Source organism: Lissotriton helveticus, chromosome 12 (assembly GCF_964261635.1).
Source record: "Lissotriton helveticus chromosome 12, aLisHel1.1, whole genome shotgun sequence".
Classification (NCBI taxonomy): Eukaryota; Metazoa; Chordata; class Amphibia; order Caudata; family Salamandridae; genus Lissotriton; species Lissotriton helveticus.
Window position 1 is genome coordinate 88,069,129 of NC_136073.1, and position 227,747 is coordinate 88,296,875.

The following is a 227,747-nucleotide window of genomic DNA, read 5'->3' on the forward strand; positions in this document are numbered from 1 at the left end:
TTTGTCGGATTGTTTACATTAATGGTGACTACTTTAAATCAATCGTGTGCAGGGGAAAGGGAAGGAAGCATGACTATCGCTGGCCATGTTTGTAGCCCCCCCCCACTAGACCTGGTTTGGACCCAGCCAGGCCCCAGATGTGAGGAAGCCAAGAGGTATATGAGTGTATATGGAGGTATATGGAGAAACTGAATGTACTGGCCATGGCTAGGGATGTCACAAAGAAATCCTGGGTGTAGGAACATGCTAGTGTCTCTCAACCTCTCTCGGAGAGGCCTCGCAGGCCGCCACCTTGCCTCAGCTGCCCCCAGCGTCCTAGTGCTAAAGTGGAAAAGATGAAGGCCTCAATATTGTTCAGGCCTTGCCTGGATGGTCGGGGTCTCCAGCTAGGGTGTCCTTAGGCCTGGCTGTGGTGCCAAGGGAGATGCTTATGGACTTCGTATCCCTGGGGGCTGGTCTGCGGCCTCACCTCTGGGGATTCCTCAATGTTCAACACTTGATAGGCCTCTGATAAGGATCAGAGCTGGTACAGTTCCCCTCCCACTGACAAATCAAGCAGCATTGGTGGCCCTAGGAGAAGACTATGCCTTTGTCTCTAAGGAAGGTGGTCACTTGTCAAAAGTCTCTCCTTTTCTGCAGAGTGAGAGCTGAGAGATCCTGATATAGTGCTAAAATATGTCCCTGGGATTGCAAAGGGTGGTTGTTTCTGGCTTTACAGAGATTTGTTTCTTTAAGTTGGAAATCATGGGTACATGCCAGTATGTGCAATGGGTGGGCATTCTCCTGCCTCGGGGGCCTACCCTTTGGACTCTGTCAAGCTGGATTTCCTTGTCAAGGGGTGCTTTCAGGATCTGCAGGAATAGATCCCTACCATAGGCCTCCACATCTTAGCCCTGTGCTTTGGTTCTCTAGATCTTCCGTGTGAATATGATAGTCAAACTGTTTTACCCGAGGCAAATTGCATCCTGCTGGAGCTGCTTGGTCTCTTCCTTGTGGCTGTATTCATGGTCTTCAAGGGTTGAGATCCTATCTCCCACTCATGTTAGATCTCAACAAACATCTTTTAAGTCCTGGGAGAGGTTTTGTTTGACAGTTTGGAGATCATCCCTGAGGGTTGCAAACCAGGCCTCTAGGAAAGAGTGGGTTACAGACCCTTGTTATTGTCCCCATTGGCCAATTGCTCTGGTTGCGGGACTGGCGGTCACTTACTGGATTTGGTAAGCATCTCCTGCAGGGCTCTCTCATATATCACAAGTGCCGCAGCCATGTCAGCGAAGAGTCGGATCTTTTCGCCCCACTCATTTCAGGGCCACTAGAGAGCTTTCAAATGACCCTCAGGGAGGGGGCCACCATGATATCAAATGTTGGGTGTGTCGCAATGGCAGGGCCCAAGGAGTGCCTGTCATGGCTCCTGTCCCTGCCCAACTTTGCGGCCCAGGCCAGACTGGGTGTCTTTTCAACTCCTGTGCATGTAGCTGCAAGCCTCCCCGCCCACGAGAAGCAAGGACCCAGAGTCGTTGAGCTGGCTCCCTGCTCCCAAGGGTACGCTGATGGGGTAATCTGCCTGCCCCCTGCCTCTCTTTTACTGTCCTTTCCCAGGGTACCAGGGTAACACCATCTTGGTGGCTAAGTTCACACCGCATAGCCCCTGGAGCCTGAATTCCTCTGTTTGGTCCAGTTAGCTCTCGTCCACTTGGCACTAGTCCAAGCAAGAAGGACCCACCAGTGGGCACTGTGGGCACCCATTGGGTGTTGGTTGACTCTCTGCAGCAATTTCAAACTGCTGGCTTTGGCTCCGCCCGGAGACCACAGCGTCTGCTTCCTGCTTGAGGCTACAGGTGATGCAGTGGGCCTCAGCAATGGCTGCAGGTACGCTACGGGCCCTCTCTACTGGTTTATTTTTTGGGGTCACAGATGTGGAGACACGCAGCCAACTCCAAATCTGTCTTGGTACTTTGGGCAGAGAGCACTGGCGTCTCTGTAAAATAACTGGTGGGCCGAGGACTGCTGCAGTGCTAGTGTGTCTCAGCAACCATCATCTTCTGTGTCCCCTCTCGTGTGGTGCAGCCCAGAGTTGATGCTTTGGGGTCACACTACCGCCAGATTAATTTGCAGGTTTTGCTGCTAAATTGTTACCCAGGCACCTCAGAGTAGAGTGTAGGGGCTGGTGCAGTCTGTACACTTTGGTGTTTCACAGCGCTGTGGCCACCGCCATTTTGCATCTCCCTGAGCGTTGCGGCTGGGCTGTGTGGAATGAGTCAGGGGCAAGGTTCTTCTCACCCTTCAGTGTACCATAATGCTAGGACTTCTCCGTATTAAGGGGGGGCACCGTAGGGCCTGTGCTGGACTGTAGGGAAGTCGGGAGACAGATTAATGGTTGTGGCAGCAGTAGAGGGATGAGGAGTTACATCATATCTACCTAGAATCAAGGCCACACACCCAAGTTATATAGTTGCGATATAATAGAAAATCAATGCTAAATGATAGAGGGACTATTTAACATTGTAGTCAATGAGCAAAAAACCACTAATGACAATCTACCACTTGCAAGTTGAGTTGTACTGAACCCTTGCTGGGTAAAGGTGATGTGGATCCCAGGTCCAAGAACACAACAGTCAGTTCAGTTTTACCTGGCCTGTGAACCTTGGGTGCAAATTTGTCCTAGCTGTCTTTGGAGCTGAACTGGAGCTCCAAAAGAGCTTCTTTTACCATCGAAATGATGCTGGGGGTGTGAAATGCTATAAGACAACACTGGAAGTGTTTCTAATGTTGATCGAAGGTAGGGTGGAATTCCGTTTTTTATGTAGTGTTGAGTGAAAAGGTCAGTTGCAGGACTGGTGACCAGCAAGCCTTGGCAGTGGTAAGTAGTGCAAAAAGGAACTTTGACGTCCGATGGTTCTGGGGAATGCATTAGCTGCCTGTAACTTTGTGAATGGCAGGACTACAGTTCCCATAATGCACTAGTCTATCTGGATTTGGGCGATCCTTCAGCAAGTCTGATAGCCAGCTAATCTTTGGATCTGGCGAGTTGTTTTACCTGCAGTTTGCAGGGACCTAGTGTCACTATTTTAGGGGAATGTGAGGGTACTTCAGGCTTCCACAGGAGTCTCTCTGACAGGGAATGTCGAGCCTTAGCCAAGGACAAGGGTCGATCATGCAGGGACAATGCATCAACCTGTTGATTTGGTGCTGTGGGCAAAGTCCTGCTGTCGCTGGCACAGGTCTCTTCTGGGTCCTTCCTTGATTTACATTGTTCAGATATATAAGGTTCTGGTGTTGGGGGTCCCTTAAATCTTAGATTAAGGGGAGTTAAGCATATGGAACTAGTAGCCAGTAGGCAGCTAGCCCCTGCAGCTCATCTGCCCCAGAAGTGACCACATCCAGGGGTGTGGGTCACCTTTACTACCGATAAACCTCTATTTGGGCACTTCTGAAGATGGCAGAAATCTAATTTTTGTGTACAGACCAGACTGCTCATCCTGGAGGTGTCGCAAGCCTTCTTGTGGTGTACACCTCCTTGACTAACTAATTTCCCTTCTGTCCTGATGCAATTGTGCCTGGGGCAGGTGTAAGGCTGTTTCCTCGACTGGGAGTCAGCATTGATGCATATTAGAGGTGGTACACCCTTTGAAGCTCACCACCCTGATGTGCCGCTTCACTAGCCTGCGTGGGTGGAGGGAGGTGTGACCTCCTTCCTGCCAAAGACTTTGTTCCATACTTCTGGTGATCATACTGACTGGAAGGAGGTCAGAATCCTGTCTTGACTGCAGTAGGCATGGGAAAAGTGACTAGCCAACCAGACCACAGAGAAGCTGTGGCAACCAGGTGGACAACCTCTAACATACCCACCTAGGTGCATGCCACACCACCCAGGACATAAGATTTGTGTCAGGGGTGAGAAGGTATGTTGTTTGATACTAAACATGACGTATTTTGGTGGTACTATTAAGGAGTTGCCCACCTCGAGAATACCCGGATGGCAGCGCATGTTATACCATGGCCCACTAACACTTATAGTAGTTCCCAATGGGGAACAACACTACAGGCATGCATAGGCTTGCACATGTTTCCTCACTTTAAATATAATGCACCCTGCTGATGGGCTGAGAAGGCCTTTGTTAGGTATCCCTGACATTTTTTGAAGATAGTCAAACTACTGTGCCACACATGGTGAGTGCAGAGTTGAGTTGGAGCAGTTTGCACTGGTGCAGCAGTTTGAAATGGCAATCCTGCTGTCAGTAGTTTACTTTGGACACTGTGCTACATCCCGGGGGAACTATTTACCATCTATGCCCTAGATACCCTGGTGCCATATACTAGGTACTTGAAAGGGGGTAGTCTTTGCCAATTTTGGATTACCACGTTGAACAACACAGTTTTGGGAGAGAAGGCAGGCACTGGAATCTGTAGAGCACACTGCTGTGCCCTATCAGTTACAACTATTAGCATTTGGAACAAAAAGTTATAAGTGACTGGTGACTGTTAGAAACTGGGCTTCTTTGCAGATAGCCCCCCCACTTTGTGCCCAATTTCAGACTGCTAAATACTGTTTTTTGACTCTGGTAGTGCACTGAGACCTGCTAACCAGGCCCCAGTGCTCCTGCTCTTTTTCATAGAAGCAATGATAAATTGGTACACCAAATTGGAAAGGTAATTGTTCCCCTTATTGGTCCCTAGTAGATAGGACTGGGTACCCAGGGCAAGTGTGGTAAAGGGGTCCCCAGGACTGCAGCACTATAGTGTGCCACCCTGTGTGACCCAAGTAAAGGGATTTTTGCAGGACTGCCACTGCAGCCCTGCATGACTAGCCTGCCTGCTCGATAGTGACTGCACACACCATGTGTTACAGAGCCATACTAATGCCTTAATATAAGCAAGCCACTCTTAAGGTTGCCATCCTGAGCCCAGGAAATAGAGCGCATTATATTAAAGATGTGGATATATACATTTATACATATATATCCATACAGTATCACTGTAATGCAAGTTTTCACTGTAAGTGACCGGTAGTTCATAGAGTAATATGGGCTGTCCACCGAGAAAACTTGAGATCGCCAGCTCCATTAGGAAATGACCGAATGTTGTTGGGTTTGGTGTCAAACACTGTTCTTTTTCACCCCAACAAGATTTGAATGTCGGGGTGAGCTGGCATGACAGAAATGTCCCCTTGAATTGGTGCCCCGCTAGGATACTGTGCCAGGGGGCCTCTGCTGGCTCCCCCGAGTCATTTGCCACAAAGACAAGAGTCTGCTTTCCTGCTGGTCATGCTAGCATGTCCACAGGATGGTAGAACAATACCTGGGCAGGAAGGAGGCCCCACCTCTTCCCTCCCAGGAAGGCAAGTGTTTACAGCTATCAAGGTGGTGAGCCTTGAAGGCTTTCATCGCCCTTGAGATGCAAGAGTACTTGTCCTTCACTCGAGTACAAAGCCCTTCCCACTCTGTCCAGCCTGACAGGCTGGATAACTAGCTAGTCAGGAGAGGTACACCTCCAAAGGCTAACCACACCGTTAGGGTGGGTTTGGAGGTCTTTACAGTCAAGGAAGAGTTCTGTCATATTGGAAGATCCTAGATTAGAGGACTGGGTAGGAATGTGTTGTACAAACACAGGATGTTGTCACCACAGAAGAGGGATAGCGGCAGTGACCAGTAGCCCATTGGCCACTCTCTCTCATGCCCACAGCCCCTAAACTAGGATTTAAGGTACTCCTCAGTTCTGACTTAACATCCAAGAAGAGGTGCAAAGAAGATGCCGTCACGGACAACAGGACTTTGAACTCTGCCACAGTGCAAAGAAAGTACACTTAAGTGCCCTGAAAGGACCATATACTGGAACTGTGTGTTTGTCGTATGCAAAAGCTCATTGCTCCCAGCAAGAGGTTCTCCAGTGGATGCCTGATACCAATACCGAAGCAGACTCCCAAAGATTGGTGGGTCCAGTCCAAAGCAAGCTGCAGGACAATTGACATGCTGTGTGACAAGAATTGCAACTCGCTGGGCCTGGTGAGAGTGAGCCAGAAGAGAACTGGTGTCCTGCAAGTCTGGAGTGGGAGCCAAGCTTTCACTGCGTTTCAAGTTGTTGAACCCGGGTACTAGGACCCCAAAGGCCTCTACTCTGCGTGGTTTAATTGGAACTAAATCTGCATGTGTGGTTTTGCAGAGATCTGCATCTCTGATTGACAGCACTTGCAGTTTACGGTCAATTCTATGGACAGCAAGTCTACCTCTGCACCTTGACTCCCTGGGAAGGGTAACAAGGTACTGTCTGTAGAAGCATGGTCTAGAGATCCTTAAGACCATAACCACAAAAGGTTTCTTCGGAACTCACCCTGCAAGTGACTTAATGTCATAAGTGATTTTTCTCCATTGACGGCAATGGAAAATGTTTGATGGGGTTATCCGCTAGCCAAGTTTTTTCCTCCATTGACCGCTGTGGTAAATGTTTTTAATGGCACTTTCCGCTAACGTGTATTTCTCCATTGCTTAATGTTGAATGTTGGACGGTCGTAGTTTTTCTCTATTCACCGTCATGGGAAATGTATAAAAAATGATTATTGCTTTTTTTCATTAATGATTTTTAAGTCTATAGCTCTGGTTATATGTAAGATTCAAATTAGATACAAATCTGCTCTATTTTTATAAATTGGCGTTGGATTTCTTTCAAGTTGCTTCAATTACTTAAGAGCCTTAGTGGTACTCTAAAATACTTAACACATGGTTCTTGAGTAACTCCTGACTGCTCTTTGTCATACTACCAGGACTGAGCTAAGGATTATTGTTGTTGAATCCAAGGATCATCCCTGTATATTTTGAGAATATTGCATGGTAAGGCTCCCACACATACCACATAACATTCCACCTTGCAACACTTTCCTACACCCTCATTTGGTTTATTTCTAAGGGAAATTGTAAGAAATTGGGTTGCAAGTTGGAGGGGGTAGTAAAACCCTACTTAAACAGAAACCACAATCTCTGTTGGTGTGAAGTCAAAAGCAAAGTCTAAATGAACCTTTGCTCAACCCCTGGGTTTCTTGGCACAGATGAGTGAGGCTTAACTTAGAGTCAATGTGTAAACTATTTATGCAGCACTTCAAACAGTAATTAAATGAAACGCAGCGCAAGAAAAATCACACCCCAATATAAGAAATAGAGAAAATGTTAATACATGATTTAATACCAAAATGACAAATACTCATTCAGTAGAAATGGATATATGCAATTTTAAAGTTTTAAGTGAAGATAGCACCAAAATAAACAAAGCACCAAATTGTTATAGAAGGTTGCGCTGTACCGGAAAAAAAGTCACAAGTTCACACTGACGCAGATGGAGTGCATGCTGGCTACAGGGACCCAGTTAGGCCTTCTGAATCCTGGTTGCGAAGAGTTACCGAGTCATGCGTTGAGGGTGCATCGCACAGTTGAAGAGATGGGAAGTCCTGGTCAGGAATTCATCACCACCGATGCTGCGGTCACTGAGAAGCTTGTGATATGAAGGATTGTGATAGCAGTGCATTGCGCAGCTGTGGTTTCAATGAGACTGAAGGCTATGAAATCATTGGCATTGGAAACTCCATGCAGCAATTCATCTAACTAGTCCTAATGTTCAATGTCTTAAAATTAAGCATCAAGATAAAAATCTTTGTGTTCAGCCAATCTTCTCTTTAATGTTTATGTTCCCCCTGGGTTTGAACATGATACAACACTTTTAAATTATTTTGATCAAATAGATATCTCCATAGGTTCAAATGAAAATATGCAATTACTCCTAACGGGAGATTTTAATGCAAAAATCTCTACTTCCTTACTCTATGCATTTCGAATTCAGAACTTGAAGAATCTTGCTCTATTCCAGCGGCAGTATTTCCAGATCATATTAGAGCAAATAAAAGGGCTAATATATATTGGAACGAATTAATGAATTCAACAGATTAATTTTAAATGGGAGAACGAGAGGAGATGTTATATATATTGGACTATCCCATCAGCAGCTATGATTTGTTTAATAACTTTTGCAGCCTCTCTATAGAATTTGTTCAAAGCAGTGATCATGCAATACTTGGTCTTGAAATAGACCTCCACATTCAATCAACTTCCACAAGGTCCCTATCATCTGGTACGGGGGAAGTAATAATTAAACAAAAGCCAGCTCGAATACTGTGGAGCAGCAAGAACCATAAGCAAATTTGTAATGAAATCAATAAGATTATGGACTACCATATGTTTGAACAAACCAACAAAAGAGTTAACCCAATCTCCAGTTTTGAAAACTTAAAAACATCAATATCTATGATTTTGGAAAATAAACCTCTTCCCTGCAAAGTCAGCCACTAAGGACAAATGACCCGACAATACATCTTCTGTCTAAGAAACTAAACCAGTTGATTAGGTTACAATTTATGAACATCTCTAGGGCCAGAAGGCCAAAATTTCACCTTGAAGAAAAGGCAAAAAAAGGCTGAGCAGGAAAGATTATAGAATAAAAATGTATAGATGTTGGGTAGACCTGCAAGAAGTGGTCCGTTCGAAAAATTCTAAAGCCTTTTGGGATATAGTTGCAGAAGCCAATGGAAATAGAATACTACCAAGATCTATTCCTGTCCCTCAAAAAGAATGGTCCATTTATATATCCAAACTATATGAATGGTTCTGTTCATGCCCTCTCTGGGTTGGACCCCAACTGCAACATGTGTGCATGGTTCAAGTCACTGTACATTAGTGCCAGGATGCCCGTGGGATGACCGTGCGCTCTATAAGTATGCTTAACGTTTAATATTTAATATTTAACATTTAAAACATGAGGAAAATATACCTTCTACTGACATTGGGAAATCTCTATGTGATCAGCAAATTGTTGTGTACATTAGGAAAGCAAGAGACACAGCAGCAATGGGGCCTGTTGAAAGTAAATACCTCAAAGGAGTCCAGGTAGTTGTTCCAAGAGAGAATCTTTATTCAAATTGAAGTAAAGAGATGGTAAGTAGGTAGGTAAGGGTAGTAGGTAGGCCAAGATGTAATATGGTATGAAGGCCCCACCAGGAGCTGTTCCCTTGAGCTCTGCCAGGAGTCAACTGACTCACATGAGTCCCATCATATTCTATGACATCATTGAACATTCTAAATGTCCCCAGACTGAACAAGGAAGGAAGACAGGGTGGAAAGGAGGAAGAGAAGGAAAGACCTTACAACAGGACCATACAGGATTTCGGTAAAAGTCATAAAAGAAATATCGAATGCTGGAGCAAACTATTGTCCCCCCTATTTATGTACTGCTACCAGACTGGAAAAATCCCGAACTCATGGAAAGGCAGTATAGTAGTTCCCTGAGCAATTATCGCGATATTGCTCTCCCTGATGCCACAGGAAAAATATTTGCGGCCTGAACGATTGGGCCAAATGTAGGTGGTAATACCTATGGTACAAGCAGGTTTTCGTCAAAAACAATCTGCAATTGACAATACAGCCGTCCTTCAAACTATTATTCATAAATATGTGATTAATAGAGCTCAGGTAGTCTATAGCTTATTTGACGATTTTTCAACAGCTTTTGACAAAGTAAATAGGCCTTCCCTGTGGAGGAAATTACTGAAGTTAGGTGTGCCTATAACTTTGCTAAGAATAATAGTTGCACTTCATACATCCACATAATGTAAGGTATAAATGGGAGGAGATAAGGGCTTAACCCAAAAGATATCCACGCAAACGGTCTTAAACAAGGATGTTTACTTGCCTCCCTTCATTTCTCACAATATGTATGTGATTTACCAGACTGGTAAATAATTTTCCACCACAATTATCATCACAAAAAATTCACCTTTTAAGGTCTGCAGATGATGTGGTTTTATTCATCTAACCCCAATTGGACTGCAGCGCAACATGGAGTGTCTTTTTAACTATATTTATACAAAAAAAGGAGCGTAATCAATCTTCAATAGTAATCAATCAATTATTTTATATTCAAAAATGAAATTCAGTCCTTAGGCCAGAAGTTTCCAAAGCAATTCCAATGGTGAAGCTTTATTCATGATAAATGCATCAATCATCATTTCCATAACATTCTCCACATTAATTTCAATTTCTTCACAAATTTAGAGATAATTTCATAATTTCTTAAAAGCCATTAATCCTATACAGCCATCAATTGTTTACAGCCTACGCATTTCGTCCTTCTTCAGGACTACATCAGGGCTGCAATAAAGCAAAACCAAATATAAATACTAATAAATATGCTGTCCATACTCAAAACACAAGGGCATCATTAACAACTCCATTATATGCAATCCTCTGGCCTGCCTATCTCCATTCTAGATTTACATCACACAGGATGGCAGTCATTTAACAAACCAATGCAATGCTGCTGTTTGATCATCAACATTAGTAATAATTAAACGATTGCTGGTATTTATCATTCAAACATTAATATATACATAATTAAACATCACCTTGATGTACCAGATTTGTCTGGAAACAATCTTTTTTGAATATTTCCATTTCGTTCGAATCTTAACCCCAATTTTATCATCATATATATTTCCCATAATATTCAACTGAATCTCATTAAATAAGTTAACAGAACTACTTCATCTATATATAACAATTCTCATTATCTCACTATTAATGGTCAATTGCCTTGCAACTTTTTCCAAGCTTTATTTATCTAGATCCAATGTTCAAAGAGTTTATTTATCTTCTTGTGTTCCAATCATAAAACCTAATTAATCAAAGATAATTCCTTGTTAGATGTCATCTATTATATTCAAGTTTCGCAAATTATAGATGTACTTGTACAAAGACCTAACTATTTTTTTGTTTTAATTCCAATGTAACTGAGGTAACCAAATCCATTAAACTCCTATAATAGTATTACTCTCTCTTTATTCAATTCTGAAATTTAAAAAAACCAGTGATGTCTTATTGAGTTTTGACAAAATGTTATTTATTTTATAACTCAGGGAATCAAATTACACTAACCCAATTCACCTTGTCCATTACTACATCACATTCCCCAATTTGCTAGTTAGCATGTAATATACTACATGCACCCCACGGTACATTAGGAGCAATTTTATGTCAGGAGTATATACTTTTAAGGAAAATTTAGAGTTCGCTCTAGAACACTTTCAATGTTTAGAAATCCTTATACAAAGCTGGGCCCCAGAAATCCTAGAGTTCTTTTAGAAAAAATCTACCCTGAGGTTGAGCTTCGAAATGGATAAACTTTACTGTCATCAGCTATCGCACAATAAGTTGGCATTAGCTAGTGTGTAGTGTAAAGAGTGCCTAAAATATTTGAATTTCACACTGGACTATAAGGTCAGGTGGTCCATTCGGATGTTAAGGTTGAGGATACTTCAGTTGAAAGAAGTAACAAAAAATTGCGGTGACAACCTTTAATAAAACAGGCAAATTTGACTTATGTAATTGAGGAATCCAAGACTTGGCACATGTTTTATTTGTCTGTCCGTATAGTAGTCTGGTTGAGGCACGTTCACGATTTTTAAAACATATCTGTACAAAACATAATATTCTTAGAAATTTGGATTTAATTGAGATCATAAGAAAACCTCCTGATGACACATGACACCATTAAACCAATGTTCTGCCTAGAAGCTTTGGAAACTACAACTCTTTAGACAGGTCATACTGTTTCTCCTGACAAAGCACACTCCCATGTAAAGAGAACAAAAAAATATGATGGAAATCCTTGAGATACCGCTGTGCTAAGGGTCTACAGGAAGTCTGTATGATTAAACAAGTCATGTGTCAAATGACCACGTATACAGAACCTACTTGAAAACGAAATTATATTCTGTATGATATATAATTAAAACTTGTTAAGAACTAGTAGAGCACAGGTAAAACTTGAGGCCTCTGACTAACGTACAATATGAAAACTAAAGATTTGGGGGACTGTGCTTTGCTTTCAAGAACAAGTTGGCGAGATTAACATTTACATTAAATAGGAAACTGGACGGATTAAAAGACGAATACAACATGCATGAATAAGCATATTCCATTAAATGAAAACAGACATTAAGTTGTTACCCAAGAAACAATTTCATAAATTAACACCCACACTACAAGTTAATGCCATCTCACATGGCTCTTAACTTTGCCAATACAAGACTATAGAGATCACTGGAAAAACTGGTTGTTAAGTGGGACTGGATGTTGTTTGTGCAAATACCACACAGAATCCGCGGAACATGTCATTTGCTGTTGCCCAGTTTTGCTGTCCCCAAGGCGTTTGCACTTAAGAACCATGTTCATTCAATACGACGTAGGAACATGCAAGGAGGCCTTAAGGCACATTTACACCACTATTGTGCCGATGGCGTTGGCACAAAGTGGGAAGTTTTATGCGGCTGCTTGATTGTCTTTAGGATTGGCCAGAGAATTGACAGTTAAATAAATTATGTTTCACGGATCACCAGCACTCGCAATTGCTCAGCATTGCACTTTTAATACTGCTACAGTCTACACTAACTTTTACTAGTAACAGAATATTTAATAGACTGTGCCCTCCGTGGTGACATAGTCTAGTGTACCCCCTGCATGTCAAATTCTTCAAGTGTTTTAATTCTAAACGGACCTTTTCTTGCACAAAGTTACTTATGTACAGGTACATTACAGCATCTCTGCATTTTAACCCCCCTATTTAGATTGTATCTATTTTATCTGTACCTTTTCTAATTTGTATTTACTTGCTCCGCTTTTGTAAAGGATTTTAAGTAATTATAGAATAAAGTTAAATTGTAATTGAGTTGAATTGTAATTGATATGGCTCGTATTTCTGTCACTGATGGTAAATGCTTTGAATCTCCCTTCTCAGTTACATCAACACAACAAAATAAATACCTTAACCCGTTTAGGACGGCGCAAAATCCGCCGAGGTAGTGCTTGCGACGGCCGTTGGCCGACGGCAGCAGCTAATGGGTTAAAATGGATTAAACTGAGCCACGTACAGCAGAAATTATGCATTCCTTATTTCACCCCACAGGTGCTAGTGAAAACCTGTGCCTCTTACTGTATGACATCAGACCTAAATGAATGCATGTGCAGGAGAAATTTCTGCTAACCAGGAAACGCCCACCTTTTAGATGTATTGCCCCTATGAGAGAGCTCGGAACATCTTCACAACCTCATAGGAGAGCAAGCTCACACGAAAAGATAAACTTCTCTCGAAGATAGCCAATAATTACAGACACTTTGTCTAGTTTTAAAGTTTTTATTTTTTATTCTATTCAATGGCAAAGTATGCAAGTTACACCTGTCAGCCGAAGACAGACAAAGACGTATGATTGTATTCTATTAGATTACAGCGCGTTCTGGTGTCTTGTAATATTGTATATGTTTTTGTTTTAAAATATACTTTTTCGACCTAAAAATGGTGCAAATATCGTTCTGCTCTATTGCAAAGTTCAGTAACACAGTCATAGGACCTTAAACAGAATAAAATGAGCCAGGTACAACAGAAATTATTCATGTCATATTTCACCCCACACAGCCTCCTACATAGCAAAAACAGAAAACTGCTTTACAAGTTACTATGACCGGCCCAAAATAAAGAATTTTGAGCAAGGTACAAAAAAAGGATGGCGATATGAAGGGATATTAGCATTGTGTTCAGACATGCTGGAGAAGTTTTTGGGGGAATCCCACCTGCGGATGCAACATTAAAACGAAATTACCCATTATTCACCGGAGAATGGAGTTAACACATTCAAGAGCAATATGAAGTACATAGATAGGATTTATTGCCTTAGTCAGAATCTAGGCACCCTGGGTTTATACTCATGAGAGAGCTCGAGTTTGAAAAAATGTATAAGTACACCATATTTACAAGCACGTAGTTAGTTTAAACATGTTTTACACACGAGTATTTTATATTCAGGAGTGAAATATACAGAGTGGTTTATATTCAGTAGTGAAACGTATAGAATGTTAAGTAGAGTAACTATAAATTATAACGGTGTGAGATTAATGTAGAAATGTTGGAATATATGTGAAAACCTCATGTTCTCATGTTAAAAAGAGTCATGTCCAAATTAAATGTAACTTTGAAAATCCAGTATTATGTGTAGGCCTTAGGGCAATTCACAGCAAACCTGAACGTGCTGCTAAATTTACGTGAGATAAGGTTGACATGGTTCTTCCAAATGTACTATTGAACTTAGGGTTAAAAGTATATGCTTTATAGATGTGTTATTTTAGAAACGTATGCTAGTTAAGAATGTTTGCTGTTTAAATCAAGTTCACGTTTTAAGAGTGCAGGGACCTGCTGCATGTAAATCAAGTAGGCCAGAGCAGATAATGTCATGTAGTTTAAATTACAAAAAATAATTGTGTAACCTGCACACCACTTCGATTCAAAAAATGCTAATCTACCTTTTGTTTATTGTTAGTAATCGGTGCAGACCCGCTTCCTGACTCACCCCTGTCAGGTTGTAATAGTACTGCAAAAGCAGACACAACTGTGTCCTTTGCCGGAATGCACTGTTCGAATTGGCTCAAATGCCAGGATGCTATATCCTAATTCTTAAACAAAATTCAACATCCGTATCCACATATATATACACATTCAGTAAGCCATCATTGTCTACGTAAAACATTTATTACTCAAATGAAAACTTATGTGGTGTTTCCAACGTGACTTTACTTGATTTATTCAAAATTCTTCATATTTGAGTTTTACTTATTATCAAATCATACCATAGTCACAATTCATTTTCATTGTCAACAAAATGCAAATTAATTTGATAACTCAAAACTCATTATACATATCATTTTCAGTTAACATGATGGATTTATCAAAACTTGCGACGACTCCCTCCCAATGCATTTCGATGCCGAAGCATCTTCGTCAGGGGAATTATTCTACAAAAAAAATGTATACATTTCATGTAAAATAACATTAAATTGACATCCCTTGTCCCATCACTTTCCTTATTCATGCTTCACATGCTTTATTCATGCCATACAAATCAACATCATGCAATTAATAGTGTTCCAAAACAACCAAACCTACTAGCAGCATAAGCAACATGGTGCAGTTCTCGTGATGTTCCCTATACATGCTATTCAATTTTATGACAAGTGCAACCTCTGTTTACTGACCCCTGAACCGTGATCCCATTGTCACCGACTCCAAACCATTACGTGTAAAACTTAACACAAATCACCTGCCCGTAACGAAATGTAAATACCTGAAAAGCGTTCTGAAAAAACGATTCTCTCTGTAATAACAAATGCACATGACTAGTCAATCATTGCGTTGTGTGTTTGACCCATGACCCCTCCTGTCACCATTGCACCCCCGTGCTTACTTGGAAATAACGTTGCGCTCCACGCAACAGATAGTCTCCAGCTCCAGCTGTCCTGTCTGTAAAACGAAAACAATACTTGTAACTTTCCCGTCTTAAACCACCGTCTTCCACGAGCCCTCTTTACTCTAACTCTTACCTCGCTACTTAGCTCGTTCTTCCTCTTCTCCTCTACCCGCTGCAAGTTTACTAGGTGACTGCTGCGCATGACCGGACGTATTTTAAACGTCTGTCCTCAACGCGGGACCCACGCCCCGCCCACCATTTTCAAACCGGGTCCGTGTATGATACAGCAATATAATCTTACGGCAACCTCTCCTCTCTGTCAACAGGTGTATTGATTACAACCAAAAATGAATTATAAATTATCCCAGTCATGCGCAGCAGTCACCTAGTAAACTTGCAGCGGGTAGAGGAGAAGAGGAAGAACGAGCTAAGTAGCGAGGTAAGAGTTAGAGTAAAGAGGGCTCGTGGAAGACGGTGGTTTAAGACGGGAAAGTTACAAGTATTGTTTTCGTTTTACAGACAGGACAGCTGGAGCTGGAGACTATCTGTTGCGTGGAGCGCAACGTTATTTCCAAGTAAGCACGGGGGTGCAATGGTGACAGGAGGGGTCATGGGTCAAACACACAACGCAATGATTGACTAGTCATGTGCATTTGTTATTACAGAGAGAATCGTTTTTTCAGAACGCTTTTCAGGTATTTACATTTCGTTACGGGCAGGTGATTTGTGTTAAGTTTTACACGTAATGGTTTGGAGTCGGTGACAATGGGATCACGGTTCAGGGGTCAGTAAACAGAGGTTGCACTTGTCATAAAATTGAATAGCATGTATAGGGAACATCACGAGAACTGCACCATGTTGCTTATGCTGCTAGTAGGTTTGGTTGTTTTGGAACACTATTAATTGCATGATGTTGATTTGTATGGCATGAATAAAGCATGTGAAGCATGAATAAGGAAAGTGATGGGACAAGGGATGTCAATTTAATGTTATTTTACATGAAATGTATACATTTTTTTTGTAGAATAATTCCCCTGACGAAGATGCTTCGGCATCGAAATGCATTGGGAGGGAGTCGTCGCAAGTTTTGATAAATCCATCATGTTAACTGAAAATGATATGTATAATGAGTTTTGAGTTATCAAATTAATTTGCATTTTGTTGACAATGAAAATGAATTGTGACTATGGTATGATTTGATAATAAGTAAAACTCAAATATGAAGAATTTTGAATAAATCAAGTAAAGTCACGTTGGAAACACCACATAAGTTTTCATTTGAGTAATAAATGTTTTACGTAGACAATGATGGCTTACTGAATGTGTATATATATGTGGATACGGATGTTGAATTTTGTTTAAGAATTAGGATATAGCATCCTGGCATTTGAGCCAATTCGAACAGTGCATTCCGGCAAAGGACACAGTTGTGTCTGCTTTTGCAGTACTATTACAACCTGACAGGGGTGAGTCAGGAAGCGGGTCTGCACCGATTACTAACAATAAACAAAAGGTAGATTAGCATTTTTTGAATCGAAGTGGTGTGCAGGTTACACAATTATTTTTTGTATATTACTTCACTACCCCACTAGTGACCAGCACCCGACAATACTGTAAAGCATAGACTATTATCATGAATTTTGAAGAAATATCACACTTGACAGAAAACCAAGCTGAGGTAAAAGGTTACACAGATGATGAAGCTACTAACATTTATTCACTGATCAAGGAAGCCAGGGCATTCCAAGCAGCTCCAGGCTCAACTAGCAAAGCACTCAAGCAACTACAATACACTTTACGTAAAGAGGTCAACCAGAGGCTACACGCCTCAACGTTGATCCAGTATCACCGGGTGAAACGGATCCCGCGGGGATTAAGGATTGCATTAAAACCAATGCTTTTCAAATTTAATAAACCATTCATGGTCAAATGGTACTCGATTTTAAACAAGTGTTCGCTTGACTTGATACTTTTAATAATAGAAGAACTAGCGGACATACTAAAAGATCTGGCGACAGAAATTCAAGATTTGAAGACTGATTTGGAGGCACGTATGACAAAAGAAGACCTAGATCAGGCAATGAAAGACATCACTGAAACTATAGAGGCACATGAGAAAGAAGTACATGAGAGAAAATTGAGGAAATTTCGTAGGGATACCATCGACTACAAGTTGGATGAGGTGTACACCTGGGCTGAGGTGTACGCCCAGAGACGCCCATTCAGAAAAACACAAGCGTCATCAGAAGAGAGTGTGGCGACTGAACAGGATACCCGACCAAATAGACCTCCGGCACCACCAATAAGCCCCACCTCAAGGGCAGAACAAGGAGCTTCCACCAGTGGCACTGATAGAGAGTCTTTTTTAGAGGCAGGCCAGAGGAGCGATCATCCACCTCAAGGGAGCAGCGCAAAAGGGTCAGAAGGGGACAAGCCTCAAAAAGAACAACAGAAGCCCAAAACAAGAGGGAAAAATCGGTAGGAGATTTGGTGGTCAATATCTCCAACACTAATCTCACTGACAGTCAATTGAATGTTCTCAATAAAGGTATGTCTTTTGTACCTACGTACAAAACTAACTCATTAGAGACTGAAGTAGCTCTATACAAGTTCATGAGGAAACTTCGACTCAGATGGTTCTTTCACAATTTACCTCAGTTACCAGAAAAGGAAACATCGACTAAAGTATTTAAACCAAAAAGTACTTTCATTCCACCTACCTCACACAAGACTTTGGATCTATTTGAATTACTTGTAAAAAAGGATCTGGTTGACATACACAAGAAGAAATCGGTGAGCACCAACTTGACTAGAAAAGAATGGACAACACTCAAAACATTGAGGGAGAATCAGGATCTTACATTTCAGGCAGCAGATAAGGGAGGCGCCTTGGTGGTGATGGACACCACATATTACAATCAAAAAGTCACAGCACATGTGGAGGACGCCGATACATATATAGCTCTGGATACAGATCCAACAGGGTTGTTTCAAACTGTTTTGGAAGACATTTTGAAGAAGGCAAAGAGTCTGGGTTGGATTAATGAAAAGACTTATAGATACTTAACAACTGAATATCCTAACAGACCTCATATCTACATGTTGCCCAAATTGCACAAGGACGCGAACGATCCACCTTTTCGCCCGATTGTGGCAGGATGTGGCTCTATACATGAGCCAATAGGAAAGTTTTTGGACTACTACCTGCAGCCATTGGTACAACAGTGGGTCTCTTATATTCAGGACACCACAGACTGTCTAAATAAGTTGGCAACTCTACAAATGTCAGGTGAAAGTGAAGTATGGTTAGCTACTATTGATGTAACAGCTCTCTATACATCTATCCCTCACGAGGAAGGTATAGAAGCGGTGGAATGGATGTTGCTGAGGAGTGAATACGAGGAATCGCTGAACATCTTTTTATTGGAGATTTTACAATTTTGTCTCTATCATGGTTACTTCTCTTGGCAATCAAGGTTCTACCTCCAGAAGACGGGCACATCAATGGGCTTTACGGGGGCGCCCACTTACGCAAACATCTTTATGGCCAAGTTTGAACAAGCGCACATACTTGAGAATTCAGAGTGGACGACACATTTGAAAATGTACTCACGTTACATAGACGACATCCTCATTGTGTGGCAGGGTCCTAAAACACAGTTAGAGAAGTCCATAGAGAATCTGAATGCATGCCATTCCAGAATTAAGTTCACCCACACCATCGATCAGAACACCATTAACTTTTTAGACATAACGATATCAAAGCAGGATGATCGCCTTAACACAAAGGTATTCAAGAAACCCACTGACAGAAACAACGCATTGCACTATTCCAGTTTTTACTCACAGAGTTTAAAAAATCACTTACCATTCTCACAGTTTATCAGAATCAAAAGGATTAGCAGTGATGATGTACAAGCAAAAACAGACATAGAGGATGTGGCACAACAATATAGTTGTAGAGGCTACCCGGAGCAAGTCCTAACAGAAGCTAAGAGAAAGGTATCATTAAAAACACGAGAAACCTTACTTCAAAAGGCAGAGAAATCGACATCAAAAAGAGAGGTGTGTGTTTTGAAACATTCGACAATCACATCGAAGATTAAGAAATGTATATTGAAGAGATGGGAACTTATTGAGCAAGAGGAAGACTTTAAAACTGTCTTCATTGAAACTCCAATTTTCGCTTTATCCAGATCTAAGAACCTCAAAGAGTTGCTAAAGAGTAAACAATTGAAACCGGTTGTAGTAACAGCCAAAGGGATGCAGAAATGTTATAACTGTGGTCATTGTGGCAACGTACTATTAGGTAACATATTTGCGCATCCACACACAGGCAAACAAATTACATTGAGACACACGTCAGACTGTGACACCAGCTCAGTAATATATGCTATCAAATGTCCATGCGGCCTAGTATACGTAGGCCGCACTATGAGGAAAATTAAGATCAGGATCACTGAGCATAAGTCGAACATCAGGACAGGCAATGAAAAATCTAGTCTTGCACAACATTGGAAAGAGAGGCAACACACGATTCCTCAACTCAGATACACTGTACTAGAGCAGGTATTGGTTGAACCCCATGTGGATCCTAATGTAAGAATTGCCCAAAGAGAAACATTCTGGATGAGGTATCTCCAGACCGTTAAACCCGGTGGGCTAAATGACAAGATTGAATTTTCATGTTATTTATGAGAGAACTTATTTATATATCTGTATTCGTGGTGATGAATTAGTTGTTAATACAGGATTTAATTTTTTGAGGAGTGCAATTAATGTTTATGGACTGCAATTTTTGCCTAGCACATTACTCTAAATAGCACTTATTTTTGTACAGCACCACATTTTTTACGGTGATAGGAGCATACAAGGGTTTGTGACAGTTGAGTGTTTGTATAATTTATATTTTATATTTTATATTTTGTGTGTTCAGGCACGCATTTAATATGAATGGTTAGGGGAATTTAATCATGGTTGAATTGAGGGTTTATAGTAGCGCTGTAGGTCTAATAGTCTTTTTTCCATTTTTATTTGTATTGGTTGTATGGAGTATTGTGTAGGTGCACTTGTCGAATCTGGGATAATTTATAATTAATTTTTGGTTGTAATCAATACACCTGTTGACAGAGAGGAGAGGTTGCCGTAAGATTATATTGCTGTATCATACACGGACCCGGTTTGAAAATGGTGGGCGGGGCGTGGGTCCCGCGTTGAGGACAGACGTTTAAAATACGTCCGGTCATGCGCAGCAGTCACCTAGTAAACTTGCAGCGGGTAGAGGAGAAGAGGAAGAACGAGCTAAGTAGCGAGGTAAGAGTTAGAGTAAAGAGGGCTCGTGGAAGACGGTGGTTTAAGTAAAACTCAAATATGAAGAATTTTGAATAAATCAAGTAAAGTCACGTTGGAAACACCACATAAGTTTTCATTTGAGTAATAAATGTTTTACGTAGACAATGATGGCTTACTGAATGTGTATATATATGTGGATACGGATGTTGAATTTTGTTTAAGAATTAGGATATAGCATCCTGGCATTTGAGCCAATTCGAACAGTGCATTCCGGCAAAGGACACAGTTGTGTCTGCTTTTGCAGTACTATTACAACCTGACAGGGGTGAGTCAGGAAGCGGGTCTGCACCGATTACTAACAATAAACAAAAGGTAGATTAGCATTTTTTGAATCGAAGTGGTGTGCAGGTTACACAATTATTTTTTGTATATTACTTCACTACCCCACTAGTGACCAGCACCCGACAATACTGTAAAGCATAGACTATTATCATGAATTTTGAAGAAATATCACACTTGACAGAAAACCAAGCTGAGGTAAAAGGTTACACAGATGATGAAGCTACTAACATTTATTCACTGATCAAGGAAGCCAGGGCATTCCAAGCAGCTCCAGGCTCAACTAGCAAAGCACTCAAGCAACTACAATACACTTTACGTAAAGAGGTCAACCAGAGGCTACACGCCTCAACGTTGATCCAGTATCACCGGGTGAAACGGATCCCGCGGGGATTAAGGATTGCATTAAAACCAATGCTTTTCAAATTTAATAAACCATTCATGGTCAAATGGTACTCGATTTTAAACAAGTGTTCGCTTGACTTGATACTTTTAATAATAGAAGAACTAGCGGACATACTAAAAGATCTGGCGACAGAAATTCAAGATTTGAAGACTGATTTGGAGGCACGTATGACAAAAGAAGACCTAGATCAGGCAATGAAAGACATCACTGAAACTATAGAGGCACATGAGAAAGAAGTACATGAGAGAAAATTGAGGAAATTTCGTAGGGATACCATCGACTACAAGTTGGATGAGGTGTACACCTGGGCTGAGGTGTACGCCCAGAGACGCCCATTCAGAAAAACACAAGCGTCATCAGAAGAGAGTGTGGCGACTGAACAGGATACCCGACCAAATAGACCTCCGGCACCACCAATAAGCCCCACCTCAAGGGCAGAACAAGGAGCTTCCACCAGTGGCACTGATAGAGAGTCTTTTTTAGAGGCAGGCCAGAGGAGCGATCATCCACCTCAAGGGAGCAGCGCAAAAGGGTCAGAAGGGGACAAGCCTCAAAAAGAACAACAGAAGCCCAAAACAAGAGGGAAAAATCGGTAGGAGATTTGGTGGTCAATATCTCCAACACTAATCTCACTGACAGTCAATTGAATGTTCTCAATAAAGGTATGTCTTTTGTACCTACGTACAAAACTAACTCATTAGAGACTGAAGTAGCTCTATACAAGTTCATGAGGAAACTTCGACTCAGATGGTTCTTTCACAATTTACCTCAGTTACCAGAAAAGGAAACATCGACTAAAGTATTTAAACCAAAAAGTACTTTCATTCCACCTACCTCACACAAGACTTTGGATCTATTTGAATTACTTGTAAAAAAGGATCTGGTTGACATACACAAGAAGGAATCGGTGAGCACCAACTTGACTAGAAAAGAATGGACAACACTCAAAACATTGAGGGAGAATCAGGATCTTACATTTCAGGCAGCAGATAAGGGAGGCGCCTTGGTGGTGATGGACACCACATATTACAATCAAAAAGTCACAGCACATGTGGAGGACGCCGATACATATATAGCTCTGGATACAGATCCAACAGGGTTGTTTCAAACTGTTTTGGAAGACATTTTGAAGAAGGCAAAGAGTCTGGGTTGGATTAATGAAAAGACTTATAGATACTTAACAACTGAATATCCTAACAGACCTCATATCTACATGTTGCCCAAATTGCACAAGGACGCGAACGATCCACCTTTTCGCCCGATTGTGGCAGGATGTGGCTCTATACATGAGCCAATAGGAAAGTTTTTGGACTACTACCTGCAGCCATTGGTACAACAGTGGGTCTCTTATATTCAGGACACCACAGACTGTCTAAATAAGTTGGCAACTCTACAAATGTCAGGTGAAAGTGAAGTATGGTTAGCTACTATTGATGTAACAGCTCTCTATACATCTATCCCTCACGAAAAAGGTATAGAAGCGGTGGAATGGATGTTGCTGAGGAGTGAATACGAGGAATCGCTGAACATCTTTTTATTGGAGATTTTACAATTTTGTCTCTATCATGGTTACTTCTCTTGGCAATCAAGGTTCTACCTCCAGAAGACGGGCACATCAATGGGCTTTACGGGGGCGCCCACTTACGCAAACATCTTTATGGCCAAGTTTGAACAAGCGCACATACTTGAGAATTCAGAGTGGACGACACATTTGAAAATGTACTCACGTTACATAGACGACATCCTCATTGTGTGGCAGGGTCCTAAAACACAGTTAGAGAAGTCCATAGAGAATCTGAATGCATGCCATTCCAGAATTAAGTTCACCCACACCATCGATCAGAACACCATTAACTTTTTAGACATAACGATATCAAAGCAGGATGATCGCCTTAACACAAAGGTATTCAAGAAACCCACTGACAGAAACAACGCATTGCACTATTCCAGTTTTCACTCACAGAGTTTAAAAAATCACTTACCATTCTCACAGTTTATCAGAATCAAAAGGATTAGCAGTGATGATGTACAAGCAAAAACAGACATAGAGGATGTGGCACAACAATATAGTTGTAGAGGCTACCCGGAGCAAGTCCTAACAGAAGCTAAGAGAAAGGTATCATTAAAAACACGAGAAACCTTACTTCAAAAGGCAGAGAAATCGACATCAAAAAGAGAGGTGTGTGTTTTGAAACATTCGACAATCACATCGAAGATTAAGAAATGTATATTGAAGAGATGGGAACTTATTGAGCAAGAGGAAGACTTTAAAACTGTCTTCATTGAAACTCCAATTTTCGCTTTATCCAGATCTAAGAACCTCAAAGAGTTGCTAAAGAGTAAACAATTGAAACCGGTTGTAGTAACAGCCAAAGGGATGCAGAAATGTTATAACTGTGGTCATTGTGGCAACGTACTATTAGGTAACATATTTGCGCATCCACACACAGGCAAACAAATTACATTGAGACACACGTCAGACTGTAACACCAGCTCAGTAATATATGCTATCAAATGTCCATGCGGCCTAGTATACGTAGGCCGCACTATGAGGAAAATTAAGATCAGGATCACTGAGCATAAGTCGAACATCAGGACAGGCAATGAAAAATCTAGTCTTGCACAACATTGGAAAGAGAGGCAACACACGATTCCTCAACTCAGATACACTGTACTAGAGCAGGTATTGGTTGAACCCCATGTGGATCCTAATGTAAGAATTGCCCAAAGAGAAACATTCTGGATGAGGTATCTCCAGACCGTTAAACCCGGTGGGCTAAATGACAAGATTGAATTTTCATGTTATTTATGAGAGAACTTATTTATATATCTGTATTCGTGGTGATGAATTAGTTGTTAATACAGGATTTAATTTTTTGAGGAGTGCAATTAATGTTTATGGACTGCAATTTTTGCCTAGCACATTACTCTAAATAGCACTTATTTTTGTACAGCACCACATTTTTTACGGTGATAGGAGCATACAAGGGTTTGTGACAGTTGAGTGTTTGTATAATTTATATTTTATATTTTATATTTTGTGTGTTCAGGCACGCATTTAATATGAATGGTTAGGGGAATTTAATCATGGTTGAATTGAGGGTTTATAGTAGCGCTGTAGGTCTAATAGTCTTTTTTCCATTTTTATTTGTATTGGTTGTATGGAGTATTGTGTAGGTGCACTTGTCGAATCTGGGATAATTTATAATTCATTTTTGGTTGTAATCAATACACCTGTTGACAGAGAGGAGAGGTTGCCGTAAGATTATATTGCTGTATCATACACGGACCCGGTTTGAAAATGGTGGGCGGGGCGTGGGTCCCGCGTTGAGGACAGACGTTTAAAATACGTCCGGTCATGCGCAGCAGTCACCTAGTAAACTTGCAGCGGGTAGAGGAGAAGAGGAAGAACGAGCTAAGTAGCGAGGTAAGAGTTAGAGTAAAGAGGGCTCGTGGAAGACGGTGGTTTAAGACGGGAAAGTTACAAGTATTGTTTTCGTTTTACAGACAGGACAGCTGGAGCTGGAGACTATCTGTTGCGTGGAGCGCAACGTTATTTCCAAGTAAGCACGGGGGTGCAATGGTGACAGGAGGGGTCATGGGTCAAACACACAACGCAATGATTGACTAGTCATGTGCATTTGTTATTACAGAGAGAATCGTTTTTTCAGAACGCTTTTCAGGTATTTACATTTCGTTACGGGCAGGTGATTTGTGTTAAGTTTTACACGTAATGGTTTGGAGTCGGTGACAATGGGATCACGGTTCAGGGGTCAGTAAACAGAGGTTGCACTTGTCATAAAATTGAATAGCATGTATAGGGAACATCACGAGAACTGCACCATGTTGCTTATGCTGCTAGTAGGTTTGGTTGTTTTGGAACACTATTAATTGCATGATGTTGATTTGTATGGCATGAATAAAGCATGTGAAGCATGAATAAGGAAAGTGATGGGACAAGGGATGTCAATTTAATGTTATTTTACATGAAATGTATACATTTTTTTTGTAGAATAATTCCCCTGACGAAGATGCTTCGGCATCGAAATGCATTGGGAGGGAGTCGTCGCAAGTTTTGATAAATCCATCATGTTAACTGAAAATGATATGTATAATGAGTTTTGAGTTATCAAATTAATTTGCATTTTGTTGACAATGAAAATGAATTGTGACTATGGTATGATTTGATAATAAGCAAAACTAAAATATGAAGAATTTTGAATAAATCAAGTAAAGTCACGTTGGAAACACCACATAAGTTTTCATTTGAGTAATAAATGTTTTACGTAGACAATGATGGCTTACTGAATGTGTATATATATGTGGATACGGATGTTGAATTTTGTTTAAGAATTAGGATATAGCATCCTGGCATTTGAGCCAATTCGAACAGTGCATTCCGGCAAAGGACACAGTTATGTAGTTTAAATTGCCATATGCTCGTTAGAGGAGAGGTCGTGAGGTGTCCAGCATGGAGCTTTGAGAGTGTTTTATGACCAAAGATATGGTGGAGTCTGGAATTTGAGGCCCACTGCAGGATGAGCTGTATGCAGGTGCGAGGGTCCTAATCAGCTCGAATGAAAGGGACTTTGTTCAGTGGCGCCTTGCGCAGGCCTGTAGGAGTTTCCAGGAATTTCAGGGGGTATCAGCGCACGGAAGAAGGAGCCTGGGAACCAAGGTCAACTATAACGAGGGTCTTCAAGAGTACCATCATGGAGTTTACCGCGCAAAGATGTACCACGTGAGGGGCGTCCCAAGGGGCGTTTCTATTGGAAATGTGATTTGGTATTAGGGAAAGCGACCCGGGAGGAGAGCAGAACAGATGATTTTGGGAGCCTAAGGAAGCGGATGGGTAGGCAGATAGGCTGATCAGGAGAGACCCATCATCAGAGAAGAGACAAAGAGAAGTGCGTGATCTTCTTAGGAAGTCACCACGGCTGACACCTAGAGGGTTAAGATCTTGCTAAGTAGGGATGTCACTTAATATAGTGTAGGGACAGACTAACCTTAATTTTCTTTTCTGTAATGACTTTGAGGTTGCAACTTGTATTCATTTTGGCAACGCTCATGTTATTGGAAGTTGTACTTATTATTTTGTTCTTCAGACTCAGACTATTCAAAAAGTTCATGTTCATAGTGATACCGATTTATCTTCTTAATCTCATTTTGAGAAGTTTGTATCTTCAGTTATCTTTGACTTTATATTAAATCTTTAAAACTTAATTTTGGTCAGTGGTCATTTAGAGTGGTGTAAGTTCTTAAATTGATTGCTTTATTGCGAGATTACCTTTTACTCAAGACAGGTACCAACGATTCAGTCGACAGGAAATGGGATTTGGTAAGATAATTAGTAACCAGTAATCCCGCGTTAGCAGTTGGTAGCAGAGTGAGGATGGTTATCTTCTTGAGGAAGGTAATCTAGAGAGGTTAGTTTACCCCAAGGCCCGAGACGCCGAGAGACGAGCAGCGGAAGAATCGTGTGCCGAAAGGTGCAGACGGTGCGAGAAAAGCAGCAGTATCGGAGAGTGAGTATAAAAAGGGTCATGCGTGAACAGATTGCGGTGTTTTGTGTTGTATTTGTATTGTAATGTCTTGCGGAGTTGAATGCCTGTAGTGTGAATGAGAGAAGGTTGTGAGCGCGCGCAACCTGGTAAACTGGTAACCTGGTAAACGGGTGAACTGGTGAAATCTTAAGTTCAGGCCAGAGCTTAAGTGGTTTTGGGTGTATCGAACATCCAGGGTAGTTGTCGACCATAGTACGGAGGTCACGAGGTACCATTGACCGCCGTGGATCCAAGATAGGGGGAGTGTAAGAGTGAGTGTATGAGTAACGGACGCTGGTCGAAAGTTACTGCGTGTGAGTAACCTATCGGAGAAGGCGATTGTCTGGAAGTAAACGGAAAGACATTTTGCCAAGTTAAGGTGACAACTACAGAAAGACTGTGGGCGTACAGTCAAAGAAAGGTGATCGCTTGGACGGAAGTAATCATTTTTCAGAGTATGAATGGGATGCGTGCATGACCGAGGAGACGAGCTGAGAAAGGAGGGGAACTGCTGCGAAGGGGGACGGGTGACGTCGGCTAGAGCCGCGCTGTGATTGAGCGGTTGGTGTGACGTTAGCTAGAGCCGCGCTCTGGTTGGGCGGCTAGAGTGACGTCGGAGGAAAGTCGCGTACGGATAGGCCAGTTAGTGAGAACGGCGCCGAGATTGGTGGAATATCATCAGGAAGTAAACAAACGCGGAGAAAAGAGAAATCATGAAGTGTTTTAAGTGTTTGAAAGGGATTTTTAAACGTAAACGAAGTGAACATTATTACGGGGAAGAGGCTCCCCCAGAGGGTACGCCAGCTCATTATATGGCAACGAATGTTGGGCTGCATACGATATTGTGGATTGGGGCTTGGAATAAGCTTACGGAAGGGAATGAGGAAATGCAGTTCCCGAAGTACGGGACGTTTAAATTAGAGGTGTTACATCGGCTGAAAGCAACCATGTCCTCATTGAAACCCTCGCCCAGACCAACACAGTTTGAGGCTCTTAATGCATGGATTAAGGCTGCACACGACCGAAATTTGAACAGGCGTCAACAAAGGCTGACGCGATCGGTAAGGGCAGTGCGAGATTCCAAATGGGATGAGGAGGAAAAGCGTTGGAGAGTACAGACTATTGAGGTGGAGAAAATGTATCCGATGAGGGAGGTGTCAGGAGGAGGAAACCTCATGGAAGAAGACGAGGAAAGCGAGTCGGAGGACAATCTGATAAACAGATTGTTAATGGATAGACCACCTCCGAGAGTGGAGTTGATAGAAGATAGAGGGCTCGCAAGGGAGGATGGGAATGAGATAGAGGGATATACACCACTCCCTATATCGGAATGGACACCTAGCAAAGGCGGAGAAACATCTCCAAACAACACTGTACAGAGTGTAGTGGGAAGGTTTGTGGTGCAGAAAACGCCAACCACAGAAAGGGTTGAGTCTGTGGGATTGCCAGACGCTCTTCAAGTGCCTGTTACCATAGGACCCATAGTTTCGATCTATAATTCTGAGAGAGATAGAGGGGAACAACAAAGGCAATTGGATAGGGAAAGGATTGAGATGGAAAGGAGGAATAATGTGACGAATGCATGGAAACAATTACCAGGTTCGGTAACGTGGAACACCCCATTAGACACAACTGTCGGTCCCAATTCAGAACAGGGAGGTCCGAGAGGACCAATGGATCTAAGGGGACCGCGGCCAAGATCTTTTTCAGAGTTAAGAGCTGATTTGAGGGAATGGGACGGGTCCATAGTATCTCCGAGTAACAGGACAAGAACGGAACCAGAGTGGGAAAGCAGGGGTAACGGGACTGTATCTCATTGTGGGGCCAGCGAAAGCAGTCAGGGCCGGGAAGGCCAAAGTCAAGAGAATAGAGGGGATGCATGTCCTACAAATCAGAGAGAACAGCCGGAACAAAATACTAGGATTGTAGAATGTGAGGAAATGTCCCGTCTCTGGGGGAAGGGAGGAGATGAGGCGGTACGGGCTTTTCAGAATAGGTTTAGGTGCCTTCATCATACACTCGGGGAAGACGTTCAACATTGGAGAAAGGAGAACAGCGATAGGTCCCGCCACGCCTCGAATAATCAGGAATCACAGGGAAGTAGGGAAGAAAGAGGGAGTAATGGAACATCTTACCCTGCATCCCGTGAAACTAGCCCGGAGGGGTAGAGAGGGGCTATGAGGCATGAAGGAGTGTTTCACCACCCACCCCGAGAAGACGGAAAGGCATGGGATCTAGAGAGATGGGAACAGGGGAGGACTCCCTATAACTCACCAATACCTAAACGTAGATCTCGGAGCTGGGATGGGAGAGATGCGGATGGAGGAGCTAAATTGAGTGTCTTGAAAGCTGAAATTAAGGCAAAAAGGCTTGATGTTACTAGTTTAAAATCAGATATTGACGAGATAATAGATGGAACATTACCTTTGGAAAGGATAGAATTGTATGAACAGGATGAGTTATTGTTCATGGCAAAGGATATTACTAGGAAAGCTAGAGCGTTTCATGAGAAATTGACTGATTTGGCAGACAGGTATGCCGTGGATTTATCTAGGACAAGGGCATTACAGAGTAACCACAGGTTACAGTACGCAGACCAGGATCTAGATGAGAAGAGAACTACTGGATTAAAAACACACATAAGAGAGCTGGTAACAGGGATAAGAGTGTGGAGAGAACTGGATAAATGGGAAGAAAGGTGGTCGAAAAAGGGCACAGTTAGGCGAAGTACAAATGTGATGACCCCTGAGGGAAGGGTAATGCAGATGGAGGCATTCCCTTTGCGAGAAATATCAAACGGAAATTATGTACATGTGCCCTGGAGTAGAGGAGATTTAGCTGCATTTACCAACTCATTTCCGAAGTTGCGGGACAATCCAGTAGAGTGGTATAAGCAGGTAGAAAGGTTTGTTAAAATTTCGAAGGTATTGTGGATTGATTTGAACACGTTGTTTGACATCGTGGTCCCATCTGATTTGTGGACCCCTTGTAAGACTAGTGTTGAATGGCCAAATACTGAACCAGTGAGGGATGCTCGGACTAATGGACCGTCCCAGATTGTCATGCAAAAGTATGAAAGGGTAATAGCATGGCTGAAAGATAAGGTACCACCACAGGATATAGATTGGGTAAAAATAGACCGAACAAGGCAGGAACCCAAGGAGACAGTTCACGAGTTTTATGAAAGATTGTTGAAAACATTCAAGCAATACAGTGGACTAGATGTAATGGATCCCAAAGACATAGGGCAGTTCGTGTCAAAGTTTGTCTTGGGGTTGAGACCTGATATTTGTTTGATGATACAGCAACATTTAATCTGTTGGCAGAACAAACCACTAGATGAGATTTTACGATATGCGAGGTACTGCAGTGACGAGATAGATTCTAAAGCCAAGAATCTAAAGGAGAAATTGATGGTGGTGCAAATGCAGTCCGCTGGGAAGGGTGGCCAGCAGAAGCAGGGGATGGGACGAAAACCAAATGGTCAGAACAAAGATAATGAAGAAGGGCAGAGACCTAGGATAGACTTTGCCACTTTAAAGAAAACAACAAAGTGTCATCTGTGTCACCAGGTGGGGCATTGGCGACGCGAGTGTCCCTTTAACCCTGAAAATGGGGAGCTAGAAGTAGAAGAACAGGTCCAAGAAGACCCAGTGCAAAAGGTGACAGTCCCAAGTAATAAGGTGGCCAAAGGGGGGACTTCGGCTCCACGGGCCCAATTCCCACAGCCACCGAAGATAACAGCTGGAGGAAAGGTCTTTAAACAAATGCCTCTGTTTATTGAGGAAGAAAAATGTTATTACATTGATCCATTGACAGGACAACGGGTGAGCAGTGAAGAGGATTGTACCCTCGGGGCAGTCCTAGAAGTGGATCAAAGAGGGCCATTTGTTGAGGCAGAAGTGGCAGGGTGTCCCACTACGTTCTTAGTGGATACTGGGGCTACTCGTTCGACTCTGAGATCAGCGGTGGTTCCAGACTTGCCGATGTCAGGGGAAACAATTCAGGTGGTAGGAGTCGCAAATAAGAGAATGACTAGTCCTTTGACAGAACCAGTATCTGTGAAAATAGGAAATCATATGAACGAACATCAGTTTGTGGTTTGTGACTCGAGTCCGGTATGTCTGTTAGGTAGGGATTTGTTATGCAAATTGAATTGCACCATATACTGCACCCCACAAGGAGTGGAGGTACAGACTACCGACGATGATGCTACCTTTAAGGTGGCCAATTCAAAATTCTGTGTAGAACTATATCCTACTCTGACGGTAGAAGATCTTCCACAAGACTTAAGAGATGCAGTGGCGTCAGAGGTGTGGGATTTCACAGGAGAAGATATAGGATTGATTAAAGGGGTAGAACCGGTAAAAATTCTGGTAAAACCAAATGTTGAGTTTCCAAGAACGCCTCAATACAAATTGTCACAGGAAACGATTGCAGGAATAAAGCCTGTGATCGAGTCAATGATACAGCAAGGAATACTGAAAGAAATCGTGGGCAGTCCTTGTAACTCCCCGATTATGGGTTTGCAGAAACCTAGTGGGAAGTTTAGGATAGTTCAGGATTTACGAAAGATTAACAACATAGTCGTTTCATGTTGTCCCGTGGTACCGAATCCATCAGTGATATTGTTTCAAATACCATGTCAAGCAGAATGGTTCACAGTGATAGATCTTTGTCAGGCTTTCTTTTCAATCCCATTGGATGAAGAGAGCCGGTACCTTTTCGCTTTTAAAATGGAAGATCGCGTTTTAACATGGTGTCGAATCCCACAAGGATTCACAGACAGCCCATCCATCTTTAATCAGTTGCTGAAGAAGAATCTTGAGAATCTAGTACTGCCACAGAATTCGGTTCTGGTACAGTACATAGATGACCTACTTGTTGCGTCAGAAACAGAGGAAGCTTGTAAAGTAGATTCAATTGCCTTACTGAATCATTTAGCTGAAAATGGACATAAGGTATCTCCGAGCAAGTTACAGTATTGTTTGACAGAAGTACAGTATCTAGGGCACAGGTTAGAAAAAGGGAAACGTAAGGTGTCCCCAGAGAGGATTGAGGCGATAATGAAAATGAATGCACCTACAACACAGAGAGAAGTTAGAATGTTCTTAGGAATGGTGGGTTACTGCCGACAGTGGATAGTTAACTTTTCACTGAAAGCAAAGCCCTTACAGAAACTGACGCACAAGGAGGTGAGTGATCCGGTACCATGGGATGAAGAATGTCTGGTGGCGTTTTTACAGCTGAGAGACGATTTATGTCGTGCTCCGGCTCTGGGAATGCCAGATTATGAAAAGTCGTTTTCACTCTATTGCTGTGAGAGAGAGGGATGTGCTTTGTCAGTCTTGGCACAGACCCACGGTAATGCCCGTAGACCAGTTGCATACTTTTCGGCTACATTAGATCCAGTAGCCGCAGCGTTGCCCGGATGTCTCAAATCCGTTGCTGCAACGGGTGTCAGCATTGAAAGGAGCGAGAGTATTGTGATGGGACATCCAGTAGTGGTGTATGTACCACATTCAGTTGAATTGTTAATGACCAGGACGAAGACGCAGCATCTGACCAATAGCAGGCTCACGCGCTACGAGCAAGTTATACTTGCCGCAGAGAACGTGACTCTCAGGAGATGCTCTGTCTTGAATCCTGCTACTTTGATGCCATTACCTACGGTAATAGAAGGCGAAGGATGTGAAGACCACGATTGCCTTGATGTGACTGAACTATGCACGAAACCCAGACCAGATATTGTGGATGAGCCATTGTCTGACCCCGATGAAATTTACTTTGTTGATGGCTCATGTTTAAGAGACGATACTGGTCGGTTGAGAGCAGCTTATGCTGTTTGTACCATTACTGGAGTTGTGGAAGCCGCTTGCCTGGAAGGAGTACATTCCGCACAGGTAGCAGAGATTATTGCCCTAACTCGTGCCTGCATAGCAGGAAATGGAAAGAGAGTCACCATCTACACGGACAGCCAATATGGTTTCGGTGTGGTTCATGATTTCGGGCAGTTGTGGTCTCAGAGGGGTTACATGACCTCCTCTGGTTCGCCCATTCGAAATGGAGAATTTGTGCGATTGCTGATAGAAGCATTACAAGGTCCTGTTGACATCGCAGTAGTGAAGTGTGTAGCTCATACTAAGAATACAGATTTTGTGTCACAAGGTAATAGATATGCTGATGAAGTCGCACGCTATTGTGCGGAACAAAGTTATTCTTTCTCAAAGGTGGAAATAGAAGGTGCAGAAGAAAAGACTGAATTAAGTATGATGTTAGAAACTGTAGACACTTGGGAGGATTTAAGAATAATGCAGGAGAACGCACCTGAAACAGAGAAAAAGGCATGGGAAATAGCAGGTTGTGTGCGAAGTGAAATGGATTTTTGGGTTTCAGCAGATGGGAGAGCTGTGTTACCTGAAGAATTAGCTAATCCCATGGCGAGAGAAATACATGGTCCAGTACATCTAGGAAGGGATGCTATGATGAGAGTGTTTAGGCAAACTTGGTATTGCCCTAAATTTAGAATAGCAGCAGAATCAGTATGTAAACGATGTGTTACTTGCCAACAGCTGAACGTAGGCAAACGAACACCAGTCACACTGAGTCACATTGGGAGGTCGGGGGGGGCCTTTCAATAGAATGCAACTAGATTTCATCGAAATGCCAAGAGTCAATCGCCTTCGGTATGTGTTGGTGATTGTATGCGTATTTTCCAGATGGGTTGAAGCGTACCCTACACGCAGGTGCGATACACTCACAGTGGCTAAATTGTTGCTCAGGGAGTTGATACCGCGCTTCGGGGTGCCTGCCTCTTTGGAATCGGACAGAGGAAAACATTTTAACAGCGAAATAGTGAAGATGTTGTGCTCCACACTGAATATCGACCAAAAGCTGCATTGTAGTTATCGACCAGAAGCTTCAGGAATTGTGGAACAAGTGAACGGCACGTTGAAGAATAGATTGGCTAAAGTAGTGGCATCCACATCTTTGAGTTGGCCAGATGCTCTTCCTTTAGTGCTCATGAGCATGCGCAGCACCCCTGACAGGAGGACAGGTCTTTCTCCCCACGAGATCCTGATGGGGAGGGCCATGAGACTTCCTACAGTTCCAACTACTGCTCTATTGAATATTACAGATGATCTGATCTTGGATTATTGTAAAGGACTGTCTGACGCCATCCATTCTGTGTCCCTTCAGGTGCATGCGGCTGAAGTTCCAGCAGCGAGGAACCTGTGTCATGACCTGAACCCAGGGGACTGGGTCTTGGTTAAAAAGCACGTCCGGAAGAACTGCCTAGATGTTCGCTGGCGTGGGCCCTTTCAGGTAATCCTGATAACGAACACCGCGGTGAAGTGCGGGGGGCTGCCAAATTGGATCCATGCATCCCATACTGGAAGAGTTCCAGCACCTCTAGAAGGAACAGCTCCCATCCCAGACGAAAGCCCGGAAGTGGAAGAAGAGTCGCAAGAAGGGATTGAGGCAGCTGAGGAGGTGTCGGAAGAAGTTGGGAACGCATCGGATTCAGAAGAAGAGCGAAGGCAGGACGGCAGTGAGACAGAAGACGCAACTGAAGGAGAGAGCAGAAGTGAATACGACTCAGACTCAGATCCGTATCGGAGCGACCAAGAACCAAGTGGGAGGACAAGAAATAGGAGAATAAGGCTTGGAGCTGCCACTTGGCCAACAAGGAGAAGAAGGCTAAGTTTGAGGTCGGCCCAGGAAGAAACGCTTACTCCTATATCCGAAGACTCAGATCCAGAAGAAGATATCCAGGATCAAGCCGAGGAGGGTCTTAGAAGATCAAGTAGGGTGCGAGTGCCTAGTATACAAAACATCACTGCCATACACTACGAAATTGAGGACCTGGCAAAGGTAAATGTGTGGGAAAAAGTAGGCCATGGAATGGGTAAAGTTGGAAGTTGGTTTGCCAACTTAGGAAAGGGTATCGTTTGGTACATATTGAAGCCCATCATCATAGTAGTGATTTGTGTAATCACTTTGTGGGGATTGGTGCGTTTGTATCAATGTTATAGAGCAAATAGGTTGCAGAGAACTATGAAGAAACAGGAAGAAGAGTTGACAGCGATGCAGGACACTCAATATAAAAGTCTGAAAGCATTAGAGAGTATGAAAAGAAGTGGTACTGTCCTGACTTCACTTTAAAAGGTTCTACATTTTTAGTGTCTTGGTGATGATGACCCCTGAAGGTCATCAAAGGGGGGACTGAGAGAGCTCGAGTTTGAAAAAATGTATAAGTACACCATATTTACAAGCACGTAGTTAGTTTAAACATGTTTTACACACGAGTATTTTATATTCAGGAGTGAAATATACAGAGTGGTTTATATTCAGTAGTGAAACGTATAGAATGTTAAGTAGAGTAACTATAAATTATAACGGTGTGAGATTAATGTAGAAATGTTGGAATATATGTGAAAACCTCATGTTCTCATGTTAAAAAGAGTCATGTCCAAATTAAATGTAACTTTGAAAATCCAGTATTATGTGTAGGCCTTAGGGCAATTCACAGCAAACCTGAACGTGCTGCTAAATTTACGTGAGATAAGGTTGACATGGTTCTTCCAAATGTACTATTGAACTTAGGGTTAAAAGTATATGCTTTATAGATGTGTTATTTTAGAAACGTATGCTAGTTAAGAATGTTTGCTGTTTAAATCAAGTTCACGTTTTAAGAGTGCAGGGACCTGCTGCATGTAAATCAATTAGGCCAGAGCAGATAATGTCATGTAGTTTAAATTGCCATATGCTCGTTAGAGGAGAGGTCGTGAGGTGTCCAGCATGGAGCTTTGAGAGTGTTTTATGACCAAAGATATGGTGGAGTCTGGAATTTGAGGCCCACTGCAGGATGAGCTGTATGCAGGTGCGAGGGTCCTAATCAGCTCGAATGAAAGGGACTTTGTTCAGTGGCGCCTTGCGCAGGCCTGTAGGAGTTTCCAGGAATTTCAGGGGGTATCAGCGCACGGAAGAAGGAGCCTGGGAACCAAGGTCAACTATAACGAGGGTCTTCAAGAGTACCATCATGGAGTTTACAGCGCAAAGATGTACCACGTGAGGGGCGTCCCAAGGGGCGTTTCTATTGGAAATGTGATTTGGTATTAGGGAAAGCGACCCGGGAGGAGAGCAGAACAGATGATTTTGGGAGCCTAAGGAAGCGGATGGGTAGGCAGATAGGCTGATCAGGAGAGACCCATCATCAGAGAAGAGACAAAGAGAAGTGCGTGATCTTCTTAGGAAGTCACCACGGCTGACACCTAGAGGGTTAAGATCTTGCTAAGTAGGGATGTCACTTAATATAGTGTAGGGACAGACTAACCTTAATTTTCTTTTCTGTAATGACTTTGAGGTTGCAACTTGTATTCATTTTGGCAACGCTCATGTTATTGGAAGTTGTACTTATTATTTTGTTCTTCAGACTCAGACTATTCAAAAAGTTCATGTTCATAGTGATACCGATTTATCTTCTTAATCTCATTTTGAGAAGTTTGTATCTTCAGTCATCTTTGACTTTATATTAAATCTTTAAAACTTAATTTTGGTCAGTGGTCATTTAGAGTGGTGTAAGTTCTTAAATTGATTGCTTTATTGCGAGATTACCTTTTACTCAAGACAGGTACCAACGATTCAGTCGACAGGAAATGGGATTTGGTAAGATAATTAGTAACCAGTAATCCCGCGTTAGCACTCACAATGGTATTGTAGTGAAGCACCCGATTTGAAAGATCTGCAAAATAATCTAGACAAAAACTGGGGGGGGTGGACTTTCAAAGGGCGGGGTTAATGTAATTAAGGGTGTGGCTTAAAAACACATAAGCTAAAAATCAGTGCTTAGCATAATGTGCCACCCAGCTGGTATTTTGCTGCTTCTGTCATTGCATCCAGATATGTAATACAACAAGCAACACTACACCTACAACAAGCCAGGACGATTGGCTTTGTCAGTGGTTTTTAGTTGCATTTGATAAATAAGCACCAACTACGACTTCATTGTATGGAATATTGAAAACACTTCAGTTCTGAAATGATAAGACGGTAAATGAACTATAACGATTCTCTTTGAAGTTACCTCAAAGGCAGTGAAGAGTGACACTATTGCAGAGTTAAGATTTCTTTTTCCACCGTGAGGGTGAGGGCAAAAATGGAGCGCTCGATAGAGACCCGTCTCTGCACCTGCTTTTTAGAACTGCCAGGGCTGGGCCCAGGCAGGACACAGCTCACTTACAGCCCTGAATCTAGGAGGTAATCCTATACACATCGCATGCTGCTCATGTCAAGTTATCAACATGTAAACTACATTGAGTTATTAGGGGCATCAGGGGCTGAAATTTGGCTATACGAACTCCAGTATTCACCAATCGAGCCGCAAGTACATACCACTGACTCATAGCCACAATACAAATATTCACAAATGTATTCTAACTCCGCCATTTGTACTTCATTAACACAGTGATAAATTACAATAAAAAAATACAAACACGCTGCATTTTACCACTCTACCATATTCCCAATTGACAAACTTTTTACTCTGTCAATGATTTTCTTTCCTCATTTGCCACCAACCTCACTTCAATTCACGCCGAAGATGTCTATACCCACACTCACCAAGCTGGGAGGCGTACACTTTTTGGAAGTAGAGCCCCGCCAAGAGGTACAGGACTTACTTAGGTGCTAATGAAGAAACGGCTGAGGTAACTCTTCCGCCAAGCTCCAAGAGGTCTGTCAATGATTCATCTTTCCACCAATTTGTTTTTACTGTGACAAAAATAAATAAAGGATATCTTTGTAAAGTGAACAGATACAGTGAGAGTATCATGACTTTATCCATGCAGCTGAACAGACCATTAGGCTGCATGTACTCAGCATACAAAATGGCCATCAGTCTACTAATAGGCAAAGAAGCTGGGGGCGAACACTAAGAGGACAGTATGCAAACAAAACCACCCGCCTAGGTGAATATGCACCTAAATCAATGAATCAATCAATATAAACTTTATTCAGATAAAAGTGCATATCCATAAAAGTACAGAAACAGAGACACAATAAAGGCATTCACTAAGATTAAGATTAAAATTGGACCGCCAGTAATACAATGCACAAACTGATAATGGAACAAATCATTAAGAACATATGGCATACAGGTTAAAAACAATGAAGTAAAGCGCTATAATTCAGCAGGGGCGCATAGAGTTATGAGTGCGCACCACCACCTTCAGGAAAGATTCAAACCGAATGGTTAGTTCATCGTCTTTTAGAGCAATGACCTTCCCATAAGCTGTCTTATAATCAATCTCGGATGAGGCTTTAAAGTAAGGAATCCGAAAACTTTTAGTAAATATTAAATAATAAGAACCAAAAAGTAAAAAAGTGCAGCATCGATGTTTATGTTGATTATTGCATGGACATGGAAAGAGGTCAAGATTAGGAGTGAAACCCAAGGGAAATTAGAGCATGAATTTCATGGTTTCAGTCCTCAGCCGGAAGAGTAAACCCCTTTCCCAAAGGCCGATCGGTTTTAACAGGTAACTGGAAACCGCACATGAGACATTCTCAATGTGCACATATCTAATGTCTGACCTTTTTTTACGCTTTATGGCAAGTCTAGCATTCTTGTACAATGCATAGAGGGCCCTTTGAAGGGATTTACTGCTAATGGTACCGAGGTCTGAGGGATTTAAAAAATACAGATTTGTGATTCACACTAACTAAACTTTTGTGAACGCCAGCCATGGTATATCCACCCCCCTATCACATTTCAGGCAGTCTGATATTATCTCTCTGGTGAGTTGAGCTGCAGGATTTTTCCAGATTCTCAACCAAAATAGGGCTGGGCGAGCCTTAATGTAACCTTCAATATATAGATGGGTGCACCCAGGATTTTGCGACAAAATCTATTCTATTCACCCTGGATGCTGCCACTGTTAGCATGACCCCAAACTTCGGCACCATAAGTTGCGATAGGTATGCATTGGAGTCTAAAAATCTTGACAGTGGCGGATACCACCTCTGTGTTCCTCGGCTTTGGGAGCCAAGTATCATATTAGTAGAGTTTGTGAACTTCCTCCTACAATGGGCCACATGATCAGTCCACAATCCATTCGATGCAAATACCAAACCAGGATATGGGAAAGTGCAAGTGCTCTGTAAACAGTTGGAATTTAAAACTATTGATGAATTAAAATACTACTTAGACCCACACGCCATTAAAACAGATTTTTTGAAATTGGTGCATACATCCAGGGCTGCCATCAACTCTACAAAACCACGCACCAAGATACAGAGAGCTTTTGGGGTACGCCCCATCAGCACCGCATCGCGGCATATAACAGTGCAGGAAGTTTATTACCATTGATGTATGGAACATCCTGAGTTAATGTTATCAGAGACTTGTTTAAATCATTGATATATAAGATAAATAGGAGGTGGGCCAGGACACAGCCCTGCCTGACCCACCTACCTTACTCAATGTCTTTGGAAACCTCACCATAACTGCTAAAGCGTACTCGGGTGTGTAGATCTTTATGCAAATAAGCTAAAAAAGATACGAGGGACTCTTCCAGCCCATAATTTAAAAGAGTGGTCCACAGCCGAGACCTATTGACAAAGTCAAAGGCTGACGTAAGGTCCATGAAAGCCAGATAAAGTGGTGTTTTCTTAGCTATGTTGTATTTGCCAATAATCAAGTTGAGGTTAAGGCATTGTTCCACAGTGCCGATGCTGCTCCTGAACCCCAACTGACACGAATGTAAAATCTGACATTCCTCGTCCCATGACCTAATCTTATTGTACAAGACCCTCCCTAAAATTTTCAGAGTATTATCGATCAGGGAGATCAGCCTGTAACAACTCGGGTTTGAGTGGTCCCCCTTCTTAAAAATCAGCACTATAATACTGGAGGACCATGTATGAGGTATGGGACAATTATTTAAATTATTAAAAACATTTAGCAATAGAGGCGCCCAAAAATCTGAGTAGCTTTTAATAAGGTCAATAGGCAAACTGTCGGGCCCGGGAGCTTTGCATCCCAGGCTCTGATCAATAGCCTCCTCTACCTCCGATAAATCAATTGGTACCCTAGTAGTTAGTGTGTACTCTTTGATAGCCGAAGATGGAGCCGGGGCAGCATAAATCTTGCTGAAATGAGCTTCCCAAGACTCACTAGAGATATTGCAACTGATTGACGACATAGGGTTTCCCAGAGACCTCATGCCTTTAACAGCCAAACAGAAATCCTTGCCACTTTTTTAAAGTGGTGGCCCGAGTAAGGCTTTCCCAGTGCTCTTTTGTAATCTCCTACTTTCTAATTGCTATAGCTCTTTTGTAAGTTGACCTAAATGATTTGATGAGAGAGCTATCTCTGGGTTTATTAGCAAGCGCCCTTCGAAGGGCTATATTAGCTAAGGAGCAGTCAGCATTAAACCAACCTGGGTCTGAGTGAATTTTCTTGTTGGGCCTAGACAACAATGATTAAATACCTATACAAAGCTCTGAAAAAGCACCAACTACCTCCGGGTTGCATTCTTTAAACATCAAACAAGTGTTAATCAGATCAGGATAAGATCTTACCATCCTATCAAATACCACTTTATTATCTATACCACGCCAATCCAGTCTAAGGTTGGCAGTAGTGGGGGTGAAATCCCAAGCACCCTGCTTGTTATCAAAAATTGGCCTGGACGCAAAACTCAGAGTTAAATTAATCGGGTTGTGATCACCCTGAAGTCTGGTAATCACCTCAGCTTTTAATACACAGTTTTCTAGGCAAGTAGTAATAAAAATATAATCAATAGTAGAGGTCGGGCTCCTGCCTTTATAGGTAGGTTCTATATGGCCATCCCTCATTGGCACAGCTGCAAGCTCCATAACATCTAGAAAGTTATTAGAACATAGGAGATCTAGGAACTGGTCCCCACTATGGCATAACGGTGCCATATCAGTGGGGTAGATGGCTGAATAAATACCCTTTGAGATTTTTACATTATAATGTCTCCTAAGCAAATGCCCTTAGGTTGAACACCACGATTGGCTGTCTGTAAATTAGAAATAAAGGTAAACAACTTGATAAAGTTCATATTGGGGACGTTCCTAAAATCGCTATTATAAAAATTAATTAAATAAAACAAAATCCCTGTGTATAAATTATGTCCTGAAATTTGTCATTATTAGTATGGAGGACCCTGGCACGGCCCCCTGCCCTAATATTAATCCAGGTTGAAAGGCCTCCAGCCGGCCATCCCGAATCTGGGCTAGGAGCTATGATGCTAAAACATCCAAACCCCTCGAAGAATAACTCCCGGGTTGCCCTGGTCTCTTGAAACATTACAATATCTTGGTTGTGAACTAACTCCAACCAGTCTGGTCAATTTCATTTAGATGCAAGACCTGCGACATTTCAACTCAGTATTTTAAGGGTAGAATCTACATTAAATACGGTTGGGGTGTCTGGTTCACAGGGCGGGGTAACAATTCGGCAGGGTGCTGACTCTACTACCTCAGGGTTATGGGGGGAATAGACAGTCAATCCCCGCTATCTAAACCTGAGAAAGGCATACATCTATTAAGTAGGGGGAGAGGATGAGGGGTGAAGGGCATATGAGACGGTGGTGCCACTGGTGACTGTAGAAATACCCCAATGGCAGGGCCCAGAGGCTGGTGGTTGAATTAGCCTGCTCCTCCTGCAACGATAGTATTGATTTAGCCACAGATGGTCTGCAAAAATTAATAACTATACAGTCCCCCTTGATACGTTTTGAGGACGGACCCACCCATCCTACTCTCCGTACCATAATAATATTATCTATTAGTGATGCCCTGAACCTTTTATGTTTGGAAAGCCAGTCTAAACTCTTGTGGCCTAATTGCTCTCATGATTCTGTTTCGTTAGGCCTTAAAGGGGGCACAACTGCTAAAACCACAACATAGGGGCATGCCTCCGGGGGTTGATTTAACACCTCCCTATTACCCATGAGGTCTGGCAAACAGGTAATGTCCGTGACACCGTCTCGCAGTGTGCTGCCAGCAGCATAAGTATGAATTCGAACCGCAGAGGGGATACTGGTAACAGGCGTAATATGTGTCACATTTCCATCAAGAGTGTGGTTTATACCGCCATTCACAACGTTCCTGTTTACCCCACCATTGCCCCCAGGTGCAAAACACAATCAAATTTTATTGCACATATCACAGGGAAAAGACACTGGATTCAAATTAGGTGCATCAATCGGAGTTTTTTGGTGAGTTGGGAAGGTATTTGGTGGTATAGTTGACATTCCCAAAGCAGTAGGCTAATGGTACTAACTTGCGCGGGGGAAACAGTATTAGAAAACACAGACGGAGGCACAGAGAGCACAGGCTGAGGCATGGGCAGACGATCCCTCAAAGTAACAAGAAAACTGTCAAGTGCGCCCTTAACACATTCAGTAATGGTGTCCACAATATGGCTTATGACCGCTTCACTACTGCTACTGCTATCAATAGAGAACAAGTCAGTTTCAGTCTGAGTTCTGATAGAACATGAAGAGGAATCGAAGACTGGAGTGTTTACTTGGGCTACGACCATGGTAGAATTAGTAGATGGACGTATCTAAGAGCTCAGCGATGTGCTAGATGAGCAAGGTCGAGTCCGTTGCTTCCTCTTGGCACTTACTGCTTTAGCTGGCTTCCTTTTACAAGTGGCCCCAGTGGTTGCGTCAGTGCTCATCGGAATATCTGATATGTTAGTATCTGATGAGGGGGCATGGGGTATAGTGCCGCCTCTGGGGGCCACACAATTAATGACAGGATTGTCTGATACACTAGTGTCCAAATTGGTGCCCTCCATTGTTGGAAGTAGGAGAGGAGGGGGTACCCCCAAACCGAGAGAGAGGCACCTCTCAGTCAGTTAAATTTCATTACTAACAATACTGACCGCTCTTTCTAACATACTGTCGATACTTGTCGTGGCAGGCCTTAATGCCCGGTTGCCCACACGCTTTCCCACAGTCGCGTTAGCAGATATGTGTGGAAGATAAAGCAAAATATACTTGGCTCACCTTCGGGAGTAAGGTCAGCAAAATTCCAATGAAAGGGAGGTGGCCCAGCCCAGTCTCCTTCAGTCTCAGACGGGCGCGGATGGGCCACACTGGGCCCAGGCTTAGTCTGGGCAGCGCCCAGGCCCGCCCGTGTGCGTCCCGCGCTGAGTGAGGACCGCTCTGAATAAGAGGGCCTCCTGTGCCCTCTAGTGACATCCTCACCCCCGCGCCATGCAAGGCCCTCTGGATGTTAGAGTCCACTGCCCAGCCGTTCCCCTCACGGCCATGCAGTGCGGCGCGGAAATGCGGGTGGCCCCCTGGGAGGGCAGGTAGATGCTAAGCTAAGGTTAAAGCATGCTGTTGTCCTTACGGAAGGCAATGCGAAGTTCAACACATCCCTAAAGCACAATTGCCTTACAAAGAAAATGTATATACTTAAAAATATTAGCACATTTCTGTTCTTGGTCTCGGTGCTTTTATAGGAATAAAACAAACATACATAATACAAAGTAAACAGAAACGATCTGTGATGGTTATATTTCATACAGGCTTTTGGCTATGGCAAAAGGAATTATGCAAAATCTTCAATGTACAGAATGATGTTGAGGGCTTGGGCCAAGGAAATGGCACTAACAGGCCTCGATATTAGAAGAGAAAAAGGCAAAATAACACTTTACTTAAGGAAGCAAAAATTAACCTCAGGCCCTTGTGACAACTTTGTCAGCCAATGGGAGATTAATTGAGTGTTGTGCTACATTCCGGTTTGAGACTCTTGTGACCCAAGCTGGAGTTGTCTTACGTGCACAGATGACCGCCAAACATCCAGTGGGAAACATTAAATGTTGGTTGATATATATGTATATCAGCTCAGAAAAACAGTAAGGGTTGGAGCGCATTCCAGGCATGTGACACGTGTCACTTTGTCCAAAAAAGGCGACTCCTTCAAACTGTACCTGTGCACACATCGCTCAGCCAGTCCATTTGCCAGGGCTTTTAAGCTCTTTCCCTGTAGTTTAATTATATCTGTGGTGGGTGAGATGAGTGGTATTAGCAAACACCACAAACTTTCAAGACAATTCTTTGAACAACCTCTGCTGCCACTCCAGTAAGAAGAATCATCAACGTTTCCTTAACTACTGGAATATTTCCAGAAGAACTCAAAAAGTCATACATACGCCCTTTACTGAAGAAAACAAACATGGACCCGCTGAACCCTGACAACTACAGACCCATTACAAATGGACCTTTCCTGGGCAAACTGATAGAAAGAGCAGCGTTCACCCAGATGTCACAATTCATTGAAGAGAATGACATACTTTCAGACTTCCAAACAGGATTCCGTCCTGGAAGAGGAACTGAATCTGCCCTCCTTGCCATCTGGGATGACCTAAAGAATATAGTTGACCGCACCGGGGTTGCTGCTCTACTCCTCTTTGACCTCTCAGCTGCTTTTGACACGGTTGACCATGACACTCTGAAATTAAGACACTATGAAGCAGGCATAGAGGGAACTGCTCTTGACTGGATCGCGTCCTACCTTCGAAACAGAACTAATGTCATCCATACCCCACCTTTCCCGTCCAAACCGTACTCCACAAACGCAGGGGTACCTCAAGGTTCTATCATCTCGCCCATGCTTTTCAACATCTACATGAAGTCATTACCAGTACTGATCAATAAATTTCACCTCACGTGCTATAACTATGCAGATGACACGCAAATACTCCTTCAACTGGAATGCCCCAAAGACATTGGAAAATCACCAATTTTCAGCCGTGGATCAGTGGATGACCTGGAGCCATCTCAAATTTTATGCTTAAAAAACTGAAATACTCACGTGTGGCAATTGGAAACATTACAACCCGCTTGCCGCATGGCCTGATGAACTGGGATCACTGCCTAAAGTATCGAAGGAGGTAAGAAACCTCGGAATGACCATGAACTCCAAGCTGTTGTTGAATGCCCAAGTGGATAAAATAACAAGATTAAGCTTTGCTACTATAAAAACGCTGCGATGTACTTTCCCTCATTTGGGATTTCCACACAAGGTCCAAGCTGCCATCTCCCTTGTTCTGTCCAAACTCGATTACGCCAATAGCCACTACCACGGATTACATTTAACGACCATGAAAACACTACAACGGATTCAGAACTCGGCTGCCAGACTACTCTTGCATATCAAACAGCAAGACCACATCTCCCCTGCCTTGAAAGCCCTGCATTGGGTACCGGTTGCCAGAAGATACACGTTCAAGCTGCTTTGTATCACCCAGAAAGCAATACATGGAATTGGACCGCTCTTCATCAGGAATAAAATCACCAAATACATTCAACAAAGGAACCTCAGCTCTAAAGGAGCATCTCGCCTCAAAATCCCACCATACAACAAAAAACGATGGCACATCCTTCTCTGTTCAAGCAGCCAAACTATGGAACTCTTTAGCCCCCAACATGAGGTCCACCGACAACTCCCTTATCTTCAGAAAACGACTCAAGATGTGGCTCTTACCCACATAAGCACCATACGCAAACAGAAATTTACAGCATATCCCTCTGTATACAAGCTTTTTTTTCACTATAGATATGTACCTATCTTTGTGTATTACTTTGTATAAACATGTAAAATAGTTATGTTTTGAGAGGAAAAATAATAATAATAAATAAATAAAAATCATCTTTGGTCGACATGTACATACTTTCATTGTGCATCCATGTACCTTCCATGTACTTGGATCTGTGTATCTGTTACCTTTCTCCTGAAAAAGCATATCCAATGCACTACCCTATTTCTCATCATGTGCCTCTATCAATATCTTTAATCTACATATAATTACCTCCTTTATGTGTCTATATACTTTCAATGTAATTATGGATCTATATGTTTATCACTTTCTTCTAATTTAGCATTTCCAATGCACTACCCTATTTCTCAGCCTATACTTCGCTCAATATATTTTCTAGTTCAACCTTCTGACTCATCTCAAACTTCTTCTACTACTCCTTCCAATGCACTACCCTATCTCTCATCCTATACATCTATCAATATATCCTCTACATCTACTCTCTTATTTGTCCCAAACCCCATACCACTACTATGATTGCCAAAATAACCCTTTCTAGACTCTATCCTATTCTACCCCTCCTTGCATCATCTGACACCTCTTTTCCAATACCGATCCCCTAAAACAAACCTTTCTAAACTCTTTCCTCTGAGTCCTCCCCTCCAAAACTCCTTATTTACTTATCCAAAAGCCTCCTCCTATTGCAAAGACCTTAAAAAAAATATTTCACTCTTTTTTCTCTCCACTATTCTTTTTAATCGAAATTAACAGACTAACATGTTCACTTCTTAAATTCCATATTAAACTATACTAATATACTACCCAAATAACTGAATAACATATCCACTACTCAAATTACTTAATATTTTTTTACTATACTAATTTTCAACAGTAATCCTTTATGGGTTCCGGAGTGTCGTGCTACTCGTCAGAAAAGCGCTTCAACACCCATCAGGGGTAACAAGTGCTATATGAATGAAAATCTTTCTTCCCCTTTTATCCCTCCGCTATCCTTCTCACTCCAAGAAACTGACTAAAATCCACCACTGAAATTACTCCATATTCCACCATATTAATTCACCACTAATCCTTTGTAGGCTTCCTGAATAGTGTGCTTCAACAAGCACTATATAAATACAAACCTTTATCCTCCTCTATCCTTCTGCTATCATTCCAAATCCAAATAACTGACTAACCTATCCACCACTTAAAATGTACTTGCATGTTTCACTATACTAATTCAACACTAATCCTCTATGGGTCCCGTAGTAGCGTGCTACTTGCCGAAAAAGCGCTTTGACGCCTCGTCAGGGGTAGTAAGCGCTATATAAATGCAACTACAATACAATACAATTCGTTTATTGGATATGGGAAACAGATTAAAAGCCCCACCAAGAACACCCAGTCCTCTCCCTCGCCCCAATGTGCTGAGAGGAGCGTGACAGAGGCCAGCCAGTATCCCGGAACTGAACCAATAGTGAGCGAGAAAGGACCAGACCGAGGACTGATTGGTAGGTCCAGTGAGAGCCACCTGCCCTGTTAGTGTTGTCCAAGCGTACGAGACTGCACACTATCAGCAACAAGTGAAATCCCAGGGGAGGGAGGGGCACAGGTGCAGCACCTATGTGGTAGGGGTGGGCAAAGTGCAAGGAGGGTAAACCTCCCACCTCCCGACCCCCACCCACAAAAAGCGACAGTAACAGAAACTGAAACAGGCATCGGCATAGCCAATAGGTCTCGCCCTTGGAATTTATGTGTTTAGCCAGAACTTTTGGCTAGGTTGTAGAGCATTGTGGCTGTGGTGCATCATGTTGAAAAGTTATGAAATGAAAATGAAAAGTGTTAAGCATTTTCGTTACCTTTATACAAACCAAGCCAACATTATATACAACTGAACAACCTGATTAAAAAAAGATTTTAACATAAAAAAGTTCTTCTAGTTTTTTTGTACTTGCACTGCTGGCAACTTCTTCCTGCCTGTTTTCATGCTTGTTTGATATAATTTTGTTTGTTATGGGGGAGCGGGACATAAATAACGGGGGAGTGGACATTTTAAAACAGTAATTTATTTAGAACACGAGCAGTGGACGGACACTAGGGGAGAATCAGCAGATGCCAGATTCTGAGGGTAGACTGACATGTTGCTTAGGTGATGATTAGGTGATGCTTAGGTGGTGCACTGATCGAAAACGGTGCTGGTGATGAGTGATATTTGGCGCTCAGGTTGTGTTACTATATGGTGTGTATTGGAGATACGTTGTCGATTGTGGAGTTGTGGACTTGAAATATGTTGTTTGGTGTTTAATTATGTGGCACAGTGATATTATGTGTAGTGTATTTAAGTTGCATTAGATAGAGTGTAATTATCTGATGTGTAATTATGTGGTACTGATTGGTAGTGTGTGGAGTGTATTTATGTTGCATAGAGTAGAGTGTAATTATGTGGTGTATAATTATGTGGCACTGAGTGGTATGTGGTGTGTATTTTGTTGCATTGAATAGAGTGTAATTATGTGACGTGTATTTATGTGGTACTGAGTGGTATTATGTGGAGTGTATTTTTGTTGCATTGAGTACAGTGTAATTATGTGGTGTGTAATTATGTGGCACTGGGTGGTATTCTGTGGAGTGTATGTATGTTGCATTGAATAGAGTGTAATTGTGACATGTGATTATGTGGTACTGAGTGGTATTATCTGGAGTGTATTTATGTAGCATTTAGTAAAGTGTAATTATGTGCAGTGTAATTATGTGGCACAGTGTTATTATGTGGAGTGTATTTATGTTGCATTGAATAGAGTTTAATTATGTGACGTGCATTTATGTTATACTGAGTGGTATTATGTGGAGTGTATTTATGTTGCATTTAGTAGAGTGCAATTATGTGCTGTGTAATTATGAGGCACAGTGTTATTATGTGGAGTGTATTTATGTTGCATTGAATAGAGTGTAATTATGTACCGTGTAATTATGTGGCACAGTGTTATTATGTGGAGTGTATTTATGTTGAATTGATTAGAGTGTAATTACGTGACGTGCATTTATGTAGTACTGAGTGGTATTATGTGGAGTGTATTTATATTGCATGTAGTAGAGTGTAATTATGTGCCGTGTAATTATGTGGCACAGTGTTATTATGTGGAGTGTATTTATGTTGCACTGATAAGAGTGTAATTATGTAATGTGCATTTATGTGGTACTGAGTGGTATTATGTGGAGTGTATTTATGTTGCATTGAGTACAGTGTAATTATGTGGTGTGTAATTATGTGGCACTGAGTGGTACTATGTGGAGTGTATTTATATTGCATTGAATAGAGTGTAAATATGTGACATGTATTTATGTGGTACTGAGTGGTATTATGTGGAGTGTATTTATGTTGCTTTGAGTACAGTGTAGTTATGTGGTGTGTAATTATATGGCACTGAGTGGTATTATGTGGAGTGTATGTATGTTGCATTGAATATTGTGTAATTGTGACATGTGATTATGTGGTACTGAGTGGTATTATGTGGAGTGTATTTATGTTGCATTTAGTAGAGTGTAATTATGTGCCGTGTAATTATGTGGCACAGAGTTATTATGTGGAGTGTATTTATGCTGCATTGAATAGATTGTAATTATGTGACGTGTACTTATGTGGGACTGAGTGGTATTATGTGGACTGTATTTATATTGCACTTGGTAGAGTGTAAATATGTGCTGTGCAATTATGTGGTGCAGTCTTATTATATGGAGTGTATTTATGTTGCATTGAATAGAGTGTAATATTGTGACTTGTATTTTTGTGGTACTGAGTGGTATTATGTGGAGTGTATTTATGTTGCATTGAGTACAGTGTAATTATGTGGTGTGTAATTATGTGGCACTGAGTGGTATTATGTGGAGTGTATGTATGTTGCATTGAATAGAGTGTAAATGTAATGGGTGATTAAGTGGTACTGAGTGGTATTATATGGCATGTATTTATGTTGCATTGAGTAGAGTGTAATTATGTTGTGTGAAATTATGTGGTACTGTGTGGTATTATGTGGAGTGTAATTATGTTGAATTGAGTAGAGTGTAATTATGTGGCATGTAATTATGTGGCACAGAGTGTTATTAAGTTGAGTGTATGCTGCATTCAGTACAGTGTAGTTATGTGGCACTGAGTGTTATTATTTGGAGTGTATGTTTCATTGAATGCAGTGTAATTATGTACCTTAAATTTATGGTGCTCTGAGTGGTATTATGTGGTGTGTATTTATGTTGCATACGGGTGGGGCATCACAGGCAATCAATCAATCAATCAATCAATCAGAATATTTGTAAAGCGCACTACTCACCCTTGAGGGTCTCAAGGCGCTGGAGGGGGGGGGATGCTGCTACTGCTCAAATATATATTGGCAAACAACAACCTAGGCAGACAAAATGATAATTAAGTAAATATAACAAGGGCAAGAAACCATATTAAACTGAGGTTAAAAAACAAAATTTATTTATAAATAAAGCAATAATTTATTAAAAAAGGTTACAGTGATTTCAATGCAACATCAATAATCAACAAATAATTAAAAAAATACAGAGGCAAATCTAAATGAGTACAATATAAAAAACAAGAGTACATAAAAATAATTGTGGCACAATAGTAATGAGTCTCGACGCGCGTTTCGGCGACCAGCGCCTTCTTCAGGACAAGCCACACAGTCACCTAAATAATAATAAACATTGTGTATTAGAAACAAAAAATCATATAAAATGATAAACAAATAACCTAACCCATTATATGTACAGACATACAAAAGGTAGTTATTGTTATATATAAACCAACAATTGTTAAATAACCTCAGAGAATTAACATATTAAAAAAGGTTTCAAACCCTTTCATAAAAATGTACATAACATTAATACATTCAACAACTCATAAACTGATTCTGTGCTCATTAAACTAAACTGGTAAAATACACCGTTGGACCAAGGCGGAGACCAAACAAAATTAATAGATGTGGCTCCTCAACTCAGGAATATATCTATGAATATCCTCATTATAATCTGAATTCTTCTTTCCCCTATCTCCCTCACATCTAAAGATAGAAGTAAGTAATTAATGTATTCCTTTAGGAATTATCATTCCTTTAAGAATCATGCAGTCTTGCCCATGACGATCAGTTCCTCCTTATGTTGGATGTATATTTTGAATATATACATATGCCCTCCCCAGGAGCCACATCTATTAATTTTGCTTGGTCTCCGCCTTGGTCCAACTGTGTATTTTACCAGTTTAGTCAAATGAGCACAGAATCAGTTTATGAGTTGTTGAATGTATTAATGTTATGTAAATTTTTATGAAAAGGTTTGAAACCTTTTTTAATATATTAATTCTCTGAGGTTATTTAACAATTGTTGGTTTATATATAACAATAACTACCTTTTGTATGTCTGTACATATAATGGGTTAGGATATTTGTTTATCATTTTATATGATTTTTTGTTTCTAATACACAATGTTTATTATTATTTAGGTGACTGTGTGGCTAGTCCTGAAGAAGGCGCTGGTCGCCGAAACGCCCGTAGAGACTCATTACTATTGTGCCACAATTATTTTTATGTACTCTTGTTTTTTACATGGTACTCATTTAGATTTGCCTCTGTATTTTTTAATTATTTGTTGATTATTGTTGTTGCATTGAAATCACTGTAACCTTTTTTAATAAATTATTGCTTTATTTATAAATACATTTTGTTTTTTAACCTCAGTTTAATATGGTTTCTTGCCCTTGTTATATTTACTTATTATCATTTTGTCTGCCTAAGTTGTTGTTTGCCAATATGATTTATCCCTGACCTAGGAGCATAGATTATTTTGCTTTCAGGGGGTCCTTGTTATATACACTATTGCTACTGCTCGAATAGCCAGGTCTTGAGGAGTCTTCTGAAGGTTAGCAGGTCCTGGGTCTGCTGTAAGAGGATGGGGAGGGTGTTTCAATATATGGCGGTGAGGTGAGAGAACGATCTGCCGCCGGAGTCGCTCTTCGGATGCGGGGGACTGTGGCGAGGGCAAGGTCGGCGGAGCGGAGCTGGCGGTTGGGGGTGTAGAAGCTGAGTCGTCTTTTTGAGGTATGCTTGTCCGGTGTTGTGGAGTGCTTGATGAGAAGCTTCAAGGTGATCCTCTTGTTGACAGAGAGCCAGTGCAGGTCTCTCAGGTGGGGTGTGATGTGGCTGCGGTGAGGGATGTCGATGATCAGACGTGCAGAGGCGTTTTGAATCTATTGAAGTCGTTTCAGGAGTTTGGCCGAGGCTCCAGCGTGGAGGGCGTTTCCGAAGTTCAGCCTGCTGCTGACGAGGGCCTGGGTGATTGTTCTTCTTGTTTTGGTGGGGATCCACCGGTAGATCCTGCAGAGCATGTGGAGGGTGTTGAAACAGGAGGACGAGATGGCGTTGACCTGCTTAGTCAAGTAGAGTCGAGGATGAATCCCAGGATGCGTGTGTGGTCGGTGGGTGTTGGAGCTGTGCCCAATGCGGTCGGCCACCAGGAGTCGTCCCAGGCCGAGGGGGTGGATCCGAGGATGAGGACTTCCATCTTGTTGGAGTTTAGCTTCAGTCGGCTGTTCTTCATCTACTCAGCGATGGCTTTCATCCCTTCTTGGAGGTTGGTTTTGGCAGTGAGGGGGTCCTTGGTGAGGGAGAGGATCAGCTGAGTGTCGTCGGCGTTGGAGATGATGTTGAGGTTGGGCGGCGTGGGCGAGCGGTGCCATATAGATGTTGAACAATGTCGGGCTGAGGGATGAGCCCTGGGGTATGCCGCAGATGATAGCGGTTGCTTCGGAGTGGAAAGGAGGGAGGTGGACACCCTGGGTTCTGCCGGAGAGAAAGGAAGTGGTCCAGTCCAGAGCTTTGTCTCGAATCCCAGTGTCATGGAGGCGTGCGCGTAGGGTGCAGTGGCAGACAGTGTTAAAGGCGGCTGACAGGTCCAGGAGGATGAGGGCCGTGGTTTCTCTGTTGTACAGCAGGGCCTTGATGTCATCGGTGTTGGCGATGAGGGCAGTTTCGGTGCTGTGGCTGCTGTGGAACATGGACTAGGATGGGTTCAGTATGTTGTTCTCCATGAGGTAGTGGGTCAATTGTCTGTTGACGGTCTTCTTGATGACCTTCGCAAGGAACGTGAGCAGGGAGATGGGCCGGAATTTCTTGAGGTCCTTGTTTTTTTTTTAGTAAGGCGTTGATCTCAACGTGCTTCCAGCTCTCCGGGAAGGTCGCTGTCTCGAAGGAAATGTTGATGGCTTTCCTGAGATGGGGTGCGATGGTGCTACTGGCTTTGTTGAAGATGTGGTGTGGGCTTGGGTCTGACGGTGACCCAAAGGGGGTGGTGTTCATGATTTTGATAGTGTCGTTGTTGGTTATGTTGGTCCAGGAGAGCAGAAGATCAGTGCGGATTGTGGCCGTGTTGACGGCTGTCTGAGTGGTTGTCGGGGTGGTCGTGACGTTGAAGCTGACGCGGATGTCTGCGATCTTGCGGTGGAATAAGGTGGCAAGGGAGTCGCACAGGTGTCACATCCCAGCACAGAAATCTGGTAACGTTGAATGTTTGGGCTATGTATGAAGAACTACATGTCCCAGAAATCTAGGGACTGAGTCTCCGCCTCCTTTCTTCTTTCCTTCTGCCTACTTATTCACTTCCTTTTCCTGACTCAGGTGCTTGTCACCTGATATCGTCGTTTGGTTTCTCACTCGAGCACTTCGTTTTCTTGGAGCCTGAGTATTCTGTTGCCCTGTAGCGGTAGCGCTAGAAGCACTGAATTCGAGGGAGAACGCTACAAACTTTGATTGATTCAGCGGATGAACGCACTGAATCACAAACATTTCAAGACGGGCTATGGTTGAAAGCTGCACCATTGTTTGTTTACTTAGCGTTTGCCACGCTGATTTATGAGCCCGTGAGTAGAAAATAGATGAGCGCATGCCGCGCTGGATTAGGGAAAGCCTTTTGCCATTATTATAGGGAATCGCCAGGCAGAGAAGCTATCTGCTAACTTCCCTGGAAGCGCGGAATCGTGTTCATCACTGTCGAGACTTTGGAATTTAATTTCTTCTGCGGAAACGAGGAAAGCCTTGGCTACAATCAAAAGTGAAAACAGCTGTTGTGTGCATTTCACTTACTACGGATATAGCAAGGTTCAGAAGAGTTGTTTGGACATTGAAAGCAAGCATCTGAATACCAGAAGAAAATGGTTACAGATAAGTACACTATTTGGGTGTGAGTCAATGTCCAACCAAGTACTGTTGATTGCTATTGACATTCACAGATTTTATTGATTCAACGCTTGTGAATCTTTCTGTTATTTTTCTTGCTTTATTTTTATCTTTTGTGCCTTTTTATTGGAGGAAACTTGCGGCAGTTTAAATAGTACGTTTATAAAAACACATATTCACTTGATCTACTCCGCAGTAGTATGTATGGAATGTATGATGTATCCTCTCTCCCCTGCAGGATTCCTGGCTTGAGAGGAGTGAGATTCCCAACAACTCCATACCAGTGCAGAATTGATGATTTCAAACTGCTGCAACTTTACTGTTTATTTATCCATTTTCCCCCTTCCCCTGGTGGGGAGCCATCTGTTTGAGTTTGACACGTTACTCACAGGAGGTTCCACATAGGGGAGGAGGAGAATAAGCATCAGGTATCGCTCCCGCTGTATCCGGCTTTGGAGGTTAGTCAACCTATGTTCACTTCTTGACAGAGTGACAAGCCCACGGATTACTACAGCCTGAGCGATGGACACTAACACGGTTCTTACGTCAGTATTAGAAACATTAACTGCTCTACGTATGGAATTAGATGCATTTCACGGGGAAAGCATAGAGTTGCGTAATGAGATGGTTACTATGAGGAGGGAGGTAGCAGGTCTTTCGCGAGGTAGTCCTACAGGAGCTCGAGGGGCTTCGTACATAAGAAATTGGACGCTTCCTCCTCCCTCATCACAAAACCCTACGCAGAGTCAAAGTGGCGGAGCTAGTTCTTCTACCATCCAGGTTATACAGCCACTCCATCTTCCCCTTTACCCCCCAGAAAGATTCTGTGGGGACCCCAAAAAATTTGGTATCTTTATGGGGCAATGTAAGTTGCATTTCATGTGCAAGCCCACAGTCTTTCCAGATGATCAGTCTAAAACTGCTTTTGTCCTGTCATATTTGGGGGGGAATGCTGCTAATTGGTCTTTCCCATTGATAGAAAGAAATGACCCTGTCCTGTCCAACTTCCCTATTTTTTGCGAGGAGATGAGGAAACTCTTTCACAGGAAGGCACATTTGTTATCCTTAGATAGAGAACTCATCACTCTCAGGCAGGGAACACAAGACCTTCTGTCTTACATTACTAATTTCAATAGACTAGTCATCGAAACCGAGTGGCCTACAGAAAAGCGAACATCCTTGTTCTATCAAGGTTTGAGAAGCGAGTTGAAGGATGTGTTAGCACAGGTTATTTACATGCCTACTACCTGTGAAGAGTTAATTGAACTGACAGTTCAGTTGGATCACCGTCTGCAAGAAAGGAAGGGAGACAAACAACGTGGCGATACTAGAATTATTTTTACTAGACCTAGAACAATGACTGAAGACCATACTCCCTCCTCAGATGGAACAGAGCCAATGCAAGTAGGTGGAATAAGAGGTCCTCTGAGTACCGAAGAAAGAAACAGAAGGAGGCAGCTGAAGCTGTGTATGTATTGCGGAAAGGCTGTGCACTTCATAAAAAACTGTACTTCCAAAGCCAAACTTCCATACAAAGAGAACAAAGAAGGGAAGAAGGTGCCTGTCGTAGACTGGAGAGACGAGCCGGCGTAAAACTAAATTCCTCAAAAATGACAGAGACCCCTTCTTTGAGGCCAGAGGATATCGAGGTCTATCCCGCTTTGGTCAACACCATATAAAACACTGTTGCACATATGAATGTGTGTGTCACTCTGGAGATATCAGGAGGAAAACCCACCTTGGTTCATGCGCTCTTGGATTGTGGGGCTACTGGAAATTTCATCGACCAGAAGTATGCTTATGAATTGGGCATACCTTGCATAAGGAAGCTGAAACCGGAACCTGTGAAGGCCGTAGATGGCACTGCTTTGACCTCTGGACCAGTATGTTACCACACCCAGCCGATTCCTATGCAGATGGGAGCAACTCACTTTGAAGTCATACAATTCGATCTTATTGATGCCCCAAATTTTAAACTGATCTTAGGCATGACATGGTTGACTATGCATGACCCTCATGTGCAGTGGGCTGCCCGTACCATAAATATGAATACTTCATTTTGTGCGGAGCATTGTACAAAGTAAAGAAATCTACAGCCACCATCTAGAGAGGAAAATCCCGCTGTGCTATTAGCATCGGTATGCAGTACGCCGAGTGTGTGCCTGGTATCATCATTACCTGAAGTCTATTCAGAATACAAGGATGTATTCAATGAACAGGAAGCAAGCAGGCTACCGCCCCATAGAGAGTATGACTGTGTGATTGAATTAGAGCCAGGATCAAGCGTACCTTGCAGCCGGATATATGCACTCACTGAGGTGGAGAATACATATATACGATCCTATCTGACGAAGCTCTTGGCATCTGGGTTCATTCGCCCTTCCACGTCTACTGCATCATCGCCACTTTTTTTTATACCAAAGCGCGAAGGGGGATTGAGGGCATGCATCGACTATAGAGCGATCAATAGAGTGACGAAGAAGAACAGGTATCCTCTATCCCTGATTCCTGTATTAATGGATCAGTTAAAAGGAGCCACTGTGTTTACTAAATTGGACCTTTGGGGAGCGTACCACTTGGTACGCGTTAGGCAAGGCGACGAATGGAAGACGGCTTTTCGTACTAAATATGGGTTGTACGAATATCAAGTTATGCCCTTCGGCCTGTGCAACGCCCCCGCCGCCTCCCAGTACTTCATGGATGAAGTGCTGAGAGGATTGTTGGTTGTTTCCTGTATTGTCTATATTGACGATATATTAATCTACTCCGAGTCGGAAATAGAACACTTAAAACATGTGGCTGCGGTATTAAAACGTTTACAGCAACATACTCTCTTTGCCAAGCTAGAAAAATGCTTGTTCCATGCATCTGTAGTCGAATTCTTGGGATATGTAATCGGCCCTGGAGGCATATGTATGGATAAAAAGAAAACGGAGGCCATTATACACTGGGAATCCCCCACTAGTGTAAAGAGTTTACAAAGCTTCCTTGGGTTCTCCAACTTTTATAGGAGATTTAATAAAGGTTTTTCCAGCATCATACAACCCATGACATTGCTGTTACGTAAAGGAACCCCGTTTCATTGGAATGATGCAGCGGAAGAAGCCTTCCAGACCTTGAAAAGGTGTTTTACTAGTGCTCCTATTCTATGACATCCAGATCCCGAACAACCCTTTGTGTTGGAAACAGACGCTTCTTACTACGCTTTAGGCGGAGTCCTTTCCCAGAGACATCCGGAGACAGGACGGATCCACCCAGTCGCATTTTTCTCCAAAAAACTGTCTCCCTGTGAAATTAACTACAGCATCACAGACAAAGAATTGTTGGCGAATAAAAGAGCATGCGATGAGTGGAGACATCACCTGATGGGGGCTAAACATACAGTGGAGATATATACTGATAATCGCAACCTCTTGTTTTTGAAAAGTGCCAGGGCATTGACACCAAGACAACTTCGTCGGTCCTTATTCTTTGCTGATTTTGATTTCATCATCAAATAACGACCTGGTCCCCAAAATGGGAAGGCTGATGCCCTATCTAGACCACTGCCTAGTGCCGGACCTATGGTGATGGAAATCGAGGAGCCTCCCGTTATTCTATACAAGGCTTCTTTCCAAAACGACATTTCGGCGGTGACAACAACTGAGAGCTTCCTGGAAGAGGTAAAAAAGCAATGCGACATTCCAGACAAGCAATCGTGGGTGGATGAAAACCCTGTACATCGATGCAAGAAGGATGATTTGTTGTTTCATGAAAAACAACTATATATACCTACTGGTCTCTTACGACAACAAGTACTACAGTGGACTCATGATTCTCCTTTGGGGGGCCATATGGGGCAACAAAAAACCTTGCAAAATCTGGCTCGCTCTTTCTGGTGGGAATCAATGAGGAAGGATACTACGGAGTATGTCACGAAATGCTCTGTATGTGCACAAGGAAAGGCTAGTCACCAATCATCTAGTGGGTTGTTGAGGCCCATACCCGTGCCTCCGTCACCATGGCACACGGTTTCTATGGATTTTATAGTCGAAATGCCTTCTAGTGTAGGACATACCACCATTTTGGTCGTCATAGACCATCTGATGAAAATGGGGCATTTCATAGCTTTGACTAAACTACCCACATCAGGGGAGTTAGCTAAGACATTTTTACAACATGTGGTACGATTGCATGGAATCCCTTCTGTTTTAATTACTATTAGGGGCACACAATTCACGTCCAAGTACTGGAAGGCACTCTGTAACTGCATGAAGATCGATGCTCGTCCATCAACAAGCTATCACCCTCAGACGGATGGCAAAATAGAGAGGCTAAAACAAACCCTGGAACAATACCTCCGATGCTTCACCTTACAGTATAGTGATGAATGGAGTACTCTCTTATGGACTGCTGAATTCGCCTATAACAATGCCACTCATTCTTCCTTAGGATGCTCACCCTTTTTCTGCCTCAATGGTTATCACCACAATATGTTGCCATTTGAACAACCTGTTACTTCCTCTCATCCTACTATAGAGGGACACCATGCACATCTTAGAACAGTGTTAAAGGGGGCTAAGCAACATCTAGAGGAATCGCGAGATAGGGATAAGCTCTATGCAGACAAAAAGAGAATATCTGAGCCTTCCTATAAAGTAGGGGACAATGTGTGGCTCAGTACGAAACACTTGAAGTTTAAAGGGAACACTCGGCTACAACCTAGATTTGTATGGCCATATGCCATCCACAGCATTATCAACTCTGTTGCCATGAAACTCACTCTTCCTTCCACATGGCATATACATCCTGTGTTTCATGTTTCCCTTCTAAAACCGTGCCTCCCTCACACTAGATTGTCTTCGAAACCCTGTCCCCTGGAAATTGAAGGAGGAATGGAGTACGAGGTTCGGGTCATTCTCGATTCCAAAAGAGTGAGGGGGAGAGTGTTGTACCTCGTGGATGGGAAGGGGTATGGGCCTGAGGATCGTTCATGGGAACCCCGGTCCAATTTGCGTTGCCCTTTGCTTCTTCGGCGTTTCCACACACGGTTTTCTGGGTAGCCTGGTGGACCGCCGGGACGTCGGTCATAGTGAGGGGGTTCTGTCACATCCCAGCACAGAAATCTGGTAACGTTGAATGTTTGGGCTATGTATGAAGAACTACATGTCCCAGAAATCTAGGGACTAAGTCTCCGCCTCCTTTCTCCTTTCCTTCTGCCTACTTATTCACTTCCTTTTCCTGACTCAGGTGCTTGTCACCTGATATCGTTGTTTGGTTCCTCACTCGAGCACTTCGTTTTCTTGGAGCCTTAGTATTCTGTTGTCCTGTAGCGGTAGCGCTAGAAGCACTGGATTTGAGGGAGACCGCTTCAACCTTTGATTGATTTAGCGCATGAACGCGCTGAATCACAAACATTTCAAGACGTGCTATGGTTGAAAGCCGCACCATTGTTTGTTTACTTAGCGTTTGCCACGCTGATTTATGAGCCCGTGAGTAGAAAATAGATGAGCACATGCCGCGCTGGATTAGGGAAAGCCTTTTGCCATTATTATAGGGAATCGCCAGGCAGAGAAGCCATCTGCTAACTTCCCTGGAAGCGCAGAATCGTGTTAATCACTGTCGAGACTTTGGAATTGAATTTCTTCTGCGGAAATGAGAAAAGCTACAATCAAAAGTGAAAACAGCTGTTGTGTGCATTTCACTTACTACGGATATAGCAAGGTTCAGAAGAGTCGTTTGGACATTGAAAGCAAGCATCTGAATACCAGAAGAAAATGGTTACAGATAAGTACACTATTTGGGTGTGAGTCAACGTCCAACCAAGTACTGTTGATTGCTATTGACATTCACAGATTTTATTGATTCAACGCTTGTGAATCTTTCTGTTATTTTTCTTGTTTTATTTTTTATCTTTTGTGCCTTTTTTCGGAGGAAACTTGCGGCAGTTTAAATTGTAAGTTTATAAAAACACATATTCACTTGATCTACTCCGCAGTAGTATGTATGGAATGTATGATGTATCCTCTCTCCCCTGCAGGATTCCTGGCTAGAGAGGAGTGAGATTCCCAACAACTCCATACCAGTGCAGAATTGATGATTTCAAACTGCTGCAACTTTATTGTTTATTTATCAATTTTTCCCCTTCCCCTGGTGGGGATCCATCTGTTTGAGTTTGACACGTTACTCACAGGAGGTTCCACCCAGGGGAGGAGGAGAATAAGCATCAGGTATCGCTCCCGCTGTATCCGGCTTTGGAGGTTAGTCAACCTATGTTCACTTCTTGACAACAGGTCTGTCTTGTTAAGGTGGGATGTTGTTGCTGTTGGAGCTGAGGTTGGAGAGTTCCTTCACGATGTTGAAGAGCTCTTTGATGTTGTGTGCGTTGCTGTCTAGGCGGTCTTGGAAGGAGGCCCTTTCGGCGGATCTGATGAAGTGATGGTGTCTGCGGGTGGTGTTCTTGTGGGCTGCATAGCTGTCCGGTGTCTTCTCACGGTGCCATTTATTCTCCAGCTTTCTGCAGGTTTGCTTGGAGGCCTGGAGTTCTTCAGTGAACCAGCTGGCTTTCTTGCTGGTGTGCCTGTTGGAGGGTTTCTTGATCAAGGTGAGGGTGTTATCGCAGTCATTGGTCCATTGTCTGAGGTTGTGGGCGGTGATGTGGGAGTCGGTGGGGTTGAATGGTGGGCTCTGGGCGAGGGTGGTGGTTAGCTGGTCTTCGGTGACTTTGCTACAGCAGCGGCGGGGGATCTGTTGGGTGTGATGGTTCGTGGCGGGTTTCTGGAAGGTGAAGTGGATGCAGCGATGGTCGGTCCAGTGGAGTTTGGTGGTGTAGTTGAAGGAGACGTGGGAGCTTGCGGAGAAGATGGGGTCAAGCGTGTGACCGGCAGAGAGAGTGGGTGTTGTGACAAGTTGTCTGAGTCTGAGGTTGGCGAGGTTGTCGATCGGTGTGGTGGAGTTGGTGTTGTTGTTGTTCTCGAGGTGGAAGTTCAGGTCCCCGGCAAGATTTCCGCAAGGACCCCCATTGGCTGGGGTGACATGGTTGCGTCCACTGTCCACTACACTCCATTCAGCAGAGGCATATGTCGCCGTGGATATGGGTGTGTTCTGCATATTGCGATTTGTTCATCACTTCGCCACCACTCCTGGCATTGTGTACTTTCCCAATCATGGTTTTACTGCATCCTTCACATATGCCTGGTTGTCTCCTCTCCCAACATTCGTGCATTTGGAGGCAACATTGGTGAAGGTCCCGCGGTGTTCGGATGTTGCCAACACATTGATGTGTGACATGTGCTTCCTGTTGCGCTGATTGTGTGCTGTGTCACCAGGGGGCACATGTGGGACATGTGTCCAGTGGATAGCCCCCTACACGTGCGTGCATCCGACTATGGTTAATGGTCCTTGCTTGGTCTCCAGCGGTTCCTGTGCATTGTGTTGACCGTACAGGGTCTGGGGTGCCAGGATGATGGTGATGTCCAGGACAGGTGTGGGGGTCTTGGATGTGGCAGTCTGTGAGACTCCGCTGCCTCTGGCAGGTGTTTTCTAGGGTGTGCCAGGGGCCACTAGGTGGTGCACAGCCATCAGCTTGGTTTGGGGTGGGATGTTGTTTGTCCGCAGTGTTGGTGCAGTTGGCCTGTTGGGCGATGACGGCACCGATGCGTAGGATGGTTGTTCCTTTCAGCCTGTAGTGGACAGTGACATTGTCAGATGTTGGACCTGTGAGGCAGGTGTGTTTCATGGGGGGCCGCTGTCTTTGTCGGCGCTGCCTCTATGGTGGTCGGGGGGTGCTGGGTGGGTGTTGTGGCCCTCTTGGGTGTCCCTGCTGCATGATGAGTGCCTCCATGGAATCTGTTGCCCTTCAGATGAGGCACTGGGCAGGGCTCCCTATTGTGGTGCAGGCTGCCGTCTGACTTTTCACCAGGTCAGAGCAGGTGTAAAATCCATGCTGCTAACGGGCCTTATCGCATGTTTTGTGTTCTTATCACTGATGTGTCTGGGTGTTGTGAATGTTGAGGTGTGGTATTGTCGCGGATTTTTCCACGGGAGCGCCTACTCTGCATCTCATTAGCGATAGTTGCGGGGGTCCTCTGTGGCGATGTTTTTTGCGCATCCTATTGTGGGAAAACTGGTGTTGTGTGCAGTTAGCACCTACTTGTGAATCGTGGGGTGAATTTATCATGACTTTGGCTGCGATAAAGTGCGCTAATTTGGCAATAGCTCCTTGTGAATATGCCCCTGTGTTTTATGACTTTAATTTAGGCCCACACTTAGTAGAAGTAAGGGCGACAATCTTTCACAGCAGGTACCAGCTAAGTGCTTGGCAGGCAACTGATAAATCTGCCACCTACCACCTGATCTTCGTACAAATGTACTAGAATTATATTGTAGTTATTCCCTTGAACTTGACCACACATGGGTCAATGTGTAGTGAGCAATAAATCGCACTTTAAAGCCACTCAGAATCACACAATAGACAATTATAGGAAGGTTAGAAATACGTGAAGCTTTCTGGCTTCGGGGATTGACAAAAACAGAAAGATTGCAATTAAAATATGTGAACTTGAATTATTACGGTATCCTCCTTTATGCAAATAATCATAAATATTATGTTCTTACCTTGAAAAGACAGCACACGGTTCACTGTGGATTCTGCTAGGTAGTTTTGAGGAAGAGGCGACCATAACAAAGTGTATCAATCCAAAGCAGTATTCCACCCAACCTGTAAATAAAACACAAGTCTATCAGACAAGAACTATGTACCTTTTAAGAAGCAGATGTAGGCATGTTGTGTCCATGGTCAGAATGATGGCACCTCTTTTTGCGAGTCAAAGAGGTGTACAAGAAAATGCAAGCTTTTGTTTAAGCGCAGATAAGTCAGAGCCTTTTTCTACTTCCATTTCCTCTGTCAGAGGAAGACAGGCAAGCTGTGATTGGGTGCAGACATGAACATGAACTTCGCACTCACCAACAAAGGATTTCCTAGTCTTTTCTCAGACAAACCTTTATAAGTACACAAAGCACGACACATGTCATCAATAATTGCAACCCCAGTCTCATGTGCTGATCACTAGGTTCCCATGTTTGAACTGCCGATAATTAACACTACTGAGAGAGCGCAAACTGACCTAAATGTATGAGTGCATCACACTTACCTGTAGTAAGCACAAATCATGAGGAGAAATGCCATGAGTGCTAATAGTATCTATAATTATATTCTGAATGTATAGCTAATGTAGAGATTTAAGTAGAAGTGGAACTAATACAGAAATGTGTGACACTATATGATTTTAGTAGATGTGATTATTTCTGAATCCATGTCGTGTAGCTGTTAAAATGTAAGATGGTATGTGGTTAAACGCAGAATGTGGTAGGCCTCAGGGCCAGAGCTAAAAGGGAAGGTGTTTCTTTTCACGACATAGATTGTATTAATGTTTTGGTCATTGCATTAAATGGGCCATGAATTATAGAGATGTTTACTGAATAATAGAATAAGAGTATTAACATGCTTTAATTAATGAAGAAGTTGAATGCTATAATCATGATGAGAAATATTGTAGGCCTGAAATGTTTTAACATTGATTTACACATACATGTCTGGGCCAAGAAATGTTGCAAGCCTTTTTGGAGGTCTATGAGAGTTGGGTTCTTGGCAGCAGATGTCTGTCTGCAAGGAAAGGGGGGATCCAATTATAAATGAATGAATAGAGGTCTGTTCAGTAGACGGCCCAGACATGGAGGAGGGTTCCGGAATGTTTAAGGGGTATCAGCGGGCCGGAGAAGAGTCTGAGAAGCAAGGTCAACTCTAACGTATGAGGCCCAACACAAAGCAGCATGGAAAAAGCCAGAAGCTACACCACGTGAGAGGCGTCTTGCGAGGGGCGTCTCAAATGTTGTTGACTGTTTTGTATTAGGGACAGCACCCCTGGGTGGAGTTAGAGCAGATGCCTGAGGACCCTTTAGAGAGCAGATGGGTAGGCAGAGAGGGGTCATGACTGGAGAACTATAGGTTTTCACCAAGAGACTTAGAGTGAGTGACTTCCCTTGGGGGTCATTCACTGCTGACACCTTTGTTAGGTTGGGTTTTGGATAAGTAGGGATACCATCTAGAGCAGGGTAGGGACAGCCTAACCTGTGCGTTTTCCTCCAACTTAAATGAAGGAGAGATATGCGTCAATGCTGATAGCTTTATTATTCTTAGAACTTGTGTTAGTGATTTCCGTTGCTCGTCTGAGGGCTTTCCGAGAGCACATGTATGTAATTGGACCTGTGTATCTCGTGAATCTCATTCTGAGATGCCTGTATTTGCAGCTTATCATATCTTTACAATAAACTTTTGAAAGCTAGAAGTTGTTTGTGATCTTTGGGAGCAGAGTCCTTTATTGGGTGAACTGGTTTGGTACAGGGGCACTTTCATCCTCCAAGACAGGCAACAAAGGTTCAGTCGACCAGATCGAGGTTTGGATCAATAGTGATGAGGTATCGATCAAAATCTCGCCCTTTCAGTTGGTAGCTATAGAGGATGGTTGCCTTCTTGAGGACGGTGACCTAGGCCAGGTTAGCTTACCCCAAGGCCCCTAGAGATCGATGATCGGAAGAACCGCCCGCCGAAGAAGATCCGGATGACGTGAGACAGAAAAAGCAGCAGCATCGGTCGAGAGTGAGTATAAAGGGTTATGCGTGTTAGATTGCGGTGTTTTTGTATTGTATCTATGTTGTAATGTCTGGCGGAGTTGAATGTCTGTAGAGTGACTGTGGAACAGGTTGTGAGCGCGCGCAACCGGTGGAAATCTTAAGTTCAAGGAGAGCTTAAGTGGTTCGGGTGTATCGGACACCCAGAGTAATTGTCAACTAGTGTGAAGGGGGTCATGAGGTACCATTGATCACCCGAAAGACCGAGATAGGGGGAACGTAAGAGTGAGTGCGTGAGTAACGGACGCTGGTCGGAAGTTACGGTGTGTGTAAGCAACCTATCAGAGAGACGATAGACATTTCGTCAGTTGTGTTGACAATTACATATAGACTGTGGACGTACAGTCGAGAGAAGTGACCGCTTGGTCGGAAGTAGTCATTTTTCGGTGTATGAATGGGACGCATGCATAACCGGGAGACGAGTTGAGAAAGGAGGGGTGCTGCTGCGAAGCGGAGAAAAGTGACGTCAGAAAGTGTCGCGACGTGATTGGCCGACCGGAGAAAGACCGCGCTGCGATAGGCCAAGTTAGCAAAGCCGCGACAGGATTGGTGGATTGTCATCAGGAAGTAAACAGAGTAGCGAGGCTGGATATTGTGCGCATAATTATGAAGTGTTTTAAATGGCTGAGAGCGGTGTTTAAAAAAGAGAAGCGGGGATCGTATGAAGGGGAAGAAGCCCCGCCGGAGGGTACGCCAGCTCGTTACATGGCAGTGAATGTTGGGTTGCATACGATCCTTTGGATATCAGAGTGGAGTAAGATTACTGAAGGAAATGAGGAACTGACGTTCCCGAAGTACGGGACGTTCAGATTAGAGGTGTTACATCGATTAAAATCAGTCATGACCTCAATGAGACCCTTGCCTAGACCGACCCAGTTTGAAGCTCTTGAAGCATGGGTTAGGGCAGCGCATGAAAAGAATATGAACAGACGACAAGAAAGGGTGAAACGATCGGTAAGGGCAGTGCAGGATGCCAGGTGGGATGCGGATGCTAAAAGATGGAGAGTGCATAACCTGGAAGTAAATAAACTGTACCCAGTGTTAGAGGTGCCCGTAAATAAAAGCCCCCTAGAAGAAGATGATGAGAGCGAAACAGAGGACAGCCTGATAAACAGATTACTGACAGACAGGCCACCCCCGTATAATAGAGCAGGGGGAGAGGTCGAGCATACAGAAGGAGAAAAGGGGGGCAATGCAGGAGAGCATAGACCGCTTCCCAGTTCAGAGTGGGATCCTGAGGCAAAGAAAGAGCTGTCCCAGCCTAGTCAGGTGCAACAGGTAGTCGGGAGGTTTGTGGTACAAAGAGCGCCGGAAACGGAAAGCGCCACATCCTACGCATTACCAGATGCACTACAGGTACCTGTTACCATAGGTCCTATAATATCGATATATGACCAAGAGAGAGCAAGAGGGGAAGAACGGGTACGGAAGGACAGAGAAAGAGCAGAGAAGGCAAGAAGGAACGATACGATCAATTCCCCAAGTCAGATGCCGATACCGAGAGAGTGGAGCACCCCGATGCACACAGCAGGGGACCCAGGAGGAGATCCTGGGGGCCCTAGATGGCCAGTGGATCTGAGGGGATCTGGACGAAAATCCTTTCAAGAGCTAAATGAGTACATGAAGCAGTGGGATGAGGCAGTGAAGGCTCAAAAGAGCATCATAGCTGCGGAAGCTGAAAGGGAAAGTCAGGACAGCCGAGCTCGGACTCACTGCGGGGCTGGGGAGAGCAGCCCGGAGTGGGACTGTAGAGAGAGAGATAGTAGGGGAGTCACCCATTGGGCCCGGAGAGGAGATAGAACAGACCTGGAAAACGGGGGCCCCGGGAGTGGAGGGGTGGCGCGCCCAATACTCAGTGAAGGGGAGAGGAGAGCGCAAGAGTACAGAAACAGCTTTAAGTGTCCACACTGTGTGCCCGGCACCAGAGAACTGAATGGGAGTTGTGAGAGGTCGCACCATAGTCCCTGTGATGACGGAAATGAGCGCAGCCCAGGGAATATGGGGAACCAGGAAGGATCGTATCGGATACTGAGCGATACTAGGCAAAGGGAGAGTAGCGACCAGAGGGAAAATAACAGAGAGGTGTGCGGTGAGAGGAGAGAAGAAGAAGAGAGTGGGCAGAGCAAGAGTAGGGGTAACAGGCCCGTGTTCCATCACCTTCCAAGATCGGATGGCCGAGCATGGGACCTGGAGAGATGGGAGCAAGGGAGGGCACCCATTAACTCTCCCGAGCCCAAACGTAGAGCTCGAAGTTGGGATGGTAGGGAGACCAGTGAGCCCCCTTCGAAAGACATATTGCGAGCTGAGATAAAAGCCAAGAGACTCGATGTCGCCAGTTTAAGGTCAGACCTGGATGACATGATAGATGGTACCCTGCCTTTAGAAAGAATGGAAATGTATGAACAGGATGAAATACTGTATATGGCAAAGGACATTACTCGAAAAGCGAGAGCAGTCCATGAGAAGTTAGTCGAACTAGCAGGCAAATATATGGTGGACTTGTCAAGAACCAAAGCATTACAGGGTAACCACAGGCTACATTATACAGATCGAGACCTAGATGAGAGGAGAACGATTGGGCTGAAAACGCACATAAGGGAACTGATCGCTGGAATAAGGACATGGAGGGCACTAGATAAGTGGGAAGAGAGGTGGTCCAAGAAAGGGACCGGCAGGAGAAGCACGCTTGGTATGACACCAGGAGGACAGCAGGGAATAGAAGCTTACCCTTTGCGTGAAGTCGCAAATGGGAACTATGTACATGTCCCTTGGAGTAGGGGAGATTTAGCTGCTTTTACCACCTCCTTCCCCAAATTACGGGAAAACCCAGTGGAGTGGTACAAGCAAGTGGAGAGATTTGTAAAAATCTCAAAGGTCCTATGGATAGATCTGAACACGCTGTTTGACATTGTAGTACCAGGAGATCTGTGGACAGCATGCAAGGTTAGCGCTGAGTGGCCCACAACGGAGCCAGAGAGAGATGCTAAGACTAATGGGCCGTCCGAGACTGTGATGGCAAAATTCGAGAGAGTGATGACTTGGCTGAAAGAGAAAGTGCCAATGCAAGACATAGATTGGGTCAGAATAGACCGAACAAGACAGGAACCCAAAGAGACCGTCCACGAATATTACGAGAGATTGCTGAAGGCGTTTAAACAGTATAGCGGCTTGGATGTAATGGATCCAAAAGACATAGGGCAATTTGTGTCCAAGTTCGTCCTGGGACTGAGACCGGATATTAGTTTAATGATTCAGCAACACTCGATTTGTTGGCAAAGTAAACCCCTAGACGAAATATTGAGATATGCCAGGTACTGCTGTGATGAGATAGACTCCAAGGCTAAGAAACTAAAAGAAAAGTTGATGGTGGTACAGATGCAGGCAGCAGGGAAGGGGGGACAACAGCAACAGCAGCAAGGAACAGGTACAGGAGGAAAGAAGCAGTACAGTCAGAACAAGGGCAATGAGGAGAGTTCCACCTTTAGACCCAGATTAGACATAGCTGCCTTGAAGAAGACGACTAGGTGCCACCAGTGTAACGAGGTGGGGCATTGGAAACGCGAGTGTCCCTACAATGTAGAGATAGGAGAACAAGAGATAGAGGAGGAAGAGGTCCAGAGCGCGCCTACAAGAGGGGTGACGCCATACCAAGGAAAGGTGCTCAAAGGGGGGGGGGCTCCTCCCCGAGCCCAGTTCCCGCAACCTCCTCGAGTAGGGACTATGGGTAAGACCTATAGACAAATGCCCCTGTTTGTAGAAGGGGAAGAGTGCTATTATGTGGACCCATTAACCGGACAGAGAGTGGAAAGAGAAGACTGCACCCTCGGGGCAGCCTTGGAGGTGGACCAGAGGGGACCCTATGTGGAAGCAGAAGTAGCAGGGTGCCCTACGACATTTCTGGTGGACACAGGAGCCACTAGATCCACGATCAGATCAGCTGCAGTTCCAGACCTGCCCATGTCTGGAGAGACCATACAGGTGGTGGGGGTCGCAAACAGGAGAATAACCAGCCAATTGACAGAACCAGTACAGGTGAAAATAGGGAAGTACAGCGATGAGCACCAGTTTGTGGTTTGCGATTCAAGTCCTGTGTGTCTGTTAGGAAGAGACCTGTTGTGTAAATTGAATTGTACTATATACTGTACACCTCAGGGAGTGGAGGTATTGACCAATGATGATGACGCAGATTTCAAGGTTGCAAACTCAAGAATATGCGTGGAGCTGTACCCTACTTTGACAGTAGACGAGCTCCCCTGGGACTTGAGAGAGACAGTGGCACCAGAAGTATGGGATTTCACTGGGGAGGAGATTGGATTGGTCAAAGGGGTGGACCCAGTGAAAATTGTAGTGAAACCGCATGCTGAGTTCCCAAGAACACCCCAATATAAATTGACTCCAGAAACGATTGCAGGCATAAAACCCGTGATTGAGTCCATGATTAAACAGGGAATACTGAAAGAAATCGTGGGTAGTCCATGCAACTCCCCGATTATGGGTCTGCAGAAACCAAATGGGAAATTTCGGATAGTACAGGACCTTCGAAAGATTAATAACATAGTCGTTTCGTGTTGTCCAGTGGTACCGAATCCATCAGTGATACTGTTTCAGATTCCATTCCAAGCTGAGTGGTTCACTGTGATCGATCTTTGTCAGGCTTTCTTTTCGATCCCTCTGGACGAAGAAAGCCATTTTCTTTTCGCATTTAAGCTGGAAAATCGCGTCCTAACATGGTGTCGTATCCCTCAGGGGTATACAGAGAGCCCATCGATCTTTAACCAGCTTTTGAAGAAAAATCTTGAAAGTCTAGTGCTGCCCCAGAAGTCAGTTCTGGTCCAGTACATAGACGACCTCCTCGTGGCGTCAGAAACAGAAGAAGCTTGCAGGGAGGACTCCATTGCTTTGTTAAATCACCTAGCTGCCAATGGGCACAAGGTGTCCCCGGGGAAATTGCAGTACTGCCTGACAGAAGTGCAGTACTTGGGACACAGAATAGAAAAAGGCAAACGAAAGGTGTCACCAGACAGGATAGAGGCGATCATGAAAATGAATGCGCCTAAGACACAGAGAGAGGTCAGGATGTTCCTAGGGATGGTGGGTTATTGCCGACAGTGGATCGTGAACTTTTCACTGAAAGCAAAGCCCTTGCAAAAACTGACACACAAGGAGGTGAGCGATCCGGTACCATGGGACAAAGACTGTTTGATGGCATTCCTACAGCTGCGAGAGGACCTGTGTCGTGCTCCGGCATTGGGAATGCCTGATTACAATAAACCATTTTTTCTTTACTGTTGTGAGAGAGAAGGTTGCGCGTTGTCTGTGTTAGTCCAAATCCATGGGAATGCCCGTAGACCAGTTGCTTATTTCTCGGCTACTTTAGACCCAGTAGCCGCAGCGTTGCCCGGATGTCTCAAATCCGTTGCTGCAACGGGTGTCAGCATTGAGAGATGTGAAAATATCGTCATGGGGCACCCGTTAGAGGTGTGCGTGCCCCATTCTGTTGAACTGTTGATGACCAGGACCAAAACACAGCATCTGACCAACAGCAGGCTCACGCGATATGAGCAAGTTATTCTTGCTGCAGAGAATGTGACCCTCAAGAGATGCTCTGTTTTGAACCCTGCTACCTTGATGCCACTCCCAAATGATATCGAGGATGATGAGGAATGTACAGACCATGACTGCCTTGATGTGACTGAACTATGCACCAAACCCAGACCCGACATCGTAGATGAGCCACTGACCGACCCAGACGAAATTTTCTTTGTCGATGGCTCATGTGTAAGAGACGAAGTTGGGCAGTTGAGAGCAGCTTATGCTGTTTGTACAATTACTGGAGTTGTGGAAGCTGGGTGCCTGGAAGGAGTACACTCCGCTCAGGTAGCCGAAATTATTGCCTTGACACGTGCTTGTTTGGCAAGCAATCAAATTCGAGTCACCATATACACCGACAGCCAATATGGTTATGGGGTAGTTCATGATTACGGGCAGTTATGGTCTCAAAGAGGCTTCATGACCTCTTCAGGCTCTCCCATTCGCAATGGAGAGTTTGTGCGCCTGTTGTTAGAGGCGTTGCAATGCCCAGCAGGTATCGCAGTTGTAAAGTGCACCGCACATACCAGAAATGAGGACTTCGTTTCAAAAGGCAATAGATATGCTGATGAAGTTGCGCGGTATTGCGCGGAACAAGGGTACTCTTTCACAGAGGTGGAAGTGGGTGGAATAAATGTAAGGACTGAATTAGCCATGATACTGGAAACTGTTGATACTTGGGATGAACTGTCAAACATGCAAGAAAATGCTCCTGATTCTGAAAAAGAAACATGGGAAAAGGCAGGATGTGTAATGGGTGAGTCCCATTTTTGGGTCTCAGCAGACGGCAGAGCAGTGTTGCCCAATGAGATGGTGAGTCCAATGGCTAGACTCATACATGGTCCCGTACACTTAGGGAGAGATGCTATGCTGAGAGTGTTTAGACAGACTTGGTACAATCCTAAGTTTAGAATAGCAGCAGAAGCAGTGTGCCAGCGTTGTGTGACCTGTCAGCAGCTGAATGTAGGAAAAAGAACACCAGTTGCACTGAGCCACATAGGAAGGTCTGGAGGTCCATTCAATAGAATGCAGATAGATTTCATTGAAATGCCAAGGTGCAACCGCCTCCGCTATGTCCTGGTGGTTGTTTGTGTGTTCTCCAGATGGGTTGAGGCATACCCTACACGTAGGTGCGACACCCTCACAGTGGCCAAGTTACTGCTTAGGGAACTCATTCCGCGCTTCGGGGTGCCGGCCTTTTTGGAATCAGATAGGGGAACACATTTTAACAGCGAGCTTGTGAAAATGATTTGTGCAGCTCTGAATATAGATCAGAAGTTGCATTGCAGTTACCGACCAGAAGCCTCAGGAATTGTGGAGCAGATCAATGGCACGATCAAGGCCAGAATAGCCAAAGTTTGTTCCTCAACGACCCTGAGTTGGCCTGACGCCCTGCCATTGGTTCTCATGAGCCTTCGTAGTACCCCAGACAGAAGAACGGGGTTATCACCACATGAGGTGTTAATGGGGAGAGCAATGAGGCTGCCATCTGTCCCAACTACTGCACTGTTAAATATCACAGATGATATGATCCTGGACTATTGTAAGGGGCTGTCTGACGCCATTCGTTCTGTGTCCCTTCAGGTGCAGGCTGCCGAGGTTCCATCGTGCCAGGGCCCGTGCCATGACCTGTACCCTGGGGACTGGGTCCTGGTGAAAAAACATGTGAGAAGAAGCTGTTTGGATATTCGTTGGCGTGGGCCCTTCCAGATCATCCTGATCACGAACACAGCTGTGAAGGTGGGAGGCTTGCCCAATTGGATCCACGCGTCACATACGCGAAGGGTTCCAGCACCTCGGGAAGAAACAGCTCCTCTCTCGGATAGACGTCCAGAAGAGGACCGAGAAGCCATAGAGGGGGCTAGCCAAGCTGTAGAGGTGCCAGCGGAAGCAGGGAACGAGTCTGACCAAGCTGAGGACGGTCAGTACAACAGCGAAACAGACGACGCTACAGAAGGAGAAAGTAGCTGGGAGTACGGGTCAGACACTGACAGGTCTGACCGGGAGCGAGAACAGACAAGAAGACGAAGGAGTAGAAGGGCACGTGGAGAAGCTAATTGGCCGCAAAGAAGGAGCTCTAGCCTGAGGTCAACTCCAGAGGTAACCCTTCCTCCGATATCAGAAGACTCAGACCCGGAAGAAGGTGCTCAGGGCGCTGAAGCACCGGACCGGAGAAGGTCAAGAAGAGTGCGTGTGCCTAACAGAAGATACTCCACACCTGAGTGGACATATCTGGCGACAAATGTCTTTGAAGCAGGAGACAGGGAGGATTCGAGCGGTGGTGGTGTCCAGTTCTGAGCCCATCGTCACCGTGGAAATACGACTGTTGGTACCCGGAGTCGAACAAGAAGGGTCACTAACATTCATGCTCCCCAGACCTCCCCGCCTCAGCAAGTTAAAACACATGTTTCTCTCAGAATTGCAATTCCCCGACTTTGGTACCACGATAACAGCACATGAAGAGCACAATCTTCGTTTGGAAATACTGAACTTTGCTATCGAAGCTGCAGGCACAGGCTTGATAGTAGACTGTTAAAGGACTTTTGTAAATAAAGTAAACAGGAAAAAGAAGATTACCTAGCGCCCAGGAAGCAGAGAATTTTAGGGAACTTCCCTTGAGTTGATGGAGAAGGGCTAGGGTTGTCTTTATTGAACTGTTAAAGGACTTTCGCGAAGAAGGTTGTCAGCTTCCAGTTGTGTGGACTCTAAAGACAAAAGGATTAAAAAGAGACTGTAAAGGAAAAGGAGGAAAAGAACTTTTTGCTAAGATAAGAGAGAGCCACATTGTCTGACGAAATGGAGGCCGGCACCCAGAACCGCAGAGCTAAATGTATAATAGGTACACTAATAGTAGGAGTGATAATATTAATAGCTTTAGTGGTAACAATTTCTTATGTAAAGGGACATGAGGAAGAGGCAAAGGTAACTGATGTGAATTCTGTAGAAACGCTTACACCTACTGTTGCTGGTGAGAAAAGGGAAAACACTCAAGAGAAAGCGTTATTAGCTGCAGAAGCCCGCAGGTTACACGTAGATGAGTCCCAAGGAGACTTTAGGTCAAATGCTTATGCTAAACTCTTATATGAATACGTGGATGCCATGGAGGTTAAGGATTGTTACGTCTGCATGCAGTTGCCGGCGTCTGTAGATGAAGGCATTCGATATCATCACCTCCCGCTGACATATGGCATTACATGTAGCTTATTGCTTAGTATATTTTATGAAAGAGATAGTTTTGAATACTATTTCTCCAATTATGATTCAGTGTTGCCAGAAGTCCCAAATTATAAGCAGATGAACAAATGGGACTACTGGAAGAGTGAAGACAGATTGGCCAAGTTCTTCATTCCTTGGATTACCTTGGATACTTCACATGCCCGTAGGAATAACCTGACATGCAAGGTGTCAGAAGTCGAGAAGAAGTTCATAGGGCAGGTGGATGATCGTTACAGGAGACAAAAGATTTTGAAAAAATCAGGACAATGGAAAACAGATTGGACCGAGGAAGAGAAGGCACACAAGAGAAAGGGTAGTAGTGGTCCAATAGCTTTAGATAAGACGCAGAGAGGAAAGCTATGTCTTCACCGAGCCAAAACGTATTATGAAAATGTATACGTGGGAGAAGTTGACTGTGAACATGCTTTCAATATAGAGTACTATACTAAGGATTTCCTGAAAGGAATGCAAGTGATTCCAAATGTGTATTTTGTATGTGGAAGAAATGCCTATGTGAGACTACCTGACAACTGGTATGGATCATGTTACTTAGCAATTGTCTTCCCCAAAATATATCATGCACAAGATTTAGTGATCATTGAGGGCAAGACATCTTCGAGGGGAAGGAGAGATGTAGGAGATGCAGAAATGGTTGGAGATGTCTATGGAGCTATGTTCCCTCTTTTGGGAGTAATCCTTAATGATGTTAAAATTAGACGGCTGGCAACAGTCGTCGACAGGTTGTCTGCCAGCACTGCTCAGTCCTTAATGCTGGTAGAAGGAGAGATGCAATCGATAAGGGCTATGGTTCTTCAGAACCGTCTTGCGTTAGATGTCCTACTAGCAAAAGAGGGCGGAGTCTGTAAGGCTTTGAAGGTCCAGGAATGCTGCACTTACATTCCAGACAATTCAAAACCCCTTGAAAAAGTTATTAGGAACATAACGGACATTCACAAAGAGATCGAAGATTTGAGTAGAGAAAATGTCTGGGAAAAGGTGGGCCACGGAATGAGTGCAGTTGGAGGGTGGATTTCCACCTTAGGCAAAAGCTTTGTGTGGTATATACTAAAACCTGTCATCATAATATTGATCTGTGGGATCATATTGTGGGGATTGGTGAGGGTATTCAAATGGTACAGAGCAAGAAGGTCAGAAAGGGCCCAAAGAGAACAGCTGCAGAGATTGGCTGTCATACAAGATAATCAGTACAGGAGTCTGAGGGCTCTGGAAGCGCAGAGACAAGTTATGCTACCAATAACTGCAGTTTAAATGTTAGTGATGACCCCGAGAGGTCATCAAAGGGGGGAACTGAGAGAGCGCAAACTGACCTAAATGTATGAGTGCATCACACTTACCTGTAGTAAGCACAAATCATGAGGAGAAATGCCATGAGTGCTAATAGTATCTATAATTATATTCTGAATGTATAGCTAATGTAGAGATTTAAGTAGAAGTGGAACTAATACAGAAATGTGTGACACTATATGATTTTAGTAGATGTGATTATTTCTGAATCCATGTCGTGTAGCTGTTAAAATGTAAGATGGTATGTGGTTAAACGCAGAATGTGGTAGGCCTCAGGGCCAGAGCTAAAAGGGAAGGTGTTTCTTTTCACGACATAGATTGTATTAATGTTTTGGTCATTGCATTAAATGGGCCATGAATTATAGAGATGTTTACTGAATAATAGAATAAGAGTATTAACATGCTTTAATTAATGAAGAAGTTGAATGCTATAATCATGATGAGAAATATTGTAGGCCTGAAATGTTTTAACATTGATTTACACATACATGTCTGGGCCAAGAAATGTTGCAAGCCTTTTTGGAGGTCTATGAGAGTTGGGTTCTTGGCAGCAGATGTCTGTCTGCAAGGAAAGGGGGGATCCAATTATAAATGAATGAATAGAGGTCTGTTCAGTAGACGGCCCAGACATGGAGGAGGGTTCCGGAATGTTTAAGGGGTATCAGCGGGCCGGAGAAGAGTCTGAGAAGCAAGGTCAACTCTAACGTATGAGGCCCAACACAAAGCAGCATGGAAAAAGCCAGAAGCTACACCACGTGAGAGGCGTCTTGCGAGGGGCGTCTCAAATGTTGTTGACTGTTTTGTATTAGGGACAGCACCCCTGGGTGGAGTTAGAGCAGATGCCTGAGGACCCTTTAGAGAGCAGATGGGTAGGCAGAGAGGGGTCATGACTGGAGAACTATAGGTTTTCACCAAGAGACTTAGAGTGAGTGACTTCCCTTGGGGGTCATTCACTGCTGACACCTTTGTTAGGTTGGGTTTTGGATAAGTAGGGATACCATCTAGAGCAGGGTAGGGACAGCCTAACCTGTGCGTTTTCCTCCAACTTAAATGAAGGAGAGATATGCGTCAATGCTGATAGCTTTATTATTCTTAGAACTTGTGTTAGTGATTTCCGTTGCTCGTCTGAGGGCTTTCCGAGAGCACATGTATGTAATTGGACCTGTGTATCTCGTGAATCTCATTCTGAGATGCCTGTATTTGCAGCTTATCATATCTTTACAATAAACTTTTGAAAGCTAGAAGTTGTTTGTGATCTTTGGGAGCAGAGTCCTTTATTGGGTGAACTGGTTTGGTACAGGGGCACTTTCATCCTCCAAGACAGGCAACAAAGGTTCAGTCGACCAGATCGAGGTTTGGATCAATAGTGATGAGGTATCGATCAAAATCTCGCCCTTTCACTACTCAGCCGAAGACTTCTACGCACACTGGCAACATACTTCCTTCAACAAGCACTGACAAGCTGCGGCTACGTCAGAAAGAATACATTAAAAAAAATATTTGCAATGCTTAGGCCTTGCATTAGAAACCAATGGCAGCAATTGTCCTGGCTGCTGGGAAAGTGATAGCGGGCATGGCCCGATGAATGTAAGCAAAGCACATCCCCGTGCTTCAGGTAGGAAAAACTCAACAAAGAAAATAGTACACCTACCGTGTAACAACCAAGTAAAGGGGCCAGTAGCCATGGGAGGTTACAAATGACGACATGGCCCTACTAAGAAGGGACTATTAAGTCTATTAAGGAATCAGATGCCAGCATTTACAAAGGACAAAGACACAATCCAATGAAAAAATAGGGCAGGGGAGTGGGCGAGGCTTCTCTCCTGTACTGAACTACAACAGATCTTCACTAGAGCAGCTCTTGCATGCTGGCTCAGGCTCGACCTAATGAGTGTTAAAGGTTTTTCGGACTTTTACTATCAGAGCCAGCTTAGCCGTGATGCCCCTCCCCCCATGCACAGGACCTCCTCCTCTACAGGTTCCAGCACTGCCAAGCTCCAGCAGCGCCCCTCGTCTCTCCATAGCCCCTCTCCCACACACATTTAATTTGCTTTATAGGGCTACTCATACTGATGTAGGGAGTCAGAGTACTTTTCATCACTCACAAATTATACAGAGACTATGAATGTAATATGTGTGTAAATCAGTCTATAGGAAATGTTACATAAGACAATGAGGGTTACTAGAAGTAGGAATCACAAGTCATGTGTTTAGGGTAGAGGAGCACAAACTCAGGATTTAAATCTACCATAGTAATTGGTATTAGCTTAGCTAATAAGAATCTTTTTCTACCCAAACAAACATTTTTAGTCACATCAGGATAATGAAAGACTAAGAATTGTTTTTTTTCCAACCTATACCACGCTGTTTGCATGTACCTCTTTGAATACCGTTCAATGCTCACGGTGCTATATTCAGTTTGTTAGTTATGACCTGCAAACAACAAAAGAATATATACGACAACAGCAGGATTCCACTGAGCTATCTACATAAAATACAGTTATGTGATCTGCATTGTAAACATTCTTTGCAGCAGTCATATTAACCCTTTGAACTACTTTAGGATTGATAAGTCAAAACAGCGCTAGACAAAACTCATCTCACTCCAGCACGAACATTAATCAACAGAGCTATCTTGACATTTTTATTGTTGCCTTGCAAGACACACAAGGAGCTCTGTGGCAGTGTTTAAAACCCATAAGATACGTTTCAACACACCGCTCCCCAAGTTCAGCGCCAGGTGTAGCTGCACAGGTTGCACTGCCCTAATTCTGGCCCTGCTATTGTGTCACCATGACATTTTTCAGGATGTAATTCATTACAAAAAGGTTTTCAAAATTCAAATGAACTAGCAAAAACTAGGTCCCGATTCCGGTTGCAAATGCTATTTAAGCTTGCAGTCGGGTACAAGAAGAAACAGCTGCGAGTGGTCATCGAAAAGGGGACCACTCATTTGACAAACTCATAAGTAGGGCTCCCGGTTGTATGGTATTTATTTTGAAACATTTCTGTCTGTATTTATCCATATTTCTTTTTTTTGCCATCTTATTGGTATTTACCCAAATTTATTTTGTGTTTTGAGAATACATTTAGTTGCAAAATGATATATTTCCTCATTTAATTAATTGATAACTATGTTATTTAACTGATAAGCATGCACCCATAATTTGATGCCTGTTGCATTTTAGCAAATTAGGCAGCCATGTACCACAAACCACTGCACCCACAAGTAAATATTACCTTTAAATACAGATATATGCTAATATATACAGGTATTTAATAAATATAGACAGTACAGTCTGCTGGTTATGAATGCATGGGTGATGGTCTTTCTTGACTCAGGGGTGTTCATCTGAAGGTCTTTCGGAGGATGCCAAGGGTGTTGAAGCAGCTGGAGGCGACGGTGTTGACATGTCGGTTCATAGAGAGGGAGGATTCAAGTATAATGCCGAGTTTTTGTGCATGGTCTGTGGGGGTCGGAGGGCTGCTGATGACGGTGGGCCACCAGGTGTTGTCCCATGCAGAGGGGGAGGGTCCGAGGACAAGGATCTCTGTCTTCTCCGAGTTGAGCTTCAGGCAGCTGTTGCTCATCCAGGATGCGACATCCTTCATTCCTTCCTGGAAGTTGGGTATAATGGGGTGGGGTCCTTGGTGAGTTAGAGGATGAGCAGGGTGTCGTCGGTGTAGGATACTATGCTGAATCTGGGCTGTCTGACAATGGCGGCAAAGGGGGGCCTTGTAGATTTTGAAGAGCGTGGGGCTGAGCGATGATCCTTGGGGTACTGTGCAGTTGATTTCTGTGGGTTCAGAGAGGAAGGGTGGCAGCCTGATTCTTTGGGTTCTGCTGGTGAGGAACGAGCGGATCCAGTCAAGGGCAGTTCCTTGTACACCGGCATTGTGGAGTCTGACGCTGAGCGTGCGGTGAGGGACGGTGTTGAATGCTGCTGAGAGGTCAAGCAGGATTGGGGCCATGGTGTGTCCTTGGTCGATGAGGGTGTGGATGTTGTTTGTGGCGGTGAATAGTGATGGGTCAGATGTGCCCCCTCCCTGAACACCTTCAGTAAGACCCTCAAGACCCTGCTCTTCGATTAAACAGAGTTGCAGGTCCTGACTCCCCTCAGCGCCTTGAGACCCTCACAGGTGAGTAGTGTGCTTACAATTCCCCTGATTGATTGATTGAGTATGGCGGTCTCAGTGCCATGGTTGCTGCGGGATCTGGATTGGGAGGGGTCGAGGATTGAGTTTTCTTTGGTGAATCTTGTTAGTTGTGTGACAACGATCTCCTCAGTGACTTTTGCTGTGAAGAGGAGGAGGGAGATTGGTGGGTAGTTCTTAAGGTCCGTGGGATCGGCTGAGGGCTTCTTGAGCAGGGGTCTGACTTCTGCGCATTTCCTGTCGTAGGGAAAAATGCTGGTCTTGAAGGTGGCGTTGATGGTGCGTCGTAGTTCTGGAGCGATGGCAGTGGCTGCTCTGTGGTAGATGTGCGGTGGGCAGGGGTCCGTGGGGGCCCCTGAGTGGATGCCTTTCATGGTCAAAGTCGTGTCTGGGGTCCAGGAGAAGATGGTGGGCTGACTGGCGTTGCTGGAGACGGGAGTGGTTTGAGAGTCAGGTGTCTGGTTGTTGAAATTGTCGTAGAGGCTCTTGATTTTCAGATGGAAGCAAGATCCTAGCTTGTTGCAGAGGTCCTGGGAAGGGGTGATGTCCATGGTTTCGCTGGGTGGCTTGGTGAATTTCTGGATGATGCTGAAGAGTTCCCTGGAGTTGCTGGAGTTGGTGAGGATTTTGATATGAATGAAGGTGGTTTTGGTGGTTCTGATTCGTTGGTGGTATTCCTTTATGGCGTTCTTGTAGGTGCTGCGGTCTTCTAACGTTTTGCTGTTTCTCCAGTTCTTCTCAAGATGTCTGCAGGAGCATCTGGTTTCTTGGAAGTCGGTGGTAAACCAGGTGGCCTTCCTGGGGCACTGTCTGTTGTAGTTGTGTAGGGGTGCCAGTGTGTCTGCGCAGTTGGAGATCCATATGTGTAGTTCCCTGGCTCCGAGATTGGTGTCAGTCATGGTGGTGGGAGTGTCACGGTTGAGGGTGAAGTTAAGCTGCTTCTCAGTAACTTTACTCCAGTTCCTTCGCGGAGGTTATGGCGCAGGTTTGGGCAGCTTGGGCTTGACGATGTGGACGTGCTCGCAGTTGTGGTCAGTCCATGGGGTTGTGTGGTGTGGCTGAAGTGGATGTTGTATCCTACTGCAAAGATGGGGTTGAGGGTGTGTCTTGGCTTGTGGGTAGACGTGGTGACAAGCTGTTTCAGTCCGATGTTGGCAAGGTTGTCCAGGAGGGTGGTGGTGTTGGGGTCGCTGGGGTTGTTGAGGTGGAAGTTGAGGTCTCCGATGAGTATGTAGTCCATGGAGGCAGTGGCATGGGGTGCAATGAGGTCTGTGATGGTAGTGGCAAATGGAGCTCGGGCCGGGGGTTCTGTAGGCAAGGGTGCCACAAAGTGTGGGTCTAGGGCTGGTCAGGACCTGGGAATGAAGGTGTTCGGTGGTGGAGAAGGAGTCGCTCATGGTGGAGGTGGAGATTCAGAGAGAGCTCTTGTGTGCGATGACGAGTCCTCCTCCTGGGTGGTTGGGGCGTTCCTTCCTCTGGATCTTTCATCCATCAGGGTTGGCGATGGTGATGTCAAAGGTGGAGGAGGCGTTGGTCCAGGTTTCTGTAAAGAAGGTGACGTCTAGTTAGAGGGTGTCGAGGAGGTCCCAGATCTCTACGGTGTGTCTGTGCAGGGAGTGCACATTGAGGAGGATGCACCTCAGGGCATCGGCGGTTTTGGCGTTTGGTGAGGAGGCAGTGGTCTTGCGGACGGTGGTGAAGGTCTGGCGGCAGTGGCGGTAGGAGAACTCTCCGATGGTGTTGCTTGGTGGGGACCGCTGGCAGTTGTGGCTCCGTCCGGGGTTGAGTGCGAGGAGGGTAGCTGAGTCATAGCGGTGGATGGTCGTTAAGCCAGGGTCCCCGGCGCTGGTTGCGGTCGGGTCTCGGACGGGCGCAGACGGGCTTGCCTTTGGTGCACCCACTGCACACGTCAGCCACGCGGTCCACTGCGCGGCCATGCACTGGTTGTCATTAAATAGGGGACGGGGAGGGAGGCATAGCTGGGAGGCGGGAGCTGGAATCAGTAGGGAGAAGGGGCTGCGGGGAAAGCAGCGGCGCGAGAGGGAGGCAGGAAAAAACAGGCAGAGAGCGCCAAAAAACAACATGAAGGCACAAAAGGCAAAAAACAGAGAGGCACAATAACAACCAGAATGGCACAATAAGGTATAAAACAGAGAGGCAACAGTCGAAATTGAGGGCACAGTAAGGCAAGAGAATTAACTAAAAATGGGCATACTACACTCAGGACTGAGGCTCGAGCCCCTACCTGCACTATGCCCTGCACAGGGCACCGGCACAGCACAGCAGCGGAGCTGCAGCGGGAGAGAGCAAGTCCCTTGCCGTGAGGTCAGAGGTCGTGCTCTTGCGCAGCGGCCACCATTTAATAGGGGAGGGTGTATAGAGGCACAGATGGGAGGCGGGAGCGGAATTCAGCAGGGGGGAGAGGCTGCGGGGTTAGCAGCAGCAGGAGAGGGAGGCAGGAAAAAATGAGCGGAGAGCATGAAAAAATAACAAGAAGGCACAATAGACAAAAAACAGAGAGGCACAATAGAATGGAACAATAAGGTAAAAAACAGAGAGGCAACAGTCGAAATTGAGGGCGCAGTAAGGAAAGAGAATGAACTAAAAATGGTCACAAATCACTCTGGACTGAGGATTGAACCCCTACCTGCGCTAAGCCCTGCACAGGGCAGCGGCACAGCACAGCAGCGGAGCTGCAGCAGAAGAGAGCAGGTCCCTGGCCGTGAGGGATCTGTTTTCCAGAAACCGCAAGGTAGTAAGGAAGAAGGAGACATCGACCCTGGCGTGCCATTAGATGATCCACAGCCTCCTGCACGACTACGCAGCACTGGACCGATCAGATGAAGACAACGACTGAGGACCCGAAGGGGTCCCCCTGTACCCTTGCACGGAGAGGAACCGTGGCGGGTCCACTAACTGTTTTTGACCTTTTTTCTTAAACCCAGGAACAGGTTGGCGACAGGGGAGAGGAGAAGGCGAATTAAAACAGGTGAAGTAAATGTAGTTATTTACTGTATGTATTTGACTAACTTGCCCGTTTCCCATCACGGGTAAAAGGTCAATGGGATAGCTTGCATACTTGATGCCAAAACATTGTTTTCTTGTCTGTAAAAATCAGTTAAAACTGAAAAATGGGAGCCTTCCTCATAAATCACTGAACCAGAACAATTGCCATTTTTTCAGATGTTCATGAGGCAGTTGACAATCAGAGCTAAAGGCAGAGGTAAACACTGAGGCGTGGGCTAGGATTAGACACTGATGTGCATGTCAGGAGTCCATAGCAAAGGTGGTCTCTTCTAGATACACATTTGCCAATTTAAGTTTCCCAAGCTATCTCCTCCCTCTAATCCAGGTTGATAAAATGGTTTGGTTTTAAATGCATGTTTTGAAGATTCATCATACTGTTAATTGTACATTCTAGCTCATGTTGTTTGTACTGAGCTGCGCTTGTATTTTTCTCTGATAAGGCACGACTCTGTTGTTAATGTTCACTACTATAGAAGCCAGTTGCTGCAAACAATTGGTGAAATATGTTCCTACCAAATCTGAGATCGTTTTCAAATCTCTGGACTGGGGCTGATTTATGGCAGCTCCAGGATATGGCATTCTCTGGGGAAAAATCATTCAAACGCAGGTTTTTCCCAAAAAAACCCTCACAAAATAAACTGTAAATATGCAAATTAAATTATCTGACAGAAATACTTTGGCATAACATTCTTTCAAAGTGCCTTTTCTGTTAATGTTCATCTGCAGACGAAGTTTTGTGAAGTTGAACAAACACTGTAGTTTTCACAAAGTGCAAAGTTTATAGGCTTCACAAAACTTCATGTTGGAAATGTTTAATTCAGCGAGTCTTACATTACACCTACAGAAAGTGCTCGAAGTCCATCTGCACTAACAAATCCAGTGACAATATACATGTCTAATCCTTAATAAGATGTGAGGCGGCATGGCTGCTGCTTTAAAAACACAGGGGCATATTATCAAGGGGCTTTAGCTCCGCTTTTTTGGCTTTAAAAGCCAAGAAAGCGGAGATAAAATTATCTCCCAATTACCAAGCTGTCGCTAACACCAGTTAGCGACAGCTAATAGGAGATAGTGACCATCTTGGGCCCCGCTTTGCATGTCAGTGATATTTATCACTAATGACATGCAAAGTGGGCGTGCCAAGATGTTAGCAACTGAAAACAGTCGCTAACATCGCTATCTCCTATTACCAACTTTTGGAGATATTCGCGCTAAGCGCGAATATCTCCAAAAGCTAACACCTGCCCTGAGCAGTTCTTAGCCATGTTAACCAATGGGAGGTGGATAACATGGCTAAGAGCATTTGCTCGATAATGCATGAATATCGCTGACTTTTCAGCGATATTCATGCATTGCGGCCGTTTTTTATCGCATTTGCGATAAACCTTGCTAATAGCAAGGTTTATCTGCGATACAAATCGCCGATTTGCGGCGATAATTTTTGTCTCTAAACAAGTTAGAGACAAAAATTATCTCTATTGGTTGGTAATATGCCCCACAGTTCTCCTTTTCCAGTTCTGCATTTCTACCAATCGCCAACAATGGGCGTTCTAGAATGTTGTTTTGTTTGATGACGGCTGTTTGGGGTTTGAGACCCACTGTGAATCCTTTCAAAAGGCCATCCAAAAAATGATGTCACAGTGTGTCTCAAAGCCCAAACAGACGTCATCAGACAAAGCAAAATTCCAAAACGCTTATTGTTGGTGATTGTTAGAAATGCTGAACAGGGTAAAGGGACAGTTTCTCCCACTCAGGATGGCCCACTTAAGAATGTGTTTGCTTCCCCACAGCATCGGTGTCTTTGTCCTAATTCAAACATCATCTCTTAAACAAGTTCCTGCTCAGCATCCTTGTCACCCAGAAGCCTGATCTAAGAGCTTCCTGAAGCCAACCTATGCCTTCCAATTTCTACATTCCATCAGATAACAAATAAATCATTCAATAATTGGTATTTGATTAACAAAGTTGCTATTTTTGTTATATGGACAAAAATGCGTGTTACACAGAGAGCAGCCTCGGGAGGCGTCGACTGAAGCCACGACTCTCTGATAGCAGGTGTAATTACTGCTAGTAAGGATCGCAGTGGGTAATGAACATCCCTTACTGGGGACCTGGAGCAATTACTCAGCCCTGGCAGCAGGTACTCCGGGGCTTATAAAAGATGCCAACCCAGAGCTGCTGGTGCAGTCACAGGCGGCGCCCAGCTCACCCACGCACGCCGTGAGCAGAGGGGCACAACATTCAGAGCTTCACCCCGGAAGCCCCTGGGAGAGGCTGCCAGAGTGCCCTGAATCCAGCTGAGCCACCCGAGGGTGGACTGGATGCACCGGACAACGGATACAAAGGATACATGGTACGATGCTTACTTCTCGTGGATAACATAAGGAGGGGTTGTCAAAGGGTGTTAGAGCCAAAGGAGGTATGGAGGGTTGGGATATGATGAGATAGTACAGAGAAGCAAATGCATGTCAGATCCCCAGGGGCACCTGAGCAGACACTGAAGGGCCGTCGATCCACTAAGGAAGCAGAAGTTAGAGCTCACTAGATCCACTTGGATATTCTAGAGAAGTTGATATTCTTTTTTTTAAGTTTGATTTTTATTGAAGATTAAATAAGAAAAGGAGGAGGGTAGAAAATAAGAAAAGGAGGAGGGTAGAAAGAGAAGTTGATATTCTAAAGTGCTGGGGCCACTAAAATAATCTAGAGAAGGGGGCGTTCAGTGTGTGCCGGATCCACTGAAATAATCCAGAGAAACAAGTGAAGCATGGAGGCTCCTCAAGGGCTCTTATGATATATTAACACATTTTATAAAGCGTATAGCTACCTCAGTGAGGTGTCCTAGCGCTAGGTACAGGAATCCACAGACGCAGTTACAACACTTAAACTCCCCTAGCTCCCACCCTGAAAGGAGCACAGTAGACACTGGTCTGAGGAACTAAAAGCTAGAGTCGGCTAGATCCACTGATATATTCTAGAGAGGATGAATTTCTGGTGTGCTAGAACTACTGATATATTCTGGGGAGACATGCATTACATTGTCCTGGTTCTGCAGGGGCGCTCATGTATGGCAAACACCGGAGTGTCCTGGATCAACTGAGACATTCTTGGGAAACAGCCATTAGCATGTGCTGTACCCACATGGGTACCGGTATAGAGCAGGCATGGGAAAGACCTGGAGCCATTGTGTCACATCATAGAGGTGAAATTGGAAATTCCAGAATCAATTGACACATGCAGAAGGAAGAGCCGTAGTGGAGGTCCCAGAAGCAGAAGACATTGGGGCATATTTACAAGGGCAGTGCACCACTAGAGTGCCACTTTTTCCGATGCTCCAGTGGTGCAATGCCCTGCTTCATATTTGCAAGGCGGCGCTAAGCCACTTTGCGTGGCTTAACCCCGCCTTGTAAATATGGCCAAACTCGCCGCAGTTTTCTGGGGCAAGGGGGCGTACAATGGTGGTTGTTGCTCTCGGCGTTCCCATGCAACACCCATTGCTTTTTGACGCTGCCCCAAAATTACAAGGATCTGTAAATCTGAGGCAGCTCCAACAACTACCACCTTTGAAAAGGAGGTGTTAGAGTGGCGCAACAAGGTGAAATACTAGTATTTCTCCTCGTTTTTTGCTCTTTCTGTGTGAAGGACGAAAACGCCATTAATGCTTGTTTTTGTGCAGGAAGGTGTCTCCTCCTGCACAAACACAATCATCACAGCAATGCAGGCACCCTTGCAGCATGACGCAAGGGTGCCTGTGCTGGTGCTAGGCAGCTTTTTTTTGTGCTGGCGTGCAGGAAAACAGAGGGGTGTTCCGTATTTTTTGTAAATACTTTGCATCCCTGCATTTTTGAAACTACGCAGCACGGCGCAGCTAAATTCTTTGTAGAGCCGTGCTGCTTCCCCATTTCATTGTAAATAGGCCGCATTGTATGGTTGTGGATTCAAAGATCTTCAGACTCAGACAGGATGAAAGGGCTCTAGGTCTAGTAAAAGCAGTGAGGTCCTCCCCTGCTGGTACAGCCCACATCCCTTGAAGAGGTGAACCAGCCCTTCCTGGGAGGGAGGTGGCGGCTCTGAAGATGTAAGATAAAGTTGTGATTTTCCTTTCCCACTCACTTTGACTCACCATTCAGGCTGCTGTGATCCACCCACAGTAAAGGACCATGGCAAGTGGTCTATTCTTCAAGCCCCAGACTGTGGTGTGAGCTGTTGCATGAGCGACACACCCCAAGCGTTGACCTGGAGCACCGCAGTAACACCGAGGAACACCAGGGAGTATCCAGGGACATCGGGGCAGCATCTGACCCATCCTAGGTGAGGACAAAAAGAGTGTTTCCATTGCACGTGCAACTGGTGTCCAAAAAGAGATGAACACGTGTATGTGATGGTCCTGATAACATATGCTACGATGTTTTGAGTATATGTGTCTTTAAGTAGCAGTACTAATAAGTAAAGCCCCCCTCCTCCGCCGTAGAGACATTGTTGCCACAGTACTCATAAACTGAAGGGCATTGATCAAATCCCTGTGCGATGTTTCAATAAACATTTCAATTCTTTCCAAAGGAGGTTATCAATATTATCTTATTTTGCCTCCTACAGCTTTTCAAAAGAGCCTCCTGGGGTTGTCCTTTGCCCCTGCTCACTATTGCACACTTTTTGGAACGTGTCTCTCATTATAAGGTTATCAAGTACTTGTGCAGGAAAGCACCCAGAAACCTTTGGCGAAGCGCTCGCATCCATCCCGAGGCAGACCTTGATGCTGGTTGGTTGTTGCCAGAGGACAGCAATGACTCGTCTCTGTTTTCGAGCTGCAGTGCCAGTGGCTAGCTAAACAGTTGCTTTGTTAGCTGCCTTAACTTGGGGAATCAAGCTGTCTGGATATTCAGCAGTGAGGTCAAAGCAGGGTCAGTCTGGTACAAAAACATAGGCCTGGAAAGCAACATTAAAGCGGCCCCCATTGGCGACCCAGGTTTCTAAAAAGCGGCCCCCATTTTCCAATCTGACCAGTTTGAGCGTGCAAAGAATAGATGCACTCTATGGGTTTTTTGCAGGCTTATGAACAGTGCTGGAAGGTAGGGGTTACCTGCTGGGAACCAGGTTCCAGCAGCTGTTTTTGGGCTAGATCCCCTGTGAAAGAGGCTGAATTTGTCTTGGTGCCATTTTCGGACACCGGTACATACTTCAGCAGCACCTGCACATTGCCTGCATTCTGTTCAGAGCAGAAACCTGCAGGCATTGATGGGGGTTTCTTATTTTTACTTCCAATCAAAGCTAAAACAAAGGCCTGATTTCAGAGGCCATCAGCTATTCTTTTGTTAACTGTCCTCTTGTCCTCTTGGCTACGAGCGAACTGGAGCCAATGCTAATGCCTAGCTGCCAAGGAAACAAAGGCACACATCTTATCAGTTCACAAGTACTTTAGAGAAACTATGCACTAGAAGCAGCTTTTTGCCTGTTCCACTCCTTATGTAAGAGATGTGCAGACACTGTAAGAATGCAAGATTAATCTGTGTGTATGAGCAATTAAATAGTAACATCTATTTTTAAATTAATTATTTTATAGTGCTACTTATCCCAGTGTATGGCTCAAGAGTGCTTTACCATTGAGAAGTGTGGCTCAATGGTTAGAGCGGCAGAGCCTGATGCAGAGGTCTGGCCCGGACCAGGGTTCAATTCCTGCCTCGGCGGTTCTTGGGCTCAATTTTCTCGGACCTGATAATTCTCGCCTCGGTGCCTATTCTAATCATGGGTCCCACTCTGCAACTCTGGGCAATAGCTTGCTTAATCTCCACAACGGCCCCAACAGCGCTAGGATGCCTGGCTTCACCCTGGGAGTGTCCAGGAGTGGACACTTCACAGGGAAAGACCAGGAAGGGTTCCACAGTGGCATGTGCACAGCGCCTGAGAGATCCCTTCGGGGGTGATTCGGGGCGCTGTATAAATGCACTACATTTACATCTCACACAGACGCACAATTAATCATACACGTGAGTAAATAAATGTCCAGGAAATGTATCCTATGACAAAGAGGGTTCTAAGGTGTAGGAATCACATATTGTCTATGCTTGTAGACATTATATGTTCAACCAATCAATCAGTCAGGATTTATAAAGTGTGGCTAATCACCCGATAGGGTATCCCGGTGCTTGCAGGTCCCATTGCTGTGAGTAAACGGTTGAAAGAAACACAGAGTCAGGATATAAAATATAGCACCGAATGGTGGTTGTCTATACTAAAACATAATCTATGACTTCCCATAAGAACCCTTAATTCCAATCTTAGAGTAAAAACAGACTGAAAAAAAGTATTAAGTATCTAAACCCATGACTTACAGTTTGCATTCAGCTCCTTCATGCCTGTAAACAAATCAGTGTGCTATGTTACAAGGATTGCAACTCAAGAAACTGAAGTAAGAAAAAGATCTCAGTGCCAAATACCTATCACTATAACATACAAATCTGAGCTCTGCATGTTACACGATGTGCCTTTCAGCAGTCGCATTAACCCTCTTTGCTACTTTATGAGTCAAAACTGTGACTGGGTAAAACTCTGAACTCTCCAAGAACTGCATTGACCATCAGAGTTATGTTACTGCCATTTTAATCTACTCAGACTTGCTGGGTATACAAAGATCTCTGCAACAGGCGTCATAACCCAGTAGGATATTTTAAAATACATCCTTTTGTGACCAATTAAGTAAACTAGAATAGATGTACTGTCACCTATGTCCTTATTGTAATTTTGTTGCAGCAGATGGTTTCATAAATAAATGTATAAATTGACTGACTGCTTTTCACCCTCCATTCATTTTGACTCCACCCCTTTAATCTCCCACACCTTGACCCCCAATTCATAGGTTCCCAGAGCAATTTTTGTTTAATTCCAAAACTGCTTCTGAGAGACTGCGTCCAGATGTGTTTGCTGCAGGCATTGCATGAGGCAATGAAGGGGAAATCAACAGAAAAACCAGCCCATCTTGCCATAAAACAGGAACACAAACTGATAAAAAATGGCCCACACACTGACCTGACAGACCAGCCTTTCGGGCACTGCCGGATGGCCCTATAGGCCAGTCCGACCCTGGGTCAAAGTGATGCAAGCAATCATGTGGAGAAGTGTGGCTCAGGGGTTAGAGGCAGCAGACCCGGAAGCAGAGATCGGTCCTGGACCAGGGTTCAATTCCCCGCCTCGGCGGGTCTTAGGCTAAAAATTCCACGGACTCGATAATTCTCGCCCCGGTGCCTCTACGACTCTCGGGTTCACACTCTGCGACTCTGGGCAATAGCTTGCTTAATCTCCACAACGGCCCCTCGCGGCGGGATGCCTGACTTTCACCTTGTGGATACCCTGATATCTCACAGGGGAATACCAGGACGGGTTCCCTAAGCAAGTGCCGGGAAACCCACTGCGGGTAGCTGTGCGCTATATAAGCTCGACTACATTTACATGATATGACATCACCACTGCACTCAACAACCTTTTCTATTTTTATATGCCTTGCATTAATTGAACTCTTTGGGTGTGTTAGCAAGAGTGTTTTACCCAAAAGTGGAAGATACGCTCAATACTTTCAACAGCTGTTTCAGAATTATGTCTGTTATTTAAAATGTCCTCCTGATAATGGAAGATGACCTGTTTCAGTTTGATTTGGTGTTAATGGCACCGCCAGCTCGGCCGATCAGCTCTACCGCAGCCAATTTATGTAGACAGAACATCTGGCAGGATCAGAATGGATCTAATGTCTCCTCTAGAGAGCCTATAAGCAGGTCTATGTTTTGCCGTCACCTTAATTAGAAATAGCCAAGTTTAATGGGACGTTAAACGCCGCGATGTACTGGTTTCTAAGGGCTCCCGGGTTGATCTGTGAAGGCAAATTTTAGCCAGACACAGGAAAATGATTGGCAGATGATTTCGCGTTTTATTACTAAATTATTCCCATTTAATGACAAACTTATAATTAAATTTACATGGAACCCTTAGGGGCATATTATCAAGGACGGCGCTAAAATTATAGCCGGTTTAGCGGCAGAAAACTGCCGCTAAAGCGGCGACAATGGGCTTGATAATATGCCCTTGAGAATTCACACAAGAACATTGTATTGTATTGTATTGTATTGTATTGATGATTTGTAAAGTGCGTTGGCTAACCATGGACCTCTATTGTAATTCTCAAGGGCATATTATCAAGCCCATTATCGCTGCTTTAGCTGCAGTTTTCTGCCGCTAAACCGGAGATAATTTTTAACGCTGTTCTTGATAATATGCCCCTTAGTGATTTTCCTTCAAATCCCACCGCATGCTAATGGTAACGCCCCACCAAATCCATGCAACTCGGAATCCTGGCCATAGGCGGTTATTTAGAGATTGGTGGAGTGGAAAGCTACCACATACCCTTCTGTTGTCCGTTTTGCTTTTCCTCCCTCACCCGCCATCAAAAAGCTTCTAAAAATGTTTTAACCAACTCTTTGCCAGTTCCCTTCCACCTTCCCTCCCGTTGTTCATCTTGCCCCTTCCCTCCCAACCCTCTCTCGTTGTCCTTCTTGTCCACCCCCACTCACCTAAAGGAAAAAAAAAAAACGCTATGCTACCGTCACGGCCAGTGATGATCGTGTCACAGCACTTTTTAAAAACTTTTAACAATGCTGCACAGCAGCCACACTGCTGTATAATATGACAAAAAGGCATTGGCAAAGCCAATAGCTCCTGCATAGACGAGACCTAATGGCTTTGCCAATGCTTATTTGGAAGATGTTTCTGAAAAGCGAAATGATTGAGCCGCTATGCCTTGATTTATGTCAGCGGAATCACTTCAATCTGCCATTGGCAGGCAAAGGGGCTTCTGCGGCAACCTAAACTGATTACAGAGATTTAAATGACCGCCTACCTTTGTTAAAAAAAATATCTTTATTTATGTTGTGTGTTTGCTTCTTTCTAGTGCTCTGAAGTGGCCAACAAGACGATGTGGCGTTATATAAAACACAAAACAAATAACTACATTTAAGAGTCGGCTGAATTACCTCTGAAGCTCCTGCCCAAGCATAGGATGTGAAGTCATCAGGTGAGAGTAAGGGAAAGAGGGATTAGTTGAGATCAGAGTCTTAGTTTTTAGCATTGATAATTAAGGGACTGATTTGCAAAGAATGTCGTACATTTAAGAGTGCAATAATATATTTGATTGTGTGTTAGATTTAGGAAATGTTTGTGTTCTCAAACAAACAGTATGTTAAAAAAACTAAAATCTACGGTTTCTTCGTTTATTGCCATACATTGTATATAGGCGTATTGTTCCCCTACAGACAATTTTACAAGGTTAGAGTTAGTGAAAAGGTACACTTTGCTATTCTTTCATATTTGAAAATATTTTTGGGGTCCCCCTCATATGTACCCACTAATTTTAGATCCCTTCCCCTTTAAGACTTTTCGACTAGAATCAGTGCACCTCTGCACAAAGTCCGCATTCTATGACTCAGTAGTTTACGTTTGCATGTGGAGATGTCCACTTGAATGCCAGCAGGAGGTCACACAATTGTGACTCAGACCCTGATTGTTTGTTATGGTATTCAAAGGCAGCATTATTTACTTTGTCTCTTCTTGTTCTTCACTTCAGCTGTGCACCCATCGCCTTACCAGTGGTGAGGGGTCACACCAAACATGAACCCAGAGACATGGTTAAAGAGAAGTGAGCCCGGCGTGTCCTGTGCATAGGTGACATGGACCGGACCGTCTTCGTGACTACTGGGAGGATCCTCCTGAGGTGCTTCCTCAAATGTATACTTTACCAGAGAGCACTTGTGTACCTGGTGTGCTGCCTGTTACCCAGTTTGGTCGCCCAGAGACCAGAGACCAGATGCCAGCTACAGAGGGATGGAGCGAGTGGCTTTTCGCAAGATGGCACTGTTCTGATTGGTGGGATCTTTCCTGTCCATGACGCCAGAGTGTATCAGAGCATCACATTCACTTCCAAGCCTGCACCAATCACATGCCAGACGTAAGAAACCATGGCATCCTACAATGACAACCTTTTATACTTGGGCACCAATGTCATTGCAGTCAAGACGTGGGAGAGCAGTCTCTGGGAGACATAGTTGAATTAGCAGTGGTGAAGACAGAGGGACACTGGAATCTATGGGGCAGATTTACTAACATTTGACACAGCGCAACGCAGCAACGCAACTTGCTGTATGGAACTTCACTTCATTAAATGGAGAGGGCCGGAAAGTGTCATATTTACTAAGTTATGGAGCATTCCTGCTCTTTCTCTGTGGTGGTGCACTGGTGGCTGCCAAGCGCTAAAGCAGGCACCCTTGTACCTTAGTGAAAAAGTGCCTGCGTTGCAGGCAGAATTGTTTTTGTGCAGGAAGGGATACCTTCCTGCACAAATAAATCTCCTACGGCTTTTTCCTCTTTCTAAGTATTCTGCAGAATTTAGCACATGTTGGAAGAAGATATTTCGCCTTGTTATGCCTCCACTGAGAAGGTGTGGAATGTTGATGCATTCCCAGGTTTACTGTTGTTAGCAAATATGGGAATGTACCAAAAGCCATAGGTGTATGCATGGAAAGACCCACACTTCACCCATGGAACGCCATCCCAGAGCAGAGTAACACAAGGCAGCAACTTGCACGACCGTGATGAGCGGGTAATGCAAGACCTTAGTAAATCTGGGTCTGAGTGTGCTTGTCTCTGTATTGGATCAGCAGTGGCTGATATAGGGCAGCAATAAGGTAGTAGACCTATTTGTGCCTCCAGCAATAGAATAGTACAGGGTCCTAAAAGGCAGAATTGACATACACTGATGGTGCATGCAGACATGTTTCATATGAGGTGATGTCTAATGATCCTGATTAGTTTGTTTTGGGGATTACAGCTTTCACCTGCAGCGAATGCTGCACACCTTTATTTGGATGCAAATGCAGAACTATGTGTAATCAGGAGCAGGGGTGGAGACAGTGATTTAAATTAGGTAGAATAGCACATGAATGTAAGTGTATTAGTCAAGTTCTCTTTGTGTCTTTTCCTTGGGGGCAGGTCTTTGTAACAAAGGTGTGTGTATGTGTGCTTTAGTATGAGTTGTAAAGGTAAAGGTGTGTGTCTGTTGGGTTGTGTATGGTTAAGTATGTGTGGAGTTTGTGGGTTTTGTGCTGTGTGATTAAATTGTGTGGGGCGATTCAGCTTTAAGTGTGTATGTGGTATAATAGGTGTGCATTTGTGGGCAAGAGTGTATTGATTATGTGTGCATGTAGGAGTGAATGAGTGTATATACTTGTGAAGTGTGTGGGCTGTGCAGTTCTGACAGCATGTGTGCAGATGGTGATATGTGGTCCCTTTGTGTATGTGTGAAGGATGTGCTGCTGTGTAGTGGTGGATGGCTAAGCATGGTGTGTGACTGTGAATGTAGCTGTGTTTGTGGTGTGGATGTTTGACTGTGTGTAACTATGTCATGTGTGCATCTGAATCATGAAGCAAGTGTGTGTGGTTGCATATGAGTCATTGTAGCTCTGTCTGTTAACTAAGACATGCAATAGCAGCAAGTGATTTAGGGGTGGACCAGGGCATTGTTGTTATATTTTGTGTGGGGTTGCAGGACCTTTCATCCCTGCACTCTGTCTGTTATTAACAATGACAGTCACAACCATTCCATATTAGAGCTGACAAATATGACTGGAAATTACATTTTTGGGAACAGATATAACAAAGAATGTCCAATTTGTGTTGCAGGTTTGTGTTTGATAACTACCAATGGCTGCAGGCCATGGTGTTCGCTATTGAAGAGGTCAACAGAAACCCAAACCTCTTACCCAACGTCACTCTGGGTTTCCAGATCTATGATTCTTGCAGGATGCTTCAGAGAGCTCTGGAGGGCATGCTCTGGATACTCTCAGGACAACAAAGGCCCTTACTGAACTATGAGTGCTGGGGAAACCACTCACCTGCTGCCATCATAGGCGACTCTACATCAACACGTTCAATCCTCTTGGCACGAATCCTCGGACTCTATAGATTCCCTCAGGTGAGACATGGTGATCCGACTTTACTGTCAATCCAGGATATGTAAAGAGAGATCTGGCTCATTCAAAATGCCATGGTAACCCCAATATAAGTACAAAAAAGGTGCTTCAATTAGAGTTCTAACTTTGCACAGGCCCTGATATTTCCCCTGCACAAATGTTTTAAAGTGCGTAATTTGATGTGATACAACACTGGGGAAAACTGATTAATGGCCAATCAGTCATTCCCTTTGCAGTACTAATGCATCACTTTAACTGGGCATTCATAATGGCATAACAATAGCCCTAGAGAAGGTACTTATTGAGTAAACAAGTCCCAACTGCTATGAAAAAGGGGATTGTGTGATTCAAGAATCTTGATCCGTAAGCTTGTACCATCAATTATATCATCTACTCACCCTCTCTATAGGCATTTGCAGTGTTCTGAAAGACTTCTTGTCTGAATGAGGTCACCTCACCTCTTTGCACAAAGTGTAGGCATTCAAAGTCTTTGCCAATTAGCCTCTAGGAGGAGTGGGAGTGTCCTACTGGATTGCTGAAGCCGTTACAGAAATTATCTTTTTTATATTTCATTAGTCATCAACAACATCATCATAAAGTCAATTCAATTAAAAAATCTTAAGTTCGGTATATTTAGTACCATTAAAGATACATCAAAAACACATACATGTACATTAAAACTTAAGACATTAAGCATATTAGCATGATTGGAAATAGCAAGTGAGGTAAGTTACAGTGAACAGAGGTTCCGGAAGACAGTTTTGTGAGCGATTATCATTTCATATAACATTTCTTATACAATTTCTTTAAATAGTATATGAAAAGGCATATGTACAGATAAAAGTATATACATTTACCAATAAAACCACAACAATTCAACATTAAATAATGATTGGAGTCAGTTTTACAAGCATGCTAACAATTCATTAAAACCATATAACATGGAGCAGCTTATGATTTCTAAGACAAGGACATTTTACTAGAGTTTTAAACCCATTTTAGCTCTTATAAATGTTGGGGCTAACAAAAATCTGCTGATGCCAAAAACAATCACCTGACTGGTATCAGTTTTTAAAATCCTTCCTGCCTCTTTATGTGATCTTACGCCTATGTTTAGGCAGAGAGGTCTGATCCATCTTTTTCTAGGTGCCACATAGGCCGGGCAAAAGAACAAGATATGGAGTTCGTCTTCCTTGGTTTCACCTTGGCATAGAGTACATTGATTGTTACAATTATTATTATTCCACCCTGCTACACTTACATTTGTCCACAAGATACCATATCTATATTTCATGTAAAGTGTCTTAGCTAATGGTGGATGTACCTCATCTAAGAAACATTCATAATATGCCGTATCTTTAAACGTAAGGAAATAATTCGTTAACAATCCATACACTCTTCCATTCAACACATTTTGATTTAAGTGTGCCCAGAATGATAATTTTAAAATTTTCTTCGAGATTAAGGATAATGAAGAAGGATCATCCCAGAAATGTACTATACCGATTTTAGCCAAGATCTAACATTTTTAAACCATGAAACTTTATTACAACAGTCCAGGTCCATTATTTCTTTCAGACCATCCTTGTAATTTCACAGCTCGTGGGTCGACCAAAGTCTAACCCAGAACATCAAGGGTTGCAAAGTTGCGTGGTGGTCAGTACGTTTCAAATTAAGACCTAAAATAAGTGGTACTAATAGTGTGCTGGCCGGTAATCTTAACAAAGCTCTAAAAAATTTGTTTTCATCAGGTTCAAAGGAGTTTTTGCACATGGGTCCTCATAATTCAGCTCCATATAATGCAGCTGATTGCGGTTTAAACTTAAAAATCTCCAAAGCTGGCGTAACTGCTTTGTTTAGACTATTTTCATGTCTTTTCCTCATAGGTAACATGTTTTGTGTGAATATTACTTTGCTTTTTTCTATCTGCGTTTTCCATAGTAAGTTAGAATCCAAGGAAACACCCAGATAGCTATAATTCTGTACATGTTCAATTTTGTGGCCATTTAGAGTCAGATTTTCCTTGAAGCTTTTGTGGGGGTTTATAGCCATATATTTTGTCTTCTTAGCCTTTATCTCAAGGCCCTTTTTGCTGCAATATGTCTCAAATGTGTTAAGTAGATTCTGTAGACCCCTGGGTGTTTGGGATATAAGTATAGTGTCGTCGGCGAAAAGGAGGGCTGGGACCCTTTCGCCCCCCAGTTTTGGAGAATCATTAATACAATCCTCCATAAAGGATGGAATATCGTTGACGAACAAGGAGAACAATGTGTGGGCCAGCACACATCCTTGTCGTACCCCCCTCTTTATCGGTATTTGTCTTATCAGCTCCCCTCCTGGACCCCACCTAACCTTTGCATAGTTGTTTTCATGTAGCTTTATAATCTGCTCTAAAGGTTGTCTGGTAGCCCTAAGTGTCTAAGTGTCTCCCATAACAGTTTACGTGGAATTAAATCAAACGCAGCCCAGAGATCTACAAAGGCTACATACAAGTGTCCCTTTCTTTAAAGTGACGTATTTCCAGCACAGGCAAGGAAAACCTTAGGACCTGATCAATAGTGCTTATTTTGCTTCTAAACCCTGCTTGAAACTTTGTAAGCACCATTTTTTCCTCCATCCAAATGTTTATACAATTTGAAATATGCCTTGCGTGAATTTTCTCTAAAATATCAATTAAACTAATGGGGCGATAGTTTGCAGGATCATTCCTATCGCCCTTTTTAAAAATTGTAATGGTTTCTGCTCCCCTCCATGCCTTCGGAAGATCTGCACCCGAAGCTACAGCATTGCATAAGCAGTTAATATAGGGGCTCCAGATACTAGTCTCATATTTATATAAATCTCCTGGAATTTTGTCTAGACCGGGGGGCTTCCCTTTTTTGACCGAATTAATAGCTAGTTCGGTTTCCTGTAGTTCAAAATCTAATTTATCCTCACTTGGAATCAACAATTTGGTAGCCTCAGGCAGAGCCTGATCCTCCGCAGGAGCATCATATAGCTTAGTAAAATGATCGATCCAGGTGGTCTCATCAAGGAAGACTTCCCTGGATCCTTTTTCTTTTTCATTTCCTTTGGCCACTATTTTCCAAAACAACATTTGATCATTGTTTTTGGCTGCAGTTAACATGCTGGACGAGATCTCCTCATCCCAAGATGCTTTCGCCTTCTTTTGGATAATTCTATATTTTGTCTTGGCCTCTTTGACTAGCAACATATTGTTGTTTTTATTGTATAGACTAGGTTGGCCTTTGCACTATGACATTCCTTATTGTACCAGGATTTCCCTACCATCTGAGAGTTACTAACTCCACCAGGTTTTTTTTTTTTTGTTACCAGTGGGATAAGTTGTTTAGAAAACCCTATGTGTAAATATAGGAATGATTTTCCCCCATCTTGGGAGGCGTCATATGGGCCAAATGTTTTAGCAAAAATATTGTAAATTTTTGGCAACAAATCGTCGTGCTTCAACATGAGCGCCCATTTAACTGTGCGGCGGTTATTACTGACTATTGTAAAAACAGATTCATTCGGGTCGGGGACAATCGATATTTGCCCGGCGGTATTGCCTCTGTGACCCTCTAGTTATTTAAATCAATGAAGAGGCAGGCGCTGGAGACTGGAAAGCAGGAAACAAGGTTTTTTTATTCTCTCCGGAGGAGAACACAACGAAACGGACAGAAGGTATCGTTCTGAGGTGCTCTAACGGTATTTCTGAGGCCTGGCCTCTTATATCCACATTTATGACTTTATTGCAGATTACACATACATGTTTAAAGCTTTGATGTGCGGAAAAGACATTCTCGGAACTCCCCTTTGGGCCCGTTCCCACACACATTTACAGTTAAAGTCCCCACCCTAGTCACAACAGGTGATGAACATCGCGCAGCTGGATAATCCGCCGATTCACGGAATGTGGGGAGTCTGATCGGATCTCATGGTGGGGGGGGGGGGGCTTTGATCAACCCGGGGATTCTTTGATGGGGGAAGCTTTCTATTGTACGGGGAGGGGCAATGATGGTATCGGCAGAGCTGGGTGTCGGCTTGGGAACGGGGAGGACAAAGCGGGCACACGGGGGAAAAGGGGGTTTGCATCTAAGGGCCGGAGATCATGAAAGGAAGGCGGGGAGGTGTCGCGCTGGGAACAGGATGAGGGCCGGGGGCAGAGCAGCGCCGAAGAGGGGTTTATGACTCAAGGCAGGTGCAAGCAGGGGGTGGTCAGCGTGCAGGCGTAGTGAAGGCAAAGGGCTATGTCAGGGGCCAGCGGCATGCAAAAGGGTTTGTTCTGACCGGGGCATCTTAAAATGGCGAGCGCACGACAAAAGTGTGGCATCAGGGGAAGAGGCAAGATGGCGCAGATAATGTTCACCAAAACGCACTAATTTTCCACAGTCCCTCCTTTAACATATTCAAGACATCTTGCTGGTTCATTTTCTACTCTGGTCTATTGTGGTGGGCATGAGAAAGAAACCGGTAGGAACCCTAGAAAAAGAGTTTGTAAACAATACATTTTGAGGTTTCTAGTTTTAGGAGGTGCACCTATTTGATAAACTTTGATAAATTTGTTCAGCAGGAAAGTCATAGGAATGAAATACAAAAAACGGCGAGCAGCAAGTACATATCATAACGTGAACTGGCAGGTTAATACATATTTCAGATTCGGTTTGGAGCAGGATCAATACAATGGCGGCTGGGAGAGAAATGAGGCAAAAAACGGTGATTGAGGATGTCAAATGTTCGAAGTTTTACGAGTTCTCATTGTTCTTTGTGGTCTTTCGTTGGCGCTGTTGAGCACCGGCGGTGGAGCTACAAGTCCAGCTCTGTTCTAAGTTCTGCGTTGCAGGGCACGACCCTTTCCTCGCGTTTCTGGTCGGAAAGGTCCTTTTCGCCCTGTGTCCTTTGAGGTGATTGTCAGAAAGTTCCGATGGAAGAAGAGCGTTCAAAACAGTCCATAGGGTAGGTCAGAGGAAAAAGGGGGATGGAGCAAGGCCAAATTAGGAACAAACTAGGGGAACGAGAGACTTCAAATAGGCGGGCGTGTGACGGAATTCAGAGAGCGGGGACTTGTCGACAGGCACTGGACGTCGAGCAGGGGCATCAGGTCGACCCTTTCTTTTCACGCTGTCGAAAACAGTGCCTCGTCCTGCAGCTCTTTTCAGTCGTGGTCTCGCCTTGACTAATGTCGCAGGTGTCCCTTAGTCTGCAGTCGGGCCTCGTGCTCCCACATCCGGTCCTTCTCTCCTCCAACAGCAGTACCCTTAAACAAGTTTGAAAAGACAGTTTTTTTAGGAAATTTGCGGATGAAGATAATCAAAAAGTCTATTTCTCTCCCAGCTCCAGGTAAAGAATGAAAAAGTCCGTTACATTTAATGTTCACAACCGGCATATGAATGACCGGTGGCGGACCTGTTGGATTTACTAAGACTTTCCTTCATAATCATTTATTACAGGCATGACAGTTCATCTGATGGTAACCCACCTCCGGGAGACAAATCTGGCAAAGATATGCCGTTCTCTAGAGTTTCACATTTACAAAAGGGTACAGTGAGTCGTCAACATGGTACTACACAGGTATTTTGCTGAGAGACGAACATGGCTAAACATTTCCTTTCTATCGGTGCATCCTGTTTTTCACCTACTGCGGGGTTCATTTTGATGATTTCTTTACCTTGGTCTAGTCTGTTAACCTTGTAAAACATCATTCTGGGTCCTACGTAACCTTTTACAGCCCGGTTACTTTAACTAGGAAGGACAGGGGTTTTATGGGAAACAACCAGGGACATAGACAGGGGAGGTAACGGGGGTGATCGTTCTTCTGGGTTGGGTATTGCGACGATTCGGGGAGGGGAGGGTCGCGTATTCTGAGGTCCTTGTTTTATACTATAGGAGCCGTTGACATGTAGTTCCCTTATTTCGGGCCAGATTAGGGAACCTCTGTCGTCTTACCTGTCCTTTCCCTTACGGCCCAACCTGGGTTCATTGACTTCTAGCGGAAAAGGAGAGGTAATGACGTGGCCTCAGGGTGATTGTATTTAAAGACAAACGTTTGTGCAAATACTGACGGTATTTGAAGCCAATTAGGTGGTGTGCTAGGGGTGGCAATCTGCCAATTTCGGGGCTAACCACTCGGGGGAGTGGTAGTGCAAAAATAGAGAGAGAGAGCGAGAGAGAGAGAGAGAGAGAGAGAGAGAGAGAGAGAGAGAGAGAGAGAGAGAGAGAGAGAGGAGAGAGGGAGAGAGAGAGAGAGAGAGAGAGAGAGAGAGAGAGAGAGAGAGAGAAGAGAGAGAGAGAGAGAGAGAGAGAGAGGGAGAGAGGGAGAGAGAGAGAGAGAGAGAGAGAGAGAGAGAGAGAGAGAGAAAGAGTGCAACGGCAGGCTAAATAGTACACGTGCAACAGAGAGGGCGGCAGTGCATTCAAGAAAGGCTATTTAGTGCATTACACAGTAAAGGGTATTCACGAGTCCGCGTTAGAATCTTGTAATCATGCAGTTTGGGCATTAGACAGGGTAGAGGGGACGTGCTTTGAGAAAAGGAAAGAAGAAAAAGGAGGTACCATTTTGTCGCACTTTCTCGCATTCTCGGTCCTTTGATCAGTTGGGTCAACGCCTCAGTCACACACACACACACATTCCCTCACAGTTTCGCATCATACGTGACATGGGTTCATTCTTCCGGTCTGGTTTAAGGGTGGTCACTTTTTATCAGGTTGTGCTAATTTTTCGGGCTTGTTCGATACGTGAGTAGTTTGCAGGCGTGCTTGGGCACCACCCTGCGGCGCTAGTCCGTTTCGTGTATTTAGACATGGCAAGGTCTCAGATCTTCGCCACACCTCGGCTGTAATTTCTGACGTAACCTGCAGAGGGAGGAAAAGAGGGGGGGTGGGGGAGACAGCATTCGCGCGCATTCAAATACATGGATTCATAAGTCCTTTACTTACCTCTTACTCGTCTTTTCCTCCTTGGGGCAGGGTCCCCGGGGATATGGTTTTCGGAGTCGGGGGGGGTAGTGTGTTCATGTAGGGCGTGTGCGGGGAAACATAAAAAGGAAACCAGAGGGGCCTAGTGCGAGGTATCTAGTCAAAGGATATATCTCACTATCGGGATCCTTAAACCTCTTTCAACGCCGTGGCGTTCTAAAGTTCTTCGGTTCTTGGGTCCCTGCTACTTTGGAACGTTGTGCTTTACAATATTTACATTATTTCATTTTACCCTCCTTTTACATTCCCTCGTTTACACCATTCGTTTTACCCATCCTTGGAAGTCACGGTCTTCCTCTACGCGAAAGTTCATGAGTCAGTCGCGTACTTTTAAGACGGAGTGTCGTGTTGTCGATCCGATCCGTCCTCCAGGGCTGGGCAACCATCTTCCTTTAACCTTAAAGAGAGAGCAGAGTAGGGTGCACAGAAAAAGAACTTTCCTACCCATCCCATATTGTTTTAAAATAAAGCATGCAATACCCGTCCATAGTTTCAAAGACTTTATTTTGCAAATTCATTTCAGCATATGGTTTAGGAGGGTGTGGTCGTACTTGGTCGGTCGTGGCAATGGCTAAAGTGCGTACAGTGGGGGGGGTGTCGTTGGCAACAGTAAAAACATCGGAAAGTTTTACTCATTCATTTGTGAGAGACTAAAACGTCTATTAATTGGCTGGGGGGTTCGGGGGCATATATTTTCATAATTTAGAAACATAATCATAACAGTCGTAATCAGATTTCTTATATGCATACCGTACGTATGCATCGTAAATGAGGTTTACATCAGTTATAAAAATATAATACACTGTATATTCGTAATCAACATTTGTAACGGGGATCTTTTCATACTGTTCGTCGAGTGAGCTCTCCTCGTCTTTTCTAGCCAAGTGTACAAAGGATCACAAAAATCTCAGAACATCAAGTTTATATTAGTGCGAAGGAACACCACGAGGTGTTCGTAAGTTCCGATTGATACCAGCGCCATTTTGGGCGGGGCCGGCACAGTCCGGAAGCAGCATCAGGGGGAAATGTTTCCATTACTGGCAGTTTGGACCAGAGTCCTTTTCGGCAGTTCTAGAAGTCACGCTAACAGAAGGTGTGGCAATGTCATGTTTGTTTCGTTGGCGATCGAAGCAGCCGTCCCTTACCGGAAACCTGCAAAGGCCGAAGGCTCCGCCGGGGACCTTTGTATGATCTTCAAGGCTGCGAAGATGCTGTCGGAGATGGGGGCTCGTGCTCCATGGGACAAATGTTCGAGTTGTATGGCTGGCCAGAGTTACTCTAGTGGCCGGGGCCCGCCTTCCAGCGGATCCAGACGCCATTTTGAGGCCCTACAGGGGCCACTCTCGTCGAGTTTGCAAGAATGGAAGAGACCCTTCGGAGTGAAAGGAAGAGGTCCCTGTTTTGTGAGAGCGGGACGTTCAGCTGGGGTGCAGCTGTGATGCCCTCACCTGGGGGGGGGCAAGGGAGACTCGTTCACATCGTCTCCTTCTCCCGGTGCACTCCATGCCGCTCCTTTTCATCGCCCCGCATGAAGGCCTCTCCACATCCGGTGTTCCCCGAGTGCCACCATTGTACGTTCGGTGCTGCGCAAATACTGGGGTGCCACCATTGTGTGTTCGGTGCTGCGCAAGTACTGGGGTGCCACCATGGTGTGTCCGGTGCTGTGGAAGTATGGGCACCATCGCCTGACTGGGGGTGTTCGGCGCCGGCTGGGGGCTGGGAAACCTCCTACCGGTGGAGGTGGGAGAGGCTCGTCCGTGTCGCCTCTCCCTCCCAGCCCAACTTGGACAGATTGTTGTGGAGGTACGTGCAGGACATCCCGCCGTCCAGGACTGCTACGGCTGTGACGGAAGAGAAAAGGAAGAGGTGCCTCGTTCTCCTTTTGACATGTGGCGGGACTACCTTAGTCTTTCCAGGCCCGTTGCGGCCGGCCAAGGAGACATGTGGCGGGACTACCTGCAAATGCCCAGGCTGCGGGCTCCTGCCTCTCCTCCGGCTCCCCCATACGTTAAGATTTCCTGACCAAGAGTTGGCGGCGGGGCTCGCCTTATATGGGTTGCCGTTGGTTGGGCGTAGCCGTAACCCTGCCCTACTTTGGAAGGTTCCAGAATGGGGGGGGGCGAATGTTCTGTTTGACTTTCATTTTCTACAGTTTATCGTTATTATTCCTTGTTTGTTGTGTTAAATTAAAAGTTCAAGTTTATTAATGGTCTACGGATTTTGTTTTATCATTTCTTCCTTTCCAGGTTGCTTTTATGCTAAGTTTCTGCTAACAGGGGTCGAGTAACACGGAAACACGTGTAGAGGGATGACGCAGATTTGTACATTACGTACACACGAACTCAGACGGGGGACAGTACAAGTACGACATACAAAGACCCAAGACAAATATAAAAACAGTTATTGGTCATAATTATCTCTTTCCGTCTGTGAATTTTAAACGAGGCTGGGTTCCCGTCTTGACATTGCCCGACCTAGGAGAACTTGATCATGCCGCTGAGATTTTCCTGGCGAAATCTGTGCCATCGGGCATAATCAAACGTGGTGGTTCTGTCTGGTCTGTCTATGTAAGTCGAGTTCTCCTCTGTCTCGCGCCTTTTCTCGTACTGTCGGTCTGTCGTTCTTGTCGGCCCTTTGCCTTTACTCACGCTCAGTAGAGTCGGGCATTGGGCTTTCCAGTGTCCGACATACCTACAAAAAGCGCATTGGTCTGACCCTAAGTCTGGTCGTCCTTTGTATAGTGTCGGGGGATAAGTTGTGGGTAGCGGTGTCCTGGGGTTGTCCTGTCGGTATATTTCCCTACTTGGTTTATCCTCGTCTTTTCTCTGTCGTTTCGTAGCCTCTCTGCGCCACATACCGAGACTGTCGAGCATAATTGGCGTCGTCTTATTATTTCGAAGGGCTATTTCTAACGTTTCTATTTTATCAAGGTCAAAGGATCCTGCCAGTGGCCACTGTTTGTCTTGGCTATCTTCGGTATACCTGTGCCATAATTTATTATAAGCTATGGTGACTAACCCATAGTTTATGAACATGTCCTTATTAGGGGTGCCTTCTAGTGGAGCCATATGGTCCACCTCTAACACCCGGTCCGGGCTAAACAGGCTATTTATCAATGGGGAGAAGACAGACATGACGGCTCGTAACGAGGGACTAAAAAGTCAGCACTGCCTATCTTATCACTAGGTGCAAAGACTAGACAGAATATTTCTATTCTACGTTGTTTGCAGGCAGTGAATACCTCATGGAACCAAAAAAAAACAAAAGACCAACAAAATAACAATGGGGAGAATGAGTAGGACCGCAAAGATCTGCGTTACCTACCCTTTTCACTATCTGCAAAAAGGATGGTCTCTTCCCTGCTTGCAGACAGAGAATCTCCAGGAAACAATAGTTTGTGAACAACAGTTCAGTTTCAAGCAATTATTGAGTGGGGGAGAAAAAGAACAAGCACGGCTGCTACCCTACTTATCCTCCACTGCTTGCAAAGGGAGAGAGAGCCTGTTGCTTCTCCGTTTGTAGACAGTGAATCTCTAAATAAAAATAAACAAGGCAATACTAGTATTTTTGACAATCAAGCAATCAAAACAAATTCTTTCGCAATTTGTCGTGGCAACACGACCTTACCCGGACCATGTGGACAGTTTCTTGTCAACACGACCTTACCCGGACCATGTGGACAGTTTCTTGTCTTCCGAATCCAGCGCCCGATCGTCCTCTTTTTCTCGTATTTCTCACGGCACTCCTGATGGTTCCCAGTCAGGACCGTAGATCACTCGAGAGAGGTCTGTTCGGAACTAGTGAAGTTCGGATGATCGGCTGCCAGACGAGGGTCTATTGGGCAAGAGCTCTCCCGATCGTTGCAGTCGTTCACTCTGTCGTCGGGACCTCTCCCACTGGATCCACGAGTCGCTGATGGGCCCCACGCTTGGGACGCCAATTGTAAAAACAGATTCATTCGGGTCGGGGACAATCGATATTTGCCCGGCGGTATTGCCTCTGTGACCCTCTAGTTATTTAAATCAATGAAGAGGCAGGCGCTGGAGACTGGAAAGCAGGAAACAAGGTTTTTTTATTCTCTCCGGAGGAGAACACAACGAAACGGACAGAAGGTATCGTTCTGAGGTGCTCTAACGGTATTTCTGAGGCCTGGCCTCTTATATCCACATTTATGACTTTATTGCAGATTACACATACATGTTTAAAGCTTTGATGTGCGGAAAAGACATTCTCGGAACTCCCCTTTGGGCCCGTTCCCACACACATTTACAGTTAAAGTCCCCACCCTAGTCACAACAGGTGATGAACATCGCGCAGCTGGATAATCCGCCGATTCACGGAATGTGGGGAGTCTGATCGGATCTCATGGTGGGGGGGGGGGGGGGCTTTGATCAACCCGGGGATTCTTTGATGGGGGAAGCTTTCTATTGTACGGGGAGGGGCAATGATGGTATCGGCAGAGCTGGGTGTCGGCTTGGGAACGGGGAGGACAAAGCGGGCACACGGGGGAAAAGGGGGTTTGCATCTAAGGGCCGGAGATCATGAAAGGAAGGCGGGGAGGTGTCGCGCTGGGAACAGGATGAGGGCCGGGGGCAGAGCAGCGCCGAAGAGGGGTTTATGACTCAAGGCAGGTGCAAGCAGGGGGTGGTCAGCGTGCAGGCGTAGTGAAGGCAAAGGGCTATGTCAGGGGCCAGCGGCATGCAAAAGGGTTTGTTCTGACCGGGGCATCTTAAAATGGCGAGCGCACGACAAAAGTGTGGCATCAGGGGAAGAGGCAAGATGGCGCAGATAATGTTCACCAAAACGCACTAATTTTCCACACTATAATATCATCTGGACTAATGTGTATTATTCTCTCAGCTACGCTATGTGCTAAGCTGCTACAAAAGAGAAGCTCAAGCGGACGATGGTCGCTTTCTGTCCTAGATCTGATATCCATATCTACAGCAAACAGCCAAATATCCAATGATAAAATAAAATAATCAATTTTGCTCTGACACTTACTTCTAAAAAAAGTTGGACCCTTTGGACTATCCGATGGTAAACGTCCATTACATGCCCTCAGGCCGTGACCAGCCATTACTCTCATAGTTTGGAGGGCTAGGTTAGTACCTGGGACTGTCCCACTACTGTTCATTAACGGTATCTCGTTGGCCCTATCTTCATCCTCTAGTAAGTTCCCCAACCCTGTGATAGGTTCATAATTGCAATTAAAATCGCCGCCTAATATTATGCTTGATCCAGGATCTAGCGTATTTAGGAGTGAATCCAATTTTTCTATTATGGGCGACTTCCTGTATAAAGGGCATGGTCTGTTATAGATATTATATAAATGTAAAACCCTTTTATCTTTGGTAACAATTTTAATCCCAAGGACATCCTGTGAGTCGGTACATAGTTGAGTGACTCTGATGTTTAAAGTCACTTTCACCCAAATTATAAGACCACCAGAAGGCCTTCCTCTCACTGATGGAACTGCAGCTATTTGAAAAGTTTTGTACCCCACCCTATGAATAATCTTAGTGGTCCAGGTCTCCTGGAGAATACAGATCACACTCGTATTAATATAATTGTTCCACTCGAGGTCACTAACATTTCTACCCAACCCCGCTATGTTTCAGGATATCAATTTCAAGTCAGCATTGTGCTTGCGACCCGAGGTACTAGATGGCACATCTCTTAGTATATTTTCTGTGCAGTTAACTGCCCTAGCCAATAAGTTTTCACCTGCTGTTCTTGCTCTTGCTATAGGAATAAAAGGTACAAATTTGCAGACATGTTGTTCTATTCCTACCACAGGTTCTTCGCAGTAAGTGACATTCCCCTCTGAGATGCAATCTACGGGAACCTCCTGCGTTTCTGGAGCTTTCTTGTTCATTGTTTGTGGTCAATCAACCGCCTCCAAGTAAGCCAGTTCTTGGAAGCTATTCAAAGCTTCAGGAAATGTAAAATTACCGAGATTATGGATTGGTCTTTGTACAACTGGTTTATAGAAATATCCTAACGGTAGAGCATAAATACTAGTGTTTTGGATTGTCATCTCCTTGTGTGCTCTTAATAGCTTACGGACAGTATGGGGGTGCCTAAAATTTACGACAATACAGTCACCTTGTATGTATTTTGATGAAACACCCACCACCCTACCCTTCTCACCATCAAAATTTCACTTGTCTCATAAAAGTTAAACTTTTTTTATTTAGTGAGCCAATCAACTACTTTATTCCTGAGATTGACCCAAGTTTCTCTCTGGTCTCTTCTTAGGATTGGCACACCTGTTAATACTAATATATAGGGACATGCGGCTGGGGGTAGACTTAGGATGTCAGGATTGAATATCAGGTCAGTTCCTTTTGGGCTATGGATTACCGCCCTCGCCCTCGCACTATCATTCCCCACGTGGCTTGTTCTATTCTCAAATCAAAAGTGGATATTACTCTCGGGCATACTATCTCTTGACCCCTCTGGTCTTGTTCCTGTCCTGGGATGATTTACTGAAACAAGACTTGATTGTTTAGGGCTTTGCGCAACATCTTTAGCTTTCTCAATTTCCTTGTTTTCTGTCTTCAACTCTGATAGTAAGCAGTTTATGAAAAATGGAAGGTGCACTCGTTGTAATTAAACACAGGAGCGTTGAGTCCATGGAAAAAAGTTTTCTTTATTTTGGTAATTTTTTACCAAGATCGAAAAACAACCAACGCGTTTTGTTTCATGTTGGAACTTCATTAGGGCTTGAGAATAGTCAGTGCCTAAGTTGGCGCAAAAGAATCTTCGGACCGTCAAGTAAGAAATTATACAGCTACGATCAACGCAATGATGATACGCACAACAGCTTCACATTTAGAAGAGGCGTGATACAGGCACAAGGGCTTTTAATCAAAAAGTACCCGCTGACCGCCACGGTCAAAAGTAATTCGGTCACACGTAACAGTACACGATAAGCTGCTGTGAGATCAGTTCTCGGTGGAGATACATAATCACTAACCCGTAAGGGCGAGGCAGGCAGAAAGCCATTAACTCCTTCAGTAGGAGTCCAAGAAGCTGGCAATTGTAGAAATATCACCTGTATGCACTCTGTCCCGGCATGATAACCGGAACAAACGAACCGTATCATCGTTGCGTTGATCGTAGCTATATAGTTTTTTACTTGATGGTCCGAAGTTTCTGCTGATGACCCAGACTTCCCTTTCTTTTCTCCAGTTTTTTCTCCTATGTTTTCCCCTTCAAGACTTCTACTTGTTTTTGGGGTTGTAATCTTGAGAATATCCCAGCTATCCCTGGTTAATCTGTACTTAGTTGTCCTTCGTTGGTTTGCAATATTTCTGTCACAGGATTACTCGGGATAATTAAAGGGGCTTGGGAACATCTACCCTCGTTCTGATGTGGAACAGTAGCCGGCGACTGTACCATACATTGACTATATGTTGAAATATTGGGAGGATCAAGGGATAACCTTCTCTGTGTCATTTCAATCTCGTGGCACAGCACTGTTTCAGCTCTAGTTAAAAAATCATCAAGCGTCCCGGCAGCACCTTTACGTTTACTCATGGTAAGTGAGATACAACACCAAAAAGGGAAAATAAAAGCAGCACCAGTCACTTTTGGCAATAGTCAATACCTCCGGCAATTGAACATCAAAGTGTAACATCACCAGTACCTTATCTCCTCCGGCCTTGGACGGCCTAAGACGGCCCCGCCCTTGTCCCGGGCTTCTCCCGGCGCGTCCCGCGGGACGAGGATCCAATCAGCCTTTTATGCGCCGCCTGGCGCGTAGTTACTGCGTCAGCAGCATCCTCGCTGCGAGCGGGATGCCGGGAAACGTAGTCCGGCGTCAGAGCTGGAGCGCTGGTCCCACAGGTCCCGGTAGATCCGGTGATAGTTAATAGCAGCATCCCCGGGGCAGTTTGGCAGTGTCCCAGAGCAAAAAACAGGATCATCATGAAGTCTTTATTTGGCTGACAATAACAAACATACAAGACCCGGTAATAGTTAATAGCAGCATCTCCGGGGCAGTTTGGCAGCGTCCCAGAGCAAAAATCAGGCTCACAAGGGCCTCGGCCCAATCAGCCTTTTATGCGCCGCCTGGCGCGTAGTTACCGCGTCAGCGGCGTCCTCGCCGCGAATGGGATCCCGGGAAACGTGGTCCGGCATAGGAGCTGGAGTGCTGGTCCCGCAGGTCCCGGTAGATCCGGTAATAGTTAATAGCAGCATCCCCGGGGCAGTTTGGCAGCGTCCCAGAGCAAAAAACAGGATCATCGTGAAGTCTTTATTTGGCTGACAATAACAAACATACAAGAATATAATACGTATAAATATAAGATCATCTCAAAAGTACATTTACACATGAAAATACCAATCATTAAAAAAAAGTAGAGAGCCCAGGACAACAGGGTCAGAGCAACTAATGGGGTTTCCATCGCCTAGACATCAATGTAGCTCATAGGAAGCTTAAAACAACATATATGACAAATTCTTCAGCATCTGTAGGTAAACCAGGAAAATTCAGGGACTTCAGCATGAGGACTGAAAATTGCTTCCTTGGTCTACTAAAATCGCAGCAAAACATATGGAAATGTAGGGTGTCCTGCAGAGACCTATTGTTGCAGCCACAGGACAGCCTATAATCTGGAAAATCCCAACCACTTGAAGAGGCCAGGAGACAGTTAAGTAAGTTGCACCTGAACCTGGCTATAAGAAAACTATCTTGCTGGTGCTGAACTTGGGCTATAACAATCTTTAGGAGGATATACCCACGATCAAGGGTTTCTGCACCTCCAGCTGTTCTATTTCCAGCAGAACTTGAGCTAAAACAGTGTTGTGGAGCATGTTTCCTCAGACTGAGGGTTTCTGTAGCTCCCACTGTTCTCTTTCCAGCAGGGCTTGATCCAAGAACAACCTCTTAACACATTTTACTTCATTAGAGGACAGCAAATTGGGATCTGTAAAAATATCTGTTAGAACTGGGGGTCTCTAGTTGGCAGAGGCAGGTACCACTGTCCAAATAGGGACCCTTGCTTCTAGTCAGGGTAAGGAGGAAACACTCTTCAGATAACCCCTGCTCACCCCCTTCGTAGCTGGCACGAGCAGTCAGGCTTATCAAAGACAATGTGTAAAGTATTTGTACCAACACTCACAGTAGCACAGTGAAAACACCACAAACTGACTCCACAACAGTTTAGAAAAATAAAGGTATTTAATCTAAACTACACAAGACCAAAACAACAAAAGTCCAACATACACAGTTCAAGAATATGGTTTCAAAAGAGTTCTTAAGGTTGCGTTAAAATAATCCACAGTTGCGTCACGTTTTAGCCAACAGTACCTTTAGATGCGACAAAAGTTCCAAGTGAAAGCTGCAGCGTTGAAAAGCAAGCAATGCATCACTCTGAGACCCTGGGGAGGCGATGCGACAAACCCGCTGGACTCAGCGGACCTGTTGTGATGACTCCAGTCTGCAGCGGGCGTGTTGGGATGACTCCAGTCTGTATGGGGAGGAATTCGATGCCTTGCGTGGATTCAGGTGCACAGGTTTTGGTGGAAGCGGCTCGCAAAAGGAACGATGCGACGTTCTTCGGGGCGGCGACGATCTCCGGTGCGATGACGATGCACGGCTCAGCGTCGATCTTCTCCTCTCACGGCCTCCTAATGCGATGGCTCTGCGATGACTCTCGCAGGGACGTGATGCAAGCAAGCGGTGCGACGATCTCACCCAGTGGCGACAGGCTCTGCGACGATACTCGCAGCGATGGTAATCTTCCCGCACCGGACTGATTCGTCCCGCAAACGAAGGATGCGACGACTCTGGCAGCGGCAACAGGCGCTGCGACGATCTTGGCCTTCGCGGCGGCAGGAATTTCCTCGCACTGACGGGGATGCGCTCCGCAAACAAGCGATGCGTTAAAACTTGCAGAAAGTCTTTAAAATCTTTGTTTCCAGCTTCCCAACACAAGTACAACTTCCAGAGGCACCACAACTGGCTCAAGCACTCTAGGAAGGACAGAACTCTCTCAGCAGAGTTCAGGGAAGCTGGGGGTGAAGTCCTTTTGTTCCTGGGACTACTTAACTGGGAGCTAGCTCTTCTTCAGGCCCTTGGAGATTCCTTCAAGCAAAGGGACACTGCACAAAGCAAAGTCCTCCTCCTCTCCTTGGCAGCAAAGCAACTGCAGGTCAGTCCAGCAAAGCAACAGCAGGACAGTCTTCCTTCTTAAGTCTTCTAGCTTTCTCCTTGGCAGAGGTTCCTTCTTGATTCCAGGATGATCTAATCTTCTGGGGTCCTGTACTCATACCCCTAAAAGTCTTTGTTCCCTTGGAGCAGGAGGGCTCCGAGCCCGGTCCCAACCAGTTCTGGGTGTTCCGTGAGCACTTTGTTTTCCTGGCCTCTCCCTTCCTTTCAGAGAGAGGGGCAGGGTCGTCAGCCACCCAGCAGGAGGTGGAGCCAGCATTGTGGAAAGCAGGAATAGCTCCATCTGTAGATGCAGATGGAGTTATTCAGCCCAGGGATGGCCCACTCAGCCTCTGGGAGCCATCAAGCCCCTGTCACTCACAAACCAGACAGTCAATTCACAAACAGGCCTGGGCACACAGAAAGGTCAGACAAGAGAACAACAACTTTCTAAAAGTGCTGTTCTCAAACACAGGATTTAAAAAACAAATTTCCTAAAAGATGTGTTATTACATTCTGAGTTCAGGGATACCATACCTTGCTCCTATGGAAAGATATGCTGATAGCCACTGTAGCCAGCATTCCCCATGATTGCCTATGGGCAAGGTAGCCTTACATTAGTGAAAAAAGAAAATGGCTGTCATTCACTACCAGAGCATGTCACCTGCACTAGTACATGCTCTACCTTTCACATACACTGCACCCTGCCCAAGGGGGTGCCTTGGGCCTTACATAGGGGTGACCAATGTGCATAGAAATGGAAGGGTTAGGCCGGGTCAGTGGGGACACTGACCATGAGGACATGGCAGTTCACAGACTGCACACAGGCACTGCGGTGGCAGGCCTGAGACACCATTTTAGGGCTACTCATTAGGGTGGCACAATCAGTGCTGCAGGCCCACTAGCAGCATTTGTATTACTAGCCCTGGCACACTCAGTGCACTTTACTACGGACTTCTTGGGGATACAAATATGCCAATCATGGATAACCAATTACAATAACAATTTACACAGAGAGCATATGCACTTTAGAACTGATCTGCAGCGGTAAAGTACCAAGAGTCCTATTGCCAACAGCCACAGGTCAGGAAAAATAAGGGAGGAAGAAGCAAAAAGTTTGGGGATAACCCAGCAAAAAGGGCCATTTCCAACACAACCCCCTTCCAGCCTAAAGGTGTGTCCCAACAGAGAGACAGCAAGCCACAGTGGCCACCGACAGTGGCCAGGGATGAGACCCAGGCCTTATGCCTCTCAAGGCTCTAATACCCCTGTGGCGTCAGAGGGTGGGGGACAGTAGCCCCAGGTGCTGGGCACCCTTTGTCCACTCTCCCTCCTGTCAGGTCAGGTCTGACATCCTGGCACTGACCCACCAGTCCCAGACCTGTATCCGGCGGCTGGACAGGAGGGTGGGGTAGGCTTCTCCACACCCGGTCCTCGACTTCCTTGAGGCTCTGGACCCTCCCACCTGGAGCGGTACCCCCTTCTAGAATAGTCAGGGCACCTGTGGCACGTGTCCTGCACCATACACCCACCTGTTCAGGGGTTCTATCCTGCAACTGCAATTCCAGTTCAGGGGGACACCCCGGACCAGGCCCTCCAACCTAGGGTCTAAACCCTCCAGGTCAACCGGGGTCAGAGGCGAGGACTCCCTCCCTCTGCACCCCCTTCCAGAGTGCTGTACCCTCCCACTTGGAGTGGTACTACTAGGAAACCAACTGGTAGGGACACTGTTTACAGATGTCCTTCCCTCCAGGTCATGCAACACCTGAACCTGGTTTCCCAACCCAGGGGCCAACCCCTGCGGTTGAACACTTGCCCGGCGCACCAGGACTTCACTCACAGATGTGCCCACACTGGTAGACAGTACCAACCTGGTCAACACAATGGTGTGGCCCAGTCCACCCCCAGGGTTTGACTCCTGCCCTCCTTCCAGGTGCAACCCTGTCCACCAGGACAACCATCCACAGGGGCCACTGACAGCTGTCAGTGATGAGAGCCAGGCCGCTTGCCTGTCAGGCCTCTCTAACCTCTGTGGCATCAGAGAATGGGGGGCAGTAGCCCCAGGTGCCTGGTACCTTTCTTCCAATCTCCCTCTTGCCAAGTCAGGTAGGACATCCAGACACTGGCCTGCCAGCCCAGGGCCTGTACCCTCAGACTGACCAGAGGTCACAGGCGAGGCTCTCCTCCCCCTTCCTCTCCTTCTGGGGTCCTGCCCTCTCCTCACAGGAGAGTCACCCTCAGAACACAACTCTCCCACCAGTTCAAGACCTCTCTCCAGCAACTGATCTCTCAACCTAGGGTCTAAACCCTCGGGCTGCACCGGGGTCAGAGGTGAGGACTCCCTCCCTCTGCACCCTCTTCCAGAGCGCTACACCCTGCCTACTGGAGGGGTACCCCTGGAAGCCAAACTGGTCAGGACATCGGTTACAGATGTCCTTCCTTCCACATCAGGCAGATCCTGAACCTGGTCTCCCAACCCAGGGACCAATACCTGCAGTTGTGAACTTGCCTGGCATGCCAGGACTTCTGGGGACTCACACAGTACCCCCCTGAGGGTGACACATGACACATGTGTCCTGTGACAGTCTGCGTGGCACAGATATTCTGACCCCTGTCCACCTGACAGTGCGCCAACATTCCCAGGACAGAAGTGATGTCCCCATGGTCACTCCTGGGAGACTCAGCTCTTCTGGCTGGCCCCTGACCCACTGGTTCTCCCACTGGGGACTCCTTCCCCCTCTCACGCCTCAGTCTGGACTTCTGCACCCTCCCAACTGGAGCAGTGCTGCCAGACACCAGAACTGATGGAGGCCTGGTTACAGGCACTCCCCGTTCATCAGGCACTAAGATCTCCTCCTCAAATGGCCTACTAGCACCTTCTAGGCCCCCAACCTGGTGTTCCCTTAAGAAACCCTCCAGGCCCTGAGACTGGGTTTCGAGCCCCGTGAGACACACTGTCCCATACTCACTCCTTCTCCACTGAGACCGGACATGAGCCCCTAAACCCCTCCCACTACACTGGGACCTAACTGGGCTACACTGAACCTCTTCCATCTCACAGGTCTGAAAGATATTTGTGCCACTCCTTTTGGGATCACTCCCCAATACCTCCTCAGACTCTCTGGAATCCACCAAGAGGTCTGCCTCCAACTCAAGCTCTCTGGGATCAGAGAACTCAGACTCCACCGGGTGTTGGCATAGCTCTGGAAAACAGGGACTCAAAATATGCTCTCCAACAAATGAATCACACAGCCCACCACAGTTGTTAACCAAGCTACCCTCCAATGCCTCACACAAGTACCCCACACCACTCTCCTGAGCTTGACAAGACAGTTTACTACTGTCTCTGTCACACAACCCACACTCTTCCGGCTGGTCTTCCTACTCACACACCAAGGTTTCTACCACGGGGGAACCCCTCTCCCTGTACCTCTCATCTAGAGTCAGTAGAGTGTCCCTCCCATCACTAGGAATATGATCCCCTGTGTCAGTCCCCCCATATACTTCAGGGACACCGCACACCACTGGAACTACATCATAAACCTGAACCCCCTGATGTATGTCAACCCCCTTCCTCAAGTCAGGCGCCACATCTCTGGGTGTTTGTACCTTTCTCTCAGCACTGGAAACTATAATCTTGCTGCCACCATCTGAGCTGGACTCCACCTCCAACTCAGCAAAGCTCACCTCTTGAGCTACCCATGTTTCTTCTTCAGCTGAGACACTCATGGCCTCAAGCCTCTTGAGCTCCAAATCCAGCTCCCTCATTCTCTATTCATGGGCCAAGGTCAATTTTAATTCCTCCAGGACAAGGGCATTTTTGCTCTCCTCCGCCGCCCTTTCTCTCTCCATCTCCATTTGCTTCAGCTTTAATTCAAGCCTCAATATTTCTAACTTATGATCTCTAGCCCTTTGGTTTTCCTCCAACTCCTCTGGGGAAAAACTTTCAGCTGAATGGTTGATGCCCGCCCTTGAGGCTGCTCTGGACACAGGCAGATCCTGTGACCTGAAATCACCCCTTTCCATATCGTCTTCCACTTCTGCACCATCTGTCTCCCCAGCCTCTTTTGACTTCCCCCAGGCCCTTAAGGCCTTTTGTAGCTCCTCCTTCTCGGAGCAGCGCTTCATGGGGCATCCAAAGCTCCTGCAGAACTGCTTGAGTTGGCCTACTTTGTAATCACTTAACATTTCAATATCAGACTCAAGTTCTGCAACCTCACTTGCTGGTTTACCATTCAGAGACATGATGCTTGGATTCTTTCAGGGTTATGATCAAAAATAGAAACCAAAACAAAAAAACTCAACCGTAGTATGCGGTGGCATAGTGGTCCGCACTCACTAGTGATGTACACCAGTCACTGTGGGTCTAGTACAAATACAAGTTCAAATCCCACCACTGACCACCAATGTTAGAACTGGGGGTCTCTAGTTGGCAGAGGTAGGTACCACTGTCCAAATAGGGACCCTTGCTTCTAGTCAGGGTAAGGAGGAAACACTCTTCAGATAACACCTGCTCACCCCCTTGGTAGCTTGGCACGAGTAGTCAGGCTTATCGAAGGCAATGTGTAAAGTATTTGTACCAACACTCACAGTAACACAGTGAAAACACCACAAACTGATTCCACAACAGTTTAGAAAAATAAAGGTATTTAATCTAAACTACACCAGACCAAAACGACAAAAAACCAACATACACAGCTCAAGAATATGGTTTCAAAAGAGTTCTCAAGGTTGCGTTAGAGTAATCCACAGTTGTGTCACGCTTTAGCCAACAGTACCTTTAGATGCGACAAAAGTTCCAAGTGAAAGCTGCAGCGTAGAAAAGCAAGCGATGCGTCACTCTTGAGACCCTAGGGAGGCGATGCGACAACCCCGCTGGACTCAGCGGACCTGTTGTGATGACTCCGGTCTGTATGGGGAGGGATGCGATACCTTGCTTGAATTCCGGTGCACAGGTTTCAGTGGAAGCGGCTCGCAAAAGGAACTCTGCGACGATCTTCGGGGCTGCGACAATCTCCTGTGCGACAACGATGTGCGGCTCAGCGTCGATCTTCTCCTTCTCGCGGCCTCTTGATGCGATGGCTCTGCGACGACTCTCGCAGCGACCTGATGCGGTCCGCAAGCAAGCGGTGCGACAATCTCACCCTGTGGCGACAGGCTCTGTGATGATACTCGCAGTGATGGTAATCTTCCCGCACCGGACTGGTGCGTCCCGCAAACGAAAGATGCGACAACTCTGGCAGCGGCAAGAGGCGCTGTGACGATCTTGGCCTTCGCGGCAGCAGGAATTTCCTCGCACTGACGGGGATGCGCTCCGCAACCAAGCGATGCGTTAAAACTTGCAGAAAGTCTTTAAAATCTTGGTTTCCAGCTTCCCAACACAAGTACAACTTCCAGAGGCACCACAACTGGCTCAATCACTCTAGGAAGGACAGAACTCTCTCAGCGGAGTTCAGGGAAGCTGGGGGTGAAGTCCTTTTGTTCCCGGGACTTCTTAACAGGGAGCCAGCCCTTCTCCGGGCCCTTGGAGATTCCTTCAAGCAAAGGGACACAGCACAACGCAAAGTCCTTCCCCTCTCCATGGCAGCAAAGCAACTGCAGGTCAGTCCAGCAAAGCAACAGCATGACAGGCTTCCTTCTTCAGTCTTCCAGCTTTCTCCTTGGCAGAGGTTCCTTCTTGATTCCAGGATGATCTAATTTTCAGTAGTCTGGGGTCCTGTACTTATATCCCTAAAATGCCGTTGTTCCCTTTGGTCAGGAGGGCTCTGAGCCCGGTCTGAACTAGTTCTGGGTGTTCCTTGAGCACTTTGTTTTCCTGGCCTCTCCTTTCCTTTCAAAGAGAGGGGCAGGGTCGTCAGCTGCCCAGCAGGAGGTGGAGCCAGTATTGTGGAAGGCAGGCACAGCCCTATTCAGGCCCAGGTGCTACCCCCTCCCCCCACTCTAGATGCAGATGGAGCTGTTCAGCCCAGGGATGGCCCACTCAGTCTCTGGGAGCCGTCCAGCCCCTGTCACTCACAAACCAGACAGTCAATTCACAAACAGGCCAGGGCACATGGAAAGGTCAGACAAGAGAGCAGCAACTTTCTAAAAGTGCTGTTCTCAAACACAGGATTTAAAAAACACCTTTCCTAAAAGATGTGTTATTAAATTCTGAGTTCAGGGATACCAGACTTTTATTTCCTACCTTGCTCCTATGGGAAGATATGCTGGTAGCCACTGTAGTCAGCACTCCCCATGATAGCCTATGGGCAAGGTAGCCTTGCAATAGTGAAAAATGAAAATGGCTGTCATTCACTACCAGGGCATGTCACCTGCACTAGTACATGCTATACCTTTCAGATACACTGCACCCTGCCCAAGGGGGTACCTTGGGCCTTCCATAGGGGTGACTAATGTGCACAGAAATGGAAGGGTTAGGCCTGGTCAGTGGGGACACTGACCAGGAGGACATGGCAGTTCACAGACTGCACACAGGCACTGTGGTGGCCGGCCTGAGACACCATTTTAGGGCTACTCATGTGGGTGGCACAATCAGTGCTGCAGGCCCACTAGCAGCATTTGTATTACCAGCCCTGGCACACTCAGTGCACTTTACTAGGGACTTCATGGGGATACAAATATGCTAATCATGGATAACCAATTACAATAACAATTTACACAGAGAGCATATGCACTTTAGCACTGATCAGCAGTGGTAAAGTGCCCAGAGTCCTATTGCCAACAGCCACAGGTCAGGAAAAATAAGGGAGGAAGAAGCAAAAAGTTTGGGGATAACCCTGCAAAAGAGGGCCATTTCCAACAATATCCAATTGTAAATATGATTTTCCCACACAAGGCCAGTGCTTATTTGCACGTGCAGGAGAGGAAACAGGACAAGACATATGTAGCCTTTTTTAGTTGCAAAAGGTCCGGTAGGACCATTTGTGACTGAAAAAGGCTTTTCTGTATGTAAAAAAACATAAATTATGATATACCTACATGTTACCGCATCGCAATTTGTGTTTCCGACCAAAGTTTGAATTGGTATTTAGATGGGGCATGTTTAGGGACTCTCTTCCAAATACTAATTTGTATTAGTATGAATCAATGAGTAGGCAGTGCTTCCAGGGATCACTGCCTACTTTTTAAAATGAAACTTACAATTTTCATTCAAAAAGAACAAATCCTTATTTTCATTCTAAGGAAAGTGAGTTGCATTAAAAAAAATGCTTTATTTAAAAGCAATCAAAGACATGGTTGTCTGCTGACCCAAGAAGGTCACCATCGCTGTGGTGGCTGGGATTAAAAGTGGGTCGCAGTTTGTGACCTACCTCATTAGTAATCATGAGGTAGGTCAAATTGCAACCCATTCGGAATTGGTAATTTATTAACTGAATTATTAATACATAGGTCAGTTTGCTAAAATATTGGGTCCAAATTGCAATGAGTATTTTGCAAACAGTGCTATGTAGATTTGGCCTATACTAAGTTGTCCTCAAAAGGTGCAGCTGTTTCTTTGTAATTTAATCTTTCCATCTCTTCATCCTCAAATCTGAGATGGTGAGACACATGAAAACAAACAGATTCAGTGGACTTCTGGCGAGTCACTCTTGTAAGAAGTACTTTTTCCAAACCCTAAATATTTATTCAAAGACTGTGTGTATGTTCGAACTGTGTGTACATTTTGAAAAGTAAATAAGCTAAATACTAGAGCCGAGACTTGCTAATCCAAAAGTGACACAAACCGGTGCCATATGTAAGACTGGGATTTATTTTCCAGCACAAAAGTGTGTGCTAATTTGCACTTCTTTGCACTACTTTGCATCAAGGAGGCATACTATGTGCGGTACATGAGCATTCCCATGCACAGACCCATGGGTTTCAAAGCAAAGCCCAGAACTGTAGACAGGATTGTCTGCCTCCTCGAGGCAGGCGTAACGTTGGAATTTCCTCCAAACATTTTCTTTGCGTATATGCTGTAATGTACAATACAAACACAGACTTGGTAAAAAAAAGTCATCTATGTCTAGAAATAGTATTTTGCACTGGACGGCACCCCTCCAGTACAATAACTTGTGGTATACATCACACACAAACTCGTGCATTCTGGTGCAGAGGTTTGAGCTTGACACACATCTACCCAAAGTGCACCTGAGAGGGAGAGAAAAACAGTAGTATATCTTAGTAGATACTGTGCTGTCCTGCTCTCTCCCTTTGATGCAATGCAGTACAGCAACTGTTGTTTCACTGTAAATAAATCTGGCCCTAAGTATTCATTAAGCTGTGATAAATAACACATGACACTATTAGCATTTTTCACTTCCTTGTTTTTTCCCTGTTCCAAGGAGGGACACATGTTGGATTTCTACTTAGTGCCTATGAAGGTTTTTGGTTTTGCATTAATGTCCTTGCCATTTGTGCATACTATGACGTTGAATTCTGTGAAGACAAACTTGAATAAACAAGGAAATCTTTCATCGACAGGTGCCACGACCACTTACTGGTTGACAACCCAGAAATATACTAGACACTACTGTAAGTTTTCTGCAGGGACACAACAGAACCTTCCTGTCTGGCACTTATAGGATTATTAGAGGCAAACTCAAAGGGCCAGTGTTTTACAGCCTCCAGGATATCTTCTTCAAGAAAAATGGGGGCTTCCACCCTCCCTCCCCCCGACAAACATGAGCCATGCTGGATTAGTTTGCAAAGCGTAGTTCAGAATCGGTCAAAGGAAATGCTATGGTAGAGTATAGACTACACGAAAGAATCCTTGGGAAAGGACCTTCCTCTCTTGGTTCTATACCCACATAGATGAATTGTAGATGTTACTTTGTCCCTGTGCTTGTAAGGCTGTCAAGAAAGAAGAGGCACACATGTGCAAGAGATATTGTGCAGGAACCATACCATCACCTGTCTCCAAGCGTTAGACCAAAAGAGCCATACTTACCACTTGAATGAGTCCACCTGGCTATGTGCCCTCATTCAATTCACAGGAACTGTACACGTCAATACAGCCAAAGCCTGAAGGCTACTTCCACAAACGCTGCAGATAGAAGATCCTGCCTGAAAGAAGAATGCTGACCAAGGGCATAGCTTCAGCTGATGTTTTCAGTGACAGACATATTATGACACAGTTGCGCCGTAATGGTCAAGGATGGGCATAGAACTAAACATTGTTAAAGGAAATTGTTAAAAGGAAAGAGAGTGCCACAGAAAAAATGGAAAGAAAAATAGAAAAGAGAAAGGATAACAGAGCAAAAAATAGATTTGGGGCAACAGTTTCATTCGACAACCCTTAAAAGGGCTAGAATTGCATGTTTAGCTCATTCATGCTGTGTAATATGATTCAGATTAGGGGTTATGTTATGTTTCTGGCTACTACTTTCAAGCTGACTGGAGACAGAGGACAAAGTGTCCCTGCACCTAGGGTCGTGCACAACAGAATATTTGTGCATTCAACAAAGTGCTGCTATAAAGCAGTTCATTGGAGGAGGGGCTGCCACCTGACACTATGCAGACTTCATTGCATTGTTGTTGCCTGTGCTGTACATATAGTTACTGTTTGTACAAAAAGTTGTTTTGTAGATGCTCCATGAGCAGCGGTCAAAGTGTATAAAGAAAAGTATGGGAACTGTGGTCAAGAGTACAGTATTGGCAGGGTCAAAGAGTGTGTGGCGTGGTCAGAGGTGTGGCTAAAAGAACAATATATTTTTTTGAAATGTGGTTATCCTTTGACCTACAGTTAACTGCATATAATACGTAATGCATACACCTCAAATAAAAAATAAGTGCAACTTAAATTCAACTGTAGAATATATATTTTTCTGGTAGGACAGTTCAGCTTGGTAATGCAATCATTTCAGAGATCTGTGGGTATACCCAGATATTCCCTGATCTGAATGCTGGTCGGAGACCTGGGGAGATAGGAACATGTATTTATAGTCCTAAAGAGGTCCGCGCCTGCAGACAGAAAACAAAGAGAACTAAGTAATTCCTTAGTTCAAAACATGCATTGCACACAGTATATGATAGGTTGCACAGAGGCTGTCCCAAAATGGTCAAAAATATTTTCTTTAAGTGTTTACAGTGCTTTCAAAAGTTATGTTTTTAGCAATGCACTGATTGTACCAAGTGCAAATCATTTTAAGAGTTTCCTATAAAAGAACAAATTTAAGACTATACATTAATTAAAACCCATATTTGCTCCCAAGCAGCCTTCAGATTTCCCAGTTAACCAATTGTGTATATTTATATTTATTTCAGGCACCCTAAAGAGAAGGCTTGTTTCTTTTTTAACTGCCTCTCCTTTGAATCAATTGACTCTAAAGGAGACCCTCCTTCTCCCCTTTGAACCTGCAGCAACGGAACTGTTCTGGAATGGTTATTTTTAAATAAAATGTATGGAAACTGTTTTGATCAAATAGGAAAAGTTGGGTAATGTCATTCCATATTACCCTGCCCACTTCTACTACTGTCTTTGAGCATATATGTATGTGAGCTGTAGGAAGGTGAAGTATTATGTGGTGATGCTGGTTATGCTTCACTATGTAATACTCTTCCAATACCCCAAAGAAAGTCCTTGAATTCACAATAATAAATCCTTAGATCAGTGGTCAGGCTTTACTAGAGGAACATGTGTTAAGCATTTAAGTGTGCCGACATGGACGATAAGTAGTTGACACGACTCAAAAGAAATCCTACACCAACTTATAAAAATAAAGCAGATTTGTATTTAAATATAGATACTAAAATTAAGTCAATCAGTACAACAGGAGTTATGGATTTTAGAAGTAATATTAAAACACTGCAAATCAATACTGCAAAACGTTAGCATTGCCGTCAATGGTAAAATGCACTTGTGACAATCAGTAACTTGCAAGTCGAGTTGAGTGGAATCCAATAGGGGTAAAGTTGTTGCGGGTCCCTTTATCAAGCCACAACAGTCAGTTTAATTATAGGTGACTCGAGAAGCCCTGATTAGGAGTTGTCCTAGCTGTCCGTGGTGCAGAATCAGGAGAGGCTGGGGAGCTTATTTTACCACTTACATGGTACTGGAGGAGAACTAGGGGCAAGTAGTCAAAAAGGAAGCTGCAGCTACAGTCAGATGAAGGTTTTGCACAGTTCCTTCGAGGTGCAGCATTGAGAAAAGTGGTGGTTGCCAAACTGGTGACCAACAAGCCTTGGCAACGATAAGCTCAGCAGAAAATTATTTCAATGTCCAGAGGTCCGGGGGAAAACAGTAGCCGCCTGAGACTTGCTGGAGGTCAGTATTATTTTTCCCACAATGAACTGGACCATCTACATTTGTAAACTAGAATGCTTGGGCGTGGCGCACGCTGCCACCGGGAGACGACCCAGCTCGGAAGGAGCGCGGAAGAAACTCGTTCATCAGCCCTGGTTTCCGCAGTGCTCCTTGAGAAAGGACACTTTTGTCCGAAATGCATCGGAGCCACCATATAATGGATTAAATTCGATGGTTCATTTCATATGAATGTAATATGAAACATAAAGCATGAAAGACTTTGATTAAAAAATTTTGAAATTTTCCTCAAGAAAACTTTATTTTGAACTGGGAAACTTCCTGTGTTGTTCATCCACAACACATAGTTCCGCATATGTGTGCCCACCGCAGGGATGCGCCTACACCCCTGTAGCGCACTCAACCCCTCAACCATCTACATTTGGTCATTTCTTCAGAGGGCCCATTGGCCAGCAATTCTATGGTACCAGTATGTTGTTTTTACCTGCAAAGTGCAGGGAACTAATGCTACTAGTCCAGGGGAGTCTGCAGTTCCCTTTGGCTCTCAAAGGGGTCCCCCTGTTCGGGGAACCAAGCTTTGGCCCAGGATGAGTCGCAGTCAAGCAGTTCCAGGTAGGTTTCCACAGGTGCAAACAGAATCATAATAGTCAGGAAAAAGGAATTAAGGGAAAAAGATTGGTCAAATTTGCTCCAGGCTGCTGAAAACAAAAACAGTTCACAGTACTCCTTTCCCGAGGGATGAGGCTAGTCTGGTGCTTACTTTTGTAAATGAAGTAGGGTTCTTGTAGGTAATTTGTCCCATAGCCAGTGGAGTAGATTATGTAGTTTATTCCGTTACAAGTAAGATGGTAAAGGCCCCACTGGGAGCAGCATCCTGCTGCTCAGCCACACTCATTCTAACTGACCACTCAACCAAACCATGCACTCATGAACATTCAAGTACATCACACTCACAAATGTTGAGCAGCGAGGAACTAGGAGACACAGGATATAATACTTACCTTCCTGATGCCTTAACAGGTTTGGGTGGACCATTTTAAATCAACTTTTGATCCTGCTCCAAATGATGACTTATGACTTGGATAATCGGTCCCAAAAAATGTGATTAACAGACCAACCTATAGTAACAACCCTCCTCTAATCTCGGATGCACTGCATAGTTGTGCATAGGGTAAGGCCCCTGGGCCCATTGGGGTTCCTGTTAATGGCTTTCTAGGGAAAGTAGAATTGTGGGCACCAATACAGAGGTATCTGTAATTCAGCTGTACATGAGACCTTCCCTCCGTATTGGGCCAAGCCGGTCATAGTTCCAATATATAAGAAAGGCGATAAGGCAGATCCTAAATGCTACCGTACCATTTCTCTCCTGGATTCCTCTGCCAAACTCTAGGGAAGGGTAGTCCTAAAGATACTGGAAGAATAGGCAATGAACAATTCTATTCTGTCAGATATCCAGTATGATTCAGGGAGAGACTTGGAATGGTAGAGCAATGCCTAAACTTGGAACTTTTGATGGCGAAGTAAACTAAAGCAAAAACGGGCTCACTACATATTTGCTCTGCTGACCTTACCAGAACATTTGATTTAGTTGAGCACGGGATACTGTGGACCACTCTGCTTCTATACGGGGCTCCTATGGAAATTGTTTGTCTCTATATGAATATCTGTCAGACAAAGTTAGGTTTGGACCCAATGGTGAACTGTTGCCCTCATTTAGAATTAGGTGGGGTGTCCACCAGGGCTGCGTATTGGCACCCTTCATATTCTCCTTGATCATAAATGGAGTTGATGTTATGTTTAGATCCCTGCAGGCTGATATTCCAGTTGCTGCTGGCCGCTTAGAGCCTGTCCTTCTGTGCAGTCAGCTTGCTGTTGCTCAGTAAGCAAATCTTATAAAACAACACTCTTTTTTTGAAGTAGGTAAGGGAGGAGCTCACTTTCCTCCTCCTGGCCCCCATCAGTGACAATGAGCATTGCCATGTCAGCTATGACCTTGTGTGTCTTTAGGTGATTGACATGGAGAACTCAGTGAGGACTCCTGGGGTGCCTAAGTCTACCCACTAGGTGCCTTAGTCTTTCTTCTCCAAAATGGGGTAGGGCCTAATCCACTTGTCCTGGTGGGTAATGGGAGCCATAGGCCCCAAAACCCACACCAACTGACCTGGTTGGTACTCAAACATTGCTGACATTTGGTCATACCAGTGCTTGATATTCTCCTGGCTGGCCTCCAAATGTTTGTTCCCTCTCTTCATGTACTCATACATGCGTGAACCCAGGCCCAGTACATAGTCCACCATGTCTTTATTGTGTTCTTTCAGAGGTTTCTCTCACCCTTCCCTCGCCAAACTTAGAGGCCCCCTTACGGGATGGCCAAACAAAAGTTCAAAAGGTATAAATCCTACCCACTTTTTTGACACCTCACTGTAGGCAAACAGTAGGCAAGGTAACAGGGCATCCCATATCTTATGAGATTTTCATGGATCCCCATTATCATGCCTTTCATGGTTTTGTTGAATCCTTCAACTAAAATATTTGTCTGAGGGTGCTAGGGGGTGATAAACTTGTAGCACACTCCCCATTCATCCCACATAGCTTTTAGGTATGCAGACATGAAGCATGTCTCGCTATCAGAGACCACCTCTTTAGGAAATCCTACCCTGATGAAGATACCAAGGAGGACCTTTGCTAATGCAGGGGCAGGAACAGTCCTGAGGGAATTAGCTTTGGGTGCCTAGTGGCATGAATTAAGGGAGACTTGGGTTGTTTCCCCTGTTTTGACACTGGCTTGGCAGGTGCTGCAGGAGCAACAAAACACCTTCACCTTTTCAGACATCTGGGGCAAAAATAAATGGGCAACCAACCTGTCCCAGGTTTTCTTTTATTCCAAATGTCCTACTATGGGGGTGCCATGTGCTGTGGTCAGAATAAACTCTCTTTACACTTAGGGGATCACTACTCTGCTGGCTGTCCATGTTTTGGGGTCCCTGGCCGCAGTGTACAGAAGCCCATCTTCCCAGGAGACCCTATGAGTGTCACTTACATCTCCCTTTTCTTGCCTTGCAGCTTGTTGTCCAAGGCCTTCAAGGGTGGGCATGTCTTTTGCCCTTGGTATAGGTCCTCTGTGGAGGAGCCCCCTGCACCGAGGACCTCTGCCAGATCATGCCAGACTCCTTCAGCTGCAGCTTTCCTCCTCAGACACCAGGCCATCTCCCTCAAGCGAACTCGGGGGACCTCTTTGACTCTGCCTTAGCAGACTTCTTGTCCTTTTCCTTGCTTTGGTTGGTGCTTTGGTCCACTGTGCCAAGATCAAAGATCATGAGTTTCCTGACTTGCTGCTTATGTGGTAACACACACACTCTAAGGGAGACTCAGCATTTCCATGTGAGCCTTTCTTGCAACTTCTGTCCAAGCAGAATCTCTAGATCTATTCCCAACAGACACTCCACTGCTGCATTCTGCTGTCTTTAATGCTCTGTGCATGTTTTCTTTGGAGGCCTAAAATGCTACTGATACTGCAGCACCTGATTTACATCTTTGCTTAAAGCATGCCCTGGCTGGGTGAAGGATGTAGGCTCTTCAGCTGCCTGCCCTTTACTTGTGACAGGTGTTTCCCTAAAATCAGCAGAACTCTTTGGAGGTACAATCAAAGGAAGAGAAAAATAAAGAGGACATTCATCGTCCATCCCCTTTACTAATCAGTTTGTGTCACCATGGGGAGAGATGGACAGACCAAATGATACTAGCACCCTTGTCATCAATAGTCCTTCCTGGAAAGAACACAGTGATGGGCGTTTTCTGCAGATGTAGGTAATATCTGGTGACTACTGGTCTTATGTTATTGTACTATTATTATTATTATTATTATTATTTTAAATTATATTTAAATTTTCCATAAATCAATGACATCTCAGCATTTATCAGTAACGAAAAAGCAAACAGAGTGATACTAAAGTAATACTGATTATTGGGCTTGGTCATCTCAGCATGGTCACCCCCAAATATTTTGCTTCACCCCTCCTGTGTTGCTGAATGACTTTTATTGTCATTAGGACTATTGCTCTCTCCCTTAAATATGGAACAATTGGCTAACACCTGCTTGGCATTGTTGGACCTGGCCCTTTTTGGCAGGTTCAGCCCGAAACTTTTTGCTTTTTCCTAGCCTGTTTCTGGAACCTGGTGTTGGTGATTTTAGGCCTCTGCACACTTTTTCACTGTGGTACAGTGTAAAGTGCGTGAGCTCTCTGTGTATGTGTGGTGAGTGACCTGCCCTCCCATAGGAATGCATTGGGAATATGTGCGACCATGGTAGTTCTTGATGCGTGGGGAGTGCATCGTCAAGTTTGGTATGTGCGAACTCATGAGATTACGCAGCATTCAATGATGTATGTGGCATGAATGTGTCTAGTGTGGAAGTGCCACTTCTAGACATGGGTGTGCGTGTGTAGTGAGTCTGCTGGCACGTGATTGGCTGGCGCCTGGCTCCAGGAGTGTGCCTGGGCCTGCTTGTGGATTGACTGTCTGGTTTGAGGGTGACAGGGGCTGGGGAGCCCCCAGGAGGTTGTCTGAGTCAGCCCATGGTTGAATGACTGCATCTGCAACTAGAGTGGTGGGAGGAGATAGCACCTGGGAGTGAATAGGGCTGTGCCTGCCTGCTACAATGCTGGCTCCACCTCCTGCTGGGCGGCTGTCGCCTCTGCCCCTCACACTGAAAGGAGTTCCCTATAACCAGTTGTAGCTGGTTCTCACACTGCCTGCACCCTGCTAGACAAAGGATGTTATGGTATAAAAAGGGGCTGTGTCCCCTTACAAAATGTTCTTGTTTCCAACTTCAATCCTGCCAGGGGCGTGCTGCTGCTTGGGCCCGGGGGAAGGCTTGCCTCCCTGGGCCCTGCCCAGCCCCTGGATACCTGATGGACTGCTGATGTCCTGGACTCTGGAGACCTTATACTGGGTCCCCTTTGCCTCACTTTGCTGAAGAACTTTGCTGGAACTTTATTGGGCTTATAGTGCCTGGGAGCACTTTATTTGCTTCCTAGCGCTGAGAGCGGTGTACTTTTAGCCCCTAGCGCTTGGGAGCGCTTTGCCTTTTGCTTATAGCGCCTGGAAGCGCTTTTATTTGATTTATATCGCTGGGAGCGCTTTACTGTCCCTTTCGCGGCTGCCCACGCCGCTTCTGTCTTTTATTTGGATTTAGAGGGTGCCCACCCCTCATGTTGCCCCCTTTGTTTCACCGCCGCGGCCCGAGCCGTTTTTGATTATGGCCGCAGGAGAGAAGCTTTCCCGAGGCGCCGCGCTGTGATTGGCGGGCCGCGGGAGGCTCGTCCTGAAAAGCTGCGCAGTGATTGGCCCGCGACAGTGGGCACGACTGAAGGGCCGCGCTGCGATTGGCCAGCGCTCGGGGAGACTGGAGAAGAGGATGGCGCCTGCCGCTGTGGGGCTCCCGTGACCGAGGGGGAGCCCCGCACCCAGAGAAGAGACGCCACCGCGAGAGTCCCGAGGAGTGGGAGCTCTCCGTCCCCAGCCACCGCCAGACCCGGTGAGTGTGGCAGCAGAGAAGGAGGGGCACAGGGACACATTGCCGGTGTCCGCCCCCCCAGTAGCGCGATCTCGTGCGCATTGTGGTTGTGAAGCCCACGAGGGCTTCAGGGGCATTCTTAATGATTTCGAGCCCACGAGGGCTCCGGGGGCCATTGTCCTTTTGAGTCCCCAGGAGGGGGACTCCAGCAAAGCGGCGCCACCGTTGCCCAGAGCCACGAGAGGCTCTGAAGCGCCACATGTGTATTGAGAGCCCAGAAGAGGCTCAAGGCGCCGCAAGTGTTCACGGGTCCCCCGTGAGGGACGCCACCGCCCAGTGAGGCTGCATTTCTTTGTTTAGAGCCACGTGAGGCTCTTGAGGGCATTTTATATTTAGAGTCCAGAGGGGCTCACCGCCCACATGATGTTTAGAGCCCAGTGAGGCTCTTGGGGGACACAAGTGTTTTGTTCAGAGCCTGGAAGGCACCAACGTTGGCCCCATCACTGTCTTCACAGCTGCCCAGCACTTCGTTGGCAGCTGCCACGTTTAGGCCCCTGACTTTTGGGCACGGGGCGTCCTAGCCCCAACAAGGCCAGTTGGCCTAGGGACTGCCACAGGTGGTGGCTTATGTAGTTTTGCGCAATTGTGTGGTTTTTCCTGCACCTCTGAATGTTTTTAGGCATCATGTGTTTCTGCGCTATTGGGTTGTGTTTTCTTCCTTGTTCTTACACCTCTGAATGTGTTTTTATGCATCATGTGTTTTCCTTCCCTACACCTCTGAATGTTGTGATGCATCATGTGTAATGTGTTCTTGCTTATACCCCTAAATGTATTTTATTCTTAGGTGGTTGTGTTTTGCCTAGTAGAGTTTATACTAGAGAGGTTATGTGTCCATGCGTGATCTAGGCCTATGATTATTAGTATTGCGTAGTGTGTACCTACCTCTACCAGTAGTTACTGGTTGTGTGCTATACTTGCTAATTTGTGCTACAGTGATTTTATATCCTATATTCTATGTTCTAGAAGTGCTATTTCTACTAAGTGCTGATTCTGACAGTGGCCCATGTGGCCCTGTCCTGTACATAATCCCTTGTGAATATTGCCCGTGCCAGTTGGCACAATGTACATGTGTGACTTCTATCTGATGTGTTTTGACAATACTAAAGTTATTTTTATAGAACCTTGTGTGGAGTTCCTTTTGTGGTGTGCCTAGGATGTTGTTGCTGTTGTGTGCTTGCGCAAATGCTTTACACATTGCCTCCGAGATAAGCCTGTCTGCTCGTGCCAAGCTACCAAGGGGATGAGCAGGGGTTATCTTGGCGTGTGACTCCCTTGCCCTGACTAGAATGGTGGTTTCTGCCTGGCTTTGGCGTCAGCCTTAAGCTACCAGAAATAGCCAGTTCTAAGAGGCATATTTAATTTACTTATAAGTCTGTAGTCTATGGTACTAAATATTAAAAGGGCACATAAATGAAATGCTACTAGATGGCTCGCAGCAATCACTGTGCTTCCCACTTAAACAGTACTTTAAAACCTGTTTCACGCCGGCATTGTAGCCTGTATTGCAAGTTTAAAACTGCCAATTCGACCTAGAAAAATAAACCTTTAGCCAGGCTTAAACCTTCCTTTTAAAACATGTGTCATCACTAAGGTAGGCCCTAAACAGTCAACAGGGCTAGGTATATTGAATTTAAAGGTAGGATATGTGTTTTAAGGTTTCAATTATCCTCGTAGTGAAAAACTCATAAATTTGTATTTCACTACTGTAAGTTCTATCTCTCTAATTGGATGACTTTGGGTTATCTTATTATATTGAACAAGGGCTAACTTTGGATTAGAACAATTTTGGATTTTGGATTAGAGCAATTTTAGAAAATTGCTAAGCATGAATAAGAATATAAGAATGCACTCCTTCCCTTTGACTACTTTGTGGAAAGTGTCTAAAATAATAAGTTCCTGTGAATGTCCTCATTGAATCCATACAAATAATGCTCATTTGTAATTCACAACAGTTCGCCCTACCGCATATTGAAGTTAATCATTTTCAACAGAGACATGAGTAAAAACGAAATAAGCCTTAATAGAAAGCATAATATATCTCTCCAATGAAACTAGAAATGTTCTTGTAGTCAGTAACATTAACTTGAAATCCACTCTTGATGTTCTGTGTTTTTCCACTGTCTCTGAAGTGAAGTTTCAGTAAACTGTCTGCTTCTGTTGCAAATTCAAACCAGTGATCTATGTGGTGCAAACTAACGAGGGGACAGTGAATATTGCTAAGCAAGAATAAGAATATAATAACGCACTCCTTCCCTTTAAAGTATTTATGATAGTATTGACTAAACCTCCTTGTTGCGTGCGTATTAATGGATACTGTGAACTGTCCCAAATCACAGTGGAATATGAAAGTATGCAAAACAGGTCTGTAACATGGCACACCTATCCGTCACACTGCTGAATGCAGGAATTTTTCCTCATAATAATACATTCTTTGTAAGTAATCACATTTTTTCAAGAGCAAACCAATGATATTTCCATACTTCTTTCCAAAGGTAATCCATGCTTTCTTTTTTGGAGCAAAAAATTTTAAAGATTTAGGAAGAAGTTAATGATTTTATACTTCCTTAAACGCAGACAATAAATTTGCTTAAATTGGTTAGCCGCTAATTAAAGTTCTTTAGGCGATAGATGGACCTAGCTAGGATATTTTGGATCTTTTGCAGTATTTTGATTGCTTTAAGAGAGTTGGTCTATACAATATGCCATTGGATAAAAGTATTGACCACTTGATTTTATGAGGGAAACAAAGGAGGGGAAAAGGCAAACTTAGGCGACATGTGTAATTTAGGCAGGACTAGGTGACCTCGGAAAAATGAAGCCTAAGATCAGGCCCCTGTCTAATCAAAATCCAAATTTGCATTCCGAAGTGACAGGTTTGGGACAGTCCCCTAACTGTGGATGCTATAAGGTATTGTGCCATTAGTTGACAGGATTGCAAACCTGGAGAATTTCAGATTTAGTGGTGTTATGTTTTTAAAAATCTGTTCCTTTAAAAGAATGATGGATTTAACCCAAATTTCTTGACTGGGGGTGAATGTTTTGATTTGTTCTGCATTCCGTTCTTCAATTGTGTGTCTTTTGCTTTAAAATAATGTTGGCGGTTGATATTCATGTTCTCATGTCTCCTCTGGAATTTCTAAGATATGTGGGACAAGATACCTATATGTATATATCTTAGAGCATTAAATTGTAATTTCATATATCCTGGACTACTTCTGTATTTTCATCCAGTTTCACTGAGGGGCCTAATGTTTCCCTGTTTTGGTTTTCTAGTCATGTCTTAATTAATTTATCCAGACAGTCTCCTGTTGTAGTATTTTTGAAACTTACCTGTGTAATGTGCAGTGGTCCATAATATTCTCTGAATTGGACTCTTATAGCGAGAGAAACTCTGACCATTGCATTGCACCTCTATAACTGGTATGTTATTTGAGTTCCAGATTGGCATCATCATATTGGCTAGGATTTTCCTGAGGTAAACCCCTTACCCAATTGCCTTTATCCTGCTCGCCCAGGAATATCAGTTTCCAGTTGGATTCTTCCTTGAATTCCCCCTGTTTGTCATCAGTATGTCTTTGAAGTATTTTTCATCTGTAAATGACATGTTCTATATTTTAAACTTGATTTCAAGTTTATTAAATACATTTCGAATTGTTTTAAGGATGCTGGATTGTTTTGATATGCATAACCCTCTTATGTAAGAATTAAAGTCTTCCCATCACATTCTTTTATTCATAGTTGTTTCTGTGTTGATCTCAAAATATTTCAGTATTTCTCTACGGACCTCCATTTAGAATGAAATGTCCAGCAGGGTTGTATGATACAACCACGCATGCTTAAACTATGCATGCCTAAACAACACGGTCGGAACAACAACAGCGTCTTTACCACTCATTCCTTTGCCACACATGCCTTTACAGCAATGTTTGTTGTAAAGGCATGCTTGCTAAAGGGATATGCATGGTAAAGTTCACACCCCATTCCGCCCGCTCTGCTCCTTAACGCCAGATACCCCAGCCCTGTAATCAACTCCACCCCAGCCTTTAAAACTACCTAAACTCTTCACCCTGAGCCCTAACACTCAGTCCCTGCCCCAAAGCATCCCCTTCTCCTCTGAGCCCTATAACCCAGCCCCAGCCCTAAATACTTCCCCATTCCCCACCCCTAAAACCCTGGCCTCTGCCAAAATACAACCACGACCCCAGCCCTCCCAACCCTTATACTTATATCTGACCCCAACCCTGAAAACTGCCCTTTCCCTCCCCAGTCAGAGGCCTAAAACCCTGCCCCTGCCTAAAAACGACCCCGAACCTGACCCCACCCCTTACCCTGAGACCTAAACCTGACCCCCACACCTTGAGGTGAGGCCTAAAACCCAGCCCATAAATCTACCTGACCTCTTCCCTGTCCTGAACCCTAAAACCCTGGCCCCTGCCAAAAAACGACCCCCCTGCCCTGCCTTGAGACATAAAACCGAACCCCACCCTTAAAAACTCCCCCCATAACCCAGCTCCATTCACCAGGCAATATCACGGAGCTTCCTCTCCGGATCCTTCCTGTTTCTCTTTCCACCAACCACACATCTCGACCACTTACTGCCTTAACCACGCTTATGCTTAAACTCAGCATTCCTACCTGCTTAAAATTAAAAGTTATCATTTCTTAAATGTAATAAGTTAACCCACTTGTTATCCTATAGGAGAGGTTGGCCTTGCGGTAGTAAAAATAAATGTAAACGTTTTTCACTATCAGGATGTTTCAAACTTAAAAATACATGTCCAACTTGTTAAATACAATGCGCCCTGTTCTGTACGCTGTTTAAGGCCTACCCTAGGGGTGTCTTATATGTATTAAAAAGGAAAGTTTAGACCTGCCATAAGGTTTATTTTGCCACGTCGATATGGCAGTTTGAACTGCACACACAGATTGTAATGGCAGGACTGAGACATATTTAAAAGACGGCTTAACTCGGTGGCACAATATGTGCAGGGCAGGGCTTGTAACGAAGAGCCAAACCCTGTGGAGAAATGACTCTCAAAGTTGGGAAGATTGTACGAACCTAAATGGAACTAAGAGGAAGTGATTATTGCTTTTACATGCTTCCACCCTGTTTGATAACTCTCAATGACCTCCAGTACTATACACTGCAGAGTACTGAGATGAGCTCATCATAATCTGTACGTTGTATGAGAATGTTGAGAGGTGGTACCTTTAATTGAGACTTATGGCAACATACTGTAAAACAAGGACGTTGTGAGTTCCTGCAGCATTTGCATACCTCAGCCTCAAGAAAAAGTAGTTTCACTGGTTAAGGATTATCTCACTTGCTACCTTTAGCAAAATTGTTTTCTGACATAGGCTTGAATCTTTTACTCCTCCTGAACATCATTGGAGTTTTTACAGGAGCAGGATATATTCACATAGGGCTCTTCATGAAAGCTCCCTAATCCCAGAAAACTTCATACTATACAAAGGGCTTCACAGGGTGGGTCCTAGAGAAAGAAACAATCATAATAGGTCTAATCAAAGGGCTCTTTATTCATGTGTCCTCCATATCATAAACCAGACTCACTAATCTAATACAACAGGATTGCACCTTTTCTCAAATCATATTTCTAATAAATCCTTAATATAAAAGATGTCCTCTTAAAGTTGCTTTCAAATTTAGTAATCTCTCTGCTCCAACAATGTTAAGTGATCAAAGGCATCAAAGATATTTTCCCATTTAGAGGAGAAGCCTGTACAAAAACAGATATGTATACAACCACATGCTAAATTGTTTTCTTTCCTCATTAGATCAGTTACTCTGCATCAAGTTCTCTCCTCAGTGACCGGAACCAGTTTCCTTCCTTCTTTCGGACAATTCCCAGTGATGACTTCCAGTCCCGCGGGCTGGCTGAGCTGGTTTCTCACTTTGGTTGGACCTGGGTGGGCCTTGTAGCTACGGATGATGACTATGGCCAGCAAGGCCTCCATATACTGCAGGAAGAGTTTTCTAAACATGCAGGCTGTGTGGCCTTCTCGGAGAACATTGTGACAAGCCAGGCTGACAAGAATGCTTTCCATATTGTCCAAAGGATCAAGAACTCAACAGCCAAGGCAATTGTATTCTTTGCCACAGACTATGATATGATCCCAATTCTTGATGAGCTAATGAGACAAAATGTAACTGAAAAGATATGGATTGCAAGCGAAGGTTGGTCAACATCTGCTCTTTTTTCCACTGAAAAATTCTCCAAATTACTCGCCGGCACCATTGGTTTCGAAAATCACAATGGAGAGATGATGGGCTTTCAGAATTACCTACGCAGCCTTAATCCTATTGTGACCCCTGGTTACATGTTCATCAGAGAGTTCTGGGCAGAAGCTTTTGGATGCAAGTGGATTGACCTCAATTCTTCCCTAACTTTGCAGGATAGCAAGAAACAATTGTGCACTGGGACTGAAAATCTAGAGGATCTTTACAAGAACAGCAAGTATGTCACCAGTTTTAGATTCACATACAACATCTACACAGCTGTTTATGCCATTGCACTGGCCCTCCAGGATTTGATGTCCTGCATCCCGGGTAAAGGGCCTTTCCATCATGGGTCCTGTGCCACCATCATTGATTTTCAGCCTTGGCAGGTATGCATTGAGATTTATTTTAAGATCTTCTGTATCCTGCTGTTAGGTATGGAGATTATAATGGTCAGGTTAAGAAATAACACTCAGTTGCAATCAAATTGAACATGGGTGGGGCCTACAAAATGTGCAATTCCTTCCTACAACACTTCCTATAGAAAAATAACAAATAGGTCTTGTGGTGGAATACTGCTGTGGGAAAATATTAGGAAATCTGTTCACAGTGGATGAAATTCTCATTTGAAAAACGTTCTCAATATGACAATGTTACAATAATAGGAACTTATTGGCACATAATTCAAACTTTTTAAAATTGTATATACTTTTTAAAATATTAACACACATACTTTTTAAAGCTGCCAAAAACTGTGTATCTTTAAACATAGCTTGCTTCTTTTGTAAAATGTTTTGAATAACTTGCTTTTTTGAAACGCTGTGACAACATGTTCTATGTTTAATGTTACATACTTCCTTTTTTTCTCTTACAGAATTCCTTAAGAATTCTGCCTGACACTTTGAATATTTTTACAAGCAACAACAACTACATAAAATCTTAGGAATTGCTGTAATTTTCTAATTAAAGATTTTGTAGTTTGATTTGCTTGCAAATATCATCTTTTTCTTACATGGCACGCACCTTAAAGTTCTTTAATATCTTTCTTAACTGTAAAATATAATTTGTTTCAACAAAACTGTTTCTACATTTTACAACTTTACACATGCTACGGCCATCATCAAATTTGCCTGGATTGCTAATAATTTTGTGAATGCCCTTGCCACAAGAAAACCTTTACTGGATTTGTGGACTCCATTAAACAGTGCTGCTCACTGGGCAGCAGGTAACAGCACCAAACATTAGAGTAGTAGGCATATGAAGAAGGCAGAGGATCTGCAGAGAGTCTTAGAGCCTATAAATGTTTAATTTCAGACTTATTAAAACCTCACAAAAATGTTCCAAAGTGACTGTAAACAAATCACTTCAAGGTACACACCTAAACCAATACTAGTCTTTAAAGTGAAGCACTGTAAACGTCTACTCTTGAAGGGTTTGTTTGCTGAACTGTGAGATGAGCTAGTGTGTTTCGTACGTGATTCTATCTTAAACACTTGCAACTAACTAAAATTGGCCATTGCCCATTAATAACCGAAATGAAAATCATAGTGTGGGGGCATATCTTGTAGAACATGGCGGGCACGCTGTATGCAAGTCGCTATGGCGCCGCAAGGCGTCCACCATTGAAGCTTAATTGAACCCACTGTGCACTAGCACAGATTAATGTGCATCACCCTCTCTGGATCATCGTTGGAGGTTGTGGAGAGGTAGAAAAACTGGAACACAGATGCCGGAGACTCGAGCTGGCTTAGGGCCACCCTGGAGCTCAGGACTGAAGCGTGAGGTATCCTCTGGGTCAGCAGTGTCAGCAGATACGCTGCACCTGCGGTACCCAGAGGGTGGAAAGGCTCCCTGACTGCTAAGGAGGGCATTGAAAAGGAGGAAAGATCCAAGGAACACCCTGTCAGCAGGGAACTTCATACACAAGAGGTAGGGGGGTAGCACTGGTGAGGGAGAAAATAATTTGAGCAAAATAAAAATCTCAATAAAAGCTAATAACTCAACTGAGAAAGGTAAAAAACAACTCCTTGAGCAGCCACTGAATACTCCCCCTCCCTGAGATCCTTTTTTAAAGTTTACCACCCGTAGTGACTCTCCAAAACCAAGGGAAGGTGGTGGTTAAATTAGGTACGACGAAGATGGTGGTGACGGACTCCCTCTAGCCCTGAGAGGATTAATAGGGGAAAAGCTCTAAATGATGTCCACAAGGTGAAAGCTGGGTCCCAGGTGGATGATCCTACACAAGACAAGGATGAGGGGAAATCCCACTAGATACAACCTCCTTGGAGACTATGCTTTCGTCACTCACTGCTGATATTAGGAAGGGTTTCAGGGGGAGATTTGCGGTTTCTGTGAGGCCTTGGAAAAACAAATGGACAGTTTGGGGCCGATTTCGAAGCAGTTGGAAATGGCTCCGACCGTCGCAGCAGTTCCGACCGCATCAAAATGTCCAGTTTGGACTCCTTTCCAAACGACCCATTTTGATGGGGTCGGTCGGAAAGGAATCCAAACCAGATTTCCAAATGTCCTTCTACCAGCTCGGAGAACCCAGCTGCCATTCGGAAATCCTCCATCAATTCCCAGCCGAGGGATTACGATGGAACATTCCCACAGTCTTTCTGTGCCGGCCTTTCTGACACATAAAGGCTGTGGGAATCTGACTTTGGGGGCCTCTAGCAGGGCCCCCATGGGTGCAAGGCTTCTGTATGGTGGCATAGGGGGCAGCTATGGTGCCCCCTGTTGATCCCTGCACCTGGTGGCAGGCACCTTGAGATGCCTGATACAGGGCGCAGGGATGAACTGCACCTCTGCTCTTTACAATGAGAGCATGAATTCCATTCGGAATGCATGATGCCATTGTAAAGAACAGGATTGCGACCAAACAGTGTTTGGTCGTATCCTACTTGCTGGGCTGGAACCGACGACAGGATGTCGTTCGGTTCCTGTTCTCAAATGATGTCGGACATACTCTGATCCATCCGACATCGTAACAGGGCCCTTTGTCTATAAGGAAGCAAATGCTTGAAGTTACAGTGGGGGAGCTAAAAAAGACCTAAATAATGGTAAAATGGAGTTACAGGTGCAACAACGGGATGATCAGAGACTGCAGGAGAAATTGTAACAGCTGCAAAACAACTCTAGAAGGAACAATTTGAGGATACTGAACGTTCCGGACGGTAAGGAGGGTGATGACCTGAAAGCTTACGTGGTGTCGCTTATAAAGGCATGGGTTCAGATTGATGAGAGTGAGGCTAACATATCAAAAGACATCCAACTGGTCCACAGAGGCCCTTACAGGAAAATCCCAAATAGGGTTAAGCCAGGGAAGATCCTCATAAACTTTCAAACGTAAGCCCTAAGGTAAAAAAATCCTTCTATGTGCATTAAAACTGAAGACAGTAAGGGGGAAAGACTTCCCATTTGAAGTTAGATCAGATCTGTCACTGGTCACCTTAGATAGACAATGGGAGTTGGGAAAGCACTTAGACGCATTTAAAAAAAGTTGGGGCGACAGCACAGCTTAAATTCCCTGCATTCCTGAGAGTAATGCACAACAATAAAAAGCATATGTTAAGAAGCCCAAAAGAGGCAGATGATTTTTTTAGAAGTTACTAAGAAGGGAGGAACAGGAAACTAGATGATGATATGCATACAAATAGAGCTATGGGTTAGGATAACCCTTGTAATGTTTTTTTTTCCTTAGGGGTATTGGTGAGGTTTAAGGGGGGTATATAGATATAGATATGTATTCATTTTATTTCTCGGTGGTGGGTGCTTGTGACACAGAAAACGAAAATTTGGACAAACATCAGGTCCAGGAAGAAGAATGAGTGGGTTCTACACGGAAAGGTGGGAAGGGAGAGGGGGGAGCAAGTGGGAAAAAAATTATTCAAATTTCCTCAAAAACCTCAGAAAGATATAAGGTATGTAGAAGAATAGGGACATGTCCATTCAGATTTTAACGTGGAATATTAATGGGTTAAGCACGAAGGGGAGGCGGGACAAGATATTACAGTATATTAGAGATTCTCCTGCACAGTTCTTATCCTACAGGAGACACATTTGGTAAAAAAAGAATGAGTTGACTTATTCAGAAAGCAAAGATGGGTGCAACAGATGGTATGTACAGATCAGAGTGCGAACATAAGAGGGATAGCAATAGTAGTAAAAAAACAGGCAAAAAAATGAGGGTGGTTAAGGGGGGGCAGGTGTATTATAGCAAATATAAAGATTAGTGGTAGATCACTAACAATAGTAGGATATTATGGTCCAAACCACAATCATTGTGAGCCACTTAAAAGCATGTTTTCAAATTTGTTAGATGTTTCAGGCCCTGTTATTGTGGCAGGAGATTTTAATATGATAATGGACCTAAATTTAGATAAATCAAATACAAGTAGAGCTGTTCCTACCCCTAAATCACAAGCCTTTTTGAAAGCTATGATGAAACAACATGCTCAGTGTGACCTATGGAGCGAGAGGGTCTGAAGTCTGCAGGGTACTTCAATCCTTATTAGATTGGAGCCTTAGAGAGGATCATTCAGCAGTAACAATAGCAATTAGAGATACTAACAGGTTCATGGAAAGGAAGCAAATGCTAGATCGTACCATACTGGTAGACACGGAGGTAATGGAAAATCTGAAAGTAGAAGTAAGTGAACTCCTGAAGACTAATAGTGGTTCAGTTTCTACTGGTATAGTATGAGACACGCTAAATTTATTTGAGGTAACATTACGAGCGCAGTCTTCTATAGAGATAAACATTACCGGAATTAAGTGTCTCGGTTAGATAGTGAAATGGAAAAGTTAGAGGCTGAAATGAAATTAAGTCTAAGAGATGATGGTAGGACCGTGATAGAGGAAAAACTGCACTTATTGACAAACCAAATGGAAGAAATCCTCCAAACTCTGATTAAAAAAAGGTGGGATGCTAGCAAGCTAGCACACTTTGAGTATGGGGAGAGAGCAGGGAAGCTTTGAGCTTGGAAAATCAAGATGAATCAGAATAGGAACCAGATTAAGGAAATCAAGGAGAAGCAGATTGGCGATATTCTGAGCAGCGAGATGGAGATAGAAGAAGCATTTAAAGACTACTTCCAGGTTTTATATGTTGAGGAGGAAATAACATCAGAACAGGAGGTTAATGGTTGGTTAGCAAACTCTATGAAAACCCTTGGATGCTACTCAGCAAAAGGTTTTAAATTAAGATATCACACTGGAGGAAGTTAGTATGGAGATACAGTCAATTTAGGGGGGCAAAGCTGCCAGGCCCGATGGCATACCAGCGGAGCTTTATAAAATCCTACGAGAGGTGTTAAACCCATATTTGACAGTAAAGATAGAAGAGATATTAGATCAAGGGGCACAACTACCATACTCCTGGAATGAGGAAATAGTTACTATCATTTTGAAACCAGGAAAGTATCCTGTTAGGTGCGAATCGTATAGACCAATATCTCTTCTGAAAATGGATTATAAAATCTTTACAAAAATCCTGGCGGGGAGATTAATTAAGAGAGACGGAGATGTGATCCATAAAGACCAGAAGGAGTTTATGGAAGGAAGATATCTACATGAGCTAGCACATGGTTTAATAGGAGCTATTGACTTCGCAACAACATAAGCAGCCCCTTAGCAGTAATACCTTTAGATGCCTCCAAAGCCTTTGATAGGGTAAGGTGGTCTTACTTGCTTTCTGTTTTCAACTATATGAGTTTGGGGGTAAATTTTGTAGAGCAATTTAACTAATACACTAAGATCCCTCAGCAAGAGTTTTAGGGAATTGGAACCTATCCTCATCTTTTAAAATACTTAGAGGCAGGGGATAGGGTTGCTCCTATCCCCGCTCTTTTTTAACCTCTATATAGAGCCCCTCACACGTAAACTTAGAATGGCAGCTAACATTCCTCATTTCTCCAAAGTGGAATGGCTGAGAAAGGTAACATTGTATGCAGTTGATCTCATGGTCTTCTCCTCGGACCTTGAAGTGGCTCTCCCGGCCACTATATAGTTGGCTTCAGAGTTCAGCAAGGTGTCGGGTTATTTAGTAAATTAGGAGAAAACAGAGGTTATGGTATGGAATCAGAGCATAGAGAACCAGTTGTTTAAGAAGGAAATGCGATGCCTGGGTGTAAAAATTGTACAAGATATAAATAAAATTTCGGAAATAAACCTGGGATGGGTAATGAGGATATATACGTTTTTGATCCAATGATTACACCTGTAGAACTCTCCGGACTTGCTCCAGTACCTCCCATTTACATTTGACTCAGCTGTGGTAATTTGGACACTCTGAGAGACGTGTGCCTGCATGGAGGAAATGTCTGTTTCCAGATGCCCCTATGTGCCCGGTCTCATTTTCGTATTACTGGGCTAAGGCAATAGACACTAGATCCTGAGGTGAATGAGGACAAAAAATAAAATCATAGTGTGAGAGACCTATATCAATATATGGGTCTTGGGGGTGTGGCTAAGCCACGAAGCGCAATGGGTGAAACTTAGCGGAGCTCTGCTGATCCCCATCATCCGCTGTCTATCCGATATTAATATCGGTACCGCAGACGTGCAGTCCCTGGCTGGGAAGGTGTCCGGTGTGGGTTCCTGAAGCATCAGGCCCGAGCGCCAATTGAAGGTGAAGATCTGGCCACGTCGTTAGTGAGGCCTGGTGGCGTTGAGGGAGCAGGGGCCTCGCGTAGTGGAGCAGGCGGGGGACGAGATTCTTCCCTGTGGGCCCGCTGCCAAGAGACTTTGACCGTGAAGAGTCTGGCATGCGTCCCTGCAGCAATTGACCTAAAGCGATGACTGGAGGCCCAAGAAGATACTGAAGTGACTGGGGCCTGGGCAGGGTGCGAACGCCGGGGCCTCGTGTTAAAAGGCTGACCGTGAACGGCCCGACTATCTGGCCATCTGGCTGGCAGCAAACATCGTGATATCGTGGCCCACCGGCAGGAGGCCGTCTGAATTATCTTCCTCCCTCTCCTCTTCATTGGAGAGCAGACTCTGGAGATATCTTTCAAAGCTAAGAGAGCGGCGGACGCAACGTCAAACTGTGGGGGGAAACAGGTCTGCTATACTGCTTGCTGACGTGGGCGGGATGTAGGCCCTCTCGCTTGGCCCACAATCTCCGGGTGCTCCTAACAGCCGCTCTGAAAGGCTGGTGACCCGGCTTCTCCAAGAGGTATCTCCCTGTGACGGCCTAGGGGTGTTGAGAGGTGGTGGCCCTCTCAGACATCGGGGCATTGATGACGCCCATCATCCCACGGCAGCTGCGAATGGGGCGCAGTCTGTGCCGTAACCATCAGAAGCACCGCTACTTTTGCAAAACACAACCCACGGTGAGTTGGACTGCATACTCGCCTTAAAGGGGCGCGCCGGACAGCTCGGTAACCCGGTGCAGGAATGGGAGCGGTTTCTGACCTGTGACCCCCCCAGAGAGAGCCACTATTGCTGCCTGTCGCCTTGCATCCATTGTTGCCCTTCAGGAGGTGTGCGCACTGTCGGTTCTGAGTTCCTGGCCCCTTGAACGGTAGCGTAGGTGGGCCCGGACAGAGCCCAGGCGAGGACTCGGACCACAAGCTAATACCGCAGCATCTGCTTGATCTTCTCCTGATCACGAAGACTGTCCAAGGGCGATCACCGATAGACCCGAGTGGAGTTGCAAATACACCTGGGGCAAAACATTGAGATGCAATGTCATCATCCAGGGGCAACAAACCTGTTGCAGCAGAACAGACTGGACAGGTACACGCTCCCCAAAACATCGGTACATGAACCCTCACTTACAGGCAGGGGCTGATTGACACAAGGAGAAGTCGAACCGGAACCTACGCCCAAAGATGTCCTAGAAGCAATTGCCGGGATCAATACTTTACTAGAACATAAGATGGACGCCATCACTGTGGAGGTCAATCTACTCCGGGCGGATATGAAAAAAATAGTGAATGGGTCAAACAAGTTGAGTTCACTACCCCGAGCCTGGTGGATGATACCTCCCAACTACAGTCGGATCTCAAAGACTTGCAAATGTTACAGAAAGTGGCAGAAACCAAGCGGAATGATTATGAAGGACGCCTGTGGCGCAACAATGTGCGAATTTTAGGTGTCCTGGAAAAATCAGAGGGGCAGGCCATGGATTTCTTCGTGGAAGAACTTATCCTTCACCACCTGCAACCCAAAGGGCTGGGAGGTTTTTTGTCATCGAGAGAGCCCATAGAGTCCTTGGGAGTCGGCCGAAGCCAGGGGACCCTACCTGTCCGATCCTGGCCAGGGTCCTCAATTTCCAAGACCGGGACGTCATACTCCAACATGCAAGGGGGGGCCCCTTGAAATACGAAAATGCTGACATAACCTTCTTCCCAGACTTCACCCAGCTAGTCGAGAGGCAAAGATGCTCCTTTCTGGGGATCAAGAAGACACTAGAAGACAAGGGATACAAGTACGCCATGCTGTTTCCAGCCAGGCTTCAAGTGGAGGCGGACTGCAAGGCCTGGTTCTTTGAACATCCAGAATTAGCAGCGGAATGGTTGGAGAGTCGCTAACCGGTGATCCATGTGCGGCTGGGGTAAAACTGGTGGGGGGAAATGGGTGGGTCCTGGGGGGGCAGGAGTGACGTTGATCTGGGCCTTTATGCTCATCTCATTAAGCGGGGGAGAAGGAGCTAACACAGAGACAATGCAGTTGCTATATTCGTAAGCCATGGACCCTTCCGACGCATATCGTTAGGGGACACCTTGAGTAAATGTACGGGAGTGCACAATCATATTTTGTGTGACATGGGGATGGCGGGGCGCCACGTACCCCAATTGTCTGCCTTTAGTTACCTTGTGGGGCGACGGGCACTCTGCAAGTTTGATTTTGGGCAGTTTGAAGCCCAGAGTGCAGGGATGCAGGGAGGGGGTGGTTGGGAGGGACTGCGGTTGTCTGCAGGATTGGTTCGATCGACTAAATCGAGTTGTAATACAGTCTCCATGTACCTTCTCCTTGGCCTCCAGAGTGATACATTTAAAGATTTAGGCTCAACACTTTTGTCGTTCCCGCAGGGCCTCCTCATGATAGGGGGAGATTTTAATGCAGCAATGTCCGGTGAGCTCGACCGTCACCCCCATGGAAAATTAGACCTCCACAGTAGTGATTGCCCGAATTCCTTGAGGCCATGGGGTTGGTGGATGGCTGGGGGACAAATAACCCGGATAGGGCCCAGTACACCTTCTTTTCAAGTGCCCATCGTAGCCTGTCCCATATCGATTATGTCCTGGTCCCGGCGACCCAGGCATGCGATATTCGGGAGATCCGTCATTCAGGCATAGGTATCTCAGACCATTCTCCGATCTGGATGCATGTGGCCATGGGCCAAATGAGTGCAGGGAGAATTGCTCCCCTTAATCTGTGGTATCTACGCGACCCAGAGATTCGAAAGAAAATAACTCAAGCCACAGACCTCTACTTCCAAGAAAACGAAGGAACGATAGAATCAGCCCAAACATTAATGGAAGCCTATAAATCGGTCATCCGTGGGGAAGCCATATCCCTTGGCAAAAAAAAAAGACAAACAAAAAGATATGGTTAGGGCGGAGGACGAGGTTCTTAAATTGGAAGAGGAGCTGGATCTAGCAGCGACACCTGAAAAGTTGCACCTTTTGAATTTAAAACAAGACGAGTTTAAAGACATAGCTACAGAGAGAGCAAGGCACACGGGAGGGAAACGCAGAGCAGAGTTTATGAACAAGGTGATAAGACAGGGAAATTGATTGCATGGGCTGCCCATCTGGTGCCTGAACTGTCCAAAAAGGGTACTGAGTCTGTCACAGACCCACAGAAAATAGCTGACCGCTTTGCAAACCACTTTCAGAAAATGTACCATATGGAAGGGCAGTACACGGAGGGAGAAAATAGTGACTTGCTCCAAGACTTAACGCTCCCCACCCTGTTGGACACTGATCGTGAATATTTCGAGTCCGATTTCTCGAAGGATGAGGTGGCCCAGGCGATACGGGTGATTCATTCAGGTAAAGCTTCGGGCCTTAACAGAGTACTGATTGAGATATACAAGCTGAGACCGGATAAGATAGCCTCCTAACTTCACTCAATGTTCGTGGAAAGCAGAGAGAAGGGGACACTCCCTATAGATCAAAGGATATCCAACATTGTGGTCATCCACAAAGGGGGTAAGCCCAAAACTTGCTGTACATCTTACAGACCTATATGGCTGCTCAATGCAGAACCCAATATCCTAGCCAAAATATTGGCTAGACATCTAGTAAAAGTGATTGATAGTCTTGTACATCCTGACCAATCAGGCGTTATGCTTCACCGTAACACTGCCTTAAATCTCCGCAGACTGCATGGTGTGCTGGGCAGAGCCATAACTATCCTAGAGCCGGCGGTGGTGGTATCACTGGACTCCACCATGGCGTTTAATATTGTTGAATGGCCGTATTTCTTCACCACACTAGACAAATTGGGATTTGGACCCCACTTAGTGAGCTGGGTCCAACTATTATATTCAAAGCCCTTGCCTGAAGTTGTCATGAACAACTGCAAATCAACAACATTTCAACTCAGCAGTGGTACATGCCAGGGGAGTCCTTTATCACTGCTCCTATTTGCTTTAGCCCTGGAGCCCCTGGCGACGTAGATCCGCAGGGATCTAGTGATTCGCGGTATGCGCTGGTCACCTGACTGGAAAGATAAGGTATCATTATACACAGACAACATACTGCTGTAGCTGACCTCCCCAAAAGCTTCGCTGATATGCCTGCTGGATATCCTAGCAGTGTTTGGCAGGTACTCCGGGTTCATCATTAACTGGTCAAATCTGTGGTTTATGTCCTGCAGGGAGAGCCGCCTGTTCTCCCGAAGGGCTGCCCAATCCAGATAGCATCAGACGGTTTCTGATACCTCTGCATATTTATTACATTGGACTCCATGCTCCGCTTCATGGATAAACTCCTATCACCAATTCAGAGATTGAAAAGAGATATCAAACATTGGCAGTCGTTGCCCCTCTCATTGTTGGGTACAGCCGTCGTTTTCAAAATGATGGCTCTGCCACGCTTCCTCTATGCCCTCCAGAACTCAATGGATCCAGTTCCCAAAACATATTTCAAAGAAATAGAGAATCTCTAAAGAATTCTCCTATGGAACGGTAAGCCCCAGGTCACCTTAGCAAAGCTCACCCTCAATTGGTATGAGGGAGGCATCAGCCTCCCGACATTAAAAAATACTATTGGGCGGCCCCTCTCGCTGCTATTAATCAGGGGATGCACAGTCGTCCTGACGATCCTGGGTACGCCATGGATAGTTGGCTCCTTCCAGTAGGGAACTATAGTAGAGCACTCTATTCTGGGCCCCGAAAATTCCCCCTGACAGGTCCGACCGCGCACTTATTCCGCATATGGCATGAGGTGAACAAACACCTGGGATAGGACCGCAGACTCACCCTGGTTACTCAGCTCTGGAATTCCGACAAACTGCGAAACCTGTGGAAAACCAAGGGGTTTGATAAATGAGACCCCAACGGAATTTCTAATATTAAAGACCTCTGGATCAAAGATGAAATCCTTCCTTTTGCCTCCCTGCAACAGCAGTATGGCCTGGTAGACACCGAGCGTTATAGGTACCTCCAGGTTCGACACGCTCTCCATGCACATCTCGCTAATAAATCCCCCCTCCCTGATGCCTCCCCTTTGGAAGATAGAATCCTTGACGGCCACCTCCCTGAAAAAACCATCTCCCTGATCTACAAAAAACTAATAAATAATATGGAAGACTCACTCCAGTCCCTCAAAGACAAATGAATTAGAGATGGCCTGGAATTGGACCTGGATGACTGGTGAGAGTCGGTCTCCTCCCCGAGAGAGGTGGTGATCCAGGCCAGGCTACGCTTAGTGCAACTTAAATCCTGCATAGGATTTACACCACAGGGCCAGGGTTGGTTTGTATGGGCAGAACAGATAGTGGGGAGTGCAGACCTGGGTGTGGAGAGGTTGGCACATTTATCCACATTATATGGGAATGTGAACACATGTAAACCTACTTGCAGGCCCTACACCATGTTCTATGCGAGGTACTTGCGGTCGATTTGCAGCCGGAAGTGCGTAGATGCCTCTTAAACATTAGGGAACCAACAGACCTCACCTCTAACACCAAACAGTGGGCAACCCTGGCAGTAATGATCGTAAAAGGAATACAGCACAGAACTGGGGGCTCACCTACCACCAACATTAGGAAAATGGAAGGAGGATTTGGACTGGTGCATGTTCTGGGAAAAATCAGTCTATGTCACATGAGGGTGCCCCAAGAAATTGAGCAGGGTGTGGGGTATTGGAATTCATATAGAGAAAATATTTGCATCCCACCTACACCCCTGAATGAGGACGAGACTCTTGTAACCCCCTAATGGTCATATATTAAGCATTGTGTATTGACTCTCTTTAACCTAGGTCGGAAACCTGGAAGAAGTATTGTCTCCTGCGCTTGTGTCGTTGTGATGTGTAATGTCGATATTGTTTAGTAAAAATTTCTTTTTTTTAAGTGTATGGGTCTTATCTCTACTAAGAAATGGACTACACATGTCTGATTTTTTGTTACCTATTTTCATTTTAGGTTTCATAGTTTTTCTCTTTGTTTTAAGGTATATTCATTTTAAGTAGTGAAGATCTGACTGGAATGAGTTATTAAATAGTATTTTTGTACTATCTGCATACTAAGGGTTAGATTCAGACAAATTATGTTTTTTTTTCAAACTGGTGTAAAACATTGAGTTGGGATCTACCTTCCAGCGCAAACCTTTATTTGGACTGGAAAGCAAACCTAAAGTAACATGAAATATCATTGGAGCTCCTATGTGTTCCTTTGAGTTAGGGATGCTTCTTTGAGGTTGGCAATAAAAAGAAGAAATGTTTCAATTTCTCTAAACCTTTCTGACTTTGCATGTGTCTTGCACTGTATAGTGCATACTCAATGTTGGAAATGTTTTAACATTTTTCTAGGCATAGTATTTTATACTGGAAGATTACACTTCCAGTTCAATACCCATACTAGGTATGACACAGATCCCTTTCCTCTATACTGAAAAGGTCTGTGCATGGTGCTAGGCAACCTAATTGTGTGCCAACACTAGAGAGTAGAGAAGGAGCACCATATCCTAGTAGATATGGCAATACTCTGCTCTCTACCCCAACGCAGTGCAGCTCATACGGTGGCTGTGCTGCATAGCTTTTAAGTAAATCTGCCACCAAGTATGAGTGCGACTTGGACTGCTCGACTTTGTGAACTGCAAAGTGAAGGGCTAAGAACGACTAGGATCACTTGGTCAGCAAGTTGGAGTGCAATAGCAATTATATTCTGGGACACCAGTGGGGAAAACTTAATTTGTTTCAAGTGGGGCTATTCAATTCTGACTTAACCGGTACACCAAGAAATGAACTCATACAGTCATACATATTTAATAAATTATTCTGAGGCTGGTAAATGCTGTTGTGAATCGAACTAGGATCCTTAACGTCTTCTTCACTGAACCAGAAAACTGTTTGCCTTTACACAGTAGATACCAAAGTTAAGAGTGTTCTCCCATATAACCCAGTGTTGCTGTACTGGTCCCATTACACATGATGCCTACCCGTGTAGTGTAGGAAATACCAGACAGTTCACTATCATCAAGGATTCAACACCCAATGTCAATATCCTGAAGCATCAGCATGTATTCAAGCAATCTTTGATGTGCCTCCAACTTCCAGATAATCTTCGGGACTGACTGGAAAAATAGACATGCAAAATGTCATAATCTGGAACTTCTCATTAAACTGGGCTCTAACAGTATCCTACAAGAATCTTCAGACTTCACTGTAGAAGAATCCATTGTTACAGATTATTGCTTAGTGCCCACAATGTATACACAACACACAGATCGGGATCAGTATAGAGATTTTCACCAATCACCACAGTAGGTTTGTGCAGTCTTTGTTTACACATATTTTTATGAATGAGATAGAGCTATTTCTGTATTAGTGGGCACTGTACAGATATTATTATTCTGACTAGACCAACTTTGAAGCCATCCTACCATTACAAGACCTTGGATTGGCTCTGAAAATCATCATGTAAAACAAGAAATATGGTCAGTTATGCAAAACACACATTTTCAGCTTATAATGCTCAGTACAGCCTTGCAAATGTTAAAGATGAAGGGCCCAAAGATATTTCATCAGGGCATTAGTAATGTCTCAACTAGACCCTTGGAACATTGTCTACACTTAAGTACAAAGAAAACAAACACGATATTAAAGAGGATCCAGAATTAGTCAACTTAGTTAAGCTTGAGCCTCAAAGATTTGGATCACATCACTCCATTTCTGAAAGCACCAGTGCAGCAAAAAATAAAATGAAATCCCTCATCCTATAATACTTTTGAAAAGTTAACAGGAGTTTGATGGCTGCTGCATGCAGCACTCATAGGTGTTACACTCGACTATGTCCCTATCTACCGTATGTAGCATATCTATGGTCAACGGTGAAGATGATGTATGCTTAGCAAAAAATGCACCCTCATTGATTTGGCATGGGATGCTTTCAGAAGGAAGCAGTGTCTACAAAAAGGTTCTTCAAATATTGCAAGTTACTGAGACGTGGGAACTACATGAATATGCAACTATTATGCCTTTGGATGATCATTGTAATTCACAAACAAGTACTTATCAGTAACAAGATAGCAAGTTCCAGTATGAGATATAGATGCAAAAATACTAATTAGGTCATTGAAAAGGACTGTGGTTTACAGAACCGGCACTAGAGCAAAAATTAAAGCTAGCCATGACACAGTGAAAGAAATGTTCCCTACAACCCTACCTCCATTGGGCTCATTTGTAGTATGCCTGCATTCTCATTGCATATCTTCACGCTATCTCACTCCTTGTTGTTCATGACCTCACCCTGCTATGACAGGGAAATAACTATGTTGATGTTAGAAAGTGGTTGTGTGTTCAGCCTAGGCACTGTTAGGTACCTTACAAGTGTCACTTTCTAAAATGTGATCTTTTATGTATACATTGGGAATACAATATAAACTTCAATAGAGTATCTCTCCAAATAGGAATCACCATTAAGGTTGGGAAAATGTAGGAATTGAATATTAGATTCATGGTTTTCTGCGGTTTATTGGAAATGTTGTCAATGTACCCATCTGGAAAAGTGCAGAATTTGAGTGACTAGTTGATTTGGGGTCTTTGGTCACCTTTAATGTAGAGAATAAGTTGTGAACTTTTGTTAAAAAATTCTGCATGGTGCAAACATTTGTCATGTTGATTATGGATGCCAGCGCATAAATGTAGCTAGCCACTTCAGTTGACGTTTAAGAAATGCAGGACAGGGGCTAAGGTACATGTAGAAAATAATAGCCATCTTTTTCAGGTTGAGCTCAGCAGAATTATTGAAAAATTAAACAGGACCTTGTTTGGCTTGGCCACCTCTGCAGGGTCACCCCCAAAAATGTTGCCATTTTCCATCCACTTTTTGCCAAATTTGTTTTTCTTGGCTTTAGGACATCATAGTACCATTGCTAACCTGTATGAAATTGCTTGTGCTTTCTCCTTTAAACAGGGTTTAATAGGCTTAGACTCGATTGGCATATATAAATTAGTTGTATGTTGCTTGTAAAGAGATATATCATATACCCAGGGCATATACATTAAATATTGCTAGTGGGCCTGCAGCACTTATTGTGCAATCCACTTAAGGAACACCACAAATGTCTCAGGCTTGCCACTGCAGTTTGAATTTAGTTTTAAACTGACAAGTCAACTTGGCCATAAAACCTCCTTGCCAAACCCTAAACTCCCCTTTTATTACATATAAGTAACCCCTACTGTAGGCCCTTGGCAGCCCATATAGCAGAGGTTTGTGTAATTAAAAGGTCGGACATGTAGTTCTAAGGTTTACATATCCTGGTAGTGTGAAACTCCTTGATTCATGTTTCAATACTGTGACCCCTCCCATAGGATACCATTGGGATTCCTTATTACACTTAATAAGCTGTAATATTCTGTTGGGACAGGTAGTATGTCATGTTTGGTAACTATGAAATTGTAATGATAAACCCTTTTTAATGGTAAATAGGCCAGGACAGAGTTTGCAGAGTTCCGCTAGACGGAACTCGTCGAAGTGAAAAAAAAACTCTGCCAAGCTACGCAGAGTTCCACGAGCAGCAGACTGAGTAACCTCACACCGTTCACACTGATTTTTTGTGCCGGGTGTTTTTCCCTACTGTAAAATCAGCACAAACGGCATCTCGCACAGTGCAAGAGGGCCCTGCTTCTTTCTGCCGCTCGATAGCTGTGGAAATCGTGCACCCTAAACAGGAGATGATCTGGAGCCTCAGACCCCGACTCCCATGAACAATCTACCAGAGGGGGACCTTCCCGGAACGAGAACAAGCCTCTGACCCTGAACTGGAACCCAGGGGACACCACCTCAGAAAGGGAAACCTCGGTCTGTGGCAGGGGGGAATGGTCGAACATTTATTGTCCCTTCACATCTAAATCCGGCTCACAGGAGGAGGTCCTTTTCACATACTAACCAAAGGTTTGACAGGTTTGTTGTTTAAGAAAGGGAATGTTAGGGTGACAAGTGCTTCTGGTGAGGGAAATATAGGGAGGGGAGATTTGGGGGGGAAGAGGGGATTGTTTTTGGTATGCTATTCAATAGCATCTGTGACATCTGTGACAGAGCTCTGGATGTCTCTTTGAAACCAAGGTCACATTATATCTGTCGAACCGTAAAGGATGCTGGGCCACCCTGCATAGTCTCGGCTTTACACATGTTACCCTCTTTTTCATCCACACACACCTGAGAATTTAGATTTTTCGTCATATCTTGGAATCGGAATGGTCTCTGAGACTGAATTAGGAGAACGTAGCCCTACATTATGCCAAATGCTACCACCCCCTTATCCTGAAGGAAACCCACTTGTTGGTAACACATTGTTCCTGCCTCAGATGCTACGGCTCTAACAAGGTGTTTCATGTGGGATTTATCCGTGTTCCTGGGGTGGCTATCCTTTGTCATAAAAACCTGTATCGCGCTGTGACTGCCATGACTGTGGGCCCATTAGGCAAATACAGTAGGGTGTAGGGTCTTCTGCAAGGAAAACACTCCATCTACACTCAGGGCCCCTAGCCAAATTGACACAGATCATTTCAGGGAAGCTGCACGAAATTACAGTGATCAAGGGAGAATTTAATGTCACTCCAAGACCTGCTCTGGGTGCCTCTTGCAATCCTACTGCAAGCCACTTGACTCAAGCTAGTAGACTGGGAGACTGGATGCAAGTCCTAGGCCTATGTGATAGCTTGAGAACCTTACATGTTTCTAGGAGAGAGTATACTCACAAACAGCCTCAAATAAAGCTCTTTCATGCATAGACCTCATCCTCCTCTCAGTGACATACAAGCTGCAGGTCACATCAGTAGACATTCACTCTAGGGGTCTTGCTGACCACTCCCCAATGGCACTTGGGGGGATAGTGAGGCACTGCAACCGATACAGCGCCTCAATGTCTGGCATCTCCAGGATCTGAATTGTGTGGGAATTCCTCTCTAAGGCTATGTTAGACAGACCAAAAAAGAGAGGGCACGCACCATGGCTACCCTTGACACTTGGGTCATGGATCTTTGAACCGCAATACACTTGGCTCCAGAGTGAGCCTATCCACCACCAACTGGTAGCAGTAAGGGAGACCCTCTGACAAATGGCAATGGAGGAACCCTGTCAATGTTGGGTGGCATATATGCGACAGGTCTATGAACATGGTGACACATCAGGGAAATTGTTATACTGTCTAGTCATCAAGGGTATGGCATCCTGAACAGTCACATCCCCCTGCAACAATGTCTACAGCCATAGCCAGTGTTTGACACCTACTTCTAATTGTTCTATTGTCACCAAGACTGCCTGCACTGCAAACAACAGCACTTGATACTTGATGATGTCCCACTTGCCAAGCTTCCCTGGGCAGACCGCAACGTTTTAGATGGTCTGATCATGGAGAACAAAATCAGGGACTCGATTCACAGTTTAAACTCTATTGGGTCGCCAGGCCTTGACAGCTTTCTCAGGAGGTGGCTGAAAAGAGTAAATGCAACCTAGACATTGACACCACCCACAATCATGGTCATACCAAGACATGGGAGCCCAGAAGATAAATGAGTATCCTACTCGCCCATTTCCTTGATTAATGCAGAGGTCATGATATTCTCTTAGCTCCTAACTAACAGACTCTGCCCAGTGCTAACTACACTGGTCCACCCAGACCAAAGCAGCTGCATTCCAGAAGTTAGCACAAGACACTGTATCCAACGACTCCAACTGGCTGTGGCCCACATGGCTGACCTCCTTGGCCCACTGGTTCTTCTCATTCTGAATTTTGAAAAAGGCCTTTAATACCGTAGCTAGGACCTTTTTGGTCAGTGTACTGAAGAGAATGGGGCTGGGTCACAGACTATGTAGATATCTCAGTGTCCCATATACTGAGGTGCTGGCACGGTCACTGGTCAATGGAGTGCTGTCACACACTGTCCCCATCTGTGGGGGCACCAGATGGGGCTGTCTCCTATCCTCAATCCTTGTAGCCCTTGCAATTGAGTCGTTAGCTTGATTGATACAATATGATGCCCAAGTGTGAAGTTGAGAATGGGCAGATGGCTCTGAGGACCAGACCACTGGGTCCAGGAACTGAGAACTGAAGTCCACACTTGGCTCATTCTTCTGGTTGCACAGCCCCTGCCACATTTCCCACATTAGGATGCAGACGTCAGTGTACGATGGGGTTATGAGTATGGCATATCACCAGCTCTACTATAAAGCCACAAAACTATTGTTTATCAATTACAGGTTGACTGGGAGGTGGGATGGCCCCAACTATTGCAATGAATTTGCTCTTCTAAGACTTGACCAACTGATAGGAATTCAATTTGATGACCCAATCCCAAATTACCTCCATGAGGTTACCAGGGTGGTTCTCCAGAGCTGGAGTAAGTCCCGGGGCATTGGTTGGGATAAAACCCTAGCGTGACAGACCCCGCTGTGGCGGGGTTGCTGCCTTATGCAGACAGGATCAGTATCTCGATCATCTGGGACATCTGTCTGGGTGGTGTGGTCTGGTCTTTACAAGACCTCCAAACACAGTTCTGGTTCGCTCATTACAAGACTTTCAGACACAATTCTCCATATCAGTTACACAATTTCATAAGTACCTTCAACTTCGGCAGGTCCTTCAGCCATATAAAATTCTTATTTACAGATCATAGACCTCTTGAGACCAAGTTACTGAAGGGCCAACTGGGGAAGGGAAGGGTGTCCTAAATCAACCATACACGAGTGATTAATGCCCCTGAACTTTTTAATTTGCTGAAACTAATGTTGGAGGGCTGGATTGGATGACTCGATGATGCGGACTAGACGTTCCACAGGAAATAGCAAAATCTGCAAGGTTTCAGTTCATAAAACTGAAATACCTCCACACTATCTACCTCACTCCAATCTGACTCTGGCAAGACGGAAGAATCCCAACCCTCAAATTCCTCATAGGCATTTGCTCTAGTGCCTATTTCTATCATGTTGCCTGGCTATGATCCCCCATTGTATCTTATTGGCAAAGTATCATGCCCTTCCTATCCCGGATACGGTAATAGCCTTGGGGATCACTCCTTGATTGGACTGTTAACGGTGGTAGCATAGCTTGACAGTACTTGGAGATGGAGAATGGACGCATTGATCACTATTATTGAGTGGGGAAGGGGAATGGACTGGTGAGCATGACTGGAAACCCCTTTTTACACCTTCAGAGGCTGCCCACGGAAGCACTCTTGGATATTGGACAAAGGGATACATTACTACAGATCAGACAACCAAATCTCTTCTATGAGGCACCATGTATTGCCAGTGAGCCACATTGGAGTCTGTGGGAGGAGGGTGTAATTGTATGTTCTATTGAAAAAAATTAGCTGCCAAAAAAATAGTTTAGTGACTTTTTGTGGTTCAGCCTGCAAGGGATTGTAGTTGTTTCTTGACCAGGGCTCACACCCTGGACAATCAACAACCCAATTTCTAACAGATCTAAACCATATTGGTATGGACCTATGCATGTAAGGAGTCAGAGGAGGGGCACTTGAGTGAGAAGAGGGGAATCGTGGATTATTCATGTAGAGATAGTGCAACATTGAGGTGTATATTCACAAGTCAAAACAAAAAGACTTCACCCAGCATTGTGTGCATAAATCACGTAACAAATTAGCTACTTTTACAGTTGTGTTTATAAATGTGAGGTTACATCATTAAAGAGATTTTACGAATTTTACATGATTTATGGGACTAATGGCCTGACTTTGATCTTGCTGAACAGGCTAGTGTGTTACAACAGTGAAAGGTAGCTCATCTGATTAAATATAAATCCTATAGAATATAGTGGAGTATTTTGGCAGACAGGATATCCATCACCTTTATGACTGAGTAACCCGTCCATCAAGATCTAAATCAAGCTCTAACATATCCAAGTGGTTGGCTACTTACCCCACTTAGTGCATATAATTGTGTGTTGACCTCATAAACCTGAATCTTAACATCTGGGTAAGTTGACACTTCCCTCCAATCATTGGGAAGATTCTGACCATGTTCAAGGGACTGAAGTCTGAAGTCTTTTAAAACCTTGATAATTTCTACATACACAATGGATCCAAATACTTTACCTCCTCTATAACACCCGCTTTAAGGATTTGTTATTTTGTTTCTCCACTATTTCCGCCATTGTCCTGAAAGCAATGCTTCAGTGATTCAAGGGGTAAAGTGCATGGGCTACTTTAAGGTTGAAAACCTGATCTGTAGTGAAATTACAGAAAAGCATGCTGAAGCTGTGTATTATATCTTGTTAAGTGACGTTGAAACACACAACGAAAGGTACAGAGCAGATGTGAAAAATTGTAGGTTATCTTGAATTAAGTTGAAACCTTGTTTATAGCTGGTACTAGCGCGGGTTGCTGTTGGAGTCACTCCTTGAGCCCAGTGGTATCCAGTGTCTTTAATTTTCTGTTGGTTTGGGCACCACAACATCATCCTTAGGCACATGTTCTATGTTTAACTACCTTGAAATTGGCTTTGTATTTCTTCTATAAGTTTAAGAAACACCTGCATGCCCATGAGTCAACCCTGTTGTTACTAAGAAAAGGTTTAGACGTGTCACAGAATCTCTTCACCTTGACTACAGAGTGGATTCTCTTGAGGTTAATAGAGAGCCACTATGTCCCGTAGAAAAGATTGAAATTATAGGATAAACAACACCTCCACAATTATCTGTAGACCAGCCCCTTCTGGGTGAAAAAACATGAAATCTGTCCTTCCGTGACCTGGCAACCCTCCTAGAAGGCAGCATATCAGGAGATTAGTCCTTTTCATTAGATGACATAGAAGCAGAAGGCTCAATCTTGTGTAGTTCCTGTAAGAATACCTGGAAGGATGCTTAGATGTCCTTGTTTAGTAATGTGAAGATACGTGTATGGACAGAAATAGAGATGAAGACATAGTAATATGTGGCTGGAAGGCCTAGAAGGCAACACATCAGGAGATTAGTCATTTTCATTAGATGACATTGAAGCAGAAGGCTCAATCTAAAACAGACCCTATCTAACATTGAAAGCTATCTTCTTACTTTGTCATCTGCACTCTCCCAGCTCAGGCAAGAGCTTTCCATGTTGTCTGAACTCTCTCAACTCAGGAAAGATTTTAACTCCCTCTACTCAGAAATCCTCCTAAACTGCGCGATCTCCCCAAGCCCTGACGCACAAAACACCTCCAACCTTCAACAGTGGAGAACCTTCCCTTGCTGCAACTGTTCACACCGACCCCTCCATGCCTCAAGCCAGCTCTACCCTTCAGACCTCCTCGACGTTTGTAACTTCCACCTCCCTAAATATCCAAATGACCCTCCCACACCCCACTCTACCATTTCCGTGATCCTGGGTACGTGCAGAATCCCTTCCTCCCTCGTCTCCCCTAGACCTCCAGCACCACTTACCGCTATCCAAACATGCCCTCCCCTCACAAACAACCCAAAACCCCTCACATGCACGCTGGTCAATTGCCTCTCAACTGTCCAGCATGCGACTGAAATAGCTGAAACCATTCTCAGCTAAGACATTGACATTGCCTTCCTAACGGAAACTTGGCTCAAGGTCCACTCTGTATCTATCCATGACCTACTCTCTCCCCAGGTTACTCCATACTCAGAAAAGATAGACCAGATAGAATTGGAGGTGGTTTAGCCGTCATCCTAAAAAACAAACTTCAAATCTCGCTTGTCAAGAACTATGACCCTACCACCTTTGAATACCTCGAAGCAGACCTTAAAATTTAAGGCGCCCCACCTATTCGCCTACATAATATCTATCATCCGCCTGGCGAATCCCTTCCCTTTGCAGAGGAACTTTCTGACCTCCTCACTCAATCCTCACTTTCCAACTTCAAAAATCTCTTCCTTGGAGACTTCAATATCCACTGGAATGATATCAAAGACCCTGCTGGTAAGCTCCTCATGAATCTTCTGGAGATTAGTGACCTTAAACAAATTTGTCACTCTCCAACTCACACCACAGGGGCTGCTCTTAGTGCCATAATCACAGTAATATTTTGGCCTCCTTTCCAACATCATCCCCGTAGACTGGTCCGAGCATCACCTCATCCTCTTTACGATCACCAATATGCCCCTCCCACACCAAAAGCATCAAACACAAGAAATTGGAAAAAAACACCTTCCTCTTATCCCCCGGGCGAACTAGAAACAAAAATCAAAGCCCAATTCCTGCTCGCCCCTTTCTCCCAAAATGCGAACGCCCTCACCAGAAATTATATTAAATCAGTTGCTCAGGTCCTAGACCAAGGGCCCCTCCCAAACTTAAAGCCCAAAGAAACATACATTCAAAATCCTGGTTCAACTCTGATCTCAAGAAGTTGAAGTTAGGGGAATTTATAAAGCGCACGTATACCAAAAAGGTTTCACGGCGCTAATACGGACCGGCAGCAGAACAAGGCAACAATTAGACCGCAAAGGCTCTAGTGAATAACCAGGTCTTCAGACATTTCCGGAACTCCAAGTATGAAAGGGAGGATCGTAGATTATCAGGAAGGGAGTTCCAGAATTGGGGGGCCTGGAAGGAAAAGCTCAACCCCCCATGTTTCTTCCTAACTAAACGTGGAATAACCAAAAGGTTCTTGGAGGAGGACCGAAGGTTTCTAGAAGGAGTGTAGATTGTAAGCCTAGATGCTAAGTAGGAAGGAGCTGAGCCCGCTAATGATTTAAAAATAAGACACCCTAGTTTAAATAGGCATCTATGAGCAACCGGTAACCAATGCAATTGCCTCAGAAGCGGAAGAGCATGATGGTATCTGGAGCGACTATAAATCAGTCTAGCTGCCTGATTTTGAATAAGCTGTAGCCGGCGCAGTTCATAAGCGGGGATAACAATGTAAAGAGAGTTAGCATAATCAACCCGAGAGATGACTAGGGCAAGAAGGATAAATTTGAGAGCATCAGTGGTAAGAAAACAGGAAACTTTACGAATAGTCCAAAGGCATAAAAAACAGGACGAAACGACCATACTAATCTGGGCATGCATCGAAAGGTCATCACTGATTTTAATGCCAAGACTTTTCGCAGACTTAGTAGGAGAGGGGGCAGAGCCAAGAGAAGAAGGCCAGAAATTGGGAGTTCAGGGATTGGAAGAGCCTCCTATCAAGACTAGTTCTGTCTTATCGGGATTTAACTTAAAATGGTTTGTGCTCATCCAGTCCTGGATAAAGATCATAGTGTTCTGAAAATGAGAGATAGAATCAGGAGAAGAAGAGAAAGTGAAGATGAGTTGAAGGTCATCAGTGTAATTAAACACTGTGACCTCCCGGTGGCGTAAAGCAAAAATTAGGGGAAAAATGTAAAGATTAAAGAGAAGAGGGGAGAGAGCAGAGCCTTGGGGGACACCGCAAGTTACTGTTTGAGAATAGGAAGAAAAGAAGGAGAGCTGAACCGCCTGTTGACGGTTCTCCAAGAAAGAAGAGACCCAGCTCAAGGCCACATCCGAGATGTCAGCACGTTGGACACGGTCGACCAAAAGATGATGGTCGACCATGTCAAAGGCCGCCGATAAATCAAGGAGTACGAGGGCCTATGTGGATCCATGGTCAGCACTAACTCTTAGTTCATCCAAAACTGAGAGGATGACTGATTCCGTGGAGTGAGTAGGACGGAAACCAGCCTGATGGGGATCAAAGTAATCAGAGGCCTCAATGAAGGAGCTAAGGAAATGAGTAACATATCTCTCCAATACTTTACCTAGAAAAGGGAGCAGGGAGATAGGTCGAAAATTAGACGGGATAGTGGGATCTGCCGCAACGTTTTTCAAAACAGGAACAATTTTAGCTGATTTAAAAAGATTAGGGACAACGCCCGAAGCTAATGATTTGTTAAGGAGAGCAAGAGGTGGGTCAGGACAGAAAAAGAAGGTCTTGCGAAGAATGTGTGAGGGGCAGCTATCAGTGGGAGAACCAGATTTCGTAGAACTCACCAGACTGAGAAATTTCTCTGTCGAGATGGGTGGGAAATGGGAGATGGTATGTGTACCAGGAGAAGGTAAAGGAGGGTCAAAAGAGGGAGAGGGAGTTGATATATGCAATTTAATAGTAGACATTGTTGTAAAAAAATAGTCGTGAAGGGAGTCACAAAGGTCCTGTGAAGGAAGAGGTTTGGCAGTGACTCGGTCAAGTTTAGAGAGACTGTTAAGGATGGAAAAGATTTCCTTGGGCTTATTAGGAGAAGATAGAATCATTGCAGAAAAGTATTGAGTTTTTACTGTAAGAATGTCATTTTTATATTCCCTGAGTATAGTGGAGTAAATGGTTTTGTCGGAGGGATCATATCGCCGGCGCCACTTTCGTTCTGCCTGTCTAAGTTGAGGTTTCTTTGTTTGTAGAGAGAAGGAAAACCATATTTGCGTATCGTGTGATCGTTTAAGTCGAATAGATCTCCAGGGGACTAATTCATCACAGGATGAGGTAAGCCAGGAATTAATGGCCAAGGCCTGATTGTGTAGGGAACTGTCTAAGTTAATCGGACTAGAAGCAGAAAGCGAGGAGCAAAGGGACTTAATATACACTCGCCCCCAATTTCTCACTTTGATGTTAGTAGGTAAGGGAGTTCTAGCAGAGGGGTTTAACGAAAGAGAAAATGAAACCAAAAAATGATCAGATAACAAGCAGGGAAGAACCGAGATTAGAGAAATATCCAAATTGGCTGACCAGATTTGGTCCAATATATGAGCAAACTTGTGGGTCGGTAGATGAACCAGTTGTGTCAGGTTCATATGAGTGAGTAAGTCAGTAAACTCCTTGGAGTGAGAGTCCTCCAAGGGGTCGCCAGGCCAGTAGTTGAAATCACCTAAAATCACTATACCTGAGTTGTTTACTATTAGATTGGCGAGAATCTCACCCACTAAAGAAGGGAAGGAAGGCATGGGCTGGAGAGGGCAATAAAACAATACACAAACCAGCAGGGAGAAAAAGAAGTAGCTTTCATCACTAAATAGTCAACCGCAGAAATAATCGGGGTGGGCATTAGAGAGAATGACCACCTCGAGTGGATGATGGCAGCCACACCGCCCCCATTTTTACCAGTCGCACGATCTGAGCGTAGAAAATAATAGTTTTCGGGGAGGGCCGCTAAATATCTGGTGGAGATACTGGGGAGAGCCAAGTTTCAGTGAGGAATAGACAGTCAGGTTGAACTTGGTCAAGGAGGCAAAACGTCTCTAACTGGTGTTTTGCTAATGAGCGAGTGTTAAGCAGGCAGGCCGAGAAGACCACGGGGGAGGGGTAGACAGAAGAGGGAACTGTTAATAGATTCCCACTGTCTTTGTGACCAGGGACATCCCCAGCTTCGGGGGCCAGGGTGGAAGGGTCAGGGAGACAAAAGAGACCCAAGGTATCAAGTTTGGCCTGTGTATGATTAGGAATAGACCACATGCCTTGGTACGCCATTAATTCTGAGGAGGTGTAAGTTCATTTTAGGGCAGCATCACTGGCCCACGGCCCCGGCCGGGCGTGGAGGGGCGCAGACGGGCTTGGTTTTGGCGCGTCGCCGGCGAGCCCGCTGCGCGGCCGCTGCGCGGCCGCTGCGCGACCAGTATGACATGTGGGCTTTGTAGTCCACAACCGTGACGCCTCAGGCAAAGCTCCGCCCCCATGGATCAGGTGGAAAGAAGTCAGGTGACTCGTTTCCTCACCGGCCCTCCGCTCGAACGGGAAAACCCAGGGTCGGATCATGCTGTGACGAAGAGGCACCAGTAATGAGGAGGAAGCTATGCCTAGCGAAAACAAGTAAGTGAGCCAAGCGTTTAAGGACACAAGGGCTGCTGAGCGGGTGGACGGAAGAGCTCAGGCTTATGCCCACAAAGTAAAAACAAGTGAACAGGGGCAGCTGAGTATGTAGACAGAGAGGCTCAGACTTATGCGCCACATGAAACGAAAATATATTAAGAAATGTGATAATAGATCAAACACAGCAATTTCTTAAAAAATACTACCACACAGCTTGGCAAGGGATCCGAATAGCGCTGAGACTTAAGTGTGGTCTTTACCTCAATAAAGAAAGACGCTCTCTTGGACAGTCTGAAAGAACCAGGAGGCAACACCCTTCCCCCTCCCATCTAGCCCTCCTCCGATCTGCTAGGTCCAACTACAAAAAAACACATCCTCAATGAATAGGCTTCCTTTTTCCGCACGTTGCTAGATAGGTCTAAAAATAGACCTAGAGAACTATTCAGCATCGTCAAAAAACGAACATACGCTGCCCCCCAAAAGCTGATGGCCACCAACGAGAAATGCAAAGAAATTGCTAATTTCTTATCTGATAAAATCTAAAATAGATCAATCCTTCCTCGTAAATCCCCTCTCTCCCAACCCACTACTTTCTTATGACATTTCTCCAGGAATCTCCATCCCCATAAAATCTCCCCAAGGGCCATTTCCGTCTCTCATCCGTTTCCTTCCCACCTAAATCCTACCCTTTCCTCACCCAGCAACAAAAAAAGGCCTCCTTGCATAATTTTCCCCCTGTTATGGAACACGAAGTCTATAACATCATCTCTAAGCTTAAACCATCCTCTGACACCAAAGACCCTCGGCCCTCTAACCTAGTCCAAGACCTTAAACATATGATCGCCCCACTCTGGACCACCATTATAAACTCATCCCTGACCACATGGTGTGTTTCCACCTCCCTCCAACTGGGTAAAATCACACCCATCCCCAAAAATCCCAACGCAGGTCCCAACGATCTAAATAACCTCCGACCTATCTCTAACCTCCCCCTTCTCTCCAAAGCCCTTGAAAATGCGCCCTTCCCCAACTGGATAATTACATCAACACTTTCGAACTCTTTGACTAAATGCAATCCGGCCTCAGAAAAGATTGCAGCACAGAATCTGCCATGCTCAATATAGTGGATGACATTCATCACTCACTTGACAATGGCGAGTCTTGCCTACTCATTCTCCTCGGCTTTCGATACAGTTAGCCACACTGCCTTACTTAACACCCTTTAAGACCACTTTGGCCTCAATGGCCATGTCCTCAACTGGCTCACCTCCTTTCTCCAACACAGAACCCAACAAATCAAAATCAAGAACTGCCTTTCCAACCCCACTCCAATCTCCCTTGGTGTCCCACAGGGATCCATTCTCTCCCCTGCTCTATTCAACCTGTTCATGGAACCCCCTCACCCTCATTCTCAAACAAGCAGGAATCAATAATCACCTCCATGCCAACAACACTCAACTCTACTATAAGATTAAATCCCATTCTGATGTCCTGCACCTTAATGACACCCTGACCAAGATCCAATCTTGGTTCCACCACAATCATCTCAAACTCAACCCTAAAAAACTGAAATCATCCTCTACTCCCCTAAAAACAAAGCACTCCCCATTCAAGACTGGATATCTGACCTTTATTTATTTATTTATTTATTTATTTATTTAAGAAGCTTGTAAAGCGCACGGCTACCCCCAGAAGGGGGTGTCCCGGCGCTATAGAGTACATGTCACCAGAAAGGGAAAGCTGTATTAAACGGTAGTAAACAACCAGGTCTTGAGTTTACGGCGAAACACTTGCTCCGACTCAATGAACCTCAGATCCAAGGGGAGGCTGTTCCAAAGCTTGGCAGCACCTACTCCAAACGTTCTGCCCCCGCTCCTGGCACGGCGAAATCTGGGTACAACCAGGAGACGTAGGCTGTTTGATCTCAATGCTCTGGCAGATAGAGATAATTTGAGTCTTTTACTCAAATAGACCGGGCCTGAACCGTTAATAGCACGGAAGGCAAGGATCAGAACTTTAAACTGTATACGGCGGGAGATGGGGAGCCAGTGCAATTCTTTCCGATAAGCTGCTACGGAATGGCGGAGAGGAATATTTCCGATTAATCTAGCCGCTGCGTTTTGAACCACTTGTAACCTTTCAATAAGGTAAAGGGGGGGCGCCAGCATAGAGACTGTTGGAATAGTCTAAATGCGACGTAATCAAGGCATGGACAATAGTCTTACGGGAGTCCAAAGGAAGATAAGGAAACATCTTCCTGATCATGCGTAGTTTGCCGAAACACGCAGATGTAACCTTATTGATCTGGGCCTTACAAGACATGGTATTGTCAAATTGAAAGCCCAGATTGCGGGCTGACTGGACAGGAATCGGAGGGGGGTTCAGAATGGTAGGCCACCACAGGGTAGCGGGGAGAGCAGTTTTTTGGTTAAAAAACAAAACCTCCGTTTTGTCAGTGTTCAAAACCAGATGGTTGGAGGCCATCCAAGAACAGATGTTGCCAAGGCAGTTGCGAAAGTTGGTAAAATGGTAGTCAGAGTGATCTCTAAAGGAAAACACAAGCTGCGTATCATCAGCGTAAGAGATCACCCTGACCCCCCACGACTCAGCCACCCTGGCAAGCGGGCCTAGGTAGAGATTGAATAAAAGAGGGCTCAGAGCCGAGCCCTGGGGCACTCCACACAAGAGAGGTTTATCCTCTGATTCAAAGGGCCGAAGGAGTACCCTCTGCGTCTGCCCAGTAAGGAACGATCTGATCCAGGTCAATACAGTGCCTCCGATTCCCAGCTGCTGCAGGCGATCTAGTAGTATATCGTGGTACACCGTATCGAAAGCGGCGGACAAGTCGAGGAGGACCAACATGGCCTCCTCACCCCTGTCCACACACTCACGAATGGTCTCCGATACCTCTAGCAGAGCAGTCTCTGTGCTAAAGCCGGTTCTAAATCCTGACTGAGAGTCATGCAGCAGCTGGTTAGTTTCTAGGTAATAGGCCAATTGCCTCTGCACCACCTTTTCCAGGATCTTAGCAGGCTTGGGAAGGAGGGATATCGGGCGGTAGTTGCAAAATTGTAAGGGGTCCGCATCCGATTTTTTTAGAATGGAAACCAGCATAGCCTGTTTCCACACTGAAGGGAATTGACCCAGGTTTAAAGACGAATTCCATATGGAAAGAAGAGGGTTGGTAAGAACCGGGGCAAGATTGCCCATCACCTTGGCGGGGACTGGATCCAATGGTGACCCTGAACTAACTAGAACAAGTAGTTTAGTGGCAGTCTCAGGAGTGAGCTCTTCAAAGGAATTAAATGAGCATTGCTGAGAATCAAACTCAGCAATCGGAAGGGGGGACAGGACTGAATCAAATGAAGAGGATAATTTAATAATTTTATCCTGAAAAAAATCAGAGAGCCCGTTGCAGAAGGTCTGGCTAGGAGAGCTCTGGGGCTTCATAGCAGGAGGATTCACAAAATCCTTCACTATCTTGAATAGGGTTCTCAGCCTCCTTAATAAGCTGTGAGAAGTATCCTCTCATCGTGGACCGTTTTAGCTTTTGGAATTTATTCAGGGCAGCTTTGTATACTGTTTTGGACTCAAGATCATAGGTCTGCCGCCATTTACGTTCAAGCTGTTTGCATCGACTCTTTTCCTCCCGCAAAGAGGGAGAAAAACAAGGGGCAGAAGGTCGGGATCTAGCAGAAGTGATCGGGGCTAGAGGGGCAATAACATCAAGAGCGGCGAAAAGAGCGGAATTATATCTAGCTACTTCCTCATTGAGGTCTGTAGAAGGATAGAACTGATATGAGAAACATGGATCGATGGTGTCACAGGTGACTTTAAGCCATTTTCGTCCATTCTCTCTATTCAGAGAAGAAGGGGGAGGAAGGGAAGGGATGGTGATTTCAAAAGGGAGGAGAAAATGGTCAGACCAGGTAAGGGGCAGTGCAGGAAGAGAGGTGACACAAGGATGATTAGTAAATATAAGGTCGAGAGTATGACCTGCTGTGTGTGTGGGGCCCTTAACTAATTGGGACAAAGTTAGTCCTTGCAAAGTATCAATTAAAAGAGACGCTTGTGTGCAGGATGGGTTATCCACATGTAAGTTGAAATCTCCTAACACCATAAAGTAAGCGTGTCTTAGGGAGAGGTCAGCTATTATGTGCAACAGGGTGGTAAGTGAAGAAGAGGAGGCGGTAGGTGGATTATATACCAGGATACCAGCTAAAATAGTGGAGGTGGAATCCAAAATCGTGAAATACATCGCTTCAATAAGCCCTAAATTAGTGAGTTTCTTAACGGTCAGGTTAAGGTGTGATTTTAAAATAACAGCAAGGCCCCCTCCAGTTTTGTCATTGTCACGATTGATACCAGAAAAGTAGGTTGGAAGGTTCCCCTGATTCAGTCACAGGGAGGGGAGCAGATACAAAGAAAATGGAGCAACCCTGTGTGTTACTTAGGTCAATTTCACTAGACCAATGAGTTGTGTGGGCAGTGTGTTGTGGGATTAGGTGCTATATGGCTACTGAGGTTACTATGCAGTATCTGTTTGGTAAACTAGTACAGGAAGAAACTAAAAAACTTAATATATAAAAAGAGTGCAATTTATTAGGTACCTCCCTTACCAGGGTTACATTCTAAATTATAAAAACATTTAAAAACCATAAAACCATTATTTATGTAATTTTCAAAATAACATCAAAGGCAAAAGAGTCACACAATGTACAAAATCATTAAAAAGTCAAAAAACAAAGGTCGACGCGGCGTTTCGGTGGTTACAGGGATAATTCCACCTTCTTCAGGACGTGTTTTGACTGAATTAATAACAAAGATCTTAAAATTGGAGACTTTGTAGTTGGCAAGATCACTCTTATACAGTAGTGAGTCAGATCAAATGGAGCGAAACCTTCTTGTTATGGTTGTATTGCTCATTATAACGGTACAGAGGAGCCACCGATATTTGCTAAGTGGTTTATTCACTTTTGAAGCTTTCTTTGATTCCTTTTTTAAAATTAGGATCACAGGAAAGAAACGACTTGTTCTTTTTTGCTTCCACTTCGGTACAGAACTCGAAGGGTGGCTGGATGGGCGATGTTTATTCTTATCTGACTTATTCGGCCTCCCTGCTCCTCTGCATCCGGGTTTCCATCGATGGACCGAAGTGGAAGCAAAAAAGAACAAGTCGTTTCTTTCCTGTGATCCTAATTTTAAAAAAGGAATCAAAGAAAGCTTCAAAAGTGAATAAACCACTTAGCAAATATCGGTGGCTCCTCTGTACCGTTATAATGAGCAATACAACCATAACAAGAAGGTTTCGCTCCATTTGATCTGACTCACTACTGTATAAGAGTGATCTTGCCAACTACAAAGTCTCCAATTTTAAGATCTTTGTTATTAATTCAGTCAAAACACGTCCTGAAGAAGGTGGAATTATCCCTGTAACCACCGAAACGCCGCGTCGACCTTTGTTTTTTGACTTTTTAATGATTTTGTACATTGTGTGACTCTTTTGCCTTTGATGTTATTTTGAAAATTACATAAATAATGGTTTTATGGTTTTTAAATGTTTTTATAATTTAGAATGTAACCCTGGTAAGGGAGGTACCTAATAAATTGCACTCTTTTTATATATTAAGTTTTTTAGTTTCTTCCTGTACTAGTTTACCAAACAGATACTGCATAGTAACCACGATTGATACCAGCCAATCGATAGCCGGAGGGAATGGCCAAGTATATTTCAGGTTTGGACGTATCTTTGATCCAAGTTTCAGTAAGAAATAGGATGTCCCAATCCTGCGTGTCAAGAGATAGCCATATCTCATTGGCGTGGCGAGGCAGGGAGCGACAGTTGACTAGAGCCGCCTTTAACAACCTAGAGGGAATCTGGGGTTTAGAAATATTCAATGAAGGAGGGTAATGATTCCGCAGGGCGTTGATAGCGAATTTACAAGATGAACAATTGTAAGGGATATCCTCTAAACTAAGAGGACAGCAACAAACACCTGGAGAACAGATGCCTTGTCTGAGTTGCAGAAGCTGGGAATTAGTCCAAGTAATTTTCGTGGGTCGAGTGACAGGGGGACCGGCGCTAGGCGCGGGCCAGGCGCGGACGGGCGCAGACGGGCGCAGACGGGCTTGCCTTAGGCGCGCCTTTGGCGCGCCATCCGCGCGCCCGCTGCGCGGACGGGTAGTCCCCTTTTTTATTTCCATTCTGGAGGAGGGCGGGAGGCGTCCAAGAGCTGGAGCGCTACCCTGCCTCCCCCCAAGATGGTGGTTTAGCCTTCTACCAGCCGGCGTCAGCGCTGCAATCGGCTGCGCCGGGGGTGAGAGCCCAGTGCTTGAAACCTGAAACGAAGTAGTCTCGGCAGGATCAACAAAGTAAGCAGATAACACAAAATTAAAAGTGCTCCCCTAAAATATTTACAGTTTTTAAAAACACTCGCGTTATTCTCGGCAATGTTAGCTAAAGTGAAAGATAGGTAGAAGATGCCCCCGGCTTCCGCCTCAGGGGAACGTGACAAGTAATCTGTCAGAGTAAAAAATAGAGCGCCTTAAGTAGCCTGGGAGGGCGGGAGGCGTCCAAGAGCTGGAGCGCTACCCTGCCTCCCCCCAAGATGGCGGTTTAGCCTTCTACCAGCCGGCGTCAGCGCTGCAATCGGCTGTGCCGGGGGTGAGAGCCCAGTGCTTGAAACCTGAAACGAAGTAGTCTCGTCAGGATCAACAAAGTAAGCAGATAACACAACATTAAAAGTGCTCCCCTAAAATATTTACAGTTTTTAAAAACACTCACGTTATTCTCGGCAATGTTAGCTAAAGTGAAAGATAGGTAGAAGATGCCCCCGGCTTCCGCCTCAGGGGAAAGTGACAAGTAATCTGTATGTAAACCTTTATGCTCTCTACTGCTCTCTCACCACTTCCAATTCTGTTAAATCTCTAGGCATCACCATTGTCAATTGCCTTGTCCTTACCTCCCACATAAAAACCACAGCCAAAGGAGCACTCTTCACTCTCCGTCATCTCAAGAAAATTAAACCCTTCATCCCGGCTGATGACTTCAAAACTGTTGTCCAATCGCTGGTCCTGTCGAGAATAGACTATGGTAACGCAATCCTCGCTGGAACACCCAAAGTCCATCTTGCACCACTCAAATCTGTGCTCAACCTAGCTGCTAGACTTATCTCTGGCTACAAACGTTTCAACCACATCTCCCCCACACTTAAAACCCTCAAATGGCTTCCCATCGCAGGCAGATCCACCTATAAGATTGCATGTATAACGCACAAAGCCCTTCACCAAAACTCCCCAGGTTACCTCTCTGACAAATTCCACAAAGTGGGCTGCGCTCGACCGACAAGGAGCACCAACGCCCTAATTCTTATCCCACCTCTGTTAAAAAAGAAATGCACACAAGCTCGCTCCTTTACTGGAAACGCTCCTTCATTCTGGAACTCCCTACCTACAGACCTATGCTGTAACCCTTCCTACATCAACTTAAAAAAAGACCTCAAATTGTACCTCCTCCACATATATTGGGGTCAAAAATACCTATCTCTGACACAGTTTCCCACTCTGCGCCCGATTAGGCTCTCCCCTTTTGCCCTCCAATTCTCTCACCCCATTCTCCCTCCTAACTCCCCTCCCTCATGCTACTCCTTTCCTCCCCCTAACCCCCCTCCCTGCCTCTTACTATAATTATGACATCTAGCCTCTTCCCGCACGGCCTCCCACTGATCTCCCATTCCCCTAACTCTCAATCTTCGTAACCCCCTCCTTTACCTTCTCCTGTTCACCTCCACGCACCCACCCTAGCCTAATTACTCTCTACCCACTTGAGCCTATTATTTGACTTTTGTAAATAACATTCTTATTGATCTGCTTTCCTTATATTGGTTGTTAGTGCAATGTTTCTGACCAAATGTATTGATTACTGAAAATGGAATTTTAAGACAAAGAAAGAGGTGGAACAGAAAGACAGTAAAACATAACACAGACAAAGAAGTGGTCATTGGATATACCATGCAATATATGAAAGTCATAAGGTTCCACTACTGATCACAAAGCAGTATATGTTTAGTTGCATGGAGCACCTTGTAGAAATCCAGAATCATATCCACTCAATCACCCAAACATATGCAGGGTGGCAATTCACAAAACTGCAAATGTTCAACACACACTTTTTACACAGTTTTTCTCAGTAATTTCTCATATTCTCCTTTACTTTCACTTAGAGATTTCAGTTACAGGGGCTGAAAGAAACAGCTCTGCAGAAGTTCTTGCGAACTTCACAATACTAGTGGGGCAGTAATTGGTGTTCATAGCCCCACCAAAGTTAAAAAGGGGTTCATAATGAGGCTTTAATAATAAAGTCCTCAAGACAGACAACAAACTTCATCTGTTCAAGCCTCCATATAACATTGTTCAAATAGACAGCAAATTCCCATACTCATAGCCCATCAACCCATGCATCACAGGCTTAGGAACCAGGCTCCACAACAGTTCACAGGGTGTCTACAAGAGATCAAGATTGCCAATAATTCACAATTTGTGTGGGATTCCAGATGGGTTGTAGTTAAAGGAAGCAGCTTCCCAGTGCATAATTTGTAAAACAATAAGTGCCGGTGTCCAGAGTTTTGTTCAGAAGCCCGTGACCAGTGCTATTGAATGTTATTGTGCCGTATATCAAGGCTGACTAATCTTGATTGCACCCCATTCCTCTGTAATTCACCTACAGAAATTCCCTGCCACTTGATGTTACTCCAAAAAGTTATTTTTCATCCCTGCTTTCTTCCTTTGTAGTGTTTTTTCCTGTCTTTCTGTTTCTCCTTCTTTCTCACTTGCATATTTTCATCTTTAAGGCTCTGGGTTAAAGTCTGATGAGGAAAAGTAAGTGCTCATCCCAAAATGAGTGCTGGTAGACCCCACCTGCAACCACCAGCTCAAATGAAGCACTAGAGTTTACACAGTACATGCAGGCTGTCTAAAACTATAAAGATTCTGATAACTCTTGGAGTCTGTTCAGGTAGCTTTCTTCCACTGTGCTTTGAAAAGTATTTTGTGGCAACTATCCGTCCACTTTTGGAACAGCTTTTCTTTTATTTCTTCCATCTAGAAAAAAAGAGAATGCTCCATTTCAAGTCAGTCAGGGATTCTACAATTTTTAATCCAGGTTTGAATGGGGACTGTAGGGACCTACAACGTTCTTAAAGATTACAGGCTAAGATATCATTAACACTGCTAGGCATCTGGATGGTATTCTATACATCTATTACAGGTAACTGGTTATAAATTAATATATCAACCCTCCTCCCCACCAATGTAGACATCTGAAATTACTGAATTTGTGTCAGGTCACCCAAAAGGGGGTGATATATTTAATTATATAAGCACTGGTTGTGCAATTTTTTCTAAAAAGTTACCAAGCAATGAAAAACTATTCTTTTTGAAAATACCCTTCAAAACTTCCATTGCTGAATCTAGAAGGGGCAGGAGCTTTTTCTCCCAAAAGCACTTGGATGGCTACTTGTTCATAGAGCTATGTGAAATTAAATGTTGGTGATTGTAGATTAATTTCTACACTTCTTCACTCGGAGGACACTGTTCTTACAGATTATGCAAATAATGTCTTCTACTGTCAAACTCAGTGATAGAAACCATTGGGTTGAATAGTGGGAAACAAAAAGAAAACCACCCAAAATTGTTATTCCAGGCCATAAACTGCCAGCCTTATCCTCAAAAGAAGGATCATTTGTTGATAGTGTAATATGCCTTTTCCATATTAAAGCAACCAATAAGCTCTCTTTTGAAGTTCATGGGGCAAGAATCCGCACTGTCAATTCAGGATGTGACATGGCCCATGCCAGCTTACAGAAGACATTGTCAGACAGGATGGGTTTTAATTGAGTTGGCATTCCAAAGAGCTGCCCAGAATGACAAGGCACCCCTAGTAGGAAGTGAATAAATGTTGACAAAAAACTTTCAGATAAGTAAAAAATAAGCTATGATTATGTGATCCATCTGATAAGTGTTAACCATAACATCTATCTCTCTATCCATCCCCAGCTTCTTCACAGTGCTAAAAATGTTCACATGCCAGCAAGTTTTGGCTCAGGGAAGTTTTTTGATGGAAACGGCAATCCCCCTGCATGGTATGATATTGTCAACTGGCAACAAAGTCTCGAGGGGGCCCTCATGCATGTTAAAGTGGGCAAATATGACTCCGGCGCTCCTCCAGGGAAGATCTTAATGATCAATGCCAGTGACATTCAGTGGACTGCAGGATACACACAAGTAAGACATGGCTCCTTTGAAGATAGGATTTACACACATGCTCTAATGATTTCATTATCTAGGCGCTGAATTAGATCTCGACAGACAGGTTACTCTGTCACAAGGGTGACTTATATCCCGTCCACTGAAATAAAAATCCTATAGGATATAATGGGATTTATACTTCAGAAGATGGGATATATGTCACCGTTGTGATCTAGTAACCCATCCACTGACATCTAAGCCAGGCCCTTAGTTCCTAGACTCTATACCTGTTGGTCAAATACAGACTGAAAATTGGTTCATACAGTGGTGTATGCAATCTCCAGCGTTACCAAATAAAATAAACAATACCATAGTTGGTCAATGGTACATCCAGTCCAACATATTACTGCTACTCCATTAAAACTGGAAATACTTCATGGTGGCTTGGCTACAGAGGTATCACTTTGGCTGATTCCAGGTGGCCGGATGATCCCACATCTGAAATGACCAGGTATGGGAACACCAGGTTTTATTTTACTTGGTGCATATTTGCAGATTGTAAAACCACTTTGGACTTTGGGGCAGAGACTTTGGGCAGAGCAGTAGGCCAGCCTGCCTGATTTTTTCCGTCACCACTTTTGGAGCATTGTATGCTTCCTCAGCCACAGGAAAGCCTTGATTTGCAACCAACACCATGCTGACAACCAGTTCCCTATCCTGTTACCTGCATTGGATGCTCCTCTCATTTACTACCTGCTAAGTGGTAAATATGAGCAGAAAAGTCCCCAGAATCAGGCATAAGCATTTGTAAAATAACATGGAAATTTAGGGTCCCAATGGTTACTATCTATTCCGGGGATGAAAACTCCGGCCATGTCTGAACTGGGGTGGTGTGGAGTGAAACAAAATGATGGGTTTAGGCCCAGATCTCTGTACTGGGGTGAATGTATGACATTGTTCTGCATTCTGTCCATCAACTGTTGTTTTTGCATTTGTCACCCCGAGTGGGATGGGTATGCTCAGACGTGAGTTCCATGCGCTCCACACCACTTGAGTCAAGGTATCCTGGCTGAAGACGGCTGATAGCCAGAAACCGGTCCTAGGATGCTTGTTTCCGGTCCAGGAAAGACATGGCTTGGCAGTTCGGGCTGGACTGTTCCCATGAGGCACAGGGTCAAGGCTGATTTGCATATGGCCATGTCTGAACTGGGGTGGTGTGGAGTGCAAAAAACGATGGATTTAGGCCCAGATCTCTGTACTGGGGTGAATGTATGACATTGTTTGCATTCTGTCCATCACCTGTTGTTTTTGCATTTGTCACCCCGAGTGGGATGGGTAAGCTCAGACATGAGTCCCATGCTCTCCACACCACTGGAGTCAAGCTATCCTGGCTGAAGACGGCTGATAGCCAGAAACCGGTCCTAGGATGCTTGATTCCGGTCCAGGAAAGACATGGCTTGGCAGTTTGGGCTGGACTGTTCCCATGAGGCACAGGGTCAAGGCTGATTTGCATATGGCCATGTCTGAACTGGGGTGGTGTGGAGTGCAAAAAAACGATGGATTTAGGCCCAGATCTCTGTACTGGGGTGAATGTATGACATTGTTCTGCATTCTGTCCATCAACTGTTGTTTTTGCATTTGAAAACTCATAAAAGCCATAAACCTTTGTGGAGACACAGTCTGTATTTATTAGTTTCAGCCCCAGTAGGAATTGATAACAACTTGTAACCATGTAAAAAATGTGGAGACGGAAAAGCGATACTGTGAGCAGCCTACAGGCCCATGTCACTTACAAATGCTGCTCCAGGATGGAACTATTTGACTTACTTTTTTTAAAAACTCACCATATGATTCCTGTTCTTCTTTCCAGGTCCCTGCTTCTGTGTGCAGTGCCAGCTGTCCCTCTGGATTCAGGAAAGTTGCTAGAGAAGGGAAACCCATCTGCTGCTTCCAGTGTGTGCAGTGCCCTCAAGGAGAGATCTCACACCAGACTGGTAAGTGAATCAACAGTTGTAAACACTTAAAATACTTCTTGAAATATAATAGTCACCGAGCACTATACAATTTGCTGTTTCAGATTCCATTGAATGTTTTACGTGTCCATGGGACAAGTGGCCAAACGAGAAGCAAGAAAAGTGCATTCCGAAGATTATGGAATTTCTCTCTTATGATGATGTTCTTGGAGCCACCTTAGGAGCAACCAGCATTTTCTCATCTGCAATCCCAATTGCTATTCTGGGATTGTTCATTAGTTACAGGAACACTCCTATTGTTAGAGCCAACAACCGTTCCATCAGCTACCTCCTGCTTCTGTCGCTCACCCTTTGCTTTCTTAGCTCATTAGCATTCATTGGCCATCCAACACATGGCTCATGTCTTTTCCGCCAGTCGTCCTTTGGTATAACTTTTTCTCTTTGTGTCTCTTGCATTTTAGCTAAAACCATCATGGTGGTCATCGCCTTCAATGCCACCAAACCAAGTAGCAACCTAAGGAGTTGGGTTGGGCCCCACGTATCATATATGATTATCAGTGTTAGTACAATACTTCAGATTCTTCTCTGTGTCTCTTGGCTGATTCTCTCTCATCCTTTCTCAGAATATAACATCCACATCCATCCTGGAAAGATAATAGTTGAATGTAATGAAGGCTCTACTGTTGCTTTCTGGTGCATGCTGGGGTATCTTGGGTTTCTGGCCAGCATCAGCTTTATAGTGGCCTTCCTGGCAAGGAAACTGCCTGACAGCTTCAATGAGACTAAACTCATCACCTTCAGTATGCTTGCTTTCCTAAGTGTGTGGGTGTTATTTGTTCCTGCCTATCTCAGCACGAAGGGCAAGTACATGGTGGCCATGGAGGTGTTTGCCATTGTTTCTTCCAGCTCTGCCCTGGTTTCCTGTTTATTTTTTCCCAAGTGTTACATCATACTAATGCGCCCTGAAATTAACTCCAAAGAGCACCTGCTGGCTAGATTGCAAGCAACACGAAAAAAAAGAACTTATCTACCTTAATAAATAGTGGATCACTACTGTCTTGTATCTGTACATTTGGATGGAGACAGCAACTGGACCTAGATAACCTCAGAAACTCTGTGTACTACATAACTGTCACCCATAATATAATAAGTGGTCTTTCAATCATTTAACTGTCTTTGATCTTTTTGATATTGCATTTAATTGTTCTATATACAATACTTTGATCTTCTCTAACAATTATTGTGAACTTTTCCCCCCATCCAAGCAGTAGAAAAGGCTTTTAATATTAAGCAAAGGCTCATCTATCGTGTACCCCACAATTTCTTGACCTAGTATATACCTGCTGCATTTAAGGTATCCTTTTCATATGAGGCAAGATGTTCCTTCATAAACAAATTTAAAGATAGGGTGGGATTATTTGTACTTTTGCTTTGCTAACGAACTATTTTGAGAAAGGACCACGAGTCACCAGTACTCAGTTGTTCAGAAACATTATGTATAAAGCACAATCTTTGGGAAAGAAGCACAGATGGTGATGCCACAGGGATGTTTTTAAGACATGGACAAAGTGGGACGCCACAGAAAGTGAACTGTTTTCTATTTCACTTCTGTCTTATCCCTTTCTCCTTCTAAACCTCTCTGCCTCCCTCTACCTGTACCTCTGACTCCATCTATCTGCCCAGTATCATCTCTGGGTCCCAGCCAAGATATATTTCAACTGCTTTTGTGTGACCCTATTAGCGTTTAAGAAACAATTTAGTATTCTTCGACATCACGCGGTCTTTAATTCACTAGCAGGAAATGCTCTATTCTAACTCTAATTCACCTTGGGTTACAATAAACATTTTACAGTTAGATCAACGTAAGTGTTCCTGCATTCAAGCTATACAGAAATGTACTTTTAAGCAGGGACTCACTGCACTTTGGGGATGCCGTGCAAGAGGCACCCATGACACCTACAAAGATTGACCACATTCCAGTGATAGTCCATGCTCCAGAGTGATGCTGACACAAGCACCAAAAATCAACAAAAACATGCACCCCATGCATGCTAATACATGCACACACATACTTACACATCATTGTTCTCTTTCCACCAGAAGGAGTGGACAGCAAGAAATAAGCACAGAGGGAGCATCACTGTCTGTGAGTCAGCTGCTAACTCTCAAATCGGGAGCAAAGAGTCCTTGTGCTCAATTTTAAATTACAAATTGAGTGAGACGAGGGACATTTTGTGATATTGTCAATCATTCATTCTAGAACTGCATGTGATACCCTGTTTCAAGATAAGGATCTCAGAATTGGGTGTTGAAACTCCCTAGGGGGTAAAACTGTAACATGCAAGAACTATTTTTCCTTCAGACAGCGAACCTAAGCCATTCCTGTCCAACTGAGAATTGCAGATTTATAGACCAAACAAAAAAACCCTTCAGCATGTTGGGAAATAAAAGAAAAGGAATCCACTCTTGCAAGAGGCATTGCCCTTCTAAGGCAACCTGCTGACCTAAAGTAGGTTTAAGGATGATGAGGCTTTCTGAGTGAAATTAAAAATGTTGCTTTGCACGACATGCTAAAATCATTGTCTATTGGCTGTATGTACACAAGTAATTACAAACAAACAGTTTAGTTTCTTAGGAAAAGCTAGAAAAAAGAGTGGTGAGGAATTACACCTTAAATGTTTAGACATTTACCTTTCCAATTTGAGATACTCTAGGAAAAGATATTAGATAAAGCAACATTTTTAACGTAAGATAAAAGATGTGATTTTTGAGCATGATTGTGCAAAAAAAAAGTGCATTTATGTCTTCAGCATCTCATAAGAAAGAATATTGGAAAATGCAATGTTTAAATGATCTGATCCCTTACATTAATCTCTTTAAAGAGGGTGTTTCACCAATTGTATTGTCAGCAAATCTTGAGGACCCTTAGGGAATCTATAAACCTGAGTAGGCTTTAAGACTTATTGTGTGCCCTTAAAGATAGAAAATCAGCTGCTAAACTACTTATTAAACGGTTAATGTAGAAAGTTTATCACAAATACTAACCTCACCAAAGAAAGCAAGTAGATTGATAATTGTTGCAATTTCAGGAGTTTTGGATTCATCTACAAAAGCCTAGAAGCCAGATGTACAAACATTAGGGAGGCCGATTTCCTAACTGTGAATATCTCTGAATTGCAATTATGAAACTGATATTCCTAATGTATATATTGTGTAATAACAAAGAACAATTCCTAGTAGGTCGCAAATTGACTTACCTCATGAATTAATGAGGTGTGTCACAATTTGCAATCCATTAGGGATCTTAGCTCTACCTGGCATGGTAGACAGCTAGGGTCAGCAGACCACCATGTCTGTGATTGCTTTTTAATGAAGCAATCTTTTTTTTATAAATGTAAATGCATCCTGTTTTCCTTAAAGATAATGGGAGGCATTTAAAACAAGAAAATTAAACATTTAAGTTTTATTTTTTAACATTTTCAAAAGGGAACGGGACTTGAGGGGCTCCCTTCCCATTTCTGAATTTGTTACCGCCACTTTTAAACTAGTGATAAAGTACTACTGATGTGCAACCAGAAATCCGTTGCAGAACAATAATAAATACCATACTGATTCGGTATTTGGAAGGGATGCCCTAAAACACCTCTTACAAATACCAACTTGCAAATGCAAATTGAGGTAGGTAACATTTTGCCTGTTGTACATATGAAAAAATTATTTTGCGATTGCAGACAGCCTGATTCAGTGAATCGGTACTTTTGCGTTGGTAGAAATGTTATACATCTGGCTCCAGGTGTCTTCTGAAAATTCTCTGCAGAACCATCTAGGTTAGAGTCATCAAAAGGGGGGGGGGAATGGGTCATTATGACCCAGGTGTATTTTAAGTGCAACAGTTTTTTGAGGGAACTTTTATTACATATTTTTATTTTTAAGCAAGCCTGCAGTCTTTAGAAAAGATGAGGTAGTTTGCTTCCTCATACCACGAGATGGCCCAAGGTGCTATACTGCTGTGTTTTCTCCTTCCCTGGATGACATGTGCTTTTTAATACATATAATCAATTGCATATGGCACCTTGCAGAGAAAAGAAAGTATGAACGACACAGGGTCTTGACTCTTAACCCAGCAAGGCTGAGCCAAATATAAGAAATAAACAACACAAATGCCAATACTGGAATTGACTTACAACATTTTCTGTCAACCCCTATATGAATGAAACATAACGGTCCGTTTTTTTCTAACGTCACTAGTTTGTTTATTTATTTATTTCACTAGTCACTTTTAACTGTTTGTTTCTCAAAAGTACTTTTATTAGGTGCATATACAAAAAAATACAATAAAAAAACAATCAATTACAATAACATATATTCACTGTACATATTTACAACACATCCACCCCAAACTTAGACTAGTCCATTCACCCCACATTCACGCACACACATGTATATAACATGAAATCATATAGTATGACCCTTTGCCAACAAAAATTATTTAACGTACAATTTATGTACCCTAATAGATATCCTAATGTGACTATATTACATGAAAAAGGCCCATAGGAATGAATGGGAAGGCATTCACATTTTGCGAATTTCAAATTGCGATTCGCAAAATGTGAATGCAATTTCAAGGGTGCAGGGGGGGTCCAAAGAACCCCTCCCTGCACCCCTGAAATGTAACTTTGAATGCAATTTACACACACACATGCCCCAAGGGCATGTGTGTGTGTAACTTAAAACTTTCAAAAATGTAATTTGTGCATATTTGAAAGTTTTCGGTAAATTAGCATGCAGTTCAACTTCATGTTAATTTACCCCTTCCAAATTGCGAATTCGCAATTTCAAAATGATCATGCATAGCATTTAAGAAATCGGAAATTGCGATTTCTTAAATGCAATCGCAATTTTAGAAATCTCAACATAGTTGCGATTCTAAAATTGCAAAAAACATGATGCGTCCCTAATTTGAGAATTGCATTCGCAAACGGCCGAAAATTGCGAGTCGCACCGTTTGCGAATTCAATTCTCAATGATGCATCTAGGCAATAAAAGCCACTTTGAGAAATAGTCGACTAGCACAATTGTTTTTTTCTAGGCAAAAGATCAAAAGGTCCAGCAAAGTCCATGGAAACCTTGACCCTTGGACCATCAGGTAAGAAAACCGCATGCCACTTCGCCATCTATGCCTGGCCACCAATAAAATTATTTGAGACTACTAATGGTGGCAGTTACCTCTAGGTGATCTTCATGTAAAGTGGCAACAAAGACTTTTTTGAAGACAAAGGTGGGATGAGCTTATCTTGTCTCAACAAAAAAACATCAACAATAGGAAACAGTCGGAACACGACAGTATAAACCATACATGTTTCCACTACATAAGCTCTACCACACATTCCTTAACCATGCATATGCCCACACTTATGCGTGGTTAAGGCAGTGCGCGGTCTAGCTGTAGGAAGACACCGCAGTGAGGTAAGTGGTGCTGGGTTTGTATTTAAAAGCAGGGAGGGGTAGGGGTTTATTTTTAGTGCAGTGGAAGAGGTTGGGGCAGTTAAAGGGACAGCGTGGGGGTTGGGGGCTGGGTAGCATATGCTATTAGGCCTTAGGGCAGTGGGAGTGGAATGGGTAGTCAGGGTAGTTTTTAGGGCTGGGAAAGGGGCAGGGTAGCTTTTAGGGCAGTGGAAGGGGTTGGGGTAGTTTAAGGGACAGCGCAGGGTGGGAGTGGTCAGGGTAGTGTAAATTAGGGTGCAGGACTTTAGGTCTTTGGGCAGTGGGAGGGGAATGGGTAGTTGGGTTCATTTTTAGGGCAGGGTTGGGGTAAGTTTTAGGGCAGTGGAAGTGGTTGATGTAGTCTAAGGGACAGCACGCATGGTGGGGTAGTGTAGGGATTTAGGCCTTAGGGCAGTGGGAGGGGAATGGGTAGTTGGGTTCGTTTTTAGGGCTGGGAGGGGGTCAGGTAGGTTTTAGAGCAGAGGTAAGGGTTGGGGTAGTTTAAGGTACAGCAAGAGGGGTCGGGGTAGTGTAAGTTAGGGTGCAGGACTTTAGGTCTTAGGGCAATGGGACGGGAATGAGTAGTTGGGTTCAATATTAGAGCGGGGGTTGGGGTCGATTTTAGGGCAGTAGAAGGTGTTGGAGTCGTTTAAGGGCCATGGGGGGAATGGAAGTCAGGGTGGTGTAGGGTATTAGGCCTTAGGGGTTGAGGTAGTTAAACAGACTGTGCAGGGGCTGGGGTGGGGGTCATCAGGGGGAGGCGGTTTAGTGGCAACCTTAGCCACACATACCCATTTATTATTCATACCTATAAGACAAACGTTTGTGGTAATGCATTGCATGGTAAAGAATTTGTGATTAAGATGCACTTGTGGTTGGGCTGCATGGTAGAGGCACCCGTAGTAAAACCATTTGTGCTTCTATCATACAACCATCAAAAATAGATAGCTCATCTGATACATGTGCAGAAGGCTTCAAAATTGAATCTAGATTTCTTTCTTTAGGCCACCCATTTCTCACACTTGATAACACCTTTAATGAAGCATGTTTTTATAATGCTTTTAACCACTCCATCTTGGAAATCACAAACTTTTGCTCAGTGCTCCCATCACCAATGAAAGCTACCATGCATCCAATGTCATCTACCAAGTCTTCTGTTACGTTAACATCAAGGGCATTCCAGACAAACAGTCCGCTTTTGAGGTATTACCTTCTGGATGTTACTTGATATTGAAATTCTTTTCCTGTAACCTTGAAAGAATTCTCACAAATCTGATTGAAGCCTTTCAAGTGCCATTACAATTGAGTATATATTTCAAAGGTTTGTGATCAGTGAAAAAATGGGACTGCCTGCACCATAAAACAGTTCTGAACTTCTTGGCCGCCCACAAACACGCCAATGATTCACATTCAATTGTGCTATAGTTAGCCTCAGTAGGAGTGAGAGAACGTGAAGCAAAGACAGTGATGTGCACCTATTGCCCACCCACTGAAAGAGCATGGTTCCAAAACCTAGATGGCTGGCATCAACCATCAAAAACAGGGTTTTCCAACAATAAAAGCAGATAGAATTGTTGCAATAGTAATTAATGATTTGACTTTCACGAAAGCTTCAGCAGCATCATCAGACCACAATAATTTCTGACCATTTTAGGGAAGCTACCTCAGGGGCTGTGCAACCAAAGCATTGTCATGAATAAAATATGAATAGTACTCCAAAAGACCCAGAAATAACCAGAAGGTATCCTTGTTATTGGGTGGCACAATATCCTGAAAAATTCAAAAAGAACAATTGATGGAGAGAATGCATAACAATGTCATACATTCACCCCAGTGAAGAGATCTCGGCCTAAATCCATCGTTCTTTTGCTCACCATGCCATTCCAGTTTGAACTCAGCCATATGCAAATCAGTCTTGACCCTGCGCCCAATGGGACCAGTCCAGCCCGAACTGCCAGGCCAGGTCCTCCCTGGACAGGAGACAAGCATCCTAGAACTGGTTTTGGGGTTTCACTGCTCATCAGCCAGGATAGCTTGACTCCAGTGGCCTGGAGAACACAAGACCTACATCTAACGTGTATCTAATGTGTAACAGGAAGGAATCTATGCTAGAGTAGTGTGTACTGAAATATCGTCTTACATAAACATCGCTTCCTACATAAGATTAACAAAAAATGTCTTATTCTGTGTAGATTTTCTATTATAGTTTTGCAGATGACAGTATTAGGGGACAGTTCATTCCATTTAATCCTGGGGAGAAACAAGGTTGACTTGCTTGGATCTGAAACGATGAGGTGGTTAGCAGTCTTTGAATGTTTTCAGAGATATCAGAGTCATGAGTACTGTAGGAATGTGAGACTGAGAGTTTCAAATGTGGTTCTCACACTGGGAGTGTCTCAATGAGAACAAAAAAATAAGCATTGCTAATAGGGCTACATTTTTAGAGGTAATTATCAGAAAGAATTTATGTATGAATGAGTCAATGGGTAGCTCAATGGGTGCAGCTCCTCAACTAATAACCCAAATTCTTACAGGGGCAATGTAATAGCTACCACAACATGTTCTACATGGTGTGCCCAGCAAATTGGGTTCCCATTTGGACCTTCCTTCACATAATCCTTGGGGGTCAGAGTGTGCTTATCTTGCCCCTTATATTTTTATAATTCATTTTCAGGACACATGGGCCAGGTTCCAGATTCCTGTAATGACAGTCATAACCTATTATTAAGGTTGTGCCAAGCCAATCAGAATTGACTAGTCAATTTTAGTGTAGCCAATCAGATCATATCTGGTCACAAACAGTCTACATATATCCACATTTTTTAGCCCCTTCATGACCACCCCAAGCAACTATGTAAATGCAAATGTATTGAAAAAGGCTGAATAGATTTACAATAATTAATTAAAAGCATCTTTTTTAAGAAAGGTTCTAACTTTCTGCCAAATTTAATTCCATTCAGTCACTTTTTCTGTATTGCTTCCCAAAATTTCCAATAGAAATAACAGGAGAAATCAGGGTATTTGGCACCCCTTTTTCTTGGCACCGCTTCATGGATAGGCGCAAAACTTTTCAAAAAGAAGCTGAAGTGGATGAACTCCCATTAATTTTTCCATTGGAAATTTAGACACTGCTACAGTCCAAACAGCTGAACAGATTTACCCCAAAGGTGGCAGAAAGCTACACCATGTCCCAAAAAACATAAGTTTTGTGATTTGGTGTAAATTGGTTCGTAGTTTTGAGATTTTAAGGATCAAAACCATTGTATATTTCACACTGTGGAGGTAGGGCAGGGTCTACAGTTCTCGAGATGAGATCTGATTGGCTGCCATCACCTCATCAACGATTGCAATCTAAGGACTTTGGTACTAACAGGCACATGCATCAAGGTAGGATTTTGCAAGTCCTTAATTGTGGATATTAAGGAATCGCAATTAAGGACTCGCAAAACCCTATAAATGTAGGAATCGCTGTAAAAATAGTGATTCCTACATATTCCTTATTTGCGAATCGCAAATTGCGAGTCGCAAATAAGGAAGGGCTTCCCATTCATTCCTATGGGCCTACAGGCCCATAGGTATGAATAGGAAATTGCGCATGCAATTTCAAGGGTGCAAGGGTGTCAAAAGGACACCCTGTTGCACCCCTGAAATTGATGCGTGCACATATGTTGCGCACACAAATGTCACAGGGGCATGTGCGTGTAACTTACAACTTTGAAAAATGCACTTTAGTCCATCTTTCAAAGTTTTCGCTATTTACCATCTGATATGATTTTGTGGTAAATAGCGGGCCAAAATAGCGAAATCGCTATTTTAAAATGCATCTTGCATTGCATTTAAGGAATCGCAATTTGTGATTCCTTAAATGCAATCGCAATTTGAGAAATCGCTAAATATTGCGATTTCTTAAATTGCAAATGGCAAGTTGTTTCATGCATTGCAAAATTTAATTTTGCGATCGCAAAAGGCCGATTGTTGCATATTGCACTGTTTGTGATCGCAAAAAGCTTTGATGCATATGCTTGTCAGTCCCTTGTCCTTAAAAAAATTTAATAAGTAGATATAAGGGGCAGAATAGGGATATCCTGTCCCACTAGACAGGGATCAAAAATGTTTTGTTTTAATATTTTACCTCAAATTCTCTGTGAATCTGTGAATCCACAGTACAATGGAACAAAAATCACAGGCTCCTGCAATTCAAATAAATAATCCCCCAGAGGTGGTCCAGTAACCATGGAGTGGTAAAAACTGTTTTATTGGGAAGTGAATGTGCAGCCCACCTCCCTGAACTCCTCTGAGGCCTCGGGGACACCATCCACTGGTGCCAATTTTGAAATAAAGGGGAGGGTCATGCAACCCCCCTTCTCTGAGGCTCTCTGAGGCCCTGGGGACCCTGTCCCCAATGACTGATACTAAATTAAATGGGAGGAGGCACATAGCCCCCCCCTCCCTGATCCTCCAAAGGTTCTGGGGACCCCAGCCCATAGGGCTGAAATTCCTGAAAAGGGGAGGAGATTTGCATCTCCCCTCCCCAAGCCTCCCCATGGCTCAAGGAACCCATCGCTAGGGGCCAATATTTCATTACATGGGAAGGCTGTGTTCATCACCTCGCAGGGACCCCATCCCCAGGTCTGGCTGTATTATTTCACAAGGACCACACCCCCAGAAAAAACTTTCCCTGCCTGTAAGTGCATAAAAAGATATGTGGACTCTCATCGGGCGGGAGCTGCAAAAATGTTCCCACCAAGCGGGAGCACACATTTTGTTCCCTGCCTGCACTCTTGTGGCCAGGGAAACTGAGATTGCCACATTGGGTGTAAGCAGAGGAAAAAATCCTGCTCCTGCCAGGGGGGGTGGGTCAAAGCTGACTCCCCCTGCACCCAAGGTGCATGCAAGGGAGAAGGTGGGGCTGCCTAGGCTCTGGGCCTTCCTGCACAGTTCCTTAAAAGAATAATGAATGGGTGTCAGAAGCTGCTCATTTACTATTCAAAGCTCTTTGCTAGGAGAGCTTCATAATGACATCCAATGGCTTTTTAAACATATGTTTTCAGCCTGGGGATGTTTCTAGAAGGAGTAGGGGTACAAAAGGGGGTGGTGATGGACGGAGCATCTGAATCAATCAAACACTTACACCCAGTCAAAAGATCTGGGTTTAATCCATCACCGTTCTTTAGCCCACCCCAGTTCAGACATGGCTATATGCAAATCATTCTGACCCTGTGCCTCATGGGAACAGTCCAGCCTGAACTGCCAAGCCATGTCTTCCCTGGACCGGAAACAAGCTTCCGAGGACCGGTTTCTGGCATTCCAGCCATCTTCAGCCCGGCTTGCTTGAATCCAGTGGCAAAGTGAGCAAAGGACTCACGTCTGAGCATACCCTGCCACACTTATGGCAGCCAAAAGCGGTACAAAAGGGGGTGGTGATGGACGGAGCATCTGAATCAATGTTTAATATGGCTAGTAGTCTAGAAGGAGTACGGGCATCACCAAGCATTTGTTTTTATTTTGTGTATGACCACAGGGAGTTCAGAAGTCCTCCAGGAAAATAAAATGAAAAACAAGTTTGGTTCCTGGGTCATTACATTTATGACCGCAAGAGAGCTTAACATATTAAAGTTCTCCTGGCTGGGGCTCTATGGTCTTCAACTGGAGGGCAGACCCCCCCCTTGTGGTCGGTTCCATGGCTGCACTTTATAACTTGAACTTTTTTAAATAAAAGATGCAAAGACATCTTACTGATTTGTTAATAAAGCTTTATTACATTTTTTTATTAAAAATCACTTTTATTACACACTGTTTAGTGAAATATGCATTTCATTTTAATTATTGGTAGTTTTCTGAAAAAGACAATGCATGTGCTTTATATATGTTGATATTCTGACCCCTTTATAAAGCCAATAGGTCCACTCTTTATATTTTGTTGTTCTGACCCATTGCATAAACAGTGGATCTGTCTTACCTAGATAAAACACCCTTATATTCAACCATGGCAAAGGGAGGATAAGGGCTACATTTACAAAGATGTGACATGGCGCAACACAGCAAGACAACTTGCTGTGCTGCACAGCATCACATTGAGAGGGCAGGGATGTGCCATATCTACTAAAATACAGCACATTCCTGTTCTCTCTCTGTGCTGGTGCACACAGTGCTGCCTAGTACCAATGCAGGCACTATAGTGCCATGGTGCAAGGGTGCCTGCATTACAGGCAGGATGTTTTTTGTGCAGAAAGGCTTTGCATTGAGTCACTTTCAGTTGTGCAAAGATAATGCAATCCTTTAGTAAATCTGGCCCTTGGTGATTTCCTGGAGAGGATGTTGAGTCGACAGTATGAATTGAACTTAGTTCCCCAGTTCCAAAGTTGGTAGCTCTGGTCATAGTGCCAGATCCTTCACCCACTATGAATTTTTTAATGTGAAGAAACTTTCCAATGTCATACTTTTGAAAAGATTGAGTAAAACATAATCAGCACATACTTGTCTTGATAGGGAATATTTCACCATCAAAACTGTTACTATACAGAACAAGCATTTGCAATGCAATAGGTCTCGCATGTACGTGAGTTTGGGCTATTGACATTGCAAATACCAATGCCTTTTATTTTTGTTTTAGTTTTTTTTTATTTAGTTTTATTTTAAATATCTTTATTGGATTTTATATTCACAACAAAACAACTCCCCCTCCCCGCCCCCTGTCAGACAAGCAATGAAGCAGAACAGACAGAAATGTTTGGATGCACAAATAAAGGGATAACAAAATACTGGATTAGTAATTCATACAGTAATAAATCGATAAATTAATTAATTACACAATTTTCCTCTTTTAAGGGAATACAAACATAATTGATGACTTATATTCCAAATGTTATTTACAAGCGTTACTGATTAATATTAACAATTTTTTTCCTTTCCTTTTTTCTTTTCCTCTTCTCTTTCCCTCTTTTTTTCCCCTTTGTGTTTCCCCTAAATCAAGATAATTGAAACATCATACTACAGGGAGTTACCTTGGGATTGGGACCATTCAATTAAAGGGTTCCAGATTTTAAGCCCCCTGGCCCTCCGCTTCCTGCCTTTTCTTTTGTATATAGCCATTTCTATGTTTAATATGGCTAGTAGTCTAGAGAACCATTGTTGGAATGATGGGGGATTGGGGTCTAGCCAGGCAGAGGCAATGCAGATTCTTAAGACCGCCATTGCGATAAAGACTAATTCATGGCCCTGGCAAGGATCGTTGAGACTTGCTGCGCCTAGGATAACCACTTCATTAGAGAGAGCTATTTCAGTTTTTAAAACCATCGTTAAGAACCTCTCAATGCTTAGTTTCAAGGAGTTTAAGTTTACACAGGCAGAAAAGATGTGTGTACAATCAGCTTTAGGAATCATACATCTAAAACAACAAGTCCCCCTCCCACTCCCCCATTTAGCTATTCTGTCTGGAGTATAATACATAAAAAAACAGGTTTTGTAGAACTATGTTTGCAGTTTTGTTGACATGAGAATAGCTCGAGATAAACCATAAGCATAATTAAACTCTTCTGTTGTAATAGCTATTTTTTCCTGCCACTTCTGTGCGGTTTTCTCTAGGTTATCCGGAAAATGAGATAATAAGAGAGAGTACATCCCCCCAATGGTGAATTTTTTGGGCTTTTTTAACACTTCAGCTGTGGTTAGTTTATCAAATATGATATTTCCCCTAATCCGTTGCAATAAAAAATCTCTAATTCGGAGAAATTTAAAAAAATCTCTCCACTCCAGTCGATATTTCTCTCTTAGGGCTTCAAAAGAATGTAACCCTTCGTTAGAAAAAAGGCATCCAATATGTGTAATTCCAGCTGTGGTCCATCTTTCGATGCAGGCACCTCTGAAAATGTCAGGAAGGGCAGGGTTATTACTTAAAGGAGAGTAGTACGAAAGTCATCCTATACCCAGCAATTTCCTCACGGACTTCCATGCTTTAAACCCCCCCAACAGGGTTTTCAGACTGACTTTTTTATGATAGCTATCATAAAGAAATCGTCATAGATAGCCACTACTCTTGTTACCCAAAAATAGCTGGTGAATTGAGGGTTGGTTCTCCACCGAAGTTATCTCAGTGCCATTTAATAAGAAAAGTTTGTGATTGTATAGAAGCATCGATGCCCAATAGTATGCCTTAAGATTAGGGAGGGCTAGGCCTCCTTTTTCTTTGGGGAGAGTCAAGAATTTGTAAGCTCGTCGAGGTTGTGAGTATGCCCACATGAAGCTGGTAAAGGTGCGTTCCATCAGTTTGAACCAATGCTCTGATATTTCTAAATTAATTGCTCTGAACATATAAAGGAGCTTAGGAAAATAAACCATTTTTAATGCGTTTTCCCGACCAATCAAAGATAGATGTAAGTTATCCATGCAGCGAAGATATTTTTGCATTTTATCTAACACAGGTTGCATGTTTAAGTCAACCAACTTATCGAGCTTAGATGTAATACAGACGCCCAGGTAGGTCGCTTTTTCTGTCACACGAGAGTCTATCATAGTGCATTTGTTATTCAATACCACTTGGGTTTTACTCTGATTGAGTGCGTAGCCGGCGACATTGCCAAAGCATTTAGCCGCTGTTTCGATGATAGGTAGGGCTGTATTAGGATCAGGCGTGACTATGGCAATGTCGTCGGCGTATGCCATGGTCTAGGTCAAGTTTCCTTGGGTAAAGATGGGAATGATACCTTCATTGGATTCCAAGCTGCGGATAAAAGGGTCAATGTAAATTGCAAACAGCAATGGGGAGCACGGGCATCCCTATCGGATACCCCTTGATATTTTAGTTCTTTCGAAAGATTGGTGTTAACCATAACCACAGCTTTAGGATCAATGTATAATTTTTGTACCGCTTGGATAAATCCCTGTTTAAATCCCACTCAAGACATTGCAAGCCACAGGAATGGCCAGGAGACCCTATCGAAGGCCTTTTCAGCGTCTAGAAGAATTAGCGCCATAGGGTCTCCTGCCACTTCCGTGCTATCAAATAGGCTGATCACTCGATGAATATGATCTGTAGTTCCTCTTCCGGGCACAAAGCCATGCTGACATTTTGCAACGATTTTGTGAATTATTGGAGAAATACGGTTTGCAATTAGTTTAGAGTTTATTTTGGAATCTACGTTTATTAGGGTAATGGGGCGATAGGAGCCCATCTGATCTGGGGTTTTATTTCTTTTAGGGAAGATAACTATTTTAGCCCTTGACCACGAACTTGGAGGTTGTCCCCCTTGAAATTTATAAACACATAGATCTAGCAGAATATCTTTAAGTTGGTCTAAAAAGGTTACATAGAATTCTAAGGGGATAGAGTCCAGACTTGTTGCTTTTCCTCTAGGTAGATCCTTAACTATTTTTAGGATTTCTTCCAGGTCTGGAATCTCCTCTAAAGAATCTTGATCTTCTTCGCTAAGGCTACTGGGTACGTCTTGATTCAGGTATTCACTCATTCTTTCTACGTCAACCCCTCCTTTTACAGAGTATAAGGTGCTATAGAAGCGCCAAAATGCTTCTCTAATCTTACTACAGTCTGATACCAGACCTTCCACTGGGTCCAATATTTCGCGTATGAGATTCTGTGAAGTTTGTTGCCTCATCCGTATCGCCAAGTGATGACCAACTAATTTGCTCACTTCATAGACCTTCTTACTGTGAGCGGTGGCTTTTTTGACCGCTCTGGTGGTAAATGTGTTCATAATAGCAGCTTTATTAATTGCTGCCTGATATTGAATTTTGGTCAATTCTTCCACCGCTAAAGAGTCTCGAGTTGCCATAACGAGTTCTTCTTTGAACCCCTTCAAATTTTCCAATAGTACACTGTGAGAGTCTCTTGCCAATGTATTAACCCTCATTGAATATTGCGTAGTTTCCCCGCGAATTCCTGCTTTTAGAGCATCCCACACCGTTTCTATCTTAGCGCTCCCCACATTGTCCTCTAGGAAGTTGGGTATCCAAACTCGCATATGATTGCAGTAATCATCTTCAAGGAGCAAGGATTTCTCGAAGGTCCAGTTTCTTGGTTTCTGGGCCATTTGTGTTAACCCTAAAGTGCATAATAAGGGGTTGTGATCTGAGAGAACACGGGGTAGTTTTTCTATCCGTGTTATAGGTCTTAATGCTTGTCATAATAAAAAATAGTCAAGCCTAGCATGTACACGGTGTGGGTTTGAAAAGAAAGTGTAACCTGGATCATTAGAATTGGAAATTTGCCACCCATCCAAGAGTCCATTGTTGTATCCAAAAGATCACATACAAGTAGATTAAACTTATAATGAAGTTTATTCTTAAATCTCAAGTACAGCACTAGATCTGTCAGAGTGTTCTTCCATCAAGCTTCAGTCTTCAACTGAAGATCAGAAGCTCAACATTCTACAATTACCTAGCAACCCAAGCACTTGGATGAAGACAGTCTAAAGGTGAACAGACTACATACAAAATAATCATGAAAACAAAAGATATGAAAACATAGGATATAACACACCTCCCTTCCCATAAACAGAAACAAGAAATAAAAAATTAATTAAGAAAACATTTTGAAGCACATGCTCTTCAGAGCAAAACTTTGAAATTTAAGTAGCGTATTCTTCTAAATATTTAGGTTTAGACCTAATTCTAGAACTAGATCTGGAACAAGAAACAGAAACATCAGACAATGACACATCATTTTTGTTAACTTCCACATTGTCCACAGGAGGTTCAGAATCACATTGACTTCTACCATCCCCTTGTGAGCCCTGCATGTCATTCATATATGGAGACAAAACATCCAATTTTCCCTCAACATCAACAAGATCTAAATTTGGGTTTTTCACCTTGGCAACCCTTCTTTTACTCCACCATTTTCCGCCAAGTACCTTAACAGAATGTTTGCTGACTTGAACAACAGTTGTTTCAGGAAAATATTTTGAACCCCTCACACGGTCTTCTAATTTTTACCTTGTCTCCAACATCAAAACAAATTTCTTTTACATGTTTCTCTTGATCATATCTGATTTTAGACTTCATTTGAGCAGACTCAACATTCCTTTTAACTTGATCCAAATCAGACACACCCCTTTCGTGAAAGGTCTTTCTAACCACCCATCCAGGAGATAATTCATTAAAAGATTGCCTTCCCCTTAACAAATAGAACGGAGTCACTCCAGTAGTCGAATGCGGCGTGTTATTGTATGACCATATTCTGTCACTCACCACTTCCTGAACACTGACACCAGAAGAAATAGCTAACTGGACTGCATCCTTCAAGACACGGTACACTCTTTCCACTAAGCCATTCCCCTGTGGACTGTATAAAGCAGTAGTGAGATGCTTAATGGCCAAATTATTTAAAAAATCTTTCATGTCATGCGACACGAACTGCACGCCATTATCTAACACCAGATAAGCTGGTATTCCCTCAGATTGGAAAAGCTGTTTAAGAAATTTTATCACATTCTCTGTGTTGGGTTCCTTTAAAAATTTGAAGACAACCCATTTAGAATGATGATCAACAATAGTAAGGATAAATCTAAAACCTTGATTTAAGCCTCCAATCGGTCCCAAAAAATCCATGCCCAATTTCTCCCATGGACTGTCATTAAAGACAACAGGACACAAAGGTTTATTCACTGCACGTAAAGATTTCTCAGCATGAGAACATTCAACACAATCATTCAAAAAGGTGTCTACACAAACATCTATCCCTGGCCACCAATAATGAAGTCTCAATCTCTTCTTAGTACTTGTAATCCCCCATGACCTTTGTGAGCGATGTTAATAATCTTACTTCTGATAGACAAAGGAGGAATAAGAGAAGAACCTCTTAAAAGAAAAACTCCCTCCATGCTTAACTCTTCTCTAAGTTTGGAGAACGGAAGAAGATCTTTGTCCACCTGATTTTCTCTTGGCCAACCCTCAGCAATATATTTTCTTAACATACAAAGAGAATTGTCCAACAAAGACGCTTTAATCCAATCTGATTCAGAAACCGCATCTCAAGCCAACTTCAAACCATCCAATAAATTAACTACCACTTCTTTGTCATCAAGAATAGGTTCAAAGTCAGGATAGCTTGAAGGACATCTAGACAAAAAATCAGCTGTGAAATTCTTTCCTCCTGGAATATGTCTCATCACAAAGTTAAAATCATAAAGTTTAGCAAATAGTCGAACTAAACTTGGACTGGCATTCCTCAAACCATTGTCATTCCAGATGTAAATCAAAGGCTTATGGTCTGAAACCAACACAAAATCAAGGCCCCAAACATAAGCAGAAAAATGCCTAACTCCCCACACACAAGCTAAAGCTTCCTTTTCAATTGTACTATAGTTTCTTTCTGACAAGGAAAGTTGGCGGGAGGCAAAAGCTATTACATTCTCATCACCTCCATTCACTTGACTCAGCACTGCACCTAAACCAACATTACTGGCATCCACAGTAATATAGGAAATAGACTTCTCATCAAAAGGGTTAAGAGCAGGAGCTCCAATTATTAAATCTTTTAAAGATTCAAATGCCAACTTCTGTTCATCACCCCACAACAATATAACTTTGTTCCTGGTGAGCATCCTCAATGGCTCACTTATATGTGCAAAATTCTGGACAAATCTTGAGTAAAACTCACTTAACCCTAAAAATGACCTCAACTGATCTTTATTACTGGGTTAAGCACAATCTCGAATTCCCTGCAACAAGTCACGTTTAGGAGTAATGCCCTTCTGAGAAATAGTATGACCAAGATACTCAACTTCATCTAACAGAAACTTACACTTTTGTTTTTTTACAGTCATACCATGATCATTTAAGATGCCCAACACCTGATCTAGTTTAATAAGATGTTCCTCAACAGTATTAGTAGATATCAGAATATCGTCTTGATATGCTAGAACATCACGAACCTCACCAAACAATTGAAACATTAACTTCTGAAAAACAGAGGCCGCCGAAGCCAGACCAAAAAGGTAACCTCAAATATCTGTAAGGGCCAAAAGGAGTATTAAAAGCTGTTAAGTCCTTAGACTCCTCACATAACTCAATCTGATGGTATGCTGCCCTCAAATCTATGGTAGAGAAGACTTTTGTACCTCTCAATTGAGCTAGCATGTCTTGGATATGTGGTAGAGGAAAACAATCTACTTGTATATTCCTATTCAAAGCTCTCAGATCTATGCATAGCCTAAGCTCATCACAGTTTTTTTTAAGTGCAACCACAATTGGCGAAACCCACAATGAAAAATTAATTTGTTCAATAACACCATCCTTGCATAGCTGATGAAGATGATTTTTCAGTTTCTCCCTAATGCCTGACTTTGTGAATCACCGGCACGGCGTCAGATTTCAAAATGATTTTATGTTCGAAACCCTTGACTGACCCAAGACCATCAGAAAACACAGCTTGGTATTTTCCCATGATTTTCTCCAAGGACAACTCTTCAGTAACTAGAGCACTAATTATGTTAGAACGATCCAAAGAAATAGGATTGTTGGTACCAGGTCTCAAAACTAAAGGGAATTTTCCTTGATCCCTCTACCCAAGAATGTTATAGCCTTTTTTAGCTACATAAATTTTGGCTTGCACAGTGCGATCTTCAAAAGTAAGATTGTCAACAAAATAGCCTATTAAATCTATTACCTTTCCATTAAACGCTACTGTGCGTATGTCAGGAGGCAGAAGTTGAACTCCCTTCCACTGTTCCAAGAAAAGAAAATCAGAAACGATAGTGACAGGAGACCCTGAGTCTACTGTAACTCTCACTATGACCTCACCCATTTTTAAGTCACACACAGGATCAGAAGTACAAGAATCCTCTTGTCCATCTATCATATCAACTGATAATAGAATCTTCCTAACAATTTGTTCCCCACCTACATTAGACACCTCTTCAGAATTTGTAGTTTCAAGATACATTGTTTTTGTTTTGAATTTACACACTGCAGCAAAGTGTCCAATTTTTTTACAATTAGAGCATTGCTTTTTTAATGCAGGACAAGAAGTTGAATTAGCCAGATGTAACTTTGAGCCACACCTAAAGCATGCAGGAGGTTTGTCAGTTGTCTTCCATTCAATTTTAGAAGGTTTTTCACATTGATTCACACTTTGAGATGTTTTTTGTGAAATGTTGTTTACTGATTCAACATGTGTAGATTTACTACTACCCAATTCTTTAGACGCAAAAACAGATCTTTCAATCCCTTGCCAATTCTAATGTTTCTAAAAGTGAAGGATTCTGACAACATAAAATTCTCCCCTGAACCTTGTTACTAAAGCAATTTACCACAATTTGATCCCTAAGATACTGCTCAATAGGACCCTCAAATTCGCAGGTTGCAGGTTGCAGCTAACACCCTCAATTCAGATAAACACGTATCAACCTTTTCATACTCTCTTTGCTTTCGAGTATAAAACTTGTGTCTCTCTACAATTATACTCGGCTCATCCTTAAAATACTTTTCCAAACGTACAATAGCTTCAGTATACTCATTCCAGTCATCTGAAGGTGGTCTTACTATAGGAGGTTGATGGTCAAAAATTCTTTGACCGTCAGCACCCAAAGCACTATATAACATTGCATTTTTCCTGACAGGAGAAAATTTCACAGCATCAATAGCAACAACATAACTATTAAAAGCCTTAAACCATTAAGTCCACTTAATTTTCAGAGTACCTGGTTCAGGGAGAAATGGTGATGGAAGGACTGGAGTTTGTTGAGCCATTATGAAACTTTAAAATTCTTAAGGTGTAAATAAAATAAGTTAAAGGAAATATGAGAATATAAAGCACATATGAATACGTATAGGAAAGTTAAAAGAAATATTGGTGCTATATATCAGAAATATTTCAAAATATAAGGATCAATATAATGTCAAGAATAAAATAAAGCTGTGTGCATCAGCGTAGATGAAGCACAGAATTCAGAGTTATTTCTTAGCTGTGTTTATCAGCGTAAATGATACACATACTTTAAAATGATGTCTCAGAGCTGTGTGCATCAGCGAAGGAAACACGCGTTGTACTTCCATAAATTAAAAATAAATACCTCGTAGCTGTGTGTATCAGCGTTGATTCTTTAAAACTTAACCGGAGAACGATACACAAGGATGCTTCCGTGTTGCTTGGTTACCCAAAATGGCCACTACGCTGTTTAACATCATGTGATGACATGGACGTCGACGTCTAAACGTGATGATGATTTCTGCCGCTTCGAGAGATTCAGAATGAAGATCACGGGAATTCGAAGAAGCGTCACTGAAGCGCAAAGAATGACGATCCTTGAAAAACAATAATTCAAAGTAAGTCAGCAACTGTCAATTCATTAATTTGAATGCCGCAATCATAGAAACACTTTTAAATTGTAATATTTGAAGTCGGAAGTCTGTGAAAAAAAGTCGGAGGTTCAAAAAATGGAGGCACTCAATATGAAATCATAAATGAAGTAGAAGATAGTAGAAACATGTTAGACCTGTCTGGCCCTTTGCGTAGTCCCTCCTATTATTTATTTATTTTGTCCCCTTCTTGCCCCTCGTGCCTTTATTTATTTTTGTGTCCACTAGATTTTTCAAGGTGTTGGCCTAGGGGATAGGTGCCCTTTTTCCTTCATATTTCTTCACCTCAGTCCTAGGTGCCTTTCCTGACAGGAATTCACTGAGAGTCACAAAATGGTGGCTACCAACTGCCATATCCTAGCATGCCCCATAGGTTAACATTAGGCCTTCCAGAACTTTCTGGACCCTACTGGACCCTGTGTGGACAGGCTATATAATGGCACAGGTCAGGAAGCCATTTTGTGCAGTCCAGTTAAGTAGAGGAGAGAGGCAGTGGGTGTGAGGAGGAGGACGCGCTAAAAGGAGTTAGTTGGTCTGTGGGATTGACAACACCTTTCAGAAGACGTTCCCCCTCTTGCTCCTGACCACACCCTCCCATCGGTCTGCCTTTATTTGTGGTAACCGGTGCAACTGCGGCATTTGGCCCCCCTTTTTAGCCTTTGTCCCTCATCCTCATTCTCCCAACTTCAGTCTGGGAACTGGCTCCCAACCTTCCTTTTTGAGGTCCCAGCCTACCGGGACTCAGAAGAGACAACCCAGGCGAGATCTGTCTTCCCACGCCGCCGGAGTGTCACTGAGCCGGAGGCGCGAGTGGGCGTTGACATGACAGGACTGTAGGACCGAGGGAAGTGGCGCTGCTCATTGCGCAAGCCCAGCGGTGCATCTGGAGGTGAGGCGGGCGGGGAAGCGGCGAAGCACTGATCCCCCGCGCAAGGTCGGAAGTGGTGTGTTGAACTCCACACGAGGGAGGCGGCGCCAGCCGAAACACTGCTCTCCCGCGCCTGCGCTGCCGTGGCTTGGCTCGGGAGAGGGCCGTAGGATTCCTGCGAGTGATCGCGACTCCAGGCTCCCCAGAGATTCCATCTCCTGGTGAGGGCGGGGGCGAAGGAACAGCTCCCGACCGAGGGGAAACGAAGCTCTAGCCCCGCAGCCTGCAGGGAAACAAGTAAGGTGCGGTGAAAGGGGGAAGTGGGACAGGAGCCGGGGAAACCGCAAAGGCCCTGGGGAGGAGTTCCGTCACAGCCATCACCTCAGAAGTAACTGTTGGAGGTTCCCTGTTCCGATATAGCCATCGGTTTACTCTACCATTGACTCTGACAGGGGAAAGGAGGTATATTCAGCCATCAAACGGAAGTAGAAGCTTAGAGGGATAAACGCAGCAGTGATTTGCCTCAGTGTGGGGAAGTGTCAGAAGACATTGAGGTTGCTGAGAACTGTGGGTGGAGGAGAGGAGTACGTGTATACACTCTGAGTTTACCTGCAAATAAGTGATAACAGAGCTGTTATGAAGCAAGGGTGAGCAGGAAGACTTCCAGAGTTTTGTGAACCTGTCACTCCTAAAGCTCAGTCTGAACTAGTTGTATTCTTCAAGAATAATCGTTCTGGTGGAGTAACCAGGAGTCCCCAGCTTGGGATATATAATCCATCACTGTAAATGGGCTATTAGAGTCTGTAAAAGAAGTATTAAACAGGAATAATTCTTTGCTGGGGGTGGAAATTTTGCTGATGGAGAACTTTGAATGTTACTGAGTATGTAGAAAAAGTTGATAAAATTGCTCAGTGTATCTGATTGTAAACTATTGAGAAAAAGAAACCTACAGTCATACTATTTTTATAAACAAGCTCGTATTTTTACACAAAGATTGGTGTAGCGTAATTTTTGAGTGGAATTACCTGATGTTACAGCTGGGTGGTTTGCAACCTTCACACATGTGCCTCTGTTGATATTGCCTTACCCTAGGCCAGGCTCCCCTAGGTGACCTGACAACATTAGGTTCCAACATATTGGTGTCTAGCGGTGGGATCTTGACTGTGGTTGCGACTACTCTGCAGTAACTAAGTGTAATCCACTAACCTACACCTGGAGTTTTCTCCTGGCGGCCTTCCTAATTTTTACTTTTGCTTTTTCCAAATTTATTCCTGGTGGTGGGGTGGAGGTAGCTTCAGGTTGCCCTTGCAACTCTATTCTTTTTGTGTGTTTAACCTTGTGTTGCCTTTTGCAAAATGGAATTTTCACTGGAAAAACTGGACACTTATTCATTGGCCCAGCTAAAAGATTTCTGTCAACAAATGGGAGTGTTCTTTAAGCGTGGTGCCAAGAAGGGGGAACTCCAGACCAGTTTGAGGGCTTGGGTGGAAGCGCGCAGTGAAGAGAAGGAGGAGGATGGGGAGACCGACCGGGGCACGGTCATAGGGGTAGAGGGATTGTTCCATCCAGAGGTGGGAAACCTACTCCCCGAACCAATGACCTCTTCTAGGAGGGGCAGTAGTGTCTCCGGGGGAAGCTTGACTGAAGCGGAGCTCACAGACAGGAGGGAAAAAAGGAAGCTGAAGTGGGAGTTAGCCAGGTTAGAACAGGAGAAGGAGGAACAGAGGATGGCTCATGAGCTTAGACTAAAAGAGCTAGAACTCAAGGCTCTACAGTTAGGACTCGCCAACTCTCCAAATGGTGGCAGCGAAACCAGAGAACCAACCAGGGAGTCCAGACCCTACCTGCCTAAGGATATAATTGCCAGCTATAGTCAGGGGGATGACATAGCCAAGTGGCTGGCAGCCTATGAGGTCTCCTTAAGAGCCCATGGGATCCAGGAGAAGCACTGGGGGGGTGGGTTGTACAAGTACATGCCTCCTACCGGTCGGGACACTTTGCTAGCCTTAGAACCGGAGGAGCAGACCAACTACCCCACCATGAAGCTAGCATTGATCAGGAAGTTTGGGTTAACCCCAGAAAAGTATCGCCAGAAGTTCAGGGGGAGCCACAAGTTAAGCACCCAGAACTGGGTGGACTTCCTAGATTATGCGAGGAAGGCATTGGAGGGCTGGGTACAGGGCAGTGAGGTGAAGGATTATGGGGGGTTGTATGATCTTTTTTGAAAGAGCATCTACTCGAGAAATGTTTTCCCGAGCTGCGCCAACACCTGGTGGACAGCAAGCTGACCAACCCCCGGAAGCTTGCAGAGGAGGCAGACATCTGGGCAAGTACCCGGGTGTCCTCAAAGGGGACTGGAGGGGATTCCCAAAAGGCCGGACAGGGCGCCCCTCAGAAGAAGGAGGGGGGAGATAAAAAGCTGGAGTTCTCTAAAGGTCCCCAAAACAGTTTCCAGGGAAAGGGAACAGGTTTCACCCCTAAGGCTAACCCGCCCAGAAACCCTCATCCTGGCCAAAGCCAGCAGCCATGGGTTGTCCACTGCTTCGAGTGTGGTGGTGTTGGACATTATAAGGAAGATGTCAGATGCCCAAAGAGACCACCCCCTCCCACAGGAGGAAAAGCCCCGGGAGTAGCTAGTGTAGCGCTTGGGGAGGAGTTGCCCTTAGATAAGGGGGGTGAGTGGGCGGGTGTTACCTTAGTGTCCCTGGGAGAACGGGAGATGGTTCCTAAGATCCAGGTGCCCCCAAATACTGTTAAGTATGGACAATGGATCACCATAAATGGCCAGAGAGGGGAGGCTCTGAGAGATACAGGAGCCAGTATGACTATGGTGAGAAGTCAGCTGGTGTCTCCACAGCAGGTGGTTCCCAATGTACTCCACCCCGCCGCGATGGCTGATGGCAGAATGGGCCACTATCCCGTGGCTGAGATTCCCTTTGAGTTGGAAGGGGTTGCAGGTTCACTTCGAGTTGCCGTAAGCCCTGCCGTGCCAGTTGATTGTCTGCTGGGGAATGATATGGAGCACAATGCTTGGAGAGAGGTGGAATACCGGACGCATTCTGCGATGCTGGGTACACCTGACTGGGCCTGTGTAAGCACAAGGTCTGCGACTGCCCGGAGAGGGAGTTCACCTGGGTTGGAGCCTGGAACAATGGCCCAACCCGCTGCCAAAAAGGGACAGACCCGAAGACAGGAGAAGCCTGCTTCGGCTTCCACATCCCATGTGACAGATCGGCTGCCTGCGGTGGTGGACCAGGAGTCCGTGGAGGGGGAAGTAGTTTCTCTGGAGGACCTGCCCATCCCTGCTGAGTGGCATGTGGAGGGAGGGCCTACCAGAGAGGAGTTCTGTAAGGGCCAGAAGGAGTGCCCTACCCTTGAGGGACTGAGGCGACAGGCTGAAGCCCAGGCAGCAGGGGACGTTGCGGGACACTACCACATTTACTGGGAGGATGGACTCCTCTACAGTGAACCCAAGGTACCCTTACCTGGTTCATCAAGGGCCTTGGTAGTCCCGCAACGGTATCGAGAATTTCTGCTGGAATTGGCTCATGCAATACCCTTGGCAGGACACTTAGGTCAGGACAAGACCTTTGCTCGGCTTGTCCCCCACTTTTACTGGCCTCAGATGAAAGTGGCGTCCAACACTTACTGTCGGACATGTGTATCCTGCCAGGCTAGTGGGAAAACAGGGGTGAAGCTGAAAGCTCCCCTGGAACCACTTCCAGTCGTTAGCACCCCCTTTGAAAGGGTGAGCATTGACATTGTAGGGCCATTGGATCCACCAACAACAGCTGGTCACAGGTTTATCCTGGTTCTGGTGGATCATGCCACACGGTACCCAGAGGCAATTCCTCTGAGGACTTTCACTGCACCTGTGGTGGCTAGGGCCCTGATGGGGATCTTTACCCGAGTGGGATTCCCCAAGGAAGTTGTGTCCGACAGGGGGACCAACTTTATGTCAGCGTACATGCGGGCAATGTGGAAGGAGTGTGGAGTGACCTACCGGTTCACCACTCCCTATCACCCCCAGTCCAATGGACTGGTCGAAAGGTTCAACAAGACCTTGAAGGGCATGATCAGAAGTCTGCCTGAAAGCCTGCGGAGGAAGTGGGACGTCCTCCTACCCTGTTTGCTATTCTCCTACAGGGAAGTGCCACAGAAGGGAGTGGGCTTCAGCCCCCTTGAGCTTCTGTATGGGCACCCTGTACGCGGTCCTCTCAGCCTGGTGAAGGATGGATGGGAAAAGTCTCCCAGGAAACCCCCCCAGGATGTGGTGAGCTACATGCTGGCCTTCAGGAGCCAAATGGCGAAGTTGTGGAAGCAAGCTTCTGACAACTTGGAGGCCAGCCAGGCAGTGATGAAGGAGTGGTATGACCACAACGCTCACCAGGTGGAATTGGAGCCTGGCCAGAAAGTGTGGGTGATGGAGCCTGGAGAGCTAAGTGCCCTCCAGGATCGCTGGACAGGCCCCTTTGAGGTGTTGGAAAAGAAGGGTAAGGCCACATACCTGGTGGACCTTAAGACCCCTCGACAGCCCCTACGGGTGCTACATGCTAACTGACTCAAACCCCACCATGAGAGGCCCAAGGTCATCTTAATGATGGTGACTGATGGGGGAGAGGAAGCGGAAAGCGAACCTCTCCCAGACTTGTTCTCGTCTCAAGAAAAGGATGGGTCAGTGGAGGGAGTGATTCTCTCTTAAACCCTAACTCCTGAACAGCGGGAGGACTGTCGCCAGATACTGGAGCAATATTCTACGCTGTTCTCCCTTGTCCCGGGAAGGACTCACCTGTGTACCCATGATGTGGACACAGGGGACAGCCCACCAGTGAAGTCAAAGACCTACCGGCTGTCCGACAAGGTAAAGGCTAGCATCCATGGTGAGGTTGCCAAGATGCTGGAGCTAGGAGTTATTGAACCTTCCAGCAGCCCCTGGTCCAGTCCGGTGGTTCTAGTGCCAAAAGCAGCTCCACCAGGCACCACTCCAGAACTGAGGTTCTGTGTGGATTACCGGGGACTGAACTCAGTCACCAAGACAGATGCTCATCCGATCCCTAGGGCGGATGAATTGATTGACCGGCTGGGAGCTGCCCAATATCTGAGTACCTTTGACCTCACTTCAGGGTACTGGCAGATCTCCCTTACAGACGGAGCAAAAGAAAGGTCAGCTTTCTCCATGCCTGAGGGACACTTCCAGTTCTGCGTGATGCCCTTTGGGCTCAAGAACGCCCCTGCCACTTTTCAGCGGCTGTTGAATCAGGTCCTCTCCGGAATGGAGGGATTCTCCGCTGCTTATCTGGATGACATTGCTGTCTTCAGTAGCAGTTGGGAGGACCATTTGCAACATTTGCAAGCAGTTCTCCAGGCCCTGAAACAAGCTGGATTGACCATCAAGGCCAGCAAATGTCAGATTGGGCAGGGGTCGGTTGTGTACCTTGGACATTTGGTGGGTAGGGGAACAGTGCAGCCCCTGCAGGCAAAGATTGAGGCAATTATGGCCTGGAAACCCCCCAAGACACAGACTGAGGTCCGAGCTTTCCTGGGCCTCACAGGCTACTACCGTCGTTTGTAAAGGAGTATGGCACTATTGTAGCGCCCCTCACAGAGCTCACCTCAAAGAAACAACCTCGACGGGTAGTTTGGACAGAGGCTTGTCAGCAAGCCTTTGTAAAACTGAAGCAGGCAACGTGTGCAGCACCGGTCCTGAGGGCCCCAGACTTCTCCAAAGAGTTCATTGTCTAGACAGATGCATCAGAACATGGCATTGGGGCAGTGTTATCGCAACTGAATGAAGAGGGCCTGGATCAGCCTGCGGTTTTCCTATCCAGGAGACTGCTTCCCCGGGAACAGAAGTGGAGTGCAATTGAGAGGGAAGCCTTTGCGGTGGTGTGGGCTCTGAAGAAGCTGCGGCCATACCTGTTTGGCTCGCACTTCCTGGTTCAGACTGACCACCGACCCCTTCGTTGGCTAATGCAGATGAAGGGGGAAAATCCCAAGTTGCTGAGATGGTCCATTTCCCTACAGGGAATGGACTTCCGGGTGGAACATCGGCCTGGAGTGGACCACGCCAATGCAGACGGTCTCTCCAGGTATTTCCGCCTTAGTGATGAGGACTCCCAAGGGGTTGGGTAGCTCTCCCCACTTTCAGCTGGGGGGGACGCGTGTTAGACCTGTCTGGCCCTTTGCGTAGTCCCTCCTAATATTTATTTATTTTGTCCCCTTCTTGCCCCTCATGCCTTTATTTATTTTTGCGTCCACTAGATTTTTCAAGGTGTTGGCCTAGGGGATAGGTGCCCTTTTTCCTTCATAATTCTTCACCTCAGTCCTAGGTGCCTTTCCTGACAGGAATTCACTGAGAGTCACAAAATGGTGGCTACCAACTGCCATATCCTAGCATGCCCCATAGGTTAACATTAGGCCTTCCAGAACTTTCTGGACCCTACTGGACCCTGTGTGGACAGGCTATATAAGGGCAGAGGTCAGGAAGCCATTTTGTGCAGTCCAGTTAAGTAGAGGAGAGAGGCAGTGGGTCTGAGGAGGAGGACGCGCTAGAAGGAGTAAGTTGGTCTGTGGGATTGACAACACCTTTCAGAAGACGTTCCCCCTCTTGCTCCTGACCAAACCCTCCCATCGGTCTGCCTTTATTTGTGGTAACCGGTGCAACTGTGGCATTTGGCCCCCCTTTTTAGCCTTTGTCCCTCATCCTCATTCTACCAACTTCAGTCTGGGAACTGGCTCCCAACCTTCCTTTTTGAGGTCCCAGCCTACCGGGACTCTGAAGAGACGACCCAGGCGAGATCTGTCTGGAGTGTCACTGAGCCGGAGGCGCGAGTGGGCGTTGACATGACAGGACTGTAGGACCGAGGGAAGTGGCGCTGCTCATTGCGCAAGCCCAGCGGTGCATCTGGAGGTGAGGCAGGCGGGGAAGCGGCGAAGCACTGATCCCCCGCGCAAGGTCAGAAGTGGCGTGTTGAACTCCACACGAGGGAGGAGGCGCCAGCCGAAACACTGCTCTGCCGCGCCTGCGCTGCCGTGGCTTGGCTCGGGAGAGGGCCGTAGGATTCCTGCGAGTGATCGCGACTCCAGGCTCCCCAGCAATTCCATCTCCTGGTGAGGGCGGGGGCGAAGGAACAGCTCCCGACCCAGGGGAAACGAAGCTCTAGCCCCGCAGCCTGCAGGGAAACAAGTAAGGTGCGGTGAAAGGGGGAAGTGGGACTAGAGCCGGGGAAACCGCAAAGGCCCTGGGGAGGAGTTCCGTCACAGCCATCACCTCAGAAGTAACTGTTGGAGGTTCCCTGTTCCGATATAGCCATCGGTTTACTCTACCATTGACTCTGACAGGGGAAAGGAGGTCTATTCAGCCATCAAACGGAAGTAGAAGCTCAGAGGGATAAACGCAGCAGTGATTTGCCTCAGTGTGGGGAAGTGTCAGAAGACATTGAGGTTGCTGAGAACTGTGGGTGGAGGAGAGGAGTACGTGTATACACTCTGAGTTTACCTGCAAATAAGTGATAACAGAGCTGTTATGAAGCAAGGGTGAGCTGGAAGACTTCCAGAGTTTTGTGAACCTGTCACTCCTAAAGCTCAGTCTGAACTAGTTGTATTCTTCAAGAATAATCGTTCTGGTGGAGTAACCAGGAGTCCCCAGCTTGGGATATATAATCTATCACTGTAAATGGGCTATTAGAGTCTGTAAAAGAAGTATTAAACAGGAATAATTCTCTGCTGGGGGTGGAAATTTTGCTGATGGAGAACTTTGAATGTTACTGAGTATGTAGAAAAAGTTGATAAAATTGCTCAGTGTATCTGATTGTAAACTATTGAGAAAAAGAAACCTACAGTCATACTATTTTTATAAACAAGCTCGTATTTTTACACAAAGATTGGTGTAGCGTCATTTTTGAGTGGAATTACCTGATGTTACAGCTGGGTGGTTTGCAACCTTCACACATGTGCCTCTGTTGATATTGCCTTACCCTAGGCCAGGCTACCCTAGGTGACCTGACAACATTAGGTTCCAACAAAACACTTATGTAGAATGGAGGTAATTCAAAGAAAGCAGCTCCAAAGTCAATCAGAGGCAAGAAAAGATAAATCTATGAGCCTGCATCGAAGTACAGAAAATACATGAAGGTACATGCAGCGAAGCTCCCAATAGAATTTCAAAAATATTTAAAATATTAAAATATTAAGACTTATCTTGATAATAGTAGTAGTAGATGGTATTCAGGGTGTTCAAGGTTGTTCAGATGGTATTCAGGGTGTTCAAAGTTGTTCAGTAGTATTTAAGAAGTTCAAATATCCAAAATCCATCAATGATAATCAGAAAGGTAGTTCATGAACACTAAAGTCTGACAAGATCTTCCTCAGGAAATACATTTTGCTTCTTTGCGTGAGTTCAAAGAAGTGCTGACCTGAGCACCACGTCGCCAAATTATGTTGTATCCAAAAGATCACATACAAGTAGATTAAACTTATAATGAAGTTTATTCTTAAATCTCATGTACAGCACTAGATCTGTCAGAGTGTTCTTCCATCAAGCTTCAGTCTTCAACTGAAGATCAGAAGCTCTACAATTACCTAGCAACCCAAGCACTTGGATGAAGACAGTCTAAAGGTGAACAGACTACATACAAAATAATCATGAAAACAAAAGATATGAAAACATAGGATATAACATCCATGCATACGACATAGCTGTTTTAAGGCTTTGAAAACTTTAGGTTTCCGACCATGGTACTGCTAGTTATTTCTTATTTGACCAATCGGAGGGCAGATTGATATTAAAATCCCCACAGATAAGTCATGGTAATGGCCAATGTGTGAGTTTGTTGGATACTTCATTAATCACTGTGGGATCATCACAATTGCTCCCATAAATTGAGCAGATGGTAACTAGTTGTGATTGTTCGACCTGACATTCTGTAATTGCCCATCTGCCGAATTTATCTGTTTTACATCTATTGAAGCTAAATCCTACACCTCTAGCTAATATTGCCACCCCCTGACCCCTGCTCCCTGTGATGTAGCGCAGACCAATTTGTACCCCCAGTGACTTCAACAGATGTGATTGTGAACCTTCGATATGAGTTTCCTGCATGCACACTATATTGGCACCTACTGTTTGTAACCCTACCGCAAAGGCTTGCCTCTTTTTAATATCATTTAAGCCGCAGATGTTAAGTGACACAATTTTTAGTGTCCCCATTCAATTATACAAAGCATCCTAAAATAGTATTCCCCCATGATCAAGGTGTTAGCTACCTCCTTATAGCTTCCTTTTTCTCTGTGAATTTTAATACTCCTGTCTGACCTTCCTGCTAGCCCCCCCGCCCCAGCTTCCGTCCCCCCACCCACCACCACCTATGGAGGTTACCTGACCCCGAGTGGGCCAGGGACGTGACATCTGTCGAACGAAACCCGGTGAGCCCGCGAGACCACCCCAAACAAAGAAAAAATACTAACAGAACTATCTAATAAAAAAAAAGTTCTGACATGCTATACTAAAAGTTCAGTAAATGCAGCAACAAAAATAGAACGCTCTTTTAGCATGCAATCTCATAATTATATTGTATCATTGAATCTTAAACGTGCTAGTGTTACTACATTAACAACCCTACATAAGAAAAAAAAGTAAGCTCTTTGAATGACTTCACCTTCCCCCACCTTCCCCCACCCCCATCAAGGAGTAGGGACAGCCAATACTGAGCATAAGAAAGAAAAGGGGAAAAAAAAGAAAATCAGAGAGATGAAAAGTGAGAAAAAAAAAAGAAGAAAAAAAGGTACCCCACAGAGTTGTAGTTACAAAAATAAATGTACCACAGATTTAACAATCTGACTAGTACATTACTCCTGCTATTTGGATTTCTTTCATTATCTGTACTCTGGCAAGATTACTGTATATATATATATTTTTTTTTTCCCTTTGCATTATTTATGACCTGAGATTTCTCTAGGTAGTTTTTTGCCTGAAACTCAGAGAGGTAGCTGCGGGTTTGACCTTTATAGCCAATTTTTAATCTTGCTGTGTTCTGAAGAAAAACCGTAGCTCCAAATTTTTTGGAATGGGTCAAATAATTGTCTCAATCGCCACCTCCTCTCAACTGTTGCATGTGCAAAGTCTGGCCTGGTAAAAAAGGATACCCCTTCAAAGGTCCTTTTGTTGGTAGGTCGGGCTAGGTCATAGAGAGCCTGTCGGAGTAAGAAGTTTCCGAAAAACAAAAGCATGGCTCTAGGGTGTTGTTGAGATGCTGTTTTGTGGTGTTTAATCATCAGGGGGAACCTATGAGCCCTTTGAACCTCTTTCTCCCAGTCCCAAGATTGAAGTTCCGGGAATGCATTTTTGAGGAGGGCGATCATGTACTTCCTTGCATCGTCCTTTTCAATCCCCTCGGGTATTCCGAGGAAGCGGAGATTATTGCGCCGCTGGCGATTCTCTTGTTCTTCCAGCTTCCACATGATATCTTTAACGGCTTCTTCATGTTCCTCAGATTTAGCCTGGAGTGATGTAGCCTCCTTCTCAAGTTCTTCAGTCCTTTCCTCGACTGCAGCCATCCGATCCACAATCTCGGCACAAGTTCTGCCCACCTTTCTCACTGCCCCTTGAAGTTCTTTTGCTGCCATTCGGGACCTGCGACTGTCTGCTTTGGCTTCAGCTTGAAGGCTTTTGATAGACCCCAACATATCAGCCAGGGCGGGTTCTCTCTCATGTTTGCCTTGTAGGTCCTCTGATTCCATGTGAGCATTAATGATGGTCTGGTTTCCCCCCAGACAAATCAGCAGAATTAGAGTATGCCATAAGAGGGTGTATTCATTAAGTCTACTTGTGGCTCTTTCCCTGTAGCAGTGGACATTAGCAAAGGGTCCGCTCTTTCCGCTCTTGAGGAAGTGCATGAGGGGGGAAGGTGCAATGGGGTGGTAGTGGAAGAATCCTGATTGTTAGAGGGTAAGGGGTTTGCAAGTGTATCCGGGCATGTAACTGTGGCCATATTGCTACCCTGTGGGGTCGGCTCTGCTGTGACTTGTGGTCTACTGTTCGCTCCCCCTCCAGTCAGTTTAGCCAGCCTCAAAACTATCCGTGATTAAAGGCTGACATCCCAAGGTTTTTTTTAGGTAAGTTGAAATTGAGGCCGATGCACTTTCGCCGGGGGGCGTAGCCGCTGCTGTGTCCTTTTTTAGCGATTTATCGCTGCCTGCTTTGCCCTTGGCCGCCTGTGCCTCTTGCTTCAAGGCATCCTGCCTAGGCACATCGAGCTTCCTCTGCCGGGTGGTGATTGTAGGAATTTTGGGCTTAACTACCCGGCCCCCCTTACCGGACATGTTCTGCGCTGGTCCCGTAGAGCAGAATCTGGGCCTGACAGCTCCTTCTGCTTTTCCCGGATTTCGCCCGTTTTTCGCGGGAGAGCCGCGCACCAGACCCTCACTCCGCCAGCGGTATACAGAGCCTGTCCGCTGTGGCCTCGATGTCAGCACACACCTTCCGCTGGGTCCACGGTGCGATCCTCTACTAGGCTGGCCTGTACGGGGCTTGCTCAGACCTGTCAGCATCCACGATGTCAGAGCCCACGCGAGATCATCCCGATGATGCAGTAGCAGCCGCGGAAGGCTGCAGTCCAGCTGAAGAGAGCAGGTAAGCACAATGACCACGCTTTCTCTCTGTTTTACATTCAGCATGCCTTTCAAAATAATTCCCTTTCAATCAGCGCATATCAGAGCTTCAAAGAAAAGAGTTTGGTAGATAGTTGGAGGATAATTGTAATTTCAGTCGGGGGATGCTTGGCGGAGCATCACTGTGGTGAAGCTAGCCGAACGCCATCTTGCCTCCCCTGTCTACTAAAAAACTGCTGATTCCTGATGTTCCTCAAATGGCCATTCCTGATCTTGTTTTAGGTTTTAAAACACAAATAAAAGGCATTGTCATTTAGAATGCCAATAGTTCAAACTTGCGTAAATGCAAGACCTATTGCATTGCAAATGCTTGTTCTGTCTCCGTCGTGGACTGCCACGCCAGAAGTCAACGGATGGCTTTGAGGCTACTGAATGCATAAAGTCGTGAGGTACGTTTAAAATAATTTTCTCCGCTAATTCTGATAGTGTTACATTTCTCAAACCCAGAATATATAACAGAAAGCATTTTGTGAGAGGTTGGGCCACATTGGGTGTCGTGAACAACTGACGCATGCGTATAACATACAGGACACCGTGCCGCCAATAGAAGTTTAGAACACCGCCTCCCTCTAGAGAGCTTCTTCTTGCATGTACTCGGAAAACGGTCCTGGGCTGAGTGTACTTCACTTTCTCAAGCTTTTTCCAAGCCGTCAATTACGCACCTCGGAGTGAAACGGAGTGCCAAATGCACTATAACAGGTGCTATTCAATTAGAAAGCACTATTTCCCGCAATGGTGCCAAGGGCCATAATGCAGGCAAGGAACATGTCCCCCTGTCATCTGGTTTGGTAAAAACAAGACAACTATGTGTGGGATGCAGGGGGCCCCTAAGACCCTTGGGCCTCGGTGCTCTTGCACCTGCAGCGCTATTTCTAACTACAACGTTGCAAAAACAGAGGGCTTTCGAGGCACCAGTAACATGCTAGTGATGGAGAACGCCATAACCGTCAGGTGTGTGCGGGTCCTACACAGGGCCGGACTGGGAACAACAATCAGCCCTGGCAGATTGTTGCTCAACCCGACCTGGCAGCAGGGGAGGGAGGTGGGGCAGTGCTAGCAAGAAGCACCACTCCCGCTTTTCTTACAGGGGGCCGATATTGCAGCACTGCTGCAAAACCGTCCCCCAGTGACAAAACCGGCCCCCCACGGGCAAGAAACTGGCCCCCACGCTTCCTGCCCACTGGGGAAATGCCTGGTGCCTGCTACGGCCAGTCTCGCCCTGGTCCTACAATTAGTATTCATTGTTTGCATTTTATTTTATTGTAGCATTGGTATAGCGCTTCCAGCCCCTTCAGTCTAAGAAGGGTGTTTCAGAGCGACCTCAAGCATCATGCAGAGATACCTAAAACACCCTCTGATGAGTATTTTATCAAAATGAATTCTACGTTTGTTTCTGCCTATTCTAGTATCTATATTGGGAACACCTTGAAGCAACCAGTGGTTACATTGTGTTCGGGAATTAGCGAACAGCAAACCTGCAACACTCATGGCACTGGTAATACCTGAAATACGATTGGGTGTAATGCTTTAAGGAGCATGATACAAAATCTAAACTATAACAATGAAATATAGTGGTGATGGGGCGTCAATGTGCTTCACACCACCCAGTTCTTAGCAGTGCTGTGCGCTATAAAAATGCAACGCCAAAATGCACGTCGGCATATTGTAAAGTTTAAACAGATGGTTTTAAATACCGTTTTCCTTACATTTATTTTAAATATTTGTGATTTTTGAGAATACATTACAGACATTTTGCTGACAAATGTTTTTATGTTTCATACAACATTCATTAATAATGTTTCTTTTTGATCAAAACAGGACCTGATATATGAGAAATGGGAGAGGGTGGTCACAGAGATTATTTGCACTAACATACAGCAAAAAAATCGACATTTTCACAAGTTTGGATAATCAAATTCAGCGAGTCCTATGAAGAATTCAATGAAGGAAGAATTCCGACAACCCGTTAGGAAATTGTGTCAATGAAACTTAGGGAGAGTCTGCAATTAATGGGAAGTTTAAGTAATGTTAACTTTTTCAGGGAATTTTAAATTAGCAATGTACGTCTCGGAACACAGGCCGGTGAATGCGCTCTGAGGCTACTGCGCAGTGGTATGAAGCGATTTTAACAGCCTCGGTTACCCCAAGGAAAATACAGACATCAAATCTGCCTGTGTGATTGTTAACTGGTCAGGGAGACCAAGTGAATTCGAACTGTAGACAGTGGCACTTACCTAGTAGTACTCGTCCCTGGAGACCCTTCATTTTGCAGCAGGCGAAGCCCAGTTTACAGCAGCTGTAAATTCTTTGATGTAGTGGAAGAGATGCTGGTGGGGGAAGAAAGGCCTGGGGTGTTCGGAGGCAGCAGTGTGCACCCAGAGCCTTAAGGGGGCTTCATCATCCAGCGTGGCCAATTTGCCGTGCCCCCTGCTCCAGTGCTGGCTCATTTTATTTATTTATTTAAAGAGTTTTATATAGCGCTGGCTAGATCCGGAGGTATCAGAGCGCTTTACATGAGAATCAACAATGTAAAAGAAAAAGTTCAACAACTACACAATAAATCCCAGAAAAATAGGCAATACAATTAGGAAAGGAGAGAGAAAAGTAGTGGAGGGGGCAGGGGAGGTGAGAAAGAGAGGATAAGGGAAGAGACAAAAAGGAGAGACGAAAAGAATGTCTGTCTAAAGACCGACTAAAGACCGACTGGATAGGTGAGGACCCAGGAGGAATCCACGGCCCATCTCACCTATAGCTAAACCAGGAAGCTCCATCGGACATCAGACAAAAAAGTTCTGTCTCAATACTTTGAGAGAGGGCAGAAGGAGAGACATAAATAGAGGGAGGATGCGGGAGGAGACGACAGGAGGGACGAAAGGAAGTGCAACAATGTGGTTTAACAGTGTAACAGAAAAAATCAACAATTACAACATTACATCAGACAATCAGCAATACATTAGGAGAGGAGAGAAAGGAGAGAGAAAGGATGTGGGGGGTAGGTGAGGTGAGAACGTGAGGATAAGGGAAGAGACAACCGTAGAGACAAGAGGTGTGCTCATGTGCAGGCACTGATGCCGCGGGTCCGCTCTGCTGAGGTCATTGTAGTCCACGCCGAGACCCATGTCCTCGGGCCTTCAGGTGGACACTGTGCTGTGTCTGGGGTAGATCGGCTGGGCCCGGCCCTCCTGGAGGAGAGAGAGCAGACAGCAAGGGGCAAGAGCATCCAACATGGCACAGCACAGAGGGCAGTGGATGAAACGCAGTTTGTGAGGCGGCATAACATAACGCAGCATGAGCAGTGCTCGTAAAAACTACTCCGAAAGAAATAATACTGAGCTAAACTTAAAGCACAGCATGCATGTTGTAATTATGAAGGAGGGCGCTGTGCTATACATAATGCGCAGCGCCAGTGTATGTCAAAGCTATGAAACGTCTTCTGTGGTGAAATAAAATAAGTAGTCCTCAAAGGAACAAATAAACAAGTACAGCGTAAGTAAACTGTACTTAGTCGGTGCTGCCTCGGCAGAAAACGGAAATGACATGACAGATCGCCAGCCAACAATAAGCCACATAAGAAGAGCAATGCCAGAATTAACCAATGACAAGTGGCAGGAGAAATTACACTCCATATTTTGTTTACTATAAATCTTGTGACAGGGCATGCGCTGTCTAGGCGCGACCTAAAAATGTCACATCATTCATGAACGTCTGGGCGCACAGTACCTCCATGGTGACTAGCATAACTCCAACTTTTTTCAGCAAAAAAACTCACAATTCTGAAAACATTCTTCGGTCTCGTCTGACAGGCACTGTCCTAAATTAACTCAAAACTGTCTGTCATCGCTTTCAGTTGGTCAGTCCTGTAGAAACAAGATCACAGGCTGTGAAAGTGCATCACACCTTACATGAAACACATTCTACTCTTTCAGAGCATTTGCTTTGACTTGTAGGTGTATTGTGTCATTTATCCAGTGAAAAATGCATTCATTTTAATGTTTCTTTTCATCATTTGGAGACCTCTCTCCCCCTTCTTTCCAGCTCATGGTGCTCTTCAGCCTGTATTTTCCTGAGAGCTAGCAATTGGGGCTGATGACTAGATATCAGACAAAATAAAGCTTTGATTTAATTGAAGTAGATAGGCTATGGCTGACAAACTCAGTTTAAAGAGTAGGTAGAAAGCAGCAGTTGAACACAGCAACATTCCAGGCATGCAGACAACAAAAATCCTAGGGTGGGTATAACTTGTGGCATTTCACTCCTCGGAATTCTGCGGAGTTACATGAAAACTCAGCGAGATTCCATGGAGTTCCACAATTTGGCAGAAATTAGCACATTGTGCTGCTCACGCTGATTTTCTGTGCCGAAGGCTTGCTCCACGCTGAAGAATCAGCGTGAAAGGCACCATGCGGCGTGCCTGAGGGCGCTGCACCTCGAGTTGGTTTTGCTTCCCCTCGATTAGGTTTCCTACTAGAGATGCAGCTTTCTTGCCATGAATGATTGTGACTGCCTGTATCGGGAAAATCATACCAGGTGCCATCCTAGCACCTGAAAATCACACTAGTGGGTGCATATTCCCATTTGCCAACTTACTATTGGTGAGCTGAGCGCAACAAAAAAACTCCACCACTCAGCGGTTGAGAAAGTTTGACCAGAACACGGGCATTTGTATTGTAATGTAAGGTGGATTTCCAGAGTGATGCTTGTCACTCGTGAGGGTATCTAGGCGTATGTAGTTAGTGACTCACCTTTGCAAAATGGCTTCTTATTCTACTGTTCAGTGAGCATGTTCATAGATTGCTAGCTGCAGTAGCATAACCTACAAGCAATGCAGAAATCTTTGCATTATATTGACCTTGAATTAAACAAGAAGGTAATACTCCCATCAGGGAGATTTTATGCAGGGTAATCTGCTGCCAAAATTGCACTGGTACAGCAGTTTTTATTTTTTTAGGATGTTGTGCTTAAGTAAGCAGGATGAGGACTAGAAAGCCAACAAGAAAGATAACAGAGCATTAAGTACTGACAGCACTATCGGGTGACCACCTCCTTCAAAATCTTTATCAATACTGATATTAGTTATAAATGCTGATGTCATCACCTAATGCATAGTGTCAGTATCCAGCGAATGTGAACACCTCAGAACCGGAATGCTGCTCAAAGTGGTCCACCTCCAGACATCTCCAGCTCTATGGTTATAAATATATACATACAGTAGTGAAGTGGGCAAGCGAGGGATAGACAATAGGGAAGGGAACTACAGGGAATTGGAAGCTGTGAAAGAAAAGAACACACTTAGTTTGTATATAGAAGGCAGTCTACTCTCATTAGTCTCGCTGAGAACACGGAAAATGTGTATATCTTCAAAAGTATAAACGACTTCTATATAGATGAACATCCATCTGGACAAAAAACACCTATTTATTTCTTCCTGGATGTTTCTGCTAAGGTAAGAACACAAACTATTAACTCTATTATCCTGTCTCATACATGCATACCCAAAACTTCAACTGTCAAGTAGGAAAGGTAATCGCCCATCTAACATACCACGTGCAGGAATGAAGCGACAAGATAAAACATGATCCTTTGGTGAGTTCAGCACTGAAAATTGCAAGGTCCCGCACTCCCAAGCCTTTGCCCAGATCAAATATAGAACTCTTCACGTTCACCTGAACGCTAATCCAAATTGGTCCAAAAATGAATAGCAGGGAGAGAAAGTAACCAATCCAATGCCAAAACAAACGTAAAAGCAAGAACTCTCAGCTAAGATTACGTCACCTTTAAGGAGTTTGAATAGGGAGAATCCTTCTGATGTACATCCACAATGTTATATACTGTAGAAGTCTGACTTAGACTTCCTCAGGAAGCAGCCTGCTGAAAGTCACGAACCCGCAAAACGATTACCTCATGTGAGAGACCTCATGGTGATTGAAGCGGAGCAAAAACGTGAAGACTCCTGTCTTCACCCTGTGCGCGCAAGCAGAGCCCTGCTCACACGCCGAGAGAACTGTCGAGATACCTGGAAACCCAAAGATGAAGCCCAGCGCAGCCGTAACAGCTGAGACGGGTGCTGGACCCTGAACTGGAAGTAATTACGCATGCCAGTGCATGCATTTCCTGATAGAAGTACCTATGTGCCCAGCTGAGCATCATGGGAGTTGTAGGTCCGAGTTCGTCCATGACGATGTGGTAGGCCCCTAAGCCCGCCGCACCTGGCAGTACACCCCCCTCCCAAGCGCCTCTTTGTGTCCGGCTTAGCAGGATGCACAGCATGAAATGCACGAATTGCTGCAGGGGCATGTATGTTCTGTACAGGCTCCCAAGAATCGTCCTCTGAGGAATAGCCCTTCCAGGAGACCACATACCATAACCGGCCATTCCTATATTTGGAATCAATCATACAAGGTACCTCATACTCCATATGGCCATCATGCACAACAGGGGGAACAGCCCTCCTAAGATCCCCTCTCGCTGGTTTCAAAAGGCTGCAGTGGAACACCAGATGAATCCTCAACGTGTTCGGCAAATGGAGTTTGTAGACAACCAGAATAATTTGTTTGATCACGGGATAGGGACCAATGTATTTAGGGTGAAACACACTACGCACTCTGAAGCGAATGTTCAGCGTTGACAGCCACACTCTGTCACCAACCAAGCATGTAGGTGGGTCCATCCCTCCGATGTCGATTCCCCAAGCTTTTTACTGGATCTTGACCTTGATAAGGTAGGCTCGGACCGTCGGATGGATAGCGGTCATGTTTTTTATGCGTCCCAACACCTCAGGCTGGACATCAAGGTCGCTGGGCCATGATATTGGCAGAATTCTCGCATCGAACCTGTAGTAATCTAATTCTTCTTAATACATCCTATTCTCTGCTGCTCAGCAAGGATGAATGAGTTATGCGTAGAATGATTAGAATGCCTGATGACGGTGTGTTTGGAATGTGTGAGAGTGCTTGCTTGTGAGGGAGAATGACAGTTGGAGAGAGTGGGCTGAGCAGCGGTCATGCAGCTCCTGGTGGGATTCCCTTTACCAACTAAGTTACCTTCTTAAGATCTTCTGTGGAACAACTATGGACTACAAATAAACCTCTACATGATAATACCACTTGGCTACACCTTGTCATCTATCTAGAATTAACCACAACAGAACCCATGACTAGAAAATAAGGGAGATACGCCCACTGAACTGTGCCATGAATTATTGTACGCCAGTTCTGCCAACCATAACTGAGAGATCCATGATTCCTCCACCTCTGCTGCATAGAAACGCACATATTTCTTCAGGGGTTGGTTTAGACGCTTTGTTTGACCATCCATTTTGGGATGGAAGCTGGTGGACTATGCCAGAGACACCTGGAGGGCTTTGCACCACATTCGCCAGAAACGAGCAATGAACTGGGGACCCCTGTCTGAAATTATGGTATTCAGGAGGCTGTGGAGGCGCATCACGTGTTCTAGCAGTAGCTGCGCCGTTTGTCCTGCTGTTGGTAGGTTATGACAGGGTATTAAATGTCCCATCTTAGTGAGGCTATCCACCACTACCAGAATTGCTGTCTTGCCTTGATTGTTAGGCAGGCCTGTGATGAAGTTCAGACTGATGTTCTGCCATTGTTGAGTGGGGGTAGGCATGGGAATTAGTTTCCCTTTGGCTTTGGTAATATCTTCTTTGGACCTGGTACATACCTCACAGTCCGCTACCCAGGATGTCACATCTTTGGTTAAGGTTTCCCACCAGAAATGTCTTCTTATTTGTTGTATAAATTTTGCACTACCCTGATGTCCTTCAAGGATGGAACTGTGAGACCAATCAAATGCCTTACGCTGTATAGGCTTGGAAGGTAGATAGAGTTTATGTTCCCCAAAAGGCAAGCCATGTTTTATACTCCTTTGAGTGTGCCTATCGCCCATTGATTCCAGAAGTCTGCAGAGTGCATTTTTTTACTTAATCCAAGAAGTTTCCAACTGTCACAGCACATAGTACTTTAGAGGGGGTGATAATTGCCCTGGAAGATTTATGAGGGAGGCTACCTGAGCCTTGTCTTGACAACGTATCCGCCTTTCTGTTTTCTGTACCTGGCCGGAAACTGATGACAAAATTGTATTCTGCAAAGAAAAGCATCCACCTCATTTGTCTCTGAGATAATTGTCTAGCAGTTTTCATATATTGCAGGTTTCTGTGATCGGTGAAAACCGTGACTTGGTGTCTTGACCCCCACAGATACTGTCTCCACTCCTGGAAAGCCCTTTTTAAAGCCAGAGGCTCTTTCTCTGGGATAGTATAGTTGAGTTCTGCTGCACAGAGCTTCTTGGACATGAAGGCTACAGGATGCAGTTGCCCAGTTTGTTTGTCTCTTTGTGAGAGTACTGCCTCTGAAGCCACATCGGAAGCATCTATTTCCACAATAAATGGAAGATCGAGTTCCAGATGTCTAAGGATAGGGGCAGTAGTAAAATCCCTTTTTAATTCAGTGAAAGCCCCCTCTGCATCACTAGTCCAAACAAAGGGCTTTCTTTTTTTGAGCAGTCTCGTAATGGGTGCTACCACATGTGAAAAGTGTAGGATGAACCTACGGTAGTAGTTGGCAAACTCTAGAAACTTTGTACATTACGAGCAGTAGCTGCAACGGGTCATTCCTGATTCGCTTTTACCTACTGTTCTGTCATACACAGTCCTGACGGGCACAACATCACTCCCAAAAATTCAACCTCAGACACGAGGAAGTCACCTTTGCTCAATTTGCAAAACAAGGAGTGTTCCAGTAACTTCCGTAATACTAGAAACACATGTTGCTCATGCACCTTTTCATTCTCGGAATAGACGAGGATGTCGTCTATGTATACTATGACAAAGGTGTCTATGTATTCTCTGAAGACATCATTTAAAAAATACTGAAAGGCCGCAGGGGCGTTGCACAACTAGAACGGCATGACAGTATATTCAAACAACCCATACTGAGTCTTAAAAGCCGTCTTCCACTCATCCCCCTCTCGAATCTGGACCAAATGATAGACGCCTCTCAAATCTAGCTTGGTATAGGTATTAGCCTCTTTCACCTGGTCTAATATTATGGAGAAGAGAGTAAGTGGGTACCTATTCCTCGCGGTAGTCTGGTTTAACTTGTGGTAATCTATACACGTTCTCAAGTCCCAATTGGCTTTAGATATAAGGTAAAGGGGAGAAGCTGCCGGGGACTTAGAGGGGCGAATAAACCCTATCTCAAGAAAATGATCCAAGTATTCCCTCAGGTGTTGGGTTTCGGACGCAGATAATGCATACACTCGACCTGAAGGCAGAGTGGCCCCCTCAATCAGGACTATCTGACAATCGTAGACTCTATGAGGAGGAAGTCTTTCTGCCTGGACTTCACTGAACACATGCTGATATTGACTGTATGCTGAGGGTAGCACTACAGATTTTTCTGTGGCAGTGACTAGGCACCAAGCGTGGGCCAAACCACTGGCCTGGGAAGCCTCTTCTCTTAGACAGGTAGCTATACACTCTTCTGAAAGAAAGTTCAATGTCTTCTTTCTCCAGTTAATGGTAGGGTTGTGGTACGCAAAATGATCTCATACTGTGGAGCTACAATAATATTCAAGGACAAGTTTTCCGCATGAATATGTGTTCCATATCCCTGACAGATAATTCCATAGAAACTAATATGTGCGCTTCTGTTTGCCATCCATCCAATGCCGACAAAGAAGGCACCTTCCACTGAAACCTGTCTTCTAAGGGGTCTCCAACCACTTGCATTTCATTCTCTGTGGTTTTAGCGCTCCTTCTGGCAGAACCATTACTGATATTTTTTTACCTGACAAAGGGTTAGGATAAGATTTAGGTCTGGTAGGGCATTCACAAACAAAGTGTCCCTTGTTCCCACAGTACATGCACTGCCCGTTTACCCGACGTGCCTCTCTTTCCTCTTTAGAGAGTGGGGATCTAATAGCCCCAACTCCATGGGTTTAACACAGGTTTTGTTTTCTAATACATGCTTCCTTAGCCCCTTATCATATCAAGGAGTCCATCGCTCACTTCTTTCCCTCTCACCCTGTCTCTGATATCGTATGGTACAACCTGGGAGTGAGGTTCATTAAATCTGTGCAGTTAGTGGGTTGAGGATCGATTTGAGCTAAGACATCCCTCATTTTGTCCCTCAACCCCTGGTAAAACAAGGACATTCTTTTCTCTTCAGGCCAACCTGTTTCTGCTACAAGACGGTTGAACGATGTAAGAGAGGTAACTAAGTCCTTTCTTCCCTGTTTCAGCTCTAACAGCTCTCAGTCTGCACTAAAAGTTGTGGCTCTTCAATCAAACTCTCTCTCTAGTTCCCTCCTGAAGGCGTCCCAGTCAGACAGTACTGGGTCATTATTCTTCACCAGAGGAACAGCCCAATGAGCAGCGTTCCCAGCTAGGTATGATATAGCAAACGCCACTCGGGAGTGGTTGGTAGGGAAGGACGAGGGTTTGCATGAAAAGTGCAGCATTATTTGTGTAAAAAATACCTGAATCTTATTGGGGTCTCCTGTAAACCTTTCGGGAGTGGCCAGGGGTATAGGAGGTGGCACACGTACCTGTATCTTGGAAGGAGTAGTAGAGGCATTGAATGCATTCCGTACCTGCCTCTCTAACCTATCCATTAAAGCGGTTGTTTCACCTTTGAAGTGGATAATTCTTGTACTAGGACTAATGCTTGCATAGCATCATCTAAGAAGGCCATGTTGCACACACCCCGGTCGGGAGGTGTTAATATAAGTGGGTGCGTAATTCTGTCAGTATCCAGCGAATGTGAACATCTCAGAACCGGAATGCTGCTCAAAGTGGTCCACCTCCTGACATCTCGAGCTCTATGGTTATGAATATATACATAGCGTAGTGAAGTGGTCAAGGGAGGGATGGGGAATAGGGAAGGGAACTGCAGGGAATTGGAAGCTGTGAAAGAAAAGAACACACTTAGTTTGTATATAGAAGGCAGTCTACTCTCATTAGTCTCGCTGAGAACACGGAGAATTTGTATACCTTCAAAAGTATAAACACCTTCTATGTAGATGAACATCTATTTGGACAAAAAACATCCATTTGTTTCTTCCTGGATGTTTCTACTAAGGTAAGAACACAAAGTATTAACTCTGTTATCCTGTCTCATGCATTCATACCCAAAACTTCAACTGTCAAGCAGGAAAGGCAATCACCCATCTAACATACCACATGCAGGAATGAAGCAACAAGATAAAACAAGATCCTTTGGTGTACAGCACTGAATATTGCAAGATCCCCCACAATCAGACCATTGCCGACATCAATTATAGAACTCTTCACGTTCACCTGAACACTAATCCAAATTGGTCTAAAAATTAAAGGCAGGGAGAGAAAGTAACTAAAGCCAAAACAAAAGTAAAAGCAAGAACTCCCAACTAAGGTTACATCACCTTTAAGGAGTTTGAATAGGGAGAATCCTTCCTATGTAAATCCACAATGTTATATACTATAGAAGTCGGACTTAGAACTCCGTAGGAAGCAGCCTGCTGAAAGTCACGAACCCGCGAAACGATTGCCTCATGTAAGAGACCTTGAGGTGATTGTAGCGGAGCAGAAACGTGAAGACTCCTGTCTTCAACCTGTTTGCGCAAGCAGAGCCCTGCTCACACGGCGAGAGAACTGTTGAGATACCTGCGGGAATCGATCTCCTGGAAGCCCAACTATGAAACCCAGCACCCCTTGCAATTCTTTAACAAAGTATGACTGTGTTTAAAATTAAACAAGGAAACAATCAAGTTACAATTTTGTCTGATGCTCACTTTAGGACATCCATTACCAGTTATTCAGGAAAACAGTATACTTTTATGATATACACCAGTTCATTTTCTAAAATGAAAATATTTCCCATTTCTAGATCGGTAGGGACACTCAAATGGCAACGCACAAACACTGTTTAATTTTTGCTCAACATCATGATGATGCACATTATATATATCCATACTTGCATTTGAGATTGATTTTATGTTAAGATAAATCATTGTCTGTATTTCTCAAGTTATAGTTGATTATAGTTAAAGTGTATTCATTTTAAGTTAGAAATTGTTGATGTAGGACTCAGTCTGAAAATTATTACTATCATCAAAAATGTGCTTTTGGCTGTTGCATATTATCTCATGCTATAGTCTCGTTTGAAGAGCCAGGCTAACTGCATTAGTTTGAATGATACATGATTTCAGTTGTGTTAGTCTGTGGAAAAAAAGGTGAGGTACAACAATTAAATTATGATGAGTATTGTACCTATCCTGGACACAGCTTGGAGAAAGAAATAGAATTGCTAATGTAAAGGACCCTCTATTACAAGCAAAAGGAGATTGTGATAGGTGATCTATGGTCAATCCTGGGCTTTAAGGAAAATTAATATATTATAAAGGTGTGCATTACCACTGGTGTTAAAAGATATTTTAATTGCTACAATATAGATTCTATTAAATAGTCCTGGTGTAAGCATATACATTCTTTATGCAGTATATTGAGTCAAGAGGGTGGAAATCCGAAAACGTCATGAAAGATTAAGAAATGAGATCCTGCGCAAAGGGTTTTTAGTTTTTCAACTGCATTATTTATTTTACATCCGCTGTTTCAATTGGTTTCAGTGACAGGAATGAAACAATTCAATGATTTCAATTGGTGATCATTCCATCATGCTTCATGACACTTTTTTGCTACTTTGAATCTGCCTACAGTGAGGAGGTGGAAGGTATGAACTATTTCAAAATCACTAATAATCCCATTTAGTGAATGGCAGAAATCTAAATTGGATATTGATACAGAGTTGATTCCTTAGAGAAAACCCCAAATAGTTGGATACAAGGGCAAAACCCTTTCCAGAAAATATAAAATAGTAAGCAAATGTGGTAAATTTTAAATAATGGATCTTTGCATCATTTCATTTTCTTAAGCTGAGGTTTAATCTTCTGAAAAATGAATTAGGTAAATGTGTGTTAGTATGTTATATCTGAATGCCAATGTATAGTTTATGGCAAAGATTTTACTATTTAATCTCCAATTAACAGAGCATAAAAATATGTTTTTAGAAAATATTGCAAATACATTTAAAAGCTTGAAGGGGGAATCTGTGCACATGAATCCTATTGATTGAAGTGAAGTAGTGTGGCTCACTGGTTAGAGGCGGCAGACTCAAGAGCAGAGGACGGCCCGGGACCAGGGTTCGATTCCCGGCGCGGCACGTTTCTGGACCAGCGTCAGCGGACTCGATAATTCTCTCGCCTCGGTGCCCACTCTGATCAGCGTTCACACTCGGCAACTCTGGGCATTAGCTTGCCTCATCTTCACTAACGGCCCCACCAGACCGCCGGGGATGCCTGGTCTCACCCTGGAGATACCCATTAAGGGACCATCTCTCAGGGAAGCCAGGAAGGGTTTCGCAGCGGTCGAAGCACCTTGGGACCCTACGGGTAAGTAGTGCGCTATATAAATGCCTATACACACATTTACATACATATTGAGGATGTGGTAAACTAACTGCATCTCATTCCCACATTCTCAACTTTTGTAAACATGTAATGGATGATTTTCCAATGATGAATTCGGTCAAATTAATTTAATTTAATTACTAATCTTGATCTCATAGATGCATTTCTATCTAGTTTACTTACACCTTTACATCAGCTTACATGTAATTGTATTTTTAAAAGCATTACTCTTTGCAGAAATCATTCCTTAAATTATAGAAGATGAGACATAAAACACAGGAAGAATCTTATATGAATGGCTTTACACTTACATATATCCACTATTGAGAAGTATAAAGCCATATGGTGTTTGCTTTCAAGAGCACCAAACGCACTTGATCACCCGTGTTGTACTTGGGCCTGTATGCTGGGTGTTCCCCAAACATTTTGTCTTCACCCCATTTGTTCTTTGAAACGTATTTTTGGTGTCATTAAGACTAGGGTTGGGAGAACAAGCACGATAGAGGAGCAAGATGGTTTCTGTGTGATACTCCACTTGACCGCCGACTGAGCCACGGGATCTCTCGGCCATCAGCTATACGGCCTGAACTCGTGACCGTGCTGCATGAACGGTTTGCATTGGCGTCTGGCTGCCGCTCTCGTCCCTCCTGCGGATTTCTCTTGCAATACTTGGAAATACCACGACCGCAACCGTGGATACCTCCGAGGTCACGAAGAAAATTGACATTCTTGTGATGTGAAAATCCAGAAGCCCGGATTGTGCTGATTGTGTGCCTGGAATGCAGGAACAGCTGGCGTGACTGATCCGGTCCCGCCGTCTTCCTTGGTTTCCACTTTGACTGCTTTATTTGGTGGCATGGCGTAATTCCCTGCAAAACCCACCAGACCCGGAGATTTATATCGCTGACCTTAGTGACCCTGACCTTTGAACCAGTGAGTGGGGCATGGCTTCTCGTGGGATCAGAGGGGCTAAAGGCAAGCCATCAGTTAATTTCAGCTCCGGTTTTAATGCTGCGCCCATTCCTCCTGAAGTGGAACCCGCTCCCAAAAGTAAAAGAGAGACTGTGGGCACTGAAAAGGCGTTAAATAAACCTACCCACGGGGGTCCCTTAAAAGAAGGAAGCTCTTCACAGCCTTCTGTTGCTAAACTGTTTTCCACCACTGGGATGGGCCCCGGGAATGGGATAAGTTCAACAAATAATCCCCCCAAAGAAAGTGACTTGACTAAAATAGGCACGGCTATTCAAAATGAGCTCCCATATTTACAACCGGTTCCTCCTTTACCGCCAACTGATTTTTAAGCCAACCAATCAGGTCAAATTCAGGGGACTATGATAATTGATAAAACTACTCCTAATTTGAATATGGAAGCTTTAGTCCCTTTCATAAAGACTGACACAAACTTGATTCCAACTGCAAGTGCCACCCAGGACCAAAACATCTGGGGTCCTATCTCCATCGGTCCCAATGACATAAAAAATGCCGGCACACAATGGTTATCAAAAGTAGGCTCCCCAGGCCCCATGGGGGAGCATCTTTTGTCGGTGTCAGAAAGATCAACTTCTCCGGTTGAAGCAAGCTCTTGGCCTAGCGACCTCTCTGAATCTAATTATTGCAACGCCTCCAAAGGGAAATACACGGTTCGCAAACAGAAACGCCAGGAGGGAAAAAGTAAAGAAAAGAAACATGATAAAAAGGATCATTTTAAATGAGACTATTCTGGGACCTATCTCTCTTTTGCTCACAATGATGAAGCCATCCAAACAAATGTGTCACACAAGTTTCACAAGATCAACCTGATGAGCCATCATTAGCTGCTATCTTGGTCTCTACTAAGCAATTTCAGGAGAAGGCCCGGGCAGATAATCAACAGGCCAAATGTGCTGCCAAAAAACTTCAAGGGAGCATAAGAAAACGTAACAAAACCTGTTCTGACATTTGTGAAAGAGTAACGATGGTAGAAGGTTGCACCAAAAAACTGGAATCGGACGTCGTGCTGCTCAAAAGTCAAGGTGCTTCCCAAAGCGATCGTATGTCTGATGTGGTATCGAACCTGGAAGAACAAGAAAACAGGCAACGCCGAAATAACCTCCGCCTACTTTGGATCTCAGAAGGTGTTGAGGGGGAAGATCCCAAGCGCTACATCATAAAACTTCTAAAGGGGGCCTTCCCCGATCAGTCTGAGTGGTGTTGGGAGCACAAAATCCAACAAGCTCATCGCTTCCCCCTTACGCTTAAAAGACAGTCTGGCAGCACCAATGACTCTACAAGACCACAAGCGTTCCTGTTTTTTTTAGGAACTTGCTATTAAGGTGGAAATCTTTTATCAAGCCAGACATAACTCCCAGAAATCTTTTGAAGGGGTATCCTTTTTTGCCAAACCTGATTTTTGCCACATCACCGTGGAGCGAAGATGGCAACTTCGATAACTAATAACTCCATTTCAACAGCCCAGGTTTTCCTCATGAACCCTGGCAATTTAAAGGTTATCTTGAATGGCGCATCACAAGTTTTCACGTCGGAAATTAAGGCACAAGAGTTTCTTACCGATCCTAAAACTCAGAAAATGCCAAAGTAAATAAAATAGGCATCAGGATGGTTACAGCTAAGCCTTTAAAAAGCATTTAGCCTATTTTAAAGTATTGAATAATGTGACCAAGAAGATATCCCTTTATATATTTTTGGCTATTTTTTTTTCCTTTTTTCTGTAGTTTTTTTTTTTAATTTTGAGGATTCACATAAGCTGCATACTTAAATTTGAACGTATTTTTCATGGCAAGGCAAAGGTGGTGGGGTGTTAAGGCAGGGTCTATCATTCAGGAAATTCCTGATTGATCATGTTCGGGGGGAGGGTGGGTGTGGGAGGAGGGGGCAAGGGGTGTGCCGGGTGGGCTGCCCAGGAGTGGGAGGCTGAATTTAAGATAGAAGTTAGGCACATTGAAAGCGTAAAAACAGCTAACTGTTCTTTGCAAATTCACACTAAATGTACATATAGGGTGTCTTATAGATTGATATATATATAGATCCCAATGGTCCATTTTAAGCGGGCGTTTTTTTGTTTTCTTGATGTGTTTTTTTCATACAGGCTTTTTTTTACTCATGGGTTTAACAAGCTAATCAGGTCTTTTCACACACAACTTATATATTTTATGTGCACCCATGTATAATGCTCAAAACGAGGAGATTCCCCTTTCAAAACATTAATGAATACAACAAATCTTAAAATTCTATCTTTAAACATTTGAGGGCTAAATGACATTCGAAAAAGGAAAAAGGTAGCTCAGAGTTTACGGCTTACAGGGGCTAATGTAATTTGTCTCCAAGAGCCACATATAGAAGGCTCTCAATTGTATCATTTAAATAGCTTAGGAAATAAAGTTATTGGGGGTACTACACAAGGGACTCGCTCCAAGGGTGCTGCTATTTTAGCTCGGTGTAATTATCTCCCTCAATCTACTCGAATTAAATCTGACACCCGAGGAAGATGGATGCTTACGGAATGTTGCATAACACCTACATTTTCATTTACTTTGTGCTCTATATATGGGTGTGTCTTGGATGACCCCAGTGTGATCGACCAGGTTTCGGCTGAATTGGCTCATTGGCCCCTGCCTGTGATCTTAACATTAATTTACCATGTAATTGGGGGTCTAATTCTCAATGCCACCAGACCGCCCGCAAACCCAAATTGCTTCGAGCACTCAAGAATCTTCTTTATACTCATGGGTTGGTGGATGTTTGGTCTTATTTATACCCAAATCTACCTGGATAAACATTTTTTTCTGCACCTCACAAATCTCTTGCACGTTTAGATTTTTTTATGGTTTCTTCTTCGCTAATTCATTACAGCAAAATTGAATTACTTCCCCGTATTCTCTCTGACCATGATTCCTTAGGCCTTAACATTCGGGGGCTGTTAATACGCAAGGAAATTTCATCCTGGAGCTTTGAAAGAGCACTTCTACATGATGAAGGCTACCAGACTCACATGAAACAATGGATAAAGACCTCGCACAAACATGGTATCAACCAGACGCAAGGATTACATACCTACGCCCGGGATCTGATTTTGTTTTACCTAACACACTTGCTACCGTTCTGCCCAATGGTATCCCAGAGACCCCAAAGACATACAGCCAGTCTCTACCACCAGCTGGGCATGGCTTAAGCTGTGAAGTATCACTCGCACACAAACATTGTACTCCTCCTCACTTCTGCTTCCTAATGCCACTTTCCTTCCTATAACTGGCGAAAAGCTGGTGCAAAAGACCTGCACTAAATTTAATATTGCCATGATGGGAGACCTCTATCCGGCTGGCCATATTTTTGACCCAGGAGATATGTCTACCTTTTCAGATGCCACATTCATGGACAAATTTCTTTTGGCCAGATTACGTTCTGCCCTGCGAGCCCGGCTTCCTGAATATCCACTAGAACCTCCCTCATTTTCTCGACTTACACTGGTGATAGATAGCAGCAAAGGATTCCACATTATGTCTCAGTTGTATAGGGCGTGCGCTGACCTCGTCCCAGCGGACGATAACAGACTGCGTAGTACATGGTAATTGGACTTAGGCAACCCAATCACTGATGAACAATGGGCAGCCTGCTGCAGAGTTACTAAAACAGTATCCCTCAACAGCAGACACAAATTGATACATTTAAAATTATTACACAGAATTTATATTACACCGGCCCAAATACACAGGATAGACCCCACCAGACCGCACTGTTGCCAGCCCTGTCAGGCCCCGCAGGCTGACTTCTCACATCTCGCATGAACATGCCCACGAGTCCACGTCTATTGGGTAGCTGTACACAAACTATTAACCAAAATGATACAGATTCCTCTGGTGCCATTGCCCGAGATAGCCCTCATGGGATATGTAGTTCAGATCCCCCTGAAGGTGTGCAGATTTGTCGCTATCGTCCTACTCCTAGCTAAAAGGGAGGTTGCGATTTACTGGGGTAGCAAGAGGGTGCCGGCGATATCTGGCTGGATGCAAAGCCTTGTTACCTGCTCCATGAAAAGCGACCTGTATGCGGGCACTACTCCACCCTCCTCCAGGCCGAAAGACATATGGGGTCCCTTCCGGGCTTTCTCTGCGACACAACAGCAAGATCCCCCCTCACAACGGGAACAGGGTATTGAACCAACAGTGGTGGGTTAGATGAGTGCACCGCATTCATGTGCACTCCTTGACACATCCCATGTATGTATAACAAGCGGGCCTGTAGTGAATTCTGGTATATGAGGATAAAGGGGTTCTTGGGAGGGAGAGATTGGATCGAAGCTATGTGGGACAGCTTTTATGGAGTCTCAATGTGTATCAAATATGGTTTTGTCATTACTTGAATATTCCACTGTGCCTTAATTGACCTACTGTGCTGATTGCGTTGAAATGTACCCTATGTATACTGCAATTGAACTCTGTGCTCTGCTTTGCTTTTCACAAAGTGCTAAATAAAGTAAAAAAAAAAACAATGGATAAAGACCTTCCTTGATAACAATCTAGGCACAGCCCCTACTATGGTAGTCTAGGACAGGTTAAAAGCCTGTGTTCGTGGGGAAACCCTACAATTTTCACTTAAGAAAAATAAACAAGAGAAAACTCAGCTGATGGAATTACAATCTAAATTAGCATAAACTGAGGAAAACCTTGTCTCAGTTATTCAGTCCAAGGGCGATATTGATACGGCACAACTGGCTGTGGCTGCCGCTAGGGCAGAGATCTGTTCCGTACTGGCTGACAAAGCTGCCTCCAAGTGGGCTGCAGCACGCGAAAATACATATGAATATAGTGAAAAAATCAGCCATCAGTTGGCTATGAGAACCAGGCTACAGGTTTTGGCTAACGAAATACAAAAAATCAAAACATCTGCAGGAGTTATAACCAGCAACCCTAAAGAAATTTGCACAGCCTTTTGCGGATTCTTCCGGGATTTATATTCTGAGGGCGCAGGTGAGCAATTTGACTTTAGTAACCATCTAGATGCCTATCTAGATTCAATAACGCTGGCAACACTTAGCAGAGAAGAGCAAGAGCTACTTGAAACCGCTCCATCATGGGAAGAAATTGCTAGAGCTCTGCATAGCTTACCAGATGGGAAAGCTGCCGGGCCCAACTGCATCCCAGTGGAATTTTATAAGGCTTTTCTCCCACAAATCAAAGATATCCTTAATGCGGTAGTGACGCAAATATTCCAGGGTGTTTCCCCTCCTCAATCATGGTCTACTACTAAGATAATAGTTTTTCCTAAAAAAGATAAACCCCCAACGGAAATGGGCTCATATCGTCCAATCACCCTTATAAATGGTGATTCGAAAGCATATTCTAAAATCTTTGCCTCATGGCTTTTGGCTTTTGGCTAGAAATGAAGGGCAAGTGTCCAGGTGGCAGCATGGATTTATCCCTTCTAAGGGTACTACAGAACACATCCCAAGGCTCATTACTCTGCCGAAAAAGCATTCGACCAGGTCTCCTGGAACTATCTCTGGGGTGTCATGCAGAGAATGAACTTTGGGGTTGAAGCCATCCCGGCCATTAAGGCATTATATATCAACCCCACGGCCAAGGTATCTATTAAAGGGGGATTGACCGAAAAAATTAAAATCACTCGGGGGACTCGCCAAGGTTGTCCTTGTTCTCCATTACTTTTTGCCATCTATATTGACCCGCTCATAAAAAAACTAGAAGGACACCAGGACATACCCTCAGTGAGCAGATTCGGCCTAGAATCCAAAATGATGGCCTATGCAGATGATCTGGTCCTGGTCAAGCCGGATCCAGAAAAAGCCATTCCAGAAATCGAAGCTTAGGCTCATCTATTCGGCTCTCCATCTGGATATAAATTTAATAAAGGAAAAACCCAAATTATAATCAACAGCAAAATCACCTGGAATGATGGAAGAGTAGTAGTCAAAGCCGAATACCTGGGTATTGATATCTTAGCTGATACCGATCCTCTAATTTTGGAGCCAAGGAAAGCCTTGAACCGTCTCAACAATCTTCACCTCTCTGTCATTGGACGATGCAATCTACTGAAACTGATTTTTCTTCCAAGAATACTATACCTATTTAGGGCTATACCCTTAGAGTTTAACAAGCCGATATTCTCAAGGTTTAAAAAGCTATTCTCCCAATTTGTTTGGGCCTTTTCCCAACCTAGAAGGGCATTTACATTTTATCTATACCCCAGGAAAGAGGGGGATGGGCTTTGCCCATCCTAAATTTATATTACTGGGCTACTGTCTTACAATGATGCCCTATTTTGTTACAAGACTCCCCCCCCAGCGCCCGCTGTCGGTTTGCCCTCACCCTTTGAACTTCTGCTCGGCCCGACGCTTGGGGCTGTTTGTGGCGACAGCTGGAACTGGGATATTACAAAAGAGTCAAATTTAAGACCCTCTAGGTGTTTATAAAGTTTTTACATCTATACGTAAATGTCTTGGTATCAGCAGATTGAATTTCTATACTCCTACTATAAATAATCCTAACCTACCAGATATGTTTAGTACATCTTACTTCCAAACTTGAATAGATAAAGGAGTAAAGAAATTAGGAGATCTTTACTCATCCGATGAGGTTTTGCCTTTTAAAGATCTTCAATTCCTCTATAAATTAAATAACAGGGAACTGTTAGCTATTGAATCCTTTTTTTTACGAAATACAGGGGGCCCTTCAGGCTTCGCCAATTGTGATCTGATTGAGAAGCTCCGCGGAAATACATCTCCATGCATCGGAATTATTTATAAATGTATTAACAGCTTAATGCCCGATGATCTGTCTATAATATCCTCCAAGTGGCAACAGAAACTGAACATTACTAATAATGGTTTTTGTTTTGCACTTAAGTCCGCCCCAAGCGATTTGTTATCCTCTAACTTTCCGGCACAGTTTTATAAAACCTGTTTATTTTTTATATTTTACTCCCTGTAGGATTGCAAAATGGGGTTCCAGGAAAGGAAAATACTGCCCTCGTTGTGCTGAATTTAAGGCCGATTCGATCCACATGTTTGCTACATGCGCCAAATTAGGACCATGAATAAATAAAATTCAACACTTCTTGGGACAGGTGTTATCTCACAATTTATGTTTTACACCCTCTACTATAATGTTGGGCACATTAGACTTGATAGAGAGAAAGAATGGAGGAGCCCTAATATTCATTGCTATGGCCGTCTTTAGGCTGTGCATCGCATCTGCTTGGTTGGATCCTAATCCCCCACTGTTTACGCATTGGTTAGCTCATTTTTATTCAATTAATTTATTAGAGAAGACAATATACGCTAAAAAGGGACACAGATAAAAAAAAAGGATTAATCATCTGGGGTCATCTTTCTCACTGGCTTAATTTACCAACTCTGGAAACAGGCGAGATTAGCGAATAAAAATTACCCTTCTCTACAAACAGGCACAAGCCACTTTTCTTTCCTTATGCACTACTCACTTT

General features: G+C 44.3%; 1 protein-coding gene across 1 annotated transcript; it reads left to right on the forward strand.

Moving 5' to 3' along the window:
* The first annotated feature begins 22,026 nt into the window (after positions 1-22,026).
* On the forward strand, positions 22,027-173,528 carry LOC144797896 (vomeronasal type-2 receptor 1-like). Its single transcript, XM_078668698.1, has 9 exons — positions 22,027-23,775; positions 24,870-24,925; positions 91,285-91,356; positions 91,498-91,665; positions 93,396-93,687; positions 133,430-134,260; positions 170,328-170,555; positions 172,390-172,513; positions 172,597-173,528. The coding sequence occupies exons 1-9, from the start codon at positions 22,027-22,029 to the stop codon at positions 173,526-173,528; spliced, it is 4,452 nt and encodes a 1,483-aa protein (XP_078524824.1).
* Positions 173,529-227,747: the final 54,219 nt, after the last annotated feature.

Excerpts from the sequence above, each read along its gene's own strand:
- LOC144797896 (XM_078668698.1), top strand. The coding sequence starts at position 22,027 with ATGTCTTTTGTACCTACGTACAAAACTAACTCATTAGAGACTGAAGTA. Across the intron at positions 23,776-24,869 it reads ACTGTGGTCATTGTGGCAAC|ACAGGACAGCTGGAGCTGGA; the intron begins GTACTATTAGGT and ends TTCGTTTTACAG. Across the intron at positions 24,926-91,284 it reads GAGCGCAACGTTATTTCCAA|CTGTGCACCCATCGCCTTAC; the intron begins GTAAGCACGGGG and ends TCTTCACTTCAG.